At 43.6% G+C, this 233,768-nt stretch overlaps 1 protein-coding gene and 1 long non-coding RNA gene across 4 annotated transcripts; one reads left to right on the forward strand and one right to left on the reverse strand.

Moving 5' to 3' along the window:
• Positions 1 to 32,897: 32,897 nt before the first annotated feature.
• Positions 32,898 to 211,741, reverse strand: DTD1 (D-aminoacyl-tRNA deacylase 1). 3 transcript variants are annotated; one of them, XR_011530926.1, is made up of 7 exons: positions 211,536 to 211,736; positions 206,670 to 206,760; positions 204,274 to 204,509; positions 167,797 to 167,903; positions 126,604 to 126,702; positions 43,469 to 43,640; positions 32,898 to 33,435 (listed from the first exon to the last, which is right to left on the reverse strand). XR_011530926.1 is itself a non-coding variant. In XM_070588763.1 (6 exons), exons 1-5 carry the CDS (start codon positions 211,576 to 211,578, stop codon positions 43,488 to 43,490), a joined length of 630 nt encoding a protein of 209 aa, XP_070444864.1. In that variant the 5' UTR covers positions 211,579 to 211,741; the 3' UTR covers positions 32,898 to 33,435; positions 43,469 to 43,487. The 3 variants fall into 3 exon arrangements, 1 of the variants encoding a protein (XP_070444864.1); XM_070588763.1 differs by lacking the exon at positions 126,604 to 126,702 and having other exon boundaries at positions 211,536 to 211,741; XR_011530927.1 differs by lacking the exons at positions 32,898 to 33,435; positions 43,469 to 43,640 and adding an exon at positions 121,753 to 125,708.
• LOC139078130 (uncharacterized) lies at positions 211,141 to 212,794 on the forward strand. Its single transcript, XR_011530928.1, has 2 exons — positions 211,141 to 211,272; positions 212,502 to 212,794. It is a non-coding gene; the product is annotated as an uncharacterized lncRNA (long non-coding RNA).
• The last annotated feature ends 20,974 nt before the right edge of the window (positions 212,795 to 233,768 follow it).

Genomic DNA, 233,768 nt, shown 5'->3' on the forward strand with positions numbered 1-233,768 from the left:
GAAAAGACAAAACTATGGAGACAGTGAAAAGATCAGTGGTTGTCAGGAGTTAGGGAGAAGGGAGGGCGGGATGAATAGGCACTGCACAGATGATTGTTAGGGCAGTGAAACTATTCTGTATGATATGATAATGGTGGTAAGCATGTCATTTTACATTTGTCAAAACCCATCAGATGTGTAACGCCAAGAGTGAATCCTAATGTAAAGTATGGACTTTGGATGGTAATGATATCTCTACGTAGGTTCAACAATTGTAACAAATGTACCGGTTTGGTAGGGGATACTGATAGTGGAGGAGGCCATGCATGTGTGAGGACAGAGGGTACAGGGAGCTCTCTGGACTTTCCACTCAATTTTTCTGTGAGCCTAAAACTACTCTAAAAAATAAAGTCTACTAAAAATAATGTGTGTTTTGCTAAGCCACTAAGTTTTGGGGTTACATAGCAAAAACTAACAATACACTGAGTCAAACATTGGGTGGGGAGGGGAATCAAAGGGAAATCAAATCTGTCACCTCAGAATCCTATGTATAATGAGAAAATATACAGTAAGACAGCAGTCATGGAATTCCAGAGTGAGTTACAGCCATTCCTATAGGTTGCCATGTTAGTTAAAACCAGGCGACAGGCTGAGTGTGACATTCTACAAGAAAGACTTGTGTGCTGTTCTAATTTCTTCCTTATTGTTAGGGGAAGGGATTCCTTGCACTGAGAGGGACCTGACAGCAGAATTCCTATTTCTGGAAGCCTCAAAAGTGGAGCACAAGACACAATGCAATTCCTATGTCTACTTTTAAAGAGGCAGAGTGTGTGAGATGCTTCTACGAGAGCGGGTCAGCATGTACCTGTCCTGCTCCAGTCACCGGATCCCATGGAGTCTGTCGTCAGCACCAAAGAGGAAGGAAAAGACAACAGGAAATGTTGAAATGGCAGATTATCAAGAAGTAATTTACATGATTCTTTGGGATGAATTCAATGAATCACCCCCCTCTGCCTCCCTCCCCACCCACCTTGCTTTCTGGCTTCCCCCCCAAAACACACACACATGTACACACTGGTGAACACGACACAACATTGGGCCCTAGTCTCTTTGTAAAAGACCTTGATACCAATAACCAAGGATTTCTCCTTGGAATGTCAGGAACCATGCTGAGAACATTGCCTTGGAAGGTGAAACAAGAAAATTCCCTATAGATGAAAAACTGAAGTCGGAGTCCTGAGGTCGGATTCCAGCCCCAGCAAGGTTTGGGTCTTGGCTGGTGTGCAAGTAAGAATCCTCAGCTGGCTCTGCAACAGACTTTGGGAGTCAGGGAGGAAGCTCGGGGGAAGGGTGGGGAGAATAGAGCATAGCTTATTAAGAGAGAGAGCTGGCAATGGTTTCAAATTAGCACAGTCTCCTGAATTGATAAGAATTCTATCAAGGCTGTTAATTCGCTGCTAACCATATGCCTCTTGACTTTGAATGAACCTTCCAATTCAACATGAAAATGAAGACTAAGTTACACACTGGCCCTGGGATTGAACTTCTATACCTGAGTCATTTTATTCAGTCTCCTCCTCTCTTCAAAGGATAATTCATGGACCTGAAGAAGTGTCCTGAATTCGTGACGAGACAGTTCTGTTCACAGTCCACTCACACACCCAACAAGAAGACAGGAACAATTAGGGAAGCTCTGTCTATAGATTTGGAGAGGTTTTTTCTAGTTTAAATCAAACAATACCTTGAAGACTTCCCTAAATTCTTCATCTGTGACAATATAGGTCAACAAAGTGAGGAGTTGGACTCAAAAGACCTAGCCACTGTTAATAAGAAACATGCTTTTTTTTTTTTTTTTTTACTGCAATGCAAGTTTTTAAAATATGTGTGTGGGGTGTGTGTGTGTGTGTGTTAGTATCTTGTCCTCCACCCAAAGTCACGTTATGATAGTGGAACATTTTTTTAAACTATATTGTTTCTTTTACCAACATCAATAAAGTGCTGACACAACCAGGCGCCAGCAAGAAGACAAAGCAGTTGGAACTCTCATACACTGCTGGTAGAAGTGCAAAATGGTACAGGGCTCTTTTTTTGTAGGGGACAAAGAGTCTATTCAACATTTATACTACAGAACTGGGTGAGCTAGTGAGTGTTTATATCAGGCAGCATTCTTAGTTGCAGACAACAGAATCCACTCTAACAAGTTTAAGCAAAAAAGGCTTATTCCATTAGGTATCTCACAAAATTTCTCTAGGGCCAAGAACCAAGGTTGGGTGCTACATGGCCAGGAGCAATGCGGCCAGGAGATATGTCCAACCTCTCCACAGGAATGTTCTAGCAGAAACCCTACAGCCGCCACTACCGACAGCCTGTGACTTTAGAGGGCTGGACAGTAGAAGCTGCCATGCTGCCCCAGAAGAACGGAATGCCTCTGACACGAGATGCAGCGTCGACATGGCCATCCATGTAGCTGCCATAGAGCTCCCATCACCTCCCATCACTCACTTCCCCTTCCATGTCTCCCGTGGGTGGGCCTGCTTGGTGGAAGTCAATCAAGCATGGCTCCCCAGCTGCACAGGAGTTTGAGAAATGTCATTTCTATCTTTCCAGACTCTACAGTACAGGGAGATATGCATAAGGGGGTTGAAGTTGACGCAGAGAGAGCCAGTATGTGGTAGCTGCCACAGCATATTTTGGGAGGGAGAGCAGGTTGAGTCTAATGGGTTTGGGCGGAGGATTCTCACAGGAAGTTAGAAATGGTCAGTACCAGACTTAGACGAAGAAGTGAGGACTGATATCATGTTAGGGGTTAAAGTGGCTCAGAGAGGATGGTGAGTGCAACACAGAGTGAATGATAGGAACTTTGGGAACACTTGCACTTAAGAAGTTAGGTCTGATGGGACAAAAGTTAATCTAAGATTACATTTTGCATGAAAGAAGGAAAAAAAGATTTTTAATGATTGTTTTCATTCTTAGGGCACGGGGGTGGAGGGTTGGAAGCAGAGGCATTGAGACAGAATGATGCTGTTCACATATAAGTGACTATCGGGCCCAAAAGGTCCATATAAGCTCCCACTGGACGTGGTTAGAATCAGTAGGCAACTGACATTTTGGCCTACCTAGCAGCTCTCCCACTTTTTACACAGTACCTCACTTCTCCTCTGGGACACCACCCCATCCCCATTCCATGAGGTCCAATCAATCAAGTTGCCCTGCCCCCACTACCCACCCAAGCAGTGGGAACACGTGCCAAGGCAGCTCCCCAAGGAATCTGAATCTTGAGCCAAATGACACAAAGACCAAAAAAAAAAAAAAAAAAATCAGCTGAAACTAAGTCATGCCAGTGGTAGTTCCCCACAAAGGCTATCAATCCCTGCTTCAGAGATCCCCAGAGCTGGCCTCTTCCGATCACTTTTGGGGTCTCATTGCCAAATCCTTCCATCAACTCTGCAAGCTCTCTGATGCCCTTCTAACACGTGACTGTTCTGTTAAGTTCACTGAAGTCTGTTTCTGCTGTTTACCACCAAAGAACACTAGCTGAGGCGGAAGTGCTATAGTAAGAAGAGGCTTGCTTATTCCTATTAGGGGCATGTTTTGGCTAATCCTTGTTCACCAGGTCATGGTTTACAGTAGGTCATTACAATAATGGTCCCAAATTAGTCCATGCCTCTTTGCAATGGGACACTGCTGCCCCTCCCATCAAGACTCCATCCTTGGAGTCTATTTCTCACCCTTCTTGAATCTGGGCTGGCTTTCTGACTTATTTTGACCAATATAATATGGTGGATGTGATGTTGTTGGTTTCATGAGTCTAGGCCTTAAGGGGCCTTGCGGCTTCCACCTCCACCTTCCTGGAACCCTGAGACCACCACGCTATGAGGAAGCCACACTGTGAGGAAGCCCAGGCTAGCCTACTGAAGGATCGGAGGCCACCTGGAGAATGGAGGTGTCCCACCAACATCCAGACATAAGAATGAGGGCATCCTGGGCTCTTCAGCTCCAGCCTCGCTGTCAGATGATCACCACCATGTGCCTGAACCCAGGAAGAGACTGGCAGAAAAACTGCCCAGATTGCTGACCCATGGAAGTGTGAGAAATAATAAATGGTTATTGTTTTAAGCCACTATTGTTTGGAGTGGTAGGCAACAGATCTATGAGGGAAGAAATGGAATGCAGGACCCTGCAGCCTTTGAAACATTCTGGTAACAACATCATGTACAACAACATTCTGTAACAACAACATCATGTGTGGCCTCAGAGGGGGTTTGTGTGTGCATGTATGAAAGGAAGACTGAAGTTGAAATGGACTCCAGCTACAAGGAGCAGTCAAACATTTCCTTCTCGCATCTGCCACTGGAAGAGGGGGGCAGGTGACTGATACTACAACCTGGCTCAGCATGGGAGGTGGCAGGACAAAGGCCAGAGGCCCTGGTCATGCCTGAAAGTGTGAGACTTGGATTCCAGTCCTGGCCCTGCTGCTGCCTGGCTTGGAGAATCCACTTAACCTCTCCAATTCCAGTTTCCTCATCCTCCAAATGGGCATGATAATACCTTCTCTGCCTACTTCACAAGCTTGTAAGAGTGAATGAGATAACGAATGTAAAAGTCCTAAATAAACTTAAGGGCCAGCTTCCTATGGCCAGCGAGGCATGCAACAGCCAGAAACCACTGGGCCCTAATTTATTCTCAGAATACTAGAAGACATGGGAACAATAGCCAACCACACCATTTGAAGGGCTTCTGTCAACATATGGGATGCCAATTCTATCTCTTGGGGATGCTCCATGGCAAAAACACGACCTTGGTATATATTTATAACCAGCTCCCTCCCTCACAGTACCTGGAAAATGTCTCATCTCCACGTTTCTCGCAAGTTAGCCTTGAAATTTCTATTTTGCTTCTCCCAAGCCAGGAGCAACACCCTAGCCCCATTGTTCCTGAGACCTTACTGAGGGTCTCTAAATCTCTTCCTCATTTAATAGCTAGCCATGGCCTCCAATGCATTCCTTCCTCTCCCTTCCCATCCCCAAAACTATAGTTTCCCTTTATGACCTCTTGTTAGCTATTGACAGATCTGACTTTCTCTTCCAATCCATTCCAACTTCTCTTCAGCCTTCTTTGAATATTGTCTTTTCCTGCTCCTGGCCTCATGGTCTGCTCAGCCTGATGGGAGCCTCATCTTCTTTAGGACCCAACAAGTGACCACACCTTATTCACAATCTTCTCCGCTCTTCTTTCTGCCCTACCCCAAAAGGGTGCAGTTATATGATTTTCTCAGTTTCTCCTCTCAGTGTTGGAATGGATCTCAAATGTTAGGCAGGAGATAAAGATGGCATCCAAATGGCCAGCTCATAGTTCTTTAATAACACTCCATCACACCACCACCATCACTGCCACATATCAATTATTTGGAATTGAAATATCTGGCCTCTGAAGTCCGGTTAAAAATTTCACTCAGCCTGGCCTGTGTACATGTATCTGGGTGAGGTCTCTCCAACCTCCAGATGAGAAAACACTACATTTAAATTTATGTCACTTTCTACCAGGTAAATGAAACTACTCCCCCATTTGCAAATATGATGGTTTTAAAATATGGCTCTAAAATTCTCTGACACTCCCTTCATGGAGAGTGGGGACTATTTTCCCTTCCTTTGAATCTGGATGGGCTGTGACTGTTTGGAGTAATAGACAGCAGAAATTAAGCTATGTGATTTCCAAGGCTGGATCCCAAAAAAGGCCATGCATCTTCTGCCTTGTTCACTGGAACATCAACACTGGGAGCCTGAGCTGCCCTGTGAGAAGTTCAACGACATGGAAGCCGCCATGTTGTGAGAAGGCCCAGCGACATGGAGAAGCCATGGGTGAGTGCTCTGGTTCTAGTCTTCAAGTCTTCTCATCTCAGACACTAGACACGAGAGTGGAGGAGCCTTCAGATGATTCCAACCCCCAACTGTTGCATCACCCCTCGCATTGAGACCTTCCCAGGTAAGACCTTAGAAACTGGGGGGCAAAGACAAGTCATCCCTGGCATGCTCTGCCTGGATTCCTGACCAACTGAATCCATTAAGCACAACAAAATGACTGTTTTAAGTGGATAAGTTTTGGGGTAATTTGTTAAGGAGTAAGTGGAATGGCAGTATTAGCTGGAATGGCATAAACAAGCACGTATACAGCAGGGTGGTCATTTTGAAGCTGCTCTTGCACTGCAGGCAGAGTCTTTGGGGCCCCTCCTGGGGGAAGGAATCTGTGGCCCCTCTTTTGCAACATCTGAACTGTGACAGGGGTTGGGCTTGGGCCTCAGCGCCTAAAAAGAAAGATGGCAGTCCTGCTCTGGCTTGTACTGCCCAGTAAGACCATCAATACACCCAAAATAAGAGTCAGCGTGACAGCGTTTTCAGATCACCAGGGGAGCCCACGTTGATGGTTTGGCTCTGACACTTGGTAGGGCAATGGGAGGAGACCCCATCTGGTTCTGTTTTTCAAGGTCTCTTTTATTCTGAACCCTCAAACATAAAATTCAAAAATCTCTAGAGAAAAGACTACTTTGTACTTTGTAGAGAGTTCGAACATTCTGGACTTCTCTTAAGGTGAAAAATGCTACAAGAACTGGCAGCTTCCCCTTTAATTATAGATAATGTTTGGGGCTAAAAAAATCTGGTAAAAAATGACACGTAAAACATGGTTTGGGCATTTATGATATGATAAAAAAATTCAAATTCATTTATACAAGGAAAATCAACTAAAGAGGTAGTAATTGTACAGACAACTGAGGCCACTAGCTACTTGGCACAATTACTCAGATGGTAGACTTGTAGCAAGAGTGTTTCCGCAGGCTGCCTCCTCCGGGTAATTGTTCCAGTAGCCAATTTTGCTCTCACATAGCTGGTTCAAACCGGATCTGAATTCTTAGAGTAGCTTAAACCATAGTTATTATTCGGTCCTAATGTATCAGTGGGGTTCAAGGGCACCCGATGGGCTCTGGTAACACCACTTCCTCCCTTTTCCCCTACAAGTCTGCAGGAGGTAACGGCTTCCCACTGTTGCGGGTCTCTGGGTGCCTGGCTATCTTGCATTTGAATTCTTGACTCTCCCTCACCTCTGTAAGGAGCCCTTTTGTTAAAGTCTCTTGAATCAGCTAAGATGGATTCCATTTCCTGACTGTTTCTGTTGATGAACCAATTCTTTGGTCGGAGCAGGGTTTAGAGAACCGGATGGTCTTTCTGACAAGATTCCCCATGAGGGACAGGCCCCGTGGCCGAGTAGTTGGGTTCACGCACTCTGCTTCGGTTGCCCAGGGATTCACCAGTTCGGATCCTGAGCACAGACATGGCACCGCTCATCAGGCCATGCTGAGGTGGCATCCCACATGCCACAACTAGAAAGACCCACAACTAAAAATGTACAACTGTGTGCCAGGGGGCTTTGGGAAGAAAAAGGAAAGATAAAATCTTAAAAAAAAAAAAAGATTCCCCATGAGCTTCGACATCACTGAGTCACCTGGAGCTTGAAGAAAAAATGTCCTGTGGATTGGACCATTTATCATTTAGGTATTGCATTTAGCTGCAAGTAGGAAAAAAAAAAGCAATGGCTTAGATAAAGGGTTGGCAAACTTTCTCAAAGGGCCAGATAAGATAGTAAATGTTTTAGGCTGTGGGCCACACAATCTCTGTCACAACTACTCATCTCTGCCACTAGAACGTGAAAGCAGCCATAAACAATACTTAAATGACTGTGATTGTGTTCCAATAAAACTTTACCTACAAAAAACAGGCAGCCAGCCTATGCATTATTGTCTGGCACCCTCCTGGCTTAGACAAATTAGTGGCTTATTTTTCTCACATAATAAGAAGGCCTGAGGTGTGTGGCTATGGTGATAGCTCAGCAAGTTGCGAGCTGGGGCTCCAGGCATCTGAAGGCTCAGCTGGGGCTGGAGGATCCATTTCCAAGGCAGTTCATTCACATGAATGGCACGGTGGCACTATAGTTGGTTCCTTTCTTTGTGGGGCTCCCCATGGGGCTGCTTGAGTGTCGTCGTAACATGGCGCCTGGCTTCCCCCAGAGAAAGCATCCAAGAAAACGAGGTTGAAGCTGCAATGCCTTTTCTGACCAACGCTTTTAGTCCCACATCATTAATTTTGCTGTGTTCTACTGATCACACAGGTCAGCCCTGATTCAATGAAGTGGGACACAAGAGCCTGTATACCAAGAAGTGACAATTCAGGGGGGCCATCATAGAGGCTAGCTACCATATCACCTGAAAAGGCTGCATGGCTACAGTACATGCCTCATACATTGACACAAGAAAAGGAAAAGGCAGGAAGAGATTCAACATCTTTGGAGGGGGGTGCCTACTGTGTGTCAGCTCCCTCGAGATACTCAAGATATTCAACCACCATTGTTATCCCCAAAACCTAGTCTCTTGACATCCCTAATGAAAGCTGGGAAAGCCCAGAACCAAGCAAGATCCTCCTACCAGGTGAAATTGACCAAAGTCAAGAGCTCTTTGAAGGCCCAAGACGAAAGTGAAGTAAGAGCTTTTCGAGGCATCTTTGCACAGAGATTGCTAATGTTCGGTTGGCCTCAGGTCTCTCTGTGAACCAGGCTGACTCTGGAAGGCCTGGCTCCTCATGCTCTCTGCACTTTGATGCTCAGAACCACGTTGACTTCACTCCTGGGACAAGTAACAATTCTCAATCCCGCTACCATTCTGAACACCTCACTTTTAAGCATTCTCCGTCCCTCATCTCAGCCCTGACCTACTGTATCAGCATCTCTGGCGCTGGGGCTCAGACATTTTCAATAACTTTTAAATGATTCTGATGCAGTATCCAGCCGGAGAGCCTCTAGCACAAACACCAGGTCCCTTTCAGTGAGGCTGGAGACAGAGCCAGAAGTTTTGGCAGCTACATCATACTTGCAACTCATTTGTAGCTTGTGGTTTGCTAAACCCCAAGTTCATTTTCACAGAAACTTCTCTTTACGGGGTCCTGCCTAGTCTATATTTTGCAAGTTTTGTTTCAGCCAAAGAATCTTGTTTAATTGTATTTTATTGGAAGTGTGCTCTAGATTCCAGCATCACTCAAGGCTCTCCTTTCAGCTTTCAGAATCAGCCCACTTGATGAGGTTAACTTCATCCTCATTGATAAATGTGCTGTCTGGAGCACAGCCCTGTGGCATTCCCCTAGCAAATTCCTGTGGAGAATTTATCTGCCACAAACCTCCTGGCAGCATTCCTATCCTCAATGATTTCTCAAACACTTAAGAACAGGTTCCCTAGGGTCATAAGAGCATCTGTATTTCTTGCACACCCTGTGATGGCATCTTAGGCCGCCCCTTCTATCCTTCACATGTTCCTAATCTATATATATTGTTCTAGAAGATCAGTCACTGTTCTTCTGGAGAAGACACAGAACAGGAACAGAGTGGTTCTGCCTCTTCTGAAGCCAGACTGGCTCATTCAAATACTGGCTCCTCCCCTTGGTAGTTGTGTGCCCTTGGGCAAGTTACTTAATGGCTCTGTGCCTCAGTGTCTCATCTGTGAAATGGGGATTCTAGCAGTACTTTCCTCACAGAGTTATTGTAAGCATTAAATGGTGAGTACATGAGAACTACTTAGAACAGCAGCTGGCACATAAAGAGCACAATGGAAATATTAGCCATCATCATGGCCAACTTCATTATCGTTGATGTCATTATTACTATTATTATCACAATTATTTCTCCAAGCAGTGGAGCTACCTCTTATTTATATCTTTTTTTGAAGGAATATATTTTTAATTTCTTTTCTTCTACTTGCCTTAAGTTTAAGATACTCTTCCTTCTTTAGTTTCCTAAGATGGAAGCTGAGGTTAGTAATTTTAGCTCTCTCTTCTGTCCTGATATATGCATTTAATGACACAAATTTCCCCCTAAGCCCTGCTTTTGCTTCACCCTACAAATTTTAATAAACTATATGTTCATTTTCCTTTAGTTAAAATATTTTTAAATTTCTGTCAAGACTTCTTATTTGATCCATGCATTATTTAGAAGCATGTTGTTTAATCTCCAAATATTGGGGATTTTCCAAATATTTTTCTGTTATTGATTCCTAGTTTAGTTCCATTGTGGCTGGAGAACTAACTTTGTACGATTGCTAGTCTTTTAAATTTGTTAAGGTGTGTCTTATGACCCAGAATGTGGTCTATCTTGGTGAATGTTCTATGCAAGCTCAAGAAAAATACGTATTCTGCTGTTGGTGCGTGGAGCATTCTACGAATGTCAATTAGATCAAGTTGATTGATAGTGCTGTTCAGGTCAACTCCATTCTTACTGATTTTCTGCCTGGTTGATCTGTCAATTACTTCAGGGCGATGCTGAAATCTCCAACAACAATAGTGGATTTTTCTTTTTAGCTCTATCGATTTTTGCCTCACATATTTTGACAGTCTGTTGTTACACACATACATTCTTATCTCTTTTTGGAGAACTGACCCATTTATCATGATGTAGTACTCCTTTTTATCTGTAATAATTTTCCTCACTCTGATGTCTGCTGTGTCTGAAACTAATATAGCTACTCCAGGTTTCTTTTGATTAGTGTTAACATGGTATATCTTTCTCTACCCCTTTACTTTTAACCTATCACAGTCTTTCTATTTAAACTGGGTTTCTTGTAGAAAACATATTGCGGTTTCCCTAGAGTTTAAAATATACACCTGATCAAATCTAAGTCCACCTTTAAATAACAGTGTACCTCTTCACATGTCGTGCAGGTCCCTTAGAACAGAGTATTCCCGATTCCTCCCTCTCGCACCTTGTGACATCATGTCATTCGTCTCACTTATCCATATGCTACAATCACCAAATTCATTGCTGCTACTATTACTTTAAACAGTCACCTTTGAGATATCTTGGAGCCCAGGGCAGAGTCTTTAGATTTGCTTCCAGTGCCAGCAGTCCTGTTTTAGAGAGGAAGGTGAGACATAAGCTTACTGAAATAGAAAGCTACTCTCAATCCCTCTAGAAACCAGGACTTCAATTAAACATCTAAAAAGCACCTAGCATGTAAAACACTGTGCTGGGCATCGCAGGCCATCAAATAATCACAGAACTCAAGATGTCAGCTACTCTTGACACAGGAACCAGCCTAACGAGACAGGGTCATCCGCAGGGCGCCTGGCCTAACAAGACAAGGCCTCTAACCAAAGGGCAGGCTAGGAGAATCAGATGGAGACCACCAAGATCCCCATTCCACAGCTTCAGGGCTTTCCCGGGCTTACACATGTGCCCTGGCACCCAAGAGTGCACTGAAGCATAATAAAGCATAGCCCCATTAGCATAGTAAAAATCACACCCAGGGGTGGAGAGCTAGCATGCTAATGACACATGCAACGCACGATGAACAACAGCACAGGCACAAGCACAACCCCACCTCTACACGCCACGACAAGGCCCTCCTCCCCAGCCTTTGCCTAATAAAAGCCCTACAATCCTGCTCCCTAATGAGCTTTTCACCTGCCCCTTTCCTTTCCACACCAGCTCCCTTGTGCCTCTCCTGTGCACAAGCTAATAAACTTTTACTTTTCTACTCCTGTTTGTTGTCTCTCTTGATTTCTATCCAGCGGACAATAAGAACCCAACGTGCCAGGAACACTCTGACCCCTGCATCTTACAGGCCATGGCAGGGAAGTGACCACTCATGGGCTAATCTGGAAGTAAAAGAAGCCACAGAAAGGCAGCTTTATCCCACACTGAATCCTGTCCTGAAGGTTAAAAAAGTAGCAACAAAGGATGTGTCATTGTGATTTACAATAAGAAATATTTAGTCTTCAGCACAAGCTCCCAAAACCCTTGGAATTTCCTAAGTGATGACAGCAACAAAGGTGTCTTTTGTTATGTTAATAAGATGGCTTTTGGATTCCACCTAAAGATGGGGGCTGGTAGCCTGGGGAACCAACCACCCCACCCCTACTTCTGGGGAGGGGAGAGGGGCTGAAGACTGAATCAATTGCCAATGACTTAATCAATTATGCCTAAGTAATGAAGCCTCCATACAAACCTAAAGGACAGGGTTCAGAGAGCTTCCGGGTCGGTGAACACACGGAGATTTGGGAGAGTGGTGCACGAGGAGAGGGCATGGAAGCTCCAATCCTTTCCCCACATCTTGCCCTGTGCATCTCTTCCATGTGGATGTTCCTGAGTTAGATCTTTTCATAATAAACTGGTAATCGAGTCAGTAAAATGTTTCTCTGAGTTCTGTGAGCTGCTTTAGCAAATTAATCGAACCCAAGGAGGGGATTGTTGAAACCGCCAATCTCTAGCCAGTCGGTCAGAAGCACAGGTGACAAGCTGGACTTGCAACTGGCATCTGAAGTTGAGGGAATGGAATCTCATGCTAATGAAGCCAGGTACCTGAGGGTTACTGTAGATACTCAATAACAATATGATTACCGGTCAGCCTTGTTCCCAACACAGACACAGATGAAAAGAAGTTAATCTTGTTGTTGTTGTTTTTTGTTCTTTTTTTTTTTTTTTTGAGGAAGATTAGCCCTGGCTAACATCTGCCAATCCTCCTTTTACTGAGGAAGACTGGCCCTGAGCTAACATCCGTGCCCATCTTCCTCTACTTTATATGTGGGACGCTTACCACAGCGTGGCTTGCCAAGCGGCACCATGTCCACACACAGGATCCGAACCGGTGAACCTCAGGCCAACGAAGCGGAAAGTGCGAACCTAACCACTGCACCACCAGGCCTGGCCCCAGAAGTTAATCTTGTTAATTGACTGTTTTCTTGTTTAATCGAGGAGTGACTCAAGGGTAACAAGGATTTACGAGCTTGTTTTGCAGAAGAAAAAGAATGTCTTCAAGGAAGTTACAATCACCAGATAACCAGCCCCCAGCTGCCCTTGATGCCTTACCTGGAGTGAAAGAAACATGATCTGCCCTTTGTTTCTCTGAAACCCCTGCTCCCAAGCCCCTTAGCTCTATGAAACCCCTGCTTTCTTCTTTCATTAAGGCAGATTTGAGAGAACCTGTCTTCCTGCCTTCTCATTTTTGGCCAATTTTAACAAACCTTTCTCTATCTCCAAGCGCCAGTGTCTCAGTGATTGGCACTTTGTGCATTGGTCACATGAACTTGAGATTAAGAGGTCCGGTGTCCCCATCTCTGGGTAAATAGTGTCAGAATTGAGTTAAATTGTAGGACACCCAGCTGGTGTCTGAGAATTGCTTGTTGGTGTGGGGGAAGCCCACCCCACCCCTACCCGAATCAGAATTGGTGATCAGAATCTTTATTGGGTTAATCAACAAAACTAGAATAAGGACAATAAGTTAGAGAAAAGAGCACTAAAGTTAGTGAGGTTGACAACCGCACAGTGGTTATGTAAGAGGAGGTCCCCATTCCAGGTGTCGACGAAAATAATCCATAACCAATCTGTAAATGAAAATTTGGGTGAGTTTATTCTGAGCTGAAATCTGAGGACCATGGCCCGGGGCCTTTCTTCCCAAAGGAAGAAAGGGCACTGAAGAAGTGGGGTGCACAGAGTGGTTATATACCCCCAAACAGGGTGTTTCACCTATGATTGAAATGTCCCTCCCACAATAGTCACAAGATTGCCCTGTTGGCACAGCACTTGATGGACACAGCAGGTAGTGGGTCTGCTATCTTGGTGGGCGTAGCAGGAGGCAAGTCTATTGTCTCGAGCTGGGCAGTCACAGGTGAGCGCAGCAATCAGTTTCTAGCCTAAGGAAAGAAGCTTAATCCTTAAGGAGATACCAACGTTGGGAGGGGGAGGGAAGTTGCACCTTTATCTCAAGGGCCTTTGCTCTTGCCACAGGGAATCTCTAAAGCAGATGTACAATGCATGCTCAACGGCCACGGTCAGGCCCCTTTGGAAAGACAAGGTCAGGCCGAATTAGGTTTATACCAAATGGCTTCCTCATATTCCAATATATCCTATTACTTGCCATTTTTATTTGTCACAGGGAACACACACTGAAGTACTCAGGGGTGAAGGGCTGTGAGGTGCGTAACTTACCCTGAAGTGTGAACGCAATTTGTCCTTGAATTCAGGAAAAAAATATGCACATATATAAAGGGGCTGAGAGGAATGATAAAGCCAAGGGACAAAATGTCAGCAATAGGCAAACCTAGATACAGGATATAGGGTATTTTTTGCACTACTCTTGCAACTTTTCTGTGAGTGTGAAATTATTTCCAAATTAAAAGTTTAAAAAGTAATCCTTTAAGCTCTTTATTAGAATAGATTATAATCCTACATTCCTGGAAATCCAGGGATCTTTCCCAATATTTCTAGTGGCTTCATAGCACTGGCCCCCAAATGCCAAAATATAGTTTGTTTTTTGTTAATAGACTTTTTCAGAGAGGAGAGTTTACTAGAATGGGCTATCATCACCTTGGAGAGGGAGAAGCATCTGGAATCTCATGTGTAAGGGGAAATAACTCCACTCTATTCAGAGGCAAATGTGGCTGGAGTTGGGAGGGTCGTAGTTATGCCCCGAGCCCTTTCTCTCAGAGCACAGCTTGGTTTGGCTTTCTCTGGGATTCTCCCCACCCCCGACCCCCGCCCCTGGCAGGGAGGGCCTCCTCTTTCCCCGTCCTTATTTAGAAGCATCCCATCTTCAGAAAATAGTGAGAAATGTGGAGGGATCCTTCTTTGCTGTGAGTTATCCACACAGTGTTTCTGTTTTCCTGATGAGCAGCAACACTTACATCAACATGTGCCAGAAAGCAACCTGAAAACTGAAGAGAGATGAGCGGCACATCTCCCAAGGCCCAGCAGGCCTCTCTCCCTGATCTGATCCCAGCCCACAACTCAGGAATACAATTCTGGGGGCCAGGGGTTTGCAGGGGAAGCAGGCATAATGATCAGTGCTCTGCTTCCAGCCCCTCCCTCCCCTCCCCAGCAGACACAGTGTTGGCTGAGCAGCCACCATCTTGCTGTACCTGTCCTTGGGCATTGTCACCCTGAGTCTCACAGCAACCCAACGCAGGAGGCATGGCCACTCAGACAAGAAAGAGACTCAGTGGTCAAAATGATGAGGATTATTTTAGGCTGGTTACTGTTAAAAACTGCGGATGGGAAGGAGGCTCTGAGGAGTGGAATTTGCTTGCCCTTTGATGAGAGACATTTGCATTTGTGAAGGAAGTCTCCATCTGTGGGGGTGTCTCCCTCTCTGCACCAGGAGGAAGGGGGGATGACCTTATCTCTAGAAACTCTTAATGGTGACAGCAAGGACTTAAGTCTTGTTTATTGTGCTTGTCTGGTAACCTCATGTAGCTGATTCCCCCCACCACCAACATCCTCATGGAAGCATAGGACATCCTGACTTAATGCGGTATGATTCTTATCTAAAGTTATAGGACCAGCCAATAACCAGACCCCACCTGCACTGATATCATTTTAACAACTTTTTACATATTCTTTCCTTTGTCTTGCAAAGAGATAACTCACATACCTATGCCTTAAATTTAGCCCTACTCTCAACCCATGTTGCTGGGCACAGTCAGTTACAGATGAATGTAACTGAGCCCTGACTCCAGGAGGCATAATCTGCTGAGAAGATGGACAGACAGGCAGACAGGTAACCAGAGCAGAGAGCTTCAGTACAGGTAGCAAGAAGGTCCTCTGAAGATGGCTGTGCAAGCATTCCAGAGCATTCGGGGGAAGCAGCACTTGAGGGGAATTTCCAGGGCAGCTTGGTCGGTGTTCTGGGATGTAGGGGATGCTCAGGCAACCGTGGACAGCTCACATGTCCTACTCTCAACCCATGTTTGCAGCAGCTCTTAACTGCCCATGGGTCCTGTCCCCATGCTGGCAGCAGCTCTTTACTGCCCATGGGTCCTGTCCCCATGCTATTCCACACTATTCTTTAAATAAAAGAGCACTACTGCCAGACCTTGAGAGTCCGAGAAATCTTTCTTTCAACTCCCTGGCTGGTCGACCCCACATCAAAAAGGCTTGACAAAGGTCGGACCTCTAAGAACCTCCACAGGACGGGAAGCCAGACCCGGAGCTCTGACCAGATATGTACTGCTCTTTCTGCTCCACTTTCTGCAAATGCCGAGCTCTGGGCCACCATGGGCTTTTCCCATATCCTGTACTGAGGCCCGTCAGGAGGGCACTCTTCCATTATACCAGAAAGAAGGCAAAGCCTGCCTCGGTGCTTGGCCCAGATAAGAGAGAGAAGACCCTGAGACCAAAGCCCACTTCCTCTGAATACCAGCCAAAATGGTCCAGAACTTGGAGTGCTCGTGTTGCCCTCAGGATACTGTCCTGATTTTACTGAATAACCTGCTAATGGACAACAAGAAGATTCAGATGGAAAAGCTTGAAAGGTCTTGAATGGAGCGTTATGTCCAGATATTAAATCTTCCTTGAGGTTCCCAGAATGCCCCATGTTTCTCCAGGTTTGTTCTCTAGGTACACCTTCAGGCGAGCTGTCCACGGTTGCCTGAGCATCCCCTACATCCCAGACCACTGACCAAGCTGCCCTGGAAATTCCCCTCAAGTGCTGCTTCCGCTGGATGCTCTGGAATGCTTGCTCGGCCATCTTCAGAGGACCTTCTTGCTACCTGTACTGAAGCTCTCTGCTCCGGGTACCTGTCTGCCTGTCTGTCCATCTTCTCAGCAGATGATGCCTCCTGGAGTCAGGGCTCAGTTACATTCATCTGTAACTGAGTGTGCCCAGCGACTAGCACAGGAGCTGATACAGACTGCCGAGTGAACGAATGAATGAACGAACGAACAAACGAATGAGGCCCAAGCGTCAGGAGCCTTAGGATCAAGGAACGGCCCAGTCTCTATTTCTTTGATCTCCAGCAAGTCAGTTTCCTTCTTGGTGGTCTGATCTACACGATGGTGATGAATCGTCTCTGGTTACAGCACAGAACTGATCCAGCACAGGGGTCACATCTGAAAAGCATTTTTAAATGTAAGACACTATCCCCATGCACATCATGTTTATAGGTGAAGGGAAGAAGGGAATGGTTAAGGAACACTGTAAGATATCCTACACTGGTGGTTCTCAGCCTCAGCTGCTCACCAGAATAGCCTGGTGAACTTCACTGGCTTGGGATGCAGCCTGGACCCTGGGACTTTTAAAAACTCCCCAGGTGACTACCACGCAGCTTGGGCTAAGAACCTCTGGTAGATGCAGAGGGGGGATGCTTGTCACTCGATGCATGCCACTCAGTCTCTTGTTTGGAATAGGTAAGGGCAGTGATGCTCAAAGCTTAGCATCAGCATCAACTGGAGGCTGGTGAAAACCCAGACTCTCAGGCCACACCCCTAATTTCTGATTGAGCAGGTCAGGGATGGAGCCCGAGACTCTGCATTTCTAACAAGTGACAAGTGGTGCTAATTCTGATAGTCTGGGGATCCTACTTTGAGAACCACTTGTTTAGAGAAGCAATTCCCAAGTCAAAATCACCCGTGGGACTTTTTAGACACATCAAGCACCAGCTCAGGGCCACTGAGCCGCACTTTCTGGAATCTGTTTTTAACAAACTCTCCAAGTGACCTTGACCACCAGGTGGATTTGAGAATCTCTCTGGAAGGTGATTCTGTGACCATGTCTGTGCTGCTCCAAGGCTGCAGGGAACACTTTTCCCTGCCCCACAGAAAGAAGAGGACGAGAAGACAGTGGTTCTGTCCTCATCTATTTAATAAAAAGGAGAAGACAGCCCTATAAGCCTCAGATGGCAAACCATTCACACATTCGTTGGAAGTGACGTGTTCAGGGTGTGCCAGGCACCCGCCCAGGAGAAGAGTCTGAGCAGCCTGAAGGGACAGCACACGGCACTCGAGTCAGGCACCTGGAGTGCAACCTGGGAAACAGCACCCTTGTGCAAGCTAAACACAACACCCTCCACCACGACAGAGCGGAGGCCTGGGGAGATCCTCCTGCCACGAAAATATGCTCTCAGTCTTCCACTCTATAGGAATCTAATCGTTAACTAGAAGGATGACAGAGCAAATAGAAATATCCACATGAATTATTCATAGATATGGGGAAATCCTAATGGAATATCATAATAAAAAACTATTTCATTTTTAAAAAAAATAGTTCGAGTAATAGAAAATCACCTGTTTCTTCCTTGAGGAGACTAAAAATACTAGTTAAGATGGAAGCTGACTTTCTCAGCAGGTCATCTCCATGTGCATTTATTCATTTGCTCAACAGAGACATGAGCCCTCACCAACTGCTGGGCCCTGTGCCAGGGGCTGGGGCTTCACAGGGAACAAGACAGATGAACTTTCCCTTGAGGAGCCTGCAGTTCAGTGGGAGAACCCAACAGCAACCAAGCCAACACACCAGGGAGTTGGACTGTCCAACTGCACTAGGTGCCAGCAAGGAAGAGAACACAGTACTCTAAAGAAAGATCATGGGTGGGTGGGGGGTGTTCCTGGACGGGGTGCTCACAAAGGCCTCTTAGAACAATTACAATTAAGTAAAGACCTGAAGCATGAGAGGAGCTAGCCAGAGACAGAACAGGGAGTTGAATTCCAGCAGGGAAACAGCATGTGCAAAGGCCCTGAGGTAGGAAGGAGCTAGGATCAACTGTGGAAAACAAAGGTCAAAGAGACTTAGAGCACAGAGAACAAAGGGGATAGAGGAGGGAGGTGAGGTCTCAGAGCAGTGGGAGGTGATGTAGGGTGACCAACCACATCTGTTTCCTGGGTCATTGGACTTTCAGTGCTAAGACAAGGAAAGAGGGGAACAAACTGGTCACACCAGAAGTGAGGTCAGAGATGAATGGGAGGGGTGGGAGATAAGGCCAGAAAGTTGGGTGGGCACAAAGCACTGAGAACTTAACAGACTTCAATAAGGAACCTGGAGCCAGAAACCCACTGAAGGTTTTAAGTCACGAAGTGGCATGGTATGGTTCACGTCATTCAAAGTATACAGAATGGAAGGGAGGGAGCAGGAAGGGACAGCAAGAAACCTGTTGAAAGTGGTTGTGGTCATCTAGGTGAGAGCAACTTGGACCAGGGTGGCGGTGGAGATGGAGAGGAGGAGGCAGACAGGGCAGAGGCAAAGCTGTAGGGACAAGTGGGCGCCTCCCTCAACCCAAAGGTCCAGGGAAAGCGGGGAGCAGGGAGCAAATGCTGGGTGTTCCCAGAGCGAGAAGGGCAAGCACAAGACAAGTGCTGTCTCCTGGGTCCTGCAGGAACGATGACGGCTCGTGAGGGACTTGCACCATGCAGCTGGTAGGTGAGCGCTTCAGGGCAGGATGCACAGCAGGTGTGTAAGCAGCCCTGTGCAGGAGGGGCCTCTTCCCAGGAGGAGGATGACAAGGTGAAGAAAGGGAAGTTTCTGGAGCCACATCTCAATGAAAGCCCAAAGGACTTTACCCTGGGTGCGGGCACTGTCCCAGTGACCTTCAGAGTTTGTGTTTGTTTATCTTCCTTAAGGTGGCCATGCCTGTGGCTGAGCATATCAGCTGGCCTGATTCTGAGGAGAAAAGGTGGAAAAACACAAGGGAAAATACCATTATCCTCTGAGAGAATAAGGAAGAAGACGGAAGGGAGAGTGACTTCATCAAGTATGTGGAATCGGAGTTTTCTATGTCTTCCTCTCAAGGAACATCGATTTTGACAACCACCCATGGATGAGAGTACCTTTGCGGAAGTCCGGAAGCCTGCTGGAGAAGTTCCAGAACACTGGTGGAACAAAAAAAACCTGAGACTGGACACATTGAGGAGGGTAAGAGGAACAGTTTCGCTTTACCTGCATCACCACTGCCCAAGGTGGCACAGCTCCATGCCGAGAGAGACCCCCTCAGCACACAATTTCTCCCACAGGAGGAAGCGAGAGGGTGTGAGTGAGCACCTGGCTTCCCCGGCTGTGGGACACTGCCAAAGGCTCACTGCGTTCTCACACCACCCAGATTACTGAGGTGTGCTGTGTGACTGTGGTGGGAAGGGCTGGGAGAACGGCAGCCAGGGCTCCTGGAGGGCATCGAAGGGATGTGGATCCTACCAGCTGCTTTGCCCACGGGCCACTAGGGACACTTCGCCTGCAGATCCCCCTGTCTGGCCCATGATACCCTCAATGCTCCACGCACCCCACTCACATACCCCCGCACCCAGTGGCCAGCTCCCTGTGTGTGTCACTGAGGGCAACAAGTGCCAGCCTTTGCAGATAGCTAGTGATCAACACAGAAAGCCGACCCAACTCTGTAGGATTGGGAGCAATCACACAAACTTAGCACTCAGCACAGCCCTAGCGAAAGCAAACAGGAGGCTGTCAGCACCTTGGCTGGCTTTGCAGAATTGAAAGAGATAGACAATCTTAAGAATTTCCCCACAAGAGGGAACAAGAAGCATGGAGCAGGTGTATGCACAGAAAGAGTCTAAGAAGGCCTCAGAACCTCCAGCAGGGCTGAAAGAAGATATTTCTTTCCCAAAACCAATCAATAAAGACTGGAGGGGGGACTGCTTCTTCAAAAGTGAAGATGGCAACACAAGACTCCAAGGAACAAGAAAAATCAAGGAAACATGACACCACCAAACCAACACAATAATTTTCCAGCAACTGATCCCAAAGAAATGGAGATCTGCAATTTGTCCAATAAAGAATTCAAAATAGTTGTTTTAAGGAAGATCAGTGAACTATAAGAAAACACAGACAATTCAATGAAATCAGAAAAACAATACATGAACAAAATGAGAATTTTAACAGAGAGATAGGAATCATTTTTTAAAGAAGAAACAGAGCCAGCCCTGATGGTCTAGCAGTTAGAGTTCGGCACTCTCACTGCTTTGGCAGCCCGGGTTTGTTTCCTGGTCGCAGAACCACACCACCATCTGTCAGTAGCCAAGCTGTGGCAGCGGCTCACATAGAAGAACTAGAAGGACTTACAACCAGGATATACAACCACGCACTAGCGCTTTGGGGAGGGAAAAATAAAGAGTAAGACTGGCAACAGATGTTAGTTCAGGGCGAATCTTACTCTGCCATTAAAAAAAAAAGGTCTGTACTAGATCTGTGACTTTGTACAATTACTAACCTCTTTAAGCCTCATTATTAAAAAAAAAAGAGAGAAATTCTGGAGCTGAAGAATTAAGTGAATGAAATAAAAAATGCAATCAGCATCAACAGCAAACTTGATCAAGTGAAAGAGAATCTATGAACTGAAAGAGAGATAATTCAAAATTATTCAGTCAGAGGAAAACAAAGAAAAAAGAATGAAAAAAAGTAAGGAAAGGCTATGTGCACTATAGGCTACCATCAAGCAAAACAATTTATGCATTATTGAAATCCCAGAAGGAGAAGAGAGGGAGAAAAGGGCAGAAAGCTTATTTAAAGAAATAATGGCTGAGAACTTTCAAAACCTGGGGATAGATTTGGACATCCAAGTTCATGAAGCTTATAGGTCCTGAAACAAATTCAACCCAAAGAGATATTCTCCAAACACATTATAACAAAACTGGCTAAAATCAAAGACAAAGAGAGAATTTTAAAAGCAGAAGGAGAAAAAACCTCTTCACATACAAGAGAACCCCCATAGGCTATCAGCAGATTTCTCAGCAGAAATCTTGCAGACCAGGGGAGAATGGGATGATATATTCAAAGTGATGGAAGAAAAAAATCTGCCAACCAAGAATACTTTACCAGCAAAGCTGTCCTTCAGAAATGAAGGGGAAATAAAGATTTTCCAAGACAAATAAAAGCTGAGGGAGTTCATCACTACTAGACCTTGAAGGAGTTCTTCAAGCAGAAATGAAAGAATGCTAATCAGTAACATGAAAACAAATGAAAAAATAAAACATATTGGTAAAGGTAAGTATACAGTAATATCCAGAATACTCTAATACTGTAATATAGTAATATGTTACTCACTTGATTCTAGAATAAAGGTTAAAGAACAAAAGTATTAGAAAGAACTATGGCTACAATAATTTGTTAATGAATACACAATACCAAAAGGTGTAAATTGTATCATCAAAAACATAAAATGCTGCGGTGGGGGAATAAAAGTGTAGAGATTTTGTATGCAACCAAAGTTAAGTTGTTATCAGCATAAAATAGGTGTTATATCTATAAGATGCTTTATGTAAGCCTCAGGGTAACCACAAAACACAAATCTACAGTAGATACACACAAGATAAAGAGAAGGGAATCAGAGTATGCCACTATGGACAATCCTCATCAAATCACAAAGGAAGACAGCAAGGGAGGAAGAAAGGAACAAAAGAACTATAAAACAGCCAGAAAACAATAAGATGGCACTGGTAAGTCCTTATCTATCAATAATTACTTTAAGTGCAAATTAGTTAAATTCTCCAATCAAAAGGCATAGAGTGGCTGAATGGATAGAAAAGAAAACAAGACTCAAGTATATGCTGCCTATAAGAGACTCACCTCAGCTTTAAGGACACACATAGGCTCAAAGTGAGGGCATGGGAAAAGATATTCCACACAAATAGAAACCAAAAGACAGCAAGGGTAGCTGTACTTATATCAGACAAAATAGACTTTAAGTCAAAAACTGTAAGAAGAGACAAAGAAGGTCATTATACAATGAAAAAGGGATCAATTCATCAAGAGGATACAACAATTGTAAATATATATGCACCCAACATCAGAGCACCTAAACATATTAAGAAAATACTAACAGATCTTAAGGGAGAAATAGACAACAATAAAGTAACAGTAGGAAACTTCAGTACTCCCACTTTCAACAATGGATATACCATCCACATAGAAATCAATAAGGAAATATTGGACTTCAACTACAGTTTAGGCCATATGGACCTAACAGACATACACAGAACATTCCCTCTAACAGTAGAAGAACACATATTCTTCTCAAACACACAGTAAACATTCTCCAGGATAGACTGTATGTGAGGCCACAAAACAAGTCTTAACGATTTAAGAAGACTGAAATCATACCAAGTATCTTTGCTCACCACAATAGTACAAAACTAAAAATCAATAACAGGAGGAAAACCGGAAAATTCACATGTGTGTGGAAATTCAACAACACACACCTGAACAACAAATGAGTAAAAGAAGAAATGGAAAAAATAAAAATATCTTGAAATAAATGAAAATGCAAACACAACATAACAAAACTTATGGGATGCAGCAAAAGCAGTTCTAAGAGGGAATTTTGAAGTAATAAAAGCCTACTTAAGAAAAAAGAAGGATCTCAAACAAATAACCTAACTTTATACCTCAAGGATCTAGATAAAGAACAAACTAAGTCCAACGTTACCAGAAAAAAAGGAAATCACAAAGATCAGAGAAGAAATAAATGAAAGAGACCAGAAAAAAACAATAGAAAAGATCAACAAAACCAAGAGCTGGTTTTTCAAAAAGATTGACAACAATATTGACAAATCTTTAGCTAAACTAAGAAAAAAAGAAGGCTCAAATCAATGAAATCAGAAATGGAAGAGGAGACATTACAACTGATACAAGAGAAATACAAAGGATTGTAAGAGACAACTATGAACAATTATACACCAACAAACTGGAGAACCTAGAATAAATGAATAAATTCCTAGAAACATACAACCTAAAAGACTGAATCATGAAGAATAGAAAGTCTGGACACGGCAATTACTAGTCAGGAGACTGAATCAGTACTCAAAAACCTCCCAAGAAAGAAAAGCCCAGGACCTGATGGCTTTACTGGTGAATTCTACCAAACATTTAAAGAAGAATTAATATCAATCTTTCTCATACTCTTCCAAAAAACTGAGGAGAAAGGAACATTTCCAAACTCATTCTATGAGACCAGCATTACCCTGATATCAAAGCCAGACAAGGATACTACAAGAAAAGAAAATCATAGGCCAATATCCCTGATGAGTATAGATGCAAAAATTCTCAACAAAATACTGGCAAACAGAGTCCACCAACACATTAAAAGGATCATATACCATGATTGAGTTGTTTTTATCTCTGGGATGCAAGGATGGTTCAACATATGCAAAGCAATAAATGCAATACATTACATTAACAGAATGAAGGATGAAAATCATACAATTATCTCAATAGATGCAAATAAAAATTTGACATAATTTAACCACCTTTCATAATAAAAACTCTCAACAAATTATATAAAGAAGGAATGTACCTCAACATAATACAGGCAAGATATGACAAAGCCACAACTCAAATCATACTCAACAATCAAGAATGCTCAGGAGAGGGGCCGGCCTGGTGGCGCAGTTAGTTAAGTTCGCACATTCCGCTTCTCGGCAGCCTGGGCTTTGCCAGCTTGGATCCTGGGTGCGGACATGGCACTGCTTGGCAAAAGCCATGCTGTGGTAGACGTCCCACATATAAAGTAGAGGAAGATGGGCACGGATGTTAGCTCAGGGCCAGTCTTCCTCAGCAAAAAAGGGGAGGACTGGCAGCAGATGTTAGCTCAGTGCTAATCTTCCTCAAAAAACAACAACAACAACAACAAAAGAATGATCAGGAACAAGACAAGGGTGCCCATTCTTGCCACTTCTAGTCAACATAGTATTGGAAGTCCTAACCATGGCAATTAGGCAAGAAAAATAAATAAAAGATATCCAAATTTTGGAAAGGAAGAAGTAAAACTGTCTCTGTAGATGATATGATCTTATTTACAGAAAACTCTAAAGACTCCACCAAAAAAAACCTGTTAGAATTAATAAACAAATTCAGTAAAGTTGTGCAGGATACAAAATCAATATAGAAAAATCATTTGCATTTCTATAGACTGACAACAAACTATTGGAAAAAAAATTAAGAAAAGAATCCCATTTACAATAGCATCAAAAACAACAAAATCCTTAGGAATAAGTTAAACCAAGGAGGTGAAAGACCTGTACATGAAAATCTATAAGACATGATGAGAGAAACTGAGAAAGACACAAATAAATACATAGATCTCTCATGCTCATGGGTTGGAAGAATTAATATTGTTAAAATGTCCATACTACTCAAAGCATATACAGATTTAATGCAATCTCTATCAAAATTCAATTGACATTTTTCACAGAAATAGAAAACAGAACCCTAAGGTTTGCAAGGCACCACAAGAGACCCCAAATAGCCAAAGCAATCTTGAAAAAGAACAAAGCTGAGGCATCACACTTCCTAACTTCAAACTATATGACAAAGCTGTAGTAACCAAAAGTATGGTACTGGCAAAAAACAGACTTAGAGATCAACAGAACAGAATAAAGATATAAACCTACACATACACAGTCAACTAATCTTTGACAAGTGTGTCAAGAACACACAATGCAAAAAGGGAAGTTTCTTCAATAAATGGTGCTGGGAAAGCTGGACAGCTACACACAGCAGAATGAAACTGGGCCACTACTTTACAACACTCACAAAAACAACTCAAAATGATTGAAGACTTGAGCGTAAGAGAACCTAAAACTCCTAGAAGAAAACAGAGGGGAAAGTTTCTTGACGTTGCCCTTGGCAATGAGTTCTTGGATTTGACACCCAAAGCACAGGCAACAGAAGCAAAAATAAACAAGTGGGACTAGATCAAACTAAAAAGTTTCTGCACAGCAAAAGAAACAATCGACAGAATGAAAACAAACTATGGACTAGAAGAAAATATTTGCAAACCATATACGTGATGAGTGGTTAATATACAAAATATATAAGGAACTTATACAATTCAAAAAAGCAATACCAAAAAAATAATAATAACCTGATTAAAAAATGGGCAAATGACCTGAATAGACATTTTTCCAAAGAAAATATACAAATGGCCACCAGGTACATGAAAAGGTGCTCAACAACGCTAATCTTCAGGGAGATGCAAATCAAAACCACAATGAGATCACCTCACACCTGTTAGAATGCCTGTCATCAAAAAGACGAGGGAAGCGCTGGTGAGGATGTGGAGAAAGGGAACCCCGTGCACTGTGGGTGGGAATGTGAACTGGTGCAGCCACTATGGAAAACAGTAGGGAGGATCCTCAAAAGATTAAAAACAGAACTACCATATGACCCAGCAGTTGCACTTCTGGGTATTCATCTGAAGGAAACAAAATCGGTATCTTAAAGAGATACCAGCACTCCCATGTTCATTGCAGCATTAGTCACAATAGCCAAGATATGGAAACAACCTAAGTGTCTGTGATGAACAAATGGATAACGAAAATGTGGCATTTTAAATTTTATTTAGTTTTAATCAATTTAGTCACATGTGGCTAGGTAGCTACTGTATCGGACGGTGTAATTCTAAAAGTTCTGACATCCTGGGTAGAAACCAAGAGACCTGGGGACACATGGGGTGTCGTGATCTCTTCCTTCAATAAAAGGTGAGATTTAGAAGAGGAAGATCCGACCTTCTCTGGCCTGCAACGCCACCATGCTCAAAATGCAGGCTCTCAACTGGGGACTTCAAAGTAAAAGTGGGGCAGCGTGCTCAGATAAAACTGTTGAACAATGTCTGTGACACAGGAAGGACCACAAAGGAGAAAAATTCCCATAATTTTCCAAAGAAATTAACTGTGAGCTGGCAACAGGCCTCAGGACTTCAATCTCAACAAGCAAGAGCAATAAGGGGCCTGCACACCCCACTGGGAAGGAAACCCTGAGACGGGCCGCCCGGCCACGCAGCAGGCTGTGGAGGGCCGCTGAGTCCAGGAAGCAGTGACCCACTCTAACGAGGTGACTGGGAAAAGCTGATGCAGGGGCAGGGCTGAGGGACTGGAGCTAGCTACCCCAGGCCACTGTTACCACCCCAGGCCTGAAGAGGTAGAGGGAGGGAGGGTTACTGGAAAACTTAGAAATAGCTGTAGGAGGGGCTGCCTGCGGGGCTGCGGCCTTGGCCTTCGCCTTCAGAGACAGAGGGAGCCAGGGCAACCCCACCCTGGTTCTTTCAGTCCTCAGGTCGCCTGCAGGGGCCTCCTTGTCCGAACCTGACAAGAAGCAGGAAGGAAGTGCACACAGGTCAGCCTCCTCCAGGGAACAGCAGGGCGGAGAAGGGTGGAGAGGGGCTCTGGACAGGCTAACGGGATGGAAGGAGTGTGGCAAGGAAAACGGGGATTAGAGCAAGAATGACGTTCAGGGCAGGATTGTGAGTGAGAGACCTTCACTGTGTGAAGAGGACACCACAGCTCACTTCCTCCTTCCTTCCCATTGTCACAGCCGGGCAGTCCAACAGGGGCTTTGAATCCTGACGACTACCTAACGGAGTGATTTATGTTCCTGTTGGGCGACAATCCTCTGCGGTCCCTGGTGTTTCTGCACATCTTGTGAGCAGCGGTGACTGCCTTTGCTCTGGGACTATATTTCTGAGGGTGTTTAAATAGCAAACAGCTTTGGGAGACAGAGTGCCTCTCTCCAGAGCAAAGGTCAGGCATTATAAAGGATTTGGGTTCTCAGGATTCTTCTGTAGCACGACCTGCTGCGTGTGAGGTGTCCCCCGGCTCTCTGTGTCACTTGTGGCAACCGGGGTTCAGGGAGTTGACACCAGCTTCACCATTGCTGTGCATAGTAACGCTCAGTGCTGTCTCTGACCCCGGGTCTCCTGTGTTCTGCTGGCGGGGCAGGCTGACTGGATACTTTGTAAGTAGGCTGAGATCTCACAGCCTGCACAGCTCTGGACTGTTACCTGTTCTAAGTCTCAAGTTCCTCAACTGTAAACCAGAAATAACAAAAGGGCTGTGTGATTACAAGAGCTGACACAAGGCTTAGAGTAGCTTTTGCTCAAGACTAAGTGCTCAAATGAAGTTAGTTACTTTATCTACTCCTGTAAGGCAAATGTTTCAACAAAAAAGGGCAAAATCAACATCATAAAAGGGGACTTGAAGCCTGTGGTAGGTGAAAAGACAGACTTCCAGGTTTTCTGATCATGAACTGAAGTTTCAAAGTTCTGAAATAACTTAAAGACGTGACTGGGGAACAGACTTGCCACTGATGCCTTTGAAAAATATTCTGAAAAGAAGAGAGGGGACAGAAAAGCAAACAAGTTGAAAATCCCAGTTTCAAAAAGATGGATTTCAGATACATCAGACAGGCCAGTCAGATGCGGGTTCCTGAAAACATTCTAGAACAGATGATTAAACAGATGGCTGTGAGCCTGTGGAAAAGAACACAGCGATCACTGGAAGCAGCATGAGTTCACGAGTAACGCATTGTGCTGTATTAATATTTTTTCTGACAAGATCATTGGATTAATCACCAAAATACTGTGAAAATAGTATAGCGTGATTTTAGCGAGAACGGGGATGTGGGAAGGAGGGATGTGGGCTGAAAGAGACATGACTGATGCATCTGTGACCCGAAGGAAGAGTTCCAATGGAGCGCCAGCTCTATCCTGTGCGGTGCGCTTAGCCAAGACTTGGATAAAGACATTGAAAACCTGTTTGAGGCTGACACAGAGCTGAGAGGAACAGCCAGCATGACATCTGAGATATTTCAATACACCAGACCACGGGCTGAGCCCAACAGGAATACGTTTAAGTTCTTCACGTGGGTTCTTCACTGGCCAGACAGTGACTATATGGAATAACCCGGGATTTCGGTTATCTGCAGGCTAAGTGTGAGCCAAAGATGTGATGCAAATACTGAAAGAAAGTTTCGGTCACACTGAGCTGCACGACCACAGTAACACGGCCTGGCATCCCAGGTGTACGCCAGGCGCCCTGTGGACATCTCTCACTTAACTCTTACACCCTGGTTTAGCTCCAGGACTGCACAGATGGGGGACAGAAGTTTGGAGAAGTGAATGAACACATAAGCTGTGTGAGGTCACACACCAAGTTAATAGCAGAGCTGGACCCAACCCCAAGTCTGTGCAGCCCCTTAGCCTGTTGAGACCACTACACGACTGTCCAAATCCAGGGGCCTTGGTCCCACGACACTGGCAGAGCATATTCAGTTCCTGAGGTCACTCTCCAGGCCACGTGACAGGAGAAACTGCTCAAAGACAACAAGTCAGCTTGGAGAAGACGGAGGAGGGAGACGTGGTGAAGCCTAAACAGGTTATCATGATGTACCAGACCTCTGTGGGTCCGGTCCCTGCTCACTTCTCAGACTTGCTCTTGTCCAAGTCCCCACACGTGCCCTGTCTCCCACCTGCTGGCAGCTGCCGGAACCTCCCCCGCTCTCATGCCTGAGGCCCTGCACTCACTCCAACTCCCCAGGGCCCACCGCTTCACCTGCCAACTCCACCTCATCCTGCAGATGTCAGCCGCCTCTGACGGCTGCCTCCTGGGCCCCACGCCTGCTGTAGGCAGGCAGCGGCTGAAGCTCCAACAGACACCCCAACACACTTCCCGCTCAACCACAGGGCCTCTGACTCATCAAGCCTCAGGAAGAGTCAAAAACAAGAGAAGTTGCTTTAAGCCCACTACAAACATGAAATATATTATCAAAAGTTAATTTAACAGGGGCCAGCCCGGTGGCGAAGCGGTTAAGTTCGCATGTTCCACTTTGGCAGCCTGGGGTTCACCGGTTCGGATCCCGGGTGCGGACATGGCGCCACGTGGTAAGCCATGCTGTGGTAGGCGTCCCACATATAAAGTAGAGGAAGATGGGCATGTTAGCTCAGGGCCAGTCTTCCTCAGCAAAAAGAGGAGGATTGGCAGCAGATGTTAGATCAGGGCTAATCTTCCTCAAAAAAAAAAAAAAAATTAATTTAACAGAGGCCGGCCCGGTGGCACAGCAGTTAAGTTTGCACGTTCTGCTTTGACAGCCCAGTGTTTGCCAACTTGGATCCCTGGTGCAGACCTATGCACCACTTATCAAGCCACGCTGTGGCAAGCATCCCACAAATAAACTAGAGGAAGATGGGCGTGGATGTTAGCTAGGGCCAGTCTTCCTAAAAAAGAATAATAAATAATTTAACAAATCTAAAATACCACCATAAATACTTTCATAACGGGAATTTAAGGTTTTGTTTTCCAGAACCTCTAAAAATTTAATGCACTGGTGTCTGTACCCCCGGAGAGAACAAAAGCATTAGCAGTGACCGCAGGGGGAGACCCCCTCAAAACAGTGACTTTCCCTCTCCTCTGATATGATGGATGGGAGGCTCTGCCTGCGAGACCATCCCATATTTTCTGGATGGGGCTCTTTACCTCTGTTTTTAAAAGACGCAAATCAGCAAGGCCTTGCGAATGAAGAATTCTGAAAGTGCCTGGCTGAAGAAGGGCAGGAAGCTGACAAGTCAGTTTCACAGAAGAGATCACCTTTCTGGGTTCGAAGTTACTAAAATGACACCATGTTGGAGCAAACGGTGTGTTTGTGGAACTATTTGTTCCTTATGATCAAATCAATGAAACACCTTCTCTATCTGCCCATCGGCACCATCTCTAGCCAGGGTGTGGCTTGGAGACAAATACCTCCCCAAGGACGACCAACTGAGAGGTCGTGCTATGGAGCATGCGGTCCCAGAAGGTGCCTTTATTTGGTTTAAGTTTTGGGCCACCGGAAGAGCTTGGTCTTGGGGCTGGCCTGGTGGCGTAGCAGTTTAGTGCTCATGTTCTGCTTTGGCCGCCCAGGGTTCGCCAGTTCAGATCCCGGGTGTGGACATGGCACCGCTTGGCAAGCCATGCTGTGGCAGCTGTCCCACATATCAAGTAGAGGAAGATGGGCACAGATGTTAGCTCAGGGCCAGTCTTCCTCAGCAAAAAGAGGAGGATTGGCAGCAGATGTTAGCTCAGGGCTCATCTTCCTCAAAAAAAAAAAAAAAGAAAAAGAAAGAAGAGCTTGGTCTCCTATAACCACAAAAGGCAAGATTTCACGACCCTGCTACCCAGCATTGTCAGACGGTGCTGTTTAAAGTACTGGCCCATGGTCTGCCGAGGCTTCTCAGCACAGCCATACATGGCACGATCCTCCTTTCCCATCCTCATTCAAACGATGTTTCAACCGACAATAAACAGCAAGTTTTATAAATAAGCAGAAAGCTTGAGTCAGAGATGTTAGGGGGGTTGTAAAGACTGAGAGTTTTATACTCTACAAGTAGAACTACACTCAAAATCTAATTTTAGCATTAGTCCCACAGCAAGAGCTAGAAATGACCTTCAGAAGGAGAGTGAAGGGGGGCGGGGAAGCAGAAATTAACTAGCTTTTTGATGTAGCTGTGGATGTCATGGGGTATCCTCTTGAGCTTTCATTTTTTTCCTTATAAGCTTGCCCTGTGGTTAGATCTGACCCTCTTGAGCCAGTCTGTAGTGTATACACTGCTTCTTCTCTGTTCCTGGAGTTGAAAGTGCCCTTAAGGATGATAGAAAAGGTCCCTTCAATCCAATGCTACAAAAGTAGCAAACATTTTCTGATATTTACCATGTTTCCTGCACACTGTGAGGGAGGGAAGATTTTAAATTAATTAAAATAAATAAAATTCTCCCCACATATAAGTAGGTTCAGAACTTCTACTCAAACACCAACAGCTCCCCACACAGCCGTCCCCTTTTGAATTGTCATGAGAAAGCTTCACCTCGTGTCAAGCCAGCATCGACGTTAATGTACCTTACACTCACCGCTCCTAGTTTTTTTCCCAACCCACTGTCTCGTTATTGTCTTTCAAATCTTTATAGTTTTGCTGTTTTTCTCCTTCAGCTCTTCTCCTTTATGGTTTTCAGGCCCTTCAGCAAGGCAACCACATGATGCTGCTCATACTCCAATTCGTCTAAGTCCCTTTAAAATGGGATCCAGAAACTGGACAGTGGGCTGCAAGGGTCTTTCTCATTTTACCACTGTCCAAACGTCAAGCCCATTAGCTCTTCTCTCTCCGCCATCCTTGTTACCCGCGGTTACAAGGACAAGCTGCAGCTGTTCAGTAAGCTTAATTGGTGGTGATAAAGTGTTGTGGCAGGCAAATGTCTGACACATCTGTTCAGCAAGTCCATAACCCTACAGCTGAGTTTACGAAACTATAGATTCAAGTAACTTTAAAGTGAATTTGAATTCACTCTGTAAAAACCGACTTAGATAACTCAAACGGGAGAGCTTTCTGGATCACGCCGCCCACGGAGCTCGGGGAGCTGACCAGAGATTTGCATCTGGGATGTAAGGATTTCAAATCTAGAGGTTTAAACCACCATGGATTATACTAGCCATCTGTGTGGTTCGGAATAACGCAATCTGGCGAACCCAACCCCTTTCTAACTCCATATTCCAAGTAGTTGAATGTACACTGGAGATGTGATTTGAGCTCTTTTTCCCCTCACATTTTCTAACTATGTTTTTATCTGCAGTAGACAACTAGGTCAGAAGAGAGGGACTCAGCTGTTATTATAAAGGTCCCAGATAGAGTTTCAGCATCACAAAAATGCCAACTAAGGATGTCTCTTCTATAGTTAAGCAAGAAGCAGTTCAACAGAGGATAGCTCTGTTTAAACAAGCATTCATATATTATAGGTACGTTACATAAATATATATTACATATAGTAATATACACATATACTTATAATAATATATATATTACTATTGACATCATATAATGCCTAAAAATGATCACTATAGCTGTGTCACTAGTGGATTAAAATGAACTGAGAAACTCTTTGGTAGAATGTGGTTCTTTCTTCACGTAACTGTGGGGACATTGGTTTGGACATACGGACAACCATGCAGCTCCCAGAAAAGGGGCATCCACATGAGCTGACAAGCTGGGGCCTTTCTCCCACCTCCCAAAAGTCAACAGACCAGATATGGCAGCTACACTTGGTCTTTCATCTGTCCATTCCAAAACTGGATTCCCTCCCATGTACACTCCCCTTTCCTGCCATCTCATGTCCAAGTAAAATGTCATTGACTACAAATTACCATAGATAGGCTCTCACCGTGGAATCAGAGGCCTGTGTGGGCCACTCAGGGAAGGCCTCTTGTAAGAGGGTTACTTGAAAAGAAGTGTAGATACATAGAGAAAGGGTTCTGACACATTGCATTTCTATCAACAAAACTGTTATGCAGAAACACAGCAGGATTTCTTTAGTAATAAAATGGCTTGTTGAGATTTGGAGTTTTATTTCTTTTTAGAAAAAAGAGAAAATTTACAAGATGCAAAGGTCTCACACAATACATTATCATTGATGATTGTTCTCTTTACACCTTAACACGGACCCTGGATTGGCCAGCGCTGGGAAAAACATGGACAGCATGAATGTGTTTGAGACCCATCATGGACACGCAGAAATACACCACAGTGTGAAAGGACTTGATAACAAATGATGTTGGGCCAGCCCGTCCCAAAAGCAAGCCAAGACATCATAGGAACCAACAAAGCCTTCCCGTGGGGGAGGCATGGGTGTATGCCCTGCTGCCATGTGCACGGGGCGCTCCCCTGCACTGACAGCACCCCCTCCCCATTAGACCACAGCAACAACAGAAAATGGTAACGTTCCTTTGGTGTTTTTTTGCAGGGCTATTCGATCTTTTATTTCTGTCTTCCTTTTCACGATTCAGTTCCAAATTCTTAAAGCCGAGTAGGTGCTTAGCATCTTTCATGAATTTTTCAGGATCCAGTTCTGCCCAATGAAAATGCACTGAAAAGAACAAAGATAAGACACATAACTCAGAAAGGTCCCAAAATTTGCCTCAAATTCTATTAAAAAATATGACCAAGTATAACAAAATAGCTGAAGATAATCCTTTTTCAAGTTCATACAATGACAATGGCATGACAGTGTTTCACTTTACTGTGAAAAATCTGCCGTGTTGTCGGGTATAAATCCATATACCTTCCCGCCAAAGAGCTTCCAATTTATTAGAACTTCATTCTTAGGCTCAGAAAGACATGAAACCAAACATCTAGGAATTAAACAACAGACTTCTAGACGGCCTCTGCATCAAAGACAAGTCACAAGGAAAATAATAAAACATTTTAAAGTGAATGAATATGAGGGCCCAGCTCTGTGCAGAGTGGTTAAAGTTCTGTGCGCTCTGCTTCAGTGGCCTGAGTTCACGGGTTCAGATCCTGGGCATGGACCTACTCCACTCGTCAGCCATGCTGTGGAGGCATCCCACATACAAAAAAAAGAAAGAAGAAGACTGGCACAGATGTTAGCTCAGGGTTAATCTTCCTCAAGCAAAACAAAAAAAGTAGGATTGGCAATGGATGTTAGCTCAGGGAGAATCTTCCTCACCAAAAAAATAAATAAATAAATAAGGAAAAAAGAAAAGAGAATGAATATAAAAGTACAACATATCAGAATTTGTGACATTCACCTAAGGCAGTGCTTAGAGGGAAATTCATAGCATTAAATGCTTATATTAGAAAATAATTAGTCAATAATCTGAGTTTCCACCTTAAGGAGTTAAAAGAATAAAAGCAAAGTAAACCCAAAACAAGCAGAAGGAGGGGAATAATAAAGATAAGGACAGAAACTAATGAAGTTTCAAACAGAAAAACTAAAGAGAAAATGAATGAAAAAGTCAATAAAACTTATAAGCCTCTTGCCAGACTCACCAAGAAAAAAGAGAAAAGATACAAGTTATGAATATCAGAAATCAAGAGGCAACATCAGTACAGATTTTATAGATATTAAAAGGATAAAAACAATATATCACAAACAACTTTATGCCCATAAATTAGACAACATAGATGAAATGAACAAATTCCTTGAAAAAAGACAGAAAAGCCTCATTTCCAAATCCTTTTAACAATGAGGGAGTCAGAGGGGTGTGGAGCCTAAATAAAGCATAGGGACAGGGACTAAACTAAACACTTGTTCTTGGGATATTTTTAATACTGCTCCAAGGATGGTAGTTCTTTGGTATAAAATGTCCAAGAGTCTTGAGTTTCCCTTTGTAATTCTGAGGCTACAGCAAAAACCAGCTGGTCTTGTCAATATTTCTGAAGCAGGCATTTGTCATCCAAGAGTTTTAACCCCAAACTTAACAGAGTAGTTTCTACTCCCTCAGATCTAAATTTTAATTGAATGAAGTTCAGTAAAAGCAAAAGATGCTGATAACGAGAGTTGCACGTGGTGATGCCCCATCTAGGAACAAGCTTCTGGATGTGCTCACATGGGTCACATTCTTAAGTGCTGTATTATGAACAGATGCCTGGATGGAATTAACAGCCTGCCATTCCTGAGTCCAGTTTGATACCAAGGTCCATGGGCCCACATGGTTCTATCTGGACCCACACAAAGTATCGAAATTTCCCCTGAGGTCTCCCCTCATGCTCTGAAACTCACCTGTCACAGTCTTGCACTGCTTCCTACGAGATATCTGAAAGACCACCAGGGGACCACATTACTTCCATTTTTAAGTCAAGAAAAGCAACTCATTTGCTCCTATATTTTAATCAAGATGTTAACCCAAACCTAAGAACCTGGGGCCTCTCTCCTCGCTTGCAATACTAATAAATGAAATCCTGAAATTGGTTCTCACATTGACCTTTGGAGAACTCCATCTTCTTGGCACAGATTAACACCTTTGTTTTTGAACTTAAAATGAGCTTCGAGATCCTGCTTGAGTACATTTTTCTTTTACATTTACTCCAATTAAATATTCCACACGTTTTAATGCTTTGGGATAATAAATGTATATTTCAAATTTTTTTTTTTTTTTTTGAGGAAGATTAGCCCTGAGCTAACTACTGCCAATCCTCCTCTTTTTGCTGAGGAAGACTGGCCCTGAGCTAACATCCATGCCCATCTTCCTCTACTTTATACGTGGGACGCCTACCACAGCATGGCTTTTGCCAAGCCGTGCCATGTCCACACCAAGGATCTGAACTGGCAAACTCCAGGCCATCGAGAAGCGCAATGTGTGAACTTAACCGCTGCGCCACCAGGCCAGCCCCTCATATGTCTGATGTGCAGATGGAAATGATAAGGTTTACCTCAGAAGAATAAGTGACCTAGAAAGTGTTATTCTGCTAGAAGACAAAGCAGGTAACATTATGTCTCTAACTTTACAAAATTAGAGATATAGAATTATGGGCTCAGAGAAAACGTTATAAAAGCATCATGTTAATAATGATTATCTTAGAACAATGAGATGGCAGATGCCTTTTATTTTCTTCTTTGAGCATTCTGGCATGTTTGAAATTTTCTATAATGAATAAGCATTAATGTTGTAATAAAAATGGCTTTCAAAAGAAATTTTATAAGAGAACGATGATTTTTAGGAATTCCAGTTCTCTCCCAGAGAATCATAGAACTGAAAGAAATCCTGAGAGGTTTCAACCCAGGGGTTCTCAAAGTTTTTAGGTAAACCACTCAGGCATAGAGACTTTATAAAGCACTCAACCTTAATCAACTGTGCTACTAGTGGGAGCCCTAATGGCAGACCTCATCATACTATCAGCATTAATATTAGGAGTGATTGGCTCCCAAACTGCATGCAAGAGCCTACTGGCCAGCAGCAGACACTGTTCTGCCTGAAAGACACTGCCCCATCATGATACATGGATTGGTAAGCAGACACTTTTTATTTCCAATGTCACTTTTAACAAATGCTCCTTCTCATTTTCTTGAACATAACAATAGAAAAACCAAGGAGCCAGACTGCTGGCTAGCAACTGGAAGTAGCTGGAGATCATGAAGCCCACATGGCTGGAAGCATGAATGGGGAGGTGGGAATGCGCTATCTGTGAGGTCCATTCGCCAGATTAGAAGCGCTGAACGGAAGCTTGGATTCACATAATGAAAGGAAGACCACCAGAGAGAAAACGAAAGTAAAATAAGATCTTTTCTTTTTCTTACTGTTAATTCATCTAAAAAATAACTATTTATAAAATAGTAATAGTAACAGTGTACTAGGTTGTATAGCATATGGAAAGTGAAATGAACGACAGCAGTGTCACAAGGGATGGGAGGGAGGAACTGGGAAATGCTGTTATAAGGTACCTGTAAATCAAGTAAAGTGGTACAGTGTTATTTGAAGGTGGACTTAGATTAGTTTAAAATGTATACTGCCAGGGGCTGGCCCCGTGGCCGAGTGGTTAAGTTCGCGCGCTCCGCTGCAGGCGGCCCAGTCTTTCGTTAGTTCGAATCCTGGGCACGGACATGGCACTGCTCATCAGACCACGCTGAGGCAGCGTCCCACATGCCACAACTAGAAGAACCCACAACGAAGAACAACGAAGAATACACAACTATGTACTGGGGGGGCTTTGGGGAGAAAAAGGAAAAAATAAAATCTTTTAAAAAAAAATGTATACTACCAACTCTAGGGCAACCACTAAAAAAAGAAAAATTATTTTAAGTTAAAAAAAAACAAAACACCACGTCAGAGGCACAGCTAGTTCATACATGAAGTACCAGCACACTGGGAAAGTGGTGTGAATGCTGACACAGGGAGGCAAAGTGAAGCTCTAGGAATGAAAGAGATCCCACCTTCTACAGGGGAAAAAACAGTGAGAAGTGACAGAATATCCTTTTAACAGAATACACACAGACACACAGGCAGACGCACACACATACCCCTCCCATGCACGCTGCTCTAGCTTGTTAGGAAGAACTGTGCTCAGCCAAGACACATCTTACTATTCAAAGGTCAAGTTGAAAAAGCAAACAGACGGCAGCTTCCAAAACACTTTCCTTGTCTGGTTTCGAGTGTGTTGACATTTGAGGACAGAAATGGGGGGCACTGGTGAGAAGCCTGCTCCTTTCACACCTTAGTGACGGTAGTTGACTAAATACACAAATGAGGTGACACTGGAACCTGCAGTCAAAGGCGGGGACCACACTCCCTTAGTGGGAGGCTGCCCGGCACCTGGAGCTATGCGCCTGAAGCGGGGAACTGAACTGCAGCCTCACGGGAAACCCGAGTCCTCCCACGAGGTGAGGAGCTGCAAGGAGTGGGACAGAGGGCAAACGGAGTTCATTTTAGCAGTTTCACATCCATCTGATAAAATAAGAAACAATGTTGGCAATGCGATAGAGAAATGTTCACACCCTGGGAATGTCCTCTGAACTATGAAGGTTTTTGACTCATTGTCAAAGAAAAATATGCTGAAGACCAAGTGGTTTCTCCTTCCATTTTCTTTTGTTTTTTCTCTCTCTCTCATGCCTTGGAAACTCAAAGCTGCTTTCCTCAGGGCCTGCGAGGCTCCCAAGGGCTCTGTTTTTAAAGAAAAGCAAATGAAAACTGCAGCTCCCCTTATGTGGGGTGGGGGAATGGCTGCTGTTTTTCTGTGGAGCGAAGCAAATGCCAAGGTCACCTTCCGTCTGTCACTACTTAATTCAGCTCTTCCAAGTATCTGAATATTTGGTGGTGATTTTGTGGGTCTACTGGGACAGCAGATTTTAGCAGAAGGGCAACAAAAGCCCATGGGCAAGAAAAAGCCCAAGTATATCACTGGAGGGCCAGCCATAGTTCAGTCCTGGCCCCTCTGGAGTCTTCAGTTCCTGGAACATGGCTAAAATCCCAGAAGAGGGGTGCCCAGCCCGTCCCTGGTCCTCGGCTGGCTGGAGGTGTCTCAGAGGCAGCCAGCAGGAAGGCTCAGAGGACCCCTCACTTACATCCATTCATGCCGGGATGTCGGCACAGGCCCCAGGCCTCTGCTGCCATCTCTGGTTTGAATGATTGCAGCTAGACACCCACCTTAAACTGTCAATAAATGAACGGCTTTCCTTGTGCACTTCGTCAAAAACCCCGATGGAACTACATAAGTGTGCAAAGAAAATGTGGCTTCCGCATTTTCATGGCCCATACAAACTTCCTCACAAGCCGCTATTCCGCTGAGCAGGGGAAATCTTGAACACACACTAACTCTGTCCTACCTTGGTATCAAAACAGCTCAGTCCTCAGCAGCCTCTGTGGCTCAGCACCAGGGCCTTGGTGCACACTACTGAGGGGCGCTCAATTGCTCAGGGGCCAGAGGTCCTCCCTGGCTGACTTGGCCTCACCTCAGCTCTCCCCTCAAGTCTGACCCAGGAGGTCAGAGGGAGGTCATGTTAAGAGCTGAGGCCATGACCCCTCTGCCCTCCTCAGTGAAGCTGCCCCTCACAGCCTGTGGGGCAGGCTCCCTTCACCCAGGGTCTTTCCACTGAGAACCCACAGTCAGTCCAAGAGATCCCCAAGACAGCTCTCTTCTGCACCCCTCACAGGGCAAGTAAGACCCTCCATTAACTCCTTCTGCCTCCTGATGCCTAACCATGTCCTGCCCCGCCTTCTACTCAGCCTGATGGAGACCTGGAGCCACCGTGCGCAGCAGTCTCCTTCCAGAATTCCCACCAGGGACCATGGCACAGGCCCCCATGGCTTCCAGCTTTCCCATCATCTAACTCCTACCCCAGGGATTTTGGTCTGCAGCAGGAAGCCAGAACGCCAGGTGTGGCCTCTGGCGTCCCCTCCGTGTGTCCCTCTTCTCTCTTCCACTGTCTCTCCTAACCTGAGAGCTTTCTTTCACCTTCCCTCCTGCCAGGCAGGGGCTTCCCCCACACCATCCCTCTTCCTTCACCCTCTCCCCTGGGCCATAATGATGCTACAGCTACAGCGAACCTGACTCACAGGGAGAGGGAAGGAAAACATATCTGCGTCCTCTTTTCAAAATGCTGTGCCCCTTGGGTTTGCTTCTCCTGCTGCTGTGTCCCCTCCCTGGCTAGCTCTTTTTCGGTGGCTAACTAAACAATAGTACAATTTACCCCAAGTTCTATGCTACCCAATCTGCACTACCCTGAGAACAAACACAATGACAAGTTTTTAAAAATGTCATCAACTTTACAGAAGCAAAAAATAGACCCCTACAAGTCTATGAGAAATTTAACCTCTTAAATTTGGGATATGTTGGGGAGAAACGCTCACTCCCACCTCTGGCCCTTCTTTCTGTGTGCTCAGTTTTCTTTCTGCAGACGTGTCCTCCTGGATGTTCCGCGATACACAGTTACTGTCTTTTCCTTTAAGCCTGGGGCCCTCAGGAGTTTTTCTTGCCTGCAGAAATGGGAAAATCACGCGCAGGCTGCCCAGTGGCCACAGGACACTGATCCCCATAGTATACTCTCTACTGGGATTATTCTGAGGCCAAAGTCTAATGCAAATGAAGGTCTTCACATTGTTATGTTTTGCACTGATTTAAAAAGTAACAGAATCCAACACTCCTCTATAAATTAAACAAAGATTTTTTTTTCTTTTTTTGAGGAAGATTAGCCCTGAGCTAACATCTGCTGCCAATCCTCCTCTTTTTGCCGAGGAAGACTGGTCCTGAGCTAATATCTGTGCCCACCTTCCTCTACTTTCTATGTGGGACAGCTGCCACAGCATGGCTTGCCAAGCGGTGCCATGTCCGCACCCGGGATCTGAACCGGCGAACCCTGGGCCACGGAAGCGGAACATGTAAACTTAACTGCTGCACCACTGGGCCGGTCCTAAACGAAGATTTTAAAAGTCGTGTTCAGACATACTTAAAGCAAAAGTCAAGACAATAAATTTATAAAATATATTAATGCAATCAAGAAAGGAATCAACTAGGTGGCATTAGAATTCCTAAAGCCGTTTTTGAAAATACAAAGCTGCAGGCATATCCGAATGTGTCTGTGAGTGTGAGTGTGTATTTAGATTGATAAACTGGGTTTTGTTACTGGGAGCGCTTATATTTTTATTCCTTTTCCATTCATTGAGGTCATCATGAGAGTCTGAAGAATTTGAAATTTTTAAAACTTGTTGTAAGGTCCCAATTCCCTGGAGAAAGGTTATTATTTGTAGTTTTACAACTGAAGGGAAATAGATGGTGCCGTGCCTGAAGGGGCCAAAAGAGAAAACAGCATGCAGGCTGGGCAGCTGCCTCAGCCCAAGGAGTGAAAATAGGAAGTATCCAGTCTGGATTCCACTTCTGGACCCAGGAACTACCCACTCCGAAAACTTGGCCTAACGAATGACGGTCCCTGGCCATCGGATTAACTTGTCCTTAGTCTTCCTTTAGGCGCAGGTGCAGGGGTTGGTCTGGTCTCTCCCAACACGTCCCTGGGGGCAGGCGAAGCTGGAAAAGCTCACAGAAACACAGCGGGAGAGTCCCCTTGAGCTTGTCCCTCCCGCCTCAGCCTGCTAGGACAGTCACTGGGCACTGTGGCTTCTACCTGCCTGCTTTTCCCAGTATCACTGACGAAAGGAATGAGTTTTACTCACGTACTTAACAGAAGAAAAACCAAGGAAGCAGAAATTAAGTAACTTACTTATTGTCACACACAAATTGGTTGGATGGAAGTAAGAACTTAATGAGTTTCTGGGTTACTGCCGCACCCATTTAATTAGCATAATTATAAAACTAACTTAAAGAACTGCTCTGCACACTGTCTTTATGTGGCATATTTCACTCCTTCAGATTTAGGATTTCTACACAGAGTGTAAATCAGAAGCGCTAGCAATATCTGTGATGACAAAACTGACCTAATATGAGCAAATCATCACAAAGTTCTGGAGGAGTAGGAATGGAAGTTTTATGTGACATAAATACCAAGTAAAACATTATTGTGTACTCATGAATATTTAACATTCTTTAGACACGAAATACCACATTTCAGAAGACTCTCCCTAACTCATACCAACTATTTCAGTTCATGAATACGCATCAATGGCTTTAGGCAAGAGCATCAAGATCAAGAAACAGGCAGGGCTGCGATTGTGACAGACGAAGGAAGGAAATTCCCTCTGATCCCTGCTTCCCTTTCAGGTGAGTGTTCGAGATAAAGTAGCCAAGACCAGTGACCACAGCTCTGTCATGTCCCTGAAGTTACACTGGAAGAAAATATAGTGACTGGGGGAAAAGTCAACAGGACAATAGGATTTATTATCCAGAGCTTCTCACCCCTTAAAACTATCAATGAATCAACAACCCATCCTTTCTAAGCTGTCTGTTCTGTTTCTTTGGTCTGTTTGTGAGCTGGTAACACTGCACCCAATTATTACTATGGGCTTTGTAACATATCTCAGGATCTGGTGGTCTGCGTCCTAAAGGACCCTGCGAATATAGACTTCTGACCTCTACTTCCTTTCAGAAGGCAGAAAATTATCTTACTAACGTTCTCCTCTCTTGCAATTTGGCATCTCCAGGGAAAACTCATCTGCCAACTTGGTTTGAACCACACAGTCTATTAGCTGAAGACTCCAAAATGTAGGCCTGGACCTCGCTCCTCAGCTCTGGACCCTCAGAGTCAACAGACTACTAACATCCCCCTGGCTGCCAGCAGGCACCCTCAACATAGTATGCTCAAACCAGGTCTCATCTGAGATCCCTACCTTCTGTGTTCACTGCGTCATTCAAACTAGGAGCCTAAGTCATTCTAGATGCTTCCTGTCCCAAATCTAACTAGTCACCAAGTTGAAATGATTCTGTTTCCTTTACACCTTTCAATCCCTCCTTCCTCTCTAGTCCCACTATAACATCTTATCTTGATTTCTGCGACTGCCTCCTAACTGGTCTATCTGCTCCCAGCCTTACTCCTCAAGGCTGCTGGGGTGATCTTTTAAAACTTTGTATCTGATTACATCACTTGTAGACTTAAAACCTTTAGGAGGTTTCCATCACTCCAGGATGAAATCCAAATTTCTCACAGTTGCATACCGGATCCTTTATGATCCAGAACCCTCCTACTTCTCTAACTTCAGAGCAACTCCCATCTCCCTAGACAACCCACCCAACTGAACCCAATGCTTCAGCCATTCTTCACTAGCTCTGTTCCAAAACTCATCTGTCCTTGTCCCTCCCCCAGCAATGTTTGCACCTGTTCTTCCCTTGGCTTAGGCAGCTCCCTACCCTCTCCTCTCATCTCCCCATTTCTACAAGTCCTTCAAGGCCCAGTTCCAGAGTCCTCCCCACTGTGGAGCTCCCCCACTGCCCTCTCCACCCCACTTCACATTCCCATCATCACCACAGTGCACCATGCTGCAGCGGCATTATTTCTATGCTTCTTCCTGAACTTGTGGACTCCTGACAAGAAAGAGGCTTTCAATAATGTGTTCACTGAGGGAATGAACTTGAGCAAAGGGCCATCAGACGACTGGGTCAAGTTTTAGAGGCCTCTGATCTTCAGGCAGGCAGATGGACTCAAGGCTATAGTAAACTGCGATGCATTCCTGGCATGGACGTGATAAGAATAAAATCCTGTTTTAAGAAGAGTAAACTGGCACTGTCATGCATGATGAAGTGAAGGATGGCAGAACATGAAACAAGAAATTATGAGAACAGGCTGCTGCAGAGGACCATGGCCTCCACTGGAGCTGCTGAGAGCAAGCATGGAGAAGAGGGAGCGCCCACAGGAGCTCAGGCAAAGCTCCTGGGCTGGATCGAGGATCTGGGAACACTAGAAATGCTAATGGCTGTAGGAGTTGCCAGGATCTGCGAACACTAGAAATGCTAATGGCAGTAGGAGCTGCCAACTGAAGCAGGCAATCAAGGAACACAGCACTTCCAGGCAACCTCCTCCGAAGTGAATACCCAGGCCCACGGCTATCTGACACTCCTGCATCTCAAATTTTCTCTCCACCGTGGAGAGCAGCAGATTTAAGGAAGTGATGGATGAATGTCCATAAAATGAATTCTGCCTCAAAAGCCATTCGGTCCTCTATTTGTTGCTGTTTGCCCAAAACGTGAGAAGACAAAGTTACGCAGGGAGGGGAAGCTGCTACCTGAGGTCCGCCCCCAGGCCTAGGGCTCCCGCTCGGAGGACACGTCGCCCTCAGCTCCGCTGCTGGCACTGCGGTCTTCTTTCCGGGGAGTGTTTCTTTCTTTGCTTGATTCAGAAGGCCCTTTGGCTCTGGTCTTTTCTTTCCTCTGCTGCTGTTTTTCAAGCTTTGACAGCTGATTATAAAAAACAGAAAGAATTATTTTACAAATGTAAACATGTGCCTGTATACCAAAACACCAATTACTTCACAGGCAGCCACCACTAAAAAAGCTTCTGTCTGATAACCTGGTGTATGTACCACGTGGTTCAGGTGTGTCGAATCATACACAATCTGCTTACCAGGCAGGCCCCGAACCATGAACACAGATCAGTCATACACGTGGTCTCTCTCAGACTTTCCCCGCCAGTAACTCAACTTGTCATGCAGTATTTGGGGATGGTCAACTAACAGGCTTCTTTGACAGACTGAGAAGAGCCCTATAAATGAAAAGGCTTTTAGTCTGTTATTTTTTTCTTTGACGTCTCTTTAGCTTTTCCTCATCAAATTATCTTCCTACTTCCTGTTTTCTAAAGAGTATCAAAACGCCCCACTGTTTGCTGAGATAACAGGGAAGGCTGTGAGGAGAGCACATTAAGTACGTTTAGCCATTGCCTCAGTTCTCGGTTTGGTCTTTAAGACTGGAGCCTGACTCCTCAGTAGCCAAAGCCATGAGTGCTCCTAGCTGGCTACGTGCACGCTGGCCACAGGAGCCCTCCCAGACTTCCTCCAGGCCACCTAGGGACACGCCTCTGACATCTAAAGGACCCTGGGTCCACTTCCCTCCTGGATGTCTCCCCAACTTGTTCAAAGAAACCACAGACTAGACGGCTGAAGGAAACTCAGACCACTGACACTCCGAGCAGCAGAATGGCCATCCAGAGGGGCCTGCGGAGAAACTCGTCAGACGAGACCAGCCAAGGTTCGGCCCACGGGATTTTCTTAGACCAAAAAAGCCAACTGTAACAAAGCCTGGGAGACTGCAACACCCAGTTTCATCTGCCTCCCAGACCCAATCTGCTAGCATTTTACAGTTCACATGGCAAGGGGGAACTTAACGAAGGGCTGGCTTCTCCCTCCTGCTCCCTGCCCCACACCCAAAGACACAAAGAAAAGTTACTGTAACCGACCCGCCAGATCATCTCTTTATTACAGACAGACTCTGAGCTAAACCTTTAGATAGAGCAATCGGCAGCTCTTCATTTGGTCCAGAAAACCAAATTTATTAATGGTTGACTTATTATCTTTCCCACTCCCCAGTTACCTGAAAAGATGTAGCCAACAAATAGGTTGGTTAACATGCTAATTAGATTTGTGAATGAAGACATCACCTCACCTTTGACCCACTGACTCTCCTCCCAGATAACTCCCCTGGGTAAATTCTCATTAGGGCACAGGAAAGGCTCACAGGAATGTGCACTGTAGTGTTGTTTGCATTAGCAAAATCTACAAACAAATGAGCACTGACAGAAGGATAGAAAAATATAACGTGGTATAGTCACAGAAAGCAATACTGTAACTCAGATCTACATATCAAAATGCTCAGTCTTTAAACTCACATGTTATGGGAACCAAACTCAGTTTCCGAAGGCTATATACAGCAGGATTCCATTTACATAAAATAACACTATATATCACTAATGGGCTCACGCAGACGTAGTATGGACTGCGAGAATACAAACCAACTTGAGTACACTAGTTAACTTTGGGGAGAAAGTGGAGCGAATGGGACCATAGTGGAATGACTATATATGGGCTTCAACTGTAACCATCAACTTCTACTTCAATAAAAACAAAACCAGACCTAGGACAGAGCTACTGACCAGTGCCAGTACGTAAACCTCTTGCGATAGCTACTTGGACTATTGATAACAAGATGCTCACGCCAGGATGTAAACCAAAACACAGCTTCCTTTGTCAACAAAGTCCTGCCGTGAAGAAGTATCAGCTACTGAACAGTGTGCTTAGTGGTGTAGCTGATTTCATTCTGGTACAGGCTCTTTGTCTCACCATGGCCTGGTGACAGACAGCTCACGTATAGGGACTTTGAGTAGGAATGACCCGGAGCAAAAATGACAAAACGTTAGCATTTTTAAAATCTGAATAATGGCTACATAGAGCTCCTTGCTATATTTTTCTCTGTGCTATTATTTTTCCACGGACCATTATTTTTCTCTGTACTACTCTACTACAGATTAGGGAAGAACTTCTTGCATCTAAGATGACAGCCTTCCTTATTTCCCTTTTAGTGTGAAAATGTTCTTTCTTTTATGAAATGATGAAGATAGCAGGTGGGGGTCCTTCAGTCTCATTCTTTCACAAAATGATCTTGGACTGCATGACGTGAATGTACATAACCTTACTGAACTGTACAGTTAAAAATGGTTAGGATGGTAAATTTTATGTTATGTGCATTTTACCACAAATAAAAAATTTTTTTTATTGGGGCCAGCCCCGTGGCCAAGTAGTTAAGTTTGCACGCTCCACTTCGCTGGCCCAGGGTTTTACGGGTTCGAATCCTGGGCGTGGACATGGCACCTGTCATCAAGCCATGCTGAGGTGGCATCCCACATGCCACAACTAGAAGGACTCACAACTAAAAATACACAACTATGTACCGGGGGGCTTTGGGGAGAAAAAGTAAAAATTGTTAAAAACTTAAAAAAAAATTTTATTGATGTATAATTGACATATAACATTAGTTTCAGGTGTACAACATAATGATTTGGTATTTCTATATATTGCAAAATGATCATCACAATAAGTTAACATCCAACACCAAAACAATTCTTTTAATGATCTTGGAAAATATGAAGTTGACAAATCCATGCTGGACCTGCCAATTTATTTTTTATTTTTTATATTCCTAGTTCACGAAATTCAAACATCTGGAAACCAATGGTCTGCAGTAAACTGCGATAAGTTGCCTTCTGTTGCCAGCAGTTTACGTTTGTATCAGTGACCGTATATGTGTTTATACGTGTGTGTATTACATGTACATATGTGTGCATATATCTACAGACACATAATACACACACTATATATATAAATAATCATGAACACGTTCCAAGTGAGACACTGAGAAAGCATGATTTTTACTTTAAAAAGAGGCCCTATCCATTTGCTTCCCCTCTTTAGAGGCACACATAGAAAATGCAAATACCACCAGTGACGTAATGAAACCAAGCCTGCCCCCACTGCTGAGATTCAATCTCATGCAAAGGCCTGTTTGTGATCCAACCTGTTACTTACTTTCTACTCCTGAATGCTGTTGAGAAGCCAGATCCTGGGAGGACGATGGGGAATAATTCCCAATTACAGCAGGCTTCCCAGAGGCTCCTCAGGTCCCTGCAGTGCCCGTCTGGTTCTGCCCTGACTCAGAGGCACCATCAGCACAGAGCACTAAAGGTGGAAATGTCAATTTGACCTTCCACCCAAACCCCGCCCCCTTCCACCATGGACCACTCTTGTGAATCACGTGCGATAATTATTTAAGTGACAGGCACAGCCCGAGTTTCTGCAAATGATATAACACTGATTCTCTTACACTATTTATCTTAAAACAACCCTAACCACATATGGCTCCACGCCTCTAAGTCAAGTTCTCTGTGAGAACATTGTGAACTAACCTAATAAATTTAAGCCTTTTCTCAGAAAACTTGGAATCCAATGCAGCCAAAATGTGGAATTTACATCTCAAGGCAAGAAAGCAGTTGGATCTTTTTTTTTTTTTTGAAGAAACAAATGAGAAAGAAAAAGAAGAAAAGAAATTGGTACTGCATATGGACTCATGTAGAATGTCAACAGCTTTCAAATCAACGGAGCTGCATGTCAAGGAGAATATAAACCACTACAGGCCCTGTGAACGCGTGATCTACAAACAGTAAAATGGAGTGCTTTTGGTTTTTTGTTTGTTTGTTTTTCAATCAACTGATGAGAGCGTCCATATTGCAAAGGAGACATTGTCCAAACCATACTGGCTCTAGCGCCTTAGAGAGAAGTCCAACCTTCCAAAGGCAGCTCTGGGCACATGGACACTGCCAGGCACCAGGAAACCATCCTATGGCCAGCCTCTACTTCTCATGGTAGATCTCGGAAAAGGGGGGCCAGAGCAGGAGAGACTAGAGTATCTGGATCCAAACCTCCCAAACTCACGATTAAATCTAATGAGAAAATAAAGGATTTTCTTTTTAATTAAAGCTGTTCATGCACTAATTGCATAGCGTAAGAATAAACTAGTTGAACATGGATATTACAATGCTCTACTGCAGGGCCTGCAAACTTAAATGCCTTGAGGGACCAGGCAGGTAGCAAAACAAGTGAAGTAACTATAAGACAATAGAGCATGGTGGAGACTGTGGCCACAATGGAGAGGACAAGCCCCACCTAAGGGCTTTCATGTTTTCTTTTTAAACATGTATGTGGGCAAATATAACGTCAATAGGATAGATATGGGCCACCTGTTAGGGACCTCTACCTTGCACTTTCACCTAATGCGATCCCGTTTGCTCTTAACAACCCAATAACAGTTGTATTATCATCAACATCCCATGGAGAAGCCACTGTCAGCTGCCTGCGCAACAGACATAATCATCTTCCCAACATCTTCTTCCCTCCCTGCTGGCCGGAGCAGCCTTCTACTTCAGAAGTGGCAATGTCTGACTCTGCTATCATACAGGCATGTGACAGAAATCACAGCCAACAGGACCTGAAGTGGCTGTAGGGGGGCTTCAGAGAAAAGTCTCCTTCCCAAATAAACACAGGTGCAAGGAGACATTGGGGAGGAAAAGGAGCTTTGGGATTGGGGCAGCTGTCATAACGAGGAAGGGGTATCCAGAGGAACACAGAGGGCTCTGGAGAGCCCTGGCAGGGCCAAGCTGGAGGACTCAATCAGCCTCCCTGTAGGAAAGGTCGTCAAGCCACACTCAGGAAGGTTTGTAGCACTTGCAACTGAAAGCAAAATATCTCACAACATGTCCACTGAAATGGATGAGAAAACGGGCATTCACAAGTTATGGGACTTGCTTGAGGTTCGCAGCACGTGAGTGGCTAAGGTGGGTCCAGGCCTCTAGACACAAACTCCATATTCTTTCTGGGGAACCACATGCCCTCTCTTGCTTAATCTATGAACTTCATTTAACAGATATTTATTGAGCACATCTATAAGTCATGTCCTATTCTAGGTGCCAGGGACATAGACAAGAACCAAGCAGAGCCCCTGGCTTCCTGGGGCTGAATGTCCCCCCAGAGAAATGACTGGAGATCCCCACATACAATGAGCCAGGCCCTGTTCTAAGCACTTGGCCTGTGTGAAGGGTACTATTCTGATCCCCATTTTAAAGCAGAGGAAGCTGAGGGGTTGGCAACCCCACCACTCTGCCTGTAGCACACGGCAGGCCAAGCTGCCATCCTTCTCTGTCCTTGTCTTCATTGGTAGAAAACACGCAGGGACTTCAGGGCCATCTCCGTTTGCCAAATTAAAGAGAAACTATCCTAACATGGATCCGGCTCTGGTTGGTGGTTTAGCAACAAGCTGCTGCAGGACATCGGTTTGCCTGTATGTTTCTGCCCTGAAGGCTAAAGGAGGCAGAAGGATCAGAAACAACTATTACTTAGCTCTAATCAGCTGAGAACCAGCAGCAGAACAGAACAATCAGCTGGATAAGGAAGCAGGGTGGGGAAGCCCCCAAGACAACAAGGGCCTAGAGTTCACTCTCTAATGTCCCAGGCACTCATCCAGGAAAGGCCCTGTGTGGCCTGTCAGTGGCAGTGGGAGAGGCAGACTGGGGTGAGGGAGACGAATGTGGCCCTGGCCCATTCACTGACATGGGACAGGCATGAAGCAGGGGCGGCCCAGCTGCCAGCATCAGGACAAAGTATGGCCCAGCAAACAGGACAGGGACTCTCAGGGCCCAGCTGCAGAGCAGGGGGCAGCCCAAGAAAGCAGGCAGCCTCAGAGCACTGCAGCAAGGAACACTGGGTGGCCAGAGAAGGTGGGCCAGGGTCTCTAAGTTCAGGGAGGTCGGGAAGGAGCTGGTAGAGGCAGGTGGGGAGGGCTGATGGAAGCCAGGGCTGAGGGTGGGGTGGGAGCACAGGTCCTGGTGGAGGGATGAGAAGGCATGTGAAGTCCAGGGACCAGCATCGTTCTCTGTTCACTTTTCACTGCCAGGCAGACCAGGTGGAGAGCAGAAAGCAGTGCAGATCACTTGAGCAGAAAACGACAGGCAGAGATGAGTGAAGACCAGAAAGTCAAGGGCTGCACAGAAGAGGCTGAAGAGCAAAGGCCAAGTGAGGGCAGGGACAAGCCAGGAAGATGGGAAGATGAGGCTGAATTACGGCTGGTGTGCACCACCAGCAGTAACGGAAGTGTCCCCATCTGGGACGGGCAGGTGAGTCAATGCACTCTGGTGGTAACCATTACCAAAGACTTTGGGGACAGGTCAGACAGACGTGGCAAAGCAGTATGGCAGGCTGGGGCGCTGGCCATGTGTAGAGGCCCTGAGAACAAATTTTTCCCAAGTTCCCCATTAATTAAGATAACCACGGTGATGTAACTTGCATAGTGTGGCACATACAAAACAGTGGATGAATACATGCAGAAATGAATGAACAGGACCTGCTGGTTTGGAAGAGTGACCAGGCGATAGCCTCAGAGGGAAGGGAGGCTCAAGCTTTGCTTAGGTCAGCTGTGTAACTAAACGGCTCTTCACCAGCATTCGAGAGAGGGACACGGCATGGGACCCACACAGCCGCGCGCAGTGTTGGGCATGGTGAGGGACCTGCTCCTCGGGTAGAAATATCTGTCTCTTAAGTGGGCAGCAGTTCACGGGAGAGAAAGAAACAGAGACTCTTGGGTGGCCACTGAACCCTCCATGCCTCTGTTTGCTTTTCTGTAAAAGACAGGCCACCACCTGCCCAGTCTGCCTGCCCAAAGCACCAGGAGGACAGAGCGCGGCATTTGCACATGCTCCGGGACATGGAAAACACCAAATAAACAAGGAATCATTCTTACCTGCCCTGCTCTTTCACACACAAAATAGCACTTTTTAAGCATCTTTAAAAACTGATCCCTTTACACTGTGCAACAACCGAGTGTGACAGTGACACAAAACACGAAATGAGTGAGTAGCTTCAGGCTTCCATGGACACTAATGAGCTGCAAGGAACACCTTGATGATTGAATCTGAGAGCTCAGTGCTCTGTGCACAGTCAGACCCTAGACCTCCCAAGACCCCACTCACTCCAGGAGAAGATCACACAAAGAAAGTTTGCTGCCCTGCGACTGGTAAGGTCCACCCAGCTGAAGGGTTTGAAAGGAGCTGGTAGAGGTGATCTGCATCTGCTGTTGCCACCCCTGCCTGCCTGTCTCAAGAACAACCAAACCTACCAGGCTCTGAGGCACTAGGCACAGTTTTGAAGGGGTTCTAGAAAACCCATTTCTCTGTGAACCATCTCAGAACAAAACAGGTGTCTAGGAATTCCTGATGGAAGGATCACTCTTAGAGTGAGATGGGGTCTTAAACTTGCTCCCAAACTGATGTAGGGGAATAATGGTGAAAATTTACAGCTTCTTGCAGATGTTTTCATATGTTCTCATAAGCCTCAGAAAAATCAGGTCTTTCTCTTTTTTTAGACAACAGTTGACTAAAAAGAGCATCTCCTTCCTCAAAGGGCCCATGAACATACCCTGAAATTTTAATTTCAGCTCTTTAAAGTCTGAGTTTACACTCAGGAAATAAATGACTCCTTACATTCTGACAACCGATTTGTCACCTTGAGCATTCCGAGAAGTTAAGGGCAGATATTATTATTCCCAGATTGCTTCTGAGTGCAATGGAGATGAGGTGAGTTGAGAGAGAGCACGCCCAAGGCCACATCCATGCAGTGCCCAGGCTGGGAAGAGCGCCAGGTCTCTGGACTCATGGCCAAGCCTCCAGGCGACCTGGCCTCCTTTTCAAGCAAACATTCACCTGGAAAGGGGCTTCTGGGGTTAGCCACAGCTCTAGGGCAGCAAAGCCTGTTTCTATTCTTGCTAGGGCAATGCCAGGTAGTGCCCTGTCTCTGAGTTATTTTAATGCTGGTTCTTTCTTGCCAGACTCTTCTGTCCCATATATGAGCAAAATCTAATTAGACAGTGAAGAAAATAACAAAAGAAAAACTCAAGCCCATGAAGTCAGTTACTATGATTTTTATAGACCGTAGTGTAGATGGAAAAGTTCTGTTCCAACCAACGTCTTGCAAAGATTCCAAGAAAGTCTTATGGTGAAAGTCATAAAGATCAAATATCTCTTCTGCAATTACTTCTTAAAATACCGCGAGGTATTATTACCCTGAGGGTGCTGGCCCACACCTGTGGCCCCACTGATGTCAGGAGGCACAAGTGGGCAATCACAGGATGCTGCAAAGAAAGGACATGCCCAACCAGGTTCCCTTAGAAGTAAGGACACGAGTCCAAGGACAAAATGCCCCAAACCAACCAGCCCGTTAACTCATTTCAACAGCTTTAGAATTTTCTACAATGCTCACTGTCTCTCCTAAGTGTCCACCAACTTCTGCCACCAGGAAAAGATGCCCTAACTCTTTCAAGTCATTTAAACAGCCCTGTGTGATCATTCTCTCACCTTGCAGACAAACAAGATGAGCTGACACCAGATACTTATTTTGTTGAATAACTAATAATTTCAAGGTATTGTGTAAGTAAAGCACGCTAAAGAATACAGAAATATTCAGTCAGCAATGAACCTCCTCAGGGTTAGGCTGAATACTGGACTTCCTGTGCCTCAGTGTGCTCTGCTGGCCCACACGGACCAGGAGGCAGCTTGCCAGGACTGCTGTGGAGGTGCAATAAAGCCCAAAGGGACCAGCACAGCGACCAGAGCAGCCCGCTGCCCTTCTATAACGGGCTGGGACACCTTCAGGAGTAGATTCTTCAGGAAATGACAGAGACCTGCACTCAAACTCTGGGAGGGGATACTTCCACCTGGCAGTCCAATGCCCATGTGTCAACTCTGTATAGACTCTTTTTGCATTCAGAACGAGGACATCTCGAGCTACTGGAAACCCCTGGGTCTATGACCTTTCGCTTCTCCTTGTTTCCTTCTGCTACTTAAAGGCTAGCGTGGCAGGTGGTGAGAAAGGGAAAGAAGAGAAGACACATTCCAATCAGCAAATGACACTGGGAAGATCTGAGGAGAGAGAACTATGAATCTACTGTGGAATTTTAAACAATCTGTAGAAACCTACTTCCCTAGATTATCTCTAGTTGACTAACACATTTTTTAAAAAGAAATTGGAATTTGTACTTGGACAATTTGTTTTATCAAACTGTAACTTGATAAATTTCATATTATGGGATAATTCTGAAAGCTTTTTAAAAAAAATGTCCTTGTGTAACGGAAAACCTCACAGAACATTCGAAGATGATGTTTCCATATACACCACGGCGTACGCCATTATGTCAATTGTTGTGTTGTGTTATTTTTAAATCAACTGGCGGCTTAATAAAAACATTACAAAGCAAAGTGCACACATGGTACCTAATTTTCATACATTATTAACTCTGCTTGAGGTATTTGTGGGAATTAAAAAAAAACTCAAGCAAGCAGGCATCTGTTCCCATCTGAAATCGTGCAAGCTAATTTTATTTTCTAATTCTCCATTGTTTACAAAACTCCTCTTAGGCATACAAAAATAACAGGGGGGGAGATGAGGGCATTCAGTTGTCGTTCATATTATTCTTACTTAGCTAAGTCTCCTCTGGTCTACTCCTTTATGTTGCTGGCACATGCTAGACCGACTCCAGCCTTCAGGCCCCAGTGGTGACTTGTTTTGGACCATTGTGGGGCATGCCAAAGGTTTAAGGTCAGCCCAGGTGTGTGTTTCTCTATCAGTACAGCTTCCCTCAATCCTCCCTCTTAGCCCCCTGCAGCAGACACTGTCAGGGCTCACATGTCCCTCAACCCAGAGGTCACCAGCAACTTCAGTGGACAACCACCTGCAAGCCCGTGACTTCTGACCTCTTCTGACCTGGAGTACCTGCATCTCTCTGTCGAAGGATACCACTTGCCCAGGGAGGATGCTAGGCCTGAGTGAGGGCATGCCAGAAGTATCAGGAAGTTACCACCTCTAAAAGTGATCTCAGTCACTGAGAAATGAGAGTTGCGGGGTTCAGAACCCCAGCTTCCTCAGCCTTCAGTGCACCAACTCTGAGATATGTGCTACATGGTCCCCCACAGGGCACCTAGGGATCATCAACACACCCTCTGCAGGCTATTCTCCTCCCTGTCCCACTCCCACCCCTCACTGTACTTCCTGGAAGACCTCCGAAATTAACCACACATTCCTAAGTTCTTTTACTTTGGGGAGAGCCAAACCAGAAGCATTTTAACAGCTTTGAAATAAGCCACGTTTTAGTGTGGTAGACCGTTAAGAGTAACTTGTTTGCTACCCGTTTGTACCTTGTTTGTTGTTCTCTGTTAACCAGAATTCCACACTGTTTTACACTCTTGGACACTGGGGGGGCAGGGGCAGACGTTTAGGATACCCGACTCAAGGCACTGAAAGCTGCAACACGAAGGGACCGCTGAGCACGTCTGAGGGTACCCTACGACATCTTTATTATACATGCTCATTCTTTGAAAACTGGTCACCCAGAAACATGGCAAACTATATATTCCAACAGCCAGGACTTTCATTGTGTTGCACTCCATTCTCTAACCCTACTGGGAACAAGGCACCAACTGTATTTCTAACACTTCCCAACTCTTCATCACACCTGTGGGGCTTTGCCTTTGATGGGGGCATATTGTAAAATTTCAAGAGTTGTGGGAGAGAAGTAACCATCAAGGTGTTTGGGATGCCCGAGGCTGGCCTTCTTCCACTCCATGCGCTGAGTGTGGGTTCTTGTCTCCTCTTCTCTGCCTGTGCACGTTTATTGTTTTTTAGGTCATAAGGTACTTGAAGGCAGAAATAACAGTCAACTGTTCACTCAGCATCTATGTTAGACTTAAGTCAATATCTATCATGCAGTTGGCACATGTATGGTTAACCATCATGAACTATAGCAGAGTTTAAGGAGACACTAAAACAATTTCAGTTTTGGTATTCCAATGCATAATTGGTAACAGAAAACTGTTCATGAACATTCTAACCTAATAGTGTTCTTTAAATGATTCAAAATGTTTCTTCAATTTGCAAGAGTCTTTAAAAAAGGGGGTGGGACCTTTTCTCTGCCCCACTTGGTCTATATGTTGTACAAATGCCAATAGAGCAGATTTGGAACAATGAAGAATTATTGTGCAAAATAACAATAATCCAGAAAACAGGAAGACAAGGAATGCAGAAATACAGTGGACGCCACCTGGGAGAGAAATCAAGGCCAGGCTTAGGCAAGATGAGTGCTCGGCAGCCAGAGAAACAGCCCATGGACAGGGGAGCAGGGCGAGGGCTCCAGAGGGTGGGCTCCCACAGAAAGGCCTCTAGGGAGAACGCCTGGGAAACAGGCTCGGGAGCAGGAGGAGTAAACACAGAAGAAAAGAAAGACAAGTACACACTTTCAGAAAAGCAAAAGGCTAAACAAGAAAAAAACCCCACAGGCTACAGCCTGGGTTGGTGGTGACCGACAGTTACAGTCACGACAATGTAAACACCAATTATTGATTCACTTAAAAATGCTATCGTAATACTGGAAAGACGGAGGGGGCGGGGAGTGAACAGTGCTAAGCCCTCATCGATAGTAGCATGAGATAAATAATGTCAGGAAAGAGTAAAAGTTTATTATTTAGGGATAAAAAAGAAAGTATCCAAAGAAATAGCTTAAAATATGGGAAAGGTGCTTGCTTGTGGGGAAGAGGACAGGAATGGAGAAAAACAGGCAGGGGGGTTATTTTTCATTACAGGCCATTATGTATTATATGATTTTTAATTATGCACGTAATCACTTTAAAAAGCAATTTAAAATTTAAGAAAGAAAATTCAGGGGCTGGCCCGGTGGTGCAGCAGTTAAGTGTGCATGTTCCACTTCGGCGGCCCGGGGTTAGCCGGTTCGGATCCCAGGCAAGGACTTGGCACCGCTTGGCAAGCCATGCTGTGGGAGGTGTCCCACATATAAAATAGAGGAAGATGGGCACGGATGTTAGTCAGGGACAGTCTTCCTCAGCAAAAAGAGGAGGATTGGCAGCAGATGTTAGCTCAGGGCTAATCTTCATCAAAAAAAAAAAAAAAAAAGAAAAGAAAAGAGAAAATTCAGTGCATGTAGTTAACAACAGATCCAATACTATAGAAAAAATAAATGATTTAGAAAAATCAGTTCATGTAATTATCCCAATACTCAGAGAAACAGACAATAAGCAAAAAGCAGAAATTTGAAAGTCATCTGTAGGACAGGAATTGTAAAAGGAGAGATCAGAGCAGACAGAAAATACAATAAGCAAAACATTACAAGACATCCCACGGGCTACCAAAAGGCTCAGGTGTATCCTGGAAGGACCAACCATCAGGGAAATTTAAGAAAAGAAACCCACACAAAGGGCACCTATCTTCTCTTCCATGCTACTAAATGTCAGCAGAGAGCCAGTAAAACACTAACAAACTGTGCCGGATGAATAAAAGAATGAGTGCACGATGACAGATGAGGGGACAGAGGGAAGGAAGAAAGCCAACCGACTATCGGGACAAGGCCTGCAGATAAAAGATGGTGATTCAAATACTCCATATCAATCAGGATATTTCCAAACATGCAAGTATTCAGAAAGTATTACGGCTATTCCTATCCCTAAAAAAGTAAATGCATAAATAAATTACTCATAGAAGAACTCCAGTGTCTTGAGAAAGTAATGAAGGAAATTGTGTTAAGTAATGTAACCAATAAAATTAGTTATACAAGTTCCAAAATTAATTGGTGAATAAGAAAATATGAAATGCAAATGAGAAACTAATCAAACTTATCAGGATCTAAAATCCAGATTCACAAGCAATTTTTTAAAATGTGAAGAAAATGCACATGCCTGATAAGCTTATAAAAAAAGTTCAACTTCACTAGCAATTAAATTGATGCAAATAAAAACAACAAGATACAATTTATGATTCATCAAGTTGACAAGGTTTAAACAATGATAAGACTCAGCCTTTGCAAGTGTTCAAGGAAAGGAACATTATATGTCAGTGATGGAGAGTGTAAATTTGGACCCGGGGGTGCCATTTGGCAATGCCCACTCCAAAGCACTAAGCATGTGCACATTGTGACCCAATGATTTCACCTCTTGGGATTTACCTTGTGGAAAATAAGTGGCTTAGTGGACAAAGATACAGGCAAAAGGATGTTCACTGCATTGATTTTTACAATAGTAAAAACTGCGGAGCAATCGAAATGTCCGCAAAAAGAGGATTCCTTAAATAAATTATGAGACATTCTGTACAGATGGATTTACCGTTTGAGGTGTTGCTATGGAACACTTACGGTTGCAGTAATTCCCATCAATTCATTACTAAAAAAAAGATAAATTCAGCTCCGAGGGCCTGCCTGTGGTGGAGGGTGAGGGACTCAACACTCCTTAGTGTGAAACATGAGAACACACAACAAGGCTGAGCCTGACAGAAAAGAATGAGGTGCAGAAGACAACGTGCAAAAGGACAGCATTTGAGAAGGCCAGACACTACTGCTTAGAGACAGGCATATGTGCCAGAAGCCACTTTGAGGGGCACAGGGATGACCACAAAATACCGGACGTGCTTGTCTCCTCCAGGTAGGTGAGGTGGGGACGGCGGTGAAGGGAGGAAGCAGCAAGGCCCCCGGGTACAGCTGATGCTCTAGTCTTGGGGTGGGAGGCAGAGCCCTGGGCATTCATCTTATTGTTATGCATTCTACATATAACTGTGTTACTCACATTCTTTTCCAGCTAGCAAATACCATGCAATAAATTGTTTTAAACACATGTGAGTGATATTTCATTTTCAGCGTCTTCTGCTCTGCCCAAACGGCTCCACCAATCTGACTTTGCCTCCAAACAATATCTAAAGAGAAGGAAAACCCACTGATCACAAACTGACAATTCTCAAATATGCAGCCTGTCAGAGAAAATGAAGTGCTCTTCAACAGTGTCATTATGACACTTGTGCGAATTTAACTGAAACTTCAGCTCTGAACACCCCTGTAACGTGGCTGACCTTGCTCAGTCTCAGGATCCACATGTAGATACCCGACTAGGAGACAGAAACGCAGCAGCAAACTTTCTTTGATATCTAACGTTTGTTATCATTGCCATTTACTTCTAAAAAGAAATGTTAGCAAACCACCACGAAACTCTCATGAATGCCATTCGTGTGGGAGAAAATGTATTTATAAAAGCTTTGGTTATAGTTTGGGTACAAACAGAAGCTGCGCCACCCCACCCCACTCCAAGATATCTTTGCATTAGCCACGACTCATTTCTCAGGATGCTATCAGGAAGCAGCACCTCCTAAGAGGAAGTTTGCTAACAGTGAAATCAGAGAATAGATGCAAGGCTCAGAGCCATCTTACTATTTTGATTCTGCTGCTTCAAAATACACGTTACTAGACAGATCCAGTGAACAGTTACATGTGCTTTTCCCAACACATCAGCACCACTCTGCGCTATAAGAAAGATCTGTGGCATCAAAATGGATGCTGTTGTCAAGTTTTTTATGCCAGTGAGGTCCTAAAAAGACTTGACAACATTAGGGCCAAATCACTTTGGTTATTCTGCTTCCCTCTACTTTCCAGATTTCCAAATCCAGACACCAAAATAGAATGGCTGAGGAGCAACAACTTAACTTGTTTGGAAGTGGGGGCTGGCCCCTCACTGCTCCAAGATGCTCCCAGCATCTCCTGGGAGCTGGTTGGAAAGGCAGACTCTCATGCCCCACCCAGACCTGCAGGATCAGAATCTGCATTCTAACAGACCCCCAGGGGTTCATGTGTGCCTTAAACTTTGAGAAGCACTGGGCTGGAGGGCTTATCTCAAACTGAGGATGCATAGGGAGAGCCGTTTTCAGGTAGACTGCAGGGAGAAGCTTCGGAGAGGAGCTGATGGGGGTTGCTGGGAGAGGAACTAGCTCCCATCCCCAGTCACGCCTTGCTGCTGCCACTAAACAAGAAGCCAACCCACTATGATGGACTTCCACCTTCCCATACTCCAGTGGAAACTTTCAGGCAGCTCATTCCACCAGCCTTGCAGCTGAGGGGTTCCTACGGTCCATCAAGTGGCCTAAGCCAGACCGCAAGGCAGAGGAGCCAGGAGGGAGTCATTAGACTCTGGGTCAATGAAAGGCTAAATCTGAACCCCTCCAGGCCTCCCCATAGCCTTCCCCTCCACACATGCACAAACACACTCTAGGTTCCCAGCTCCTGCTTTCTTTCCTGCAGCCCCTTTCTCTCATCCAGGCTCCCAGGAAGCCCCTCTTCATGAAAAAGACCCCTCTTCTACAGTAGCCTCCCCTCTGCCTTACCTCAGGCTCCCTCTCCCATGTGGACACTGCTCCTCCAGAAGCCCCTCAGTGCAGAACTTTCACTCTACTGTACCCGCCGCCCATCACCCAAAACAAGGCCTGCCTCCTCCTGCTTCCCTCCCTCCTCCTGCATCCCTCCTTCCCTGTGCTGTCCCAAGCCATAGCCCCTTCATCCCAGGAAGGTCTTTTCTGCAGTTTGCAAGCTGGGGCCACACCACCTTCTACGCCCCTTCCCTGACCTCCACAGAGCCCCTTGTCACAGTCTCTGGCCCAGGTCTTGCTGTCACCCTAGGTGACACTATTTCTAAACAAGGTCCCATCCAGCTCCCTCACCTCCTCACAGTTCTCAGGTCTCCTCACTCCAGTGCCACTCCCCACCACCTGGAACTGCTCACCTTCAGGAAAGTTAAAACCTGATACGCCCCTCTCTTAGCCATCAGCTCCATGCTTTGGTTCTCTCAAACTCTCCACTTCATCTCTCGCCGGCTCCAGGCCTCCTCCTCCTCTGGCCAGCCGCACGACCTATGGGAAACTCCTCTTGGACTAACATGATCAACTTTTGGCCTTTTTTGAAAAGTAAAACCCCTACCAGACCCACAGGAGAGGGATGTGGGCGTAGGGGATTCCAGGCCCTCCACACTACTGTCAAAGGTAGCTCCACTTTATCTGTTTTATCTGCTTTGGGTTCTACATGAGATTTCAGCTAAAACACAAGATTTCACACCTTGCTCCTTGCCTCATCTTACCCCCTTCAAATCGACCCTGTACTCAGCCAGAAAGATGTAGTCAAAATGCCAATTGTATGGCCTGTAAACATCACTCCCAAGCAGCATTATTCTTCATAAGCAAAAAGCGGAAGCAACACAAATGTCCATCACCCGATGAGTGGATAAATGTGGCGTGGCCATACAATGGAATACTATTTGGAAACACAAAGGACTGAAGTACTGATACATCCTACAACATAGACAAACACTGAAAACATTATGGTAAGTGAAAAAAGCAGGCACGAAAGGCCATATATGGTGTGATTCCATTTAGATGAAATGTACAGTATAGAGACAGAAAGCAGATTAGCTATTGCCTGATGCTGGAGAGGATCAGGGGGCTGGGGAGTGATAGCTACAGGGTGCAGGGCTTCTCTTTGTGGTGACAGAAATGTTCTAAATCAATTGTGGTGATGGCTGCATAACTTTGAAAATATTAAAAGTCACTGAATTGTATACTTTAAGAGGGTGAATTGCATGGTATGTGAATGAAATCTTACTAAAACTGTTTAAAAGATAAAGTCCCTCCCATTTAGAACCCTCCAAGGGCTCCCCATCTCCGACAGGATCAAGTCAATGGCTCCTTGGTGTTACAGAAAGTTCTCCATGAACTGGCCTCAAACTGCTGTGCCAGTTTCATTTCTCACCTCCCTCACCTTACCTTTTATGCTCTAGGATTTCCAAACTCTCCCCACCCTACCCACCACCTCATTTCCTGCCCAGGCCTACACTCATGCCTAGACTCTCGCATCACCCTTCTCTTAATCATAGACAAAGTCTCAGCTTCAGCGTCCTGGTCTTCTCTCAGAGCCGGGCTGAGGGCCCCTCCTCCAGGTTGCCGGTGCAGTCTCACCCCTCACCTCCCAGGAGCTTGGGGAGCATCCACAGTCTGGCTTACAGCTCTGGAGCTCACAATGAGGAGCCTCTGCTTCCACTCACAGCTCTGACCAGGCTTACACAAGTGCAGCCGATTACTGGGCCTTATACCACCACCTTGCCAAGCACGCCTGTGAAGGGCCACGCCATCACTCCACTAACTCCCCACTGCCACGGGCCCCAGCACACAGGAGTCCACACACTCTCCTCACAGGCTCTCAGCTGGCCAAGGCCAAGAGGCTCCTGGAATGCAGAGATGGTAACTCTTCAGCCTCAGTCTCCAACATTCCATTTCCCTTCTCTGGGGAAAACAAAGCCCATTCTAAGTCTCTTCTGACCCCTCACTGGCAATTAACACTTTCTTTTCTTAAAGATTGGTCCTGAACGAACATCTTCCTCTTTTTTTCTTTTTCTTCTCCCCAAAGTCCCCCAGTACATAGTTGGATGTTGTAGTTGTAGGTACTCTAGTTCTGCTATGTGGGACGCCGCCTCAGCATGGCCTGATGAGCGGTGCTAGGTCCATGCCCAGAATCCGAACCAGTAAAACCCTGGGCCACCAAAGTGGAGCACGTGAATTTAACGACTCGGCCACGGGGCTGGTCCCAGCAATTAACATCTTAGGAAAACACTACGTCCCCATCTCCTTTGTCTGGACTGAAAGCAGAAGTGCGACAAATGGCGTTAAATCATATCAGAGCCCCTGGACTAAATCTGGATCTTCCTCGGGGGCCAAAGGAACGACTCATTCTAGCTCGACCAACTTCCTGACAATAGGAGCAGAATCCTCAGTCATCCAACGGGGCTTCCCTAAGAAACCTCTCCAAGATCTCAATCTCCTCATGTCCATGCGCAAGGCATCTAAATTCTGGCGACAGCAGTTGACATTTACACCGACGATTAACTGGCTGAATTACGTCAGCAACCTAGTAAGAAAAAAAAAACCCTCCCCACCATCACTGCTGCATTTATGGTGACAGATTACTTGTACAATGCAATTTCAGGAGGAGGATTAACGTAAATATGGGGCTCAGAAGCTGACAAATAAATTGCATGATTTTCAATTATTAAAGCAAGATCAGAAACATTTCTGGACAAATAGATGAAGAATGAGTTTGACAAAGCGTGAAAAGTAAAGGCCTCTGCTGTCACCAGGAAGGCTAGACGGCAGGATAAATGTCTAAATTTCAGGTTCAATCCATTATTCACAGACCATCAATGCCAGAGGCTTTCCCACTCCACACCTGTAAATTCAGAAACATCCCTGAACCTGTGAGGACCTTAAACAAGTGAACTTGAGGACAATCCAATGTTTTGGCACAAAGCAAACTCCTCTGCTAAAACTAAACCACCCAGCTGGAGAGGGTGGCACACAAGATGCCGGTTCTCCTAGAAGTGACCACAGGATCCACCTGCCTGGAGAGGCCAGAGAACGGGGCGGAGCGGGGAGGCCTCCAGAGCTGCTCAGCCTCTGCCGCTGACCACCTCAGAAGGTCTGTCTGAATTCTAAGGGAGGAAATGCCACACCAGACATAGACCAAGAGGTGGGAATGAAAGAAAATGCTGACAATATCTTGGAGGGTTCCTGCTATAGGTCCACTGAAGCACAGTTAAAATCAGGAGGCCGAGTCTGAGGACACCCTGGTGTAGTATGATGAGACTGACCACTCACCCAGAGAGACATGTGAGCCATCTGAAAACAGTGTGACTTGGGACTGGGCTCCAAGGGCGAGCCACCCAGGCAGCACCTTGGAGAGTTCAAAGTGAGGCTGTCAGGCATCTTACTCAAACACAACCAGAGCATCTTAAGAGAGAATGTCATCAAAAAGTGGCTCCTGCCAAGGCAAGATGCACTGGTCAGAGTAGAGAACTAGGCTTGACAGAACTGGACCGGACAGAAACAAATTATTGTAAGCTTTTGACTTCAGGACAGAAGGCTAAGAAATAGCTTCATAACTATTTTCTCATGAACTACAAATAAAAATATAAATCCATTTATGGTCTATTATACCACTGAAAACAAAACGAGGGGCATGCCAGTCGAATCCATTTAGTTAAGGACCAGCTTGCTCTGGGAGGGCCTACAACAGGTCGCTGACAGCTTAAAATTTCCTGTCTTGGAAATCTTACACAAAAATGAAATAGATCCCCATTTATCTGCAACTAAAATTATATTTTTCAATACTTTAAATCTTGTCACGGGAAGGGAAGGCTCTTCTTTTTAGGACAGTTTGGAGAAAAATGAAAAAATATACACTATTAGTGACCATTACAGATCCCAAATCACATTCCAGGTTAGAAACATAACACACAAACCATGGCTGAGTTGTAGGATGATGTTCACATGTTATAGTTTGTTTTGATGATAATTAGATATTTACTGACAGAGTTTTGAACTTCTGGTTATGAAAAAAGTTAAACTCTGGAAATCTAATTTCACTTATATGAGCCCAACTTATTAAAAACAATCAGCAATTATGGAAGAAGAACTGACGGTTTTGGCCACGGAATTCTCAAATAAGGCTGAGGACAAATCACAGACAAAACACAAAAACTCAGGGAATACAAGAGAATGTCCCCCCACCCCACCCCACACTCTGCCTCCCAGCTCTTCCTTTTCTGAGCACTCACAAGCCCACATGCCGGCTCCTTTCAGCGGCCTGAATCTTACTGTGAATTTCTGAGTACTGCGAGGCTGCCAGGATAGGAACAGGGTTTGATACCTGTCGCCTGAATTTTTATCTTCCTAATGTAGACCAATCTTATTATATAGCCCCAGCAGGTGCAGACCTGAAATGGCAAGGGGCAGCAGGAGTCCAATGACAAAAGAGGAACACTGCAATCTAAACACTGACCATTTTTAAAATTTGCATGACATTTTCCCCCAAATTTTCCAACTTGAGGGCCTCCTAGAGAAAAGAGAGGAGGTTACATTTCCTACCTACTCCAGGTTCACACCTCTAAGCTAAAACCATCTGGATGAAGTCAGGATGCTTAAAGCTGGACCATCCTCTCCATGCCTCCTGCACGGGCTAAAAGTGTGCATAAGGAAGCGAACACGTGCACCCGTCTGCCTGCCTCTCTCCCCTCTCCTTCCTTGCTTCTCCCCAAGAGGAAGGACTCTGACTGGCCAAAATTCCAGGTTATTGCTGGCGCCCAGCTTACTAGCAAGAAGGGTCACTAGGCATTAAAAAGCCACACACATGCATGGGCTTCTGTCCCTCTCTTGCACTTCCTTTCTCTACGTAGTTTCGGTGGGTGCTCAAGGCTGGTCTTCCCTATTACAACAGAAGCCAGTTATCAACATAAGTCAACACGTATAGACTCTGACCCTCAACAGCCTGACGCCACCCTCCAGGTCGTAACTGGTAACCTGTGCTAACAGGGGATATTCTTAAACTCCCGTGAACATCTGCAACCTGTTTTAATCACTCCCCATCTTTGCTACTTGCTGCTGCCATCTTGCCCTTATTTGTGGGATTCTCCAAGCTGTACCTAAAACTGGTATTTGTACCCTTGTGTCACTTTAATGTCTGTAATCAAGAGCTCATACAAAAACAGAAAAATGCAAAAACTCTGTTTATTAAGGGAAGGAAGAACATCACTCTTGTGTAGAACAGGAACCCAGCACACCTAGCTGTAATTCTTGAACTAGGACATTGTGCTTAGAGGCACTACTGCTGACACACCGCATTGGGAGGTGCTCCCCTTTCCTGCCCACCCACTCTGCCCCCACCTTCTTCCTGGCTAACCGAACTCCTATTGAGTGTGCCATCCCTCCACTAGCCAGGTCCTTCAAGGGGCTCCACTTTAAACCATCATGGCCTTGGACTAGGTACCCATCAAGGGACAAATGGATAAAGAAGATGTGGTATATATACACATGGAATACTACTCAGCCATAAAAAAGGATGAAATTTGGCCATTTGTAACAACATGGATGGACCTTGAGGGTATTATGCTACACAAAATAAGTCAAAGGGAGAAAGTCAAATACCATATGATTTCACTCATAAATAGGGGTAAAAACAGCAACAAACTCATAGAGACAGAGACTGGATTGGTGGTTACCAGAGGGGAAGAGGGGAGGGAGAAAAGTGATAGGGGTGATGGGCACATGTGTGTGGTGATGGATTGTAATTAGTCTCTGGGTAGTGAACAAGATGTAATCCACACAGAAATCGAAATACAATGATGTACACCTGAAATTTATATACTGTTATAAACCAATGTTACCACAATAAAAAAATAAAATAAAATTTAAAAAATAATTTAAAAACCCATCATGGTGCATTCACCCCATGTATCTCGCCAAGTATTGGCTGAGACAAAAGTATGCGATAGAATTCTGGCCAATGAACATGAGGGGAAGTTTGCTAGAGGCTTTTGGGAAAGTGTTAAAGAGGGACATAAGATGGGGACCGTCTTTCTTCTGCCTTTGGACACTGCTGTCTGTCTGCATGCAATGCCTGGAAATGTGGTGGTCCTTCTGGGACTATGAGAGAAGCCAATGTACTTACAGAGGAAAATGGAAGGAACTTGGACCCTGGAGGACAGTGCCAGGCCACTATATTAATGAAGCTTGATCTCTAAATATTTTGTTATGTGATATAAAAAAGTCCTTATCACTTAAGCCACTTTTAACTCTTTTTGATACCTATAGCCAAAACATCCAAACTCACAGAACCATTAAGTGTAGGAAGCAATAGGTTAACATGCTTTTACACTACAAAGGGAACTGCAGCATACGTGCATTTGATGTCTGCAAATTCACCCGTAACAATCTCTGGTGTCATTAAATAATTCAGACTCTACTATACACTGCACCTTACTCTGCACATTACACATTTACACATGCATATTACCATGCAGAAGTGTATCCACAGAACTAACTACTACAATGTGAAACCCACACTGTGTGTTGAATATCAGAGATGACTGCAGAAAATAATCTGGAATACAATGATCATTTGTTCTTGTGATCAGCCTGGCAATAGGCTCTATTCCACAAATTAAAATTTTGGAAACACTATATCCCTTGAAACACGCCTGCTTTTGTGAATGCCTTAGATAGGCAGTGTAGGCGAGACTGGCTAAGCTTTCCAAGACCTAACTATTACTATCACTAATCTATGCAGAAAGTAGCAAGCACAAAACGGCAAAGCGTCCAAGGTGAGTATGGTAATAACAAAGCACCTAAAAGCAGTGGTCCTCACCTGGAGGGGATTTAGCACTCCTCCCACCCTCTCCAGCCCTTCCCTTGGCCAGGACATCTCTCAGCGTCTGCAGACATTTTTGGTTGTAACAACTGGGTGGAGGGGCTACTGGCATCTTGTGAGCCGAGGCCAGAGATGCTGTTAAACATCCTGCAATGAACAGAACAGCCCCCAACAACGAAGAATTTTCTGTCTTAAAACAGCAATATGTCGAGGTTCAGAAGCAATGGGACTCCTTCCAAAAGCCAGACATAGCAAAAATTGATTTCACTGGGGCTAGCCCCTTGGCCTAGTGGTTAAGTTCAGTGCACTCTGCTTCAGTGGCCCAGGTTTGGTTCCCAGGCACAGACCTGTGCCACTTGTTGGCGGCCATGCTGTGTCAGTGACTCACACACAAAATAAAGGAAGACTGGCACAGATGTTAGCTCAGGGTGAATCTTCCTCAAGCAAAAGGAGGAAGACTGGCAACGGATGTTGGCTCAGGGCAATCTTCCTCAGGAAAAAAAAAACTGATTTCATTAACTTAATTAAATCTGTATCTTTTGATGTTGTTTCTGTTTCAGGCTCACAGGAAAATAGGACAGTATTTTCAGATTTCAAGGGAACCTGACATACAAATTTTGGGCATGCTTGAAATCTGTTCTATCTGAATGAGGATTTGCAAAGCACCCATCTGCCATTTACCTGGCGTTTCTACACTGAGACAGCCCATTCCTTGAAAGCATATTCTGCAGACCCAGCAAGTCCATACCTGTGTGATGTCTCTTACTCCTCTCTCAACACTGTAGCCTTGAGTGCCCATGATAAACGAGCACGGTCCCAAATAATACAGCTGGATTGTTCACACAAGTTACAAAATTCATGCAAATGGCAAATGAGTCAATAAAAAATACCAGGCCAGATGAACCCAACACGAAGCTGTAAACCTCTCAGTCGCTAGCAGCTTTTCATCTTGGAAAAACAACTCAAGCCATAGGACACTACGCTCTGGTAACGACAAAACGCCTGTTTTCAGAACTTTCATCGCCCTAATTATTAGATATGTCATAATGTGATGTTCGATGACACTCATTTCATGTAAATGTTCCAAGAACTCCAGCTGACTGGAGACTTTAGCAGCAGATTCCTCAGAAGCCACATTTTAAGGACTCACCTATGAAACTGGTCTAGGATGTGTCTTTAGATGTGCATAAAAAGAGGAACTCTGCCTAGCATGCTTGTAGAAAACAGGCAGGCCAGCGGGAGACGTGGAGAAATACACAGGGAAGGAAAATATTCATATAGGCAGAAAGTAACACAAAAAGACAAAACAGGAGACCACACCCTCCAAGGAAGGACAAAGGCTTGAGGCTCTCTCCTCACGGTGGAGGGTGAGGCAAGTCATGCCCCCGGCCCGACCTCCAGCCAAGGTCAAGAGGACAGAACCACCACCACCATCCCGCCTCACTCTGGTTTCCTATGTGGGCCAAAGAGAACGTGCAACAAGTTTTCCTGAACTTGGAGGAGACTAGTCAACAAGCTAGTACCTTCCTTTTTAACTACAGGCCAATCTCTTCTTGAGAATCTTCTGAATTTACGTAAAACACTCTATTCGACTGAACCACTTAACTTGCAGTATTTGTAATAAAAAATGGTCAAATGGCAGCAAGTTCATATGGCTCAACCTAATGTAATCTATATAGCATACAGTATTGCATATTACACATAATCAAAATTATATATTACAGGTAATATAAATAATATCACACAGATTATTGTTGCCCTAAAGGTAACTCTTTGCTCCATATTTCTAATTTTGCAAGAGTCAAACATTTCTCCCCTGAATTATCCTTTAAACCTTCTCTCTGGAGCCACGGGCTCCATCATCCCACCATGGCTTGTGGGGCTGCTGCCTCTGCCTGCCGCACTTGCCCTGGAGGGTCACTGCTGTGCATGACAACACCCTATCAACAGTCTCAGCACTTTTTTCCAGAAACATGAAAAGGAGCCTCCAATCAACTTCACTCCACTAACTAATAACCATAGAGTTCCAGCTCTTCAACCAAAATGATTCTCTTTGTTAAAGTAACGTTACCAGAACCTTCAAAGCTCATCATTCTTTTTGAATATTTTTAAAGGAATAAACTCATGATCCAGTTGGATAAACTGGGAAAGACTGGTTAAGAAAAACCTAATTCTAATCTTAAACTGAACCCCTTGTTGCTTCTTTCCATTTGGTTTTCTTTGGCTATTTCCTGAGAGGCTTAAAAACAAGTTTCCTATTGAGCCCAGGCAGATCCTATCTTTCTTCTACATTCTCCTAGCTCTTTTTACCTTCTAAATCTTCAAGCCTGGCCTATGAAATACCATATTTTTTTCCAGTTTAAAGCAGAATGCCACACTAATTTCTCTACTTCTACCAGCACCCCTCTGTGGAGGGAGTTTTGAATAAACATAGAATAGCTAGTTAATTAAAAGTTCTAGCTGATTACATTTAGCTTAAGCTCTAAGTTTTCTAAGAGGACAGTCAGAAAGATTAAAGTAACAAGAACTCTTACAATCACAAACCCAAAAGGAGATAAACTGGTTTCATTACAAAAGATGAACTACTCTTTTACCTAAATCAAAATTTATAAAATCATAGGTTGGCCTGCTACATTATTTATAAAAGACTGCAAAATCTCCTTTCCAAACACCTCTCACAATAAAGCAAGGGCAGGTCACTCCTTCTAGGCGTGAGAAGGCAGGATTTGGATGAGTGTGTGGCCTCCTCCTGAGATGCAGGGTTGACCAGGCGGATGTCTGAGAAGTGTTTGTGTCAGTGAGAGTCTGGCCTCTCTGCGGAGGAGCCAGGATGATGTGACACTGCTGCCCCAACCAGTTAGACCTCATGTGTCACAAACCAGAATCTGGACACATTTTAGACACATTTTAGCTCAGGTTTCTTCTCAGTCTTAAAATATTATTTCTCCTTTCTGGGAAGTGAGGAAACGTTATAGCCCTTTTTCTTTTAAAGGGAGGAATCCAAATGCTGCCGGGATATCAAAGGGTTCAGATCCTCAGCCAACATTTAGATGAACTGAGTGAAAAGAACTACGTGGATTACATTTGTTCAAAAAACACATGGGTTTGAAAATAGATGAAGGTATCATTGAAACGTGCTGGGTTTTATAGAATGCCAAATGCGTGAAAAACCATTGGAAACATCAGTAAACCAAGAGTACAGCAGGGCTGGCCTTTCCTTAGCAGAAACTCTTGACGTATAGTAGATAGAGCCAATCTCAAATTACTTGATTTCTGTTTCAAACATGACATAAACTAGGTTAGACAAAAATCAGAGCCAATGACAGACTCCAAATACACCTGGAATATCTGTGTACCAGAGACTCAGCACCAAAAATCCTCCCCAAGACAAAAGCTGTGAGGAAAACAAACCCGTTGTTTGCACAGAAGATTAACCTGTGAATCAGAACCGGACACACCAACCTTTACAACTTTGGGAAATTTTTCACAGTCCAAAGAACTTGTAACTGGGGAAAAAGCAAAAACAGCTAATTTTGCTTAGTCATCATTTTATAGACGATATCCACAGAAAATCCCAGAGTCTCATTTTAAACAATTGTTTCAACCTCTTCCCCCACCAAAACAGAAGTTCCAGAACGTCTGCTTGACTTGGTGACTTGGTTTAGTCTGGCCTTGTCTTCCGATGTCCTCTGCCCACTGCTGCTGTAGGGACAAGTGGCCTGGGCAGAACCACACCCTGAGACGAAGCAGATGCACAGAGGAGCTCCCCAACTTCTGGAGTAGGTGGGAAGGCCAGCTCACATGCCGCACACTGTGGACAAGCAGGGGCCTGGGTAAAGGAATTAGTCTGGGAGGGCGGGGGGCAGGCGCTCTTCCACAAGGAGGTCCCCCTGGGGTTCAGACTCAGGGCCAGGGCTTGCTGTCTTCAGGCTCTGGGTGGGAATGGGGCGGGAGAGAGAAAGGTGTGTGGCAGGACTCAGGTAAGTACCCAGGGCACAGGGCTGACATCTACTATCAGAGCTGAACCAGTAGCAGATGTGGTGAAGGCAGAAGCCAACCCTGGGATCCACAGTCAGGACTGGTCTTCACGCTATGAATGAGCATGAAACTGGGGACAAGAAGACCTGCAGAGCCTGGGATCTATGATGGGCCTGGGTGCTGGAACCACAGACTTCTTAAAAGCCTGAGATGACAGATATTGGTTCATACCATATGCAGGGGTTTGGCTGAAAGGGCAGGAGCATCAGCATCCCTCTTTGAGGTAGTGAAGGTGCTGCCTATTTAAACACATCTTCTAGTTAAAAAAGAAACAAGTTTTGCTCTGAGGGGAAATTTTAAAAACTTCTCTAGTACTTAGATGATTAATGCAATCTAATACTCTTTACTGCTCCCAGATGAGCAGGACACCAAGCAAAGGAGCCCGAGTCCTCCTAAACAGCAGCCTCACTGTGCCCAAACATAGAGGATGCCCAGTGATAGGGAGGCCTCCACCTTGGTTAGGGCAGCACTGAAGGAAGCAGAACCAATTAAACCCATCACACAGGATCTGTGCTTGACCAGCCTATATAAGCCAGGAATCACTGAACTGATAAAAGGGGGAAAACCCATCTATCCTAATTAGTCTACTCTACCTGTGAACAGCAGGGAAGGAAAAGTTCTAACATGAGCTCCAAGCAGAAAAGAACTTGAGGTAAAAATAATTATCCCTGTAGCAAGAAGTCATTGGCATAGAATATGGGGACTCATGTCAGTAAAAACAGCTTCAACACAAGTTACGTGGTGATGCATTAAACACAAAGCCTAACGAAATGGGACCTCAGGTCAAACGTAAATACATAAACAAACCTGCCGGTGGTTAGAAACAGGAAAATCAAAAAGCTGATTTGGTCCAAAAATACATACCAAGTACGACTTTCTGATTTCACAGGTTAGGAAACTGGGGCCTAAGAGGTTAAGTGATCTGACACAAAAATTCTCTATGCTCACCTGAAAGCCCCCCTTTCTCACCCTTTCTTTCATGTGGGCCTCACAATGACCGGGGCAGGGGGGTGCTGGGTAGGCCTCACAATCATCCTGGTTTGACAGTCAGGTGAACTGACGCTCAGAGAGCTCCATGCCTTCCCACATTCACATTTCTAGGCAACGGTGGAGTGCAGGCTTGAGGTCAGGGTTCCTCAGTCTACACCAGGGCTGTGGATGAGAACCCAGACCAGGCTGGGTTCTTGAGGCGTGCATATCAAGAGAATGAAAACATCTCCTAATGACCTGCTCTATCGAGAATGCTGCCAGGTCCAGAGAGGGATGCAGAGTCAAGGAAGACAGAACCTACCCTTGAGGACAGAACGCTGTGTGCTGCGGAAGACAAGGTCTCAGGTGCAGCCCTCAAGAAAGGGGACAGCCCATAATCGCAGGGGAAAACCTCAGTCTAGAGAAAGAATACGAATGAAGGACCAGAGGTAAGTAAAAGTAAAAGAATGCCCAGGGATGACCAATGCAGAAGGCTCGAACTGGGGAGTAATGAGAGATGTGGTCAGATGATAAAGATGAGGACCCCCCAAATCTTTAGTCCCACACCAAGGAACTGCTCCAGTCTGTCTAGACCAGAAACACCGGGCCAGCTCAACCAATCATACTTGTGGCCATTATGATCCACCCCCCAGCTCTTAAACACAGAGGGCAATGTTCCCAAAGCAAGTGTGACAGTCTGCCGGGCTGGCTCATCCAAGCAAATAGGAGAGTTGACTCCCCAACCACACATAAGGACCCTGGGAAGATTGTAACAAGAGGATGTTTCTGAAGGAGTAAAAAGGTTTGGGGCAGAAAATGGCTCTCTAAAATTAAAGCTTTTTTATTGTCACTAAGTACACAGTTAGAAAATCAAACACTACATGAAACAGCTCCTGAAATGCCAAAAAGACATGCGCTAAGAAGAAAGAGCAGTTGGTATCTTTCAAAGAGTAACCTCCACGAAGGATGCCCGGTGGGCCAGGCTCGGCAGGAGACCACCAGAGGGGCAGCAGAGGATGCAGCAAGCCCTGAGAGCAGCTCTCCAGCAGCCCCTTCTGGCCAAGGCTGAAGGAACAGAAAGAGCACAGGGGAAATGGAAATCCTGGGGCAGGGAAGGGAAAGAGAACACATTAAAATGGTAATCCCATGACAGGGAGATCTAGTGACAGTCAAACCACGAGAGCTTTGCCAGACCCCTCTGCTGAAATTGGTACCTTATGTGGGATGGCAAGGAGGGCGGTCTGGACACAAAAGGCTTTGGGTGGACTGAAGAAAGAAAAGACTCCAGCACTGGTAAAACAGGTTCCCTGTGAGTCAGTGTAAGATCTTGACTCTTTCAAGCTGAGATAGAGAGAGCCACAGTACACAAGTATCCAGCAAGCTTACAGATCTGGAATGCGTGCATTTGGGGGCTTTATTTCCACTGGGGACCCATGCAGATGCAGTGAGCCCACTGCTACTTTATTAAATAGCTTATGAAAGGGAAATGACCTAATTTCATGGTGTTTGTCTCAATTATGAAGGTTTAGTTTTCATATGGTATCTCAGGTCAAGTTCCACGCTGACTTGTGATCTAACAATCTAACAACCTCATGGTAAATAAAAGGTCCTGAAACAGACGGAGGGAGACAACTACGGCAACAAGGACAATCTTGTTGACATGTGACCATGGGATGAGAGCCCCTACTTCATCCTCACTCCACCCCAAACACACACGCACGTACACATGCACACACACGTACAGTATTTCTCAAAATGACATCCCCTGTGCATTCTTTGGCAACTATTCCCACCACCAAGTATTTGCCGACGTTTCAGGGGCTTATTTGTGTGTTAATCACTATGAAGGACACAAAAAAACATACCACAAGGACACCTGGCTCAAGAAGTTTGGAAAGGCAAGGCTTAATCACTGCAAAACAAAGATGAAACACTGCAGGACAGCACACCACTGACTGCTCAAGTCTCTAAGTACACGAAGAAAGGAAAACCCCATGCAAACTGGAGTCAGTGAGGAAAGATTTGCGGAGGAAGTTGCATTTGAGCTGGCTCTTAAAGGTCTGACCTAAATAAGCAGAACAGAGAGGGAAGCACATCAAGGCACCCCAGATGCCACCCTAGACCTAGAGAGAGGACTGTGAGCCAGAACAGCTCATAAGAAAAAAATTATACTAAATCAATATTTAAAAAAACCATCCTGAGACTTCTGCTCCAGTACAGACAGGGGAACGGAGGCACAACCTAGAGGACTCCCTGAGTAGAGAAGATGGAATCCAGTGTCCTGGAGGCCAAGGCAGCTAAAGCGCTCAGCAGAGTCCTGGAAAGGAGAGAGAGGCACACAGCACTATGGGTGAGAAAACTACTCAAGGCCAGGAAGAACCTCTGGCAAGGATTAGAGCTTCCAGTGCCCAGTGCCCACACAGAGCTGAGAGCAGCGCCTGTTCCCCAGCCAGACTGCAGAACCTCACAGTCGACGGGGCAGTAGGTAGGGTGCTCGGAAAGGTCTTGCCTCAGCAGTGGGAAACAGCTCCAGACTGAGCAACGTTCTGGACTCAATAAACCATAAAAGCAAGGCCCAAGAGAATCAAACTGATTCCAAGTAACTTACCAAAAGCTCAAGAATACTTACAGGAATACAAAAATTTCTAGTACCCAACTAGGTAAAAACTGTCAGAAATCTGCCCCATCTTCTTAACCCACAAATGGCCAAAGGAAAGAACGCAGAGAAAACACAGGCTCTCAACCCCAATCTCAACTCGCGGAGCCACTTCCTGACTCTATATGGGGAGGCGCATGGCTTCAGGGGCACTGTTGTTCAGGGCCAGAAGGCACGTCCATGTCCACTCACTTTGGTAACATTTGCCACTGTCAGCCTCCCTCTCATAAGAGCTGTTGTCTGAGAAGTGGTACAGGGAAGCTGAGCCATGGGTAAGCATTCTTCACTTGTTTCTAAGGCTAAGACAATTTAAAATAAGTGAGGTGCTGATTTTTCCTTTCACATTTTATATAGCTTACCTTACTGAACAAAATTCTTTGTCATGGGATATGCCAATAAACTGATTATTAAAGATGTGAGTAAGATTTATGATCTTTGAGGTAATTTTAAATAAGTAGCTTGTTTTACATGAGTATGCTTAACAAAATAAACATTGTCACTATTTCCCTTCAAACACTGTCCATAAAAAAAATTTCTCAGGAGAGAGTTTGGAAGATGGGAGCACAAGAGGATCCTGAACTTGCCTCTTCCCATGGACACAACAAACTCACAACTACTTGTGGAACAATTTCCTCTGAGATCTGGAAACTGGATAAAAAGAACCCCCACAACCAGGGAAAACACAGACAGGTGGAAGAGGCAGAGAAACAGCCCCACTGAGGAAATAGCCGCACCCTAGCTGTGGTGCTTCATGGCCAGGAACATCTCAAAGGCACGGAGATGTTCCCAGAGGAGCAGGCGTTTTGAGCTCCATATTAGGCACCCCAGCCCTTAGATCCAGCACAAGAGAAATGAGATCCCATAATACCTGGCTTTGCTGGCTTTGAAAATCAATGGGGAATACACCCAGGAAAACTAGAGAACTTCAGGGAAAGAAAAATCTGCTCTTAAAGGGCCCACATACAGACTCTCTTGACCTAGAAACCAACACTAAAACACCAGATAGAAAAGCACACAGTCCACTGGTAAAAGAGACTCACTTATTATGCTTGGAACATGTCCCGGAGAGGCAGGAGATAGCTGGGGCCACCCTTCAGTGACTGTGACACTGGAGGCAGCCGTTATTGTGACCTAGTTTGGTTGTGCTGACACAGAGGCTGGCAGGCACCACTGGAATCCTCCCTCTAGCCTGATAGAGCAAGGGTTTACCCTGTCCACTAGAGCACCCAAGGCAATTGAGCACAGCCCGGCAGCAGGCAGCCCACCCCAGGGACTAGCACCACTCACCAGCAAGCCGGCAGCAGCCACACGGACCTGCGGCGGCCATGTGGACTCACAGCAGCCTTGTGAGCCCATGGTAGACTTGTGCTGCTGGCCATCACAAACAGCCACACAAGGTGTATGCCCCCTTTTCCAACACGTGAAATAGTTGTGTCCTGCTACTGCACTTGAGGCCTGCCCCGCCCATCAGCCAGTTCTTGCCAGAGGCTTGCCTCACCTGAACACTAGCTGACAATGACTTTGTGCACTGCATAGCAAGCCTCATCTGAAGCCTGCCCCCACCCACCAAAGTAGAGACAGCCAAGTCTGCAAGGGGCCACACCAGGGGCCTACAGCATTTATGTGCCCTAGGGCCTACCAACCAGCCACATTGGGGGCCTGACTCGCTTACCAGCAAAACTGCAGTAGTTACGTGCTACCAAACTCTCAGCAAGCTGTGCCAGGGGCTTGCCCCACCCAATAAAGTGCTTGTGACAGCCTCACACAGCAGAGCATCACAACCAGCCAGCTTGAGGGCCAGCCCAGCCTACCTATGTACTTGCAGCAATAGTAACCCTGTTACAAAAGAAGGACAGATGCGGCACAGAGAGGGTACACCTGTGAAGCATTTGGCACGGGTGATGATAGGAGCAAGCTGCTGGGCCCCATAAGGTGTCTCTTACATTAGGTCACATATCCAAGATCAGGAGATGTAGCTGATCTATCTAATACATAGAAATAAACACAGAGAAGTAGGCAAAATGAGGAGTCAAAGGAATATGTTCCAAAAAAGGGAACAAGACAAATCCTCAGAAAAAGAACTAAATGAAACAGAGATAAACAATCTACTGGATAACGAGTACAAACTAATAGTCATAAGGATGCTCACTGATCTGGGGAGAATAGATGAACACAATGAGAACTTCAACAAAGAATTATAACTTATAAAAAAGAACCAATCAGAGTTGAAGAATACAATAATGGAAATGAAAAATTCACTAGAAGGAATCAACAGCAGAGTAGATGACACAGAAGAACAACTCAGTGAGCTGGATGAAAGAGTAGAGGAAATAACCCAAGTTGAACAGAAAAAAGAAAAAAGAATTAAAAAGAACAAGGACGGTCTAAGGGACCACTGGGACAACATCAAGTGTATTATCATCCACATTATAGGTGTCTCAGAAGGCAAAGAGAGAGACAAAGAGGCAGAGAACTTATTTGAAGAAATAGTAGCTGATAACTTCCCTAACTTGGGGAAGGAAAAAGACATCTAGGTTTAGGAAGCACAGAGAGCACCAAACAAGATGAATCCAAAGAGGTTCACATCAAAGCACGTTATAATTAAAATGTCAAGAATTAAAGACAAAGAGAGAGGGGCCAGCCCCGTAGCCGAGTGGTTAAGTTCATGGGCTCTGCTTCGGCAGCCTGGGGTTTCACCAGTTTGGAACCTGGGCACAGACCTAGCACCACTCATCAAGCCATGCTGAGGCGGCATCCCACATAGCACAGCTAGAAGGACCTACAACTAGAATATACAACTATGTACCAGGGAAATTTGGGGAGAAGAAGAAGAAGAAAAAAGAAAAGAGATTGCCAACAGATGTTAGCTCAGGTGCCAACCTTAAAAAAAAGAAAAAGATAGAGAATCCTAAAAGCTGCTAGAGAAAAGCAACAAGTTACATATGGAGGAAACTCGACTTTTCAGCAGAAACCTTACACGCTAGAAGGGAGTGGCACAATATACTCAAAGTCCTGAAAGGAAAAAATCTACAAACAAGACTGTCCACCTGACAAGGTTACCATTCAGAATGGAAGGAGAGACAAAGAGCTTTTCAAATAAGCAAAAACTAAAAGAGCTCATACCACTAAACCAGCCTTACAAGAAATGTTAAAGGGACTTATTTAGCTGGAAAAGAAAAAAGTACAAATAGGAATACCAAAATTAGCAAAGAAGAGATATCCCTGGTAAAGGCAAATATATAGGTAAGGTAGTGGATCAACTACCTAAAAAGCTGGTATGAAGGTCAAAAGACAAAAGTAGTAAAGTCATCTATATCTATGATAAGAGGTTAAGGGGCACACAAAAATAAAATAGGCAAAATATGATATTAAAAACATAAAACATGGGGTGGGAGAGAGTAAAAGTGTAGGGTTTTTAGTAAGAGGTCAAACTTAAAAGATCATCAACTTAATATAGATTTACATACATTATTATATATGAACCCCATGGTAACCACAAACCAAAAACCTATAATAAATACACAAAGAGAAAGGAACCCAAACATAACACTAAAGATAGGCATCAACTCACAAGGGGAGAGAGCAAGAGAAGAAGAAAGGAACAGAGATGAATCGCAAAAACATCCAGAAAAAGATAACAAAATGGCAGTGAGTACATACTCATCAATAGTTACTTTAAATGTAAATGGACTAAATACTCCAATCAAGGACACATGGTGGCTGAATGGATTAAAAAACAAGACCCATATGAAAAAACAAGGCTGCATACAAGAGACACACTTCAGACCTAAAGACACTCATAAACTAAAAGTGAAGGGATGGAAAAAGATAGTCCATGCAAACGGAAATGAAAAGAAAGCTGGGGTAACAATACTTATATCAGACAAAACAGACTTTAAAACAAAAACTGTAACAAGAGTCAAAGAAGGACATTACATATGATAAAGGGAACAATCCAACAAGAGGACACAACAATTGTAAATATTTATGCACACAATGTAGCAGCACCTAAATACATAAGGCAAAGATTAACTGACAGAAAAGGAGAAAGTGAGAGTAATAGTAGGAGACATTAACACTCCAATTACATCACAGCTAGATCATCCAGACAGAGGATCAACAAGGAAACATTGTCATAAATGACACATTAAGACCAGAAGGACTTAGTAAATATATACAGAAGATTCTATCCAAAAACTGCAGAATACATTCTTTTCAAATACATAGGGAATGTTCTCCAAGATAGATCAAATATTAGGCCACAAAACAAGCATCAATAAATTTAAGAAGATTGAAATAATACCAAGCATCTTTTCTGACCACAAAGGTATGAAACTGGAAATCAACTACAAAAGGAAACTGGAAAAGTCACAAATATGTGGAGATTAAACAAAATGCTACTGAACAGCTAGTAGGTTAATGAAAAATTCAAAGGAGAAATTAAAAAATACCTGGAGAAAAATGAAAATGAAAATACAACATACTAAAATTTATGGGATACAGTAAAAGCAATACTTAGAGCGATGTTTATTAGCAATAGAGACCTACCTCAACAATCAAGAAAAATCTCAATCTAACAATATACCTAAATAGACTAGAAAAAGAACAAATGAAGCCCCAAATCAGTAGAAGAAAGAAAATAATAAAAATTAGAGCAGAAATAAATGAAATAGAGACTAAAAAAAAGAAAAAAAAGAAAAAAAATCAATGAAACTAAGACCTGGTTCTTTGAAAAGATAAACAAAATTGACCAACGTTTAGTTAGGCTCACTAAGAAAAAAAGAGAGAAGGCTCAAATAAATAAAATCAGAAATGAAAGAGGAGAAATTACAACAGGCACTACAGAAATACAAAGCATTATAAGAGAATACTATGAAAAGCTATATGCCAACAAATTGGATAATCTAGAAGAAATGGATAAAATTCTTAGGATCATTCAACCTTCCAAAACTGAATCAAGAAGAAATATAGAGAATCTGAACAGTCCAATCACTAGTAAGGAGATCAAAACAGTAATCATGCCCCACCTCCCCACAAAAAAAAAAGTCCAGGACCAGATAGTTTCCCCAGTGAATTCTACCAAACATTCAAAGATTTAATACCTTTCCTTCTCAAACTCTTCCAAAAAACTGAAGAGGAGGGGATGCTTCCTAACTCATTCTACAAGGCCAACTTTACCCTGATTCCAAAACCAGAGAATGACAACACACAAAAAGAAAATTATGGGCCAATATCACTGATGAACATAGATGCAAAAATCCTCAACAAAATATTAGCAAATCAAATAACAAGAGAGTAAAAGGATCACATATCATGGTCAATTGGGATTTATTCAAGGGATACAAGGATGGTTCAATATCCATCCGTAAATCAATCAACATGATACATCACATTGACAAAATGAAAATCACATGAACATCTCAACAGATGCAGATAAAGCCTTAAACAAGATATAGCTTCCATTTGTGATAAAACTCTGAATAAAATGGGTATAAAAGAAAAGTATCTCAATATAATAAAGCTCATATATGACATAGCTAACATTATACTCAACAGTGAAAAACTAAAAGCTATCCATCTAAGAACAAGAATAAGACAAAGATGCCCATTTTGCCACTTTTATTTAACATAGTATTGGAAGTCCTAGCCAGAGCAACGAGGCAAGAAAAAGAAATAAAAAGGATCCAAATTGGAAAGGAAGAAGTAAAATTGTCACTATTTGTGAATGACATGATTTTATATATAGAAAACTCTAAAGAATCCACCAAAAAACTATTAGAAATAATAAACAAATGCAGTAAAGTTGCAGTGTACAAAATAAACATACAAAAATCAGTTGCATTTCTATACACTAACAACAAAATATCAGAAAGAGAACTCGAGACTACAATCCCTTTTACAATCACCAACAAAAAGAATAAAACATCAGGAATGAATTTCACCAAAAAGGTGAAAGACCTGTTGACTGAAAACTATAAAACACTGTTAAAAGAAACCAAGGAAGATACAAAGAAACGGAAAGATATTCATGCTCATGGATTAGAAGAATTAACATAGTTAAAATGGCTACACTTCCTAAAGCAACCTATAAATACAATGCAATCCCTATCAAAGTCCCAACAAGATTTTTCATGGAAATAGAACAAAGAATCTTAAAATTTATACTGCACAACAAAAGACCCTGAATAGCCAAAGGAATCAAGAGAAAAAAGAACAAAGCTGGAGGTATCATACTCTCTGATTTCAAAACATACTATAAAGCTATAGTATTCAAAACAGTATGGTACTGGCGCAAAAAGAGACACACAGATCAAAGGAACAGAATTGAGAGCCCAAAAATAAATGCACACATCTATGGACAGCTAATCTTTGACAAAGGAGCCAAGAACACACAATGGAAAAAGGAAAGTCTCTTCAATAAATGGTATTGGGAAAACCAGACAGCCACATGAAAAGAATAAAAGTAGACCATTATCTTATACCATACACAAAAATTAACTCAAAATCGATTAAAGACTTGAATGTAAGACCTGAAACCATAAATCTCCTAGGAGAAAACATACGCAGTACCCTCTTTGACATCAGTCTTGGCAGTATCTTCTCGAATATCATGTCTCCTCAGGCAAGGGAAACAAAAGAAAAAATATAAAAAGCTTCTGCACAGCAAAGGAAACCATCAACAAAATGAAAAGACAACCTAAAAATTCGGAGAAGATATTTGCAAACCATATATCCAATAAGGGGTTAAAATCCAAAATAAATAAAGAATTCATACAACTCAACAACAACAAAACAAATAATCCAATTAAAAGATGGACGGAGGATTTGAACAGACATTTTTGCAAAGAAGATAGACAGATGGCCAACGGGCACATGAAAAGATGTTCAACATCACTAATTATTAGGAAAATGCAAATCAAAATGACAATGAGATATCACCTCATGCCCGTGAGAATGCCTATAATTAACAAGACATGAAATAATCAGGGGCTGGCCCCATGGCCGAGTGGTTAAGTTTATGTGCTCCACTTTGCCAGCCCAGGATTTTGCTGGTTTGGATCCTCGATGCGGACACAGCACTGCTCATCAGGTCATGCTGAGGTGGCGTCCCACATAGCAGAACTAGAAGGACCTACAGCTAGAATATACAACTAAGTACTGGGGGACTTCAGGGAGAAGAAGAAGAAGAAAAAAAAGAAGATTGGCAACAGATGTTAGCTAAGGTGCCAATCTTTAAAAAAAAAAAAAAAGAAAGAAAGAAGTGTTGGAGAGGATGTGGAGAAAAGGGAACCCTCATATACTCCTGGTGGGAATGTAAACTGGTGCAACCCACATGAAAAACAGCATGGAGGTTCCTCAAAAAATTAAGACTAGAACTACCATATGATCCAGCTATACCACTTCTGGTTATTTATCCTAAGAACACGAAAACACTAATTTGAAAAGATATATCCACCCCTATATTCACTGCAGCATTATTCACAATAGCCAAGACGTGGAAACCACGTAAGTGCCCAACAACAGATGAATAGATAAAGATGTGGCATATATACATTGAAATACTACCTAGACATAAAAAAAGACAAAATCCTGCCACTTGTGACAACATGGATGGACCCTGAGGACATTATGCTAAGTGAAATAAGTCAGACAAAGAAAGCTAAATATTGTATGATTTCACTCATATGTGGAAGATAAAAACAACAAGAACAAACAAACACATAGATACAGAGATCAGATTGGTGGTTACCAAAGGGAAAAGGTAAGGGCAGAGGGCAAAAGGGGTAAAAGGACACGCATACGGTGACTGATGGCAATTAGACTTTGGGTGGAGAACACGACATAGTCTTCACAGAAATGGAAGTATAATGATGTACTCCTGAAATTTATATAATGTTATAAACCAATGTTACCTCAATAAATAATTTCTCAGAATACTTTAATAAGATTCTGAAAGTATGCCATTTTTTGCCAAAAGCTTCATTTTTTGTGAAAGGATCTCAGTACAGATTAATTTCATAAGATAATTTACAGTTTTAACAAAAATTTTCTATTATATTATTTCTATAATATATATTTCTATGATTATTTTATATTTATAAATTTATATTATATTCTTATTTTCTATTATTCCTATTACAGAGAGAATATAAGACATGGTACCTAATCTCTCAGTTCTATCAAAATTGTTCTCAATAAATAAAAAAAAATTGTTGATTTTAGGGTGAATAAACCCAAACTGATCTTCATCATTTGGATGATATATGTTGTGGTTTGCCCAGAACTATCAGTTAACACCTCCTGTCCCCTTCATTCTCGGAAGTGGCCCCAGTTTAGATAATATGTTACAGGGCTGCCCTATTCATAATGGAAGTAAGCACACTGTACTTTCAAAAGTGCTCTAATCCTCAAATACAAGCACAATAAGTGACTTACCCTAATATACCCCAGAATCAAAAACAAGATTAGGATGAAGGCCCAAAGTTTCCAGATTGCCTAGTTCTATTTGGTTTTCCAGGCATTCAAAAAGAAAAACCCACTCACAAAATGCCCCTCCCCAGCCTCTAACTCCTAGATAGAAGGTGACCTAGTAAGTCCTTACCAGTTACTTCCATTCCCTTTGTTCAAATTTAACGTTTCCCAGGCAAACATCTAAGATTTTTATATCAAGTCTATACCAGTATTATCAATCGCATCACAGGTACATTTAATTTACAAGAATTCAACTACCTGGAACTTAGGTAAAAAAAAAAGGAAGAAATGACAATTCCCATAGGCCTGGACATTCTGCCTATCATTGCCCTCAATGAGCATCTGCCCACAGGCGATAGCAACGGGGGGGCCACTTGACAATCTGGGGAGACCTGGGGATAAAACTCAAAGGTCTCAAGCACAGCTATTATCTGAGCCTCCAGGGGCCAGGCAGGTGGGAGGTAAGGTTCCTTCAACACCTTAAAGGAAGAAACAGAAGAAGGGATGAAAAGTCACAGAGAAACATCGAGCACAGGACAGCGAGGGGAATGATAACCTTGTTTACCCAAACACAACGATGACAAAGAAGAATGGCAGTCCACTAGAGTCACCATCAATGACCTTTATGGATAACACTGGTGCACATCACACAGATTTATATAAATATGCACCTTACGTGGAGGGCTGTCTACATAAAACCAGGGGCTTCGCAAGGGATTTTCTAGGGTCATTTGGACCATATCCAATTTCCGCCTTACATGATCATTTTAGAAACTGCCCCATGCTCAGGCAAGAGTTCACTACCAATCTGCATCCTCACACCCACCACCAAGGGCGTGTGAAACCAGGAGACCAAAATCAATGCCTGTGGGGACATCAGGAAGATGCAGTCGCTTGCAAAGATGGCAAGTGTGAAAGAGCTAGTGCTTCCTGCAAAGGAGGGAGCTGCAACTTGGGGCCCACAACTGCTGCCATCAGGCTATGGAGGCCTGGTGTGCCCAGATTCCTGGGTCCAGGGAGAAAAACTGAAAATCTCAAATTTTTGTAACAATGGAAACCAGTTTTTTTTTTTAAAGACGTCAATACTGAACTGGCCAAACATGTGTGTGGGCTCCAGACTTGCAAGTTTTAGTCTCTAATATTCAGGACACCACGTTTACTGTCTTAATGTCTGTATTGCCCACAGTCCATAAGTCAGTAGCCTGGGCATTCACCCTGCCTAATCAAACCCCTGAAATAAAATTGAAACCAGTCTTCAAAATAACAGTATCTCTTCTCTGCACAGCAGACCTTGGGAAAGCAGTACGCTAGGTGGGCACTGCTCCAACTGCAGAGAGTTGTGGCGATAAAAATAAATGCTACATCCAGACCTCCACTGACCTGACGTAGTCACCAAGTCAATCAGTCCACTTCCAAGGAGGTGTGAGCCTTCCCCTTACCAGAGAAATACAACAGCCAAAGGGCAGAGGGAAGATCACGTTCAACTATCGAGTACAAAAAACCAGTGCTATCAAAGAACGTAGGTCCAGAGCCCCATTCTGTGGACAATGGCTCTAACTGGGCAGAATCCATGGAGGAGTTATGCTCTCTTTGACAGTGCTTCCTGTTTCCATCAAGTCTGGACAGGAACAGGCATGTGCTGGCTCCAGAAGAACAACCTGTCCACCCCACAGGGATCAAATGCCAAGAGGAGAGCTGGGTCATATCAATTACAGAAGCTCTCTGGAACGAGGCTAAAGGAAATGGGAAATGGCTAGGAAGGAAATGTCTTTCTAAACTTACAGGATAGCAGGGGGTTTCTTTGCTGTGTTTTTTAAGTAACTTTTAAATATGAGTCCATTTTTATGTAATGATTGAGGAAGGTTTGATGATGCCCTTTGCAAGGAAAGCTAGCCTTTTCCAAAAGACCAAAAATATCCCAGAGCAAATGGGGACTTAATTTATTGTGTACATATCTTTCAAAGTGCCTTATTTTGTACTAGAGGCTAGGCAATAACATACTCTGTACATTCCTAAGTCTTCCTTCCAAAATGGTGATGACCAAGAGTCTGAACCAGTGGTCTAACAGAAAGCACTTTTTTCCTGGAGGCAGCAAAGAGGAATGGCTCCAGAATTTTTATGTAGAAGGGGCTTGGTAGTGGCAATTCAGAGGGGGAAGTGGGGAGGGAGGTGGTGAGCTTGTCTTGAATACATATTTGCACTGCAAACTCATCACTGACTTACATTATGCACGTATTTTGAACAGCTTACAGGACTGATGGAGACCCAGGAGATGGGAGTTTGAATATCCTGCAGCTACTCCTAGTGCCACCGCTAGGTGAGAGGGGAATGCATCTTTACCCTGACAGTAGTGCTAGAAAAGACTGCCCTCTAAGCCAACGCTACTTAAAGCAAGGGCAACGGACCACTGCCTGCCTCAAAGTGTTTGTGCAGGACTGTGAGGACGTAAGAATAGACAGTGAGAGTGTTCAGAAATTTTTGCAGCAAATTGACATTGTGTGCATTTTTATTGTATTGGTCCTCAATAACTGGACATTAAAAGCAAAAAGACTAACAAAAAACATGTACAAAAAACCTGCCCTTCCCCACAGACAGTGAGAGAAGCACAGCTCTAACTAAGTGATCCATCGCTCCCACTTCACTCTCCTCCAGCATTTAGTCCCAGTCAGTAAGATCTAGACAGTGGGCTGGACTGGGAGGAGTGGAGGAAAAGGGTCAGGGGGAGAGGATAAGGAGGATGGGAAAGCATAACTGTAGCCTCATGCGATCCTAAAATATCCTAATGTCCTCTTAGAGCTTACAGGAGTGGGAAAGGCCCCAGAGAATCATGAACACTGGAAAAGACTGGATGAGCCTGCTCTATTGAGAAATACAAAAAATTAGCTAGAATTTGAAAATGGAACCAAAAGTTGCCTGGGCCCTCTTTCAGTGCTGTCCTGGAGCACAGTCTGGCAAGCCCAACCTGATGCCCAGAAATGTAACTGTGTGTTCCTGCCTAGGGCCCAAACCCTGTGAAGTTAGACATTAGAAGACTGAGAGCCTGCAAATGACTTCGTAGAAACCAGAGAAATCCCAAAGATTATGGTTTGATGGCCATTAACCATTTGGTATTCACCTCAGTGACCTTAGTCTAACATTCTGTAGCCGACCATCCATCAGTCTCTCACAGCCCCCTTGACTCCACTGCCATCCAGCTGGCTCCCTCTCTGAGGAGTTAAATAAGTCTTTGATACCTGCTCACTAAACATTTGTATGAGAATTAGGTTTTAACTTCTTAAAAATTATACTTCAACCATGAATATGAAAAACTCTGTTTTTCCCTGTGACCTCTCTCCCTCTAGGTAGCAAGGGATCACACTATCCGAACAATAGCATAACATTTTCAGTTGAAACAAAGAGGAGACACAAAGAACCACTTTTAAATGAAAAATAATTTCATTGGAGGAAAAATCTTGAACCACATTCCTCTCCTTAAAATGAGTAACCAACAAGCCAGTCATCAGTAAAATCACCTCCCTGTACATAAAAATATTTTCATTTCAACAAAATTTCAACAGTAAATGCACTTTCTTGCTCTCTTGAGATCAAAACATTTTACTACATCAATTAATTGTTATACAGTTTTCCTGTAATACACCCTAATGAGATGCGGAGAAAGAACTGCAGGGAGAGGAAATTTCCCAGTTTACAACTAAGATTTTAGTCATTTTAATCTCAAAGTCCTAGGCAACATACATGTAGCTATATATGAATATATCTACACATACGCATGCATGCACACACACATACTCGCTACTTCCTTGCTTTTATCGTAACTTTCTTATTAAGGATCCCTAAAGAAAACACTCTTTTGCTGAGGACTAGAGACCAGCAAATATCACTCTGTGTCAAGATGTACTTTCTTTGTCCATCAGACCATCCCTGACAGCAGTTAAAGCCTGTAGGCCTTAGATCAGTGCTGTCCAACAGAAATATAACACAAGCCACAGATAAGAGGCACGTATGTAATTTTAAATTTTCTAGAAGGAAAATTAAGAAAGTAAAAAAAGAAAAGGTGCTATTAATTTTAATACATTATATTATATAATCAACATAAAAATTCTTAAAGAGATATTTCACCTTCTTTTTATACCAACTCCTTGAAATCCAGTGTGTACTTGGGACTAGCCACATTTCAAAAGGTAGAGAGAATGCTCCATCTTCCCCAAGCTCCTGACGACCCTCAATGCGTGTGGCCCCCAAGCTCCCAAGCCCTGCCCACTCACAGTAAGAGTCACCTACACGGCTGGGTCTGTAAAGGTGGCCCTTACACAATTCCCACACAGATACCCAAGACCTCTGCCCTGGGGGGCCTGCAAGCCAGCAGGCCAGGTGCTGCTGCTCAAGCCTGGGGAATTCTATCCTGCCTCTGGCTGGGCTGGACTGGACACCAGGCTCCTGAAGACCAGCAGGCCATGGGGAGGGCCATCAGCCTGGAGCTCTGAGAAGCTGTAACCCTTCACTCCCTCTTTGGCCAGGTCCCCTCTACTCTTCTCCTTGGCTGAAAAGAAGACAGCATTAAGACGTGTGTGTGTGTGTGTGTGTGCGTGCGTGTGCACGCGCACATGTGCAAATGCATGTGATATCGTATATTATAAGATATTTAAGATTTTCTGTGGCAAAGTCCACTTGTCCAGAGAGAAAAGAACCAGATCTAAGATCCACCCTCAACAGTGGAAGAGTCTCCAACAGGACTAACATGTGATGCCAAAGAGGCCTTCTTGTGAACAGAAGGCCATGGGTTCACCTTGAAGAGAGTCTGTCAGGCGACCAGGCTCCATTTTGAGTCCTGGTGCCACTATTTCTGCACCATATGGTACCCTATAGCCAAAGGAGTTGGCATGTCACCAAAACACTGACCACCATAGCTTGGTATATTTGGTAAGACCAGATGCAAATAGGAGGGAGCAAGCAACATTAGTCCAAGACATAGAATATTCAAGAAATAATCTTATACATTCAGAGGTATTTTACTTAGTCAACAACTCTGTGTGGTAAACAGCTAAAAAAGTTGTTTAAATTGAAGAACCTGAGCTGAGACCAAACAGGTCTCTGGCTTCCCCTAATCAACTACCAAGCACTTTACCCAACAAAACTGTCTTTCTGAGTATAACTGAAATCCTGATAATGTCTGAGGGAGCTGAGAAGATTGGAGTCATCTGAACTCTGTGTCTGTCTCAAAAAGATGTTAACTGCTTAAAGGTGATGAACAGGAGAACAATGGCAAGCCACACAGGAACAACAAACCGTGTGGGAGGCCAACCAAGAGTGGGCACTTTCTACCCACACCATCCTCAGGCCTGGGCCCCTGCTGCTGTTTACCCCTTCCGTCTCTGGCTCTCCGGGGGCACACCTGATGGCTATGATGCCAACATTCAAAAATACTGCACCCGCTGAATGCTAAAACATTCAATTACAATATGTAAATGTACCACTAAAGAGATGTAAAAGAACTCAATTACAAAGGCAGCCCTTCCTTTCAGAGGCTTAAACACCAGGACACGGCTAATTACAGAGCACGAGTCACACTGCTTCCTTGGGTATAATTCACACAAAATGTTTCTCTGCCTAGAAATGTACTCCACTCGATCTGCTTCAGAGAACAGAAGTAAAAGGTCATTTTCTGTGTTACTTTTTCCAAGAGATTAGCTATTAATCTACCTCCTTGGAGGCAACTTCCTACATCATTGTCAAAGCACCAAATCTCATTTTTTAAAGGTGGTGGGTCCTCCGCTCATAAAGAAGGCCCAATACTCCTTCTCCAAGGTCAGCCATGACACCCTGCATTGCCCAAACCCAAGTGCAATCCCATCCACCTGACAGATTACCTGTTTCATGAAAATCAAAGGAAGATGATTCTACTCCAAAAGACATTACCACAAGGAGAAAATCCAAAGCAGAAGCAAAGATACTTTACCTTTTAATTTTTTTGCCTTCCAATTGCAATGGCGCTCTTCACAAAGAGGTCTTTCCAGGTGCTAAAGAAGAGCAACGCCCCAAATAAACCTCCATCCAGGAAGGCAAATATACCCCCAGGAACACAGGGTGTGGCTGGCAATGGCTGCCTCCAGAAGCACAACTGCCTTGGTTTTGCCCCTGACATAAGGAAAGAGTTCCAAGCTCTTAGGTTGGTAATGACCCCGTTATTTCCCCACTCAGAGTCAACAACTGCTAATTCTTCAGCACCAATCCACAACTGCTGATAGCAGCTCACTTCGCGTTTACTGTCTTTATCCAAATCTAAGAAAAAAGAAAACTGAAGAAAACCACATGCACTAAGCCAGCCCCCTTTTCCACTACAGTCTTAGCTCAAGGCTTGATCAGCCATGGCTCCACCAGCGCAGACAGCCAAAGAGAAAACAGAGCACAGGAAGGGGGTTCAAATGGCTGCAGCTGAATGGGAGCATTCACAGGGACAGAGGCTCAAAGGCCAACAGATGACATAGAATACACTGGGCAACAGGAGCAAACTCTCCCGTTTTTAGAACATCTTAAGATTCCAGTGATGCTTCTGTTTTTTGGCATTTTGTCTCTAACATCTCCACAGTCCATTCTTTTTTTTTAAAGATTTTTAAATTTTTTTTCCTTTTTCTTCCAAAGCCCCCTGGTACATGGTTGTGTATCCTTAGCTCTGGGTCCCTCCAGCTGTGGCATGTGGGACGCCACCCCAGCATGGCCCAATGAGCAGTGCCATGTCCGCGCCCAGGACCCGAACCGGCAAAACCCTGGGCTGCAGCAGCAGAGCACGAGAACCCAACCACTCGGCCACGGGGCTGGCCCCTCCACATTCCATTCTTTTAAGTTCCTTTAAAGTCTATAAAGGAGCACAGTGTCTTCTCCAGGAAGGGAAAGTACACTTGTGGCAGATGTACGTCTCTTTACACAGGTGATGGGAGGTGGGGGCTCGTCAAGTCCCCTTGCCTTTGATTCAGTTATGCTCACACAAAGCAGATCTCCTCTCTCATGGTGACCACCATAACTGAGGTAAATCACTTCCGTCCACTTCGCCCCTTCCACTGAGACATCTGTGTCTGAGCTCATTATCATATTATGAAAGTGCTCAGATTCTTTAGATCCTTTGGGGAAGGCAACGCAACTCTCATCCTCCACTACAAGCTGTCATGGTCCTGGCTCACTCATTCTTATGTGTGTTCCCCACTGAAGAAGCACTTGTGAAATAAATGTATTATTTACAGTGAACATTAATTTTCTCCAATATCACTGGTTAGTTACTGGTGGTTTGATGAGGCCTTGAGTTCACTTCCTTTGTCTGGGGTGCTAACTCTGACCCCAAATCTGACATTCTACTCGCACCTGAATGCATCTTGCGACCTCTTCTAGAGGGCCAGCACTATCTCATGGATGCCCACAGCCTAGTAAAAGACATCTGAAAGTGACATCAGACCCCCAGAAGAACATCCAATCCAACAAGACATCATGGACTCAAATGAGGCTGAGATTCTAATCTCAACAGCACCCTTGGCCTTGGTACGAAACATTTTCAAATCTGGACCTTCATGGAAAGCTTCTTGAACAACATCTAAAGCCACTCTCAGTTTCTACCTACTTGAGTTCCATTCCTCTTCGTATGTTAACTATGAACCAACTTTGAAGAAAGGGCATGCACTGAGGGCAGGGGCTGCTGTGGGTGTGTGAGTGGGCTTCTGTGCTGGGGGTGAATTATGAATGTATATTTATGTGTGAGGATACTGATGAACTCTGATTAATCAATCTGTTAAAATTCAGAATTTGTGCCAATTGGTAATCTGTTTCAAACTCCCCTTAGCCCCTGATACCTTGAAACACAATTTTTTAACAAAACAGCTCTCCTTCTAGTCTTCAAATTCCTTAAAGCATCACCAATATAGTCTAGACCAGCCCTGTCAAAGAGAATTGTTTGTGATGATAGAAACGTTCTATCTCTGTACTGGCTAATATAGTAGCCACAAGTGACTATTGAGCACTAGAAATGTGCTAGTGCAACTCAATTAAATTTTTAACTTTAGTTCATTAAGTAGCCACTTGTGTCTAGCAACACTGTGCCTAAGCAATCTCTCTTACAAATTCTCTGGGATAGAAACTTACCTACTTACCCAATTCTCTCCCCTTGGCACAGTGGACAAGCAAAATAGGAACTGACATCCTTCAGGATATGCTTCTTGACATCCTTCAGCCTGCCCTGAGAACGAGGTCTACACTCTCCTTGATCACCTTCCTCTACAGTAGTGTTTCTCAACCTCAGCACGATTGACATCTGCAGCCAGATAATGTTTTGTGTTGTGAGGGCTGTCCTGAGGATTTGGGGATAGTCAGTAGCATCCCTGGCCTCTACTCACTAGAAGCCAGGCCTCTACTCACTGCTCACTAGTACTTCCTCCTCCCCCGGTTGTGACACCCAAAAATGTCTCCAGACAATGTCAGATGTCTTTGGGGTACAAAATGGTTAAGAACCATTGCACTGGAAATAACTTTAAAAAACAAACAAAAACAAACAGCAACAAAAACGTCATTCTTAGAATTTCTGTACGCCTCAGTTTATTTACAAGACTAGGCTACTCTCTCATATTTTCCCAGGGTTAAGTGCCCTTTTTCCTACCCTTTGCACATAACCCTTCAAAACCTGAGTCAATTAGACTCCTGCACTGTTTTTCTGAGTTCCTGCCCATGTATACGCACATAGGCTGAGTGCCCAGCTGTCCTCTGTTCAGGGGACAGGTCCACCGGAGACCAAAACGACCTACTTGTAAAACTACCCACTAACTGCCAGTGTTAATCTACTCTGGTCAGCAATCTTAAGTATGGACACAGAGACATCTAAGACAGTCCCACTCCTAGTCACCATTGCCAGCAGACCACTGAAGAGCTTGAGGTGACATGCAGTGGATCACATCCCTAGGATCACTAGGATTTACTCCAGTTTGGCTCCTCCAGCCTGCCTTGGACTCGGATCTTTATCCTATACACTTGCTCAATTCACCAGCTCTCCCAGTTCATTCTGGACTCAACAACTGCCCAGTCCACTTGGGAGTGGGAAAAAGGGAATTTAAATCAGAGAGATAGCTAAGGGCACCCAAATAAAGGGTTCAATTGCCAAGAAAACTAGAATAAAGGAAGGAGAGAGCTTATTACAGAGGAGGGAAAGAGAATGGAGGGCACATCGTATAGAGTTGGGGAGACTCGGAGGCTTTGGAAAGGAAACCGAAACATTTCTTGCTTTGAAAAGATTACCAGCCCTTCGCTCTGCTCTGTCTTGGCCCAAGGGATCAACGAAAGGGTCTCTCCTTGTAGGGTTTCTGCTTCACCTCTTTGGGCTCTTTGGAAGGACATACAAATAGATGCTTATTCTGAAACCCTCTGGCATAGAATTGAGTAAGAGGCTCTCTAAACATTCATCATGCAGCAGATTAGAACAGTTACAGACAAATTTCTCCCATCAACAATGCTAAGGTTACATAACAGGACTTTAAAATGGACCTCAGGCATTGCACTACATTAGGTCTATGTAAAATGAGCAACTCTAAATGATACTTTAAATCAACCAGAAATGAGTCCTGTTCCTATTCAGAATCATTGATTTATGTGACACATTTTATCTGACAGATGTCCAATCAGCAATCTGAAAGACTTATAAATTATTATCTAAAAGTAGGAGCCAAAGCAAGCACACGGAACATCACTGGCGCGGTAAATGTTTACTGAAAGCCAGCCTATTACGTCAGGCACTGGGGAGCCAAACACTAACCCCTGAGAGACCTGTGCGGGACGCCTGTGTCATGCAGTGTCCACCCTAACTGTTCCTCCGACACTCTAAGGCCGGAGCGGCTCCTTGAGTAAATTCAGCTCGCAGAGGGCAGCAGAACTGAGGGCCATGGAGATGAGTCCGCTGCTCTACTGCTCCAACCTGTCTGCAGATTGCACAGGACGAAAGAAAAGTACAAAGTCTTAAGGGCAAAAACTATCACTGAAAAGACCCACAAAGTTCAAAGAGTATTTAGCCAGGGTCTAGCAAATGACATAATGATATTAGGAACTATTTTTTTTTTTTTTTAAAGATTTTATTTTTTTCCTTTTTCTCCCCAAAGCCCCCCGGTACACAGTTGTGTATTCTTCGTTGTGGGTTCTTCTAGTTGTGGCATGTGGGACGCTGCCTCAGCGTGGTCTGATGAGCAGTGCCATGTCTGCGCCCAGGATTAGAACTAACGAAACACTGGGCCGCCTGCTGCGGAGCGCGCGAACTTAACCACTCGGCCACGGGGCCAGCCCCAGGAACTATTTTAAAATAGGGTTTTTTACATGGATAAAGAGAATGGATCAGTGGGTATCAGAGGGGAAGGTGGGTGGGGGGGAGTGCAAAAAGGGTAAAGGGACACATACGGGTGGTGAAGGATGAAAACTAGACTAATGGTGGTGAGCACAATGCGATCTATACAGAAATTGATATATAATAATGTAAACCCGAAATTACACAATACTATAAACCAATATGACTTCAATACATTTTTAAAATAGGTTTTTTAAAACCTATTTGCATTGTTTTTAAAGACATTTGCTATATGCTCCCCTTATCAGGGTACTTGTTAGTATGTCTCATTTATCAGGAATTTGTTCAGTCAAGTTTATTAGGTGACATATTCCCTGTCTGGCCCAGAGTGCCCACATGTAGACAACGCTGTGTTCTTGTGCGAGGCACCAGGCAGAGGAAGGAATCCTTGCCAGCACCCCACCCCCCGACAGCGACTCTCTGGGGCTCATAATCCCTGATGAGAAAACCCGCCACCTCACGAGTCATTTTGTAATGAATGAAAAAAACAATCAATTAACTTGCACTTTCCTAACGTACTGACCTTTGCTTGGAATGTCCCAAGAAACACTATGGGAAAACAGAAAGAGCTTTCTCACCTCATAGTATTGGGCACCACTTTAATGCCACCTCTCATCCACACAGGGCTTTGTACCCAAAGTGATTTTACAGCCAGTTTCCACACAAGCTGTCCTGTGAAAGACTTCCTTCCTCCCTGGGTCCCTGTTGGCTCCAAGCCTTCTCTTCTCCATCAAGCTTCCCGGAATCTCATTCACATCTCAAGCCACTGCAGCCCTGACTTCTACCCCTACCACTCTATTTAAACTGGGTCAAAAAAAGGTCACCACTACGTGTACAGGAAAATTTTGTGGATGGATACATGAGGAGAATTTTATTTTTTCACAATTCCTTACTGTTTGAATTTTCTAACCAAGTACATGTTAACTTTTATTTTTTTTAAATATGTCAGCAGAGATTATTGGGGATGGTCAAATGAAGAGCCATTTTTTAAAAGCATCTGTGTTTTTAAAAACACACCTAACAAATGTTCTTCTCAAAAATAAACAAATAGTAACTCTACAATGAAGAAAACTACAACACACCACCTTGAACAAGTGAGCGATCAGGCTCAACATCACCAGCAATAAGGACACATCAACACCAGCTGCCCCCTGACATGATGCCCTGAGAAGAGCACATCATTTCTGGGGTGTTCCCGCCAAAACGCATAAGCCGAATCATGAGGAAACATCAAAGAAGCCCTAAGGCTTCTCTGATGGACATTCTACAAAGTAACTGGCCAGTGCTCTTCAGGAGTGTCGGGATCATGAAAGACAAAGACCAAGGAACTGTCCCGGATTGGAGGAGATTGAGGAGACACGACACCTAAATGCAAAGTAGAATTTTGGATTGGATCCTGGACCAGAAAAAGGAAATTAGTGGGACAACTGCAACTGAAAAAGGTCTGCAGGTTTGTTAACAGCATTAGGTAACTTGCTGGTTGTGATCACTACTACAGATATGTGAGATGCTAACATTTGGGAAGCTGGGCAAAGGGCATATGGGAACTCTGTTCTATTTTTGCAACTTTATTGTAAGTCTAAAATTATTTCAAAAGTAAAAGTTTAAAGATACATGTGTGTGTGTGCATGCCGTAAGTATGTGAATGATCACTCCCAACTGTGTGACCAGTGAGTCCAATGGCACTTCCCACATGTTCACTTCAACATCTGCACAGCAAGACACTGCGAAGCTACCCTCCTGGAATTGAATTCTCCTCCCTGGGGCTTCCACACCATGTCACGGCCCTGGTTCCCCCTCTACTCCACCACTGTCTACCCACAACCCAGGCTCCTTTCTCCTCCCACTCAGATCATCTCAAGGATCACCTCTAAAGGAGCAACTCAGCATCCTCCCTGCAAGCATGTCACCTGCTGCCCTCACTTGACTCTCCATCGCCCCCTAGAGGTAAGACAAGCTGGGAGGACTCATCCCATCCACAGACTGGACGGGAGCTTGAGGTATGACTCAGCCCCAGGGTTACACCTTTACTTCCTGCCAGGCGGTACCCATGGCTGTCCTGCTGGCATCGTGCAAAATCCCTAAAGCTGAATCTCATCGTATTCCTGTCAGTCTGCTTCTTCCCACCACGAGCCTTTGCCATCACCTTGGACCCCTTCTTCTGCTTTTCCCACTTCCATTGCCTTCTCTGTTCCTACTGCTTGATCCATTTCCAGGCCTCTATTACCTCTGCCCTGGCCTCCTACACAGATGCTCAGGGTGACAGATGAGGAAAAGAGCACTGAACTCCGGTCAGAAGATCTGGATTTGAGGCCCAGCTCTGCCACCCCTACCTATGACTCTGGAGAAAGCTCTTCTACACTTGGTCTTTTCCAAGTGTAAAATAAATTATTAAATAAAAGCCCCCTGTGGCTGGCTCTCTTGACCTAATATCCTTCCTTCTTTGCTGCAGCCCCGCTCCAGAGGGTGAAAATGCCAGAAATTCACTTTCCCAAACTCCTTGGCAACTTCTTGGATAGCAACCCAGCTCTGCCAAGAGGACCTGAGAGAGAACGCTGGGGCGCTGCTGAGCAAGACTTCCCTTCCTGATAAAAAACGGAAAATAAGAGGAAATGCCAACCCTCCCACCTGGCTTGGACACAGGCATGGAGGGTGTAAGGGCACTGCTACAGCAGCCATTTTGCAACCATGAGGAGGCCCACGAGAATGACAAAAGTAGCCAGAACTCTGGCACCACTGAGTTGCTAAAATTGACCAACCCTGGAGTTGCCTTCTTCAGGACCTTTTATTATGAGAGAAAATTAAATGTTCTTGCTGTTTAAGGAACTTTTAACCAAGAATACTATGTGGCTGTCACTTTCAGCCAGAGGGCTCAATCATTAACACTACTGGCTTGGGGAGGGGTACAGGATATGAACTGTAGAGCAGCACTATCATAACTGGAGGGGCAGATGTGGACAGCCGTCTCCACACTTTCAGATTTTTCCACATTAAGCATCCTGCAGAGAGCTACAAATTCATTGCACAAAGTAGAGTTCTTACCACTTTATCCTTCCTCTGCTCAAAAAAAGTCAATGGTACCCCACTGCCCACAGGGGATACATGTGCAGGTTATGCAGCTAGAAAGGCAAGGTAAGGAGGTCAGATGTAGATAGAGATGGCTAAAAATCACTGAATAAGTGTAGATAAAATGACTAATGCTGAAATTTGCTTCAAAATAATACTGGGGGTCAGAAGGTTGATGAAATCAGAGAAGTCGTAACTAGGTGACTGCTGACACTGGATGCTGAGTACACGGGGTTTCTAAATACTATTTATCTACTTGTGTATGTGTTTAAATTTTTCCATAATGAAAACTTAAGGTCATTTCAAGTTAATAATACAGAACTGAACCATGTAACTATTGCTAAAAACATATACATCAACAGGTCCTAGAAAAGCGTATCAGAACAGTAAAATTTTATATGTGACTTGATAAAGTTTTATTGACATGCTTATACATATGGTGAGCCATAAATGTGTTCGTACCCATTTCATGGAATTTCTCTTTAATCAAAGAAAAACTTTATCAGGATAAAGATGTTTGCTTTGGTATTTCTTACAGTTGTGAAAAAACTAAAAATAATCTAGATGTCCAACAATAAAGGAAAGTTAGTAAATTATGGTAGACTGATTTAATAAATAATATACAAACACAAAAACAATAAATACAAAAATCAGTCACCGGCACTGAAGATATCTAAGAAAAGTTTTAAGGGGAAGAACTGCATGATGATCACACCAATATGAAGGTTAAGCGAATATCTGGACAAAACTATTAAGAAAGAGGAAATTAAAATAGTTGCATTACGAGGAGTAAATTGGTTTTCTGTATTCAATGTTTTTTTGTAATGTTGTTTTAATCATTTTTAAAAGATTTGCCCAATCTTGAATACAAGATTTTTCTCTAGTTTCTCAGGGTTTGTTTTTAACTGGAAAGCAATAAAAAAGACTAGCTCACCTAAGAGCACAGTAACTCCTTCCTAGACTGCTGGATCATGCCGTTCACTCTCACTAAAGTGCATTTCAATTACCCAGATCTAGGGGGCACTTGGGGTCAGCAGACCTAAAGAGGTGGGAGAGACCAAACAGGTCTGAGGAGAAGGACACGGAAACCACAGACGTTCTCTTCTCATCTCTTCTCCTCTTGGCAAGACTCCGTCATCCCCATTTTCACCCACGATGAGGCTGGCCTAGACAGGCGACCTGACCTGCTCAAAGGCATGCAATTTTGAGCAATGGGGAAATGCACCGGGGCTGGAAGTGCTGCCAACATTCTTCTCACTCCTGGAGAACTCTAAGAAAGATTCATGAGTGGAGATGTGCTCTTGACAGAGAAGACAATGGAAACTTGGTATAAATATCAAAACGACATCGATAAAAATATGGTCAGAACAGGAGTCTGCAAAGTGTCCCATTTACAACAGGGATTTCACGGGGGAGTGTCCTTGCTGGGCCGTGCAGGCATTTCTCACAGACGGTGCGAGGCCAGCTGTACCTGACCCTGCTGCTCCTGTTCCTGGAAGAGGCTCCTCCTTCCCCCTGCCTCCGGCTGAAGTTGCTTTTTAAGCTTCTAAACCATTTCTATGATAGAAAAGGTCAGAGCAATAACAGTCTCATTTATTTAATGCTGAGTGCTGAGCACTGGGTTTGACAGTATCTTTTTTCTTTGAACCCTCACTGCTGCTCTGTAAGGCAGGGACTAAAAGCTCCATTATTAAAATGGAAGAAAATGAGCCTCAGAGAGGTTAAGGGACTAACCACAAGATATGCATTGGGCTAAATTTCTTTGCACTAATCATTCTCTTCTTTTTTTTTTTTCTTTTCTTTTTTTAGGAAGATTAGCCCTGAGCTAATATCTGCTGCCAATACTCCTCGTTTTGCTGAGGAAGCCTGGCCCTGAGCCAACATCCGTGCCCATCTTCCTCTACTTTATACATGGGATGCCTACCACAGCATGGCTTGCCAAGCGGTGCCATGTCCACACCCGAGATCCGAGCTGGCGAACCCCGGGCCACCGAAGCAGAACGTGCAAACTTAACCGCTGTGCCACCAGCCGGCCCCCATTCTCTTCTTTTGTAAAATACACTGCCTAATTATCTTTCTTCCCTGCTGAGGAGGGAGAGGGACAGTATCCCCAGTATCGTCCCTGTGTCCTAAGGGAGCAGTGGGCACAGAGGTACTGACTTTTTTTGGGGGGGAGGGGTGGGGAAGAGTGCCTTGAGCTAACATCTGTGCCAATCTTCCTCTATTTTGTATGTGGGATGCTGCCACAGCATGGCCGAATGAGCGGTGTAGGTCCACACCTGGCATCTGAACCTGTGAACCCCAGGCCACAGAAGCGGAGCATGCAAACTTACCCCTTTACCACCGGGCCAGCCCTGATACTGACGTTTTTTAAGTGGGAATTTCTAGTTGAGCTTCCTGTACCGTGTTCCTCACAGAGACAGTGGCTCCATGAGTGCCAGGTCTTGCCTTTCTCACTCCTCACAATGTCTCTGTGATCAGAGCAGGGCCTGACAAGGATACTCAGCAATATCTGCTCACTGGCTAAACAAAGCTCATTTCAAAAATGTCCACCACAGCACCATCCAACAGAACTCTCTGTGTGAAGGAAATGCCCTATGTCTGTGCTGTCTGGTAACTAGACACATGCGGCTACTGAGCACTTAAGATGTGGCTACTGGGACCAAGAAAAGCTTTTCATTTTATTTTATTTTCATGAACTTAAATTTCCATGGCTACACGAAGCTGGTGGCTACCCTGCTGGTCAGCGCAGGTCCAAGCTATTCTAATTTCTAAGACCACAGCATGCCTTCGCTGACGCCGCCTCCGATCCTTGCCCTGGGCATGACTCCCACACAAGTCCGCTCCTGTGTGAACACCACATTGGAGCTGAAGACCCGGCGGGCACTAATGTCGCTACTTTCAAGGTGCTTAGTTAAAGAGCAAGAGGAGAAACACTAAATGAATCAAATAAGCATGACTCATGCTGAAGACACAGCTTTCAGATGACAACAAAAGCCGGTGGTAAATAACAATGTTCCTCAGTGATCAGTGTCTCTTCATCGATATAAATGAGTCATGAAAACAAATGTCCCCTCCCTTCCTACCTGCCACCAACCACCATAAGAAAGAATAATGAAAGGTCAAAAAGAAAAGCAAAGAATTTTGTTACCATTTTACCAGCCATCAAAAAATTTGAGTCATGGTTACTCAGATGCCAATTAAAAGTAGAAAAGATGAATCAATATCCATGCCATGTCTCCAGAAAATGTTCAAACGTACAAGCAGTATATGTCACATTAAAAGGATTCAAAGTATGAGATATTTTCAGAAGAAAGAGTGTTGATTAATTCATGTGCAGCTCTATTCTGCTTGGCAGGAAGACTGTCAGGAGTGATTTTATAAAAGCAAACATAACTTCTAGGCCTATGGTGCCAACTGCTAAGAGCCCAGATTCAGAGCCATGGCTGTCTCTTCCAGGCATGTGGTGGGGCTCCTCCTGACTCCAGCCTGGCTGAGCCCACCTCCAGCATGTCCCTTTGAGCTACTGACCTCAGAGATGACCAAATCAGTGGTTGGCAGAGCATCTGTACTCTTCTCTGAACGATCCTATCCACCAGCGGGGGCTTGTGCCAGCCCTGGTTCACAGCTGACTTTGTGATAAAGGCAAAAGAGATGACCTCTTCTTCTTCCACTAGTCTGCCCCAAATGCCCCAAATGAAAGGCATTCCCACTGGAAAATGGGCAAAGGAAGCAAAGATAGAGAGTTTGTAGCTCATAAGAATATCAACATCACACACGAGAGACTTTCCTCTAACAAGTTAGAAACCATTTCATCACCTCCATCACTGACAAAGCATCCAAGCTGCAAACATCAAACTTCTTGTCCTAGACATCCTGCTAACAGTTAATTACACATGAAACAGGACACTCTCCATTCAGTCCTTGCATCAGCCAATGTGTACACTAACTGAAGAATAAACTACAGAGGAGAGCAGTTTGGGCATGGCTCACACATCTTTCTTATACAGTAAGCACTCAACACAAGTATGCTCTTTCCTTTGTTTGTCGTTGCACCTTAAGTTGCAAACAAGGTGGTAATTTTTGACAGGGGCACACATCTTCTGTCTTCTGCCTCTATTCAGGGCATTAACACTAAAAGTGAGTGGCAGCCTAAAAGCCGGAGGGATGTTTTACCAGGGGTGAGATTCTCCAAGCAGTGGGGCCCAAGGCTGGGGTGGAAGTAATCCATCCTAGGTGCAGGCAACAGGGTGAGCCATGTCGAGCCCCGCCCTGTCCAATACAGTAACCACTGGCCACCTGTGGCTATTTAAACTTCAGAAAATTAAACTTAAGTTCCACAATTGCGCTAGCCACATTTAAAGTACTCATTAGTCACAAGTGGCTAGTGGCTAATGGATTGGACAGCGCAGACATAGAATACTTCTGGCATCATGGAAAATTCTATTGGACAGCACTGGTCTCGATAGTTTTAAAACAATAATTAACTGACTAAAAAGTAATTCTGGTTTTACTGTCAGCATGCACTGGCAATTCTAAACAATATTAGCGATGAGACACTCCTCCTTGCTCTGCTTGACCCTCCCCATACGCCACTGCCCAAATAAACCTGCCTAGCAATAGAGGACACCACCAAAACCACGGGCCAATGAAAACTTCAGTAACATCACGGCTCAGATGAATGCTACAAATAGAAAAAAAAGACTGTGTACTCATTCCCTTTTTCTGTCCCTAGCAGAACCACCCTGAAGAAAGTCCGCAGCTGATTCTATGAAAATCTGGAGAGAAAACTGGTAAAAGAATTTATAATCACCAAACTGTGTGTAACCCCCCAGAATTATACATAACATAAATACAAAAGGGGGTAGGGGGCAGATAGTACAGAACAAATCATTTTTCTTCTATCAAATGTACCTGTTCATAGAGACGAGAAAAGGCAACTCAGATCTCAGGGCTCTCATTCTATGATTGGATCCAGTTCCCAATATAGGCCTAAAATAGAACCCAGCTTCTTTCTTCTGGACAAGGCTGGAACAAACGGGGCCACGGAGAGCTGCTCAGATCTCTATTACGGTCCATGCATTAAACATTAATGTGGCTACAGTCTTTTTCCTAGCAGAATATTAAAAATGCACACAATGTTTCTAATTTCAATTCCCATAATGGTCCATAATGCTTTTGGAGGGTTCTGAATTTTTTATTTCTCATTTGGTCATCCCCTCCTAGCCACTGCTGGCTCCAACTGCTACATCTCCCTTCCCCACACCCAGCCAATGGTGAACGAAGGCCAGGACTTCAGAGCTCTACAATACAATGCTCTACTGGCTTTCCCTCCCAGGTACACGTGTTACCCAATTAAGCACCACTTCCCTAAGAAGGAAATCTTTGCTAAGGTAATTTCTGTAAATGCATCACAGCTAAAAGCCCAAACACTAGAAAATACAATGAGAGTAGACAACAGAAATAACACTCAGTTATCTACTATAGTAAGGTAGATTTTCTGGATAGAAGACTTTCCAGACGCTCAAAGAGTTAACTGTTTATGCCCCCAAAGAATAATTAACTATGTCAAAAGACTGTAAGACATTTCTCTGTCATTATATAAGGATACCTCAGAGTTACCCTGTTCTCTCTTTTCTCAGGGCCTTTGCACATGCTGCTACTTCTCCCTAGAAGGCTTTTCCCATCCCACATCACCTTGTTAATGCTCCTCAATCATTAGCTCAACTTCACCTCCTCAGGGAAGCTTTCCTGACACCTCAGGCGAATCCAGGTTCCCCAGGTCCACATTCTCATGACATTTTGTATTTATACTTCATGGCACTTATTACAGTTTATAATTAAGTACAATTTTTAGGATTATTCAGAGAATGTCTACCCCACCTCCACAAGTCTGAATAGTCAGTGAGGAGTGGCTCTGTGTCAGTTTTGTTCATTAAATTCCCAATGCCTAGTACCATGTGTGGTATAGCAGGAATCAATAAATACTTGACAGATAAATCAATTACTGAATGAATAAACATCTTTTGAGAACTAGGGAAATATGTTCTTGTACTGAGATCTAACTTTAGCTTCAAACGTAGATGGCCGGGTGTATGAGTTTTACTAAGTCGAAGAGATGAAGAGATGTTCTGTTTTGCTCTCTTTGAAACCAGCCCCTGGCATCAGATTGGTCTTTTGGTAACTGGCCTTCTGCCTACAGGTAGAAATGACTAACTTAACTAAACAACTTCAGAGATGGGATGAGACGCGATGACATCTTGCATAAAGAGTAAGGAAGAAGAAGTCTAAACAGCCTTCTGCAAACAAGTCTTCTCAAATTCTAGAAAACTGTCTTCTTTACTGTCAAATGACTGTGAACCCATCATTCAAAATACTATATTTATGTTTTACAAACATAATGCACCTCCTTTCTCCTCTCTTTCACTAGGTCTGACCTAATCTACCAGAGTGGGAAGCACTTGCTCCTTTATCAGAAGATCCTACTGCAGTCTACATTCCTAATGTTTCTAACGCAGTTCAGATTTGGGGCCTTGCATGCCCTGGCCCTGCTGCTCCCTCATCTCCTTCCCACCAGCATCACCATCCTCACAGCCTGCATGCTGGCCACACTTTTCTTTGGCTGTTTCTCACATGGTCCTTCTCTGAGACCCACACTGGCTGTTCCCTCCACCTAGGATGCCTTTCCCAGGACGTCCACATGGCTGCTCCCTCCCTCCCTTGGGTCTTGACACAAATGGCTTCTCTAAAAACACAGCCCATCAGGAACTCCCTGTCCTTCCCTGCCTTACTTTCCTCCATCACAGGTACCACCCTCTCACACACTTGTCTATTTTTGTGCTGTTTCCCAGAGCTCCACACCCCACAACACACCAGAATACACGCTCCATGCGTATCTTTTTGTGTTTACTGCATACTTTTTTTTTTGTTCATTGCCATATTCCAAGTGTCTAGAAAGTGCCTGGCATAAAGTAGGTGCTGAAAAAATATTCCAAAAAGGACTGAGTGGGTCTGCATTGTGGTGGTTCAACTGCTCATGAAGTCTCTTCCACAAGACTTTCTGCTCTACCCTGGTCTATGAGTAGGCCCAAGACGTGGCCCACTGCAAGGGAGAAGGTGCTAGAGAAAAGACAAGACATAAATCAGAAAAAGAATGCCTTGATTAAAAAAGAAAGAAATCAGCAAAGAACAGGAACAGGCAATGCACACACACACAAAATACAGATAGCTCATAAATGTATTTAAAAGATTCATGGGGATGTAATGTACAGCATTATCACTATAGTTAATAATACTGTACTGCATGTCTGAATGTTGCCAGGAGAGTAGATCCTAAAAGTTCTCAGCACGAGAAAAACAATGTTTTATAACTATGTGTAGTGACAGATATTATTAACTAGACTTATTGAGATGATCATTTCACAATATATACAAAAGACAAATCATTACAGTGTACCCCTGAAACTATTATATATCAATTATACTTCAATAAAAATTAATTAAAACAGATCACTTGCAAAAGGATTCAATCTCATATATAAAAGATACACAAATTACACCTAGATCACTTATCAACTACTAAATCCACAAAGATTTTACAAGCATAACAATATTGGCAAGAATGCACGCTGTTAGGAATGTAAGTCATAAACTTTCTGGAAGGCTAATTGGCAATATTTAACAATATCTATAAGAAAATATAACAGGAATTATACTTCTAGAAATTTATCCTACAAATATCACCAGAGGTATACACAAAAATAAACGCAGGGGCCGGCCCCGTGGCCAAGTGGTTAAGCTCACACGCTCCGTTTCGGTGGCCCAGGGTTTCGCTGGTTCGGATCCTGGGCGCAGCCATGGCACCACTCACTAGGTCACACTGAGGTGGCGCCCCACATGCCACAACTAGAAGGACCCACAACTAAAAATATACAACTATGTACTAGGGGGATTTGGGGAGAAAAAGGAGAAAAAAAAAAAAGAAGATTGGCAACAGTTGTTAGCTCAGGTGCCAATCTTTTAAAAAATAAATAAATAAATGCACAAAGACATAAACTACAGCATTTGCAAAAAAAAATGGAAACAACTTAAATACCCAACAGTAGGAGACTGGTTAAAAAAAAGTTGGTATATTCATATCATAGGATACTCTGCAGCCATTTACAATCATGATAAAGAAGAATAAAATGGGGGGAAAAGTTTATAAAATCAGTTTAAGTGAAAACAGAACACAAACTATGGTGTACTCTTATCTCAATTAAGGTGAACACAGACGTAATGTATATATGTAAATATGTGTCTCAGCCTGGGTCCTCCAGGGAACAGAGCCAGAGGCACACAGTTACTCAGGAGGGATAGACCCAGGGAAGGGAAGAAAGACTGGAAGAAATGCAAGGTCAAATAGGCCCCTAGCCGTTTTACTAGGAGCCTATGAATGACAGAGGTGTTTGCCCAGGAGGTACATTTGCTCGGCACAGGGGACTTTCCCTTTATCAGTCATTTGGGAGTTCAGCATGTAGCAACAACAAAGACCCAAATGCACATACAAGAGAGAGAAATTGTCACCCGTGTCTGAGGATGGTGCCACTGATGCTGGAGCAGCTGCCCCTCCCAGGATGTCCAAAGCATCTTCTCCTTTCCCCTGGCACTCCGCCCTCTGTACATTCACACAGCCCCCACAGCCACAGACCAACGGTAGAAGCTTCTGTTTCTCGCACACACGCCTCCTGCGGGCCCAGGGGACACCTCTTTATAAGGAGAAAAACAGATCTGCTTTTATACACATCTAAGAAGAAAGTCTTCAACCTAGGGCTGATTCCCTCAGCTTCCAGCACCTGTACTCCTTTTCACATCTCTCCATCAAGATGCTGTAAGGAGGGACTGACTCCTGTTCTCAGCTGATCTCTGTCTAGCCTCCCTCCTTCCAGAAGCCTCTTCTCTAAACCATCTGTGACTCTGTGAGGACCAGCTCTCAGGCACTGTCACTTAAAAAGGGATTTGGGAGACTTCTAGCTTTAGCTCCAACATGTAAAGATCTTGGGAATCGTCACTTCCAGCCTTACAAGAAAAAGCTGAACAAACTGAAAACCAACAACTTTTCCTGGACCCATCAGAGAACTAAGACCACATGGCAAACCGCCACCTGAAATCTGGAGAGACAGACACACCAAGAGAGACACCACCAAGGCTGCCAGCCTGGAGCAAAAGCGGCTCGAGTCATAAACTGGTAGGGATATTTAAATGGTAATTTGGATGAACTTCTGGAGATGGAGTGTGGACAAGTGTGAGAGTGAGAAGTCCCTGGGGACCACAGTATCTGGGGGATCCCCACCCTTTGCAGGCCTTTCCACCAGGAATTGAACCAGGTTCTCCCAGTGAAGGACTTCTCCAGAGCAAAGACCGACTCTCTAGGAAAACGGACTTTGAAGAGCATTAACTCTGCTTTGAAAGGGGAATTCCTCCCACTCTAGCGCTATCCAGACTTCCTGTCTAAGTGAGGGAAAAAACCAGTGAAAAGGAGTCAGGGCTTCAAGGAAATAGATTAGAAATGCTGCAGGCATGGCGGGGGAGGGCGGGGACTACACAATAGCCCCAAGACTCTGGCTCACCAAAGGGCTAAAATTCAGTGGGAAGCTTACAGGATGCTCCACCCCCCCCTCACCTTACCCACCACACCAGCTGAGCTCATGGTAGTAACAGTGGGTCACAGTTCCAAGAGTGGGAAGACACAGGCTTTCTCTCAGGAGGAGCACTCAGAGAAGCCCAAAGTCAAGAAGAGAGACAGAAACAAGCACACGGGGGCACGGAAGCCTCTGGCATCTTGAGCTATAGCAACTGTTAAACCAAGCCCAACTCTAACCATACTGACACAAGTCTTCACATCAAAGATCTACCTACTCAGTTCCTATGCCCTAATCAAAACCTCTGGCTTCCAACGAAAAATCAGAAAGTGTGCAGAAAAGGGCTAGCTCTGCAGGCCTGGGCTGCTCAAACCCTGCACATGCCCAAGAAAGGCCCCTTTCCACGACTGGCCTCGGGTAGCTCCTGGGAACCCAGCCCTTGGAATCTTCGGTATAGTAAGAGTGTTTATGCATGCCTGAGGCCTTGCATTATACCGTAAGGGTGTCAGTCATTATGCCAACAATGTGATTTGTGGGGAACACCTGCTTTCCCTCTGGGGGCCTGGAGCTTCGTAACTGAGGTCAGTCATGCAGGTACTGTATGCCTCCCGACCTCCAACAAAATCTCCGACACTCAGGATGGGGCAAACCACCAGGGTTGGCAGCACTTCAGACACAGTGTCACACCTGAGTGTGGGGGGAATTAAGCCCTCAGGGGACACTTGGAAGCTTGCACCTGGTTTCCTCCAGACCTCAGTCCACGCACTTTTCCCCTTTCCTGATTTTACTCCATATCCTTTCACTGTAATAAGCCATAACCATGAGTGTAATAAGTTCTGAATCTTGTGAGCCCTTCTAGCAAATCTCGAGCCTGAGAGTGGTCTTGAAGACCCCAACTCAGAAGTGAAAACTGACAGAAGTGGGATTTGCTAGAACGACTCTGACTCACTGAATTATGGCAGAAGTACTGTTGGGAAAAGGATGAAGAGGCAAGGAGGACAAATCTTTGATAGACATCCATGGTATAGACAGCAGCTGCACTGTGATCACTGCTGGAGGTAAGTTACCAACGAACTTCAGGAATGAGGGACCTAACTCCCAAGGAGTTGGCTCCTGGATACATAAAGAAATGCAAAATAAGGAGAAACAGGCTATAGGTACAATCCCTTGGTTATTGTTAGCCACGATAACTAAAACAAAAGTAAAGGACAAGTGTTGGGACAGATCCTGGCACTGTACCAAGCTTGCGTTTCAGGAAGTCCAAGCTATGGCCACTACCAAATGGAAAAATTGTGCTGGAACAACAGATAGCACCTCTATGACCTGTGGTCACCAAGAAGGTATTCCAGGTGGTAAGATCAAAACCAAGAAACTACTGCAACTGAAACCAGGGGGCATATAGCGAAGGAGCTGTCTCATTTTGTGGGTCCATACTGCCAGCTTTCTGAAGAACCACAACTAAAATGAGGTGTGAGCAGGCTCCTTGATTTTGAATACCGCAGAATGGAGGAGGATGTCTGGGCTGATGCTGGACCTATAGCTTCCTACTGAACAATCACAGATGGTTTGACATGATGCAAACACACGGTCGTCTGCTCCCAAGGGGACAGCCAGCCTTGTAGACAGGACACAGGCTGCTACAAAGTTTGTTGACACTAAGAATTATCTTACCCTTCCTTTAAATGCCAAATAGAAAACCCCAGATGAAGCAGTCAGTATGCTGCATATGCAAGCCATTCTGGATTGGCTTTATGATGACAGGGATGTTCATCCACTTGATATGCCCCTCACCCAGGTCATGAAAAATGCTGTGATTAAGGGGCCCCTTTACACAGGCCCCATGTAACCTCACTGCTGCAAAACCAGGAACAGTTTGATAAGTCATGTCAGATCTGCTGTCCCAGCTTTCCCTTATGGGTCTTAAAGATGCTAAAAAAATGAGAGTGATTCACAAGAGAATGAGGAAAGACAAAGAGGACGGCCATGGGGCTCTCCCAACAGGGTGAAAATCTTCAAATGGTTATTAAGGAATGGGTGAATAAACTGGGCACTGATAGGGTTGCCACAAAGATCTTAATGTAATGTTATTGAAGGTTGGACTGACTGATGGAAGTGCCCAGTGGTCTTCCAACATTGAAGGGCCCTAAATAAATCTGCTCTAATATTATATGTCAACTACACTTCAATTTCAAAAACTTAACACAAAATAAAATAAATCTGCTCTAACTCACTAGAGTTTAGGGAAATTTTAAAATCCAGAACACAAAGATGACAATGAGAAGCCTGACCCCTAATCAGAGGGGGTGATTGTATGATGGATAAATCAGGATAAAAACTGATGAAGGAGCCATGGTCTCCTGACCTAACCCTTGGCTGGGGACCCAAAGTCATGCACATGTGTGGGTAAAATGGCCAGGGAGTGAAGAGGAAATGTTTCTGGAGCTCCTTGACATGGAAGCCCAATGCGCTATGATTCCAAAACCTGCTGGTGAGGTCCTGAAAGCGGCTATACTTAGATTGGGAGGATATGGGGATACAATGGTGGTTGGGATTAAGATAAAATTTTGAATGAGAATTGGAATGTTTGGACAAACTTTATGCAAACCAGAGGCATCTCCCTTACCCGAATGCATTGTTAGGACGCATATTATGTCTGACTGGGAAACACATTCCCTACCCAGTTCTGTTAATTTGAAACAACACAGAATACCTGATAGACAAAAAGAAATTACCACCTTAATTAACGACATGTTAGAAGTACCAGCAAATGCTTGTGTAATAGCCCTGAGCAGCCTGTGAAAGGGCAGATGGCTCATGGAAACTAACAGTAGCTTATCAAGGCCTGAATAAAATAGTACCAGCTACAGCATCAGCAGTCCCGGATATAGTTTTGACAGTGCAAAACATACCAACTATCGGAGACTGGTATTCAGTGACTGATCTTGCAAATGCATTTTCTCAATACTAAACTCAAAAGAGTCAACTGTGGCTTGCCTTCACATGAAAGGATCCCAATTTACATTTACTGTGTTGCCACAGAGTTATTTGAATTTACCAGTTTACTGTTCTGATCTAGTGGGAAGGATCTGTACTTAATGCAGGTCCTGAGTGTGATAATACTCTACACTGGTGATATATAATATCAGAAACTGAAGAGCAGCTAGGACTGAATTAAATGCAGTGGTCACACACATGACTAAGGGAGGCTGGCTGATAAACCCAGCAAACATTCAAGGGCCCAACCAAACAGTAAAATTCTCAGGAATAACTTGAACAGAAGCCACATGTGATATTCTACAGGCAGTTAAAGGGAAATTGCTGTCCTGGCCTACCCTTGGAACTCAGCAAGAAGCACGGTACCTGGGCAGACTGCTCAGATTTGGAGGACACATATCCCACCTCTGGGAATACTGCTACCTCCTACAATAAAACAACTCACAAAAGTGTTATATTTAAACGGGAACCTGAGAAACATCAGGCTACGTCTGAAGTGTAAAAAGCAGTGGCTCATTTAATGCCAATGGGCTCCAGAATCCACACTCAGCTATGATTTTACACTTACACAGTCTAGAGCTTATGGCAAAAGCCTGTGATTGCCCCCAAGCAGCAATCTCAGGAATCGTGGAGCAGAAAATTTCTAGACATGGTGGTATGGAATATGCCATTTGAGAGACAATTATTGGTTTGCTATTGGGTATTAATAATCGCCCCTGTGATTAAAGGAGATAAAATAATCTTGAAATCTGAAAAACCCATAATGTCTTAGGTAATGTCAGAGAAACACTCTAGTAAGGATGGCAGTTCCCGGAAGAGTGCCATACTAAAATGGAAATAGTTTATACAGGAATACGCCACCACTGGAGGAACACAAAGAGTTACTCGTATTTATGAACAGGTAGCCTGTTCTCCCCTAGGGCCAACTTTGGGACCACCTAAAGAGCTGCCAGATCCTTTGAGCACGTCGGCAATGCCCTATAAAAACTCCCAACTGACCAAGGGCTTCTTGGTTTACAGATGGTATTCCAAGATGGATGGTCAGCACTCTGTTTGGAAAGCTATCACACTACAACTAACTGATGGAAAAACTGAGTAAAGAAGGTTAAGAATAAAACAGGGGCCGGCTCCATGGCCGAGTGGTTAAGTTTGCGCGCTCCACTGCGGCACCCCAGGGTTCGGATCCTGGGCGCGAACATGGCACCACTCATCAGGCCACGTTGAGGCGGTGTCCCACATCCCCAAACTAGAAGGACCTGAAAGTAAGATATACAACTGTGTACAGGCGGGGTTTGGGGAAATAAAGCAGGAAAAAAAAAAAAGGTTGGCAACAGTTGTTAGCCCAGGGGCCAATCCTTAAAAAAAAAATAAAAAATAAAAAAAAATAAAACAGCTCAGTGGCCTAAACTGCATACTGTTTTCCTTACAATGATAGAAAAATTAGACAACAATAACAGCACTGAAATTTGGATATATACAGATTCGTGGGCAGTAGTAGCCAATGGTTTGCCACATGGTCAAGCAGATGGACAGTGGAAAACTGGGTTATTCAAGGGATGCCCGTATGGGGCATGAACATATGGAAGCCACTATGGGAATTTAAGGGGCTTAATGGACATGTTAATGCCCATCAGAGGAACCCTCTTCTAGGATCAGACGGTAATTGAAACCAGCAAGTGGATATACTGATGTACTCACTTGGGATAGCCACCTGGCTCCATGAAATGAATGAGGGAGGTACAGCATACAGAGATGGGCTGATTGTCAACACATTCCTTGCATTCTCTGAGGCACAAAATGCCAGCAAAGACTGTCCCTGTCTGTCAACAAGAAAGAGACTGCAGACAGCTATGGGGCAAATTCCCTAGGGGAAATTCCTGCATGCAGCTGGCAAATAGACAACACAGACTGCTGCCTGTAGATCCATGAGGCTATAAATAGGTCCTGACATGCACATACACTTACTCTGGACTGGGTTTTGCATACTAGGTGGTAGATGCTAATGCTGAAAACACTATTAAAGGACTAAAACAAAAGATATTGTATGCATTTGGACTACCAGGTTACATTTCCTCAAACCAAGAAGCATACTTTACAGCACATAGCGTCCAACAACGGGCAAAGAAATACCACACCAAATGGGCACATATCATGCCATGTATCACCCTCAGAGTAGCAGCCTGATGAAGAATTAGAAGGGGCAACTGAAACATCTGTTGTCAAAATAGGAGGAGATAAACACGTTTCCACAAATCTACTCTCTCAGTGGACCAACTATACTTCTTTTTAAAACTTTTAGTGATTGCCCTAGAGCTTGAAATATGCATTTTTAACTAATCTAAGTCCACCTTCAAATAACACTACAGTATTAACACCTGTAGTGCAGGTCCCATATAACAGCATTCCCAAATCCTCTCTCCCATGTCTTGTGACATTACTGTCATTCATTTCACTTATCCTTATGCTATCATCACCCAGTACATCATTACTATTATTGGTTTAAACAAACAGTGAACTTTTGGATCAATTAAAAAGAAGAAAAATAAGAAAATCTATTCCACCTTAATTTATTCCTTCTCTGATACTCTTCCTTTCTTTATGGAGATCCAATTTCTGATGTATATCATTTTCCTTCTGCCTGAAAAACTTCTTTTAACATTTCTTGCAAGACAGATCTGCTGGCAATGAATTCTCTCAATTTTTGTTTGTCTGAGAAAATCTTTATTTCTCCTTTATGTTTAAAGGGTAACTTCACTAAATGTAGAATTCTAAATTAGTGGATTTTTCTTTCAATACTTGAAATATTTTCTTCTACTCTCTTGTTGCTTGCATGGCTTCTGATAAGAAGCCCACTCTAATTCCTCTCTAGGTAATGATGTTTCATTTCCATATTGAAAACCTTCCAGTAAAAACACCTTCCTCCAAAAGCAGAGATGCTCTTTATGGATGCCATAAAATTTCCAATGAGGTAAATCTGAATGGTATATACAATCCAGGCAAATTAACGTGGCTCAAGTAGATGACATCTTGTCGAAAAGTGTCTGTGAAGGGTCTCACCTGATTTTCGCATTTTAATGCTTAAAATAATTCCACATCTTGTCAGAAAACCAGACCGTAAATGAATCTTATTGCTTATAAGATGTCCCAAATGCCAACAGACAGCTCAGCATGCCCAGCTGGCATCTGGCCCAGAGATAACAGACTCCCATCCCCGTCAGGAGGCTCCTGCACAAGGGTGTGGGCTCAGCACTCAGGACCACTTAACTCTTGGTTAACTCAAACAAATAACTACCAATCACTCACCAGGCCTAAAATAATCACGGGGATAAAGAGTAGAGAAGGCTTACTTCTTGCAGCTGGTTGTCAACTTTACAGAAAGACTGGTTAAAAGCTATTATGAGCCGAATAAACTTGACATACATTCTACGGTGGTCTTACGGATAAGGAGCCACCTGGAAGACTTTTATGATATAGAAAATTGTCTTTGTGATAAGATAAACTCACTAATTTAGGGAAGCGTTTTAAGATGACATCGCCAAAGTTTAAGCCATCATCACTCTGAACTGGATTCACTTTGTACATCGACCTCCTGAAGCATGGACTCCCGTCAGTTCAGGGCCCCTTGTGAAAGACAGCTGTCTCTGACTGCCGTAGAGAGTAGGTGTGCAACTGTTTTGCTGTTTCCCCTTGGGCAGAGACACTGAGGCCTTGGTCACATAGCCTGTCAAGAATTGACACTGCAGGAGTGGGCAGCCAGTGTTCTACTCAGGACCCACACTCCAGAGGCAGCGATGCCAGGGGCTTCATTACCCACACCTTGTCAACAGGCCATGCTATGGCAAAAGAATGTCAGAAGTGGGTGTCCAGTAGAAAATTAGTTATTTGTTAATCTGCATAACAGGTATTAGAAATGGGTTCTCCCCAGAGAAATTAATGGTATTCAATGAAACATGAACTGGCTACGACATCTGAGACAAACTCCCCAACCCTGCATAAACTGAGTATAAAAATCTACCTAGGTCTATAGCCTCTACGCCTGGGAAAGGCACCCAAGGTTTAATTCCTGGGCAATGCTATGTACACTGATCCTGGATCAGGACCCTAACGCAGACCCTACAGGTACCAGTTCCTGCCTCTTGGTCTAGAAGATGGAGCATCTGCTTGAGCACTGGGGCTTTAGAAAGCTAACAGAATAGGCTATAGGAGTGCCCGTTGTTAATGCTTCTCTCTTTAATAAACTCTGTAGAGCGGAATCTGGTCTGATACTCGTTTCCATCACATCTGGCAGGGAGGTTGGGGGAGGGGGAAATAAGTAACCCTCACCCAGCCCACACATTCTGGCATTGACTATTACCTACCAAAAAGGATGGGAGAGTTGTGGATGGTGACCAGGTTCATTAGGTCAGCTCTCAACAGCAGTTTATGTATTCTTCCTCCCGTCAATCAGACAGGTCAGAGTTACACATAAATCATATCAGAGAGGGTGATTATTTGAAGTCTCATTTTTAATATCTGTTCTTCAAGAATAGTAACTCAAGTTCCAGAAGCCTTCCAATATTAAAGACAGCAGCGGCCAATATAATCACCACCGCAGTGGAGACACGTGTCATGCAGACCCCAGACTATAATCAGACAGGAGAGAACAAGGTTCGGGTGAGGACTTTCCTGTGCCTTAGAACAGAACCTCACTCCACACCGTGAATAAAGAGGCGCCCCGTGCTTTCCATACTCGTGACTGCCCAACAGCACTACTCACAAGTATCATCCCCATAGCAACTGTTGTCAGGCCAACAGGCCTTTTCAGATGCAACCAAAGAAAATGTAAATCAAGAAACACTTTCACCACTCAAAAGTATGGTCTCAGGAAAATCAGAAATAAGGCCCTGGGTCACTCAGGAACTTGGATAAGGATGTGGCTCATTAGGTGGCTAACTCTGATAGCAAATTTGACATTTCTTTAGTATTCAAAGAGTACCCATGACATAAAGCCTGAGTTCTCGCCAGCTTTCCATTCCACTCCATAAGCCAACTTATGGATGGTTAGGTCAAATGCAGAGAAAAGAGTTCTCCAGAAAGCCAAGGGACAGGACAGTGAGGAGAAAACCTGTGTCTGGAAGAGATGACTGATTCCAAGCCAAAATACACTGAAAAGAAATGAAATCCATTCTCTAAGGGAACCTGGGGTGAGCAGGGGAGAAAGGGGGTGCTGACTTGGGACAGGCATGGGGAGGTGGAGATAGAAAATGAATATGGGAGCAAAGAAGTAAAATGTTATCTTCCTGGATAAGATAAACAGTTCACCAGGACAACTTCATCTCAACGTCAATCACTTAGATAATACGTATTTTAAACCCTAAAAGTTTATTTCTGACATAGTTTTCAGACCTCTTCTTTCAGAAGAGATCACAGTTACAATATGGCCTCACCTGTAATCAAGTTTCAAAATACAAATTTCTTGAAATGTATTATAATGAGTTTCTAGAAAACGGCAAGTGTCAGAACTCAAGACATACTATATCTCCAGTAAGATGTGGGGAAAGCAGGCAGTGGGTTAACCTAGAAACGTAAGTTCCAGAGAAAGAACAACTTCCAGACAGTAATCTGAATTACCAGTGGAAGTGTTAGCAGCCCATCCCTCACCTGGAAACCTCTTAAAATCAGCTCTCGTTCCTCCCATTGGATGACGGGGCTTGGTACGCCTGCAGACGGCCTGCTGAGAGGTAGCTCCAGGCCCTCTCAAGGTGCCCTTCGACCCAAGGCTGCCCACGTCAGAATCCTCCAGGACACAAGCAGCTGTCAGCTCCTTCTCGAGTCTGCTGTCCTGTCTGGCCCTGCCGTGTACCTCTCAGTTTCAAATTCTTTTCTGAGCCTTTCTTTTATATTTCCGCTCATAAGGCTCTCGTATCGCCTCAAAAATCTCAGGAAAACCTGCCTTTATAATTTATTCCACAAGAATCAGAGCATCAAGGAGTGCAGTGTTGTAGAAACAAGCCCTTCTCTTTCTTCTTACCAAGCAGATTTTAAGAAGATCACGTACATGTGTCCAGTAAGGAGAGTTGACATTTTAAAAAAAAAAGAAAAGCAACTCCATTTCTGAGTTACTGCTTAAGACATTGGTTGAGTAGATGCTCCTGAATTTTGACTTTGTTTGTAGATGTGTTTAGCTAACAGTTTGATAAAGTCAAGGAAAGAGAGGAAAATAAGAGGGAGTTTTGGGTCTAGTTCTCATCTGACCCAGCCTCCCAGTTCTCTGCCTTCTCTATCAGTAAAATCGAAGCAGGCCGCCTTTGAGATGTGGGGACAATTGAACAAAACAGAACCTGTGGAAGTTCTGAATGCTTTGGAAAGTAAAACGTCTTCAGAAAGCAGTATTTGCAGGACACCTAAGGCCTGGGGCGCTGAGCTAAGGATGGGCCTCCTGAAAAGCATTCCCTGGGGCAGATTTCCACCACAGGAGACACCAGCACTGCGTGGGTATTTGAGGCATGTTAGCCAGTTTCAGCCACTCTCCCCAAATCGCCTGGGTCCAGTATTCTGAAACAACAGAAATCAGCTCCAGAACAAAAACAAATAAGCAAAAACAATAACATAAACTAGGCACAACTCTTCACTGAAATGTTCCCTAAGTAATTCGGAGCTGCACGGAGACAGCCCGGATTCTTCAGCAACAGGTTCAAAAGTCAGGGCTCCAGTTCACCAAAAACGGGACACATCGTCATCTCTTTAATGGAAAAAGTTGTGTGTGTTTTCTTTAGGTTTACAGAAGCAGCATACTGAAACCCCAAACCATGTAAATGTGCTTGGGCTAAGAGTTGAAAAGCTCTGGCACTCAGACAGAGAAAACAAAAACCCCCAAATAAGGAAAATATTTACTTGATCATAAAGTTTACGTGTAAGAGAAATTTTAAGTAGTACATTATTTATGGCTGTGATTAACTACTTTGTCACCTGAATAAAATAATGTACACAAAATGCCTGTTTCTTTTCCTTTTTTGGAGAGGGGAGAGGCAGTTAGTAAGAATAAAGTGAGAAATGTCTGGAAAGTAGGAGCTAGGAGTTGAGTAAACGGTATTCCCGTCTCCTTCCCATCTCTGACCTTTTGGGGCCTGAGAGGGAATTATCTGAAGGGCCAACAAGTATTTGTCCGGTGCACACAAGCATCAGACACTAGGCTGGGATCCAGAGGTCTGTCAATCACTGACCTCTAAGTGAACCAGCAGCAGAAGCCGAGAACAGACAGGACCAAAATGCCATCCTAATAGCCAGCGGCAGTCAGCAAAGGCGCACAGGACATCCCAGCCATCAAGACTCTGAGGATAAACCAATCACGCTGGGAATAAGCACCCTGTGCTTTTGCTCTCTGCTCCTGCCTGTTTTGCAGCTGAGCAGGACCTTCAGATTTCGGGTGGGCAGAGAAATGAGGGATGAAACACAAAACAGTCAATTTCCCAATTTATTGGCTACAGCACAGGTGGAGAAAACAGCTTCTTGCAGGGGAGGCTGCTTGGGTTTCTGCTTGAATTGCTTGGCAGTTTATTCCACATGGCCCAGCTACTCCCCACCTCCTCCCCAGTACCTCCATGCAATTTCTTTGGGCAATTAGGAATCAACTGACTTCTTTTTTAGGTGAGGTATACTCCAGATAAACAAAATTCCTCTTTCCATTTTTTAATCTTTCAAATTGGCAAAGATTCACATTGATATGCTGAGCCCAATGCTTGGGAAGAGGCACTTGTGAACTCTGCCAGTTAAAAGTTACCTCTGAAGACATCATGGAACGGGGCTCCTGATAAAAAGCATCAAAACCTTGAACGTGTCTGTGTTCTTTGCCCCAGCAGTTACAGGACTGGGAATTTATGCCAAGAATCAACCTGGGTTACAGAGCAAGATTTAGGACACACTGGACTTCAGGGCAGCACCAGTCCTAAGAGAAAAAGTTAGGATGTAACTTTAGTGACTTAGGTAAAGACACTATGATACATCTCATGGCAGAATAGAAGGCTCCCATGAAAACTGAGATTGGAAAAGATTATTTGAAGAGATGCAAAAATGTCCATGATATTATAAGTAGAAAAATTAGGTTATAAAACAGCACAGTGTGATCCCACTTTGTAAATAAACACATAAGTATAGAGGGGTATATACGCTATACATGGGCGTAGAAAAACAGTACTACATAGAAAAAAGACCAAAAGCATTTTGGTACTATGGACCAGGATAGAATTAAAGGTGACTTCATTTTCTTTCTTGTAAAAATAAGATTAACTGTTATCACTGATTTAAAAAGAACAATGTTCGAATAAAACGCCTCCACCATGCACTCAGCAAGGATGGAGCCGTCCTCCGTTCTGTCTAGAGAGGCCCCTCTGCAACTCCCCAGAACGTGATTCACCATACAGCCCTGCACTCAGTGAGCATCGTGTTGGTCTTTAAGCTCATGATGGGACGACAGGATGGATTTTACCAACTGGAAGGGATGTTTGGGATGGTGTGGCCGCCAGCCCTAAAGACTACCCAGTGAGTGATTCTTGCCTCCTGGTGTTTGTGACATCGTGTAGTCACAATGAACAGGGCTGATGTGTACAACCGACAGGATATTACAGAAATGACAGTGTGCCTTCACAGACTAAGTCTCTGGGGGAAACCAGCTGTCACACTGTGAGGACATTTGAGCAGACCTGTGGCAAAGTCCATGTGGCAAGAAACTGAGGCCTGCTGCCAACAGCCAGCACCAGCTTGCCAGCCCCTGAGGGCCCCGCAGGAAGGAGTCCTCTGCCTGTGCTGCCCTGCCGACACTGTGACTCTACCTTCACACAGAGCCCTGGCCAGGCCCACTTAGCTAAACAGCCCAAATGCCTGACCCACAGAAACTGTGTGAAAAATGTTTACTGTCACATTGAGTGGCTAAGTTTGGGAGTAATTTGTTACCCAGATAACTGGCTGGCACTAGACAACTCACAGAGGTGGTCTGACTTACAGCACCCACGTGACCCCTGCAGAACTCATTTTGTAGGGGCTGGGGCTCGGGCTGGGGCTCAGGCTCGGGCTCTTCACCAGCTCAGCTGTGGGTGGAGGCCGGGAGGTCTCTGCACAGGCACACACGCTGCTCTGCCAGGAGCTCCACTGGGAGCAGAGGCGGGGACATATTTCTGTCACCAAGGTCTAGGGCTCCTCCAGTGACACCCGGGAGGCCAACTCACTTCCAATACTGCGTGGTGAACACTCTTTAACTGCGGCAGTGAAAAAGGCGCATCAACTCCCCCAGAGGAGAGAGCATCAGACCCTGTCAACCGAGAGTACTCTGAATCACTCTGGGCATCACAGATGCCACATGTGGCCCCAAATTTCAGGCGAACCCACAAAACGATAACTGTCCACAAAGTACCACTTGAAATTGTGCATACTGCCCAACAATTCCTCTGATGCACTTTTAAGCTCATTTGGACTTTCTGATATTTTCTCCTGAGGTCCTCTACAAACAAAATTATTTTTAACTCTCAATATGACGACCATATTTTAAGTGACTTGGGTTAACTGCCCTCCCGATGTAACTGCTACAAGCAGCTTGTAATTTAAACAGCATTTTTTCTATTCCCCATTCTACCTTTTTTTCTTTTTTAAATCATAAACTTTTGGTAATTATCTCAGGGTTATCAGTTACTTTAAACGCTGCAAACAACCACTGGAAATCAAGACAATCTAGCCTTCCAAGTCAATAAAATTATTATTGCTCAAAACATTTCAATTGCAAGCCTTTCCGTGTAGATCATCAAATCAAGTTAGTAAATTGGAAAAAAATCACCAAAGTAGGAGAGAAGTACCTCTGATATAAATCTACATGGAGAAAATAGAAATTTAGCAATGCAAATACAGGAAAATATGTAAACCTAAGAAATTTAACTTTGTAATTTAAGAAGTTAGGTATCTCCTCCCTTTTATTACCAATATTTTTGAAAAAGGGATCTAAAATGGTATCAGAATAGAATAAATATAACAAATTTTTAAATTGTAAATTCTAAACAGAAAAATATCTCAATATAGGGTTTTATTTCATTTTGGATACATTTTTTATGGAGAAAAAATAATCAGATAAATGTTGCCAAAGTGGTTTAGCAAGACACTTGGCTGAAAAATACTCAAGTCCGACTTAGCCATCAAACTAGTTCGATAATCATTGGTAGAAAGTCTTCTGTGCTTGTTTCCTCAGGCATAAACTAGAAATACCATTTCTCCTAGGCTGTAAAAGTGAGGCTTTTAGCGTCAATTCAGATGTGACACAGGCTTTAAAGAGTTAAAGCTCTTTCGAAGATGACTGAGTGACAGTATTTCAAACAAACCACACTTTTACTTTTCTAATCAACTAGTACAAACATTATTCTATAAAGGTCAGGAATCATAAACTTGACAAAAATAATTTTCATCACACTAGACCTTTCCCCTTATAAGAGTAGGAATCTGCTAAGAATTAAATCCCTCCCACCCCTCCCCCAGTAACATGTAAAAGTGAGTAACGATCACAAAAGAAATATGATTCAAGGATATGCTCTACCACGTGCTCTAATTTGTAGCATTTTCCCCACCAGTAAAGGTTTTACATTTTATTAACTGCAAAGAGCTTAGATGAGTACAAAATAACAAAAACAAAGATCTCAAATGGTTTAAGACATCACATAAAAACAAAAGTCAGGGCCCGGCCCCGTGGCGAGTGGTTAAGTTCACACGCTCGGCTTCGGTGGCCCAGGGTTTCGCCAGTTCGGATCCTGGCACAGACCTAGCACACCACTTATAGGGCCATGCTGAGGTGGCATCCCACATAGCAGAACTGGAAGGACAGCCAACTAGAATATACAACTACGTACTGGGGGGCTTAGGAGAGAAAGAAAAAAAGAAGAAGATTGGCAACAGATGTTAGCTCAGGTGCCAATCTTAAAAAAAAAAGAAAGTCACACTAACATCTAAGAAAATCTCAGAATGTCAACCTAAGACTTGAATATACTGGATAGATTAAACAGCCTGGCTGTCAATTAACACTCACAGATAATCATAACATCATGGAAACCAGGTGGCACTTCACCAATAAGCTACTTGCTATGTACAAATGATATCTGGTCACTTGTAAACTCTTTTGGCAATTCATGAATTAGACAAACAATTACTGAGTGCTTGGTATGCACCAGATGAGCGACAGGCTTAGTGCTTGCAATGGCAAGAAGAACAAGGCAGAACTCAGCTGGATGACAGAACATGTTCACTTTTCGGCTCAGAAACGAGACTTCTGCACCTAGGAAGTCTGATCACGAGTTGAACAGCATCTGTCTGGTTCACTGTAACAAACATTTTCTGTACAATCATAATGGTACAGCCTCAAATCAGCTAATGTATCAATTAACTAGAAAGAAATGTGCTAGCCTACAGGATTCCTCATGACCACTTCTGCTGATGGCATGTTAACTTACTCGGTGTCTGCTTCAAGTTTACCAAATGGAGTTCCCCCATCTATTCAAATTTCTAAAAAGGCAGAGATGATTCAAACAGTATAAAAGAATAAATAACCCTTAAAACAATCTTTTCATCCTTAGAGACTTTTTCTGAATCTAAAATTCTTCAAGGGGCCTGCCCCATGGCCGAGTGGTTAAGTTCGCCCACTCTGCTTCGGCAGCCCAGGGTTTTGCCGGTTCGAATCCTGGGCGAGGACATGGCATTGCTCATCAAGCCATGCTGAGGCGGTGTCCCACATGCCACAACTAGAAGGACCCACAACTAAAAATACACAACTATGTACCAGGGGGCTTTGGGGAGCAAAAGGGAAAAATGAAATCTTTAAAAATAAATAAATAGGGGCCGGCCTGGTGGTGCAGCGGTTAAGTGAGCACATTCTGCTTTGTCAGCCTGGGGTTCCCGGTTTGGATCCCAGGTGCGGACATGGCACTGCTTGGTAAGCCATGCTGTGGTAGGTGTCCCACATATAAAGTAGAGGAAGATGGGCACAGATGTAAGCACAGGGCCGGCCTTCCTCAGCAAAAAGAGGAGGATTGGCAGCAGTTAGCTCAGGGCTAATCTTCCTCAAAAATAAATAAATAAATAAATAAAAATAAAATTCTTCAAAATATTGTTACAATATTATTTTACAAACATTGTTACAGGATAGCAATTTAGGAAGTATACTTTGGCCCAAACATGGAAGTGTATCTTTTTTTTTGAAAGTTAGTATTGATAAACTTTTCTATGAATGCCCAAATTCAAAGAACCAAAAATAACCACTGGATTATTTAGCTACGACATATGAATCAAGCTCACGTCCAAGTCTGAAGACAGTTCAGTGTAAAGGCCTTAACTTGTTCATAAGCTCTCTCTAAACAGGTTGAAAATTTTCTTTTTAATTTTGTTTACCTTACAACAATGGCAACTTGGCTTTTGCATTCTTAAAAGCCATCCTGCAAGGTGGTGTGACACTGGGATTGCTCTTGAACGTCCTACTGACTGTAACTGGAGAGGTTTCTGGATGCTGCCCCTCACTTTTCAAGTCTGTGTTTCCTTCCCTCAAACCTCTTCTCCAGGGGCCCACCCGGTGGTGCAGCAGTTAAGTGTCCACATTCCACTTCGGCGGCCCGGGGTTCGCCGGTTCAGATCCTGGGTGCAGACATGGCACTGCTTGGCAAAAGCCATGCTGTGGCAGGCGTCCCACATATAAAGTAGAGGAAGATGGGCATGGATGTTAGCTCAGGGCCAGTCTTCCTCAGCAAAAAGAGGAGGATTGGCAGTAGTTAGCTCAGGGCTAATCTTCCTCAAAAAAAAACCTCTTCTCCAGCAAAGCTCACCCCAGCAACCTCATTATCTCTCTCCAGCACCAGGTCTGGAAAGGGCCAATGGGTTGCTCTGCTCCCATGGCCCGCAGCTCTTTTTTGAAAAAATGTAGATATAAATGTCCTGCAAGTCATCAGAAATTAAATAAGCAAACACAGTCATGCCAAAATATTCCTTTTAAAACATCTGTTATAATGACAACCAATTAAAGTGATGACAAAGCCTATAAAAAGTAAAACAGATGACCACGTTGGTGCTGTTTTTAATGCCTCATGCAATGAATAGCAGAGGAATAAGTTATCCAGTTTACTCTGGCTTTGGCCTCTCAGTTATGAAGTCAAAACTTTAAAAGTAGCATAACTCAGAGTGAATCGGCCAGAAATAAGAAGCTATGCTGCACTGATTGAGATGGGATAGAGGCCTTGAGAAATAATGAACAGGAGGTCCCTTACTGGGGAGGGATAGTCATTCGTTCATCATGGGGATCAATTAAAACCTCTGCATGACCCCAGATTCTTTACAACTGCAAAGTTTTAAACATTTTTTCATTGAAATGTTCTCAATTAAAGAAGCCACGAAAGTAAGAGAACAAAATTTAAACTGTAGTAGACCAAGGTCTCAAAATGAAATAAACACTAGAGAATGAGAAAGGAGCTCCTCAGTCTAAGCATGCCACGTGAAGGGGCAGCCTCTCCCTTTCCACCTTCCTTTATTCTAGGAAGCAACAGAGGCACACATACTCTGCAGATTTAAGCATATTTACACAGTGGATACTGTTTCAAAGAATGCTAACTAAAGAAAAGGCAAAGCAACTCTCAGGTCCCATTTCCATGAGGCTGTCAACCACAGCTCCGCTAGAATCTGCACAGTTGGTTCATATCATAAGCATTAGAAGAAATGATGCAAAATAATTAATTATGAATGCCACCAGAACTCAAGACTTACATTTTTCTATCAGTAGATAATACTGATGCTGACAACGTCAGTGTTTTCACTGTCCTGATGGACAGAAACCTTAGGAAGTTGCACTCCACTGGCTTCTTTGTTCTTCTGCTTGGTTAAATTTGAGTGAACCTCTTGTGAACCAATAAAGAACAAGAAGATGGGAGAAATAGGAACACCATGTTCTCATGCAGCAACACAAAGTTTCTTTATCCTGAGTAATGACTTTCTTTAGAACTATAATCAAAAAGTAAATATTTGTCGACTGCCTACTCTGTGCACTGTGATGGGTGCTGTGGGGGGATTTTTAAATTCTGGTTCTCTCCTAAAAAAGAATTCGTAATTTAATTGCAGAACAAGGGATAAGCTCTTGAGAAGTCAAATGGAAATGACTTAATTACACTTCAAGGCAATGAAAGTGCTAACAAACGGCTGTACACATGAGCAGAAGACACAGACAAGGCAGACCCGCAATAAATGCCAAAGTGAAAGACACTGTCCTGCTGGAAAGGGGACAGCAGGAAGAAGGTGCACTAATTTGCAGCCACGTAGGTGAAAGAGTCTTGGGGACAAGAAAACAAGTGTGTGCTTTCGCTGGCGATTCCCACAGGGAAGCAGTGGGAGACAGGCCTGCAGATACACAGACCTGTGCAGGGCTGAAGTTTGATCTTTACCCTAAGGGAAGTGGAGCCAGCAAAGACTTTTGGAGGGGACTGCTGTGATCAAAGGGTTTGAGAAATATTAAGCATACCCTGGTATGCAAGGCACAGAAACCCTTGGCACGCAGACGTGTTGAGGGCAATTAGGGTAATTCCAGTTTGAGGTTAGAGAAGGCCTCAGGTTCAGCAATGATACAAGATATGGAAATGGAATGATGAGTCATCCGCACATGAAAAGGCTGGGGTGGGAGGTGAGTGCCAGGACACAGGAAAGCGCAGACAGGCCGAGCACAGCGAGTGCTCAGTGATAGTTAGCCACTGATGCTGTTTTCATTATTACCAAGATGTTGATGAACAGACCTTGGTTACAGATGAGAAACAGGAGGCCAAAGGAGAGGGGCCGGTCCCAAGAGTCTGAGCCAACAACAGATCCTGAATATAACAGGGCAAAGAGGAACGCAGCAGAGGAAATGCCAAGAATGACTGACTTTCAAGCAGAAGTATCTGGCCTCCAGTGAAATGCAGGTCCAAAGTGCAGAGGGAGTCGCTGGTGTGGGGGAGGTGGGCAGCACCAAGGACAGACCCTTGACCAGCAAGAGATGACTCTGCCCACAAACGTCTGACTCCAGAGCTGTAGTTTCCATGCTGTGTGACCGAGGGCTCATCAGAAGCAGCCTCAGAGACACCCCTTCCCAGACGTAGCTCTGAGCCGTCTGTCACCTCACTATCGCCCAGTCCTCATGTCACACAGCAGCTCATTTTGATGTTATATCGGTTTGGGGGATATAATCATATGTCTACAAAGGGGTCCCCTGCGAGGAAAGTTTGAAAACAAGTGCTCTGTGGAATATCTTCGCTAACTGCTGACGAGGAGGCCGAGCTGCCCCAGGTGAGCCGTGCCTCTCAGACACTCCTGTTCTGGAGGGAGACTCCTGCGCCTCCAAGGTGTTCGTTAGCCAGAAGTAAGGGAAACGAACATCTGAAAACAAGGAGCCACAGCTGCAAAAATGTTCAATTCAATAATATTAAAGCTGAAAAGAAACCATTCTGATGACCGCACATTCAGCTATAAAAAGGAGAAGCAGAAAAATCTGGAAAAGGGCAAGTAGAACTATTTAAGTCTCCTCACAAAATAGTGAGCAGTTCAAAGGAGACTGTGGTGAGTATAAAAACGAGACCTCTGGAGCTCACTTCACTCAGCAATCGCATCGCGCCTCCACACAGAAGGGCACCAACCCAGTCACACCTCAGAATAACTACTGGACAGCTCAATTTCTCTGCCACTGACAGTCGGAGCAATGGCTGCCATAGGTGCTCTTTTGGGCCACAGTTGGGATGGGGCTTTGCTGACAGGTGTGGGTCACAATGACTTTATCTGACAAGGGGGAACTACAAACGATGCCAGTGTCCCAGTGCCCAGTCCCCGGCTTCCTCACCTCTAAACAATGCAGAATTCGGCTGTCATTCTTCACAGCTTACCTTTTCACTCCAGAATCCTCACCCAAAATATAACTGCCGGCTCTTTTTTAGAGCTGTTAGGAATTGATCTCGCTGTTGACAATTTGTGTATTTAATATACACTGGCACCCCATAAACAGAAATTCAAGAAAATTCAAAACACAAAACGGCTTATCAAAATATATCCTACAATCAGGTAGCACTCAGCACTCATTTCTATAGCAATATCTCAATATGCGTTAAGTTTCAAAACATAATTCAAAAATTAATAAAAACTTGTACTACAGACATCTGATATCTTAAAAAAATATAAACACAAAGGCAGCCAGCCTGGTGGTGCAGCAGTTAAGTTCACACATTCCGCTTCGGCAGCACAGGGTTCGCCAGTTTGGATCCCGGATGCAGACCTATGTACTGCTTGTCAAGCCATGCTGTGGCAGGCATCCTACATATAAAATAGAGGCAAATTGGCATGTATATTAGCTCAGGGCCAGTCTTCCTCAGCAAAAAAAGAGGAGGACGGGCAGCAGATGTTAGCTCAGGGCTAACCTTCCTCAAAAAATAATAATAATAAAAAATAAACACATGGACAAACATATGTTGCTCTGTTCAACAGGATTACAAGAACCAAACACAGACATTTGTAACACCTTCAGGAAGCTATGTTAAAAGTGAAGCTTCTTGTTTTACTATGAAAAAAGAATTGGCAGTCTCAGACTACATTGATTAACTGTACCCGTGTGCAGGTATTTTAGTGAGTTGCCCGGGGCATCTTTGTACCTGTAAGCTCGGGATATACAAAGAAGTCCAGCCTGAGGTACGTATTATTCAATCCCCACATAGCCAACGAAGGCCTTCTGCAGGTTGAGGACTGTGCCAGGGGCCAGAGATGAGGCAGCAAAGAAAGACCCCCTCCAAAAGCAGTGGCACGGGCAGCCACATCTCCGTGGGGAAAAAGGACAAGGCACTCGGATCAAAGGGCACAGACCCCAGGGAGTGCTGTAGGCTTTCTGTGGAGCCGTCAGCAGTCGGACCCCATAGTTCAGCAAAATCGATGTAGGTAAGCAATGACAAGTGACTGGCATTGTTAACACAGAAGATGGTGCTCACTTTATGTAAGGTAGATAGATCTATGTCACAATTGCTGAGGATGACCTAAACACGTGGCAGGGCAAAGAACTAACGCCCTCATTTAATGGACAAATGTTTAATAAGACACCTACTATGTGCCAGGCAGGATCTCACCTTCAAGTGACAGGTACATTCTCAAGTGCCATCGTTTCAAATGAACCGATAAGAAGGCATCTGTCAGCAGAGCAAAGCTACATTCCATTCACCAAACCTCCTCTCATTCCGTTCTGAAACCTCCTTCTGCCTGGCCCATCAGCGATCCTTCAGGTGTGGGAAGGCTCATCAGGGATCCTGGGACAGCCGCGGGCGGTCTCCTGCCTGGGAGGAGCTGAGCTATCTCTGAACACTGAAACCCCTTGCCCTTTCTGGAACCTGCTACTGATGAGAAGCAGGCCCTGATCTGATGGGTACCAGCTGCTGAGAACAAAACACCCGAGGTAATCATGCTGCAGAGTTGCTGCTTCAATGAGACGCAACTCCCTCTGACGGGCTAGGTGCACTTCAAGGAAACCAGAGGTCTGGTTTTCCTTTAAAAGTAAAACTGGACGGACCTCATTGGCATCCCCACCACACCAGCCCTCCTTCATTTCCACATCCACTTAGCGTTCTCTCACACCTGCTAGAAGTCGGGGAGCTTAAGCAATCACAAGTGCCTCACACTGCCAAGCTCAGCCGGAATCCAGGTGCTGTTGCTGCTTTGGCCACCTGGGGCTGTTTAAAGGGACATCAGCAAAAAAAAAAAAAAAGTTAAAATTAAAAAAAGGAACACTGGTGTCCTTCCCTGCCTCTCCCACAATCCACACTTGGAAATTCAGTACAAATGTCTTGTTTCCTTCAACTCTGGATTTCATTTATAGGGGTTGGAAACTAATGTGCTTTTTGGCTCACGTAATGAGAAAAATCCTTTGATTAAACACACACACCCTAATTCATGTTTTTAGGCAAACAAAAGTATTTTCCATGTTGTTTTAAAAGAAAATTAAGTAGACAAAGTGCAGTCACTAAAGTACATCAAACTCTGCTAAAGGATGACAGAAAGTGGGAAGAAAACTGTACCAAGAAGATGGTAGAAGCAAACTAAAAATCAAATGTAGGGGGAAGAGACCAATTTTTCTTACAGAAGAATTCCAAATAATTAAGGTTGCCAGATTTAACAAAATACAGGACACCCAGTTAAATGCGAAGTTCAGATATTGCAAGGGACATACATAAACTAAAAAATTATTCACTGTTTATCTAAAAATCAAAGTCATCTGGGTGCCCTGCAACCCTACAAATAATACACGTAGATATTTCCACCTCCAGGAGGTGGAGTTTAATCTTCCCCAAACCTCTTCGAGGTGGACTGTGCTTAGAGATTCACTTCTAAGAACAGAGCTGAGACAGGGAAAAACAGCAACTCTGCAGTGGAGACCCAGTCAACACTGCCTTAACCAGGCAATCAAGGTTCACATCACATGGATGTTGCACGGATCTCACACACCCCAGAGGTGATGAGATGAGAAGGGCATTTCACCTCTGTGGTGCTGTTCCCAAAACCCATAGCCCCAGTCTAATCCCAAAACACAGGAGACAAACCCAGATTTGGGAGCATTCTACAGGGTACCTGGTCAGTATTCCTCAAGACTGTCAAGACCACGAAAAACAAGGAAAGACTGAGAAACCGTCAGACAACGAAATGCAAAGTGGTGCCCTGGACTGGATCCTGGAACAGAAAGAAGACATGAATGGAAAAACTGGTGAAATCCAAATAAATTCTGGAGATTAGTTAATAGTAATATACTAATGTCAGTTTCTAATTTTGACAAATGTGCCAGCAAAATGTAAGATGGTAACAACAGATATGCTGGATAGGGGGAGTATTCGGGAACTCTGCACTCTTGGAAACATTTCTGTAAATCTAAAATTACTCCAAAATAAAAGTCTACTTTAAAAAAATCATATTTAAAGGAATGAGAGGACATGAGAGAACTACTTCAAAATTCTCCAGCAAAACATAAGGAAGGAGTTTATAAAACAAGTATAATAAAGTGTCAGTAATTGTAATAAAAAAAAAGTTTTTAAAATAAGGATTTCTTTAGAAAAGGACATGAGCAAATGGCAGAAGACGATGACCAGAAACTTCACACTGAGAATCTTTCAGGTCTCACCAACCACATTACTTTCTGTGCACGTAGGTCCTTCACAGGGTGACTAACCACTCCAGTTTGCTGGGACCATCCTGGTTTTAGCACAGAAAGTTCCACATCCCAGAGAACCTCTCAGTTGTGGGCAAACCTGGTCCTCTCGATCTGTCTCTCCTGTGTGTGTGGCTGTCTCATAAGCACACACACGTGTGCACACACTGAGATTCTTGAGTTAAAGACACAAAAAGTTGGGTACAACCCCAGAATCCAGGTAACTAATTCACTTTTACAGAAAACACTAGAATGAACCACCCTCCCTCCTCTCTGCCATCCACTATGTATTTATGCCCAAAATCAAGCCCAGAAAGAAAGGAATTCTTTGCCATAGTCTACAAAGTGCCCCTTGGCACAAGTCCCTCCACAGCCTCGGATATATTTCTAGAACATCCCAAGAGTTTTGGGAAAGGCCACCCAGAGGAAGTGTGGCTTACTGTGCACACCTGAACAGTGAGACCTGGGCTCTTTCAGGCCTGGCATGAATCAGAATGAGCATGAACCATCTGTAATAGAGAACAGCAGGCCAGCCCCCACTATTGCACCAGACATCTGAAGACGGGAAACAGACGCTCCCAGTGTACAGTCTGAGGCACATCGCACACCTGCGTTTGGAAACCTGAGTTTGAGTAAACTGAAAGCATTTATCCACAGGTGCCATGTCAGGAGTCCAGTGATGAGCTCCTCTGTAAGGAAGGAAAGAACACTGGTGGCATAGCAATGGCCATGCCTCATTTATAATCAAAACAGCAGCAGCCCCATTGATTGAGTAATTATTATGTGCCAGGCACATAACCGGCTGTGACCCAGGAGAAGAAGCCAGGTTGTAGGTGGGGACACAGGGACTTTGAAAAGAAAACAAAATTATGTTCAAAGGATTTCTATAACTCAATTTACACATTTTCAAAAATATAACATGAAGCCTGAGGCAGTGTCCTAGAACACAGGAGACCAAAGAGACATGACAAATGCAACGTGGGATCCTGGATTGGATCTTGGAACAGAAAAAGGACATTACTGGGAAAACTGGAGAAATTCAAATAAGGGTTGAAGACGATTAATGGTACTGTACCAATGTTAATTTCTGACTTTTGATAATTGTGTTATGTTCATGTAAGATGTTAACATTAGGGGAAGCTAGCTGAAGCGTGTACAGAAACTTATTACTATTTCTGCAACTTTTCTTTCAAAATAAAAAGTTTAAAAAGATACATTTTGCAAGTAATATGCAAGAGATTATGAAAACAAACCCTGTAGACCAGATGCATTCTTTGGTAAAGATATTTCAAAAGTATTGAAAAGACTATGAAAACTGACTTTATTTCATTTTTTAAATTTCAGACTACAAAGTAACCCTTGCAAAGCAAAGGCTACAAAGGCTGGGTGCTTTACCAAACATTAGAGACTGCTGCTCTCCAGGACAGAGGTCCCAAATGCTGAGGACACTGCACTTTGTTATCAGAGCTCCTTGTCACGTTTTTAACTCAGGGGCACCATTCTAATGGAATGTGTGTAACCAAGTTGGGTAAGCCAGGATCTTCCTGGAACTCAATGTGTTATTGGTGGCCCAGGGCCTAAACGAGGGGATAGCGGTACCCCCTGGAGTCCTGGCTCTGGACACAGTCAGGAAGGAGTCTTCAGCCTGTATCCGCCTGTTGTGTGTAATGTCGCGTGTGGGAAGGCAGAAGGATACCATGTGCCAGGCATTACGTGAGGCCCTTCCACTGAAGCACCCTGCACAGAAGGACCACTTTTGTTTTACAAACCAACAGGGGTCACCAGAAAAGCTGAATGGCCTTTGGGCAGAACCACTGATACTCCCCGAGCCCGAGGTGAATGCAGGTCTGACTGCCACCAGCAATCCGCCTCTTGACAGGGGCCTAACGATGGCTTCCCGAACGTGAACTGGGTCATTGGGGCGGTCAGTGGGGGCTTGTAGGGCAGGCTAGAGAGTTAAGCAGGCGCCCTGCCAGTACAGGTCTTCTGAGGACGGTGCTGAGGAGATGCCAGGGCCTCTATTAAAGCCGTGGAAGTCAGGAAGGGACACACCAGGCATGACTGCCAAACTCCCAACAGGACCAGCCTCCCTCTTAGCAGTGGTCTCCAAACTCAGTGATCAGCTACCCCATCGGTAAAAACACATGGGGCACATACCCCCAATAATGCATATTCACATACTTACAAATTATGTACATCATCTGTGGTACTCACAAGCTAGCCCTAAAAATAGACATTTTACACAATGAGAAAAATGCATGGGAAGCATATTTACTTCCCATGCTCCCAATGTCATTTTTTGCCCATAGCCCACTCTGGAGGCCACTGGCTTAAGTCTCTAGCCCCTGCAGCCTGTGTGCCCGAGTCTCCCTTAGGGAGGAGGAGGTAGAGGCAGGTGGGATTTGAGGCAACTGGGCACTCCCACCCAGCTCCAGATGCCCTGGGGAGGGCGAGGCCTGCAGGGCCTCTAAATAAACCACCACCACCAGCTCTTGGATCACACACCTGCCTCCCGCCACAGTGCACTCCACACCTTTACCAGAGTTGCAGATTGAAAACGCAAACTGAGCATGTCATTTCCCCGCTTAAAATCCTTCCAGGGCTCCCCAAGACTTTGAAGATAAAATATGAAGTACTTAAAACAGTGTCCAGAGTCTGTACCAAAATCCTGAGCCAAATCAACTCCACCCAATCACAGCTGCCCCCAGGCATACAGACCAGTTGCAGATTCAGGACCAAGCTGTGGCAGCAGCCTCCAAGAGGGCCCCAGTAATCCTTGCCTCCTGTGATCCATGTCTTTATGTAGTCCCCACCCCCTCACAGTGGACAGGATTGGCCTGTGAAGCAAATAGGACCCTGTGAAATGACAGCGTGAGCTTCGGAGGCTCGGTCACAGAAGATGTTGCAGCTTCTACCCTGCTCTCTCTCAGATCACTTACTCTGGGGAAGCCCGCAGCTTGTTGTGAGGACATTCAAACAGACCCAGGAGAGGCATCATGAAAGGAACTGAGATCTCCTGCCAACAGCTGGTTCAACGTACCAGCCATGTGACTGAGCTGCTTTAGAAGCAGACTTTCCAGCCCCAGTTGAGCCTTCAGATGACTGTGACCCTGGGCTGATATCTTGAGTGCAACCCCACGAAAGACCCTGAGCCAGAACCTCCCAGCTAAACTGCTCCTGAATTCCTGATGCTCAGAAACAATGTAAGGTAATAAATATTATTTTAAACCACTAAGTTTTCAGGTATTTTGTTACCCAGCAATAAATAATTAATATGCTACTCTCTCTCCGTCCACGTCTTTGAAAAAGCTTGTCCCTCACCTTGGAACATCCAATGTCCTTCTCACTTACCCATACATCTATCCCTTCTCTCTCTCTCTCCATCTCTCTCTCTCATACACACACACATACACATAACAGTAGTGCACACTGCCATAGCACCCTGGACATGCCTCTCTTAGAGAAACTCTTTAAACTGGCTAGAATTATCTGTGCCTCTCTCCGGGGACACTGGGAGCAACTTGTGCGTGGAGGTGGTCTGCAAGGACACCTTCAGCCAGACCAAGTTGCTGGAGAAGCACATGCTCACCACCACCCCCAGCTCTCTAAGGCCAATCTACAGCGTATCCACTAGCCCGAGGTCTTCGCCAACAAGAATGCACTGCTCACCCACATCCACGAAGCCCACACCAACCAGAAACACAAATGCCCTGTGTGCCCTGGGCAGCTCTCCTCAGCTGAGGGCATCTACTCCTACCTGGACAGCCACCAGCAGCCTGACTCCAACAACCACAGTGTCAGTCTTGACCCCACGCTGGGCAGCGTGGCCTCCATGAGCAGTGCCATGCCAGATTCCAGCATGGCTCCACCACAGAGTCCACCTTGAAGCCACAGTGGGGCCAGATGAAGATGCAGAATGAAAGACAGGGCTGGGGGTCAGCCCTGTGGCCAAGTGGTTAAGTTTGCGTGCTCTGCTTCAGTGGCCCGGGGCTTTGCCAGTTCAGATCCTGGGTGTGGACATGGCACCCACTCGTCAGGCCATGCTGAGGCATGCGTCCCATATAGCACAACCAGAGGCACTCATAACTAGAATATATAACTATGTACTGGGGGGCTTTTGGCGGAGGGGGAGAGAGAGAGAGAGAGAGAGAGAGAACGACAGGACTGGTCTAAGGTGTCTACAGCTGTCTTTATTGCTCTAAGCAGGACTTCAACAGCCTGGCCATGCCAGGCACCCAGCCTTAACACAGGAGATGCTCAAAGAATACTGAATCAACGAAAGGTTTTGAGGGAGGGAGGAAGGGAGGAAGGAAGGATGGACGGACAAATGGATAGGGAGGAGGGAAGCAGGTGGGAGAAAGGGAGCAGATCTAGACTCCTGCACTGCAAAGGGTAAGAGCCTCACCAGCTCACCCAAGGGTGCCAGTACTGCAATAGCCTTGGCAAGAGCAGGAGATGGCTTCCTATAAACCTCATAGTCAATACTAAATTTCACCTACAAAGAAATCTCAAGAAGCCATTTTCTGAGTCTGGTCCCCAGGCTGGTCTCTTTTCCAGCACTGTATCAGTACAGAATCTGAGCCCTGCTGTAGAACATCCCATTACAGGGGACACCACAAGAAACGGCATGGAGCTGAGCCCCAGATACCAATGTTCAATCAGAAAGCACGAGCACGAGAGGCATTAACAGGGTCAGTGCCCCCTTCACCGGAACACCTTCAAGATCTGCAAGTAAGAAGAACACTTTCTCATGCTGGGAGGTGGATCCACCAGTGTTCACTGTCTTATGCCTTCTTATTTGTCTTAAATAATTCACAATGAACTCTTTTTAACTGGAGACAAAGATATAGAAAATGAGCTCTGCTCACAGAGGCAATTCTGTTCTGAAGTTTTTTTGAAAAAACAAGTATTTTTATTTACTAAATTAAACGTACAATCCATTTTCATAGGGGTATAGATCAAAGGTACTTAGCCAACTGTTGCAAAGATACTATTTACAAACCTTTATCTCCCAAACTGGATCATGAAAACAAGACTTCTTCAAGAGGTCAGCCCTCTGAAGACCTTGTCAAAGGAAAAGCCATTCCCCAGAGGGGTTAGCAATGGCCCTCTGACCTGAGTCAGATGACAAAGGACCAGGGAACTGAGAGGACAAGACCCCTGGGAACAGCCAGACAAGGCGTCCCTGCCCGAGGCACGGCCCTCCTCTAGCCCTGGACCTGTACTCCCGTTCCCAGTACAAGGACAGCAGTAAAAATGACTTGGAAATAGTCATAAAAGGAAAGTTAATTTATCAGTAATTTAGCCTCCCTGAGCCACAAGAGAATTATCTGAAGCAGCTGTATCCCTTCAACAATGTGTAAAGAAAGAAGTGACCAGATGGCTGTTTTATATCTGTTTGAAAGAAAAAGAGAACCAAGGGGGGGAGGTAATCTGACTTCTCTTCTATTCTTATCTAATTTGAAATCTGTTCATATAGGTCAGCCTCATTCTTTTTAACTGGTGCACAGTATTCCCCACTATGGATGAGATATAATTTGTCTAACCTTTCCTCTACTGATCAGCACTTTGGCTATTTCCATAATGCTGTATCAAGCACCCTTGTACCAATATCCTCGTGCACATGTGCACAGACTTCTGAAGGCAAGGTTCAGAGAAGTGAGACTGCTCAGTTATGTTTGGTTCTAATTTTGATCAATATTGCCAAATGCCTTCTAAAAAGGCTGCACCAGCTTGCCCCCACCAACAGTGTATCACAGTGCCCATTTTCTTGTACTATCATCAATTGATAACATCAATTTTTAATTTTTATCAATCTAAACAGACAAAACAATGGGATCTTATAATTTGCATTTCCTGCATCATCAGTGACATTGAGCATCTTTTCAAACCTTAGTCACCACTTTTATATTCTGGGAATTGCCTGACAATAGCCTTTTCCTAGCTTCCTATGGGTTTTTGGCCTTTTTAAAACTGGTTTGTAGGTGCTCTTTACAGATATCAAGTATTATTTATTTGTAAAAAAAAAAAAAGGGGGGGGCCAGCCCCATGGCCGAGGGGTTAAGTTCGTGCGCTCCGCTTCAGCGGCCGAGGGTTTCGCCAGTTCGGATCCTGGGCGTGGACATGCCACCACTCATCAAGTCCTGCTGAGGCGGCATCCCACATGCCACAACTAGAAGAACCCACAACTAAAAATATACAACTATGTACCGGGGTGCTCTGGGGAGAAAAAGGAAAAATAGAATCTTTAAAAAAAAAAAAAAAGTTTCGTAAATGGAGAGACATACCATGTTTGTGGATTAGAAGATTCAACACAGTAAAAGAGTTAATTCTCTGCAAATTAATGTAGAGCTTTCACGTAATTCCTATCAAAATCCCAAATAGTTTTTGTAGATGTGGACAAGCTTATTCTAAAATTTATATGGAAAGTCACAGGCCCTAGAATAGCTAAAACAAGTGTGACAAAAGAGCACAAAGTGGGAGGAATCACTTTAGCCCATACTAAGGCTCACTATCTAGTTACAGTCATCAAGACAGCGTGGTAACACACACACTTATGGACAGCTAATATTCTACAAGGGAGCCAAGAGCATACAATGGAGAAGGGAGAGTCTCTTCAATAAATGGTGTTGGGAGAACTGGACAGCCACATGCAAAAGAATGAAAGTAGACCATTCCCTTACACCATGCACAAAAAAAACATCAAAATGGATTAAAGACTTGAATGTAAGACCTGAAACCATGAAACTTCTAAAAGAAAACATAGGCAGTACACTCTTTGACATCAGTCTTAGCAGCATATTTTCAAGTACCATGTCTCACCGGGCAAGGGAAACAAAAGAAAAAATGAACAAATGGGACTACATCAAACTAAAAAGCTTCTGCACAGCAAAGGAAACCATCAACAAAACGAAAAGACAACCTAACAATTGGGAGAAGATATTTGCAACCATATATCAGATAAGGGGTTAATATCCAAAATATACAAAGAACTCATGCATCTCAACAACAAGAAAACCAACAACCCAACTAAAAAATGGGCAAAAGATCTGAACAGAGATTTCTCTGAAAAAGATAGATGGACGGCCAACAGGCATATGAAAAGATGCTCAACATCATTAGCTATCAGGGAAACGCAAATCAAAACTACAATGAGGTATCACCTCACTCCGGTCAGAATGGCTATAATTAACAAGACAGGAAACAATAAATGTTGGAGAGGATGTGGAGAGAAGGGAACCCTCGTACACTGCTGGTGGGAGTGCAAACTGGTGCAGCCACTATGGAAAGCAGTATGGAGTATCCTCAGAAAATTAAGAACAGATCTATCATATGATCCAGCTATCCCACTACAGGGTGTTTATCCAAAGAACTTGAAAATGCAAAGGCATAAACATACATGCACCCCTATGTTCACTGCAGCATTATGGACAATATCCAAAACTTGGAAGCAACCTAGGTGCCCATCAAGGGACGAATGGATAAAGAAGATGTGGTATATATACACAATGGAATACTACTCAGCCATAAGAAATGATGAAATCCGGCCATTTGTGACAACATGGACGGTCCTTGAGGGTATTATGCTGAGTGAAATAAGTCAGAGGGAGAAAGTCAAACACGTATGATCTCAGTCATAAGTAGAAAATAAAAACAATGACAAACAAACACATAGCACTGGAGATTGGATTGGTGGTTACCATAGGGGGAAGGGGAGAGGGAGGAGGGCAAAAGGGGTGATTAGGCTCACATGTTGAGGAGACAGACTATAATTAGTTTTGGGGTGGTGAACATGATGTAATCTACACAGAATTCAAAATATATTACAATGTACATCTGAAAGCTATATATTGTTATAATCCAACGTTACTACAATTAAAAATAAATAAATAAAAGACAGTGGTAATGGTGGAGGGACAGGCACATAGGTCAATGGACAAAACAGAGAACCCAGAAATAGACCCACACAAATAAGTCCAACTAATTTTGACACAAGTGTAAAAACGAGGGAATAAAATTATGCTGGATCAACTGTATATCCATTCACACACACACAAAAAATCTTCAACCTAAAGATGGGTAGATTTCATCAGTCTCAATGTCCTATCTGTGATATTGCGCTATAGTTTTCCAAGATGCTGCCATTAGGGGAAACTGGGTGAAGAGTACACGGTATCTCGCCTTATTATTTCTTATAATTGCATGTGAACCTATAATTACCTCCTTTAAAAATTCAATTTAAAAATGTTGAAAATATTTTCTCCTAGTCTAACTTTTATCTTCCGAATTTCTTTATGGTAAGGAGGGTTAGTTTTTATCTGGTCAAATTAACTTTTCTCTTTACGTCTCCTAAATTTATTGAATTTTTTATAGTTTGCAATTTTCTTGAAATTGCTAAAATAGGCAGATAGCACATCTATAAATGTCTTTTTATAATAAAAAGTATTTTTTTAATTAGCCATAAGAAATTCCATGAAACATAAATCAAAAAAATTAAATAAACCTGGGTATGACCTTAAAAGAAAGACACTTAAGTGATCTCAATTTCGGGCTTAGTTGATACGACAAGAAAAGAAAACTTAAACATCATGAGAGAATGGAAAAAGCACATGTACATGTAGGTGCTCATGAAGGGAGGGAGGAAAGATTCTGCAAAGCCAGTTAACTTGGGAGCATCCGAATTCCGCCCACTCCCACGTCAGCCTGAGCAGTCACAGTGAGGGCAACAAAGCCAAAGGTGCACACCTGGCAAGGAAGCCAGCACTGCTTTCGGTCAAGTTCTTTAGCACCTGACTCAGGGTCGGACCCATCAGACTATATCACAGAAAGTTCTGTGTTCCACTTTTCTAAAACTTTCTTGCTGGGTATACAAAAAGACTTTACTTTGAAGTTGTAAATTCTTCCGAAGAAAGCAGTCATACACATTTGTGTTATTTGTACTTAACAGGCTTTCTTTTTTTAAAGAAAGTATTCATTCAGACATCTTTAACAGAACTACAAATAATACAGTTACATTTTCAGTGCCTAAAATGTACCAGGTGCCAGTCCCGGTGTGTTACCTACTTTCTCCACAGAGAGGTGAGTAACCTGTCCAAAGCCACCCAGGAAGACAGTGTCGAGGCAGATCCCTGGCCGACGCCTGGGCCTCGGAGCGCGGCTTCTCAAAGGGCAGGCTCATGCTGCATCACAGTCACATCTTCAACTGTCAACCAGTGTCCCAGCCTGAAATAAGTGGGTTAGCTGTCTGTACCAAAAGCTCCTCCTCAATATCAACATGGGACGTACTAATAAATATTATCTCAGAGAAATAGAAACATAAATACTTTTAAGTCAATCATGTTTAACCAGTGGGATGTGAAAAACAAATAGTACCAAAAAAATGAAAAGGCAACCAATGGAATGGAAGAAAATATCTGCAAGCCACACATCAGAAACGGAATAACTTCCAAAATATGTAAGGAATTCACACAATTCAATAGTAAAATAATAATAATCCAATATTTTAGGCTAGAGTACCTGAATAGATATTTTTCCAAAGAAGACATACAAATGCCCAACAGGTACATGAAAAGATGTTCAATATCACTAATCATCAGGGAAATGCAAAGCAAAACCACAATAAGATATCATCTCACAGCTGTTAGAATGGCTGTCATCAAAAAGACAAGAGAAAAGGCCATATATGACAAACCCACAGCCATCATCATACTCAACGGGGAAAAACTGAGAGCCAACCCTCTGAGAACAAGAACAAGACGAGGATGACCACTATCACCACTCTTATTCAACACAGTACTGGAGGTTTTGGCCAGAGCAATTAGGCAAGAGAAAGGAATAAAAGGAATCCAAATAGGGAGTGAAAAAGTAAAACTCTAGCTGTTTGCAGATGACATGATCTTACATATAGAAATATATAGAAAACCCTAAAGAATCCATCGAAAAACTATTAGACGTAATCAACAACTACAGTAAAGTTGTGGGATACAAAACCAACTTACAAAAATCAGGTGCATTTCTATACTCTCATAATGAACTTAGAGAAAAAGAACTCAAGAATACAATTCCATTTACAATTGCAACAAAAAGAATAAAGTATCTAAGAATAAATTTAACCAAGGAGGTGAAGGACTTACACAACGAAAACTATAAGACATTACTGAAAGAAATAGATGATGACATAAAGAGATGGAAAGAGATTCCATGCACATGGATTGGAAGAATAAACATAGTTACAATGTCCATACTACCCAAAGCTATCTAAAGATTCAATGCAATCCCAGTCAGAATCCCAATGACACTCTTCACGGAAACAGAACAAAGAATCCTAAAATCCATATGAGGCAACCAAAGACCCTGAATTGCTAAAGCAATCCTGAGAAAAAAGAACAAAGCTGGAGGCATCACAATCCCTGACTTCAAAATGTACTACAAAGCCATAGTGACCAAAATGGCATGGTACTGGTACAAAAACAGGCACACAGATCAATGGAACAGAACTGAAAGCCCAGAAATAAAACCACATATCTACAGACAGCTAATCTACAAGGGTGCCAAGAAGATACAATGGAGAAAAGACAGTCTCTTCAATAAATGATGCTGGGAAAACTGGACAGCCACAAGCAATGGAATGAAAGTAGACCATTATCTCACACCATACTCAAAAATAAACTCAAAATGGATCAAAGACTTGAAGATAACTCCTGAAACCATAAAACTCCTGGAAGATAATATACGTAGTACACTGTTTGACAATGAACTTAAAAGGATCTTTTCCAACACCATGTCTTCTTAGACAAGGGAAACAAAAGAAAAAATAAACAAGTAGGACGTCATCAGACTAAAGAACTTCTGCAAGGCAAAAGAAACCAGGATCAAAACCAAAAGACAACCCACCAAGTGGGAGAAAATTTTTGCAAATCATATATCTGACAAAGAGTTAATCTCTATAATGCATAAGAAACTCACACAATTGAACAACAAAAGAAACAGCCCGATCAAAAAAGGGGCAGAGGATATGAACAGACATTAAAAAGAAGAAATACCAATGGCCGATAAACACATGAAAAGATATTCAACATCACTAATCATCAGGGAAACACAAATCAAAACTACACTAAGATACCACCTTACACCTGTTAAAATGGCTCTAATTACTAAGACTAAAAATAGCAAATGTTGGAGAGAGTGTGGAGAAAAGGGAACCCTCATCACTGCCAGTGGGAATGCAACCTGGTGCAGCCACGATGGAAAACAGTATGGAGATTCCTCAGAAAAGTAAAAATAGAAATACCATAGGACCCAGCTATCCCACTACTGGGTCTCTATCCAAAGTAACATACGTACCCCTATGTTCATAGCAGCACTATTCACAATAGCCAAGACATGGAAACAATCCAAGTGCCCATCAACCGATGAATGGATAAAGAAGATAACCCTCAAACACTGCTGGTGGGAATACAAACTGGTGCAGCCACTATGGAAAACAGTATGGAGATTCCTCAAAAGATTAAAACTAGAAATACCATATGACCCAGCTATCCCACTACTGGATATCTACCCAAACAACTTGAAATCAACAATCCAAAGTGACCTATGCACCTGTATGTTCACTGTAGCACTATTCACAATAGCCAAGACATGCAAACAATCCAAGTGCCCATCGACCAACGATTGGATAAAGAAGATGCGGTATATATACAATGGAATACTATTCAGCCATTAAAAAGACAAAACCATCCAATTTGCAACAACGTGGATGTACTTGGAGGAAATTATGCTAAGCAAACTAAGCCAGACTGAGAAAGACAAACACTACAAGATTTCACTCATATGTGGAGTATAAACAAACACATGGACAAAGAAAACAGTTCAGTGGTTACCAGGTGAAGGGGGCTGGGGGGTGGGAAAAGGGGAGCACCTATGTGGTGACAGGCAAGAAATAATGTACAACTGACATTTCACAATGATGTAAACTATTATGAACTCAATAAAAAAAAAATGACAAGAGACGGGGGCCAGCCAGGTGGCATAGTGGTTAAGTGTGTGTACTCCACTTCAGTGGCCTGGGGTTTGTGGGTTTGGATCCTAGGCTTGGACCTACACAGTGCTCATCAAGCCATGCTGTGGAGGAGTCCCACATACAAAATAGAGTAAGACTGGCACAGATGTTATCTCAGTGACAATCTTCCTCAAGCAAAAAGAGCAAGATTGGCAATAGATGTTAGCTCAGGGACGATCTTCCTCAGCAAAAAAGAAAGAAAAGGAAGGAAGGAAGGAGGGAAGGAAGGAAGGAGGGAGGGAAGGAAGGGAGGAAGGGAGGGAGGAAGGAAGGAAGGACGGAAGGAGGAAAGGAAGGAAGAAAGGAAGAAAGAAAAGACAAGAGATAACAAACGCTAGTGAGGATATGGAGAAAAAGGAATTCTTGTGCAGTGTTGCTGGGAATGTGAATTGGTGCAGCCACTATGGAAAACAGTATAGAGGTTCCTCAAAAAATTAAAAATAGAACTACCATATAATCCAGCAATCCCACTTCTGGGTGTAATATCCAAAGGAGATGAAATCACTGTCTCAAAGAGATATCTGCACCCTATGTCATTGCAGCTTTATTCACAGTAGCCAAGACATGGGAACAACCTATGCGTGCATCATCAGACAAATGGATAAAGAAAATGTGGAATATATATACAATGGAATATTATTCAGCTATAAAAGCAAAATAAATCTTGCCACTTGAGACAACATGGATGGACCTTGAGGGCATTATGCAAAGTAAAACAAGTCAGACAGAAAAAGACAAATACTGATGATCCCAATTCTATGTGGAATCTAAAAAACCTGAACTCAGAAACAGAGACTAGAATGGTGGTTGCCAGGGGCTGGAGAGTGGGCAGATGGGGAGATGTTGGTCAAAGGGGATAAACTTCCAGTCATACGATAAATAAGCTCTGGGGATCTCATGTACAGCATGGTGACTATAGTCAACAATACTGTATTGTATACTTGAAGGTTGCTATGAGAGTAGATTTTAAAAGTTTTCACCAAAAAAAACACAAACCTTGTAACTATGTGAGGTGATGGCAGTGTTGGCTAACCTTATTGTGGTAATCATTTGGCAATACATAAGCGTATCAAACCATCATGTTGTATACCTTAGACTTACACGTTATATGTCAATTATATCTCCATAAAGCTGGAAGAAAAAATTAAAAACAAAACAACTAAAAATCATGAATCTTCCCCTTCTTATACTCTTACTAACCAAATTAGTTTTGTGTCTGGAGTTGAGCCCAAATTACAAACCATTAGTGGCCACTGAGAAACGAAACTGGATAGCCCAGTTCCTTTATTTCAGAAAGGAAAGTCAAATTTCATCAACACTTTCATCTATTAATACTTATTGAAAAGTCATAAAGCATGACAAGCATTTAATTATTAGAAATTACGTATAAACAGAAGAAATGTTTACAGTTTAATATTTAGACTATAGTTAAGTCTTTAAGAAAATACACACACATCTCAGGCCTTTATGCTCTCTCCCTGGAATATTCTTTCCCCAGATATCCACGGAAAGGGGCTTAATAAATAATAGCGTTCTATAGACAGACATAATATTAAAGAGCAAATCTTATTTTAAAACACTGGACATCAAATATTTCTGATACTTCAAGCTTTTCCCTCCTATAACGTGGATTTTCAGAAATCTTTGTCTGATGTTAAGTTCATTTTCTAGCCATTACTCCAAGGTCTGTCACTCAGACCTCAGGGATCATATCCCCCAACACCGAGCCACAGACCTCAAAAACCCCCATTAGGGTGAGGTCCCTGAGTGAGTGCTTGCCCCCCAGAGTGAAAGAGCTAGAAAGGAATCTTTAGATTTGACACACTGATCCATGCAAAGAAGTCAGAGGCCAAAATTCACGACTTGCCAGGTGGAGATGGCAAATCAGGTGAAGGCCCAAACCCAGCCTGAAAGGCCTGGAGGAAAAGTCCAGTGCAGGTGTCACCTGGATTTAAATCCCTTACACAACTGTGAAGGCTCCTCCCGCCAACCCCATGGCTTTCACAGTACAGTCTTTGTAATAAAGACACTCACAGTCACCAGTACTTTTATCCAGCACACAAAAAAATAAACCTCAATCCTAAAATATTTGGTTTGAAAAATATATTCCAGTTGCTTCCAGGTTTAAGTATTGAACCAATCTCAGTGCATTTTTAATTCTTCCTCATTATCATAATTAATATTTCCATAACACTGCACACCTCATAACCCCCTCCCACATGACTGCATCCTTCACAACAGCCCGTAGGGTCCACAAGGCAGGGATCATCATCCCCTTTGTCTGAGGGGACACAGAGTCCTCCACGACCACCCTGCAGGAAGCAGAGGTCGGTAGCGGAACCCAAGCCTTCTGATTCAAAATCTCTACTTCTGCCCAGCAAACCTCAATGCAGACGAGGACCCCCTTCTTTTCCTTGGTTTTGTTTTGTTTTTATTAAAATCCCAAACACCTCAATGGCCACAAGAACCAAACTTCTACTATTATGTAATTTTAATGAATGCTATCTTTTCAATAAATGACAAATTCAGGGGCCGGCCTGGTGACATAGTGGTTAAGTTTGCATGCTCCACTTTGGCAGCCCGGGATTCACAGGTTCAGATCCCAGGCACAGACCTACACACCACTTGTCAAGCCATGCTGTGGCAGTGTCCCACATACAAGACATTAGCTCAGGGACAATCCTCCTCAAGCAAAAAGAGGAAAATTGGCAAGAGATGTTAACTCAGGGAGAATCTTCCTCTCCAAAAAAAAAAGACAAATTCAGTGTCACAGAGCCTTGTCACCTCTTTTCTATTTGTGGTAGTCAGCCTCCAAGACAGCCCCCATAGAACCTCACCTCCTGGTATTCAGGCCTGTGTACTCCCCTCCCACACTGAATAGGGCTGACCTGTGTAACCAACAGGATATTTTGGAAATGATGTGTGTGACTTGTGAGGCCAGGTCCTAAAGGACATTGCTCTCCCTTGAACTGCTCAATCTGGACGAAGCCAGATGCCATGTCATAAGTCATGTCAAGCAGCCCTATGGGGAGGCCCATGTGGAGAGGAACTCAGCCTCATGCCAATAGCCAACCGCAAATCGCCAGTCACGTGAACCATGTCGAAAGCAGAGAGTCCAATCCCAGTCAGGCTTTCAGATGACTGCAGCCCCAGCTGACACCTTAGCTGCAGCCTCACAAGAGACCCCGAGCCAGCTACGCCACTCCTGAATCCCTGACTCACAGAAACCACATGAGACAATACACGCTTATTGTTGCTTTAGGCCACCAAGTTCTGGATAATTTATTACACAGTAATAGATGACTAATATACTCATATTTCTTACAAGATTCCAGGCACTCAGTAGACTTGAATAAAGGCAGCAGTGAGAATGATTTCCTGCTGATTCATCTAGATTCCCTCACTCTGACCCTTTGTGTCCAAGCCCATATTTGGGTAACCCAATTAATTAAGGTTAAAAGTGCTACCTGTGGCCAGAGAAGATTATGGAAAAGTGATGATCAAAGTAAAGTTTTAGATCATATTCATCTTAAAAGTCTTCAAAACTATTGCAGGTTACTTGTCTATTGTCTAATTAAGAAAGGCTTTCCTTCCTCTTGCTTTTTCAGCATATTGTCAATAGAGTAGTAATTCATAAACTACAATGCTAGGTTACATGTTACTTAGCAGTGTAGGGCCCAGACTGGGGTCCTTTGGGGGATTCTCAGTTCATCCTGCTCATTTGTGAAGCAAGGGGTACCTGTGAGCAAAAAGAGACCACCCTTTGGTGATGGGGATGTGCAAACAGGAACCTGAGAACTCTAGCTTTCATTGTAAGAGTATAGGCTTTGACAAAATTAAGTGAAATCTGTAGATCAGTATTGTACCCATGTTAATTTCCTGGTTTAGATCATTATACTAAAGTTATGAAAGATGCTAACATTAGAGGAAGCTGGGATCCTGTGTACTATTTTTGCAACTTTTTATATGTCAAAAATTATTTCAAAAGAAAAAGGTTAAAAAATAAAATAAATTTAAAGCTGAAACAAAAAGAATATTGCCATTAAAATTTAAATGACACTAAATCTATTTGTTGAAAGGCTCTGATGCCAGTTTTCCAGAACACACTTGGAAAAATTGAAACGACTATTGTTAAGGAGGGTACTGAGACCCAAGGGGAGTCTAAGCTTGATTTCAAACCTCCTATTCCCTGGTGGGTGAAGACTTCAAGCGTTTGGGTGTGTGTTACATGGGGCCAGGGCAGTCAAATACACAATGGCCCCTTCCTTGACAAGCGGAGGATGGGAGCAGACACAGTGCTCCCCCAACACCTAAGTGCTCCCCAACATTCTCAACATCCCATAAAGTGAGTGATTCAGATGGGAACGTGAACTGAGGTGATGCACAAGAGCTGGTAAGGTGCTTCCATCCTTCTCTTCCCCTGCCAGGGAGGCCAGTGTTACAAGCTGGAGGGAACCTGGATCCCTGAGTCAGCAAATGGAGCAGACTTCCATCAACCCATGTTGTACTTTAGTGTGATTTACTTTTATCGTATTAAGCCACAGAGATTTCTGAGTGTCTGCTGTGGCAGCTAGCATTTCTTAAGATAATCCCAATAAAGATATTTCCATTGAGAATAATTAACCTAGAACTTCTAAGAAAAAAGAAAAAGTGCTAAAGCTTATCAGGTTATAATGATATCTTCATAGTGGAAAATGAAAATATCTAACCTTCCTTCACATGTAGATGTTTCCTCCATTATCCTACAGAAATATTCAGATAGGTAGGCAAAGATTTATGTACACTCATGGTTACTGAAACATTGCCTGTTTGTATTAGAAAAAAAATGAAAACAAACTAAATGCCTATCAAATAGAGAAAGAATACAGCCATTCAATGAACTATTCTCTGTAGTCCCCACACATTCCCTCTGATGTGCGCTCTGCTCACGCTTCTCTCCAGCTGGACTCTCAATCAGCGGTGCCCTCAGCTGTGCCATGCACAGGGACACCCAATAAATGTGCATTTTCTGTGATGGAGGACAGTCACTGATACAGGATGATGGGTACATCATGCTTTCTTATACTATCCTCTCCATGTGAGTCTGAAGTTTTCTACTATACAAAGTTTTAAAATGTCTGTTTCAGAAAAACTGCTGTAATTAAAACTAACTACCTCTTGCAATAAACAGAAATTATTACACTCACTAAAAGAGGCAAAAAAACCTAACCCAGACAGATAAAGCAACTGGTCTTGTACATCAGTGGTTAGAATGGGCTGCTAATTGATTAACTCATTAGTCTTCTATAATCACTCACATAAATCCAACGGTAATCAAAGCTATTTGTATCTAGATTCATTTAAGAGAGTTCATGACCTTATCTGAAAAACAAAGATATTGAATAGGAAGGAGGACTCACATTTCCCAGACTATATTGTAGACCCTAAAATTCAGGGTTCTCGTTTCGTTGTTCTGAAATTAAATTTAAATGGAATATCATAACATGGCTAAACATTCTAATAGCCAAATACACTCTGTGAAATAACTTTATATTTTAAATTACAGATTAAAATAAGATACAGGGGCCGGCCCCGTGGCTGAGTGGTTAAGTTCGTGAGCTCCGCTGCAGCGGCCCAGAGTTTCGCAGGTTGGGATCCTGGGCGCGGTTGGGGTCCTGGGCGTCGACACGGCACTGCTCGTCAGGCCACGTTGAGGCAGCGTCCCACATGCCACAACTAGAAGGACCTGCAACTAAGATATACAACTATGTACAGGGGGCTTTAGGGAGATAAAGCAGGAAAAAAAAAAAAGATTGGCAACAGTTGTTAGCTCAGGTGCCAATCTTAACAAAAAAAAAAGATACAGAAGCATGATCCATAAACATTTATTCATCTTCCCAGTCATGATTACTTTTTAAAATAATAAAGTGATCTTACTGTTAATATTGATTACTGCTCAAAAAAGGAGGTTAACTCTGTAAGACATTTTTATTTACGTATGCATAAAACCGAAGCTTCCCTTATTAACCTAAACTTTTACTCAACAAAATTTTTTTCCAGCCTGTCAAACACGGACAGTGCTTCTAACTGTGAGATACACAGGTTCTGGAGACAGGCCAGCATGATTCCCAAAGCTCTGGCCTAGAGAAATACAACAGAATGGGTAAGCTCCGAAGAACAGCTTTGCAAGCATGCCATAATTAAAACTGACTAACCCTTGCAATAAACAGAATCAATACCGTCTAATCGTTGGGGAGAAAAGGAACACACAGACCTGTAAACCTCAGTGCAATTACACAGTGAACTGAAGGTGTGCTTCTAAGGTCAACTGGCAAGGACAGGAATATATTTCTAGAACAGCTGACTCCTGGAGGACCAAGTGCCACCCATTGGTCTGAGAAACTGTGAGCCTTTATTTGTTTAAACAAACCATATTACAAATCAGAAAGATGGCAGTTAAGGAAGTTCAGTCAGAAGAAATCTGAAAGTGTGATCAGTGTGATCTGAGCTGTTAGCTTCCAGCTCTCCTACTTCATGGCCATGTTGTGTGACCTTGAACAAGTCCTTTAAGGAGAGAGCTAAGCTTCTCCCCTCTCAAGTGACTGTAAGGGTCACATGCATGGATGTGAAACTAAGACACCATTAGTTCTCAAATTTGTTTTTATTAACAACAATAGTCTGCTATTTATTACAATCCTCCTTCATGTACAATAATTTCATTTTTCAAAAGCAAGGTTTACTTTAAGAGCTATACAGTTCCAAAAAACTGTTTCCCAACACTTCATTTAAAAAAGAAAGGAAACACTTGAAAAGAATACCAGAGCCATTATCCAAAGAGAGAAGGCTGAAGATCACAAGTTTATGAATTAGCATCTGTCTGACTTATACACAAGCAGGCTATTTGTCTGTTTAGCTAATTTATCTCTCACATTAATTACAATCACTAATAAGTAAAATTATTTCAATTTTATAAGCTGCTTTCATTTTTCTTTTTATTTTATTTATTTTTCTTTTTTTTTGAGGAAAATTAGCACTAAGCTAACATCTGCTGCCAATCCTCCTCTTTTTGCTGAGGAAGACTGGCCCTGAGCTAACGATTCCACTTTACATGTGGGATGCCTACCACAGCATGGGTTGCCAAACAGTGCCATGTCCACACCCAGGATCCAAACCGGTGAACCCTGGGCCGCCAAAGCAGAATGTGCAAATTTAACCACTGAGTATTTCTATTTCACACTCAAAAACCAAACTCACATATGCATATACTTTAGATCAATCTTTAAGTTCAAACTAAGATAATTATGAATCTGGTCATTGTTCTTTAATTAATGTTAGGTAAACATGGTATTCAGCCACAATACACCTGTTAAAAGCCACATTCAGAGCCAGCCCTGATGACCTAGTGGTTAAAGCTCAGCACACTCCACTTTGGCCACCTGGGGTCTGGTTCCCGGGCCTGGAACCACACCACTCGCCTATCAGTAGCCATGCTGTGCCGGCGGCTCACAAAGAACTAAAAAGACCTACAACTAGAATATCCAACTATGTACTGGGGCTTTAGGGAGGAAACAAAAAAAAGAGGAAGACTGGCAACAGACAGTTAGCTCAGGGCGAATCTTTAAAAAAAAAAAGGGCCTGCCCGATGGCGCAGCAGTTAAGTTCGCACGTTCCGCTTCTCAGCGGCCTGGGGTTTGCTGGTTCAGATCCCGGGTGCAGACATGGCACCACTCGGCAAGCCATGCTGTGGTAGGCGTCCCACATATAAAGTAGAGGAAGATGGGCATGGATGTTAGCTCAAGGCCAGGCTTCCTCAGCAAAAAAGAGGAGGACTGGCAGTAGTTAGTTCAGGGCTAATCTTCCTCAAGAAACAAAAAAAAAAAATGATGAATTACACATAGGCTATTTACTCAACATTTTTTTAAAAAGCCACATTCACAGCTCTATCACCCCTGTTTGCTTCAGGAAGCCTCAAAGACACTGGCAAAAATTATATTTCTAAAATGAGTCAGCCAATGTCTGCTCCCGAGCACCTCTCCCCTGATCCCCAGTGCCATTTCGCCCCTCACATCTGAGGCCTGCCCACGAACTGAAGGTGAGAATGCTCCTTCAGAAGGGAGATCCCCATGCCCAAGCGGGTTGGCAGGGCCCCTTTACATGGGCATCCCTGACCCCACGTCCAGGGACACACTTCACAAAACTGGAACCAGAGGGGTTAGTGCATGTGTCCCTAGAAGGGTGCTTGCCCCTACCCCTCACCCCCTGCTGAGGCCTCCAGGCTGCACCTGGCTTGGTCCAAAAGCTGGATGGGCCCCTCCAGGCTCCTCTGGCTCTAGTACATTCTGGCGAAGAAAGGATTTATCTTAAACCTCTCATGACTGGTCCCCTTGAGAGCTGCCTCTCTGCATCTTTGGGCCCTTCTGTGGGGCTCAGCTGACTGCACTCCCTGCCAGTGTTGGAACTTCTGGATCCCAATAGAAGAGTGAGCTCTGGGCAGCCTGCCCAACCCTGAGACAGGTAGCTCCCAAATAGGAGCCAAGCAGGAATCACAAAGGAAAAGTGTTGCCTAAGGATTTGATTGACTTTTAATCTTCCTAGAATCTACTCTACCAGACTGAAAACGTAAAACAGAAATGGGACTTTTCTCTCACTGCTTTTGGGAATATTTTATTCTTACAACTATTATTTTCCAGGTAATATTTATTGAGAATCCCCCAAAATGCCTAGAGGTGCACTTAACCTTAAGGATGGGGTGCATCAGGATATGCAAAGACTTAAATGCAGACCCTTTTGAGTGCCTGCATGCTGTCCCCTTGGCCAACTTCTGATGTCAGCCTCAGCTGCTGCAGACAGGACCATGCAAGTTTCAGTTCTGCTGACACCAAAGACTTCTCAAACAAGCACTGAGAGTCTTTTTGCCTCGGGGCCTTCTCAGAAGTCATGGGAGCCTGCTTGCTTGCTTGGACAGACAATGGAGGCAGGAACCAGTGGCTCAAGGCCCCACCTTCTTCCTCTGGACAACCTGGAAGACATTCTGTACACTTTAATAAGTGGGTTGGTTAGAAACACTGCAGATGCACCTCCATCCCTATATAACTGTAAGAATCTGGTGAGCCCTATGCCCTAACCCTTTGGACCAGCATTCTTGGTCTAGATCTTGTGTTATGCCACAAAAGGAGGAATTCTTACCAGATCCAACTAAAACAGTGGTTCTCAGCATTAGCTGCATGTTGGAATCACCTGGGGAGCTTGAGAAGTCTTGATGTTCAGATCACCCTCCAGAAAAACTACACTGACCTGTCTCAGGGTTGGGCAGGCTGCCCAGAGCTCACTCTTCTATTGGGATCCAGAAGTTCCAACACTGGCAGGGAGTGCAGTCAGCTGAGCCCCACAGAAAGGCCCAAAGATGCAGAGAGGCAGCTCTCAAGGGGACCAGTCACGAGAGGTTTAAGATAAATCCTTTCTTCGCCAGAATGTACTAGAGCCAGAGGATCCATGAAAGTGGGAGGCAGATAAACGGATTACATACCAAGAGACAGTCTTTGTTTTTATACAACTGGAATCATTCTACACGTATTTTTTGGAGATGTGCTTATTTCATATAATAACATAGCTACTCCATTTGCCATGTAAGTGCATTTATCTCTACTGCATTCACTTTTTAAAACTAGCCAGTTGTCATAACGAAAATCCACCTCTTGCCCACTCATCTGAAATGCTATCTTTATTATATACCAAACCTTTATTATATACCAAACCAGATTCTTTTTCAGGTCTCTCATCTAGTCTGCTAATAGGTTTCTCTCTTGCTCTGCCAGCACCATTGGTTTTCATTACTGTAGTGTCGTAATATATTTTGATATCTAGGAAGGCCAGGACCCTCTGTGAGATTTTTTAAAATTACGTTTATCTCTTTAATTCCACAGGAATTTATTTTAAGGTATGCTATAAAGTAAGGATTGAAAATGATTAATTTTCCATAATTGCCAACCAGTTGCCCAATTACTGCTTACTGAGAATCCTTCTGTCATTAATTCGTATTGCCTATTTTATAACATATGATATTCTTACACAGTAAATATCACACATTCAATTCTGAACTGCCTATTGCCTTCCCTTAATTGGTCTAAGATCCTTGCCCTTGGAGAACTTACATTCTAGCAGGAAAAAAAGACAACAAATTTTAAAAAGTAAATAAGCAATAGATATAGTTGCAATATTTTAGAAGGTGACAAGTCTTACAAAAGAAGTCAGAAGTAGAGCAGGGGAGGAGGTATTGGATGTACAGAGCAGGGAGGGGTCGGGGCAGGCTGCAGTATGAAGTAGGGTGATCGGGGTAGGGGCCAGGCGCACAAGCAGGGAGGGCGGGCTGCATTATGAAGACAGGTGGCCAGGATAGGAGGTCAGGAGTGTGAGGTGTTGGAAGGGGCAGGGAGAGCAGAAGCACGCTGCAGTATGACAGAGGGTGGCAGGGCTGACTTCATGGGTGTGTGACCTGAGCAGGCACACAAGGTCTCGAGCTCAAAAGGACCTGCACTTGGTTTAATGCTCTACCACCATTTTGAAATTCTTCGTAATTTTATCTTTGACTTTGTGTTTTATAGGTGAAGTCCAATGGAACAATGGAGCATGTGCATGAGCAGAATGGATATGCACAACACGTGTGTCTGTTGCCTTTCCCTGCTGCCCCATTCACACACAGCATTCTGTGAGCACAGAATTCCGGCAGACCCAGGGCGTGTGGGAGGTTAGGACACTGAGCAAGTGTGACATAAATGTGTTATGTCTACAACTGAGTAAGCAGGGTTGCTGACAGCCCCAAGAGGTCACGCTTTCCATTGAACCAGAACTTGCTTTGAATGCAGAAAGATGGCAATAGTGTTTAAGAAACAAATGACCAAGAAGCCCCATCATAACCTTCCTTACTTATGTTCCCTTCCTGTAACAGCCACTACTTACCCTGAACACAATGACACAGGAGAAGGAGAAACAAGCTGACCAGAGCTCCTTTCTCAGTCAGTCCTTCCTCACTCATCAGCTGACTGAAGGAGAGAGTGTTGGCAGAATGTATGGGTATCAAGAAGTGAAACAAAAATAGGTAAGTTAGTTTCATGTAGCGTTCCACTGTTCTGGTAAGAACGAAACACTTAATGCATGTACAGGCTACAACATACAAATTGCGTAATTTCGGTGATTCCACATACAAGTTAAACTTGTGTTTAAAAACAGCAGTGGACAACATAAAGATAAATGATAAAACTCATGTTAATAATTTAAATTTTTAATTTGTCTATGGTTAGAATGATATTAAAGAGCAAATAAAAAGCACCAGGACAAGTCCAGAAACCATGAATGACAGGAAAAAGCTTTACGTTGTGATACCTTTAAAAGTACATTTTTCCTGCTTTTTGAACAAGGAGCCCAGAATTTTCCTCTTGCACTGAGCCCTGCAAATGATCTAGCCTGTCTTCTAGGTGCCATAGGAAAAAGACCCCCACCAAGACATGTGCTAGGGAAACAGCCTGTCCTCCGAGTCCCTCCCTCTACAGCCAGACGCATGGTCCCAATTTTGGCTGCAGAGGAACCACTTCTGGTCTCACCCCCAGAGAATCTGGTGTCACTCCTCTGGAGTGCAGCCTGGGCAGGAGAAATTTTTACAGGTGATTCTAATGTACATCCAAGGTTGAGAACCAACAGTCTAGATTGAGGCTACCAGGTACCAGGCATACTTGCCCACCAAGAGCCATGGATCTTGCAGTTGGCACTGCCAGCAAGATGTGCTGTGGCATCAGATGAGAAAACTGCACCAGTTTCCTACAGTAAGCAACCTGGTCCTTTATTCATAAACATGAACCAACAACCAAGGGTCACTGGGCACCTGAAGAAAATTAACAGCACCAGAGAGAAGAGGCAGGATGTACAAATAGAACTACTGGTCCTGTAGGACCCACATTAACTCAGAGAACAGAAGAGACCCTTTAAAAGCAGTGCTCCTGATGTGGGCCCATCCAGGATGATGATACCACCATCCCTTAGTTACTTCCCCCGGAAATCCAAGCCATGTCCTTGACAGCCCCATCCTCCACAATCAATCAGTCCCCTCCTCTCCGGCTCATCACCCCTGCCCATCTGGTTCACACTATGCTCTTCTCTAGCCTGGCCCAGTGTTCACCTCTCAGGTGCCCCTCCCTCTCTTGTCTTGCCCAGTCCCATCTATCTGCCATCCTGCTACAAGAGAGTCACAGATAAACAGCAAATCTGACCTTCCCATCCTGCTGAACTCTCTACAGTGGCTGCCCACTGTCAAAAGACCAAGCCCCAAGATCCTTACTAGGACACTGAACATCATCATCACCACCTGCCTGCCTCTCCAGTCTCAGCATTCTCCTCCCCACCTGCAGCCTTCTTGCCCCACCAGTCAACTGCTTGTTACCCCGTGCGGCAGGTTCAAACCTCCCTCCCCTTGTTCATGTTCTTACAAGAATGTACCAGCTCCTGCCCCAAGCTTTCACACCTAGTTTGACCCATCTTCACCCTCCAAGACTCAACTCACATGTTTGATATGTACTCATGGACACCTGTCCTGATGACCATTCCCCCACCTAAGGCTCTGGGTATTCCACTTGCTCCCTCAGCACCAGGCAAATGATGTCCCCTCAGAACTGTCCCAGTGTGATTTCCATCTCACCAAAGTACAAGCCTCCTGAAGAAAGAAAGCATGCCTTATTTCTCTTTCTTGTACCCATGACTAACACAGAATCTGAAAAGTGGTCAACAAATATTTGTGAAAAGGAAACAAAGCGTGGTAACTGGCCCAATTTTTACATACACAGTTACGGGTAAAGTACAGAAATTAGCCTCCTACTCAAAGCCAAAGAAAACATCAACACATTTTGGAAGATATATACTGGTATGGCAAATGTTAAGTTATTTACATTTGCTATTTCTGAAATACTTGGCCGCTGAGACATTCAGGTTAATCGATTAGAGGAGGAGAGAAAGATGAAATTCCTTTTCCCCACTGTCAAGACTTGACTTTGTTCAGCTGAGCCAAAGTTAAAGCCAAATGCAAGTGCTTCGTCTCAAGAGGTCAGTGCTGAAAAGCCTGAAATGCAATCGGCCCATATGGCTCATTCAACGCATGCCCTCCTCTGCTGGCATCTGATTTCCATCCAGGCACAGAGAGACCGATGCCTGCACAGTTCCTAACAGTCTCCAGTGGACACTGCAAAACCATTGTGGCTCGTGGGTTTCTTCTGAAGAATAAAGGCCTAAGGAAAGAGAGCCAATGAGGGCAGACGAGGAAGGAGGTCCAACAAACGGCCAACTGCCAACACTACAGAGTCACAGATTTCCAGACCAGAAAGGCCCAGAGGACCACACGGCCCGATCCTCTAACCCGACACATAAAGACCCAAATCTAAGGGGTTCTGCGATGTGGCCAGGTCACTGAGTAGCAGTCAAGCCAGAATTCTCAGGCACCCAACTCCCAGCCCTTTTTCCCAACTAGTCCTTTTTCCTTCCTTCAAACTCCTCAAAGGCCTTCAGGAGGGAAAACGGAGGAAGGAAAAGCTATACTCTGCATTGTGTGTATCCCCAGCCTTTCATAATGAGGCAGATGGGGTGAACGGAGACTTGGGGCAACAAGAAGGCCCAGAGACCCTTCCATCCTCCACGCCAAGACGCTGAGAATAGCTCACCAGGTTGCACCTGCCGCCCAAGCTCATAACGACATTCTTCTTCTAAAACGGGCACTTTAGCCTCTTACAGAAAAAAATGCCAGATCAAAGCCAGCTGCCAGCTTATCACAGGCCTTGTAGCTACAAAGACACGGTATATGGTGAAGGTCTGAGGCAGCTGCCCTGCTCTCGCCCCTGTCCACAGAGTGCTCACTTCTGCCTTGGTCTCTCGCAGAGCCTTGAGGACAAATCTGAGTTGGCACTCATTACACTGGCACCTACAGGCCTCCAAGACCCACAGCGGCAGTCTGAGCCCCAGACGTCATCACTTCGAATGCCCAATAGCTCTGCATCCCAAGAAAGGATGCAGAAAAGAATCCCTCAGAATGACTATGCCGGCATCCTAAACTGATGACTGAAACATGTCCACTCTGCTGTATGCTAAAATACTGACATTTCATTTTTACAGCCCTAAAACACAGAGTATTTCAAACACTACGGACAACGAATCCACGAAAACCCCAAACTAGCCCCTGGTTGTGGTTACTGTTGCTGTCTTTCAGGCTGGAGGCCAAAGACCTCTTCTCCTTACCCACAAACCAGGCATCATAACTTAAAAAGTAAAAGCCATAACCCCACCAAACACTACTTCAGCCAGGAATAGGATCCCAATGCAGAATAAATGTTAAGAAACCTCCATGGGTCCTTTTATTCCACTATTAACAGACAAGCCAGGAAGAATTCTCCCAAGGATGTTATTTAGCATTAAAAACCAAACCCATGAAACATCCACTGACAGGAAAATGGAGATTTCATTTCTAGGTATTGAGACCATGTCTCCAATGCTTGAAGTAGCTGGTGTTTAAGTGGATCACATTTTTCCAGTACTGGTGAGAAGACACAACTGGCCACAGGCCTTTGCTTCTGGCAGAGGGCTGTAAACAGGCCACAATCCAGAGGGACACACAGATCTCTCCCTACAGGGGTGTGAATTAGGAGACAGGGTCCTGCTTCTGTGTGTTTGCATTTCCTCAGGTGAAAAAGATGCTTCAATAAAACTCTTGAGGCTGCCTATTACTATCACTTCTCTCTAAGTCCTGAATTTATGTATTTATTTATCTTTAGAGAATTCCACTTCCTGTGGCTTGGTGAAGCAAGCTGGGCTCTGACCTGATTCCTTTCCTCCTTCTACCCTTGATTTACCTAACGTCACACATGAGTGTGGAACTGATTCATCACAAATCTATCCTGGGTACTCAAATAGCCTTGGAAAGGATTCCTGAATGCACTTCTCACGTCGCCCGACACCAGAGCCAACAAAGGCATCCACGATGAGAAATGAGTCTACACAGGTTCTCAGCAAATCTTTCAGGTCTATTGTTCTTAACCCTTGGTAATCCCTCCTCCTGTTTCATTTTATTAAATTCTATTAGGGAAGACATGAAGGACGCCTACAGGAAAAGTTAGCTAAGCCTACCTGGTGTTTCATTCACAGTTCACATCTGGGTAGTAGGCCTATGTTTTCTTTTTTTAAAATTTGACTGATTTTCCCAAAATATCTCTCTCTTGAATAAAGTTACACACTTTTGAGGGAATTTCATCATTAACAATAATTCTCACTCAGTGCAACACTGACTTTGAAGAAGTCCCAGTAAAACTCCCATTTACTGAATGGGATAACGACTTTACCAACTTAAAGATTCTAGAGCCAATATTAACATTTGCTAAAGTTGGATGTTGTTACATTATTCTCTATACTTTTTGCACATTTGCAATATCTCAAATTTTAAAAATAACAATGGAAGTCTCTTGCCTAGAAAATCCACAAAAAGAAATGTTAACAAGAATGATTTTTACATCATTTCTAGTAACAGTAAAAAATTGCCAACAACCCCATAAGTCCATCAAGAGAACAGCTAAACAAAATGCAGTGTATTCATATGACAGAATCCTGCCTCACAATTAAAAATGGATGAACTAGCTGTAGATGTAACAACACAAATGACTTTGCTGGGGGGAAAGAAGCACGTTTCAGAATACTACACATACGCATGTAGTACAGGACCATTTAGGTCACTGACGTGCACACAGGCATGCACATACACAGTGTATGTATGTATGGATAAACACACACACACACATACATCATGAATCTAATCCTAAGGAAACCCAAATTGAGGGCCAGTTTTCAAAATAACTGGCCTGTACTCTTCCAAAGAGTGATGGACATGAAAGTCAAGGAAAGACTGAGGAACTGATCTAGAATGAAGAAAACTAAAGATATATGATAATTAAATGCAACACATAATTCTGAACCACTATAAGAGACCAGTTATTGGGATAACGGCTAAAATGTGAATGGGGTCTGAGGATTGGTTGATACTAAAATTTCAATGGTAATTTTCTGATTTTAATGGATGCTTTGGGGTTCTGTAAAGAGAATGTTTTTGTTGGCAGGAAATATACACTAATGTTTCCAGGGGTGATGGGGCATCAGGTCAGCAACTTATCCTCAAATGGTTCAGGAAAAAAGTTCTTGGTACTGTTCTTCCATCTTGTCTACAAGTAAAACCTTATGACATTTACCCTATACTACACACAAAAATTAAGTCAAAATAAACATTAAGATCCAAATTATAAAACTCTTAGAAGAATACATAGGGGAAAACCTTCATGACACTGGATGTGACAAAGATTTCTTAGATACGACACCAACAGCATAGGCAGCAAAAGAAAAAGTAGATAAACTGAACTTCATCAAAAGGTAAAACTTTTGTGCATCAAAGGATACTATCAACAGAGTTAAAAGGCAACCCACAGAATGGAAGAAAATATTTGCAAATCATATACCTAATAAAGGGTTAATATCCAGAAGAGATAAAGAACTCCTACAACTCAAGAACAAAAAAACCCAATTCAAAAATGAGCAAAATACTTGAATAGACAGTTCCCCAAAGAAGATACACAAATGGCCAACAAGCACATTAAAAGATGCTCAACATCACTAGGCACTAGGGAAACGCAAATCAAAACCACACTGAGATATCACTTCACACCCATTAGGATGGCTATTATTAAAAAAGAAAAAAGAGGGGCTGGCCCCGTGGCCAAGTGGCTAAGTTCACGTGCTCTGCTGCAGGCGGCCCAGTGTTTCGCTGGTTCAGATTCTGGGCGCGGACATGGCACTGCTCATCAAACCACGCTGAGGCGGCATCCCACATGCCACAACTAGAAGGACCCACAACGAAGAATATACAACTATGTAGTGGGGGGCTTTGGGGAGAAAAAGGAAAAATAAACTCTTTAAAAAAAAAATGAAAAAAGAAATTAAAAAGCACTGGCAAGCATGTGGAGAAATTGGAACCCTTGTGCTTTGTTGGTGGGAATGTAAAATGGTGCAGCCACAGTGGAAAATGATAAGACAAATCCTCAAAAAATTAAACAGAGAATTATGAATATGATCTAGCAATTCCACCTCTATGTGTACACCCAAAGAACTGAAAGGAGGGACTTGAACAGATATTTGTACACCCATGTTCACCACAGCATTACTCACAATAGCCAAAAAGCGGAAACAACCCAAATGTATGGACGGATGAATGGATAAACAAAACGTGGTATATACATACAATGGAAGATGAGTTAGCCTTAAAAAGGAATGAAATTATGATACATGTTACAACATACAAGAACTCTGAAGAAACAGTATTAAGTGAAATAAGCCAGACCACAAAAGGACAAACATTGTATGATTCTACTTACGTGAGGTACCTAGAGTAACCAAATTCATAGAGACGCAAGTAGAACAGTGGTTACCAGGGGGTGGGGGAAGGGGAAGGAGTTAGTGTTTAATGGGTAGAGTATCAGTTTAGGAAGATGAAAAAGTCCTGGAGATGGATGGTTGCACAACAAGGGAAATGTCCTTAATGGCACTGAATTGTACGCTCAAAATGGTAAAATGATTAAAATGCTAAGTTTTGGGTTATTTATATTTTAGCACAATTAAAAAAGAAAACCTAATGACATACACACACCCAGAGATCCCACGTATTTTCTATGAGTATGTGTAAATGTGGGTAAACATATTTTTATTAAGTCTAGAAGAAAACACAGAACTTATTAATGGTGCTACCGCTGGGAATGAGAGATTATGGTCATATGGCCAAAAGCATCTTTAGAGTATCTTAAACTCCTCATTTTTTCAAGGATATTTATTTATGTATTACATGTAACAAAAATTGATACAAAAATGTAATTTTATGGGCTCACGAGAAAAATAAAAGGAAAAGAACTGCTTCTATAAAAACACCGTTCTACTCAGGAATCCTATAAAAACTTACTAATAAAAAATAATATTTCTAACCTGGTACTTTCCAGTTAACACACTGTTTGCCTGAAATTTAAAAAATAATAATAAGAGACTCTTCCCAGGAGAAAATGAAGGGAGCAAAGGGACAACATGAAAAGAAAAAAAAAAGAATCCACACAGCATAAGGCTAGATCTAGTCTGGATTTTGAAATGAAATTTTATACAAACTGTACTTAGCCCCGAAGGTTCCACGACCCAACAACAACACCGACATTAACAGCAGCCTCTGCCTGCCCTCTGCAGTCGGACCACTGCGATTCCTGAACAGAGCCTCTGCTCGGGGGGTACTCTGGGGCATCACGTTCCCGACTGAGCAGGAGGGGTGGAAAATAGAAACAAGGCCACAAACTTAGATCTTTCCGTTACACAGAAATTGAGGCTTCCAGGCTTCACTTTCATGATTAAAAATAGAAAAAGAAATTGACTTCACATTTTATGGAAAGTAGTCAAAGGAATACATTTTAGGTGAAGAATCTTCATAGAAGTGCTATTCCTTTGCATTTCATATTGATAAAAATAACTAAGATGGTAGAATAGGCAGTAGAAATGCCTATGGTGAGGCTCCCGATCTGCCCCCAGCAAGGGGTACACGGGTGTCCCCCATGACAACCGCCTCCAGCCCTGGATTTCCGCTCCACCTCTGGGGCTGCAGCTACCCTTCTGACAATTACTTCCCATAATTTCCAAGATCCATGAATGCCAGGAAACATACTTTTCCAAAAGTAAACCTTTTTTTCCCTCTAACAAGTTCTGAATACTTAGATTTAGAAAGTGTCCTGACAACATAAGTTAAGATGGTATATATAAATCAAATTCAATATAAATGTTGTTTCTCAGGCCTTTAACAATTTCTTTGTATAGTATAAGTTTTTTGCATTTTGGGGAAAGCTGGGCAATAGTGAAACATCTGGCTTCACGGTGACCTGAAGAAGGGGGCCTGAATCCCTGAAATTTGCTTTTTTGTTTTTTACCCCCATTGAACAAAGGTGCTGGCTTTGTGTCCAGACTGTGGCCAAGAATCACTCAGAACCAGGGGTGAGCATCACACCCCTTGATGTCTAAATGTCTGATCTCATCCTAGAAACTCAAAGAAACTCATGCCATGGAATCCCTTCACCATCCTACTCTGGAGGCAGGAATGGGGTCTTTCTTGGAGCGAACTGTGGGAGGTGAGACTTTGCAGTATGTCCTAATGTTCAAACAATGGCATGAACGAATTCAAACATGAGTCATTTATAGAAAAGCTCTACTGTGGGAGGCAGAACACCAGGGTGGTTGACAGCCTTCAATGTAAATCCAGACTCTCCACAGCTCTCATCGACCTGTTACAGGAGCTCCTAACTGTTCTCCCTGTTGCCCCCTGCCCAACCTACACTACAATCCAGTCTCAGCCATCACTGCAAACACACACACATGCTCTCTGTTCTAGTAACTCTCCAGTTTACTACCAATAAAACCCGAATTTCTTACCCAGGCCTCCCACCATCAGATCCAGGTCACAGTTCTGCCCTCATGTCCTACCCTCTCCCTGCCACCCTCCAAGCACCAGCCCACTGGCCTTCCTTCCACCAGCTGCCCAGGGCTCCGCACTTGGGGACCCCTCCGTCTAGCATATTCTTCCCTCAGTCTTCACGTGGCTGGCTCCCTCTGAGCTCAGGTCCTTCCCCAGCCCTTGAACCTAAGGTAGCCCCATAAGGTAGTATCCTCTACGTAGAGCTCTCCCTGTTTTAATTTCTTTATATTATCACAATTTTAAATTCTACTTCTTTTTTCATGTTTCCCACTAGAATGCCAGCTCCACTAGAGCTTGTTCCGCACTGTAACTATATGCAAGGCCAGCACAGAGCGGGCATCCTATAAGTACCTGTTGGATAGAGAGAGGAGTGGGGGGCGGCTAGGTGAGTGCACAGAGAGATGGACAAATGGGTGAAAGGATAGGTGGATAAATGAACAAGCAAACAAACTAACAAACGAAGGAGCATGGGCTATTATTAAGTGTATTAACCACTATGAAATCAGTACCACAGCATTCAAAGGCAGGAAGACCTCCCCGACGGGCACTGAGGTAAGCATCATGAATGAAGCACTGTCTGAAAGGGACCTTAATACTTGGGGAAGAAGGCAACAGGTACAGATAGGGAAGGAGTTCATTTCAGGTGGATGAACAGATACACAAAGGGGAAAAAAAAAATGACACATCCATGAAAGAGTAAATAATTTGCAGGAAACTAATCCTACAACTCAATGTGAAAAGCTTTTATTATGAACTTAAGTAATACACCGTAAAATATGAACTCTTAACAATATCCCTTGTGTGTCTAAATGTAAATGATTAGTCAACTGTCCATGAAGCCTCGACATTCATGCATTTTACTAAACAGCAATTCTCCAAGCAAAGACTTAGGTGCTGCTCATCCTGGGTTTTTATTCCAGTCCCATCAATAAGTCAACTGACGAGTAAGGCATTCTATGTCTGGTATTCAAAAAACCAAGAGAACTATAAATTGCTTTTCAACTAAAAATCTAAAGAGGCTACACCAACGCAATCTGGCACAGCCACGGGGCAATCCACACACTGGGCTCATCTCTCTTAAGAAACAAGTTATTCCGCTAGCACATGCCTCAATGTCACTCGACAGAAGGACCCATCATCAGTCACTAACGCACTGAGCTGTTACTGCTCTACTGGCTCTTCCCTGACACATCTGTAACTGTGTCGGGAAGGCACCACGCTCTGGGAAGACTTCCATCACTGCTGTGTGTATGGCGGGGTCGTGGATGAGGGACTGAGGGGCACTGATGAATGAGAACAGCCTCATATGTGACCTCAATAATCAAGCCCAGCCATCTTGATTCTGGCAACTGCAGTAACACAGATCATAAAGTATTTTTAGACATTTTCGCTGGGGGGGAGGGGGCGGGCAGGGTGGAGTAGATAAAAATGGAAACATCCAATTTCTTCTTGTCCATTAGTTCTCAAATGTGAGTGTACTTGAGGAGCACACACAAAAAACATAAATCTCCTACTCTTCTGCCTTTCACATCCAGACATGCCAGGAACTTTGGTTCAGGAAACCTGGGGAGGGGGAGGTGGCCAAGACTCTGCATTTTAATATGCACCCTTGGTGGCTTGAGGCGGCGGTCCCCAGACAGCCCTCTGAGGAGCACGACTACCAGCCCCTGAGTGACTTTGGCGAAGAGAGAATGTGTTATCCCCGCACCCGACACCCTGTAGCCAGCCAGCATCTTCACTTCTTTGGGGCCTTCCAAGAATGTGATGAAAGCCCTGGACCCTCCCAACAAAAGGCACACGCACACACAGATACACAAAAAACTTGGAGGACACACTCAGGGCAGTTCATGAACCCCTAATAGCCCACTTGACCCAATTCACACCCTAGCACCTGTCGTTATCTTCTCTTAGAGGCTAACCAGATTAAAAAAGATAAACCCCTTGTCAGTCCGACAGCACCCAGACTATGGTGTGTTGGCAAAACACCTCTGTGTAGTTATGTGTTTTATCTATGGGGCAATCCTTCAAAAAAGAAATAGAAGAAGAGCTTCATTTTTTATTTCTATCACTTTTAGATCATTCTTCTCCTTCCATTAGTAATGCAAATGTTTGAACAAGGCTTTCTGCAAAATACCACTGACTGACTGAACATTTTTCTACAATTACCCAGGACTATGAAGCTCCTAATAAATTAGCTAAAAAGCTAAGAATTTCCAATTAAAATCTTGAGTCTGGGGGCCGACCCAGTGGTGTAGCGGTTAAGTTTGCACGTTTCGTTTCGGCAGCCTGGGGTTCGCCGGTTCTGTTCCCGGGTGCGGACATGGCACCGCTGGGCAAGCCATGTTGTGGTAGGCATCCCACATATAAAGTGGAGGAAGATGGGCCTGGATGTTAACTCAGGGCCAGTCCTCCTCAGCAAAAAAGAGGAAGATTGGCAGCAGATATTAGCTCAGGGCTAATCTTCCTCAAAAAAAGAACATCTTAAGTTGTATAATTAAATTATTGCCGTGCTCAACGTATAAATCCATAGAAGGAGAAACTTTACCTCCTTCTCTTGGGAATAAAAAAAAAAATGCTAGTTAATCTTTGGCAGGTCAAGTCAGTAAGGTAAGGAGTTTGTTTTTTTAACACATCCACAAATGAGATTAGGAGTTTAAAATAACTAAGAATCTGCCCAAAACACATACACAAGAACAAACAAAGCCCTTAAACCTTGAATGCGCTAACCCATTAGTACCCTGAAAGAGTTGTTTAAAGCAAAACAGATGTTTTTCTCTAGTTGGAAATTAGAAATGTTTTATGTGTCAAAGGTAGAAGAGGAGAAGATCATAGTTTTAAATTTAGAAGTCATATTCCAGCAGCGGGGAACAAACTCTTTAATTTTTGCAATTTCAGTAACACATGCTATGGATTTAAGAAGGTAACATGAAGGTCAATTGATTGATCAACAATCAGTGGGTGCCCAGGCAGAGAGACAGTGATGTATCTCTTGGAAAGGCTTCTTTTTAATACTACAGTGTACCAACTTAGGATAACCATCTATACCGAAACAAATTAAAACACTAAAACAAAAGCAATCCCTTGCAGTGCCCCAACGAGGAGGAAGCTAGCCTGCTTGGAAACATCTAGGAGGCTCCCAATCTTTCCCACCAGCCAGATACGCACGCCCAGGGCAGGGACCTCCCCCCACTGACAGGACTCAGAGAGGCTCTGGCTGCTGGTGAGCAGAGGACGGGGCTTAGGGAGACCAGAAGCCCACCCAGCCTCCACACGCAAGCCTCTCCCCAGAGGGCTGTGCTGCTTTCCTAACTCAGAAAGTGGATGTCCACACTGAAGGGATCAGAAAACCAGGGGTGATTCCTGTAGCCAAAGAGGCCAGGTGCCAGCCCACCCTGTTGGGAAGCCTTCTGTACACCAGGCGAGCTCACCGGCACGCCCACCATGACACTGTGACAAAGATGAACAGCAGCAGCAACAAAAACTCTGGAACGCAGCAGCTCGCGTTAAGTTCCCACTTTGGTTTCAGTAACACTCCAGTATAAACAAAGCAAGACTCTCACTCAACGTCTGTTCAATAAATCAATGTGACAAAATGAACTGATGTAGAATAAACGACAGGATCTGGGTACCATTTTGGCAACCAGACTTGGAAGCTCACTCTTGTGGCAAGTCAGCTTGAGCCTGGCTCAGGCCAGGCAAAAACTGAAGTTGAAACCAACACAGATTGGGGAGCTAGCACCTGGAGTTCAAGCCTGAAAAAAGAATGAAAAGGGGAATACATACATTTAAATAAAAGTTCTTCTATGAAGAAATGCAAACTTATGGGTATCGACATAATTCTTCCTTATATTCAGAATACTTCCCATTAGACTTGTCCCTCAAAGTGAAACGTACAGGAATTCAGAGCCCATCTTTGTGCACCTGCAGTGGGGTTGCCACCTGTGTCCTCGCCTGTCCTCTATTTCACCTTCCAGATTCCACAGCACACATTACTGAAAAGGCTCCCCTGTCACTGGAAATACAAATAAATGAAACCGAATGGAGCTCTTTTCCCCATCCCCTCTCTCTCCTGCACATTTCTTTCCAATCCTACAGAAGCCGTGAATGTCTCAATCTAGACATTCCAAGGTTTCCAGGCTTAGGGATGGAGACTTGCTGACAAGACAAGTGTATGGAGAAAATTACAGGTGAAGTGATGATGACATTCAGAGAAGTACAAAATTAAAAGTTCTGGCACCATTTTTCACTGGTCAACTTATCCCAGTGATTTGTCAATAAACACATGAGCTAATTCAAAGATGTGTATTTGAAAGTCCATTTTTTCAGCTCCTTCCAGCATTTTAATTTAGTGAGGTTTTCAATCACACTAAATAAATGAGAACATAAATAATTAATGGCAACACTATGAACTAGGTGGGCTCAGGCGAGAGTCCCTCAATTACAAAATGCACCTCCTCATCGGGGAACCCCCCACCCTGCTCTCACACATGTGCAACCCATCCATGGGCGACTCAGGGACCCCTGCTACAAGGAAAGCATTTAAGATGAAAACAAGAGCAAGAATAAGTTTCTACCATCAGGAATGGCTGACTAAGGTACTGAAATCTCCCAATATCTAGCCACCCATGGAAGAAGTCAGGCACTAGCAATCTTCTGTAGGAATAATTAGGATGTTCCCACCAGAATCATATTCTTCCACAAAAACGCAACAGGGAAAACAGCCCCTGTCAGGTGGTTCTGCTACTGCGTCCATGCCCTGCTCCCTTTGGAACTACGTCCTTCAGAGCAAGAACTAACACTCTTCTTCCAACTTCTTCTCACTGTCAGAACACGTCACGGGGCCCACACAGCAGCCTATAAATGCACGGGGCATGGTGCTGAGACAGCCAGGGGAAAACACGCCGAGGCTGCAGTAGCCAGTCCCGAAAACAAGCAGAGATATGGCTAAGGCAGGCAAACCACTAGGTCCCTTCACGAGCCCAGTCATCACCAGCAGTAGCTGCCTCACCCATAAATAGAGCTCTGGGACTCTTAAAAATCAGAATCTACCCTTAAGTGAAGTACAAGTTTGGACATAACTGAGAGTGCCTCCTGCCTGCCACATCCTCAAAGCTCAGCTGAAACCTCCAGTCCCCTGGGAGGCCTGTCCAGCTCAGCAGCAACGGCAATGGCATCAGCCTTCTCAGAACTTAGGACACTCACAGACAGCACAGCTCACGGGCCTATGACACATGACTCCAAAACAAACTACACACCCGGGCTCACTTCCTGGGGCACGGCACTGAGCAAGACTCGGGGAGCCTGAGTTTTAGGAGTGGTGTGGACAGATGAGGAACGAGGAAACAAGCAGATGGCAACAGATGGTGCTAAGTACTGTGAAACAAATCATCAGAGCAATGCGACAGAAGAGCCAGCGGGGGCTTACTTGGGATTGAGGGGTCAGAGGACCTCCTCTGAGGAGGAGACACTGACACTGAGAACAGAGCCCAGAGGTAGGAAAGAGCGGGACCTGTTCTCAGAAGGGAGAGAAGGCAAGAGCAGGTAAAGCATCAGGACTGAAGGAAAAATGGGTGCAGAGCAGGCCAAGAGAGAGAGCGCCACAGGAGCCTGGGCATGGCCCCGGAGGGAACGCAGGCTGTAGTCTCAATGCATTTGGAAGGCGCTGAAGGGTTTTAAGCAGGAGCATGAAATGATGGCCTTGTGATGTTTCCTGAGTTGTCGTATACTGCTCTCTACTTGTTTCACTGCCATTAACCTCCCAGGTTTATGTGGCCCTAAATCCATTCCTGGGAGCAGGGACTGGGGTACGGCACTTCCTCCTGGTCCTCACAGTACCCAGCACACTGTCGTCTACTAAAATGACACTTGATGCATAAATACATATACACACACACACACACTGCTCATTTATTCAGATGGTTTAAAGAATATATATTTAAAAACTCGCCAAAAGAACCATTTCTCTATAATGCATGCAGCTTGCACTACCTATTGGATGGAATTGGAAAATAAAACACTTAGAATTAAAAGCTTAGTTGACAGAAATGCATATTTATCTATCAGTGAAATAATTTGGCTACAGTCTTCCTACCAACACAAAAGCAAAAAGATTAGCTATTTGCTGGAAGAGAAACCCCCTTCTTATTGAGACTGGAAAGGCAGAGACAGACCACAGGTAAAGGCCAGCACCCACCATCACATAGTCGCCACCTCCTGGAGAGCTGGAGGACAGAGATCTGAGTAATCTTCTAGGGTGTGAGACTTCTGATGTCAATTAACTAGTACATATAATTGAAAGTGACACAGGACTATTCATGCATTTGAAGAGAAAGCTCCCAAAAGATTCAGAAATAACTAAAATAAAAGACTTTCTTATCCTACAAGTTATCATGGCTTGTTAGAGGTTAAAAATAGGGGCCAGCCCCGTGGTGGAGTGGTTAAGTTCGCGTGCTCCGCTGCAGCAGCCCAGGGTTTCCCCAGTTTGGATCCTGGGCATGGACATGGCACCATTCGTCAGGTCACTTTGAGGCGGTGTCCCACATGCCACAACTAAAAGGACCTGAAACCAAGATATACAACTATGTACCCGGGGGATTTGGGGAGATAAAGCACAAAAAATATATATATAATGCCTATTTGTTTTTATGTTGTAAATAAGAAAAGAGGGGGTATTAGGTGAAAGAAGGTTGAAGATCCTAAAGATATAATGTATTACTCTTCCACCCCTAGAAAAATTTAGAATGAGACAAACCCGGCTACAATTTTTCTCCAAATAGAGTTAAAGCAGAATAATAAATCAAAACTATAAAATAATTGTCAACTAAAACCAGAGGGAGTAGGCAGAGGTAAGAGGAGAACTGGGGGAGAGTGGTATCCTGGAAAACAAGGTTCAAGACAGTTGGTTTCCAGGGATGAGTGGGCAACAATGGCAAGAGCTGTGGAGCGGTCAAGTAGGGTGGGCCTGAGAAACAGTCACAAAATAAAGCAACAAGGTCACCGGGGAGCTCGAGGAGAGTCTATGCAGATGAGGACTCAGTTCTCAGATGGAGATCCTTGGGAATTTTAAAAGCGAATGGGAATAAGATGGATGAGTGAGAGACAGACTGACTTGACAAGAGGATACAGGGCTTAGTGGAGGCTAAGGAGAAGGTAGACGGGGAGGGCTCCACAGCCCAGGGCAGTCTGGCTCCACAGGCATGCAACCTGTGCAGTCACAGAGGTCCCCCCATTCAGAACGGCTCCACCCTTGGTTTCATGCTCTGTTGTCACCATCTTGAAATTCTTAACAATTTTTTAACAAGGGGCCCCTCATTTTCATTTTGCACCGGGCCTCACAAATTACGAGGCCAGTCCTGGCCCAAGGAGTGGTGCTGGCCTCAGCACCAGGAAGGGCGGCTCTGCTGCCACAGTAGGAAGAGGAGATAGAGAATGCCGCCTGATGGCTTCTTTCTCTGTGAAGGAGAAAGAGAGTCATCTACCATGAATAAGCAAGAGGACAGACAAAGGGAGAGAGGTTAAAACCTCCTGCAGGGAGGAGAAATCTGGTAGACGCCACCTTCATCAAGTGATCGAGGTTAACATCGCCTGTAGGAAGACAAATCAATACCAGGTACTTCCTCCTATGATGCACCAAGAAGGGCACAAGATCACTTTTGAGCTATTTGCTATTCCTGTCCAACGCACAAGCTCAATGTATTCACAGAAAATCCAAATTGAGGAACATTCTACAAAATAGCAGACCAGTATTCCTGAAAAGTGTCAAGGTCATAAAAGACAAGAAAAGGCCAATAAACTGTCACAGATTGGAGAAGACTAGGGAGGAATGACAACTAAATGCCATGTGGGATTATCTTGAAACAGAAAAAGGGCATTAGAAAAAAAACTAGTGAAATTTAAATAAGGTTTGTAGCATAGTTAACAGTATTGTGTCAATATTAATTTCCATGTCTTGATCAGTATATTATGATTATGTAAGAAAGTAAAATTGAGAGAACCTGGGTAAAGAGTGTATGGGAACTCTCTTTTTTCAACTTTTCTATGTCTTAAATTATTTCGAAATAAAAAGTTTAAATTTTCATGTGGATTTTTCATTTATGATTTTATTTAATGTCCGTAATTCCAGGAACCTCAATTATCACCTTTGAAGTCTAGCACCACTGCGTCAGACATGTTCTTGATTCTCTATCAATCCAAAGAATCAGTAACAAAAAGGAAGGTTATGTTCCACTTAAAAATGATGACTCTGAACAGCTCATACAGACTTAAGTTTATATAACGCTTCCCCCACAGCTATTGCATCAGTCCACTTCACAGCATCCTAGCACGAGAAGGGCAGGGGGAGGGAAGGAAGGACAGCAATGTCCCTTAGTTCTCACTTCTCTGCCTGCCGCCTTGTGTCTAGAAGGCCAGTAAGTGGTTGCATTAATTAAAGCCTTTACAAGTGTTAAGTATCTATGAGAACCACACAGGTTGCAAGGACTATCACAGATTTCCTTTCTCTATTTTAATTAAAATTTTTTCTCAAAGCTTACAGAGTTGGCAGCAAATCCAGGTCAGATGTTGCTTCAGAAAAATGAGGATTTACAAAGAACCTCGGGTGGCAGATCTACCCACACCTGGGACCAAACCCACTCCATGTAACCATTCTGAATTAGTGAATAGCCAGTCCAGGGCCGAGTGGAGTTGTGCTGCTACTCTGCTGCCACCCAGCGGTGTGTGGGAGCCAAGGCACCTCATCAGGGAACAGGAGGGCCAGAGGAGGAACTGGACTCTACCAAAGACATTTCCTCTGGAACCCAAAGTCGGGAGGAGGCAAGGAAGAAGTGCTGTCCTGCCCAGCACAGCAGTAAGGAGATACAGTGTAAACGGATGCATCCTTGGGAAGGGATGTATTAAAATAAATACTAGGTTGCTGTAGTGAAGTGTTTTCTCTACCTCAGAAGGAAAACTGCTCCAGGAACGAAATCGAAGCCAAAAGATATCACAGTCGCCCAGGAGACAGACTCTAAAATCTGATTCCAGGCTTACCTGCTTTGGGTCAGAGGTAGCAGCGCCAAGAGCCGGGGATTCCAGTTCTATGGTCACAGGCCCATCGTTCTGAATGTGGACTTGCATGTAGGCACCAAACTTGCCATCTGAAAGAGCAATTCAAAGTTACAAGAGATGCAGGCCCCAGATCACCCCATCTGAAAAGCACACCTAGATCAACGTCCTCAGAAACCTGGGGAATAGGACTGGTGCACGCCTCGAGTAGTGAGGGAAACAAAATTAAACAGCAAGAGATGCCACTGCTCGCCCCACAGCCTTGGCAAGAAGGAAAAGATCCAGTAGCAGCAGGCGTCGGAGAAAACGTGGGTTAGCAGGGCTGTAAGACGGTGGGAAGGTGAATTGATATAACCACTTTGGAGGACTTTTTGGTGCCGTACCGAGTAAAATTCAAGTCAAACACACCTGACAACTCTGGAATTCCACTTTGGGGAGTCTACTCTAGAAACGCTTGTACAACAAGAAATGTTCAAGAGCATTCACTCTGGCAGTGTTTATAAAAGAAAAAAGGGGATCTGACTGTCCTCAGCAGGGGAATGAACGTATACACATTGCCGTAACTCCTCAACGGAATACCATATGGCAGCCTCATCCATCAACATGGCAAACCTTAAAAAGATAATGGGATCTTTAAAAAGTAACTTACAACAAAGACACATCATTATGATAACATTTATACGCTATTTTTAAATACCCAAAACAAACATGGGCAGGAAAGATGAACGCCAAGCAGAGGACAGTAGCAACATCCACACTGAAGAGAAGGCAGGGGTGGTGGGATTTGAGAGAGAGATCTGAAGTAAATGTGACCAACCGGGAATGAGTACACTGGTGTCTATTTTCTATATGTTTCATAATTAAAATTTTTAAGCAAATCAAATATAAAAGGAAAAGAAAGCTTAGGAGGCTCCTCCCGAATAATCTCATAAACTGCCCTGTACCTGACCCGCAGGCCTGCACGGTCTAAGAAGGAGCGGGAGGTCCTGCTCCCCTGCTGTAGGGTCAAAGGCAGGTCAAGCTACCCAAGTACTGCAGGCCCGAGAATTGAGGAGACACCTTGCTCCCCGTGGGACGGGACTGCCCAAAACTGGGGGCCACTCATCTCCCCCTGCCCCACATCCCTCCCTCACCTCAACAAGGCAGCAGAACCATCCTGTTCCCCAGGATGCGCTGTCAAACTGGCCACAGGCTACCCCAGACAAGCGTGCCTCTCTATGTCCTATTCCTAATCTTCTGTTTAACACCCAAACCCACTCAATCGTGACTAATCAATTCCCAAGTAGTGAATTACATTTATAAAGAAAACCAAGCACATGCTTTGAGAGATAATGTCATGGAATAACCAGAATGTCAACTCCATCCATCCAAGCATCTCTGTTAAGTGCTGGGCATAAACACTGCTGATGACACATACACTCACTCAAGGGAACACAATGTTCTTGACAAGCAGGGAGGGTTACTTGCACACCATTTCTGATAAATCCGAAACTAAGAGAAGAGTTGGGTCCATAGAATTAAAATAAATATGAGTCCTCAGAAACTGAGAACCATCAGGAATTCTTCTGTTCCCACCCACTGTGAAGAAGCAGAAAGAGTGTATGAGATACAGTCCTCATTTGAAAGTCACTCACAGCAACTATGTGCCAGGCACAGTGCTAGAGACCAAAGACCCAGCTCAAAGGCACAGACAGCCGTGGTGCTCATGAACCCTGAGATCTACTGTGGGAGACAGATGGGCCCTCCAGAGTGATGACGCAGCACAGTAGACCATGAGGGATTCTGGCTCTGGAGGCCAGAGAGGGTCAGAGTCCCTACCTTGGGGGATGGGAAGTAAATGAGAAAGGCTTCTTCGGTGGGTGTACACAAGGTCCAGGACTTGAAGGGCAACCAGGACTCAGGCTGGAAGAGAGGACAGGCTCAGCCCCTAACTAGATCTGAGAACTTGGCAAGTTTCTTAACCTCCCAATGGTTCAGTTTCTTGCACGCACCACAGGGATACTAACGAGGACCTCAGTCATGGAGAAACTTCAGTGAGACCGAGCACGGAAGTGCCCGGGACGCTGGCTAGCACATCAGTGCGCAAAATCACTGTGTGCTCTTACTATCATAAAAAGCCATGTTCAAGAGGCTCCACCAAACCAGAACAGAGATTTCCAACTGTGTCCTGCCAGGTGTTCCTTGAATAAAGAATGCTACAATCACATGCTTTTGGAAAATCACACTTGTTTGAACTCTCCCTTGGAGAATCACAATATACAGCAGCATATAACAGGCTCTCGGGACATCTTGGAGCAGAGAAATCTATTTATTTTCTTTACTCTGGTGGTCCCCAAACTCCCCTGGGCAGAGAGCCCTATTTCACACAGACTATCCTTTATTGTACAGACGACCCTCTGGGAGAGGCCAAGGAAGAAAAAAGCAGCCCAAGGTGGGCCATCCTGGAGCCTGGAGCCTTTCTGGCTTCCCGCCTAGAGAGCGGATCTGCTCTCAGGTCCTGGGGTCCTCAGACATCAGACCCGCCATCGTGTGAGGTGACCTCTGTGAGCCTCTGCTCCTGCCACCACAACCACACAATGTCCACCTCTGATTCTTCCCCACCTGGTATTACTCCCTCCAATGATTCTTAACCTCATGGAGGGTCTTAGCAAAATGGGCACACTGTTGGTTTTCTTCAGAGCACAGACAGTAGCAGTGGAAACTATTAGAAGCACCCAAGCTGTTCGCCATTTTTATAGGCAAGATTAGTCCAGTTCCTACTGGGTAGCCAAATGTGCTCAAATAATGGGGACCTTCCATGACCTCCTATCCGATTAAAGTGGCTGTTCAAATCTACAGAGCTTTTGTTTCATCCATGTCATACTAGCTAAAAAGACATCAGCTGGGAAGGAAATCATGTGTTTAATTGCATGCTAAAATTATGGCTACAATTAGTAGCGAATTTCAGCCACTGCACTCCTCAGGGAAGCTGAAGGCAGACTCAGGAGGAAAGGAATTATTTCCGACCTGGATTTTCTGTTGCCAGGATATATGGCACATGCTTCGCTGAGTTTATCATTCCAAGTAGCAAGAAATTTATTTTCTTTTCCTGTTTTTCTTCAGTTAAGAACAGAACTATTATCTGAATTTCCATTTGTACAGACAATAAATCCAAAGACATGTTTTAAGAGGTCTTAAAATGGTAACATTTTTTCCAGTGCAGATCAAAGAGTAAAGTCACCAAGAAAAATTATATTGGCCAGGGAAAACAAAAACATTTTTTTAAATAATCTTAAAAGACAGAAACATATCTACAAAACATCTGGGCTCCAATGGTGATATAATCAAGTCGTTCTTAAATCTAAGTCCCAGGGTTCTATACAAAGCAGAGGAGAAGCACGTGTCAGACACGGTTGTGCCACATGTTTCCAGCAGGAGAACTCCCCAAGGGAGCCAAACCCACCGTGACCTGGTCTGCAGCAACAGCTATCTGAGGCCCCATGAGAGCACCTTATTTACCTGCAAGGGCTGACGTCCATGCCCCTTTGAACAATGCTTGGCTGCGTATCACCACCCACCAAGAAGCCACGCCCTGCCTCTCTGTGTCCTGATTTGTTCCAGGATGGCAGCAGGACAGTCACCACAAGGAGGGTACACATGAGTTGGTACAGGCAGGGCACTGGGCCCAAAGCCCAGCCATCAGTGCACGGGAAATCTCAGTCACTGTTACTATTGTCACTCCTACCATAGTTCATGGTAGTAGATGGGCAAACGGCAGGGGAGGGAAGTGGGTGGAGGGCAGGCAGAAAACCACACCAAAAAAGCATGCTACTGGCATGGTGGTTAAGTTCACAAGCTCCACTTCAGTGGCCTGGGGTTCGCAGGTTCGGATACCAGGCATGGACCTCCACAGCGCTCATCAAGCCATGCTATGGCAGCAACCCACATACAAAATAGAGGAAGACTAGCACAAATGTTAGCTCAGGGACAATATTTCTCAGCAGAAAAAAAAAAACAAAAACCACCACACATGCTATTGAAGAAGAATGAGGAGAATAGAAGGCCCAAGTTCTCTGCTCTTGTGAGCCAGCTCTGCACAGCTGGGGCTCGGTCTACCTCTGGGTCACTGGTCCTGGACACTGGTCCTGGACACTGAGCCTCAGGCCAGCCCATCTAAGCACATCTCCAAAGGTGGCTCCCTCTGCCATCAAGGCAGCACCCTACCGGTCACGCTTCCTCTTTGTTACTTTCAACGTGTTCAGAGGCTGGGCAGGGAAAAGGGTGTAACTGATCGACACCCCAACATCAGTGCACAGGCTGGGAACCAAGAAATCAAGCAAATGTGTGGAACTTGAGGCTCAAAATAAGCATGTGGTGAGGCTAGGCTCTTGTGGCTGGAGGAGTCTGGTCTAGATGTACAGGCTTACACCGTGCCTGGAGCCTGTAGGAATGTGACATGGTGGGCTGCGGGCACTAAGGCAGCTGTCCAAAAGCACGGAGCTGCTTCTACAGACTCAGAGTGCTTCCCAGCCGCCACCTCCCCAGATGGCTAAGCTGATGCGGAGCACCATCTCTGGGAGCCTTCGACAGAGGCCAGCTGCTCTAGGAATGGCATTTCATAAGTGACTTGGCTGGTGAAAAGACTGAGTTGACAGAGAAAGGGCACCTTACAGGCCCTGGCAGGTGAGTGTCTCAGAGAGTGAGGGCCAGGCCTAGGTGGGCAGGATTAGAACCACTGTGGATTCCATCTACATTCAGGGCCATGGGAGAACTGGATCAGTGATCCCAGGAATCTTGCAGCTTCTCTCCAGGCTCAAGTCCCCCCTTATTGGTGGTCTGTGCGTGGCTCTGCAGCAGGTGAATCAACTTGAGGAAGACACCTCCTTTGGGCAGCAGATATCTCAGGCCTGGGATTCAATAACAAGAGAAAGTGGGGACAGGCCATGTGGCCCAGCATAGAAAGTGCCTGGTCACAGGAGAGTGAGGGTATCTGTCACCAAAGGGGAGCCACTCCAATTCCAAACCAAAGAGCTAGAAACAGGCACTTCCAGGAGTGAAGTCAGCATCACAGCAGAGTGAGGTCTCTCAGGAATCTCTCCCCTCCAATATACAACCAAAAAAAAATCCATAATCCAACAGAGGACATCCAAACACAACACAAAAAACGTCAGAGAGACCCATGCAGCCATACGACAGAGGGCAGAGAGACTGGAGCCCCACTCGGAGGAGGTGGAATGGAGTAAGAGAAATCTTCGTTCCCTCCCCTAAAGACTGTGATCCGGGACCACGGGAGGCCTCCAAGAGGGAAGGAACAGGGGAGGGGACATTCGTTCATAGGAACATCAAGGACCCCCAAGGGCCCTTGCAGGCTAGAGGGAAGCCCTCTACTGAGGTGAAAGCTTTCGTGGTGATCTTATCAAGCCAACACCCCAGGACAGCAGAGGGAGAAAACCCCGAGAGCATGCAGGAGTAAGCACTCCTGCCCTGACCCACTCAGCACAGCCACAGCCCCTGGGATCTTGGCTGAAGGCAGAGGGCTCACAATACACGGCTCTTGACCCCGCCCCCCGAGAGGCAATAGGCAGTAAATATGACCAAATAATGACAACATGCAAGAGAGCAGAACTCCCTCTAGCAATATCAAACACTATATTATACCTCCAGACCAGAGAGAAAATGACAAGTACCCAGAAATCAGTCCTGAGGATCCAGAAATCAGTCCTGAGGATGCAGAAATACGTAATCTAATGACAAACAATTCAAAATAGCTATCATCAAAAAACTCAACGAGGTAAAAGAGAAGTTAGAGGAACAATTCAAAAAGTTTAGGAGCTACTTCACAAAACACATTGAAACTATAAAGAAGAATCAATCAGAAATATTACAGATGAAAGACACAATGGAAGAAATAAAACAAAATATGGATTCCCTGAAGGCTTGAGCAGACACCATAAAGGAGCATATCAGCATAATCGAAGATAACCATACTGAAACACTCCAGATAGAGGAGGAGAGAGAACTAAGACTAAAAATAAATGAAGAAAGTCTCCAAGAAATATCCAACTCAATTAGGAAATGCAACATAAGAAGTGTAGGTATTAGAGAAGGACAAGAGGAGAATGCAGTAGAAAGCTTGTTCAAAGAAATAATAGCAGAGAACTTCCCAAACCTAGGGAAGGAAATCCATGTGGAACAGGCTGCCAGATCTCCTAAACATGTCAATGTAAAAAGACCTACTGCAAGGCATATAGTAGTGAAACTGGCAAAAGTGAATGACAAAGAAAGAATACTAAGGGCAGCAAAGCAGAAGAAAATAACCTATAAAAGACCCCCTATCAGGCTTTCAGCAGATTTCTCTGCAGAAACCTTACAGGATAGGAGAGAATGGAATGACATATTTAGATCGTTGAAGGACAAAAACGTTCAGCCAAGAATACTCTATCCAGCAAAACTATCCTTCAGATATGATGGAGACATAAAAACTTCCCCAGACAAACATAAGCTAAGGGAGTTTGTAGCCACAAGACTCCTCCTACAAGAAATCCTCAAGAAGGGCCTCATACCTGAAAAAAAAAAGGCGGGGGGGGGGGGTGGGAGGGGGAAAGGGGTTACAAAGCACGGAGTAAGGAGTTAAATAGGTAGACAGAATCAGAGCAGGATAGCAAATACTCAAGTACAGCACTAAAGACAAGGGGAAGGAAAACCCCAAAAACAAAGACAGTCTTGCCATTTTAACCACAAACTCATAACACAAGGTGGAATAAGACGTGAGAAAAACAACTTACGAGGGGAAGAGGACAGGGACTGAATTGGTTTAGTCTAAGGAAATTAGAGGTCATCAGAAAAGGGACAATCTTATTCATGAGATCTTGAATACAAACCTCAGGGTAACCACTAAACAAAAAAGTAGAACAGAAACACAAATAATAAATAAGGAGAAAATAAAGAAACACAACATTAAAAACTACATAACTTGATTGGCAGACCAAAATACACAGGATGAGAAACAAAGGAAATGCAGGAGAACCAGAAAACAAGTGATAAAATGGCAGCATTAAGCCCTCATATGTCGATAATCACCCTAAACATAAATGGATTGAATTCTCCAATAAGAAGACACAGTGGCCAGATGTGATTAAAGAACAAGACCCAACAATATGCTGCCTTCAGGAAACACATCTCAGCTCCAAGAACAAACACAGGCTCAGAGTGAAGGGACAGAAGATGATACTCCAAGCTAATGGCAAACAAAAGAAAGCAGGTGTCACAATACTTATATCAGACAAAGTAGACTTCAAGATAAGACAGGTAAAGAGAGACAAAGAGGGACAGTATATAATGATCAAAGGGACATTCCGTCAAGAAGAAATAACACTTATTGGGGCCAGCCTTGTGGCTGAGTAATTAAGTTCGCACACTCTGCTGCAGCGCTCCAGGGTTTTGCCATTCAAATCCTGGGCACGGACATGGCACCGCTCATCAGGCCATGCTGAGCTGGCATCCCACATGCCATAACTAGAAGGACCCACAACTAAGAATATACAACTATATACCAGGGGGCTTTGGGGAGAAAAAGGAAAAAAGTAAAATCTTTAAAAAAAAAAAAAAAGATGAAGAAATAACACATAAATATCTATGCACCCCCCACAGGAGCAACAAAGTACATAAAGTAACTGCTAACAAACCTAAAAGAAGACATTAGTAATAACACAATAATAGTAGGGGACCACAATACTCCAATCACATCAATGGACAGATCATCCAGACAGAAAATCAACAAAGAAACAGTGGAATTAAATGATAGGGCGAGACCAGATGGACTTACTAGACACATATAGAACGCTCCATCCAAAAACAGCAAAATATACATTCTTCTCAAGTGCGCACGGAACATGCTCAAGGATAGACTATATGTTAGGAAAGGAGGCAAACCTCAATAAATTTAAGAGAATTGAAATAATAACAAGCATCTTTTCTGATCACAATGCTATAAAGCTAGAAATTAATTACAAGAAAAAAAGCTAAGAAAGGGACAAAAATGTGGAGATTAAACAACATGCTATTGAACAACCCATGGATCACTGAAGAAATTAAAGTAGAAATCAAAAAATATCTGGAGACAAATGAAAATGAAAACACACCATACCAACACATATGAGACACGGCATACTAAGAGGGAAATTCAATGCAATACAAGCTAACCTTAACAAACAGGAAAAAACCCAAATGAGTAATCTCAAACTACACCTAATTGAATTAGCGAAAGAAGAAGAAACAAAGGCCAAAGTCAGCAGAAGGAGAGAAATAATAAATGCTATTGAAACAAAAAAGCCAGTAGAAAGGATCAAGGAAACAAAGAGCTGGTTCTTTGAGGTTATAAATAAAATTGACAAACCTCTAGCCAGACTTACAAAGAAAAAAAGAGAGAAAGCTCAGATAAATAAAGTTAGAAGTGAAAGAGGAGAAATAACAAGAGACGTCACAGAAATACAATGGACTATATAAGAGAACACTACAAAAACTATGCCAACAAAATGGACAATCTAGAGGAAACAGATAAATTCTTAGACTCTTACAACTCCCAAAGCTGAATCAAGAAGAAATAGAGAATCTGAATAGACCAATCACAAGTAAAGAGATTGAAACAGCAGTCAAAAGCATCCCAAAGAATAAAAGGCCAGGACCAGACAGCTTCCCTGGGGAATTCTAGCAAACTTTCAGAGAGGCTTTCATACCTATCCTCCTCAAGATATTCCAAAAAATTAGGGAAGATGAAGGCTTCCTAACACATTCTATGAGGCCACCATCACTGATACCAAAGCTGACAAGAACAGCACAAAAAAGGAAAACAACAGGCCAATATCACTGATGAATACAGATGCAACAATCCTCAACAAAATATTGGCAAATCAAATACAGCAATACATCAAAAAGATCATCCATCATGATCAAGTGGGGTTTATTCCAGGGACACAGGGATAGTTCAACATCCACAAATCAATCAATGTGATACAACACATAAACAAAACAAGGAATAAAAACCACTAGATCATCTCAATAGAGGCAGAGAAAGCATTTGACAAGATTCAACAGCCATTTATGATAAAAACTCTAAACAAAATGGGGATAGAAGGAAACTACCTCAACACGATAAAGGCCACATATGACTAACCCACAGCCAACATCATACTCAACGGGCAAAAGTGAACACCATCCCTCTGAGAACAGGAACAAGACAAGGATGCCCACTATGACCACTCTTATTCAACATAGTACTGGAGGTTTTGGCCAGAGCAATTAAGCAAGAGAAAGGAATAAAAGGAATCCAAATAGAGAGTGAAGAAGTGAAACTCTCACTGTTTGCAGACAACATGATCTTATATATAGAAAACCCCAAAGAATCCATCGGAAAACTAACAGAAATAATTAACAACTACAGTAAAGTTGCAGGGTAGAAAATAAACTTAGAAAAATCAGTCGCATTTCTGCACTCTAATAACAAACTTAAAGACAGAGAACTCAAGAATACAATTCCATCTACAATCGCAAAAAAAGACTTATACAATGAAAACTATAAGACATTACTGAAAGAAACAGATAATGACATAAAGAGATGGAAAGAGATTCCATGCATATGCATTGGAAGAATAAACATAGTTAAAATGTCCATACTACCCAAAGCAATCTACAGATTCAATGCAATCCCAGTCAGAATCCCAATGACACTCTTCACAGAAACAGAACAAAGAATCCTAAAATCCATATGGGGCAACCAAAGACCCTGAATTGCTAAAGCAATACTGAGAAAAAAGAACAAAGCTGGAGGCATTACAATCCCTGACTTCAAAATGTACTACAAAGCCATAGTGATCAAAATGACATGGTACTGGTACAAAAACAGGCACACAGATCAATGGAACAGAACTGAAAGCCCAGAAATAAAACCTCTATGGACAGCTAATCTTCAACAAGGGTGCCAAGAACATACAATGGAGAAAAGACAGTCTCTTCAATAAATGGTGCTGGGAAAACTGGACAGTCACATGCATAAGAATGAAAGTAGACCATTATCTCACACCATACTCAAAAATAAACTCAAAATGGATCAAAGACTTGAAGGTAAGTCCTGAAACCATAAAACTCCTGGAAGATAATATAGGTAGTACACTCTTTGACATCAAACTTAAAAGGATCTTTTCCAACACCATGTCTTCTCAGACAAGGGAAACAAAAGAAAAAATAAACAAGTGGGACTTCCTCAGACTAAAGACCTTCTGCAAGGCAAAAGAAACCAGGATCAAAACCAAAAGACAACCCACCAACTTGGAGAAAATTTTTGCAAATCATATATCCAACAAGGGGTTAATCTCCATAATAGAAGGAACTCACACAACTGAATAACAACAAGAAAAACAGCCTGATGATAAAATGAGCAGAGGATATGAACTGACATTTTTCCAAAGAAGATATACAGATGGCCAATAAACACATGAAAAGATGTTCAATATCACTAATCATCAGGGAAATGCAAATCAAAACTACACTAAGATACCACCTTACACCTGTTAAAATGGCTATAATCACTAAGACTAAATATAACAAATGTTGAAGACGGTGTGGAGAGAAGGGAACCCTCATACACTTCTGGTGGGAATGCAAACTGGTGCAGCCACTATGGAAAACAGTATGGAGATTCCTCAAAAAACTAAAACTAGAAATACCATATGACCCAGCTATCCCACTACTGGGTATCTACCCAAACAACTTGAAATCAACAATCCAAAGTGACATACACACCCCCGTGTTCATTGCAGCACTTTTCACTATAGCCAAGACACGCAAACAATCCAAGTGCCCATCAACCGATGATTGGATAAAGAAGATGTGGTATATATACAATGGAATACTACTCAGCCATTAAAAAAAGGCTAATTCATCCCATTTGCAACAACATGGAAGGACCTGGAGGGAATTATGCTTAGCGAAATAAGCCAGAGTGAGAAAGACAAACACCAGATGATTTCAGTCATATGTGGAATATAAACAAACACATGGACAAGGAAAACAGTTCTGTGGTTACCACAGGAAAGGGGGTGGGGGTGGGCACAGTGGGTGAAGGGGAGCACCTATGTGGTGACATCAAGAAATAAGGTACAACTGAAATTTCACAACAATGTAAACTATTATGAGCTCAAATAAAAAATTTTAAAAAACAAAAAAAAAACCACGGGCTTCCAGAGGAGACGGACATTAAGATAGTCAATGTCTAGAACCAAAGTCAACCTCTTGCTGGGAGGTTAAATTCTCATCTGGGCTGAAGTTCTGAGGTCATGGACTTGAGACAACTAATGTAGTCCTTGTTGCATAACAGGGAGGCTCAAGGCAAGGCTTTCTTTGCCCACCAGGCTTTGCTCATCTTCGGCTCTGCTGGGGTCCTCAGCGTCATTCTGCCTGGGATAACTGTAGCCAAGGCTGCCTGGTCAATTCACCGAGGCTCAAGTGAGCCTGTGTGGGGACAGTTCAGTGTTTAGCTGCTGAAGGACCTACATAGACCACTATGTGAAATAGCTCAGACACAGCTGCTGAGAGAAACTGAACTCCACTGCACACAGATACCCCTCCACCGAGAGCAGCAGAGTAAGAAAGCAGAGAGGGCCGTTTCTGAACTCATCAGGCCATGGGATTTGATTTCAGACTTCAATGCCTTTGGGTTTGAAAGCCTTTGAACTTGAATATGATACAGAATTTAAACCTGACCTGTAATTTTCCCCTGGGACATTGATAATGGGAGAGGGTTTACATTCAAATTCAGTGCCTCTCCATGTTGTTGATGTTTTTTCTTATGTATTTTATTATTGGAGTATATTAATAGCATCACTTAACCTCACTGCAGTGAGGCAGAATAAGTTTCACACCTTGGCAGGAGAATGGCCTTGAAGGGGCTTCAGAGCAAGGTTCTGATGCAGATCAGAGTCTCTGGGGACAAAAGACACACATCACAAGCAGCCTGAAAGAGGTTCAAAGGTGGACTCAAAGGACTGAGAGCATAAATTTGGAGCCTCCCCTGAGTGGGGAGCCCCTACAGCCAGGGGGAGCCTCTGTTCAGAACCACCATCATCATCTCCCATCACCCCCAGGGGTAGAGCCACAGTCCTCAGAATAGTGTGCACATCTCCCTCTCTCCCTCTGCGTGTGTGTGTTTGTATAATTGTTCTTGTAATTATTATTGAGAAGAAAGAGTGATCCTTAAAAGATTCCCAAATTTGAAAGCAGGTTATTACCTTAGGATAAACATCTATGGGGGAAGTGGGTCACTCGGGCTGCTGTGCTAGGAACAACCTGAAGGGAGGCCCAGGTGGAGGCAGGAAACTCACAGAGAGGCTGTCATGATAATTCAAGTGAGAGATGACGATGACCTGGCCAGGGTGGGTGTAGCAGAAGTGCCGTGTAGTTGCTGGATTCTGTGTGGGTGTCAAAGGTAAAGCTAATAGGATTTGTTAATGGACCAGATGTGGAGGAAAGAGGAGTCAAGCAAAACTCGGAAGTTTTGGACCTTAAACGCATTTACTAGAAAATAAACTGAAAGTAAATGAAATACAGTAACAGGAAAAGAAACCAAATAAACCACACACAAAGTATGTAAAATGAAAAAAGTCAGGATTAAAGGAAAAATAATGAAATATCAAACAAAAAATAACTAGACTTGACAGATTAACTTAAGAACTAGTTTTCTGAAAAAATACTAAAAACTCTGAGAATAAAAGGAGCAAATACAACTAAAGCACAGTGAGAACAGGGACATGACCTTACATACAGAGATCCTTCTAAAGCACAAAAATACTCTGTAAACTGTCTTCCAATACATTTGAAACTCCAGGTGGAAAGGAGACACCCCGAAATGAAGTGCCTACAGGGGCCCACGGGTGCTGGGAAGCCGGCCCGACCAAGGGAGGCCACCCCAAGGGCTGCACTGACACGTTGTACCAAAACGAGTGATTCCTGTTATTTAAATTGGTCCAAACCACAGAAAACAATTAAAAGCTATCCAATTTACTCTGCAAGGTTAGTATTACCCTAATACTTGAACCCTAACACCCTAATAACTGGACATTGAGTATTAAAAAAAAAAATGCATAGGCCAATTTCGCCTTGGCTTACAGATGGAAAAATTCTACAGGAACACTCGGCAAATCTCTCACAGGCACACATTAGAGGAACACTACGCGGTGACCAGAGGTTTCATCGGGCCGGCTCATGATCAGGAAATGCATTCCCTATGTTAACACTCAGAGAAAAAGACACTGGAGAAAACCAGCTTCCCTTCCTATTTAAGAATGAAACATTTACTTGGCCAGCAAGGGAAGCTCACTTCTCTTAACTTTGACAAGACCACGTAGTTGAGCTAAGGACAAGAACTGACTCAGTAAACTGGAGGGCATGGAGCCCTCGCCAAGAGTGGTTATGGGAGAGCGGTGGAGGCAAAGGCTGACTGAGTGGATTTACGAGAGAATGAGAGGAGAGGAATTAGACGGTGAGAACAGACAGCCCTTTCAGAGAGTTTGCAGTACAGCGGAGTAGGGAAATAGGGAAGGAGCTGGAAGCGGTGCTAAGAGAGGCTGTCTCTGAGAGGAAGAACTAACAGCAGTTTGCAATCCAGTAGCAATGATCCAGGAGCGGAGGAGCAATGACTGACTGAGGAGACAGAGGGGGATGGCAGGAAGAACGTCCCTAAACAGGCCAGGACAGGGATTTGGTGGGCAGCAGAGGGGTCAGCCGCTGTGACAGGAAGGAAAGCAGTTCCTGGGGCAGATGCTGGCAGGCTGGCAGGTGGACTGAGGGGACCTTCTGGAAGTTCTCTTCTGAGTGCTGCAATTTTCTCAGGGAAAGGTGACCGAAGGTCAATAGGTAAGGTGAGGGCGAAGGTTTGAGTAGAGAGAACAGTCACATAGGAGAATAGCTGAATGAATGAACAGGTCAATGTATCACAATTGTGCCCACTCGCAGGTCACAACATGATGGATGTTTCCTCCAGTCATATTCAGCTGCACAGGCACACAAAGGCCAAGGGCTGGAGTTTTGCCAAGCAGGGTCAACACACCACAAAACAGTCAAGGGAGGTGAGGGAATATGCTAGAGGGTGATTATCATCATGGCCCACAGGATTTATGAATTTACAAATCTAACGCAATCCAAATAGAAATAACATAAATCGGTGTTGTCTGCTGGAACTAGACGAGCTGATTTTAAAATTCATGTAGAAAAATAATAATCAAGAATAGCTAGGAAAACTCCAAAAAGCAACATGGGTGAGACTCACCTTGCCCAATATGAAAGCACAGTGAAAACCTTCAATAACTAACACAGTGTCTTCAGCATATAGACAGACAAAAAGAACAGAATTCTGTTTCTACAAGATTCTAAAGGTAATAAATACATACAGGAATTTAATATGAAACAAATCCAGAATCTCAAATTAGTGGAGGTAAAGATGGTTTTTTTTAAATAAATGGTTTTGGGAAACCATTTAGTTACCACCTGGAAAAAAATAAATTTTGGATCCAGGCTTTAAATCACATACAGGATAAATTCCAAATGGACCAAAGATTTCAAAGTAAAAAAGACGAAAGCACAAAAGCACTAAAGGGAAAAATAACCAGATGTCTTTGTAACTTTGGAGTAGGAAATGTCATAGAAATCATAAGAAACTATGATTCAAAATTCAGCAGACATTTCAAAAAATCAATAACCAACTATTTAAGGATCAAAAATGTCTGTCCAGGGGCTGGCCCCGTGGCTGAGTGGTTAAGTTCGTGCGCTCCGCTGCAGGCGGCCCAGTGTTTCGTTGGTTCGAATCCTGGGCGCGGACATGGCACTGCTCATCAAACCACGCTGAGGCAGCGTCCCATATGCCACAACTAGAAGGACCCACAACGAAGAATATACAACTATGTACCGGGGGGCTTTGGGGAGAAAAAGGAAAAAAATAAAATCTTAAAAAAAAAAAAAAAGGCTTTCAAGTTGATTTAAAAAAAAAAAAAAAAAAAAAAAAAAGTCTGTCCAGCAAACAATCCCTTAAGCAAGGTCAAAGGACAAATGAAAAAATGGATGAAAAATATCTACAACTCACAGCATATATAAAAAGCTCATAGAAATAAAGAACCTGACAAAGCACGTGGACATTTCACAGAAAAGGAAATGCAAATCACTCAAACACCTGTGAAACACCTGAAAAAAGTTCACCACACTTTGCACATTCAAACCACAAGGAGATGTCATTTTCACCTATAGGATGGGCAAAATGCTAGATCAAAATACACTCTGTCGACAAAGCTATGAGGAATACGGCAATGCCTACAGAGGGCCATCTGGCAGTATCTATCAATGCCCCTCCTGAGAACTTATCCCATGGCATATTCACCTGCATATGATGTAGCAAGTGTACAAATCTACTCACTACATCACTGCTGTTTCATAAGCTGAAAATTAGAAACAACCCAAGAGTCCAACAATACCAGATGTATTAAATAAGCCAGGCTATGTTCTCACCACAAAACATTATACCACTGTTAAAAGAAGAGATGTGAGGGGCTGGACCCATGATGTACTGGTTAAGTTTGGCACACTCCACTTCGGTGGCCCAGGTTCACAGGTTTGGATCCCAGACATGGACCTACACCACTCATCAGCCATGCTGTGCTGGTGACCCACATATAAAGTAGAGGAAGACTGGCAGAGATGTTAGCTCAGGAACAATCTTCCTCAGCAAAAAAAAAAAAGAAGAAGAAGAGACATGAGAAAGTTCTCTATGAACTGATGTGGAAAGAATCTCTAGGAGACACTGTTAAATTTTTTAAAAAAGCAAGGTGTTAAACACTCTACTTTTGCATAAAAAGGGAGATACAAATATATATTCATATTTCCATAAAGAAACACTGGAAAGAGAAAAACTTGATAAAGGCAATCACCTATAGGGAGTAAGGGAAACAGACTGGACAGAAACGAGACTGAGAGCAAGACTTCCCAGGGTAGATCTTTTCATATCATTTTGATGTCTGAACTACCTGATCATATTATGTATTCAAAAATTAGACAGAACAAAGTTGAGGGGGTGGCCCTGTGGCACAGTTGTTAAGTTTGTGCATGCCACTCCGGCAGCCCAGTGTTCGCCAGTTCAGATCCCAGGCACAGACCTACGCACTGCTTATCAAGCCATGCTGTGGCAGGTGTCCCACATATAAAATAGAGGAAAATAGACACAGATGTTACTCAGGGCTCATCTTCCTCAAAAACAAAAAACAAAAAAACCCAGCTCAAATAATTAGAACAAAGTTGGAAGATTCACACTTCTCAATTTCAAAACTTACTACAAAGCTACAGTAATCAAAACAGTGTAGTACTGGCATAAGGATAAACACACAGAACAATAAAGTGGAACTGAGAGTTCAAAAATAAACTCACATATATGACAACAAGAGCGCAAAGACCAGTCAATGGGGAGAGAACAGTCTTTTCAACAAATGGTGATAAGACAACCGAATATTCACATGCCAAACAACAAATCTGGACCCTTACCTCACACCATATACAAAAATCAAATCAAAATGGGTCAAAGACCTAAATGTAAAGGTTAAACTATAAAACACTGAGAAGAAAACGTAAGGTTAATCTTTACAACAACAGACTTTGGCAATGGTTTCTTAGATATAACACTAAAACACCAGCAATAAAAGAAAAAAAAGATAAAACTGGACTTCATCAAAATTAAAAACTTCTGTGCATGAAAGGGAGAAAGCACCTGCAAATCATATTTCTAATAAGGGTCTGATATCCAGAATTTATAAATTACATACAACTCAACAACAAAAAGACAAACAACTCAATTTTAAAATGAGCAAAGAACTTGAATAATCATTTCTCTAAAGAATATATACAAGTGGCCAACAAGTACATGAAAAGATGCTCAACATCATTAGTCATTAGGAAAATGCAAATCAAAACCACAATAACATACCTTTACAGGCATTAGGATAGCAATAATCAAAAAAATGAAAAAACACAAGTGTTGACAAGGATGCAGAGAAACTGGAACCCTCATACCCTGCTGGTGGGAACATAAAAAGGTTAGGTCACTATGGAAAAGAGTTTGGCCAGTGCCTCAGTAAGTTAAACACAGAATTACCATATGATAGAGAAATGCCACTCCTGAGTATATACCCAAAAGAACTGAAGACAGGCGTTCAGACAAAAACTTGTACATGCATGTTCACAGCAGCACTATTCACAAAAGCCAGAAGGTTTGAAAAAAACCAAATGTCCGTCGATGGATGAACGGATAAACAAAATGTGTTATATTCATGCACTGGAATATTATGTATAAGAAGGAATAAAGTACTGGTACATACTACCACATGGATGAACCTTGAACATAATGCTAAGAGAAAGAAGCCACATAAAAAGGCTGCATATTGTACAATTCCATTGATATGAAATATCCAGAATAGGCAAAGGCATAAAGACCAAAAGCAGATTAGTGGTTGCCAGGAGCTGGGGGACGAGGGAATGAGGAGTGACTGCTAAATGGGCACAGGGTTTCCTTTTGGGGTGATAAAAATGTTTTGGAATTAGATAGGCTGATGGTAGCAGAGAATTGTGAATATACTAATGTCACTGAATTCTGTACTTTAAAATGATTAATTTTATGTTATGTGTATTTTAGTACAAGAAAAATAAATTAATTTTTGAAAGAAGAACAAATACTAAAAATGAAAAATAAATGACTGACTTAAAACCCAAACGACAGGCTAAACTCCAGACTAGACATAGTCAAAGAAAGAATTAGTAAACTGGAGGATTCACTCAAGACACAGCAACGACAAAGAAAGTGATTAAGACACTATACCACTTACACTATTCATTTGCTTAATAAACTATTCATTTGAAGAAAATTAAAAGACAGCCAACTAATTTTTCAATATTTCTGAGTTTTAAGACCCTGAATCAATAAGATTTCGAACTCTTCCTATTTCCCCTACTGAGAGACTCAGACTTTTCTTTTCATCCTGAGTCATTTCACGTCCTTGGATAGTGACAACAATGAAAGGAGTTCTTTTCCACCTATGTCTGTAGCTTCCTTTTTTTTTTTTTTTTAAGATTTTATTTTTTTCCTTTTTCTCCCCAAAGCCCCCCAGTACGTAGTTGTATATTCTTCGGTGTGGGTCCTTCTAGTTGTGGCATGTGGGATGCCGCCTCAGCGTGGTTTGATGAGCAGTGCCATGTCCGTGCCCAGGATTTGAACCAACAAAACACTGGGCCGCCTGTAGAGGAGCACACAAACTTAACCACTCGGCCATGGGGCCAGCCCCTGTAGCTTCTTTTTTTAAATGGCCTTTATTTGTTCAAATTGAATTGCCATAATAGATTCTGATGGGCAAGAAGAAAGAGGTGACTCTGTACTTCATGATTAGAAATATGGAGGGAGTTCAGGTAAGGAGATAAAAGGGACTAAGGAGAATAAGGACAGGAGGTAGAAAGAGTTCAGGGAGAAAGAGGATAGATGGGACAGTAAATCCACGAAAATGAGGCTGTCCTCATCTCCTTGGATCTGGAGGCATTTACCACACAAAATAACTGAACACCTCTGATGTGATGCATAAGGCACTCTGCCACTATTACCTTAGGGTACTGAACCACCACCACATCACTGACATTGTTTTTAAGGTACCCACAGACACTTATTTAGATAGGGAAAGGAGAACTGGTAAAATCAGGTTGTTGTTCACCTTGGATAATCAACTAAGCAAATCAAGGAAATCATGAAAAGCTAGGATCTTAAAACAAAAATGAACAGAGTTTGCCATTTGGGCAGAGGGAAGGTAAACTGTAGCCACACAGATGACATAGTGTAAGTGTAAACCAAAAAGGGACAAGCAGAAATAAATAAGGAAGTTGGTAAGCAAATTACTGAAGAGAATAAAAGAAAAGGAAGGATGGATAGAAAATATTAACTGATTTGGAAAAATCAGTCACACATCTGTATCAGCTTCTGCATGACAGCATCAACCTGTGTCTGCCAGTCTCGCCACTTATCAACAATGTAGATGTGATCCCTCGTTGTGGTTTCCTGAATTTACATTAACAACGATACCTCTGGCATCACAGACCTTACCAAAGTATACAAAACAAGCTTCCACAGAAGGTTCACTCATGCTGCTAAAATGTTTTAAGTAGCAAAAAGTAGAAAATTAAACAAATTTATAAACATTAAACACTAACTACAAAGCAAAAACTAGATGTGGTCTTCCTCCTCCTGGCGCCTTCTCTGTGCATTATGAACCTGCAGGAGACCTGGACGTAATGGATGTCCCACAGAGCAAACAGAGCTGAGGCAATCAGAGAGCTGCTGCACTCCTTAAATATCTTTCCACATTTCTTTAGCTCTTTGCCACCCACGATAGATCAAACCCCACCGAGAATACACAGGTAGCTCTTTTTAATACTGTGGCAGCTTCTGATTTGCTGAACAAAGCCGACAGGTGAATGCTTTCCTGGGCCCATTATAAACGGCTCAGACTTGGAACAAGAAGCTTGAGAGCAGAGATCCTTCTTTTCAACCATTCCATTTTGGTACATTTATGTTTCTTCCTAACTATAAAAGTAATGCATACTTGAGACAAGTTTGAGAGTGTTTAATGCCTCCCACTGAACAGTACTTTCAGCATTCATCTGAAAGATGGAGATTCCTGTGGGGCTGCAGAGGGCCACATCTGAATCCAGTTTCCTGGGCCCACTGAGTTAGTCTAGGGGTCCAATAAAGCACTCTAAAACCTCTGGCTCATTCTGCAGCAGAGGGGGAAATCTGATGAATTTGTGCACTAGGATTTTTTCCCTAAATAATAAACCAATTATTTGAAGAAGAGCCAGAGACTAAGAGAAAAACCCTTTGAGAGCAGCAGAGTTATGAGAGAAGACTAAAGATGGCTATAAACCCTCTGACATTCCCTCCTTTGCAAGGTGGGTCTACATCCATCTCCTTTTTTTTGGCGGGGGGTGGGGGGGGAAGATTAGCCCTGAGCTAACTACTGCCAGTCCTCCTCATTTCGCTCAGGAAGCCTGGCCCTGAGCTAACATCTGTGCCCATCTTTCTCTACTTTATATGGGGGACGCCTACCACAGCATGGCATGCCAAGCAGTGCCATGTCTGCACCCAGGATCCGAACCGGCGAACCCCGGGCCGCTGAGAAGTGGAATGTGTGAACTTAACTGCTGCACCACTGGACCGGCCCCTACATCCCTCTCCTTGATTCTGGGCAGGCTGTGAGACAGCTTTGACCAGAAGCATATGGCAGAGGTGATGCTGCACCACTTTCCAGGTCTGGCATCAAGGGGCTGGCGCTTCTACTGCCTGTTTCCTGGAACACTTGCTCTTGGAATGCTCACTGTGGGAGATGCCAGCCATGATGCTAGAAATCCAACTACCATGAAACTGCCAGGCTTTGAGAAGCCCAACCAATGTAGGGGCCCTGGAGGATAAGATGAGATTAGGAGTGCAGGAAAGATACACAGAGACCATCTTAAAAGCAGATCTTGGAGAGTGACATCAGCATCACGGCAGAGTGAGATCTTCCCTTAGACTCTGTCCCCTAAGATACAATAAAAAGAACATTCATAAACCAACAGAGGATGTTCACACAACACAAAAGACGTCTGAGAGACCCACGCAGCCATACGTCTGAGTGGAAGTGCTGGACTCTTGGGAGGAAGTAGAAGGACATAAGGGGAGCTCCTCTCCCTCCCCAGCAGCAACCCAGGGCGCAGGACCACACACAGCTCTGAGAAGAGTGGGGAGGGGTGGCTATCTGTGGGAACACCTTCTCTCTCCAAGTTCCCTCACAGCCCTTGGGAAAGCCCCACACAGAGGTGGCTAAGCGATTGCAGGGATGTCTTCATCAAGCCAGCACCCAAGGAGAGCAGACAGAAAAGGCAGAGCCAGAATGTCCCTGGGATCACACAGGTGAAAGGCAGTGCCTCTCCCCCAAACCAGGGCTCCAGCTCAACTGGTCAGCCAGAGCACCCACACATACCTTAGAAAGGTGGCAGCTGTGAGCAAGTGAGCCAGAAATTGCAGATAAGCCCTGTCAGCACAGATGCCAAAGGACAGGCACAGCTGCCAGGGATCATAGCAGGCTCAGAATACACAGCTCCTGAACCCCTGAAGTGGCAGCAGCTGGACTCTGCAACCAGATACCATCATTATGCGAAGGCACAAATCCACGCCATCAAACAGTATGAAGAAATATATTAATACTCCAGACCAGAAGGAAAATGAGAAGCACCCAGAAATCAATCTTGAAGGCACAGAAATCTACAATGTAAATGACAGAGAATTCAAAATAGCCATCAAAAAAAAATACTCAGTGAGTTACAAGAAAATACAGATAGACAGTTTAATGAAATCAGAAGCAAAATTAATGAACAGAGGGAATTCTTCACAAAAGAGATTGAAACTATAAAGAAGAATCAATCAGAAGTGTTGGAGATGAAAAAAACAAGGAATGAAATGAAGAAAAATCTGGATTCCCTAAACAATACAGTTGATATTATGGAGGAGTGAATCAGCAGTCTGGAGGACAGACAGATAGAAATGCTTCAGGTGGAGGAGGAGAGAGAACTAAAACTAAAAAGAAATGAAAATATTCTCCAAGAAATATCCAACTCATTTAGGAAATGCAACATAAGGATTATAGGTATTCCAGAGGGAGAAGACAGGGACAATGGTGCAGAAAGCTTGTTTAAAGAAAGAAGAGCTGAGAACTTCCCAAACCTGGGGAAGGAGCTGTAAATGCAAGTAAGAGAAGATAACAGAACTCCTAATTATATCAATGTAAAAAGGCCTTCTTCAAGGCATACAGTAGTAAAACTGACAAAAGTCAATAACAAAGAGAAAAGGTTAAGGGCAGCAAGGCAGAAGACAATAACCTACAAAGGAACCCCTATCAGGCTTTCAGAGGATTTCTCAGCAGAAACCTTAAAGGCCAGGAGAGAGTGGAATAAGAGATTCAAAATTCTGAAAGACAAAATCTTCAGCCAAGAATACTCTATCCAGTGACTATATCCTTCATGTAGGATGGAGAAATAAAAACTTTCCCAGATAAACAAAAGCTAAGGGAGCTCATTGCCACAAGACACCCCCCACTTCAAGAAATGATCAAGGAGGTCCTCATACCTGAAAAAAAAGAAAGGGTTTACAAAGCCTTGAGCAAGAAGATAAATAGGCAGACAGAATCAGAAAACTGCAGCTCTCTAACAGAACAGGTTAGCAACCACTGAATTATAACATTAAAGACAAAAGGAAGGAAAACATCAAAAATAAATACAATCTTGTCATTTTAACCACAAACTCACAAAACAAGATGGAATAAGTTTTGACAACAATAACTTAGAAGGAGAAGAGAAAAGGGAAGGAATTGGCTTAGACTAAGGAAATAAGAGGCTATCAGAAAATGGACTATCTCATCTATGACATTTTTTATACAAACCTCATGGTAACCACTAAACAAATCATCAGAACAGAGACACAAACGACAAATACAGAGAACTGAGAAAACCATCAAAAAAAACTACCAAAATGAATTGGTAGTCCAAAATACATGGGACAAGAAACAAGGGAAACACAAAACAACTGGAAAACGAGTGAAAAAATGGTAGCATTAATCCCTCATATATCAATAATCACGCTAAATGGAAATGGATTGAACTCTCCAATCAAAAGACAAAGAGTCGCAGGATGGATTAAAAAACAAGACCCAACAATACGCTGCCTCCAGGAAACACATCTCAGCTCTAAAGACAAAGAGACTCAGAGTAAAAGGATGGAAAACAATACTCTAAACTAACAAGAAACAAAAGAAAGCAGGTGTTGCCATACTTATATCAGACAAAGTAGACTTCAAGATAAGACAGGTAAAGAGAGACAAAGAGGGACAGTATATAATGATAAAAGGGACACTCCATCAAGAAGACATAACACTTATAAATATATATACACCTAACACAGGAGCACCAAAGTACATAAAGCAACTATTAACAAACCTAAAAGGAGATATTGACAACACAATAATGGTAGGAGACCTTAACACATCACTTACACAAACAGACAGATCATCCACACAGAAAATCAACAAAGAAACAGTGGATTTAAACAAAAAACTAGACCAGATGGACTTAATAGATATATACAGAACACTCTACCCAAAACAGCAGAATACACATTCTTCTCAAGTGCACGTGGAATATTCTCAAGGATAGACCCTATGTTGGGAAACAAGGCAAACCTCAATAGATTTAAGAAGATTGAAATCTTATCAACCATCTTTTCTGACCATAATGCTATGAAACTAGAAATTAACTACAAGAAAAAAAAGCTGGAAAGTGATAAATATGTGGAGACTAAACAACATGCCACTAAACAACCAATGGGTCACTGAAGAAATTAAAAGAGAAATTAAAAAGTATCTGGAGGGCCCGGCCCAGTGGCACAGTGGTTAAATTCGCACGTTCTGCTTCAGCGGCCTGGGGTTCGCCAATTTGGATCCCAGTGGGGACATGGCACTGCTTGGCAAGCCATGCTGTGGCAGGCACCCCACATATAAAAAGTAGAGGAAGATGGGCATGGATGTTATCTCAGGGCCAGTCTTCCTCGGTAAAAAGAGGAGGATTGGCAGCAGATGTTAGCTCAGGGCTAATCTTCCTCAAAAGAAACAAAAGTATCTGGAGAACAGCAAAAAGAAAAATACACCATACCAACTCATAAGACATGCAGCAAAAGTGGTCCTAAGAGGGAAATTCATAACAACACACGCCCACCTTAACAAACAAGAAAAATGTCAAATAAGCAATCTTAAACTACACCTGACAGAATTAGAAAAAGAAGAACAAACAAAACCCAAAGTCAGCAGAAGAAGGGAAATATTAAAAATTAGAGCAGAAATAAATGAAACTGAAACAAACAAAAAAAAAACAGTAGAATGGATCAATGAAACAAAGAGCTGATCCTTTGAGAAGATAAACAAAATTGATAAACCTTTAGCCAGACTCAGTAAGAAAAAAAGAGAGAAGGCTCAAATAAAATTAGAGATGAAAGAAAAGAAATTATAACAGATATCACAGAAATAGAAAGGATTACAAAAGAATACTATGAAAAACTATATGCCAACAAACTGGACAATCTAGAAGAAATGGATAAATTCTTAGATTCACACAACCTCCCAAAACTGAATCAAGAAGAAATAGAGAATCTGACTAGACCAATCACAAGTAAAGAGATTGAAACACTAATCAAAACCCTTGCAAAAAATAAAAGTCCAGAACAAGATGGGTTCTCTGGAGAACTCTACCAAACATTCAAAGAAGATTTTTTTTTTTTAAAGATTTTATTGTTTTTTTCCTATTTCTCCCCAAAGCCCCTGGGTACATAGTTGTATATTCTTCGTTGTGGGTCCTTTCTAGTTGTGGCATGTAGGACGCTGCCTCAGCGTGGTTTGATGAGCAGTGCCATGTCCGCGCCGAGGATTCGAACAAAACACTGGGCCGCCTGCAGCAGAGCACACAAACTTAACCACTCAGCTACGGGGCCAGCCCCTCAAAGAAGATTTAATACCTATCCTTCTCAAACTATTCCAAAAAGTTGAAGAAGATGGAACACTTCCTAACACATTTTATGAGGCCAACATTACCCTGATCCCAAAGCCAGACAAAGACAAAACAAAGAAGGAAAATTACAGGCCAATATCGCTGATGAACACAGATGCAAAAATCACCAACAAAATAATGGAAAATCAAATACAGCAATACTGAAAAAAGATTATACACCATGATCGAGTGGGATTTATACAGGAATGTAGGGATGGTTCGACATCTGCAAATCAATCAATGTAACACACCTCATTAACAAAATGAAGAATAAAAGCCGCATCATCGTCTCAATAGACACAAAGGAAGCATTTGATAAGATTCAATAGCCATTAATGATAAAAACTCTCAGTAAAATGGGTATAGAAGGAAAGTACCTCAACATAATACAGGTGATATACGACAAAGCCACGGCCAACATCATACTCAACAGGGAAAAAGTGAGAGCTATCCCTCCGAGAACAGGAACAAGAAAAGGGTCCCCACTCTCACCACTCTTATTCAACATAGTACTGGAGGTTTTGGCCAGAGCAATTAGGCAAGAAAAACAAATAAAAGGAATCAAAACAGGCAATGAAGAAGCGAAATTCTTGCTGTTTGCAGATGACATGATTTTATATATAGAAAACCCTAAAGAATCCATCAGAAAACTATTAGAAATAATCAACAACTACAGAAAAGTTGCAGGGCACAAAGCTAACTTAGAAAAATCAGTGCCATTTCTATACTCTAATAACAAACTAACAGAAAGAGAAGTCAAGAATATAATCCCATTTACAATCACAACGAAAAGAATAAAATAGCTAGGAATAAACTTAACCGGGGAGGTGAAGGACTTATACAATGAAAACTATAAGACACTATTGAAAGAAAGAGATGATGACATAAAGAGATGGAAAGAGATTCCATGCATATGGATTGGAAGAATGAACATAGTTGAAATGTCCATACTACCCAAAGCAATCTACAGATTCAATGCAATCCCAGTCAGAATCCCAATGACATTCTTCACGGAAAAGAACAAAGAATCCTAAATTTCATATGGGCCAACCAAAGACCCTGAATTGCTAAAGCAATACTGAGAAAAAAGAACAAAGCTGGAGGCATCACAATCCCTGACTTTAAAATGTACTACAAAGCCATAGTGACCAAAATGGCATGGTACTGGTACAAAAACAGGCACACAGATCAATGGAACAGAACTGAAAGCCCAGAAATAAAACTGCAATCTATGGACAGCTAATCTTCGACAAAGGTACCATGAACACACAATGGAGAAAAGACAGTCTCTTCAGTAAATGGTGCTGGGAAAACTGGACAGTCACATGCATAAGAATGCAAGTAGACCATTATCTCACACCATACTCAAAAATAAACTCAAAATGGATCAAAGACTTGAAGGTAAGTCCTGAAACCATAAAACTCCTGGAAGATAATATACGTAGTACACTCTTTGACATCAAACTTAAAAGGATCTTTTCCAACACCATGTCTTCTCAGACAAGGGAAGCAAAAGGAAAAATAAACAAGTGGGACATCATCAGACCAAAAAGCTTCTGCAAGGCAAAAGAAACCAGAATCAAAACCAAAAGACAACCCACCAACTTGGAGAAAATTTTTGCAAATCATATATCCAACAAGGGGTTAATCTCCATAATATATAAGGAACTCACACAATTGAACAACAACAAGAAAAACGGCCTGATCAAAAAAGGGGCAGAGGATATGAACAGACATTTTTCCAAACAAGATATACAGATGGCCAATAAACACATGAAAAGATGTCAACATCACTTATCATCAGGGAAATGCAAATCAAAACTACACTAAGATACCACCTTACACCTGTTAAAATGGCTATAATCACTAAGACTAAATATAACAAATGTTGAAGACGGTGTGGAGAGAAGGGAACCCTCATACACTTCTGGTGGGAATGCAAACTGGTGCAGCCACTATGGAAAACAGTATGGAGATTCCTCAAAAAACTAAAACTAGAAATACCATATGACCCAGCTACCCCACTACTGGATACCTACCCAAACAACTTGAAATCAACAATCCAAAGTGACATACACATCCCTGTGTTCATTGCACACTATTCACAATAGCCAAGACATGCAAACAATCCAAGTGCCCATCGACCCATGACCGGTTAAAGAAGATGTGGTATATATACAACGGAATACTACTCGGCCATAAAAAAAGACAAATTCATCCCACTTGCCACAACATGGAAGGAATATGTTAAGTGAAATAAGCCAGACTGAGAAAGACAAACACCAGATGATTTCACTCATATGTGGAATATGAACAAACTCATAGACAAGGAAAACAGTTCAGTGGTTACCAAGGGAAAGGGGGTGGGAGTTGGGCACAGGGGGTGAAGGGGAGCACTTATGTGGTGACAGTCAAGAAATAACATACCACTGAAACCTCATATTGATGCAAACTATTACAACCTCAATAACAACAACAAAAAAAAAAGAATGAAAGTAGACCATTATCTTTTTCCCAACAAAAAAACACTACTCAAAATAGATGCAAGGCTTGAAGGTAAAACCTGAAACCATAAAATTCCTAGAAGAAAATATAGGAAGTACACTCTTTCACATAGGTCTTAGAAGGCTCTTTTCGAATACCATGTCTACTCAGGCAAGGGTAAAAACAGAAAAAATAAACAAGTGGGACTTCATCAGACTAAAGAGCTTCTGCGAGGCAAAGGAAGCCAGGAACAAAATGAAAAGACAATCCACCAACTGGGAGAAAATATTTGCAAATCATGTATCCAACATGGGGTTAATCTCCCAAATATATACAGAACTCACACAACTCAATAGCAAATAAACAAACAACCCAATCAAAAAATGGGCAAAGGATATGAACAGATATTTTTCCAAAGAAGATATACAGATGGCCAAAACGCAAATGAAAAGATGTTCAACGTCACTAATCATCAGGGAAATGCAAATCAAAACTACACTAAGGGCGCCAGCCCTGTGGCCGAGTGGTTAACTTCGTGTGCTTTGCTGTGGCAGCCCAGGGTTTCACCCATTCAGATCCTGGGTGAGGACTGGCTCCGCTCATCAGGCCATGCTGAGGTGGCGTCCCACAAAGCAGAACCAGAAGGACCTACAACCAGAATATGCAACTATGTACTGGGGGGCTTTGGGGAGAAGAAGAAAAAAAAGAAAAATTTGCAACAGATGTTAGCTCAGGTGCCAATCTTTAAAAAAAAAAACTACACTAAGATATCACCCTACATTCATTAGAATGGCTATACTCACCAAGACAAAAAAAGACAAATGTTGGAGAGGATGTAGAGAAAAGGGAACCCTCATACGCTACTGGTGGGAATGCAAACTGGTGCAGCCACTATGGAAAATAGTATGGAGAGTTCTCAAAAAATTAAAAACAGAAATGCCATATGACCCACCTATCCTACTTCTGGATATTTATCCAAAGAACATGAAATCAACAATTCAAAAAGACTTATGCACCCCTATATTCATTGCAGCATTATTCACAACAGCCAAGATGTGGAAGCAACCCAAGTGCCTGATGACTAGATAAAGAAGATGTGGTATATATACACAACAGAATAGTACTCAGCCACAAAAAAAGACAAAATCATCCCATTCACAACAACCTGGATGGACCCTGAGGATATTACGTTAAGCGAAATCAGCCAGACAGAGAAAGACACACACTGTATGATTTTACTCATACATGGAAGAAAAACTAACACATGGACAAAGAGAACAGTTTGGTCGTTACCAGAGGGGAAGAGTGTTGGGGGGTGGGTATAAGGGGTAAAGGGGCCTATTTATATGGCGACTGACAAATAATAACGTACAACTGAAATTTCACAGTGTTATAAATGCTTACGACCTCAATAAAATAAAATAAATAAATAAGTAAAGCAGATCCCTCAGCCCCCAGCCAAGACCACATGGATCAGAGACAAGTGCTCACCAAGCCCTTCCTAGATTCTTGACCCACAAATTGTGAGAAAGACACAATGGTTATTTTTAAGCCACTAAGTTTAGGGGTAGTATGTTACGCAGCAATAGATAAGGGGAGCATAAGGCAAGGTAGGCAAGTTCCTGCAAAGAGGAGATGCTCCAACAAAGCCATAGGGTCAGGGGGCCAGCAGAACCAAACTAGAGCGTGGAAGGGTATAAGGACAGATGCAAACGCAGGGGACTCCCAACACACTGCCCCCAAACAGGGCAAGAGTGCTGAAATTTCTAGTCATGTAGGTGTGGTGGGCCAGCTTGGTTTAAAGTACCCAGTCAAGGCCAAGTGGGGCAGAACAGGCCCCAATGTGCCATTCAGGGTGATTATGCCACTTGTACCTTACCTCCCAGCTGCTGAAAGACGAGACAGGTGAAAGTGACCCTTATGAATTGCACACACATCTATGACAGTCCTCTCCCCAACCCCGCCCACAGGAAGGCAGAGTACTGCTAGGACAGCCCACTCCCCTTGCCCATATTCCTATTAATCCCACCTCCCAGTGGCCCACCAATAAACAAGGCAAGGACACAGAAGAGCACTCTCAGGTAGTTCTCCCAGCAGGTATTCATCCCTCCTCCTTCCCAACAGCCCCAGACTTCCACTGTGGCTCCACAAGGTCCCCTGGACACTGACTCCACACTCCCTGAAACACGTGACCTGAGCTGAGCCATGCAGTCCATCCCACTTTGGTTCAAGGGTGGACACGTGACTCAAGTTGGTCCAATCAGTCACCTTCATGATTTCTGCTTGAAGTGCAGAGACAAAGGCTCGTTCTCTTGGGAAGGTAAATTGTGAAGACTGCAACCATCGTTGCTATCCTGCAGAAGGCCAGCCTGAGGACAAGGCTGACACACACACAGGAAAGCAGGGTTCACAGAATCCCAGAGAAGCAGTCACAGAAGTAAGGACAGAGGGAATCTCTAGCTGAAGCTGAACCTGAACTCATCACAACTCTGCATGTTTCAATCATAAAGCGATAAACCCTCTATTATTTAGGACAGTTGGGCAGGGCTGTCTGTTTCTTGCACCCAGAAGCTTTCTACCCGTTGCAGAAGCTTCAGCTACTTTTGCAGTAATCACCTGAGACCTCCCTCAATTCCAGTCAACCCCAATTCTGACCCCTTAACTTGGTGGCCCCGCAGACCCCACAGTTACTCTGCAGACTCCACACATGGAGACAATGCTCCCCACTCTGATGCTCACTGCTCCATCAGGGACCAGCTCACGCACACCCAACTTGTTTTGCTCCTGACTGCCTAAGTGCCCTAGCCAAGCACCCTTCTCCCCCAGAACAGTCTGGGATCACTCCCTTCAAGCTGCATGCTGATCTTAGGTAACTTTGCCCAGTGTCCCGAATGTTAATATTTAACCCATTTTCACCTACATAAAAATGTTGGTGGATGGGCACTCATGGGAATCTGCCATGCAGTTTATCCTCCAGGAGGGTGACTGACCACCCTGAAAATTCTGGCTCTACCCTTCATCCAAAAGTGCAGAGCAAATCATAGTAAGGCAAAACAGATCAGGGGCTGGAGATGGGGAAGGGCATGACTACAAAGGGGCGGCAAAGGGCTGACTGTGGGAGTAGTTACATAACTATGGGGATTTGCCAGAACTCACAGAACTGAAGTCTAAAGAGTGAATTTTACTGCATGCCAAAAATAAACGAATAAAGTAAACAAAAAGAGAGAAAGAAAGGAAGGAAGGAAGAAAAGAAAGCAAGTGTGCAGCCTTAGGAAATTTGCTGGGACACAGGAAGAGCCTATGAAGGGTCACACTGCAAAACACTTTCTGATACTACAGCTTGCATCTTCCCTCTCCCTTTGGGTCCCAGTTTAGACATCTCTTCCTATTTGCCCTTGCTGTGAACAAAGAGAGAAGCAGGCCAATCCACCACATGACCAAGTTATCAGATTGTCAATGTTTTTCAGTGTTTTGGTCTCTCTTCCACTCTTCCCTCCAAGTTTGTCCCTGAACCTCCTGGACCCTGTCAGGCCAGTCACACACCTGCCTAGAACTAGACAAGAATATGCATCTTTCCTGGGGACTTCGTCATGAGCCCTGCTGTTCCTCCAAGCAGAGTAGACTGCCTGATGGTCATCCTGACCCCTACCTCATCTCATACGCTTATAGGAGCACTGCGCTGAGGATATCATCGGGCCTAAACAGTACCGAGAACTGCCCTGCTGCCGGGCTGCTTCCTGGGGTGACCAGTCATCCATTTTCCCAGAACTGAGGGGTTTCTGAGAATGCAGGCTCTTCAGTGCTAAAACCAAGAGAGTCCTGGGTAACCTGACCTCTGCTCTGAGGTTCACCTGTCTTCTGCCCTGGGTCTTTACAACAAAAGGAGAAGAGGCCCTCAGAGTTTAGGGAAGAGAAGCAAGTAAGGGTGTTTCCAAAGTAAGTGACATGCTATCTATTAGTGCCAGCTTCTATGTAACCAGGAGTGAGTGTACACGCCCAAGTGGATGCATAAAGAGTAACAACCTTCCACCTGGCTACTAGTGTGATGAGTCAAGAAGGTCCAACACAGGACCACTCAAACACAGAACAGACACACACGAGCCCAACGACATGAGCCACCACTACCCCAGCACCTACCTCTGTTATTCAGCCCCAAACACTCCCTCAAGGCATACATCACACACAACTCGTAAATAAGGGAATGCGCCCATAACACAGAGGCTGCCTGGGGTCAGAGGTTGGTTTTCTTAAGCTAGGACAGCCAGAACAGTGGGAGTAAAATGATCACCTTCAGCAAAAAAGGGAAAAGCCCCCAGACTGGCAGCAGAAAGCCTTCTGACTGTATTTTATAAAGCGAAAAACAGGCACCGGCCCCATGGCCAAGTGGTTAAGTTTGCGCGCTCTGCTTTGGTGGTCTGGGGTTTCACTGGTTCGAATCCTGGGCGCGGACATGGCACCGCTCATCAGGCCATGCTGAGGTGGCATCCCACATAGCACAACTAGAAGGACCTACAACTAGAATACACAACTATGTGCTGGGGGACTTTGGGGAAAAAGGACAGGGAAAAAAAAAAAAGATTGGCAACAGATGTTAGCTCAGGTGCCAATCTAAAAAAGAAGAAAAACAAGTGCCCACTCCCTTTTGGCCCAGCCATGGATCTTCATTGGTTTTCCCATGAGCCCTGATAGTCTTAGTGGTGGTTTTGCAGAATGTGAGCTTCTTCAGAAACATGTATCTTGCTACAGCAGAAACAGCCACGCTTGTTTACTCTCTTTCCCGCTAGACTGGGAGCTCCTTTACAGCAGGAACAGCAGCTCTGCTGCTCAGCACCACATAACCAAAGCCTGGTACAAGGGCTGGCAGATAATCAGTGTCTTATCAATAGAGCAGGCACAAAAACATGACTTGAATGGAACCAATAAAATCTCCCCCAACAGAAATAGGGCTAAAATTCTAGATTAACATCACTGCTCCGAGATGAAGGACCACCTGGCGTCAGGCTGTACTGCTCCCCTCTTACTAGACCTACTCGAGATCCAACAACCCCTCCAGTGATCTCCTTAAGCACAGCAGAGAAGGCAGGAAAGTCTCAACAGATGTGACGAATTCAGAAGGATAGTGAAAAGGCCAACAAGTCAAGAGGATGTGAATTCTACAGTGAAGCGAAGATGTCAGTGAAGCTTGGCCTCTAGAGATGGCTGCTGGTCCATTCCAGGCTCTGCCACTTACATGCTGAGTGACCTTCCATGGTTACCTTGCTGCAGAATGCGGGTAATCCTACTGCCCACCTGGTAGGGTTGCTGTCAGGATTCCATGATTCTAAGAATGGAGGTGTTTACTCTTGCACAAGGCCTGGCACATCATAAGCCCTTGACAGATGTATTTTCGCATGCCTTACACTAATAATAATATTAATAGGAATAATAATAATAAAAGCATGTGAGGACCAAACCATAACTAGCTTGCCCTCCAGGGTTCCCATCCCACACGGAACCCAGGGAAACAGCTTGGGGTCCCATCACCAAGCAGACTAGGAACCCAGGTCAGTAGACTTTGCTGTCCAGCACATAAGCCACAGCTGAGTCCATGGCTAAAGGTGCATGGGTACTCGCTGAGGCAGTGAAGGAAGAAAGAGAAGGCACGAAGGAGACAACAATCTTCCCCTCGGTCTTTAACAGGTAAGAGAGGCAAAATAAATATAAATTTAAAATAAATTTTCAGTCATTAAAGAAGAAAGAAGTGAAAATAAATGTTAAATCTCATTAAACCAAAAGCCAAGACAATGAAAAATCCTGAGTGTCCATCAACACTATATATATAAGACCAACTATTATTCAGCCATAAAAAATAATGAAATCTGGTCATTTTTGACAACACCGATGGACTCTGAGGGCTTTACACTAAGTGAGATGAGTCAAAGACAAATACTCCATGATCTCACTTATATGTGGAATCTGAAAAAACCAAACTCATAGATACAGAGAACAGACTGGTGGTTGTCAGAGGTGGGGGAGGGAGGGAGTGGGAAATGGGTAAAGGTGGCCAAAAGGTACCATTTCCAGTTATAAGATAAATAAGTTCTAGGGATATAATGTACAGCATGGTGACCGAAGTTAACAATACTGTATCATATATTAAAAGTTGCTAGGAATACCATAGGACCCAGCTATCCCACTACTGGGTATCTATCCAAACAACTTGAATTCAACGATCCAAAGTGACCTATGCAACCCTATGTTCATTGCAGCACTATTCACTATAGTCAAGGCATGGAAGCAACCTAGGTGCCCAGGGACTGATGACTGGATAAAGAAGATGTGGTGTATATATACCATGGAATACTACTCAGCCATAAAAAAAGACAAATTGATCCCATTTGCAACAGCATGGATGGACCTGGAGGGTATTATGTTAAGCAAAATAAGCCAGACTGAGAAAGTCAAACACCGGATGATTTCACTCATATGTGGAATATAAACAAACACATGCACAAAGAGAACAGCTCAGTGGTTACCAGAGGAAGGGGGGTGGGAGGTAGGCACAGGGGGTGAAGGGGAGCACTTATGTGGTGACAGAGAAGAAATAACGTACAACTGAAATTTCACAATGACGTAAACTATTATGAACTCAATAAAAAAAAGTTGCTAGCAGAGCAGGTCTTCAAAGCTCTCATCACAAGACAAAAAATGTAACTATGTAAGGTGACAGATGTTAACTGAACTTACTGTGGTGATCACTTCATAATACATGCATATAGCAAATCATCATGTTATACAACTAAAACTAAAAGGGCATTACATATCAATTATATTTCAATAAAACTGGGGAGAAATTTAAATTTTTTAATCTAATTAAAGTACTTTAAGTCTTAAAGTTGCTATAGCGGCCCTGAAAATCCTCAAATAAGGAAAATGTATTTAGCAGTTTGTTTGTGTTCCAACATCCCTTCAGCTCACATAGGGCTTTCCATTTTAGAGCTGGAAGCCAAATTCTCAAAATTAACCAAAAGACAGCAAACGTATAAATCATGCTCTACGCATTTGCCACTGAAGACCGTAGAAGAGATAAAAGGCTGAAAGAGTGAGTAATGCACTGTTGATAGCACTGTAGTGCCTCCAAAAGTCCAAAGGATTTGGAAATAAATTTTGATTAAAACTCCTTGCATTATTCATGTCTATTTACCATCACAATGATCAGATGTATCATATCCCATGAGCTTAAATTCTGATCCATTATAAAATTATATTGTTTACAGTACATTGCTTCAGGCACTTCATATAATTACCTGGATAAAATACACATCATTTCAAAAAGTAAAAGGTGTTTCTAGGAACACAAAGCACCTGAAAATACACAAAACACTCCTCTTTAAGGACTTAGATGAAAACTGTTTTGTTTTCACTCGAGCATTCCTTAACACCCATCAATGTTCTCCCACTTAAAGTGCCTTCACTTATGCTTTTATGATATTCTTTGTGCTCATCCTTTCAAGGGACCTCAAAGCATTCTAAAATACGTCTGAGATTACTCAGAAATGGGATGATTCTACAAACATCAAGCAGAGAAGACAATGCTGGCAGCATTTAATCCTCGGCTCGGTAAAGAAAAATAATTATTCAGAGGACTTGACTTAATTACTAATTCTGGGAAGAAACATGTTTGCAGCAAAGCCACATCGGAGAATCCCAGTGGCCACAGGTGGGAGAAAGTACTGGAGACATCCATGACCAGACTTGTGAATGGAGTTCTAAACTTGGATTTTTCCAGAAGAGGCAAATATATTCTGCTCTACCAGGACCCACGTAAAAGTGGGATTGGATGTAAGGTAGGAGTGTCCTGATCACACACAATCTATGTGTCCTTATGGCAAATGGAGACTTTATATAAGTCAAAGGAGAATTAAAATAAAAGGAAATGGCAAAGGGGTAGGAATATCGCTCGTCTAAACATGAGCGAATCTGATGAGCTGATAATCCTCAACATGGGGCTCTGCTAAGAGCTTCGAGCTCATGGAATAACTTTTATTGCTTATTGTTGAAAATAGGTCCAATAAAAAACGGATCTGGATTTGTTCAATCCAGAGAGAGAACATTAAAGTATAGGAAAGACTACAGAGTTAACTATTAACAACTATTAGATGTCTACAAAAGGGTATGATGGCAGCAAAAGAAACTGCAGTTAGATATTGAAAGAGACATTCTACCTAGAAAGGTCTGATCCTGAGGTGCATTACCAAAGGAGGCTAAATTTGTTGTCCAATAACTTGAAGAAATGGGCAGAACATGATGGTATCAAATGCAATTTAACCCCAGAAACATGAAAACAGACTAGAAATGAATGGTTCTCTCAAAAAGATTCATAATTTCAGATTTATAATTCTCCCACAAACCCAGACCACTATTCTGAGCCATTTTTCAGATTTAATATTGGTTGGTCAAAGTAGGTTGGCATTCCTGACAATAACAGTTAAGCCAAGACCTAAACCCATACTGTCCAATATGACAGCCATTAGCCACACAGCTACTGGGCACGTGAAGTGTGGCTGGTCCAATCTGAGAAGTGCTGTCAGTATAAACTACACACCAGATTTAGAAGAAAAAGTACAAGAAAAAGAACGTAAAATATCTCATTCATAACTTTTTATGGTGATTACATGGTGAAATCATAATATTTGGGATATACTGGGCTAAATAAAATATACTTGTAAAATCAATTTCACTTGTTTCTTCTTACCTTTTTTAATATGGCTACTTGAAATTTACATGTGGCTCATATTTGTGGCTTGCATTGTATTTCTCTCAGACAGGGTAAGCGACCAAAATAAAACACCACTATATCAGACACACTTGTGTGTTGCTAAACACTTTCAAATGTGAACAGAAGAATGAAGAAGGAAGAAAGGTAACAGAGGCATTCAGAGGACACGTACAACAGCAGCAGTAGCAGCAGCCTTTATGCTGTTTTAAGTAAGTAATAAACATAAACAACAGGAGGCCCGGCCCCGTAGCCAAGTGGTTAAGTTTGTGCGCTCCGCTTCGGCGGCCCAGGGTTTCGCCGGTTCGAATCCTGGGCGCGGTCATGGCACCACTCGTCAGGCCATGTTGAGGCAGTGTCCCACATGTCACAACTAGAGGGACACACAACTAAAATATACAACTATGTACTGGGGGGATTTGAGGAGAAAAAGAAAAAAAAAAACATAAACAACAAACTTTCTGGAAAAGGCCATGTTGCAATTGCAGATTGTCTTCTCCCCCTGCCTGGAAGCGTCCTGGAAACTCCCCTCCCAGCAAGCTCCCTCTCCTGCCTACCTTTGATGAGCTCCGGCCTGTAAGTCTTGCGCAGCTGCTCCAGGAAGCTGTTATAGAAGCCCTCTGCCTGCTCCGTGGGCATCGCCAAGTGGAAGTCGGGCTTGTTCCCCTTGAGGACGCACTGGAGGGTAAACTGGCTGATGCACAGCACCTCATACTGCTTGTCCATCACACTCTTTGACCAGTGTTTCCCACTTTCATCCTCAAACACACGCAGGTTTAAAATCTTCCGGACCCTAAGGGGAAATACAGCAGTGAGAGCCACCTGAAGAATCACAAGCCCCCCAGCACACTCCATCCCCCAAACTGTCACCAGCACCCTGCCAAATAAGAACATAATATTGTCTCCATCGCTTATAGGAGGTGTGACCATAGGCAAGTTACTTATCTACTCTATGCCTCAGTTTCCTCATCTGTAATATGGGGTAATAACAGTCCTACCTCACAGGGTTGTTTGGAGATTTCCTTTTTTTGCCAGTCCCTCCAATTCACAGCAGCTGCTGGTGGGGAGTGGCGCTAAGAGGACAGCCACCCATTATCTGCTCCTTCAAATTGGAGGATATGTCAAAACAAGGGTCCAATTCTAATTTTTTATAGAAGCATTCCATCTTTAGCCTGGGATAAATGACACCCCATTTTTCCACCCTTTCTTGGAGCTACTCAAAATGAACAATTCAGCAAATATCCTGGAGAAAACTCATGGTTATTGCAATTATGCAAAAAGATCTGAGGAAAGACACCTTGACAACTAAGTCACATGTTCCTTAAGCCCTAGAGGAGCTTTCTCTATAAGTGTGGATGACAAAGGACAGCCACCATGGCAAGGAAGAGGACCAAGTAACATTTAAGAGATCAGATTTGAGAAGCATAGCAAAGAACTCCCTGCACAAAAGTTGAAATTCCACCATTTGAAAGCTGCCTTTGAAGACATGTTCAAGGGCTCTACAAATACTAAGTCCCTGACACTTTATATGGGTACCCTCTGTGGTGGCACTATTCATCACCCCCTCTCCACAGCAGAGGTCTGCCCTATGTACGTCTAGTAGGTCATATGAGCCATAAAGAGACTGAGACCTAGGCTCCCAGCTTTTGACCATGACACCACCCTACTGACTCTTGAGTATCCAGGCGACAGCTATTAAAATACCAACATCCCTGAAGTGGTACTGAACTGTCCTTATCAGTCATCAACACCTTAGCAGGAATTAGGTTGCAAGTGTGATTTTCAACCTAATACAAACGGGACAATTGAGGGGGTTATCCCCAAGCTCCAGGGACCAAGGGGCAGAATAAATGGACCCAAGCATCTGAAGTAAATGTGCCAAGCGGTGCTGGGGAGAGAATGAACATGGGTGTAGCTGCCGCTGATGCAGGAAGGGTTAACAATCACTGGAAAAGGCTTGCCAACAAACTGTGACCCAGAGGTGAGAAGGCCGGTCAGCCAATGACGGGTAAGACCTCCAGGGGGAGGCAACCTAAGACACGCATGGTCACCTGGGGGCATAGATGGAGACACGATATCGATACCGGGAGCAGGAGGGGCCGTTGCCTAGGAGACCTTGCCTGCTCGGAGATAAAAATATACAAGCACAGCAATAACATGATAATATCAAAACAGAGGCAAGGAAGGGCTCCTTGAGAAATCACTAAGAATTCTTGGCATTCGCTAATTACTTCACCCAGAACACCTGTGTATGTTTAACAGATGTAAGCTATGTATACATTGAAACGCTGGTTATAATAAACTCAGAGTGGCCATCAGCCCTCTCCCCATCTATCCTGATGTGTACATTGGATTGCGACACCGACAATGGGGAGTGGGGAAGCTGCCCATACTAAGAGACCCAGCCAGACAACAGCAGTGACAAACTCCTCTATCTTAACAAAAAGAGCACTGGCTTCCAGGTCAGCTAGCTGAGATTCTAACTCGGGTTTGAGCTTTTTGCTTAGTGTGTATGCGTGACCTTGAGCAAGTAATTTAACCACCCTGAGCTCCAGATCCTATATGTACATGAACAAGTGGGTAGTTTTAAAATGCATAAATAGTGGCCAGACAATACTGCTCAAATTAAAAAACAGAAATCATTCATAAGAAAAGAGGCTCAGTTTCTGCAGTAAGAATGCTTTGCAAATGTAGCAGCAAATAGGGATGGGGACTGAATTGTACCCCCACTCTGCTGCAGACTTAGTGGGTGACGTTTGACAACTACTCTTCCTCGGTCTCCTCATCTGAAACACAGAGATAACCATACTACATCGAATGGGACACGGATAAAAGTGACAGGGGCTTACTTTTTAGGAGCAAAATATTATGGAAGTTTCTAGCATACATATTTCTGTAGATATAACCATCACTTATCCTATTCATAAAGCAAACTCAGAAATCCGCATCTTACATGTGTTCCAGTTCCTTCTGTGTATCTTCCAGAGAAATACCCAGCAAGACACAGATGCCCCGTCCAATGGCACTTATCTGCTCTCCTCCAACTAGAAAGGAAACAGAAGGGAAACAAGACTCTGAACCAAACAGGTGCCATGAAGCACTTTCAAGTAACTATAGGAATGTTTAAACATCACATATACTTCTCATAACTTCTTTGGCAAAGTCAGTAGGTATTGAAAAAGGAAAGGAGTTACATAAATGCAGTTAGACAACCATAATTCATGTCCATTCTGATGTTATATCTGGAATGAATGAGTTGTGAAGTGAACAACCATTAAGCAAGATTTTAGGGCCATGTTTTCATCTGTCCTACCTTGGGCAAGACACCTGAAACTTTCTATGATGGAGTGTGCCCATCTGTAAAAACAGAACAGAGATTTCCTCCCCAGGGAATCTGGCTCAGTTACGTTAATTCTCAGAAAGGAGATAGCTGCTTTTCTTGGAAATCAGCAGTGTGGTAACACAATACACAGGTGGCACAAAATGGAAAACATTTATGTCATAAAAACAAAGAGGTGACTTTTTTTTACTTACTGCAGAGAAGACAAATATATTATACAAAAAAACCACATGTATACATTAAGCTTCAAGTCAGCAAACTTCTATCATTTCCCAGTTTAGTACTAAAGTTACAGTCTGAGCAAATGATCTCCAAATCTTTATGAATCATGCACCTCATCTATTTTTTAAAAAAAAGCCTCTGAACACAGACTCCTATTGCAAACATTTGTGTATGTATTTGCAGTCAAATGTATGCTCTGCTCCTGTTAGACAGTATCTCGGTGCCAGCACAGTACTTAGGCCAAGAGGCATCATTATGATGGTGAACCTAAACTCATATTTCAAATGTTGATCTTCATCACTTTCAATTTTTTTGGTCAACTTTTTGCCAAATCTCATTAGATTACTGGTGTTTTGTTACTTTATCATGTACTGATCTAATGTTCCAATCAGGAGAAAGATCAACTCTGCCATCTTCTTGTTGTTTGCTTCCGCTGGATAATAATATCTAAATATCCTAAATATACCTGACAAGGCAAAATAGGCTGGACCACAGTGCAATACTCCGTAAGCTAGGGAAAAAGTGAGACTCCCCCCTCTTCCGTCAGGTGTCTGACAAGGGACCACCTGACATTCAGACCCAAGAGGAGCACCAACATCAACCCATTCCTGAAATACCAGGAAAGCCTAATTTCTCTTATTTTTATGTTAAAAACACATAAATATTTTAATATTTTCTTGTGCTGCCTTTGTTATAACCGACTATGAGTGATTTACTGTCCTTTTGAGACACTGACTCAAACAGAAATAATCCGTTTTGACACAACTAGTAAACAATCGGAGTTCGCATGGCTTTAGACAAAGTCTTTGGCTCTATCTGTTCTTTAAAGAAATCAATATTATTTTCTTACAATGTCAATATATTGCCTAAATGTTCCCCAAAGTATGTTTTAAAACCTTAAAAAATAATGATTATTTAGCTATATCCACCATTAAAGTAATGCATATACGTTATAGAAAATTTGGAAAATGCAGGAAACAGGAAGGAAAAAAGAACACCCAGGGACAAGCACTCTCATAGTTTAATGATTTCCTTTTGCTATTTCTCTATTCATAGATTTTACTTCATATATGTTTTCAACTACTGTAATAATATTGTATATAAATTTTTCTGTCTCATCGTTTCTTTTAACTTTGCATAAGGATTTTTCCATGTTCTAAGCTTTTCCTAAACATCTTCTAATAGTTGCATCCCATCATGTGGAATAATTGCATTCCATCCAAAGGACTGACTAGCCATCCCATCTAGCTGGATACATGGCTTGTTTCAAAATTTTCATTCAATAAATAACACTGTGATGAAAATCTTTGTACACTAAAGCTTTTTTTTTTTAATACATTTTACTTTTCAGAGCAGTTTTAGGTTCACAGGAAAACTGAGCAGAAGGTACAGAGATTTCCCGTATACCCTCTGCCCCCCCACACGCACAGCCTCCCCCATTATCAACATCCCCCACCACAGGGGTACACCTGTTACAACTGATGAGCCTACACTCAGAGTCCAGAGTTTGCATTAGGGTTCCCTCTTGGTGGTGTACATCCACGGGTTCGGACCAATGTGTAATCACGCGCATCCACCACTACGGTATCGTACAGAGTAGTTTCACCACCCGAAGAATCCTCTGTGCTCTGCCTATTCAGCCCTCTAAAGCTTTTCCTATAATTAGGATTATCTTCTCAGAGTAGAGTCTCAAAAGTAGAATCACTATTTGAAGTGATTCAAATCACTATTTGAAGATTTTCAGCATTTCTATATTGTATTAGTGTCTTAATAAGAAACAAATTATGCCCCAGAGTCTATACATGATGGTTGGTTCTCTTATTTTGGAGCAGTTTTCTCCCTCCTCCAGGGACAAGCAGAAGAATTAGGAAGTTCAAAGAGATCTTTTATTATAGACAAATTTCTATAATTTCCAAGGGAAAGGATTTCCAAGGAAAAAACCTGAGAATCACCATTTTAGACGACAGATCACAGGGCTGGAAAAGCCCTGAGATGTTTGGTCAACTTCTCCAAGTAGGAGTGGCATCACTCGACCTCTTCTTCTTCGAGAATTCACAACCTCCCAAATTAATGCATCAAACACAACCATTTTCGCTCCTCTTCCCAACGTTCTGTGATTCTGTTCAGAATTTAGCTGCTGAAGCTGAGCGATGGGACATGGAGGTCACTGTACTACTCCATCTGTGTAACCAAATGATTATGTTTGAAATGTTCCATAATAAAGCTTTCAAAATCAGATTATCACAATAACCATAATAAGGCATCAAAATGTGCCTGAGCAATCTCATAAAATGAATCTGCCACATAATAAGATGTGACTCCTAATATTCTACTCTGTCCCAACCATAAAATAGGAAGTGACGTTTTAGAATCCCTGAAATAAAATGCCATTCGCACAGTCACACTTCAGTGAAGCCAGCCACATTTTAAAGGAATCAGAAAATCTTTCTGTCACAATTCAACTAGAAGGCCTGGCTAACTCGAAGGTCCCTCCAGCACTGAGAGAGAATTCCATTTTATTAACACCCAAATTATTAACACCTTCCCACAATTAACACTCATCTGTTTTTTTTTGAGGAAGATTAGCCCTGAGCTAACTGCTGCCAATCCTCCTCTTTTTGCTGAGGAAGACTGGCCCTGAACTAACATCGTGCCCATCTTCCTCTACTTTATATGTGGGATGCCTACCACAGCATGGTTTGCCAAGCAGTGCCATGTCAGCAGCCGGGAACCGAACCGGCGAACCAGGCCGCCAAAGCAGAACGTGCGAACTTAACCGCTGCCCACCGGGCAGCCCAACATTCATCTTTTTTAATACACAGGTTGGTCGGTTGGTTTTTAACTAAAAGCATGCAATTTCAATAGTAAACTAAAATCACTCAAACACCATTCAGCAAATCTCACAGACTATATGTTTTCAATATTCCATATCAGCAGGATGGAGAGTTCAGGAGAAAGAAAATCAAAACTTAAATTCTCAAAAGTTTACTCACTGTTGATGATGACCACATAGAGCAGACTACTAGATTATTCTCAAAAAAGCAAAAAACCTTTTCATCTATGAATTTTCCCAGTTCTAGTGAATTTAAATATTAAGTGAAATGCTAAAAATCTTTGTTTTAAAATTCTATAAATCCCAGCGCTATTCTAGTCTCTATTACTCCAGGACCATATCCAAAACCAGTTATCAGAACACCTCAGAAATCACCGAAAAGTAGAATCTCAGATCTAAATATACGGTTTTGCTGGGTTTGGTTGTTTCTTTAGGGGATTTGGTTGTTTCTTTAGGGGATTTTGTTTTTAGATTTATACTTTTGTGGACAGAAAGAACACATATTTGGTGTAGACTGGCTTGAAGCAAAGGATTTCTGGAATTACCTGAACTAAAACAATATTATAATTCTGCCAATAAAAATAGAAAAGACTACAAGACAATCTAAAGTTTGTCATTGAAATGTTTTTTTAACATCTTTATTATCTTGGTTTGAGTTTTTAAAACGACTACATTATCTACATTAATCATCTAGACCCCTGATGTCCAAACCAGGCTGGAGTGACGAAGTGTTGACTAATCGTTGGGTGGCTAGGTCCACAAGAAATTGGTGAAGAGAGATATCTGATCTTGAATTCTTTAGATTCTGACCCCATCCTGCAAGGTTCGGCGTGAGGAAGAGGGGTGTGCCGGGGCTGGGGACGTCCTGCATCTAGTCTGGGCGCTGGTCACGTGGGTGGACACAACTGTCAGAACTCATCCAAATGAACCACTCTTCACATCTGTACATTTCATTGGACGTCAATCTCCATAAAAATTGGGACATGCAGAAAATGGGCAAAAATGGGAAATTTAAAACAGAACGTTGGAAAGGGGGAGTTCTTGCTCCGGAAATGCTCCCTACATGTTGCTCGTGCAACATTCCAGGGAAGAACGGGCCACGGGGATGCTCGGAGGTTCTGCCACCCTGTACTCTGGACAGAACAAATGACGATAATCATAGTAAGACGCGTTTATGAGGAACCCAAAGCGGAGATCCTAAAACCGGGACGCGCGGGGTTGGCCAGGCACGTGGACGGCGCGCTCCGGCCTCGGCGGCGCCCCGAGCCGGCCGTGGACTCGGGGCTGCGGGGGCCGAACTCGCGCAGGAGCCGCCGCGGCCGGAGCGGCCGCGGGACGGCGTGGGGGTACCTCCCGGGCGGCCGGGGACCGCCTAGCGCGGGGTCAGGGGCGGCTCCTCCCGGGCCCGGCCCCGCCCGACTGACCTGTGACGCTGGCCCGGGTGACGCGCTGCACCACGGCCTTCATGGCGGCGGCTGGGGCGAGCTGGGCGGCGCCGGGCTCCTTCCGGCTCGCGACACCGCGGGCGGCTCTGCGGCCGGCGCCCTCTGCGGGTGACACCAGGAAGCGCGCCCGGCGTCCCGTCGGCCCTGGTCCGCGGCGGCCCGCCCACGTCGGCCACGCCCACTCACAGGGTGGCCCCGCCCACGTGGGTCAAGCCCCCCCTGCGGCCTCGCCGTAACCCCGCCCGCCCATGATAGGCCCCGCCCCCACCCTTGGTCCCACCCACAGCCGGGACCCGCCCGAACTCTGGGATCCAGCGACCCCCGGCCCAGCCCCCAATCCGTGCCCAGATCCCCAGTTTGGGTGCTGGTTTTTTCCACATGCCCGGTTTCAGTCAGTCATCCTTAAATTCCAGCCTTGTCCTGAATCCTATTCCTGTGTTCCCCTTCCTTTTTTCCACTCCTCTGGGGACAGATCCTCCCAAATTCTTCCTCCATCTTCTTGCCTCAATGGCTTCTCAGAAACCCCATGGAACAGGATCTGCTGCATAAAATAGCCGTTTAAGTATAAATTTGACTTAGCCATGTCATGGTAATATAGAGATATATGATTCTGTAAGTCTGATTCCTCCTCTATTAGAAATACTGAGTTCCCCTCGTGGCGTTGTTGGGAGATTGAAATGAATAGACTATGTAAAAGTGCTTAGAAAGCTGCAAAGGACTGTGCCAATTTTACCCTAACAAATTATCATCACTGATAAAAATAAGTCCCTCTAGGTGTGTCTTCTTCCTAAAGTCCTCTAATAGCATTGGTGGGTGTAGAGTAATGGGGTTCAGGACACGCTACCCCAAAATATGGCACCTTGGCATCTTGAATATTTTAAGCTGAAGGAGATTGAGAAAACAGCAGAAGCAGGAAAGTCACTGTGACATTCTCCCCTGAAACAGGCCATCAAACCGTCACGTGAGAGGAGCCCTCCCACACCTGGCGGAAAGGAGCGTCCTTGTCTCCGAGGACAGAGGGACCCGAGAAGAATCCGGACAAACAGGCCTTGCTGTCTGCCCGCTTTACTACCCTTCCCTCCCGCTCCTTGACCTGCCACCTTCCTCCACGACTGTCCTCACTTCACCAAACCCAGCAGGAAAGTACACGGCTCTGTTTCTTCGGGTCGTCATTTCCTTAGGAAGGCTTCTGTGTCATGTAAAACTTAAATAAATGTGTACGGCTTTTCTCCCGTTAATCTGTCTTTGTCAGGTTAATTTTCAGACCCAGTCAGGGACCTTAAGTGAGTCATGAGCCGAGGAAAACTTTTTCCTCCCCTATAAGAGAAAGCATTCAAGTGGAGAACAAGGGACAATTATTGGCCAGAAAAGACTGCAAACTAGTATGCTTGAACGTTAAATACCGGATATTAAATTATGTTAATGAAGTGGCCAAAGTTAACATCACCAGTAATGAGACAAACGAACATCGTATGCTTCGGATATTGTGCTGATGGGGAATGGTGTCAGTTTTGTGATATTTCTGCTAAAAATGTATAACCTCAATCCAATCATGAAGGAACATCAGATAAACCTAAACTGAGGAACTTTCTACAAAATAGCTCGTCAGGGTTCCTCAAAAATGTCAAGGAAAAGAAAGTCTGGGGAACTGATCCAGATAAAATGAGGCTGTTAAAGAAATAGGAAAACTAAATGTGATGCATGAACCTGGGTTGTATCCTGGCCAGAAAATAAGATAAGGAAAAAAGTTTATTATTAGGACAATTGGTAAAATTTGAAGTTTTTTTACATTAAATCACCACATCTCAAACATTTTGATCTCAGGACCTCTTTACTTTCTTAAAAATTATTAAACACTCAAATAGCTTTTGTTTATATTGGTTATATATAAAAGTATTTACTGTATTACAAATTACAACTAAGAAAAATTGTTAAACATTGATTTATTAAAACATTTAAAAGTAGCAATAAAAAAATCCATTCTATATTAGCATTAGAGCAATGAGGTCTTTATGCACCACGGAGCCTCTGGAATGCTCCATTGTACACTCCTGAAAGAATAAGAATGAGAAAGGCAAATATTGTGTTTACATTATTATAAAAATAGTTGGAAATCATAGGTCCTCTACAGGGGATCCCAGAGAACCATTTGAGAACTACTGGATTTGATAGCAAGATCAAATCAATATTGATTTCCTGATTTTTATGTAACAGAACATCTTTGTTTTTAGAAAATACACACTGAAGTATTTAGGGGTAAAGGGACATGACATCTGCGCTTTTCTCTCAAGTGGTTTGGAGAAAAATAGTAGGTACAGAGAAAATAAAGACAGTGATAAAGCAAATAAGGTAAAATGCTCACAACAGGGAGATTAGGTGAAAGGCACTTATTTTTTGTAAGTTTGAAATTATTTCAAAATAAAAAGTTTTAAAAATATGCCAAAACACCAGTGTTCTTTTTTAAATTTATCAAACTCAAAAAGGTCAACATCAGGAGACAAACATGTCTAGCAACTCCTCTTCCTGTGGCCTCCTCCCCTTTGCCCACGCTCTCCCTCGACTCCTACATTGCCATTCTCTCCTGGACTCCCTCCTTCCACCTGCTCATCTCCTTTGATGCCACTTCTGAGCCTGAGGATTCTTCAGGGCTCAGTCACGGACCCTTGCTCTCTAGATTTACTCTCCATTCTCTTTTTGAATTCCACCTTCATGCTGTTGATGCTCACATTTTCATCTCCACTCCAGACATCTCTGAGCCTGTGCTTCCAAATGCCTTCTTGACATCTCTATTTCCATGAATCATAGATGTCACACACATTGTATAATAAAGAATTTGTCTGGTCTTTGGTCTGGGTTCCTGGCGTTGAGCTTCTAAAGTCCTTGGAATTTCCCAAGTGAAAGGAGTGTCTTTGTTATTCACAAGCCCCTTGATCATATCTGAGTTTATGCTAATGAGACAATTCAGAATGGGAGCTGTTCACCAGAAAGATCACTCATGTGATTAGAAGGTTGGGGCCTTGAGCCAGCCCAACCTGCACCAGAAGAGGGGGTTGAGTTGAGTTGAGATTGAGTTGAGTCACATGGCCGGTGATTCAATCATTCATGTTTATGAGATGAAACTGCAATAAAAACTCTGCACACTGAAGCTTAGTAGGGAGTCCTGGTTAGTGAACATACAGATGTATTGGAGGAGGATTCCATGGGGAAAAAATACAGAAGCTCTGCATTCAGGACCCCCAGCCTTGCCTGATGTGTCTCTTCACTTGGCTGGTCCTGATTTAAATCCTTTATAATAAAACTGTGATTGTAACTATAGTGCTTTCCTGAGTTCAGTGAGTCATTGTAGTGAATTATCAAACCTGAGGGGATCACGGAAACTCCAAAATTGGTATCCATTTGATCAGAAGTAGAGGTGGCTTGGGGCCTCCCAAAGTGCAGCTGTCATCTGAAGCAAGGGCAGTCTTGTTGGAGATGTGCCCTTAAACTTGCAGGGTCTATGCTAACTCTGAGATGCAGAACTGAGTTACAATACACTAATGGGTGCTAGACTAACCCTCCAAATCCTCCATACTCCACCACCTGGGCCATCCCCATTTATATAAATGGCTCTACTGTTTACCACAGTCAGAAGTATGCGACCATATGGGGCCAGCCTGGTGGCGTAGTGGTTAAGTTTGTGTGCTCCACTTTGGCAGCCCAAGGTTCACCAGTTCAGATCCTATGTACCACTCATCAAGCCATGCTGTGGCAGCATGCCACATCAAAGAATTAGAAGGACTTACAACTAGGATATACAACTATGTACCAGGACTTTGGGGAAGGAAAAAAAAAGAGGAAAATTGGCAACAAATGTTAGCTCAGGGCCAATCTTCCTCACCAAAAAAAAAAAAAAAAAAAAGTGTCCCATGATTGTTCTCTTTCCCACTCCTCAAGTATCTAGTCCATCAACAAATCTTCTCACTCTCCAAAACATATCTTCTCTCCAACTCCCTGCATTATCCTGTTCCAAGCCCCCATCATCTCTCACCTGCATTTCTACTACTGCTTCCTCATTGGTCTCCCTACTGCCACTTTTGTCCTCCAACTGCTTCTACATACAGAGATAAAAGTGATGTTCTTAGAACAGGAAGTCTTCACATTCCAGATTCTGGTCTTTAAATTTCTCAAATAACCCATTTGTTCCTACTCAGGACTTCAGCATCCTCTGGTCCTCCGCCTGGGATGCTCTTCCCCCATCTTTGTTTACTTAGCTCCTCTTCTTCCTTTGGACTTTCAGCTCAAATGCCTCCTCCTCAGAGAGCCCGTCTCTGACCACACAGACCAAAGTAGCTGTCCCTGTTCCCTGTTACTCTCCATTACCATCCTGTCATTTTTTCCCTCGTAATCTTCTGGCCACTTTCCATTATTCTACTGCCTGTTAAGCTGTGTTCCATTTGCGTCTCCCATGCTTACCATTGTACCCTAAGCATCTAATTCAGTGCCTGGAGCTCAGGTAATAATGCTAGTGAATAAATGTTTTGTGAACTTGAATTTTTGGTTAACAGCGTATTGCGGATTTGCAGTATCTCTCTATTCATAGATGTACAGATGTTAATGGCTACACGGGATGCCAATATACATATCACAATTTACCTAACCTGCCTTCTATTGATGGATATTTAGGGCTAAATCAGTTGGAATGTTTTTTGGTTCTGTGTAACAGGAAATAACTCAAAATGGTTCAAACTTTAAAGAAATGTATTATTTCACCTAACAAAACAGCTCCAAAGCCAACAAAGATCCGGGGCCCAGATCTTTCCCTCCTTCTGCTCTGTCACCCCAACGTGCTGGCTTTTCTCAGGCATCCCACAAGACTGAGAGAAGGCTGCGGCTGTTCTGGGCATTCTATCCAGACACAGCGTCCAGGGGCAGGAGAGACCATCTCTTCCTGCTGCGTCCTCTGAAGCTAGGACATCCTGCCCAGAAGCCCCTCCCAGTTCACTAGCCGGAAGGAAATCACAATGCCAGGTTTAACCTGGTCACTTGGGATGTCTGCCCACCCCCACCATGATTGCTTCAGATAAGAGGTTCTCGCGGGGGGGGGGCGGGGGGGGGGTGCGGTGGGGAAGAGCTCTCCCGGGCTCTGGAGCTTCCAATGTCTGGAGGTTGTTACTGGCATTTAGTGCCCAGGGAATTTGAAATGCTGAAGCTCTTCCCACTCCTGGGGCAGCCCACAAAAGGGATTGCCTTGTCCACAATGTCATTAGTGCCCCCTTTCAGAAACACTGGCTTGGACTAATCAGGATCTGCCCTCTGGGACTGGACCAGCCCCCCTGAAGCACTTGGTGGGGTGGATTCAGGAGTCCGTTATAAAGCAGGAATAGGGGCAATGGATGTCGGGAAGGGAATCAGCAACGTCTACCAAAAGGTGGTTTTCAGTTTGATGCCATGTTGAACAAGTTGTATTTAAGAGGCTTCTGCCTACATCTTTTCAGTTATCTCCTTAAATTCTTGAAAGTGGGATTGCTAGATCAAAGGATATGCCCATTGTCCCTTTTGATACACACTGCTAATATGCCCTGCTGAAGAAGTATGTTACCACCAATGGAAACCCTCCTTTCAGAGGACAGGCAAGTTTTCAGGAGAGATGCAACTCCCTGGGATACCACAGTGAAGAAAGCAAAGCAAGTGGAGGACTACAGAAGGGGACTATTTATAAGCAGGAAGACATTCACAGCTGAATTTCAGGAATATCTAAGACATTATTTTACTCCTGACAGTAACAGCCCGTGCTCAAAGCACTTCCTCTTTTCAAAGTCATAACCCTGTTGGTGAACAGAGTTGGTATTATCCATCTTCTTCAAAAGAAACTAAGGCTCAGAAAATACAGAGGATTTTTTCTGTCATGGAAAGTTAAGTTCAATTTTTAAAAACAAATTAATGGGGAGATGGAATGTGCTTAGAGTTACATTGACTGTAACAGAGACCCAATTAAGAATGTCTTAAACTTTGTAGAAGTTCATTCTTTCTCTCAAAAAATCCAGGCCTGGTAAGGTGCTCCACAGCACCGGAGAACTGAATGCCTTTTGTTCTGTTGCTGCACCATCGCTCAGGAGTCCTCTTCCTCTGAATGGTCCAAGATGGCTCCCTGCCTCATTCTTGTTCCTCCAGTGAGAGGGCATCAGGAAAGGGAGCGTATTCCCCGGAGCTGGCTCATCACTCACTCACGCCCCACTAGAGACGTGGCCCCAGCTTCTGTTCAAAGAGACCAAAGACTTTAGCAAATACTTCCATGGAAGAAAAAGATGACAGTCTCTGCCACAAATTCCAAATAGGAGCGCTTTTCTGAAGATAGATGTGCTAATGAACGAGCCATTTCCAACCATTTTAAATAGAAAATACTATTCACCTGACATACATTCAAGACAAAGAAATAACTGTCCCTCCCAGCCCCTGTGGACTGTGAATTTAATAATTACTTTCGTATTCCCTACAGGGTGATGACTACCGTCAGTGCTCTATAGATGTGACATGCATGGGTGAAGGAATGAATGAAGGAACAAGTGAAAGAATGAACTGGCCAGCTTCTGCTTCTGGGTTAGCTGTCCTATGGGAGACCTCTTCTGTTCAATACTGTCTAATACTTCTGTTAATACAATTTCTGGATATAACTTTTTGTATCACTAGAATAAAATAAAATACATTTAATACTAAAAATTCCTTTTGCGTATGCAGCCTCTCTGTGATGATACAGGATGCTGCTGTGTCCCAAATTACCAACCATCATTCCATTAGATAGCAAATAAATATAGCCAATGGGCAGAATACAGAGCCAAACTGCTAATTATTCCAAATCCACTGTACTTTTTTTTAAAAAAAGATTTTATTTTTCCTTTTTCTCCCCAAATCCCCCTGGCACATAGTTGTATATTTTTAGTTGTGGGTCCTTCTAGTTGTGGCATGTGGGACACTGCCTCAGCATGGCCTGATGAGTGGTGCCGTGTCTGCGCCCAGGATCTAAACCGGTGAAACCCTGGGGCACCAAAACGGAGTGCATGAACTTAACCACTCGGCCCCCTGGGGCCGGCCCCTGTATTTTTGTTTTTAATAGAACCCTGATGGTAGTTTTTGACTTGTTATCTGGTTCTCACAAAAACGTGAAACAATCTTGTAACTTGAGCTTCCTACCATTTCGATGCTAGAAAAGTGGAAAGTTTTCGGTGGTTTTTTTTTTTCAGAGCTTATAGTCAACAGCTCCCTCTCTTTGCTTTATGAGAGGAAGTTGGTATGATGCCAAAGACTTAGGCTTTGGCACCAGAAAAACCTTGGTTTCTGTCCTAGCTCTGCCACTTTCTATGTCACCTTAGGAAACATGGTTAAACTTCACTTACCCTCTGTCTTCTTCTCTGTAAAATGGGGATAATGTCTTCTCCTCAGGATTGTGGTGGGCTGTCAACATATACACGTGCTCTCAGAAAAGGATCTAAGCAAATAACCTAAGCCTATTTTCACAAGTCCATAAACGCTGAACCATATCTGTCATTTTTGAAATGATGATAGATCATATCATTAATTTTAACAGTCTAATTCCAGCCCTTAAAGCAGAGTTCCCCAGAACGGTCAAAGCCCAGTGCTCTGTGTACTGGAGCATGTTGGAGCACCGTGCCCTAAAAAAGCAGGTTTTTCAGTTCCATCAGGTGAATTTCTGTTGCTAGGAGATCCTTAACTCCATTGCTTCTTTGACATCAGCCATTTAGGCATTTTTCTCTGATTCCATCAGTACACAATTGGGTAGTGATTTTCTTCTCTGAAAATAGGCTAAATCCAGGAGAGTTCCAAGTTCATTTTGACATATGCCGAATCTGAGATGGAAAAATACAAAAGTGTGGCAAGACAGTCCTCTGATAGATCACCAGAAAGACAACTCCGAGCCCTGCATGTTTGGTCCCTTTCAGAAAATCCACTCAAAATACACCTTACCTTGGATGCGACCCTTGACTCACCTCCGGTGCTTGGTGAGGCGGCAATTACTGGGCAGCGCTGGCAACTGAGCAGCTGAGTCCTGGCACCGCCAAGACCAAGTTCCGTCAGGAAGCAGTTAAGGAAGATTATCCAAAACTTAGAATGTAAGGCAAAAGGAAGGTAGCAAGTCCTTTCAATGTCACCTTGGAGCGCTATGTTTAACAAGCTGTGATACTGAGATTTATAATAAGAATATATATATTTGGTTTGTTTCTAGCGCAGAACTCCTAAAACCATTACAATTTCCTGTGTTGAGAGAAATCGAGATGTCTTTTGCTATGTTAATGAGGTGACTTTTGGACCCGACCTCAGGATGGGGGCTGGTAGCCAGGGGAACCAACCTTGATTAGACGATTGGAACTTTCAATCCCAACCGCTAGACCTCTAGGGAGGGGAAAGGGGCTGGAGATTGAGTCTGCCAGTGGCTAAGGATTTAATTGCCAACGGCTAAGGACTTAATCAATCATGCCTACATAACGAAGCCTCCATAAAAATCCAGAAGGAGCGGGTTCGGAGAGCTTCTGGGTTGGTGAACAAGTGGAGCCTGGGGAGAGTGGTGTGCTCAGAGAGGGCATGGAAGCTCCACCCCTCTCCCCATACTTGCCCTATGCATCTCTGCCACTTGTCCGTTCCTGAGTTTTATCCTTTTATAATAAACTGATAATCTAGTAAGTAAAATATTTCTCTGAGTTCTGCGAGCCGCTCTAGCAAATTAATTGAACCCAAGGAGGGGGTCATTAGAACTTCCCATCTGTTGGTCAGAAGCACAGGTGACAACCTGGACTTGCTACTGGCACCTGAAGTGGAGGAAGGTGGATGCCTGGTGGGCCTGAGCCCTTAACCTGTGAAATGTGACGCCATCTCTGCGTAAATAGCGTCAGGATTGAGCTGAATTGTAGGACATCCAGCTGGTGTCCGAGAATTGCTTGTTGGTGTGGGGCAAACCCCCCTCCACACGTTGAAATTGGGTCCCAGAACTCTTTTACAGGCCCACTCAAAGACTCCTTAATTATCTGGGGAAATGTACCTTTGTTTGACCCATCATCTACTTACAATTAAAAGCCTGGATTTTGTGAAGTTACATGTTAACTTGTAGAAATTTGTCCAGCAAAGATAAAAGTAATTTCTTTGGGGCTGGCCCAGGGGCGCAGTGGTTAAGATCGCACGTTCCACTTCGGTGGCCCGGGGTTCGCTGGTTCGGATCCCGGGTGCGGACATGGCACCGCTTGGCAAGCCATGCTGCGATAGGCGTCCCACATACAAAGTAGAGGAAGATGGGCACGGATGTTAGCTCAGGGACAGTCTTCCTCAGCAAAAAGAGGAGGATTGGCAGCAGATGTTAGCTCAGCGCTAATCTTCCTGAAAAAAAAAAAAGTAATTTCTGTCCTGTAAGCAAACAAATAAAGCCCCAAAGTATAGGCATTTACCCCGCTGTAGCACATTAACCAGAAATCGCCTTCTAACTCTTCTTTCTCTGATGCCTAAATAATTCCTGTTCCTCTACTCTCCTTGAGCCAGCTTTATCATCCTACTGAGTGTTTTTTTTTTAAGATTTTATTTTTCCTTTTTTCCCCAAAGCCCCCTGGCACATAGTTGTATATTTTTACTTGGGGGTCCTTCTAGCTGTGGCATGTGGGATGCCGCCTCAGCATGGCCTGACGAGCAGTGCCATATCTGTGCCCAAGATCCGAACCAGTGACCTGGGCTGCCAAACTGGAGCTCACAAACCTAACCACTTGGCCACGGGGCCAGCCCCATGGGTTTTTTATTAATGAGTTGAACAAGTCTCTGATATTTGTTCATTCTGTATTTGTATTAGATTCATATTTTTAACTTTTTGAAAAGTACATTTTGACAATCCTTAGCCTCTGTGTTTCACATATGCAGAGTGGCACTGTAATAGCCGTCCTTCCATACCCAGATAGACTTTGCATGGGTAGTGTGTCCAGGGGCCCAAGACCACCCCCAGGTTTGGTGATTTGCTAGGAGGACTCCCAGGATTCAGCATATAGTCACACTCACAGCTGTGACCCATTAGAGTGAAGAATACAGAGCAGAATTAGCAAAGGGAAAAGGCACATGGGGTGAAGTCTGGAGGAAACCAGGTGCAGGCTTCTAGGAGCCCTTCCAGTGCAGTCGCACAGGACTTGACTAATTCCTCCAGCATCAAATTGTGCCAACATTTCTAAAGCGTTGTCTACCAGGAAGTTCATTAGAGACGCAGCGCCCCAGGTTTTTACTGGAGACTCTTCATGTCAGCACCCTCTGTCTAGCGTGTACCGAAATCCCAGACTCCCAAATGGAGGCAGGGATTCAGCGTGAACCACATTGTTTGAACAGTTTAGCCACAGGGAGCCACTCTTAGTTTGAGAATAGTGGATTTCCCCAAGGAAACACAAGCTCCCAGATGCCAGCCAAGGGCCTAGCTCACCAGCAGGCATTTTTAAGGATAGCCACCTCAGGCCTGCTCTCAACTCTTTTCTGCACAGGTAGCTTACAACGTTACAGAAGACATAGAGGAAAGCCCTCCTCTGGTGTACTCCAAGGCAGAGTGCAAATCTGATACCCCAAATCCATTCTCCCTTTCTTGCTTGGTAACAGAGGAGAATGCGCCCAGTTAAACAAGCGTGCTGCCCGACTCCCTTGTAGCTCCAGTCACCAGAGAGATGGAAGTGGAGGCTGGCAAATGGGACGCCAGGAATGCTCATTTAGGAGATGGCAGACAGCTAACCCGTTGTCTCTTTGCATTACTCTGTTTCCTCCTTCTGCTTGGGAATGTGAGGCTTCGGCAGCCATCCTGGGACCAAGAGGATGGAAATCACCTTCTCAGAATGGAAAAGCAAAGGCCAGAGGGAGCTGGGCCCTCGATGACTCCACGAATCCTCTACACCGGCCCTGGACCATCTACTGCCAGACTCTTTTATAAGAGCACAAACCCTTATGAATTTAAGCTGCCGTAGTTGAATCTCTGTTACTAGCAGCAAAAGGCAATCCCCAATTTATACAAAATCTATCTTAAAAAAACCCCACAAAAACCTATTCATTCTATATACTGCCAGACCTCTGAATTTCAGGAGACTTGTTTCCAATCCTGTGAAATTTTCCTCAACAGACAGTTCCCAACTTCTAAACAGACTCAAACTGTGTTTGCAAGATGGAGGCTTGGGATTTTGAAAATCTTTTCCCAGAGAAATATTACAAATTATATTTAGGTTCTTAGATTAGTCCACAAAGGCCTATTTAGGTCATGATTTAGCTAAGCGATAGGAACTGCTGTAGCTCCAGGCTGTTTGGACCACAAACTGTTCTGTTTTACTGGTCAGTTAGAAATAAGTGTGGAGAAAGAGCACGGTCTTAGCACATGCAGTTGAGTTTGAAGTGTTTTAAACCAGAGGAAAACATAAGCAGATATATTTAAATATATATATATATATAATTTATAAAAGATCTTTTTACGCATAAACACAAACTTCCGCTTCCATGAACTAGGAGCCATCTGTCTCCACAGAGCACAATCTATAACACCATAAATGCCATGGAGCAGCGCTGACTGACATAATGGAGGGAAGAACCAGGAACCTAAGGGCCATCAAAGAAAAAAACATTCCACGACTCGTTAAAGCACAGGAAGGCAGACTTTATGCTGAGCGGGGAGCATTGTGACAGGTGTAGGGACCACCGCCATGGGTTGTTGCGGGGGAGAGTGGACTCAACTCAGAATGCGGCATGGGCAAGTGGGAATTCATAGCCAAGGGGCAGGGTGGAGTGAGTGGATGGAAAATGACTGAGAGGAAACATCAGGGTAATGAGGGTTCTAGCTAAACTGATCTCACAGGATTCTCGCTGAAGACAGGCCGGGGGATCAGCATCACACGACTGGGGGATGGTGATCGGATATTGAGGGTTCTGGTTAAACGGACTCAGCAGAGTTCTAACTAAAATGGGATTTTTACCAGGAAGTGCACAGATGGGCCTCAGAGAAGGTTCAGGAGCCTGACTAAAGTTTGGTCAAGCAAGGAATCTTTGTCAGAGCATGCAAAGGGGACACCAATGAGAAGCCAGCTATTTAGCCCCACAGAAATTCAAAAGGGCTCAGCAACTGGAAGCAACAGGTACACTGGAGGTAAGGGTGAAGGGTGGGCTGAAGATAGAAGGAGGTTTAGGCTTACATAGGAAGCAGTTGGACCCCCAGGGCCGCCCCCCACCCCCACCCCCAACCAGAGCTAGTAACTTCCCTGCACTCTATGCAGGAGATCCCAGGTTTCTGCTTGGAGATACTCATGGGGGGCAGCCAGAGGATGGGGATATGACACTGGATGACAAGGAAACCACTGGAAATCTTTATTCGGAACAAGTGCCCCAAGCTCCTTCCCCATCCAGCGCCCAGAACTCCTATAGCCAGGCATCCAACCCCTAGGTGGGAGACCAGAGGAACCTTCTCTGGGGAAGCTGACCTACAGATGCTGGCATTTCAGTACCTCCCAATAAAGGTCTGGTTTGCTGCCTGAAGTGGACATTTGTCACGGCATTTGCCTGCCCAGCATTTTGTGAACATTCTTCCTATATCTGGGGAACTGCCCACCTTAAAAGTCCACACATCCCTAACGCAGATTCCAGAAACTCACTTTCCTAGCCTCCCGGGCAGCTAAGGCCCAGCCAAGTGACCAAGACACCACCAGTTAAGTATCACTCATGAAACAGACTCAGAGGTGAGTGATGAGAAGCAGCCTGCTCTGGGACGCCATCTGATGCGGAGTCTTCAGAAACATCCTGCTGTCAGGTCCCAGAGGCAGGGACCCAGTAGGAGTGGCCTGACCCCAGCGTCGCATTGTTCCCCTAGGACTGAGTTCTCCAATGTCCTTCCCAGAGTTCCTTTCAGCATGAACTTGCCTAGTTCCCTGCTGTGCTGCCAAGAACCTCAACTGCCACACCGGCCACTAGCAGAGAGCTCGTCGTAACCTGACCAGAACCCCTTCCCCCACAGCTGCAAACAGGTCTTAAATCCAGGCCTGTCCAGTGAGAAGGGACATCAGACAAACAGCCCAGCTTGAGAGACTCGAGCAAAACAAGAGCAGAAAGGAACTTGCAGCACAGTGCAGGAGGAAAGCGAACAGATTATAACACCTGCAGCAACGAGAAATGAACGCTCCTCAGCGAACAGGACACCATAAACAACCAACTGAGAGCAAGAAAGAACTCTTGAAAGTCAAAACTGGCAGCCAATCTAAAATATTCAATCAGGGGCCGGCCCTGTGGCCAAGTGGGTAAGTTCCCATGCTCGGCTTCAGTAGCCCAGGGTTTCACTGGTTCGGATCCTGGGCGCGGACATAGCACCGCTCATCAGGCCACGGTGAGGCAGTGTCCCACATGCCACAACTAGAAGGACCCACAACTAAAAATACACAACTGTATACCGAGGGGCTTTGGGGAGAAAAAGGAAAAATAAAATCTTTAAAAATAAATAAAAAATAAAATATTCAATCAAAAGTTGGATTATAGAAAACATTTATTTGCTTATATTTTATTGTCTGTCTCCCCAGCTAGAAGATAAAACTCCACAAGGCACTGTTTATATAGCACCCAGCACACAGAGCAGTAGCTGCCAGGGGAGGGGCTCAGGACATGTCTGTTGACCGTACAAATGACTGAGTCTCAAAAAAGGTAGAACAAAGAGATGAAGAGTAGTTAAGAAAAATCAGAAAATAATGAAAAACAGTCTGGAATGTCTATTGGGAATTCCAGACAAAGAGAACAACAAAAAAAGACAGGAAAGAAACTACTGAAAAACAAGAAACTTTCCCCAGAACTGGAGTCTGCAGAAATTCAGTTTATTTACTAAGTGATCAGCCAAATGAATAAAAAGGAGCCAGACTAGATGCAACACTGTGAAATTTCAAAACTCTAGCGATGAGGAGAGGGTCCCAAGACGCCAGAGAGAAAAAAATAGGCCACAATCAAAGGACTGGAATTTCTCACCTACAAGATTTGGATTGCTAAAAGAACCTGGGTCGCGCTTTCAAAATTCTGAGTGAAAAATTATATCAAACCTGGAATTCTCTACCCAGGCCAAGCAGTAATCAAGTGTGAGAATAAGGATATTTTCAAACATGAAAAACCTCTAAAAAATTATATAATTTTTCTCAAAATTACGGAGGTATGGGACCAAGAAAACAGGGGATCTAACATAGGACGGTAAAGGAAATGACAAAGAAAAAAGCATGTGACGCAGAACTAGGGAGCGGTCAGTCCAGACTGTAGCAGGAAGACAGCCCCAGGGTTATACAGAAGAACCGTTCAAGTACCGGAACGGCTGGTGAAAATTAGATCGAGAGGCTGGTGGGTGGGAAAGAACTGGAGAAAAGCAGAAAGGAAACTAAGCAAACGAGAAAAAGGATGCAGTTAACTCCAGAAAGAAGTTAGATAAGAAACTTTATAGCTTATTACTTGGCTTAGCAACAAACTATATTTGCATAGTTACAACAAGGTAAATGTTCATGATTAAACCAAAAAATGCAATGAGTTTTATAGGGAAGACAGCTGGAAAGGAAGTGTCGGGGAAGGTCAAATTCTCATTAATAAATCCCATATATGACTGATAAATCAAAGATATTAACTATGGAGGTAAACACCAGGAAACATAGCTAACAGTCCAAAGCAGTTACTTTAAAGGAGTACAATGGGGGCTGGAGGGGCAAAGCAGGAGACTCTGCTTTTGTTGCAAGCTTTTGAGCACTATTTGATTTTTTAAAATTTTAGGCATTTGTTGCTTGGATAAAAATTTTAAAATTTCAGATAAGTCAAGCTGGCTTAAAGTGTGGAAACCAACTGGAGGGACTGAAGGTAGAGACAAGGAGGCAGTAAGGAGTTGCAGCTCATACGCAGAGGGTGGAGCATTAAACTAAGCTAGGGGCAAAGGGAGTGGGGAGGAGGGGACGGGGTGAAGCATTTATAAGGCAGAAACGACAGGACATGGTGATTTGAAGAGTGAAAGGGAAAAAGAAAAAGCAGAAGTTTACAATGATAGGTTTATGATTTGAAAACTGAGTGAGCATTCTCTCAGAAAGAGAAGGAAGAGCAGCTTGTGGGTGAAGGCAGCGGTTTCAGCTGTGGATGAGTTTCGGGGAGCTAAAGGACATCCAAGTGGCAATGCTAGATGGACATGGATCTTGAGTTCAGGAGAGTTCTGGGCTGAAATGAGAGAGGGGTATGAGTTTAGATCGATCAAATGATCCCACACAAGTCCCAAGGAAAGCTAACCCAAATGTCTCCTTGGGCACCACTAGTTTATGGATCCTGGGGAAACTGATTGCCAGGTGAGAACAGAAGTACAATGTTTATCCTAGGTGTCATCTATCAGTAGCTCTCACTTGCCAAATGCCACAGGTCCTTCAGTCCTTCCCCTTTCTTATGTTTCTCTGGAAGTCCCTCAAGTTGGGAAACATCTTCCATGAGGTTCATGCTCCTGTTCCCATCTCTTCCACGCTTCTGACTGACTGGCTTCTCATCTTCCCTGTCCTCGTTGCATGCTGCTTCTGGTATCTGGTGGCAGCCAGTCACAGTGGTCCACTGGGGCACCCACCCAATTGGGACTGATCCATTCTTGACCTCTGATGTCCCTTGGGAAGGAGTTTCTGCTGCTGGCATCTGAAGCTATTACTTGCTATCCTGGAATCTTTGTCACTTAGGTTGACTGCACCAAGCACTGCTCACACCAACGAGAAATCAAGGCAAAGGTTTGAGGGTAACAGTACTGTAGCAGGTACGCAGAAATGCCAGATTCCTCTCCTAGCAGGCATCTCCATTCCTCAGGGTCCCAAATAGCATGAACAAGAAATGCTACCCAAAGAGGAAACGCACACCACTTTTTTCATAACTGACGCAGTGCTCAGTAAGCCACAGAGCAGGGATGTGACAGAAAGTGAATGGAGTCTCTTACAAGGGTGGTAGTGTAACGTCAGGTAGGGAAGAGGCTGATGAGACTTTCACACTAGCTGGGAAGTGATGTCTTCTACGGCTAGCTGTTACTACAGAAGGAACCGGGGAAAAATAAAGCTGGCATGCAGTAAGAAAGGCTACTAGGCAGACAAGAGCCCAGGCAGGTTCGGTGAGTGGCTGCTGCATTTTGGTTCCTGGTGCTAGGCCCTCCTGAGACCTCAACACACTCAGCCTTAATTCTGAGCTGCCCCACGCATTTCTGATAAACACTCCCTTCCAATGTACGCTTCCTTATGTGGGTTTGTTACTTGCAACCAAGAGACCAGTGAAGACACCAGTGTAGCACTTGAGGGCAGGAAGCATGTTGTCCTGACTTTGGATGCCCTGTGTCTAGAATACTGGTGGCCACACTTGGGGTTTAGTCCACGTCTGCTGAAGGAATGGGGGCTACCTGTGCTGGTCCTGAAGAACAAGCCCAGTGTATTTAATTCAGGAGTTATAATCTAATTCACAACATACTTACCAATACCAATATAAATCCCAAACTGAACATGGAGGTCTGAATCTAACCTCAAAGGGACCACTAAAGCCGTGTTTCACAGCAGCACGAAAGAAATATAAAGTTACAAGATCTAGTTTCAGAAAACCGAGGTTATGGAAGCTCAACGTGCAATTTCACTTCAACCTGTCACTCATGTAAGTACAGAGGGACGTGTCTTGAATACGCAAGGTTACTTTTCCTCAAGGAAATATTTATTGCCTATTATTAGTGATTACACTTTACAGCAAAATTAAATTAAACGTATACACTTTTCACAAACAGAAAATGGAAATCAAGGCCTCTATCAGATTCATATGCTGAACCACAGTCCTGGTTTATCAGAATTCAGCAGGCAATCATGATTCTGGTCCAGAGCCACCAGTCCACGATTTCAAATAGTTGAGGATCCTGTCAGTAATTGGAACAAAATCTTCTCTGTATGTGACAATCGTTTCCACGTAAAACCCTTTCGGAGGCTCAAGCATTTCATTTGTTGAGACATCCTTCTGCTCTACTTCATCACCTTTAAAAAAATGCAACACTTGAATTACTGACTTTTAACTTAGACAGCAGTCATCAAAATTATTAGCAAAGTCTTGGAAACAAAATAAACTCAGGTAACACTTAGCTTCACCCACATCACACCATCTTTTGTAAAAAAGAAAAAAAAAAAGACCACTATAGACACTGAAGTGTTTTTAAATGCTCAACACCGGACACGTGTACTTTCCAGCCACCCATCTTCATCACCAAATGTAATCTTCAGCAGAGTTTTTACATAAAAGCTTTAATGAGAGATACTAACATATCATACAACTAACTAATTTAAAATGTACCAGCGGTTTTTAGTATTTTCAATCTGTGCAACCAGCACCACAATCAATTTTAGACTATTTTCATCCACAAAAACCAACCCCATTCCCGTTAGCAGCCACTCCCCACCAACCCCGCCCCTTCAGCCCCAGGCAACCACCCCGTAAGCATCTGCAGATTTCCAGCACATTTCTGAAGACTGAGGGATTTCCTTTCCGCCCAGTAACTGGGAAGATTTTAATATTCCTGGGCTGGTGGAAGTGCTGGAATTGTTTGCTCGCCCAATGAGACGAGGACTAATGTCACAGGAGATCCCCTCTTCAAATCCCCGTCCGGGGCCTTTGACATTTCACCCGGAACCCTACACCGATTCTTCAAATTCTGAGCACAGGGACGACCTCATTCAACAGACGATTTAAAAGGCAGTTCCTGGCAGATTCCACTAGAACGAACGGCTCTAGGTAGCCGTTCCAACTATTTCTGCAGAATAAACCTGGGGCTTGCGCGCAACGCCCCGCTCCGACGACCCCTTGGGGACGCCCGCGGAGGGCCGCGCGCCCAGGGCAGGGTCCTGCCGGAGAGCCCTACCTGGCGGCTTGCTCTTTTTCTGGCCGAAGAAAAACAAGGAGCCCAACACGGTCCAGGCGCCCAATGCATAGACTACGGACATGCGCCGGTACCAAGAGGCGGCCTGCTCCGGACGCATGGCGCCGCCCGGGAAAGGCCTCGATTCTCAGAGCCCCAGGGCGGAGGCGGGCCTTCCGGTCGGCGCGTCGCAGCCGCCGCCGCCGCCGCCAATGGGGAATCGGCCCCCACGCAGCCTGCGCTGGCCCCGATGCATCCTGGGGCGTGTAGTCCTGAAAGTCGCGCCGCGGATGGAAGTCTGAAGTGTGGACTTGGGGGTTGGGCGGCTTCCGTGCTGCGGTGCGGACGGATGACCTTGCATACCACGTGATGGGGACCAAATGACAGTTTCTCTGAGCACACTTCTCACTTGCAAAATTGTAACGCCTGCCTTCCACAGGCTTCAGGTGGTATTTGTGAAGGTTAATTCCATTCCTCCTCCAGCTCTTAGGTTTGCGAGGATACCACCAGCTCCACGCGCAACTCATCTTTTCCGTTTTCCTTTCTGGAACCCTGTGTAGGTGACCCTGGGTCCCTCTACGTCAAAACTAATCCTTCCACTGTGCTCCCATTCTTTACTGCCTCCCCAGGGGCCTTTCCCGTCAATTAAACTCCAATTCTCACTCCCCCACCTCCCACACATTTTCATTCCACTGATTTTTACTCTTCATCATACAAACGTGCCCATGTCTCAAAAGCAAAAAATCTCCTTCTGCTCTGTCTACCTTCTGCTTTTCTCTTATCCATACATTTCTTCAAAGCATAAACGACCCCCACCCCAACAGACCAAACAACTGAGAGCAAAAGTGATGTGTGTGGCACCGAGTGGACACTCAGTAAATTGCCATATCCAGTAACTACTTGTCAGCCATAATCAAACTTGATTCTAAAGCATTTGACACACTGACCTCACCTACTCCTTTTTTGACCTCAAAAACATTTTCTCCTCTATCTCTGTATCTTTCAGGGCTCTTTCTACTTTGCCCACTCTCTAGAAATTGGTGTTTTGCCATACACAAAAGTTAACTCTGAATGGGTCACAGGCTTAAGTGTAAAAGCTAAAACTACAAACCTAGAAGAAAGCATAGGAGAAAAACCTTTGTCACCTTGGGATAAACAAATACTTCTTAGAATACAAAAAGCATGAACTGTAAAACAAACTTTGGTAAATTGGGCTTTTTTCAAAATTAAAACTGTTGCTCTTTGAAAGTCACAGTTAAGAAAATGAAATAAGCCACAGAATAAAATATTCAAAATACATATATTTGACAACGAACTTGTATGCAGAACATATAAGGACACCTTACAATTCATTTATATAAAGACAACCCAACGTAAAAACAGGAAACAAATTTGAACAAACACTTAACAAAGGAAGATATACAAGTGGCCAATAAGCACAAGGACATCACTAGTCGTCACAGAAACGTAAACCAAAACCACAAGACACCATTATACACCTATCAGAATGACTAAAAATTAGATCAGGAATACCAAGAGTTGTAAGGATTTGGAGCAATCAGAACTCTTACTGGTGGGAACATATGTCACAACCTCTTTGCAATACTGGCAATTGCTCAAAAAGTTGAACGTACACCTACCATACAACTCAGTCATTCCATTCCTATATACCCAAAAGAAATGAAAACATTATGTCCACACAAAGACATGGACATTGGATGTTCACAGAGCTTTATCTATAAGAACCTAAAGAAGGAAACAACTCAAACGTCCATCACCTAGTGACTGGGTAAACAAAATGTGTCATACCGCTCAGCAATAAAGAACAAATGCAACAGGGATGAATCTCAAATGGATCATGCCGAGTGAAAGAAGCCAGACATGAAAGAAACCAGACACAAAATTCTAGAAGCAAACTAATCTCTAGTGGGAGAAAGCGACCAGTAGTTGCCTACAGCCAAGACTGAAGAAAGGGAAGGGCTGAAAGGAGCCTCAGGAAACTTTGAGGGGCGATGGAAACTTTCAGTGTTGAGGGTGGTGGTGGTTTCAGGGGTATACACATCTGTCAAAACTCATCAAATTGTACACTTTAAATAGGTGCAGTTTATTGTATGTAAATTATACCTCAATAAAGTTATTAAAAACAAAACACAAAAATCAGTATTGTGTTCCAAGCTTGCTTCTCTTCTTACTCATGTTATTTACTTCCTATGTCAGTGACCCTCCAATCCACTCCAGATTCTCCTGAAAGTGAATCCATATTAAGTACTGCCAACTTGCTGGGCATTTTCAGTTATATCTAAGCTCCTTATAGGAGTTATATATAAGTTCCTTAAACTCAAAATGTCCAGGAGGGAATTTATCAATGCCACTCAGCAACAGGAAAGACACCTTTCCTTCCTTTTTCGTAATTCAGAGAACGACGGAGCCATCACCCAAGATAGAAGCCAGAACTCATCCTCTGGCCCAACATCCCATCTGTCTACCTGTCTAAACACCCGCCTCTGTTCAGGCCTCACTTGGATTCCGCCTTCTGACATCCATCCTGCCACCCTCCTAGAGCGCTTTTAAAATCCGTAACTGAGGACTTCACCTGCTGCTTAAGATAAGTCAGAGGCTCTCCTTGCCCTCAGGGAGTTCGGTCTTCCTTAGTACCACATCGGGTTCAGTGTCCCCCTATTGGGATGGCTGCTCTCCACACATTACCTCCCGCCTCCATGTCCTCTCTGGAAATAGCTACCAGTACCCAGAGTTGGGACCTACATGACCATGTTTTCTACATTAGGTCACCCACTGGTGGCCCCCCAGCACCTTAACTCATCGTCATTGGAGAGAACACCAGAGCGAGCTGGGTCTATCGCATTTTCTTCTGTTGATTTGAGACAGGAAGGCCCAAGGAGGAACAGCTTTGACCTTAATCTGTATACACCATTTATGTACTCTTCTATATGATGTATCTCAATTAAAAATTATATCCAAAAAATAAGAATATTCTATGGAAAAGGTACAGAAAATAAAAGCCCTTGGCATTTGAAGTCTGTTAGACACCTTAACATAGGAAACCCTCCCAGAATGTAGTTGTTAGTGCTGTTGAGTTGATCCCGACTCCAAGCCGCCCTGTGTACAGCAGAGCGGAACCCTGCCTCGCCTTTTTGCACCATCCTCTCCCCTTCTGGCGCTGTGAGACAATGCTCCGCCACTATTCACATTTCATGGCCAATTTTTTTGGAAGTGGGTGGGCAGGTCCTTCTTCCCAGTCTTAGTCTGTAAGCTCCACTGAAACCTGTCCACTGTGAGTGACTCTGCTGGTATTTGGAATACCAGTGGCATAGCTTTCAGCATCACAGCATCATACAGCTGCCACAGAATGACAACCAACAGACCGGGGGTGTAGTTCCCTGACCGGAAACAAACCTGGGCTGTGGTGCTGAATATTAACCACTAGACCACAAGCCAGAATGCAGAACAAAGGCAAAAAGGCAGTAAATACAAATTCAAAAGATAGAGCATCAGAATCAATCCAGATGGTCCAACATCCAATTAATAAGCATTCTCAGCTTTACTTCTGTACATAGCACTCGTTACCTTCTAATAAATTATATAATTTACTTCTAATTTTTTAATGTTGGCCTTCTCTAACTAGAACATAAACTCCATAAAGGCAGGAATTTTTGCTTTATTGGCTACATTTCCAGTACCTAGAAGACTACTCAGTACATAGCAAATACTGAATAATTATTTGTTGAATGAATGAAAGGCTCCAAAGTTCTGAGAAACAATAGTTTGGGGCCTAGAATTTTATACTCAGCAAAGATGTCAAGCATGAAGACAGAAGAGACTCTGTGAATTGTCTCCCACGTACTTTTTCTTTTAAAGGAAAAGTCATTTAAGATAGCAAAATGACTTAAGGGACAAAAGGAAGAGTACAACCAACCCAGGAGTCCAAACAAAAGAAATTCTCGCATGACAGTTGTCATAGCAACTGGCCTACGTTAAAAGGGAACATCAGTGACCTCTAAAGAAAAATGGACTCCATTCAGTAGAGTAAGATCCTGGAATTTCTTAATAGAGAACAAAATCTCTCAAAAAGCAAAAATGAGAAACTCTAGGGAAAACAGCAAATATAAGAAACCGTAATCTGAAAAGGAAGCAAATCAACCTGTGGAATGCTAGAATATAAGAAAAGTGACAGATTTTGTCATTTGGAAATGTCTTCCTTCAAGTGACATGGTGACTGGGACACCAAACCCCTGGAGAAAAATGTATTTTTGACTTGGACATGAACAATATTTACATCACAACTGTGTAAATCATCTTTATTAGTTTTAAACTTTCAG

The sequence above is a fragment of the Equus przewalskii genome, chromosome 21, assembly GCF_037783145.1.
Source record: "Equus przewalskii isolate Varuska chromosome 21, EquPr2, whole genome shotgun sequence".
Classification (NCBI taxonomy): Eukaryota; Metazoa; Chordata; class Mammalia; order Perissodactyla; family Equidae; genus Equus; species Equus przewalskii.

Coding starts and splice junctions, on each gene's coding strand:
- DTD1 (XM_070588763.1), bottom strand. CDS start 211,578: ATGAAGGCCGTGGTGCAGCGCGTCACCCGGGCCAGCGTCACAG. Junction 204,510..206,669: donor CAGAAGGAACTGGAACACAT/GTAAGATGCGGA, acceptor ATTTCCCCTTAG/GGTCCGGAAGATTTTAAACC. Junction 167,904..204,273: donor CAGGCCGGAGCTCATCAAAG/GTAGGCAGGAGA, acceptor TTGCTCTTTCAG/ATGGCAAGTTTGGTGCCTAC.